The 240,510-nt window shown below is 32.7% G+C and overlaps 9 protein-coding genes across 19 annotated transcripts; 3 read left to right on the forward strand and 6 right to left on the reverse strand.

Moving 5' to 3' along the window:
• Positions 1-13,844: 13,844 nt before the first annotated feature.
• LOC127709478 (serine/threonine-protein phosphatase 2A catalytic subunit beta isoform) lies at positions 13,845-24,213 on the reverse strand. The gene is made up of 7 exons (XM_052215069.1): positions 23,964-24,213; positions 21,071-21,280; positions 19,591-19,764; positions 17,552-17,641; positions 17,090-17,251; positions 15,965-16,083; positions 13,845-15,187 (listed from the first exon to the last, which is right to left on the reverse strand). Exons 1-7 carry the CDS (start codon positions 24,072-24,074, stop codon positions 15,115-15,117), a joined length of 939 nt encoding a protein of 312 aa, XP_052071029.1. The 5' UTR covers positions 24,075-24,213; the 3' UTR covers positions 13,845-15,114.
• A 219-nt stretch (positions 24,214-24,432) lies between these two features.
• Positions 24,433-41,208, forward strand: LOC127709477 (receptor of activated protein C kinase 1). Its single transcript, XM_052215068.1, has 7 exons — positions 24,433-24,654; positions 25,125-25,296; positions 26,341-26,488; positions 27,355-27,450; positions 28,309-28,419; positions 38,025-38,165; positions 40,970-41,208. The coding sequence occupies exons 1-7, from the start codon at positions 24,546-24,548 to the stop codon at positions 41,144-41,146; spliced, it is 954 nt and encodes a 317-aa protein (XP_052071028.1). The 5' UTR covers positions 24,433-24,545; the 3' UTR covers positions 41,147-41,208.
• A 10,439-nt stretch (positions 41,209-51,647) lies between these two features.
• LOC127709486 (WW domain binding protein 1-like) lies at positions 51,648-62,683 on the reverse strand. Its single transcript, XM_052215084.1, has 5 exons — positions 62,542-62,683; positions 60,661-60,703; positions 58,958-59,011; positions 53,293-53,528; positions 51,648-53,041 (listed from the first exon to the last, which is right to left on the reverse strand). Exons 1-5 carry the CDS (start codon positions 62,599-62,601, stop codon positions 53,012-53,014), a joined length of 423 nt encoding a protein of 140 aa, XP_052071044.1. The 5' UTR covers positions 62,602-62,683; the 3' UTR covers positions 51,648-53,011.
• On the forward strand, positions 62,609-66,697 carry LOC127709468 (kelch-like protein 24). 2 transcript variants are annotated; one of them, XM_052215052.1, is made up of 2 exons: positions 62,609-62,709; positions 64,449-66,697. In XM_052215052.1, exon 2 carries the CDS (start codon positions 64,459-64,461, stop codon positions 66,205-66,207), a length of 1,749 nt encoding a protein of 582 aa, XP_052071012.1. In that variant the 5' UTR covers positions 62,609-62,709; positions 64,449-64,458; the 3' UTR covers positions 66,208-66,697. The 2 variants fall into 2 exon arrangements, with proteins under 2 accessions (XP_052071012.1, XP_052071013.1); XM_052215053.1 differs by lacking the exon at positions 62,609-62,709 and adding an exon at positions 62,727-62,904.
• Positions 66,698-72,674: 5,977 nt separating this feature from the next.
• On the reverse strand, positions 72,675-76,351 carry LOC127709467 (kelch-like protein 24). Its single transcript, XM_052215051.1, has 2 exons — positions 76,276-76,351; positions 72,675-75,459 (listed from the first exon to the last, which is right to left on the reverse strand). The coding sequence occupies exon 2, from the start codon at positions 75,457-75,459 to the stop codon at positions 73,432-73,434; it is 2,028 nt and encodes a 675-aa protein (XP_052071011.1). The 5' UTR covers positions 76,276-76,351; the 3' UTR covers positions 72,675-73,431.
• A 4,430-nt stretch (positions 76,352-80,781) lies between these two features.
• LOC127709458 (uncharacterized) lies at positions 80,782-129,138 on the reverse strand. 8 transcript variants are annotated; one of them, XM_052215038.1, is made up of 19 exons: positions 129,021-129,138; positions 121,536-122,490; positions 116,106-116,305; positions 114,426-114,476; positions 109,098-109,201; positions 108,302-108,368; positions 106,301-106,478; positions 105,002-106,035; positions 103,819-103,894; positions 103,069-103,238; positions 102,418-102,465; positions 102,174-102,221; positions 101,487-101,531; positions 98,645-98,698; positions 96,995-97,027; positions 95,772-95,816; positions 92,036-92,083; positions 87,698-88,441; positions 80,782-87,577 (listed from the first exon to the last, which is right to left on the reverse strand). In XM_052215038.1, the coding sequence occupies exons 2-19, from the start codon at positions 122,195-122,197 to the stop codon at positions 83,706-83,708; spliced, it is 7,479 nt and encodes a 2,492-aa protein (XP_052070998.1). In that variant the 5' UTR covers positions 122,198-122,490; positions 129,021-129,138; the 3' UTR covers positions 80,782-83,705. The 8 variants fall into 8 exon arrangements, with proteins under 8 accessions (XP_052070998.1, XP_052070995.1, XP_052070997.1 ...); XM_052215035.1 differs by having other exon boundaries at positions 80,782-87,637; XM_052215037.1 differs by having other exon boundaries at positions 80,782-87,547; positions 87,668-88,441.
• A 58-nt stretch (positions 129,139-129,196) lies between these two features.
• Positions 129,197-186,092, forward strand: LOC127708422 (uncharacterized). The gene is made up of 11 exons (XM_052213293.1): positions 129,197-129,321; positions 133,431-135,359; positions 165,907-165,951; positions 166,762-167,124; positions 168,718-168,960; positions 170,923-170,996; positions 171,810-171,909; positions 178,533-178,682; positions 180,191-180,241; positions 184,082-184,962; positions 186,072-186,092. Exons 2-11 carry the CDS (start codon positions 133,487-133,489, stop codon positions 186,090-186,092), a joined length of 3,801 nt encoding a protein of 1,266 aa, XP_052069253.1. The 5' UTR covers positions 129,197-129,321; positions 133,431-133,486.
• LOC127709480 (fibrinogen-like protein 1) lies at positions 142,264-160,212 on the reverse strand. 2 transcript variants are annotated; one of them, XM_052215073.1, is made up of 5 exons: positions 160,067-160,212; positions 159,319-159,450; positions 145,594-145,679; positions 144,522-144,690; positions 142,264-143,219 (listed from the first exon to the last, which is right to left on the reverse strand). In XM_052215073.1, the coding sequence occupies exons 2-5, from the start codon at positions 159,428-159,430 to the stop codon at positions 142,840-142,842; spliced, it is 747 nt and encodes a 248-aa protein (XP_052071033.1). In that variant the 5' UTR covers positions 159,431-159,450; positions 160,067-160,212; the 3' UTR covers positions 142,264-142,839. The 2 variants fall into 2 exon arrangements, with proteins under 2 accessions (XP_052071033.1, XP_052071034.1); XM_052215074.1 differs by having other exon boundaries at positions 159,980-160,143.
• Positions 186,093-196,910: 10,818 nt separating the features above from the next.
• On the reverse strand, positions 196,911-229,584 carry LOC127709460 (uncharacterized). 2 transcript variants are annotated; one of them, XM_052215042.1, is made up of 13 exons: positions 229,564-229,584; positions 225,318-226,501; positions 220,552-220,672; positions 219,664-219,869; positions 218,368-218,421; positions 215,917-215,989; positions 207,887-211,419; positions 205,141-205,227; positions 201,862-201,948; positions 201,227-201,310; positions 200,318-200,533; positions 198,275-198,368; positions 196,911-197,538 (listed from the first exon to the last, which is right to left on the reverse strand). In XM_052215042.1, the coding sequence occupies exons 2-11, from the start codon at positions 226,447-226,449 to the stop codon at positions 200,319-200,321; spliced, it is 5,592 nt and encodes a 1,863-aa protein (XP_052071002.1). In that variant the 5' UTR covers positions 226,450-226,501; positions 229,564-229,584; the 3' UTR covers positions 196,911-197,538; positions 198,275-198,368; position 200,318. The 2 variants fall into 2 exon arrangements, with proteins under 2 accessions (XP_052071002.1, XP_052071000.1); XM_052215040.1 differs by lacking the exon at positions 229,564-229,584 and adding an exon at positions 229,435-229,535.
• Between the last annotated feature and the right edge of the window lie 10,926 nt (positions 229,585-240,510).

Here is a 240,510-nt window from a genome sequence, read left to right on the forward strand (position 1 = left end):
ACCCCGAACAAAGAATCAGAGCTATGCGTAAGGGAAATACATTCCTTAATGTAAAAAGATTTGGAAATTTTATAACTGCAAATTTGAATATAACAATAAACTTATGATCATGCCAGTAAAGAAGTACTGGCAATTGGGGTGATGATACCCTCGGTGACTAACAGTCCACCAGCAAAGGTATAGACCCAGTAGTAGTAATCACATTTATGGTACTAATTTTTATTGCACCAGATTGGCGTGTCGACAAATAAGGTTTTGAAAGCGAAATATATCGAATGCTTGAGAGCATTAAAACCAATGTTCCAACCAAAACGGCAAAATCGTGTGAAGGAGTTTCAAATAAGCTGTAAAACTATAATTTTTTGTATATTTTGCATGAATATCTAAATATTAACACAGTCTGCAGCGGGTGGTATTCTTTGGAATTGATAGGCCATGTGGAAGTATTAAAAAAGTATGAAACCGATTTCACTGCGCAAGACATGTGCATTACAAAATGTGGTACGCCCAGTAGTATGACATTGTAATTTATACACAGTGAAAATGGAATTAGATAATTATTAGTACATTGTTTACCTATATTTCTTTCATTTACATAGTCAAAATATTAAAGATGTCTAATTCTACTGAAAACTGATAAATAACAACAACAACAACAATACTTTATTTTAAGAGGGTTACACAGTTAGCTTTATAACTAATCTTCCCTGAGGCCCTCATCATAAAAATCAAACAAAATGCAAACATATACATTGCATACATTAGTATAAAAAGACAAGTATGATAATAATGTTCAATACAACTTGATAAAATGTTATGAAAAAATAAACGTGATGACATAATCAGTTTTCAATATTTTCTATACAGCTAGGTTGATTTCAATAAATGATATGTTATTTTGTATTTGAAAGAATTAACATTTGTAATATTTCTTAACGGTATTGGCAAATTATTCCACAAGAATGGTCCAGAATACATAAAAGATTTTTTGAACAATTGTGTTTGGTTTAGGGAGTATGAGGTTTCCTTGAATAGCATTTCTCAAGGGGATTTCTGTCTGAAACACAATGAAACTTGTTAGTAAGATATGATGGTGCGTCATTTTTAAGCACTTAAATGTCATCACAAACTTGTGATATTTTATTCTCTGTTCAAATAAGAGTGTAAACTAAAACTAGTGTTTCAAAAAATCATTTTATGTTTTTCCATAAAATCAAAATACTATTCAGCAGTACAAGTTGCTGTTGAAGGCGTTATAATACAATTTACTATTTTTACAAGTTTTGGTAAAACTTTGCATATGCAATGAGTTCCTAATGAAGGTTAATCCAGAAATGCGCTCCCACACAGGGAATTTATAATATATTATTTTTATTTACTAAATTGGACATCAAGAACACTCATAAATCTGCTAATGTTTTAATTTTGGAACTTCAATCACTTCTTCCTTCACCTAATGGATACCCAAATTACATAACTTTCATACAAACAACGTTATATTGATTATCGAGTGTGTAAATGCTACACGAACGAAACTTCTTTCCAAATCATAATCTTCGATCTCATCGAGACCGGCTTCTCATTTACTGTTGAAATACCTATTCTTTGGTGGTGGGAATCTGGTGTGGCTACTAAAAAACTCCATCTTCTCGTACAAAATTATGCAAACAAACATTTGATTTCTTTTTTTTTTTTAATTTTGTTAATTTTATAAAAATAATTGCCCACGTAGATACAATCATATGTTGTATTAAAAAAAAAAGACTCATTCAAATTGAAATACCCAGCTCTAATTTTTTCTGAGTATTTGCCAATTAGAATGTTTAATTCTGGGACAATTAATACAAAGATCGTCAAAAAAAGTCGTGCACATCTCCAAGTAATAGTAAGCAACAGTGAACAATATCATTGCAATCCAAGGCATACTGTGTTGAACTGGTGCTCATATATTGACGATTTTCAGAGTTTTAACGATGAGGACAATAACTCTAGAGCGATTAATAATTTAAAAGTAAGTTGCAAAAAGAAAAATACAAATTCAACTTTTCAAAATGGTCAACAACATTGTAAAATTCCATTGCAATCGAAAGTATGAGAATAAGTGTCCATAAGTAGTTGATGAATTTCTTAGTTGCAGACATTACAGTTATGTATCTCTGGGAAAACTAATCCGATATTAAAAAATTTCTAATGCACAATTTTGTTTTCGTTGCAGTCGTAAGCATTCTTTTATTGAGAGAACTGATCCTCGTTTCAAATTGTTGACGATTTTTTAGCTTTCATATTAAAAGTTCAATAACTCTGGGATTATCGTTGGTGAAGATAGTCATATAATAAGTAAAATAACAAAAATACCGAACTCCAAGGAAAATTCAAAACGGAAAGTTCTTTATCAAATGGCAAAATCAAAAGCTCAAACACAACAAACGATATATAACTACACGATGGCCAACAACTGCTGGAAATTGAAAGTTGTATTGCATTTTAATGGAAAGTATAGAAGATCTGGTGCTCACAAGAAATCATATGACATTTATCTAAATTGTTGACGATGAAAGTCCAATAACTTTAAAATACTAGTAACCTATCCAAGAATAGTAAAGATGTGCACGTGAAGAGTAAGATTTCACAATATAGTATGCAGTAAAAGATATCCCAACAATAGTATGATACAACAAAATACATAATTAATTGATTGTTGGTTGCTTTACTTCCAAATCAAATATTTCATACATGTTCAGGACGTGAACAAATTTACAATAAATACAATAGGTAGGTCCTGTAATAAAGACCGTACAGGATTAAGGTCGGGAAAATTTCATGACTGCCTTATCAAAATCTTCTTGCAAATTTCAACTGCATTCTAAATATCGGACCTCATTGATTAAAAAAAAATCATCTTAAATACACTATACCTAATGAACAACACTTAGAAATGCATACGTCCTAAGACATTATGGTTTAGACTTAATAGGGCTTATCAAAATATCAAATTTCTATTGTAAGTGCACCTGATTATGTAGGAAAACTTTGTTTTGGCATACTCTATGACAAAAAACCTATGTCATATATTACGATGTGTGGGTGTCTTAACTCACAAGGACATGATTTCGCGGCCTTAGATCTTAAGGATGTTCGCAACTCTGTTTCAAAATAACAAGCTTTTTAAAAGACTGTTATAAGTTGATAGTATATGAATAAAGGAACTAAAAAAGCAGAAGGGTCCGTGTGCTTGTTTTCGAAATATAAGCCATTGAAAATTTGGCGGGAAATAATTATCTCTAGATTTTTCATACATTTAACATTGACACCTTTTTTCTTTCAAATACGATAAAAAAATAACAAGGATTTTATAAAATTTTCAAAGATGTCATTTTAAACTATATTTAATCAAATAATGGAAAGAAAAGTAAGGGTTAGTGGGCAAAATTTTTTATATCATTAAATGGATAAAACCAGAGGATTCCGAATGTCTGGCAAAATTTCAAAAACAAGAGGAGCGAACATCCTTAAGATACCAGTATAGTCATCTGTAATTTTACCAATAGTGTCCTATTCAGGATTGGGACATTTTGACGGAGTGTAAATTTGTATGGCGATCGAGTGACGCATGCATAGCACGGTTTCGTTTCTTTTGAAGTTTTGCAATTCTTTTCACCTAGATCTGTCTCCGAGGCTACTTATATAAATAATCGATTTACGAGATTCGAACATGGGAAACTCCTGTCGCCTTAATTTAGTCAAGAATTGTATTATTTTAACGTCAACTACAAATTGATTGAACCTGAACTGAATTTGTTTCGTCTTTTTTAAATTCACTATGTACACTTCTGTCCTACCAGTTTTATCATAGTCCCAATTTATTACTTTTTCCCGAGCATGTTCTGAATAAATGACTATCCATATGCTTAATCAACAGTATTCTGATCAGTGGCGGATCCAGAACTTTTCATTAGGGGGGACCGCTGACTGACCTAAAGGGGGAGGCGGCCCACTCCAGTCATTCTTCAGTGATTCCCTATATAATCAACCAAATTTTTCCCACGAAAAGGGGGGCCCGGGCCCCCCCTCCCCTGGATCCGCCTATGCCGATGTCATGTGGATATTACGGCACGTCACTGTGAAGAAAAAACTTTTTAAGTAGAGTGTCTTTGCGCAAAACTGAATGGCAATCTTCACAAAAATAATTAAAATTGTATGTATCAATTCATTTATCTCTAACTTTGCAAGACTTCGTTCCATAAATAAACGCCACCCCAAAATGCGCTATAGCAACGTAAAGAGCCTTGGAATCTAGGAATATACAAAACACTACTTATTGTGTGCAAATGAGACACATAGATGCAATTTCAAATTTTTGTTTTAACTAAAAAGCTTGCAGCATAATTCTCGTACAGGAAATGTGCATTCTGTCAAAATCTAACTAGTATATTATGATCAAAGATAGAGTTTAAATTCAAAAAGATTGTTTTTTTCAAATGGCGAATAAACCATCATCCAGAAACCAAATAAATTCAAAATTTGTTCAAAAGAAAAATTAGGGGCATATACCTCTTGATCAATAAATGTAAAGTTTGACTACCATCGTAGTCTATGGTCCGTGACATTATTTTAAAATTCAACGCTTCTGTCAAGTAATACTTTGATAATAGAATACCCGGATACAAAAACAAAATATCAGTTCTTGACAGAAAATTCAAAGCTTTCAAAATCGAACTTGACCTGTATTTTATGGTAAATTGTATTTAGATTTGAAAAGAATTGGTCACATAATACTTAATCGTCTGACAGACGGATATGTGCATAACTCTTGCATCCCTCCTCTTCAAGACAGGTGTATACATATTAATTGTTTACCAGTAGTTATACTGAAATGATTATAATCAGAAGATAACATTTATATAATAACTAGCCTGTAACTTAAGCTGCTATTCAAATAAGAGAACACTATTCCAATGTACCCGTGTTCCATGTACTTAATCTGTCCAAGGGTGATACCTCAACAACAAATTTAGATCTTTTAACTTTTTAATAAATATCAAGAAATGTAGGCATGCGATCTGTATTTTCCATAAAGTTCATATTTCAAAGAGGGAATACTTCTATAATAAATGGAGGATGTGTCCATGGGACACAGATGACGACCCCGCTTGCACATAACTAGCGAACTGTTAAAATGACGCCACACAAATTCGAACTCCACCTGTGTTTCGTGTGTATAAGTTTCATAACATTTGGTTGAGGCAAACTAAAGTTAGAGAACGGAAATGAAAAATTCAGCACTTTTTCCATTTATAAAGGGGCATAACTCTAGAACAGTAAAAGTGACGCCAACCAAATTCGAACTTGATCTGTGTTTTGTGGCAATAAGCATTGTGTATAAGTTTCATAACATTTGATTAAGGTAAACTAAAGTAAGAGAACGGAAATTAATTTTGGGATGTACGTCCGGACGTAAAAACGGAATACGGTAACTCTTAATGCCCCCTTTGCTGCGACGGGGGTAGAAAAATAGTTGGTCTGCGTTTCCAATACCTGCTGATATAAACCTCTGTTATAAATTTCATTAAGTTCGACAATAAAAGTAGGTGTTTCCAATGGTGAGAGTGCTTACAATGCAATGTTAAATATGAATTACATTTCTAGGAGACACAACTCCTGTAAAAAAAAATCAGTGCTGATTTTTTAACTCACTCAACATTGCCTATATATAAATTTTAATATAAATCTACAAGAAATATAGGTGTGCAAATTACTATATACTGCATATTCCGAAATTCATGTGGGATCAATTACAAGAACCAGGCCAGGTTTTCCTTATGGCACAAAAATTATTTAGTTACGTCGTAGCATGTTTATCTATTGTCATAAAAATTCATAATATAAAAGAAGTTTTGGCTAACTAATTCCGTATAATTGAATAAAGTAACATTCATTTTTAGTGGAAAAATGTTTTAACGATAATTAAGCTCTAATTAAAAATTGTTTGCTAGCCCCTCTGTGTGATTAATGTAAGATAACTCTGGTTAATTAAGGTCTTTCCTTTTTCTATAAGGAAAGACCTTACTGTATTTCTTCTGATTATTATTCTTTTTGTTCCGCCAAACTTTGACAAAACTTCCCTCCGTAACCGTAAGCCATGTCGCTTTCAGGTTCACACTTTGTATTGGTGTCATAAATACCTACCCGGAACTCACCCTGTGAGTTGTAAAATTTTGTCGATCCGGAGTTATCCCTCCGAAACCTAAAAACCTTGTTATCATTCTAACTCCGTAACCGTAATAGGTACAAAAATACTGAAGGGTGATATTTGTTCGACAATAAAAGTAGGTGTTTACAATGGTGAGAGTGCTTACAATGCAATGTTAAATATGAATTACATTTCTAGGAGACACAACTCCTGTACTGATTTTTTAACTCACTCAACATTGCCTATATATAAATTTTAATATAAATCTACAAGAAATATAGGTGTGCAAATTACTATATACTGCATATTCCGAAATTCATGTGGGATCAATTACAAGAACCAGGGCAGGTTTTCCTTATGGCACAAAAATTATTTAGTTACGTCGTAGCATGTTTATCTATTGTCATAAAAATTCATAATATAAAAGAAGTTTTGGCTAACTAATTCCGTATAATTGAATAAAGTAACATTCATTTTTAGTGGAAAAATGTTTTAACGATAATTAAGCTCTAATTAAAAATTGTTTGCTAGCCCCTCTGTGTGATTAATGTAAGATAACTCTGGTTAATTAAGGTCTTTCCTTTTTCTATAAGGAAAGACCTTACTGTATATCTTCTGATTATTATTCTTTTTGTTCCGCCAAACTTTGACAAAACTTCCCTCCGTAACCGTAAGCCATGTCGCTTTCAGGTTCACACTTTATATTGGTGTCATAAATACCTACCCGGAACTCACCCTGTGAGTTGTAAAATTTTGTCGGTCCGGAGTTATCCCTCCGAAACCTAAAAACCTTATTATCATTCTAACTCCGTAACCGTAATAGGTACAAAAATACTGAAGGGTGATATTTAATCGACAATAAAAGTAGGTGTTTACAATGGTGAGAGTGCTTACAATGCAATGTTAAATATGAATTACATTTCTAGGAGACACAACTCCTGTAAAAAAAAATCAGTGCTGATTTTTTAACTCACTCAACATTGCCTATATATAAATTTTAATATAAATCTACAAGAAATATAGGTGAGCAAATTACTATATACTGCATATTCCGAAATTCATGTGGGATCAATTACAAGAACCAGGCCAGGTTTTCCTTATGGCACAAAAATTATTTAGTTACGTCGTAGCATGTTTATCTATTGTCATAAAAATTCATAATATAAAAGAAGTTTTGGCTAACTAATTCCGTATAATTGAATAAAGTAACATTCATTTTTAGTGGAAAAATGTTTTAACGATAATTAAGCTCTAATTAAAAATTGTTTGCTAGCCCCTCTGTGTGATTAATGTAAGATAACTCTGGTTAATTAAGGTCTTTCCTTTTTCTATAAGGAAAGACCTTACTGTATTTCTTCTGATTATTATTCTTTTTGTTCCGCCAAACTTTGACAAAACTTCCCTCCGTAACCGTAAGCCATGTCGCTTTCAGGTTCACACTTTGTATTGGTGTCATAAATACCTACCCGGAACTCACCCTGTGAGTTGTAAAATTTTGTCGATCCGGAGTTATCCCTCCGAAACCTAAAAACCTTGTTATCATACTAACTCCGTAACCGTAATAGGTACAAAAATACTGAAGGGTGATATTTGTTCTGGACCAGACACTGGTTCTTCGTTACATTTGGATCAAAAAGATTCAACGACATGCCCCTATGAAAATTAACCGGTGTCCGTTGGCCACCAAAAATCAGAAACCGTAAGTTTTAGACACCTAGGATCTTCACCAATCATCATCAATTCATGTGACTTTGAAAAATTCCTCAAGGTCAAATTGGTATGTTGACCTTGACATTTGACCTAAAACCTTGTTATGGGATAATCTCAGCAACCTTAATACTTACAGAAGTGTTGAATAGTGAAAAATGTTTGGGACATTAATGCGCAACTTTGTTACATTTGACCGAAGAGATTTGACCTTTCTGTAAGGTGCATAACCCCTGCTTTAGGTTTCTGAAAGAAAAAAAAAACAGATTTTACTATATAACCAAAGGTCCTAGACCCATGGGGTCTTCAGCAATGACATTGGGGACTAATGACCTTGACAAAGGTCAAAAGGTCAAAGGTCAAGGTCATGTCTCAGATAGCGAATTGTGTGTTTTTGACCTTATTTAAAGGATTTTTAGTGTGATTTAAAGGTTTTTAAGGTTGACCTTGACCTTTGACTTTACAACTTTTTATTGGATATCTCAAAAACGGTTAAGGTTCATCTATACACTTTAACAAAAATGGCTGTGTTTACACCATGAAATTTTCTCTGAGTAAAGACAAAACTGTAATTTTAAAAGTTTTAATGCCTGGCAGCACCTAGATAAATTAATGTTACATCCAATTTATGTTCTAAAAAGTTAAAACACTTTATGCATCTCAAAGATTTCACATGACTTTGTTTATTTTTACACCACCTGTGGCAAGGAAAACACAAAATGAATACAACTTGTATATATCTAGGTGCTGACCTGGATTTAAAACTATTAGAATTACACAGTTTTGTCTGCATTCAGGGAAAATTTCATGGTGTAAACACAGTCATTTTTGTGGAAGTGTATAGATGAACCTTAATCTTACAGAAATCGTAAATAGGGAAAAATGTTTGGGTCATAACGGCGCAACTTTTTTACATTTTGACCGAAGAGATTTGACCTATCCGTAAGGGGCAAAACCCCTGTTAACTGTTTTAGAAACGACAATTAGCTTTAACTCATGAACCAAAGGTCCTAGATCCATCGGGTCTTCAGCAATGACATTTGGGACCAATGACCTTGACAAAGGTCACAAGGTCAAAGGTCAAGGTCATGTCCCAGATAGCGAATTAAGTGTTTTTAACCTTATATAAAAGATTTTAGTGTGTTTTCAAACTTTTTAAGGTTGACCTTGACATTTGACCTTACAACTTTTTATTGGATATCTCAAAAACGGTTAGTCTTACAGAAATCGTAAATAGTGCAAAATGTTTGGGTCATAAAGGCGCAACTTCTTTACTTTTTGACCGAAGAGATTTTACCTATCCGTAAGGGGCATAACCCCTGTTAACTGTTTCTGAAAAGACAAAATTAGCCTTAACTCTTGAACCAAAGGGTCTAGACCCATGAGGTCTTTTATACTGACATCGTAGACCAATGACCTTGACAAAGGTCAAAAGTCAAGGTCATTTTGCAAAAGCGGATTATGTGTTTTTTGTCATAGTTTAAGGGTTTTATGTGCGTTTTTGAGCTTTTCAGTTCATTCTACGCCTTTTGAATCATATATTTTACATTACGAAAAGGAAAGACCTCTCAATTGTTCAAGAACAATTGACATTTTAATTTTCCCTACATTTTAATATGGGGAGATAATATAATTCAGTTTTCATATAGTCTTTTTCAAAAACGTTCAAATGCTTTATGTAGGTTCCAATCATAATTTCTCACTAAAGCATTTGACATAAGTTTGAAGTTTCTGGAATAAAGTGGTGGTTATGGTGTTCTATTTTTGTGTTTGTGCCTATGTGTATCTTGTGTGTGTTTGTTTTTAGGGGGGTGTTACACAGCATACATGTATTTGTCTTTAGGGATTCAAGTAATGCAGATAAATTAAGACAATATGCTTGCTTCATTTGAATTCTGACATCATTATATATATCATATTAAAACAATAAATGCTTTTATAAGTAGCAGGATCAATGCTGTGGAGGTTATATGATGCGGACAACAACTTAAAACTGGTATTCTTGAAAGCAGAATGAAACATGTGTTATTCACCTGAATTAGTTTGAGACAGATGCACTATCTGTACTCTTACAGTACATCGCCTTATCAGATTAAGTAACGTAATACGTAACTAAAGAATATTTATAAAATTATGAAAGGTTCTTTATATTGGTATATAATAATTTCAAACGTTTCAAAACAAATAGATAAAATTTTAGATATGCATAAATGTCTTTAATAAACCAATGATAAATACTAAGATCTATAAAATTTATAAATGTTGTAATGATTTAAAATTAAATCAAATAACTATGCGTAAAGATGAAATTATGAACCTGTTCAAGGGAAACAAAAAACGCATTGATTTGATAGACTTTTTGGAATTGAAACATAGTACAAAGGAATGTTACTCTTGCATACAAATAACACATCAAAAGAATTGATTAACACAACATTCCTGCTCCAGCTTCAATGATGATTCTAAATTATCAATATAACCAACAGTTGTTAATCTATAGGGTTAGTGACTGCTAACGAATGCTAACCCACAGTAAAGTATATTTGTTTGAATTTTTTTTTAAACCTACTCAGAAATAAAATGCTCCGCTGGGGCGCAGCTTGATACGACCGCAGAGGTCGAACCCTGAACAGTTGGGGCAAATATGGACACAACATTCAAGCTTGATACAGCACTGAATTTGGATTGTAATTAAATATTTGACAAAGCATAGATTTCAGACACAGAATGAATGTGGTCTAAGAACTTAAAAAAAATTAATTTACCTATTCAAACCATATCATTATTATTTGCTTTTATACATAAATCAGAAATAAACAATTTAAAATGGAAAATTTTAAAGAAAAAAAAAGGAAACCTCCACCAAAATTTTTTTGAACCCCCCTTATGATTCATCACCCCCAAACTCAATCCCAGCCTTCCCTTTGTGGTATGGTACCTTGAAGTACAATTTCAGAGAGATCCATACACTTGAACACAAGTTATTGTCTGGAAACTAGAAAAATGCTTGTTTTTTGGCCCCTTTTTGGCCCCAAATTCCTAAACGTTTGGGGCAATTACCCCCAAACTCAAACCCAGCTTTCCCTTTGTGATATGGAACCTTGTAGTACAATTTCATAAAGATCAATACACTTACACACAAGTTATTGTCCTGAAACTAGAAAAATGCTTGTTTTTTTTTGCCCCTTTATAGCCCCTAATTCCTAACATTTTGAGGCAATTACCCCCAAAATCAATCCCAGCCTTCCCTTTGTGGTATGGTATCTTGCAGTACAATTTCAGAGAGATCCATACACTTGAACACAAATTATTGTCTGGAAACTAGAAAAATGCTTATTTTTGGCCCCTTATTCCTAAACGTTTTGGGAAATTACCCCCAAACTCAATTCCCAGCTTTCCCTTTGTGATATGGAACCTTGTAGTACAATTTCATAAAGATCCATACACTTACACGCAAGTTATTGTCATGAAACTAGAAAAATGCTTGTTTTTTGCCCCTTTTTCCTAAAATTTGGAGGCAATTACCCCCAAAATCAATCCCAGCATTCCCTTTGTGATATGGAACCTTGTGGTACAATGTCAGAGAGATCCATACACTTACACACAAGTTATGTCTGGAAGTTACAAAATGCTTATTTTTGGCCCCTAATTCCTTAACTGTTGGTACCATAACCCCCAAATTCAATCCCCACCTTCCTTTTGTGGTATTGAACCTTATGGTAAAATTTCATAGAGATCCATTCACTTAAACTAAAGTTAGAGTCCGAAAACCAATGTGTCTTCGGACGACGACGACGACGACGCCAACGTCATACCAATATACGACCTCAAAATTTTTTTGCGGTCGTATAAAAATGCATGAACTACTTGACTTTCATAGCTTATAATTTTATATAATATAGTCATTAAACATTATTTACTTCTAACAGTATAAGACACAATGCAAGATCATATGGTTGCATCAACTTACCCAATTAAAGATTTAATACAAGCCTGAACATTTTGACATTGTTTTTTTTTATCTGTGTCGGTTTTTGTCGAGCCTGCGACTTTTGTCGCAGAAAGCTCGACATAGGGATGATCCGGCGGCGGCGTTAGCTAACTTCTTAAAAGCTTTATATTTTAGAAGGTGGAAGACCTGGATGCTTCATACTTTGTATATGGATGCCTCATGTTACGAAGTTTCCATCAGTCACATGTCCAATGTCCTTGACCTCATTTTCATGGTTCAGTGACTACTTGAAAAAAGTTAACATTTTTTGTAATGTTAAATTCTCTCTTATTATAAGTAGTAGGATAACTATATTTGGTATGTGTGTTCCTTGCAAGGTCCTCATGCCCGTCAGACAGTTTTCACTTGACCTCGTCCTCATTTCATGGATCAGTGAACAAGGTTAAGTTTTGGTGGTCAAGTCCATATCTCAGATACTATAAGCAATAGGTCAAGTATATTCGGTGTATGGAAGGACTGTAAGGTGTACATGTCCAACTGGCAGGTGTCATCTGACCTTGACCTCATTTTCATGGTTTAGTGGTTATAGTTAAGTTTTTGTGATTTGGTTTGTTTTTCTTATACTGTATGCAATAGGTCTACTATATTTGGTGTATGGAATGATTGTACATGTCTAGCTGGCAGGTGTCATTTGACCTTGACCTCATTTTCATGGTTCAGTGGTCAAAGTTAAGATTTTGAGTTTTTTTTTTTTTTCTAATACTATATGCAATAGGTCAACTATATTTGGTGTATGGAAATATTTTATGATCTATATGTCAGTCACGCAGGTTTTATTTGACCTTGACCTCATTTTTACAGTTCATTGCTCAGTGTTAAGTTTTTGTGTTTTGGTCTGTTTTTCTTAAACTATAAGCAATAGGTCAACTATATTTGTTGTATGGAAGAATTGTTAGCTGTACATGCCTGCCTGGCATGGTTCCTCTGACCTTGACCTCATTTTCATGGTTCATTGGTCAATGTTTAGTTTTCTTGGTTAATGTTAAGTTTATGTGACAGTTGTAATAAAGCTTTATATTTAGGACTATCAACATAATATCAATGATTAGTAAAGAAGGCGAGACATTTCAGCGTGTACACTCTTGTTTAACATTATCACAACTTCCTGTTAGGATTTGACTAAATATCCATATCCTGATATCGTTAGGTAAATACACTATACATCTTTGATAGATTACTTGTTTGTTCATTTGTGCTATTACAGTTTATTCTATGGTGGCTGTTTAACCTCCAAGTGGCTCTTACTCCTATAAGCTATATACTTAGCATGGAAGCAGGAAATCCCAATCTTTTAAGTCTTTGTTTGAACTGACCTGGGATGAAACCCATGACCACATGGCCAATATCACCAAGAACCATATGTGTATGCACCAACATATACAATCACACATAAGGGGTACTCCACTAGTCTAATGCACCAGAACGAATTGTTTGTGTTTGGTAAAGAGAAAACTATTTGCTAGTCATTGTTTCTTTGGTTTGACACCAAATGTTTGTCAGGAAAAAGTAGAGAACACATTTCTTCTAGGTTTTGTGTTATTGTCTCAGTGCCTTACTCCAAACATCTTTTATTCATAAACATCTTTCAGATACGAAAATGGAATATTGAAATGCTTCAAAAAAATTAAATGTCTTGAATGCCAATATGTAAAAAATTTGAGAAAATGTAATGCAATTCCACACAAACAGGAGAACTTTCAGAATATTGGTCCTCTCCATGATTATGTATACAAACCATTACCATGACAAGATAACGCAAAATCTCGCATTTCATTTTTAAAACATAATTTTTCTCTCAATAATTTACAATTAACCCACAATAAATCTTTCCTCTATTTTTAATCAATGATTACCATCCAATATCTAGCTGGTACTGAACAAGTCTGCAAAATGTTATTGTTGAGACCTTATCGTTTAAATAACCATAAGCAAAGCTAATATATTCAATATTTATTTTCTGAGTTATTTATAATACATTAAGTCATTTGCCTTAGTTTCCATTTCCATCTGGCAATCAAAAAATAACTTTTTACTTCAACACAATAATTGGCTTGGGACAAATAAAGCCTTTCTGACCTATCTTGTTCATAAAAACAAATCTTTCAAATAAATAGAGCATTATATAAAATCAAATTTGTTCTAAAGCATTCTGCAACATTCATTTTAAATTCAATACTGATTCAAAACAAGCTTCTGGAACTTACTGAACATGGAGAATTCCACTAATAAAATTTCTTCCACCATTACACACATTTGTTAAATAAAATGTTTTGAATCAGTATTATAATTCATTCTGGCTACACAAATAATTAGCAATGTCATTAATAGGCATATTTTGAAACAGCAAAACAAATGTACAAATCACGAACATTAAGAAAAAATCATATGATAGATGTGTCTCATAAAAATTTCGTAAATTTGAAAAAACCCAATCATTTGTTTTAAAAAGCCATTACATGTTGATTACCTTGAATCCATTTCACTATGTATACAAAATTGATATATTTGCAGATATAAAAGAAAAGGTACTTAGAATGCTCTATGAAATGTTATCCAGCATAATAGCAGGGGGACAGTTGGATTTTATTTGAATACTTGCTGACATCAATATATTATTTTACTGCTGCAATTCCACTGGAACTTATAATAAATTTAATTAAAATTTGCATGAGCAAGTATTAAAATAAAACATATACCTCCAATTCAAATGCAATGTCAAATTATTCATGCTATAAATTGTTAGTTTCTACTATGAAAGAAATGTAGGTCGAAGAAATGAATGCATATGTTCTTCTCATGTGATATGCTCGACAGGTAAAATAAGAAATACCTGGGAGAGTCTATGTCACTCATTCTTTACAAAAATATAAAATTATGAACACTACAATTTGACACAAAATCACAATTTTCTGCTATTTTTTTGAGAACTTTTCTAAAACAATTTACATGAATGACATTGCACATTTGTAAATCAACATTTAAAAAGAATGAATTTACAAGTTTTCAGACACAACTCTGCCTGGAAAAACAACATTAAAATTGAACATTTAAACATATTGATTGCAGAAAAAAAAATACCCCTCAGTCCAATGTGCATTACAAAATGCTGGGCTATAATTTCTAAACACAATATCAAGGCTAGGAGAGAGATGTGTAATGGTGGATGCACCATATCTGTCCAGAGATAGCACTAAAGATGAAAAGTTTACAAGAAATAGTCGGGTGTTCTCCTAGTCACATGAGGTTCTCCTCTTCTTGGAGCAGGATCAAATTGTAAACTGTAAAAAAGAAACAACCAAGATAAATATAAGGTTGCACACACTATTTTGCTACAGTAATAAATCAAAGTACTTCCTTCTGCTAAGTCCAAAGCAATTTACTAAGTCTCATAGCAATCCTAAATGATATCATCTTTTGATTGATTTGTCAAATATGCAGATTACCGTTTACTGGTATCTGATGAGAATAAATTTTAAAAGGTGACCATAGTAAATAGTCAATTTTTTGTTTTAATATCAGTCTGAGAATATTTCAGATTGCCATGGGTTTATATTGTCATGTGCATATTTATTAGTGTAGTTCTGTTCTATAACTGCTCTTTTAGGCTTGTTATAACTCTAATATTAGATCTTATATAGTCAGGTATTTATTGCAGCAAACTAGGGATACCAAATACCAATTTTAGTCCCATTTTCGTAAAAGTTTTCCAACTTATTTGTTCTTTTTTTTGTTGTCCTGTGATGTTCAAATTTTCAGAAAAAAATTAAGATGTGTTCTTTCACAAAACAATTTATCAAGTTAACACATAAGATATTTTTTGGAATAATACAAAAGTAAGCATTTGAGGGGTCACTTAATCTCTGACAACCTGTCTGCAACTTTAGTTCCAATAATTTCTACAATTTCAATATCTGATTCAATTTTGGCCCTAAGAAGCTTGAAACCATGCATATGAATTAATAACTCAAACAACATGAACAATATGATGTTGTTACCAATATAAGTGAAAATATAATAAAGTGAAGATATTTGTATTTTTTATGAGATATACATACAATGAATATTTAAGGGCATCATCTAATTCCATTATTGCTGCTTGGTTTCCACATCTGTAGCAGTAATTTGGTGCACTAAATATAGTAACGACATTCCTATCATGACACCAGTTGTAGCCCTACAATAAAACAAAAGTGTTTACAGGAGATAAACCAACTTTCTGTATGTGAATTGTGCAATGATTGGTAAAAAAATCTTAATGTAGCCATTTGTAAACATGTGAAAATTGCTTATGTGTCATTCCTTAAAATAAGCATAGGAAATGATATTAAAAAATTTATTATTTCAATTGGACAAATATAGTCATTATCAAAGTAAAAGCATTTTTTAAATATATAGCTAAGTTATTTTTAGTGGTTTCATTGTTCATTCTTTATTTCTGTTAATGTTAAACAATTTTTTTATATACTTTGATGTAAACTATTACCTATCCCCATCTAGTCAGTAAAGTGTGAAAGTGGGTCAAACAGACCTACTCCAAAAGTGAAGTAAAGCTGCATACAAGTGATGGGAATTCTAAACATTAGATGTCATAATTAAATGCACTGAAGTATGAAATGTATGTCATGGTGACCTATTTGCATGACAAACTGTACTTCATGACATATGCTTTCAAAACAATACCATCCTCTCTGATACAGATTCTGAAATATGGGAACTGCACATGGATGCTAAGTGTCATCCAATAGAAAATTAAAAGTGACTATGATCACTGAATTGTACAGATTGCTTATATTTCCATTTAGCAACATTGATTCGTATTTATCAGAAAAATTATATATTTTAAATTAGAGTTATCTTCCTTTGTTCATAATTGTATATTGGTTGTAAAACCTACTTTTACAACAGATAAATTCAAATGCCATGCATAACTTATATAATTTTAGTAAAATAATTGTCTTAGCAAGTTTGGTTATTCAAATACATAAGTATCACAAATCATTAATAATTGCATGACATTTGCTGGATGTGATCTAGAATGTTCACCTCACAGCACTGCGTTGTTTTAACTATCAAATGCAATGATAAACCCAGCAAGATATACAGGTAGATAACAAGCCAATAGCAAGAGGGTTTTTCAATCTTTACCCCAAAAACAAATCATGCGTTTCTATTATACATACCTCCATGACAAGCTGATGTGCTCTAGATACCAGAGTTAAATTGTTACTATGATTAAATGTCTCGGATATATCATGACCAAATGTGTAACCAGCACCCCGAGGAGATATACCCCAGCCTCCTCTATCATCTGGATCTGACCACAACAAATCACACATGGGACCCTGTAAAATACAATTGAAAAAATTCATAGTTACTGCAAAGCTCTTTAAAGCTTACACCTACATGATATTTAGGTGCTATCTTAAACAATCCTCCAACAGGTTCAATTACTTAAATGATATTCAGTGTTTCGGTGGGTCAGCTGAATCCTTGCCATTTCAATTTTGTCCGACTAGCCTTTTATGAATTCTGTAAGTTGCACACCAATAGTAAATGCAAGATTTTCTTAAATGTGAACGAACTGATTTACAAGGTTTATATAATTTTTGGATACAAGTATAAATGTATCAAAGCATGCTTACCTCGTGTGGAACTTCTTGTAATCTATCTAATGCTCGTATATGATCTAATGTGTCTATTGAAGGTGATAACCCACCATGTAAACAAAATATCTGAAAGATAAAAAAGTATTCTATATCATCTTTCTGTCAATGACTTAAAATTATGAAGTACTCATTTCAAAGTATTTTCTCTATCCTTTCTTAATAGCTGTCGAATAAATTGTTAATAAACTGCTTCGCTGAGCGCAGCTGGATACGCCCGCAGAGGTCCAACCCTGAACAGTTGGGGCAAAAATGGACACAATATTCAAGCTTGATACAGGTCTGAATTTGGATTGTAATTAAATATTTGACATATTATAGGTTTCTGAATAAATGTAGTCAAAGAACTTGAAATTGGTATTCAATTAAAGATTTCTTGCTGTTGTGCAATACACTGTGCTGTTGCGCAATACTTAGTAAATCTGTTGTCAGACTATAAACAAATAAAGTTCAATTTATTCTCAATGTCATTTTTGAAATTTATGAAAATCATAGGGAGATTACATCAATAGCTATAAATAATTCACCAAAGTTTCATGAGAACTGCTGAAAGCATTTTTCAGTTATTGTCCAAAAACTGGAAAATAACCCTTTTTGTCGAGCCTTCGACTTTTGTTGAAAAAGCGAGACATAGCGATCCTACATTCCCTCGGCGTCGGCGGCGTCCACAAATATTCACTCTGTGGTTAAAGTTTTTGAAATTTTAATAACTTTCTTAAACTATCCTGGATTTCTACCAAACTTGGAAAGAAGCTTGTTTATGATCATAAGACAGTATTCAGAAGTAAATTTTGTAAAAAAAAAAAAAAAAAATCCGTATTTTACTTAAAAATGGACTTAGTTTTTCTGCCAGTTAGCATTACATTCACTCTGTGGTTAAAGTTATTAAAATTTTAACAACTTTCTTAAACTATCTTGGATTTGTACCAAACTTGGACAGAAGCTTGTATATGATTAAAAGCTAGTATCTAGAAGGAAATTTTGTATAAATGAACTTAGTTTTTCTTCCAGTTAACATTACATACAGTCTGCAGTTAAAGTTTTTAAAACATTTATTAGATTCATAAACTATCCTGGATTTTTACCAAACTTGGACAGAAGCTACTTACAATCAAAAGATAGTATAGAAAGGAATATTTTTTTCCTCATTTTTGTTGAGCCTGCGATTAACAGCAAAAGTAGGCGAGACACTGGGTTCCGCGAAACCCTTACGAATTTTTTTATGAATAAAACCAAATCACCCTTTTTTTATGAATAAAACCCTGTAACTCGGAAGCGTAAAATCTAGATATAAACAATTCACCAAAATTTCTTGCAAGTTTGTGAAAGCATTCTTGAGTTATTGTCAGAAAACTGGAAAATCCCCCCTTTTTTAATGAATAAAACCCCAAAACTCAGAAACGGTAAATCTGAAATTTATAAAAAACGAAAGGGAGCTCATGTCAATAGATATAAACAAATCACCAAAGTTTCATGCATATTGGTTAAAGCTTTTTTGAGTTAATGTCCGACATGTTGACAACGGACGGACGGACAGACGGTCAACGGTATACCATAATACGTCCCGTAAACGAGCATATAAAAATTATAGATTCATACAACAATGTCATATTTGAATATTCAATTGAGACATTACTTTTCAAACAAAAAAAGTCTGAACTTAAAAAAATAGTTTCTGCAAATACCTATATCTATTGTTAAAACCTTATGATGACATCTGAATGTTTTTGTTCTTTGAGTCATTGGGTTGCTGTCTTATTGATGTCTACTTATTTATATTATAATTGATCTACCGTGGAAATAAATCTTGTCCAATAATTTGTTTCTTACAAACAGCTATCAAATGTTGACATTATGTTGACCTCAGAATGTCTTTTGGGTTTTATATGACTTGGGTCTTGCAAACAATTTACCTTTTCAACAATAACAAAGACTTTGCCTTTTTGAGGAATTATTGTATATTTGTACAAGTATACTATATGTATTCCTTCATAAGGAGCAGAAGGCTCTAAACTTACTTGTCCATCTACTAAAGCTGTAAGTGGTAAATAGTCAAATAAATCTGTGAAATATTTCCATACTGTTGCATTACCATACTTTCTCAAGCACTCATCGTAAAAGCCATATACTTGTGTAATTTGTCTACTTTCATGATTTCCTCTTAGAATTGTTATTCTGTCTTTCCATCGCACCTATAACAAAATTACAGACTCATCATGAGTTATAGATACATTTAACTATGAAGTATAAAGACACTTTGTAATTTTATAGATTTTTTGTTATCTTTGTGTAGTGTTTATAGCAGCTTTGTAAAAGGACAGGGAATCATTTTACTCAGGGGGCATGCTTAGCGTGCATGGCAACTCTTTTAAGACACCCTAAGCGTGGAAGACAGTTTTAGGAGACATTTTAATAGAGATACAACAAAATATACCATTCTTGATACATATTTAAGGTAAAAATAGATGTTTACAGTATACATGTAATAGAATACTAGTTTCATTACTTTTTATATTAGAATAATTACTACTTAGATCAAATAAAAACTTCTGAGACATGCCTCATTCAATTTAATAACTCCAGTTACCGTATTCAACATATATATATATGTACCTTATCAACGGTATTTAACCCCATAATAAAAATTGCAAGGCAGGGTTGCAAATTGTAGAGTACTACAAGCAAGAAACAAGAGAAAACCTTTTGATTCTGCAATGTGTGTTTACATTCTACCATGTTCAATATGATGTTTACTCTTGACGATGATCCTTCAAACATTAATGTGCTGAATAAATTTAACAATATTGTACTAAATATATAAAAGACAGCTCTGTTTTACTTTCAAAGTCTTATTATTATTATATATGTCATATCTTTTATGTAAGGAATATTGGCCCACTCTCATGATCACCATATTTGTTTGCTATTCACACATATTTTTCATATTTTATATTAGTGATAATCATAACTTTCCATTTTTTTTTGTGATTTTCAATAATTTTACCACTTGTGAAGTGTTAAAAGAATCATTTACAAATATTTTCAACTTCTACTTGATGAAGGAAACAAGATTTTTAAAATGAAAATATCCCTGACATTTACAAGCGATTTAAATTAAAGGAGTTTCACTGAACAGTTTCAACAAGTGACCAAAATGTTTTCGAGAATTCCAGTGGCAAAAAGGGATGTGGGGATTATTTACCAATACAGATTATACACTGATGAATTGTATACTGGCTGGAGGCAAGGATGTACATGTATGGTATGATTTGTTGTGAAAGTCTGACGACTTGAATTGCCAAGAGCATAATCATTGCTTTCAATCCTGTATGATGCAAGTTTTGTGAATGTAAGAAGTTTAATCAAATAAATATCGTTTTGAATCCATTTTGAATCAGAATGCACTTTTAATTGTTGCTTTTAAAGATTGGACTGCATTAGCTAAAATATAGTTTTATTTTTTAACGAAAATGTGTAAAAAAAATGTGCTATACATACTTTCAACGCTACTAAAAGTGTTACAGTTTCTACAGAGTAATATCCTCTGTCTACATAGTCTCCCATGAACAAGTAGTTAGTGTCGGGTGATTTTCCTCCAATTCTAAACAATTCCATCAAATCATGGAACTGGCCATGGACATCCCCACACACAGTGACTGGGCATTTAACTTCCTGGACATTTGATTCCTTTGACAGTATTTCTTTAGCCTGAAAAAAAATCAACTTATTCATGTGTTGTTAAGGTGGTACCTAACACTACAGGTTAGATAACTCTGTAAAAATCAGCTAAACGTTTTAATCACATTGTTTTGTTAAGGAAATATTAAGCTTCTCAATGATCAAAATTAGTGTTTGTCAAACTGCTATATAACCAATGAAATTTTTCTGATAAAGTGGTTGGTTCAAATTTTTTGAAATTTTTATATTTTTGTCAAAGGGTCAAAGTAAACATTTTGTCAAAATTTTATGAAAATTAAACGAGCAAAATTAATATTAGTCAAGGTGTTGGGTACCACCTTAAAAACTTAATAGTGCTTCAAAATGCATTTTTGCATCAATAACAAACCAAACATTTGCATTTATAACAATAAAAGTCTTGGAAGTCTTTCTAATGATATCTAACAACATTTATCATTTCATAACTTACATGACTTAGAAATAAATTAATGCAAAATATATACTTCATCATTTAGGGCTTAATTACAAGCTCCAGCAAAAATGCATTATAATAGCCAGAAAATGAGAACAAATGTTCCTGAATATCATAATTGAACACTAATTATAAATAAGAAGAAAAAAACAAGGCCCACAAAACTGATTTGTTGTATAAATGTATATTGCTCAACAGTTTGATAATTGGTGTTACCACTAAGGCCATTAAAAAATGTGTGTTTACTGTCACCAGCTGAGAAAAAAATGGTCTTTATACTTGCAAAAATATTCATTTACTTCTTTATTTGATTTGAAAACTAGTAATAGCCATGTCCCATTACAAAATCCAATCCAATATTGCACTTCACTATATTCCCTGTTAGCTGCCATTTGTCGATGTATTTTTCCGTCAGTGATATTTGTTTTAACTTGGTTTTACATAATATATATGGATGAATTTTGGTTATACAAAAAGAACATAGCTGTCAAGAACAATACTGGTGAAAATATAATCATTAATATTTGCCCATTTTTTGAAGATTATAAGTTGTTAAGGAAACCAGATACAAGACCCTAGTGTGCCCACAGCAAGAATGAGCATCTTCTGTGTAGGACAACACACAACAGTGCACCTCTTTAGAATATGTTCAGCTTTATTGTAAGCAAGTACAGAAGACCAATCAGTGCAACATTGATGCTCCAGCAGTTGTCTCTTTCAAGCTTGTAGACATAAAGTCTGCTGCACAATGATGTATTAAGTTGTAAACAACCTAGAAGACCCTACCATTTCCATCACTACAAATGGTACCAACTACAGAAAAATCTCAATGAGCAGAGCATTTACATAAATTTTAAGTTACCTGGAATCTTATTTACCAGCTATCATAATACTAAGAAACTCCTAGTCAGGAGCTTTTGTCTATACCGATTCTCTTTACAGCCATGACAGCTTACAGAGAGGACCATTTAATGAACAAAGTTGCTTAAGAAGAAATGATTCTTTTTTTATTATCACATCGTCTCAAACTAACCGTTTTTTAAAACTATATTGTGACAATGCTAGAGTTGAGCACTGCATACAAAATTATGAAAAAAGACGTCATGTTTTAATAGTTAATCATTAACCTAGGATCAAAGATCTCCCATCAATGATTTATTACTTAAAATAATAAACATTAACTGTCAAGTAAGACAACAACTCCTATAAACTTTCCAAGTGAACATGGTTGGCTTTTATCTTTCATGCCAAACATCAGTAGACTTAACAGGTCAGGAATAACCATAGCTGCAGAACTGTACATGTAGCTTTAGGATAAAATAAGATAATGGTGTCAAGAAAATGAATATTCAAACATAAATAGGTATGTCATATCATAGACAAATATCCAACAAAACGAACTGTACATGTATACATTGACAAGCTATACACATGCAATAAACAATGAAAATTTGGGAAACAAGTGCGACCTGAACCTGGGTCACAATTCCAAACGTTTAGAAATAGGAAAAAACTGTACCTCTAAGGTCCGCAAATTATCAAAAAATATCATAAGGAATAAGAACTACAGTTCTGGAGTTAGAATAACCATTTAATCTGTGGATCATACCCCAATTTCACATAAAAAAAAGCCACCATTTGACATACCTCTAAATCAAATTCTAGATTTTAGAGCTGAAAACTCTGATTTTGAAACTGGGATGAGGTTCATGCTTGTTTTTTAGTTCCTCCCAATAAATACAGCTTTAGGTGTTAGAATTTATTACATGTTATTTATCCCTTAGTTGTTCTCAAAGCTTTGGATGATAAATGCAAACAGATGCACGAATATCATAATTTCAGATTTATTGTGAAGGAGAAAAACATACACAAAGATCTAACTTAGTATAGGTCAAATGGTGTATTACACATGAATTGAGGTAATTGTGGTTGTTACTGACAAGTTGAAGACTCAAAATAGCTACAGAACACTGGAATGAAATCTTTGAACAACTTTTTCCAAGGCTTTTAGTTAAATATGATATGAAACATTTCCAGAACACGTGAGCAAAGAAAACTATGGTTGCCATACAAAATTTAACGAAAATTAAGTCTGATCAAAATGTGTTGCCATGCGAGTTGGGATGCTACCGTTTTACACGAAATTCAAGAGCAGAGGCATACATTTTGCTATTATTGCATTAAAGTCATTATGACTGTAAGTAGCTTCTATGGGAAAACAGGTTATGAAGATGTATGTACCTTTTCACACAATGTTTTGACTTGATTTTCGGTCAGTTGTTTGCAATCATAAAGTTGTTCAATCCATGTATCAAGTTCTTTTGCTGTTGCATGATCGTCAACGTAACTCATTTCGAAAAGATATGTTTACATGTATTGAACTTGACAAAATGTATACAGAAATGCGCTATTTTTCTCTTAAATGGTGTTAATATCAAGTCTCAGCACATCGAGGCGCCGACAAAATGGCTGTGTCTTCCTTCTCGAGTGACGTCACTTTCATAAATAATTGTTAACGAATAGAAATTTTTATTTATATAAGGTTAATCAAAATGGCGAATAACTAAATTAAGAACGAATCGTTATGTGTGTCATTATTTATCTTAAATGATTAAAATTTTTAATGCAAATATAAACTGGTTTCTGAGTCACTTTGCTGGTGTCCTATTTCAATAAGTGACACCTATCGGAATTTTTCTAAACCAAGCGAGTTAAGAACATACTTCCTTTTCCGGTTTGCCCGTCTTAGTTCATGGCGAACTAAATAAGTTATATCGAATCTGCGCCAATCATAGTTGAAATCTCATTAAAAACAAGAAAACAATGGCGGAGCAAATGACGCTTAGAGGGACCCTCCAAGGGCATGGAGGATGGGTGACACAGATCGCCACTACTCCCCAATATCCTGATATGGTGTTGTCGTCCTCTCGGGGTAAAATCTCTTGCATCTGTTTGTTCTATTTATGACCTGAAGGTTTTGCACATACTCTCATTTGTAATAAATCTTCAAGCCGTTGCACCCACTCTTATTTTTAATTTGAAACGTTTTCGATGTTTGTTGCATACTGTTAGTATGTTTACATGTACATTTTTTGTCTTTTTTGAATGCCGGTAGAACTTTTGACAGCTCCAAATGGTGAGGACCAGCAGATTTTCTTCAAGGACCACTAGGGAAAAAAAGATTTAAAAAACTCTGGCATCTACTAGATATATATATATATATATAAGTAAATTTTAGTTGTGAAAAATTAAGTTTGAAATACTATCTACTTAATGGGCTGAATCATTGGACCAATTTGTGGTAACCTGTGAATCTCTTAACTGTAAAGTGAGGGGCCTCGGACAAAGTGTAGTCAGTTGATAACGAATTTAAGTTTGTTTATCTACAATTTGTATTTTCAGACAAGACCTTGATTATGTGGAAGTTGACCAGAGATGAAACAAATTATGGTTTACCACTCAGATGTTTAAGAGGTCATGGTCACTTTGTATCAGATGTAGTCATGTCATCTGATGGCCAGTTTGCCTTGTCTGGATCATGGGATAAGACTCTACGTCTGTGGGATCTTGGAGCGTAAGTCATTTCTAATAGTCTGCTTAAATAGTAATCTTGAATGTTCTTTAAAAGTTTCATAAAATTGACTTGACAGCTTACAACTGATGGCAATATTAAGGTGACTCCTAGTGTTAACTAATGTTGTACTCTTAAAGTAATGGATAACCAATACAAAATAAATATGTCTTTGACGAAACACAATCAGCGATAATCATTTTTCTGTACAATTAGCTGATTCCTTGTAAGGCCAATAAAAAATATATGTCTGTTTAAGGTTACATACTTTTAAAAAATAGGGAAGGGAGGTCGGTATTTCCATTTTATTTTATTTTTTCGTTTTAGTTTTTGTGACATGATTTTGAGTCATGCTGTTTCGTCTTGTCGTGGTCCGAGTTGATCTTGGGCAGAGTTTCCCCGTATTTTTAATGATTGGATTATTTCCCTTGGTAATTGGTTGGCAAAGTGTTTATTTCATCACACGAGTTGCGAATTTCCTAAAAACAACTGTCATTCACGATTGTGAACATTGGGATGTATCAGGCAATTGATTTATATTGTTTGCAACACTAACTTCGCTTTTGACACGAGTTCAGTTTATTTTTCACTTTACGACGGAAATAAAATGACAGGGTCAGCACTCAAAAGTAGGGTCGGTCAGGTAACCGTAAACAGACATATATATTTTTTTTTGGCCTAAATTTCATTTTGTCATTACAATTCTACATGTACAATGTTACATACAAACTATCAGAGCACATCCAAAATGCCTTTGAAAAGGAGGGGGGCTAAAAATGAAAGGACTGAATAATCCTCAATGAGACAACTATGCCAAAGACGGAAGAAGTTTCACCATGAGAAATTATATCATGAACAAACACTCAATACCTGTCAAATTGTAGTATGGAATATACACCTGAAATACATAAAATTAATTTACTGCATCTATTGAAAACTTTCTTCATGCAAAGAGTAAACACATTGTTAATATATATCTGAATTTGATATCATTCCGTAAGATATAAATGTGATAAGATATTAATTTGACTTTTCATACTTTTTCAGAGGAACAACAACCCGTTTGTTTGACAACCATGACAAAGATGTCCTCAGTGTAGCCTTCTCTGCTGACAACAGACAAATTGTTTCAGGTTCCAGAGATAAATCTATCAAACTGTGGAACACCCTTGGTGTCTGTAAATACACCATTCAGGTACTTTTTCAAATATTACAATGAAAGATGATCTGATTTAATAGTATTCTTATGAAGCCTCTGATATAATAGATAGATGATAATTTTGAATTTTGAGAGGATATTTAAAACATGAGAGAACCGCAGAAGTGAGGGAATATCAAAATTTGAAACAAAATTATCTCTCCAGTCCACGTGTTCTGTTTTTACCAATGATTATGAAAATATACATGTATTAGCTATTGATCAACATGAAACTACTAAATGTATGAGGTTAAACAAACAACTCTGCAGGAATGTTTTCTTGACTCTTGGCAAATTTCCTAAACATTAGGTCATTGTGCTGCCAACACTTGCCTTTAACTTGACTTGATGTAAATAACTATTAGTTTCAAATGGATTTTAACAGATGATCTATCTTACTTGATGCCAATAACCTGAAGTATCCATTGAATATTATTATATGGTCTAAAAAGGGTTTTTTGAAATTTGGAAACCATATTCAGTCTTGAGAGTAATTCCCTAGGTTACAAACCCACAAATTTAACATTTACTTATTAGTCTTTGTGCTGTGAATAAGTACCTTAAAAAAAAGCAAAAAATCAAGTCAACTTTGCATTAGGGACCTAGAACCCTTGTTTCCTTACAATTTCTAAATTTATCAATAGAAAATTTAAAATATGTTTATATAAAATCATGTTCATGTAGAACCACAACACTTCTGGTCTAATGGTAACCTCAGGTACTAAAGTCAGCCAGCAGTGGTATCGACCCAGTGCTAGTAAATAATGTAATAAAAGTTTATAATTCAAATTACATTAGTTTATTTTGTTAATACCTAAGATAGCAGAAATTTGAAATTATCTTTTGAATTGTCTTGTCTACAGGATGAAGGCCATAGTGATTGGGTATCCTGTGTTAGATTTTCACCAAATACAGCCAATCCAATTATTGTATCCTGTGGATGGGACAAACATGTTAAGGTAAGGATGTCATTTATTTTGATTTTCGTTTGTTTAAAATAAATTCAAACATTGAAAACACATTTTTATACGGCCGTTTACAGGATGTATTATGGTATAACGTTGTCCTTCTGTCGTCAACATGTCGAACATTAACTCAAAAACGCTTTAACCAATTTGCATGAAACTTTGGTGAATTGTTTGTATCTATTGACCTGAGCACTCTTTCGTTTTTTATAAATTTTAAATTTAACGTTTCTGAGTTCTGGGGTTTTATTCATTACAAAAAGGGGGTTTTCCAGTTTTCGGACAATAACTCAAAAACGCTTTCACCAATTTGCAAGAAACTTTGGTGAATTGCTTATATATATGGCCATGAGCTCCCTTTTGATTTTTATAAATTTTAGATTTTACATTTCCGAGTTAATGGGTTTTATTCATTAAAAACGGAGGGTTTCCAGTTTTTGGACAATAACTCAAAAATGTTTAAGCATTTTTCATGATTTATGTGATTTTATTCATAAAAAAGGGGGGTTTTCCACTTTTCAGACAGTGCTTTGAGCAGTTATCATGAGACTTTGGTGATGGGTTTATATCGATTAAGATAACCTCCTTTAGTTTTTCATGAATTTCTGATATGACATTGAGAAGTTATTGAACTTTATTCTTTGAAAAAGCGACGGGCGTATCATGCGCGCATGGCACAGCTGTTTATTCATTAAAGCATTGGTTTCCATTTCGCTTAGTTTTATTTTCAAAACTACTTAGTCTTTAATAAATGCAATTGTGCTTGACCTGTTGCAAACTAAATAATTCAGGGACTTTGATTTAACTTTATTCCAGAAAATTCATAGCAGTAATTGTGTTTTTGTATTACAGGTTTGGAATTTGACTAACTGTAAACTGAAAACCAACCACATTGGACATACTGGTTACTTGAATACTGTTACTGTTTCTCCTGATGGCTCACTGTGTGCATCTGGAGGAAAGGTTTGTATGACATAGATCTAAATAAAAACACTAACCTGACACCAAGGGATTGTATCTCACGGCTTTGCTGTCAACTTCTATGACCTCCAAAAAACACTGATAAAAAAGTTGCTACATGTTATAATAATTGGAACTTTCATCCTTTATTTAATATTTGAAATATAGATAAATATTTTTGAAGACATAGTGATAGATGTAGATACCTTTGTTTGTGTTGCCAATGATTATTACAATACATGTATTAGCTATTGATAAACATGAAACTATTGATTTCTATGAGGCATTATTGATATCTACACCAAGCTCAAGAAAAATAGCATGTAATTTTTTTTGGAAAGATTGGAAAATTTTCAAAAAACACTGGCCTCATCAAAACAGGATGTAGCCAGGTTAGCTACTAAATCTATAGTGTACACACACCTGACATATAGCTCTCAGTAATTTCAATTACTGTGTACATTTGCACAAACAAACTTAAAAATTTTGGATCATGTAGGTTTTGAAAAACAAAAGTTTTTTTACTTAGCCAGGCAAAAGTGGACTGGTGTAGGTTATAAGCAGTATATACCACATAAACCTATCATAAACACAGTACATAATCAATTCTTACTTATATGGCACATTAAACTTTATCTTATCTGAGGGCTGTTCCATTTAAACATACATGGTACCCAGGGATGGCACTTTAAAAATGGAGAAACCAACTATAGAGGCAATTTAGAATTTTTCTTTACGTTTTCACTGTTCAAAATAATTTTAACACTCGAGCTCACTCCCTGTGATTTCAAAGCACCTTTCCTGGGTCCCATGTATGTTTTTATGGAACAGCCCTTATATTGTTTCATTCATTAGAATAACTAGCATGCTAACTTAAAAATGGTTAAAACCTACAAAATAAAAGTAAATGAAACATCGTCTTAAACAATATCGATTGTAAAATGGTATACACTTACAGTTGAAAGCATAAATTTGCCTACAGCATGTACAGAATACAAAACACTTTAGCATGTATCAAGTGATCTTGTGATACCCAATGATTATATTTTTTCACAATTATTTGAAATCTTATGAAAAAATCCTGCAAATATGAGGGTATCTGGGTTAGCTTAAGACAAAAATGGATGTGAAAATTGTGATAGTTTACCTGGTTGGACTTGTCAGAGAGCATATATTTTACTTGATTATGTCAAAGGTCCTGTTCAATGAAAGAATAAAATAAGTGTCCTTTATTACAATTTATTTATATATAACAATCATTGATTACAATGGTTTCATCACGTTGCTACAGGGTAGGTGATTCAGTCTTAAATTGCTCACTTACAACAGGGTTCTAAAAAAATCTCAGTAAGAAATTGCATTCAACTTATCATAAACAATACACGATCAAGTCTTATATGGCAAATTTCTAACATGAAAAAGGGTCAAAATTCCAAACATAGAAAACAAATAAAGGAAAAGCTTTAATAAAACATGATAGATTGTTAAATGCCAATTGAATTTGAATTAATAGATTGTTAAATGCCAATTAAAGTTGAATGGGTGCACTGTCAGTAGAAAGAATAAAGTTCGAACTCAAAACTTTAGGCTGATGTTGGTATAAAGTATTAAGTTATCATGTGATGCCCAATGATTATATTTTTTCACATTCAATTGAAAAATAATGAAAAAATCCTGCAAATATGAGGGCATCTTATAGCTTAAAATAAAAATGGATATGAAAATTGAAATAGTTCATATGATGACTCTGAAAATATAGTAAAAATCTATTAATATATCATGTGTATCTTATGTAATGTTGCTCTATCGGTGAAAAATTGCAACTGATGATTGGTTATAATTGATTAAGCCAAACCAATCAATGTGATTATGGAGTCAATTTTTGTTTTAAGAGCAAACAGCAACATTTCAAATAAACATACACTGGACTTTAGCAACTAACAACCAATCAATCAAATAAACACATAACTATAGATAAATAAATATGAAATTTAATATGCTGACCATGGGAGGGCTGTATAGCCAGTCAAGGTCGTTAAAAACTCCCATCATGAAATTTAACCATAGATTTTCCAGTTGGATTGCCTTATCCAATCATTTTTCTATAATAATGGCTCATCACCATATATTAACTTATGAAATGGCTTTATCAATTTTTCACCTGAATAAGTTCTCAATATGAACATGTCCTTCATTTTAAATATATATCAACAAATTGACAAAAGCATTTGGTGCCTCTGACTTAACCTGTTTTTATACGACCGCAAAAAAATTTTGAGGTCGTATATTAGTATGACGTTGGCGTCGTCGTCGTCGTCCGAATACACAATGGTTTTCGCACTCTAACTTTAGTTTAAGTGAATGGATCTCTATGAAATTTTACCATAAGGTTCAATACCACAATAGGAAGGTTGGGATTGATTTTGGGGGTTATGGTACCAACAGTTAAGGAATTAGGGGCCAAAAAGGGGCCGAAAATAAGCATTTTTGTAACTTCCAGACATAACTTGTGTGTTAGCATATGGATCTCTTTGACATTGTACCACAAGATTCCATATCACAAAGGGTCAATGCTGGGATTGATTTTGGGGTTAATTGCCTCAAAATTTTAGGAATAAGGGGCCAAAAGGGGGCAAAAAACAAGCATTTTTCTAGTTTCATGACAATAACTTGTGTGTAAGTGTATGGATCTTTCTGAAATTTTACTACAAGGTTCCATTTCACAAAGGGAAAGCTGGAATTGAGTGTTGTGGTAATTGCCCAAAACGTTTAGTAATAAGGGGCCTAAAAAGGGGTTTAAAATAAGCATTTTTTAGTTTCTAGACAATAACTTGTGTTCAAGTGTATGGATCTCTCTAAAATTGTATTACAAGGTACCAAACCACAAAGGCAAGGCTGTTATTGAGCTTGGTTTGGGGGGAAAGGGGGGTGGGGGTGATGAATCATAAGGGGGGCGGGGTCAAAAAAGGGGTAATTTTTTTTTTCCTTTTTTATTTGTTTAAAATTTACATTTTAAGTTAGTTATTTTTTATCACGAAGAGAAAGTAGGAATTGAGTTTTGGGGTTAATTGCTCAAACATTTATGAATAAGGGGCCAAATATTGGTCAAAAATAAGGATTTTTTTAGTTTGCAACAAAAACTTGTGTTCAAGTGTATGGATCTCTGTGAAATTGTATTGCAATGTACCATACCACAAATTGAAGGTTGTGATTGAGGTGGGGGATGATGAATCAAAAGGGGGTTGAAAAAATGTGTGGGAGGTAGGATTTTTTTTTTCCTTTTTTTTCTTTAAAATTTTCCATTTAAAGATGGTTGTTTCAGATTTATATATGGAAGAAAATAATAATGATACGGTTATATATCATGAGGAATTGAAATTTAAAATTATGTATATTGGAAATTTAAGTTACATTGGAAAGTAATAATTGGCTTTGGGGGGGGGGGTTATGGCTCTAATGTTTAAGGAATAAGGGGAAAAAAGGTTAAAAAACAAGGGTTTCCATTTTAATAGACAAATAATTGAGTAAAGAACATTATTTAAAAGCAGTGTAAGGTTGGTAATTCAAACTCATTTAAATATCTCATCTACACTGCTTTTAAATTATGTAAATTGGAAATTTGCCAATAACTTTATTGTTAATAAATGCATTGGAAATTTGCCAACAATTTTAGTGTAATAAACTTCATTGGAAATTTGCCAATATAAAATTTTGCTGATGAAGGTTTTTTGTTTACCTTTAGCCTTGACTATGAAGTCATTTTTATCTATTTTTATAGCCTTATGATGTAGTTGAATTATTTAATACTTTTATGATGTGTTTAAATGGGGTTTTATCATGTTTATGGTTGCAAATTTATTGTTTTAGTATAATAAACTCCCTTTAAAATTTGCCAATAAAAAAAAAATTTGTTTATTTTTAGCTATGATTATGATGTCATTTTCTATTTTACTTTTATGGTTGCAAAGAAATTTTTATTTTTAGATATTACTGTTAAATGATGCTGATTAAGGTTTTTGCTATGTTTAGCCATGACTATGATGTCATTTTCTATTTTAATATCTGTTATGATGTATTTAAATAGGCTTTTATGGTTACAAAGGAATTTTATTTTTAGATATTACTATAAAATGTTGCTGATGCTGATTAAGGATTTTGTTTATTTTTAGCCATGACTATGATGTCATTTTCTATTTTAATACCTTTGTGATGTAATTTCCATTTTTATACGACCGCAAAAATTAAAAATTTTTTGGTCGTATATTGGTATGACGTTGGCGTCGTCGTCGTCGTCGTCCGAAGACACATTGGTTTTCGCACTCTAACTTTAGTTTAAGTAAATGGATCTCCATGAAATTTTACCATAAGGTTCAATACCATGAAAGGAAGGTTGGGATTGATTTTGGGGGTTATGGTACCAACAGTTAAGGAATTAAGGGCCAAAAAGGGGCCAAAAATAAGCATTTTTGTAACTTCCAGACAATAACTTGTGTGTAAGTGTATGGATCTCTCTGACATTGTACCACAAGGTTCTATATCACAAAGGAAAGGCTGTAATTGATTTTGGGGGTAATTGCCTCAAAATTTTAGGAATTAGGGGCAAAAAACAAGCATTTTTCTAGTTTCATGACAATAACTTGTGTGTAAGTGTTTGGATATTTCTGAAATTGTACTACAAGGTTCCATATCACAGAGGGAAAGCTGGAATTGAGTTTGGGGGTAATTGCCTGAAACGTTTAGGCATTGGGGGCCAAAAAGGGGCCAAAAATAAGCATTTTTCTAGTTTCCAGACAATAACTTGTGTTCAAGTGTATGGATCTCTCTGAAATTGTACTGCAAGGTACCATACCACAAAGGGAAGGCTGGGATTGAGTTTGGGGGTGATGAATCATAAGGGGGTTCAAAAAATTTGGGGGGGGATTTTTTTCTTTTCTTTTTTTTTCTTTTTTTCCTTTTTTTTTTCTTTAAAAATTTTCCATTTTAAGTTGGTTATTTCTGATTAATATTTAAAAGCAAATAATAATGATATGGTAGGAGATACACACCAAACAGGATGTGTAAATTATTATCTAATAAGTATTGTGCAATAGCAAGAAATTTTCAATTGCACAGTATTGCACAATAGCAAGAAATCTTCAATTGCACAGTATTGCGCAATAGCAAGAAATCTTCAATTGCACAGTATTGCGCAATAGCAAGAAATATCCAATAGCACAATATTGCGCAATAGCAAGAAATTGTCAATTGTACAGTATTGCGCAATAGCAAGAAATATTCAATTGCACAGTATTGTGCAAAAGAAGATACTTCGTATAAATTGCTTATTTCTTGATCAATTTCAATGGGGTTTTATTCTTGAATTCTTGGGGTTCTTTAATATGCTGAATCTAACCGTGTATTAAGTTTTTGGATTTTGGGCCCCGTTTTTAAATTGGTCCACATTGAGGTCCAAAGGGTCCAAAATTTAACTTTGTTTGATTTCATCAAAAATTGAATTATTGGGGTTTTTTGATATGCCGAATCTAACCGTGTATTTAGATTCTTAATTTTTGGTTCCGTTTTCAAATTGGTCTACATTAAGGTCCAAAGGGTCCAAAATTAAACTTAGTTTGATTTTAACAAAAATTGAATTTTTAGTGTTCTTTGATATGCTGAATCTAAACATGTATTTAGATTTTTGATTATGGGCCCAGTTTTCAAGTTGGTCCAAATCGGGGTCAAAAATTAAACTTTGTTTGATTTCATCAAAAATTGAATTCTTGGGGTTCTTTGATATGCTGAATCTAACCATGTATTTAGATTTTGGATATTGGACCATAATAGGTGAATGTCCAATTTAAAATTTTTAAGTTCTTAGACCACATTCATTCTGTGTCAGAAACCTATGCTGTGTCAAATATTTAATCACAATCCAAATTCAGAGCTGTATCAAGCTTGAATGTTGTGTCCATACTTGCCCCAACTGTTCAGGGTTCGACCTCTGCGGTTGTATCAAGCTGCGCCCTGCGGAGCATTTTATTAGATATTACTGTTAAATGATGCTGATTAAGGGTTTTTTGCTATGTTTAGCCATGACTATGATGTCATTTTTATACGACCGCAAAAAAATTTTGTGGTCGTATATTGGTATGACGTTGGCGTCGTCGTCGTCTCCGGCGTCGTCGTCCGAATACATATTGGTTTTCGCACTCTAACTTTAGTTTAAGTGAATGGATCTTTTTGAAATTTGACCATAAGGTTAAATACCACAAAAGGAAGGTTGGGATTGATTTTGGGGGTTATGGTACCAACAGTTAAGGACTTAGGGGCCAAAAAGGGGCCAAAAATGAGCATTTTCTAGTTTCCAGACAATAACTGTGGAACGGTGTATGGATCTCTCTGAAATTATACTACAAGTTTCCATACCACAAAGGGACGGTTAGGATTTGCTTTGGGGGGTTATGGCTCAAACCGTTTAGGAATTAGGGGCAAAAAAGGGGGAAAAACAAGGTTGTCCTGGTTAATGGACAAATACTTTAGTACAAAACATAATTTAAAGCAGTGTAAGGGAGATAAATCAAATACATCATTGAAATTATCTCCCTTACACTGCTTTTAAATTATGTATAAAGTAATGGTTAATGACCAATAAAGATAATCTAAAACAGTGTAAGGGAGGTAATCCAAATACAACGTTTTGGTTACTTCCCTTACACTGCTTTTAAATTATGTTTAAAGAAATGCATATTTATAAAGGAAGACCAGTAAAAATATCTGCAAATGTTTTCATCTTTTTTTTTTACAAAAAAATCCATATGAAAGATTTGACACTATATTTTTATTAATTCTATTATAAATTAGATTAAGTTAGCACTATGGTAGATTTAAATGGGTAATTATGGTTGCCAACTCCATTGGAAATTTGAATTGAGATTATGACCATATCTTGAGGGAAAGAATTTTTTTGGGGGAAAAAGAGGGGGGGGGGGGGGGATAAAAAGAAATTGTGGGGGGCCAATTTTTTCTCATTTCAGATTTCAGAAATTAAAAAGAATTATTCTTCAAATATTATTTTTTTTTCAAATTTCAAATATTGAAAAATTTCAAGAAGTAATCTTTAATTGCACAGTATGGCGCATTAGATTTGTAAAATCTTTGATCACATTTATTTATTTGTTATGCCGAATCTAACAGTGTATTTAGATTTTAAATTTTGGGTCCAGTTTTCAAATTGGTCTACATTAATGTCCAAAGGGTCCAAAATTAAACTTTGTTTGATTTTAGCAAAAATTGAATATATGAGGTTCTTTGATATGCTGAATCTAAACATGTATTTAGATTTTTGATTTTTTGTCCCAGTTTTCAAGTTGGTCCAAATTGGGGTCCAAAATTAAACTTTGTTTGATTTCAACAAAAATTGAATATATGGGGTTCTTTGATATGCTGAATCTAACCATGTATTTAGATTTTTTATTTGTGGACCCCGTTATCTAATTGGTTCATATTGAGGTCAAAAGGGTCCAAAATTAAACTTTGTTTGATTTCATCTAAAATTGAATTATTGGGGTTCTTTGATATTCCAAATCTAACCGTGTATTTAGGTTTTTAATTTTGGGTCCTGTTTTTTTAAATTGGTCTACATTGAGGTCCAAAGGGTCCAAAATTAAACTTAGTTTGATTTTAACAAAAATTGAATTCTTGGGGTTCTTTGATTTGCTGAATCTAAACATGTGTTTAGATTTTTGATTATGGGCCCAGTTTTCAAGTTGGTCCAAGATAGGGTCCAGTATTTAAACTTTGTTTGATTTCAACAAAAATTGAATAAATGGGGTTCTTTGATATGCTGAATCTAAACATGTATTTAGATTTTTGATTATGGGCCCAGTTTTCAAGTTGGTCCAAATTGGGGTCCAAAATTAAACTTTGTTTGATTTCAACAAAAATTGAATATATGAGGTTCTTTGATATGCTGAATCTAACCATGTATTTAGATTTTTTATTTGTGGGCCCTGCTATCAAATTGGTTCATATTGAGGTCAAAAGGGTCCAAAATTAAACTTTGTTTGATTTCATCGAAAATTGAATTATTGGGGTTCTTTGATATGCCAAATCTAACCGTGTTTTTAGATTTTTAATTTGGGTCCCGTTTTTTAAATTGGTCTTCATTGAGGTCCAAAGGGTCCAAAATTAAACTTAGTTTGATTTTAACAAAAATTGAATTCTTGGGGTTCTTTGATATGCTGAATCTAAACATGTGTTTAGATTTTTGATTATGGGCCCAGTTTTCAAGTTGGTCCAAGTTGGGGTCCAAAATTAAACTTTTTTTGATTTCAACAAAAATTGAATATATGGGGTTCTTTGATATGCTGAATCTAACCATGAATTTAGAATTTTTATTTGTGGGCCCCGCTATCAAATTGGTTCAAATTGAGGTCAAAAGGGTCCAAAATTAAACTTTGTTTGATTTCATCAAAAATTGAATTATTGGGGTTCTTTGATATTCCAAATCTAACCGTGTATTTAGATTTTTAATTTTAAGTCCCGTTTTTTAAATTGGTCTACATTAAGGTCCAAAGGGTCCAAAATTAAACTTAAGTTTGATTTTAGCAAAAATTGAATTCTTGGGGTTCTTTGATATGCTGAATCTAAACATGTGTTTAGATTTTTGATTATGGGCCCAGTTTTCAAGTTTGTCCAAGTTGGGGTCCAAAATTAAACTTTGTTTGATTTTAACAAAAATTGAATATATGGGGTTCTTTGATATGCTGAATCTAACCATGTATTTTGATTTTGGACATTGGACCATAATAGGTAAATTAAAAAAATTCAAGTTCTTAGACCACATTCTTTCTGTGTCAGAAACCTATGCTGTGTCAAATATTTAATAACAATCCAAATTCAGAGCTGTATCAAGCTTGAATGTTGTGTCCATACTTGCCCCAACTGTTCAGGGTTCGACCTCTGCGGTCGTATCAAGCTGCGCCCCAGCGAAGCATTTTATCTATTCTAATATCTTTATGATGTATTTAAATGGGCTTTTATGGTTACAAAGGAATTTTATTTTTAGATATTACTTTAAATGTTGCTGATTAAGTATTTTTGTTTATTTTTAGCCATGACTATGATGTCACTTTCTATTTTAATACCTTTATGATGTATTTAAATGGGCTCCCATGTATTTAGATTTTTGATTATTTATACATGTTACCAAATTGGTCCACATTGAACAAAAACGGTCCAAATTTCAACTTTATTACATTACATCAAACATTGAATTCTACATATTCTTTGATATATTGAAATTAAAAAACAATTTAGTTTATGGATATTCCACCATAATAGGTAAATTAAATTTTTTCCAGTTCTTACACCACATTCATCCTGTGTCAGAAACCTATGCTGTGTCAAATATTTAATGACAATCCAAAGTCATAGCTGTATCAAGCTTGAATTTTGTGTCCATACTTGCCCCAACTGTTCAGGGTTCGACCTCTGCGGTCGTATCAAGCTGCGCCCCAGCGAAGCATTTTATTATGTTTATAGATAAAAGTTTACATGTTTCTGATATTTAATTGATTGGTTCCATGATATGTTCTAGAGTAATCTTATTTTAACAAATTGTTTTGTAGGACGGACAAGCCATGTTGTGGGATCTGAATGAAGGAAAACATTTGTACACATTAGACGGAGGTGATGTTATCAATGCATTGACCTTTAGTCCGAACAGATATTGGCTCTGTGCTGCTACCGGTCCAAGTATCAAAATATGGGTATGTATTTGTTATTTCAATAATTCATAGTCTTGACACATTTTAAGATATGTGAGTAAAGGAGATGGGAGTATTTATCAAGAAGACAGCAACAATATGCATGAAAACCTCAGTGTTCTAGGATTTTCATACATTTGCAACTTTCCACGGGAAAGTTAGTATCAAAAATTCACTTTCCCACAAGTTTAATGAACTTTCCCTTATTTTTATATTATTTGAAAAATGTTTTCATAATTTTCTTATTCCTTTTATCGCATGTTTATACATGTAGTTCAATTTGAAATTATGAACTCTGTTATTTCCTTTGAAATTAATTAGTTTGTCAAACTAGCTTGTGATTGTGTTGATAATTCAATGTCATGTTCATCTAGATATACAAAAAATTTGATGGAATATATTAATTTTGTTTTGAAATATATTAATTTAAGTTTGACACATGTCTATTTGTGACATAAACAATGTAACTTCAGTAATTCAAATGTATTGGCACAAAAAAGTGATAACATTTCAAGCAGAAAATCAACAATTTGAGATCCGGATATTAAATCTTTTACCGTTTGCATTCCGGTTATTAGTTTTTTGCGTCTAGATCAGATGGATGCTTGAAATCACGGATTTCCCTTGCTTAGCTAGCAAGCGTCTTTATGACTGTGATTGCGAAACATGTGCGCACGTTTCTCTCCCCTAGACTTTAAAACCCCTGCATGATTTACACCAACAAAAACGATCTTGCCTTGAGACTTTGATTGAAATAAAAGATTTAAAGAATACAACTGTATTTTAAAACCATGATTGATTAATATTTTTAAAAAGTTTAAAAGATTTTTTTTTTTTTATTTATTGATATAATACAGTTGAACCTCGTTGTATCGAACTCGGTTGTGTCGAAAACTCGGATAAGTCAAAGTAATTTATCGGTCCCGGTAAAATTCCTGTTTGATCAATGCATAATTACCTCTGATGAGTCAAACTCGGTTGATTCGAATACTCGGTTATGTCGAGTAAATTTCATAGTCCCGTCGATATAAAATTAATGTAAATTCACTTGATGTCTCGAAGTTCGAAAGTAAGAATTTTCGAAAGATGCAGACCTAATGATAAAAACTCGGATCGAATGTATTTCTTATGTAACCTAATCATTTTCAAAAGAGATGAAAGCTGAGTAAACATACTTGTTTGTATAACAGTTAAATTGACATGTTTATGGTTGACGGTAATTAACACCTTTGTTGATTGTTCAAGCGGAACTTTAGTGTGTTGAACATATTTCACATGATATAAAAACGAAACGAATTTAAATGACACTAGCCGAGATTAAATCAATCATTAGAATTAAAACTCATTAATTACAATAAATAAAGGATTAAGACAATTATGATAAATTCATGATCATTTAATGTACAGCAGACACCCTCATCAGAGACCGTTCAAAACTTTTTCGTTCCACGAATGATTTCATAATTTATAGTGACTGACCTTTATAAATATTTGTATAGACTATTGATTTTATTTGTGCATGATTTGTATATGTTCTTGTGTGCTTGATTATTATGAAGGACCAACAATGGCGATTGCATACACAATTATAAAGTGTCATATCGAAAAAAGGCACACTGTTCAAAGTATCTAGTTTACGCAAATCTCATACCGTATTTCTTGCATTACAATTTTTGACGACACACTCGACCTCGGATGAGTCGAATACTTTGGCCCAGTCCCTTCGACTTTGACACAACGAGGTTTGACTGTAGTTAAATGCTGACTTAATTAGATATGCCATTGAGATTTTAATTAAGTGAGAATACGTTGATTTGATACATTGGAGCACCCAATGATTATATATTTTCACAGATTGTTGACAGCAATGAAAAAATCCTGCAAATATGAGGGTGTATGATTCTTTAATATCTTGTATGAACTTGAACTATATACTGTAAATTCAGAAATTATTGCGAGGTTTTTATTATTGCGACAAATGCGACAGAGTTGTAAACGCAATAATTTAAACTCGCATTTTGAAATATTTTATATGAACTAAACAGGATTTTTCTCAAACTCGTAAAAATTAAAATCGCATTTAAGTCTAAAATGACAAAATCGCAATAATAAATGCACGCAATAATTTCTGAATTTACAGTATATATATATATATATATATCAATGAGGAGATGTGTTATGATTTCCAATGCGACAACTATCTACCAGCGAATGATGGACAAATGCTGTAAACAACTTAAGGGCACAGTACTGTCTTCAGTGATGAACAAATTCCATATCATATAGTAAGCTGTATTAAAAGGGTTGGCATGAAAAAATGTGAAACAAATCAAAGTAAAAAAAAACTAGGTTTATACCGATCTTAATCTCAAAAGCCACAGTGAGGCCTCCTCCATAGAGTAAAAGCTGACACCTCACTGCAATTTGGCTGTCCCTAGGACCAGTTTAAGTCTTAATTCTTTTACAGAAGTAAATCACAATACATTTAGCAATAGAAGAACACAAGAGTGGTTATTTTAGCAAATTCAAAGACTATAACAGGAACAGGAAATAAGTCACAAAATGTATATGTGTCTCACTATAATGCATATTTTCCATTTATGTGTGAATGTAAAGTTTTTTAACCACAAATTAAAAAAATTGACAACCATTTATTTTTTAAAAGAAAATATGAACGTTGGCCTCAACAAATAAGAGTTTTATGCAATCCTCAAGGATATGAGAAATGCCTGAAATAAGTTTACAAAACTTTACTATAAAGAAGATATTTTCTTGTTCACTTAATGAATATATACTTTTTTTTACAGGATCTTGAAGGAAAGATCGTCGTTGATGAGCTCAGACAAGAAGTCATTTCAGCAAGCTCCAAAGCACAAGCTCCACAGTGTATATCTCTAGCATGGTCATCAGACGGACAAACGCTATTTGCTGGATACACAGACAACCTGATTCGGGTCTGGCAGGTGTCTATGGCAGCAAGATAAAATTAAGTGACATTGATCCATGGAGATAGTGCTGTGAAATAAAAAAAACTTCCTGAAGAAAATATCTTGTTCAACCTTTCTGCGTTTACCAAGAATAGTTTTGGTCTTCATGGACACAAAACTAGGCCAAGAAGGCGTTTTATTAGATCATAAGTCTTAAAGGCCTAAATGATGAGCTTAAGCCATTACTTAGTGTCCATCAGTCATAATCTTTATAGAATATCCCCCCCACTACTGAACTCATACAAAGAAAACTTCACATAATAGATCCTGAAGGTGTCTTAATTGTTGTTTAGACATTATATTAGTATATATCAACAAACATTATATGCCTGTTTACAGGACGTATTATGGTATACTGCTGTCCGTCGTCAACATGTCGGACATTTACTCAAAAACGCTTCAACTAATTTGCATAAAACTTTGGTGAATTGTTCATATCTCTTGATGTGAGCTCCCTTTCGTTTTTTATAAAATTTAGATTTTACTTTTCTGAGTTATGGGGTTTTATTCATTAAAAAAGGGGGGATTTTCCAGTTTTCGGACAATAACTCAAAAATGCTTTCACCAATTTGCAAGAAACTTTAGTCAATTGTTTATATCTATTGACATGAGCTCCCTTTTGATTTTTATAAATTTTAGATTTTATGTTTCCGAGTTTAGAGTTTTATTCATTAAAAAAATGGGGGATTTTCCAGGTTTCAAACAATAACTCAAAAATGCTTTCGGCAGTTCTCATGAAAATTTTGAGAATTGTTTATATCTATTGATTTAAGCCCCCTTTCAATTTTTATAAATTTTAGATTTTACACTTCTTGAGTTATGGGATTTTATTCATAAAAAAGGTGTGGATTTTATTCATAAAAAAGGTGTGATTTTCTAGTTTTCGGACAATACCTTTAAAGTGCTTTGAGCAGTTTTCATTAAAATTGGGTGACTGGGTTATATCCATTAAGATAACCTACCTTTATTATTTATGACATTGAGAAGTTATTGAACTTTATTCGTAAAAAATGCGAAGGGCGTATCATGCGCTCATGGCGCACACCTGTTTATTGTCGAGCCTTCGACTTTGTCGAAAAAGCGAGACATAGCGATCCTACATTCCGTCGGCGTCGTCGTCGTCGTCGTCGTCGTCGGCGGCGTCCACAAATATTCACTCTGTGGTTAAAGTTTTTGAAATTTTAATAACTTTCTTAAACTATCCTGGATGTCTACCAAACTTGGACAGAAGCTTGTTTATGATCATAAGATAATATTCAAATGTAAATTTTGTAAAAAAAAAATTCCATTTTTTCCGTATTTTACTTATAAATGGACTTAGTTTTTCTGCCAGGAAACATTACATTCACTCTGTGGTTAAAGTTTTTGAAATTTTAATAACTTTCTTAAACTATCCTGGATTTCTACCAAACTTGGACAGAAGCTTGTTTATGATCATAAGATAGTATCCAGAAGGAAATTTGAAAAAAAAAAAATCCATTTTTTACGACTTTTACTTATAAATGGACTTAGTTTTTCTGCCAGTTAACATTACATTCACTCTGTGGTTAAAGTTTTTAAAATTTTAACAACTTTCTTAAACTATCCTGGATTTGTACCAAACTTGGACAGAAGCTTGTTCATGATTAAAAGCTAGTATCTAGAAGGAAATTTTGTTAAAATTTTGTTCCATTTTTCCGTATTTTACTTATAAATGGACTTAGTTTTTCTTCCAGTTAACATTACATACAGTCTGCAGTTTAAGTTTTTATAACATTTATTAGATTCATAAACTATCCTGGATTTTTACCAAACTTGGACAGAAGCTACTTACAATCTAAAGATAGTATAGAGAGGAATATTTTTATTAATTTTTTTCCTCATTTTTTTTTAGCCTGTGATTAACAGCAAAAGTAGGCGAGACACTGGGTTCCGCGGAACCCTTACGAATTTTTATATTTTAAACGGGTTTTCTGAAGGAAAAATTCTGTTATTAAATTAGTGAAGTATGGTGGATAGGTAGCTTGCTACCAACTGTTTATGTGCAACTTATGAATCGTTCAACCAATGCTTTTGAAAGTTTAATATGTTGATACTGATGACAATCAATTTTGATTTACCTTTTTAAACTTGGAAAATCATAATAGAATAACTACAAAAAAAGACAAAGGAAAATGTGAATTTTAATGAACCCATTTATCAACTCCTTATAAGAGTTAATGCCCTTAAAGTACTATTTTGTATTTATCTTGAAAATTATAAATGGACATACCATGAAAAAATCAAAAAAATCTGTAACAATACAAGATCTACCAAATGCCAATATGACTGAATACATAAATTGACCTGGTATATTGTATTGCTCTTATGAAATAAGGATTTTATTTTTACCTATCATCTTTAAAACTATGACAGACTGAAACAACACTGTCAAATCAAAGCAAAATCTTAAAAAACATAAAATGATTGGAACCATTTATCAACTACTTGTAGAAGTTATTGCACTTAAAAAGAGAGGCAAAAGATACCAAAAAGATCTTTGAACTTGTAAGCCGAAAATGACAACTTCTGAAAACTAATATAGAAAGACCAAAAACCTTTAAACAGCAAAAATGATCAGCAATACAAGATATGAATGATTGGATAAATTTTGTAAAGATTGTTTAAGCTCACCTGGTCTAAATGCAAAATGAGCTAATGCTATCACTTGGCCTCTGTCTTCTTAAACTTTTTTCAAAGGTCTCCTCCCCTGAAACTACTGAACCAAACTTGGGGTGAACAATCCTTTTGGTATCTGTATAAAGTGTGTGTTTTTTTTTCAAATTCTGCTGTCAACCAAGCTGCCATGGCTTATAAACAACATAGAGTTTAAATGCTGTTTGTATACGACCGCAAAAAATATTTGCGGTCGTATATTGGTATGGTGTCGGTGTCGTCGTCCGAAGACGCATTGGTTTTCGCACTCTTAACTTTAGTTTAAGTGAATTGATCTCTATGAAATTTTACCATAAGGTTCAATACCTCAAAAGGAAGGTTGGGATTGATTTTGGGGTTATGGTACCAACAGTACCAAAAAGGGGCCAAAAATCAGCATTTTTGTAACTTCCAGACATAACTTGTGTGTTAGTGTATGGATCTCTCTGACATTGTACCACAAGGTTCCATATCACATAGGGAATGCTGGGATTGATTTTGGGGGTAATTGCCTCAAAATATTAGGAATTAGGGGCAAAAAAAAAGCATTTTTCTAGTTTCATGATAATAACTTGTGTGTAAGTGTATGGATCTTTCTGAAATTGTACTACAAGGTTCCATATCACAAAGGGAAAGCTGGAATTGATTTTGGGGGTAATTGCCCAAAACATTTAGGAAAAAGGGGCCAAAAATAAGCATTTTTCTAGTTTCCAGACAATAAGTTGTGTTCAAGTGTATGGATCTCTCTGAAATTGTACTGCAAGGTACCATACCACAAAGGGAAGGCTGGGATTGAGTTTGGGGGTGATGAATCATAAGGGGTTCAAAAAATTTGGGGGGTTTCCTTTTTTTTCTTTTAAAATTTTCCATTTTAAGTTGGTTATTTCTGTGTTATATTTAAAAGCAAATAATAATGATATGGTAGTAGATACACACCAAACAGGATGTGTTAATTTTTATATAATAAGTATTGTGCAATAGCAACAAATTTTCAATTGCACAGTATTGCACAATAGCAAGAAATCTTCAATTGCACAGTATTGCGCAATAGCAAGAAATCTTCAATTCCACAGTATTGTGCAATAGCAAGAAATATCCAATAGCACAATATTGCGCAATAGCAAGAAATTGTCAATTGTACAGTATTGTGCAATAGCAAGAAATATTCAATTGCACAGTATTGTGCAAAAGAAGATACTTCGTATAAATTGCTTATTTCTTGACCAATTTCAATGGGGTTTTATTCTTGAATTCTTGGGGTTCTTTAATATGCTGATTCTAACCGTGTATTAAGTTTTTATACGACCGCAAAAAAATTTTTGTGGTCGTATATTGGTATGACGTCGTCGTCGTCGTCCGGCGTCGTCGTCCGAATACACATTAGTTTTCGCACTCTAACTTTAGTTTAAGTGAATGGATCTCATTGAAATTTTACCATAAGGTTCAATACCACAAAAGGAAGGTGGGGATTGATTTTGGGGGTTATGGTACTAACAGTTAAGGAATTAGGGGCCAAAAGGGGCTAAAAATAAGCATTTTTGTAACTTCCAGACATAACTTGTGTGTAAGTGTATGGATCTCTCTGACATTGTACCACAAGGTTCCATATCACAAAGGGAATGCTGGGATTGATTTTGGGGGTAATTGTCTCCAAATTTTAGGAATTAGGGGCCAAAAAGGGGCAAAAAACAAGCATTTTTCTAGTTTCATGACAATAACTTGTTTGTAAGTGTATGGATCTTTATGAAATTGTACTACAAGGTTCCATATCACAAAGGGAATACTGGGATTGATTTTTGGGGTAATTTCCTCCAAATATTAGGAATTAGGGGCCAAAAAGGGGCAAAAAACAAGCATTTTTCTAGTTTCATGACAATAACTTGTTTGTAAGTGTATGGATCTTTATGAAATTGTACTACAAGGTTCCATATCACAAAGGGAAGGCTGGGATTGATTTTGGGGGTTTTTCCCTCAAAATTTTAGTAATTAGGGGCCATAAAAGGGCAAAAAAAAACATGCATTTTTCTAGTTTCAGGACAATAACTTGTGTGTAAGTGTATGGATCTTTATGAAATTGTACTGCAAGGTTCCATATCACAAAGGGAAAGCTGGAATTGAGTTTGGGGGTAATTGCCCTAAACGTTTAGGAATTTGGGGCCAAAAAGGGGCCAAAAAACAAGCATTTTTCTAGTTTCCAGACAATAACTTGTGTTAAAGTGTATGAATCTCTCTGAAATTGTACTGCAAGGTACCATACCACAAAGGGAAAGCTGGGATTGAGTTTGGGGGGCGATGAATCATAAGGGGGTTCAAAAAATTGGGGGGGGGGGGATTTTTTTTTCCCTTTTTTTTCTTTAACATTTTCCATTTTAAATTGGTTATTTCTGATTTATATATAAAAGCAAATAATAATGATATGGTTTGAATAGGCATACATGTGAACCTCCCGACTGGAGTACAATAATCCCGTTTTCAGGGGTCTCCTCCCCCCTCCCGTTGAAAAAATCCTGTGTATGAAATTTTTCATGAATGAAAAATTTCTGCCCAACATAACATCTCAGGCATCTGGTGTAACTGACATTACCTGAAGTTATATTTTACCTGTAAATCAATTAACATGCATAATTATATGGCTTCACTTGTCAGCTTGGGTGTCAAACATACTGGTAAGCAATGATTTTTACCTCAGGCTAACTGCCGTTGTGTAACAAGAACTGTGTATTTATTGGGTTACTTCCCTTGATTTATCCTGTTTTAAGTTACTTTCCTTTTAATAATGAAAATTTTTAAAAGAATATAAATAAAATATAAATTGAACAAATAATCATAAAAGGATGGTTATTAAATGATTTTAAATGTCTTAGGACAAATAAAAAAATAATAATTTGAAAACTATTTGAGGATTCTATACTTCCTTTTAAGGCTTAAATTGAAATTTATATAATAACTATGACCCTAACTTTTCAGATAGAATGAATTTCTGAGTTTGCAAATAAAAACTATTTGCAAGAGAAAAAAAAAAAAAATAAAAACTATTTGCAGACAGCTAAACAAATGTTCTGGTTGCAATGATTGTTTTATAGAATATGAAGTAAAAAATTTAAAGAACATACTGGAAAAAAACAATGTTAGATTGAACATGTAGAATATAAAGATGGAGAAACTTTATAAGTACAAGGGTACTATAAACATAATAAATTGGTTGGAAAGTTGAAGAAAACACACTTTAAAAGACCATTTTTACAGCACACGGTTACATTTACAACAAAATTAATGTCGATTAAAAACCTCCTGATCTGAGTCCTAATCTCCTGACCAAAATTTCCCAATCTCCTGATCTGAGTTTCACAGTCCATCACATGTATGAATAGGTAAATTGAAAATTTTTAAGTTCTTAGACCACTTTCATTCTGTGTCAGAAACCTATGCTGTGTCAAATATTTAATTACAATCCAAATTCAGTGCTGTATCAAGCTTGAATGTTGTGTCCATACTTGCCCCAACTGTTCAGGGTTCGACCTCTGCGGTCGTATCAAGCTGCGCCCCAGCGGAGCATTTTATTGGATTTTGGGCCCCGTTTTTTAATTGGTCCACATTGAGGTCCAAAGGGTCCAAAATTAAACTTTGTTTGATTTCATCAAAAATTGAATTATTGGGGTTCTTTGATATGCCGAATCTAACCGTGTATTTAGATTCTTAATTTTTGGTTCCGTTTTCAAATTGGTCTACATTAAGGTCCAAAGGGTCCAAAATTAAACTTAGTTTGATTTTAACAAAAATTGAATTCTAAGGGTTCTTTGATATGCTGAATCTTAACATGTATTTAGATTTTTTATCATGGGCCCAGTTTTCAAGTTGGTCCAAATCGGGGTCCAAAATTAAACTTTGTTTGATTTCAACAAAAATTGAATATATGGGGTTCTTTGATATGCTGAATATAACCATGTATTTAGATTTTTGATTTTTGGGCCCCATTATCAACTTTGTCCACATTGAGGTCAAAAGGGTCCAAAATTAAACTTTGTTTGATTTCATCAAAAATTGAATTCTTGGGGTTCTTTGATATGCTGAATCTAACCATGTATTTAGATTTTGGATATTGGACCATAATAGGTGAATGTCCAATTTAAAATTTTTAAGTTCTTAGACCACATTCATTCTGTGTCAGAAACCTATGCTGTGTCAAATATTTAATCACAATCCAAATTCAGAGCTGTATCAAGCTTGAATGTTGTGTCCATACTTGCCCCAACTGTTCAGGGTTCGACCTCTGCAGTCGTATCAAGCTGCGCCCTGCTGGGAGCATTTTATTGCCTTATATTTTAAAAACTTAAATCAGTTGGAGCAAAAATGACATGACAAAAAATTAGCAGGTCAAGATTTATTTGCTAGAAAATTATCAGATGAATCCGACAACCCAATTTAGAGTTGTTGCTCCTAAAATAATAACTTTTAGAAATTTCTCAGTATTTGTTTATGATCTTGAAATCTATTATAGATAAAAAGAAATTTTTAATAGCAAAATATTCAGCAAAGCAAGATCTACCAATAAGCCATAGGATTGAATTAGTCCATTGATCCCTGAAGGAGTTACTTCCCTTAGAAGCCTATTTTTGTTAAACTTTTTAAGTTTAGTTCTGAAACTATGATAGATATACAAAAACTTTGTCAGATGACTAAAAATGTTAAGCAAAGTAAGACCTACAAATAAGTCATCATGACTGAAATTGTCATTTAAACCTTTTAATATAGGAGTAATAACCATTGAAAGACCATTTTTTTGCAGGAACTATGATAGAAACTTCAAACAGCAAAGTAAGACCTTCAAATAATTATATGTGTCTCAATTAATCATTATAGTTGTGGCCCTTGAAAGATAATTTTTTACAATTTTTTTTAGTTTTTTGCTGAAACTAGGATGGGTAGAAACTTATTTGCCAAAAATGTTCAGCATAGTAAGAACTAATAATTCAACGTGAGCAAAATCATTAATTAATCCCTTATTGGAGCTGTTTGCCTTGAAAGATTATTTTTACCATTTTTTTTGGTTTTTCATAGCAACTATGATAGATAGAGCTAGGAAATCTTTAAAAGGCAAAACAGTTCAAAGTAACCCTTCAAATAAGTCAAATAACCAAAATTGACAATAAACTTCTTATATTAAAGAGTCATAGATTAAAAAAGTATGTAAATCATCGTTTTACCTCAATTTGAATGATTTTTTTGTGAGCTGGATAGAACAGGCAACTATAGACCTGTTCATATCTTGCAACTGAAGTTGATTAAGCTCTTTAAACAATTTAAGACTTGAAATTGACATTGATTTGCTGAACACAGCATCAAGTGAGTCAACTAAACAAAGTTTATTAAGCTCTTTAAACAATTTAAGACTTGAAATTAACATACATATTTTTATGCCCCTCGCCGTAGCGGTGGGGGCATTAAGTTTTACCCTTTTCCGTCTACATACGTACCTCCCAAAATTGGTTTCAGTTCTCTCACTTGAGTTTGCCTCAACCAAATGTTATGAAACTTATACACAATGCTTATTACCACAAAACACAGATCAAATTCGAATTTTGGTGGAGTCACTTTAACCGTTCTAGAGTTATGCCCCTTTATAAATGGAAAAATTGCAAAATTTTTAGTTTCTTCTAAATATCAAGTAATTTTTAAAATTGGAGTTATCTTCCTTTGTCCATGATTATAGTTGAATCAACTACAATCAATGCTTTATACAATTCAATGTTTAATTTTGACTTCCACTGATAAAACACAGATCAAGTTGAATTTAGGTCGTGTCACTTTAACCATTATTGAGTTATGCCCCTTTATAAATCGAAAGATTGCAAAATTTTTAGTTTCCATTCTGTAACTTAAGTTTGCCCCAACCAAACATTATGAAACCTATACACAATATTCATTACCACAAAACTAAGATCAAGTACAAATTTTTGTTTCCGTTTTCTAACTTTAGTTTGCCTCTACCAAATGTTATGAAACTTATACACAATGCTTATTACCACAAAACTCTGATCAAGTTCAAATTTGGGTAGCGTCACTTTTACCGTTCTTCAGTTATGTCCCTTTATAACTATATGATATGCAAGCGGGGGCATCATCTGTGTCCACATTTATTCGAACATCTTTTGATAGATATATGGTAGAATTGATCACTTGTTGACCAATTGGGAACTCTCCATTTCTATGGATCAATATTCCAGCAGCGCCAGCATATGGAGTATATATCTCCTAGTTGATACATTATTCCAGGGCTTGCGATATCTATCATGATTTCAATGATTGGGGTTTGCTGCTCACAAGGAAGCTATTGAAACAAGCGTTTTAAAGTTGTAAAGTTGAAATCATCCTTTCGAAAATTTGACTTGATCACTAGTTGGTTGACCGTCATGGATTAGATGATGACGGATATGTTCAAATCGTCATAACCACAATCCTGCCCTCTTTTTCCCCAAATGTGACTTACCGAATTACTCTCCATCAGGTTTGTACTTAAGCAGCAGGACAGTTGCCACATGTGGAGCAAGATCTGCTTACCCTTCTGGACCACCTGAGATTGTTCTCATCTTTAGTGGGGTTCGTGTTGCTCAGTCTTTAGTTTTATGTTGTTGTTTGTGTACTATTGTTTGTATTTTGGTCTTTTTTTGCCATCATGATGTCAGTTCATTTTCAACTGATAAGTTTGAATGTCCCTTTGCTATCTTTTGTCTCTCTTGTTAACAGTTGTATGGTATTCTGGTAGGAAAAAAAGCTGAAAAAAGAGAAGGTAGGTGGCCACTGTTTGTTTTTATTTTAATTGCAAAATTGTCCCAAGTATAATGACTAGCAAAAAAAACATCTACAGATGTTCAAAATGTCTGTCAAATACACCCATATCACTGTTCTTGAATTTTGTGATCACAAGTCTTGCTAAGCAAATATTGCTCTGGCAAACAAAATTCTTGAATTTTGGAAAAAATTGCAAAAAAAAAAACCCATATTTTGAGATCTTTATTGATATCTAGACCTGTGGGACACCCTTGCCCCAACAGATGTTATGTTAAAAAATTTGTGAATGTGAAATAATTTCATTTGGAAAAGGGTTTTTTCATATCCAATTTTAACCAAGAAACTATGTAAAATTTTACAATATGGGGGCAAAAATGTCAATTGTGAGAGTCTAATATTGATATCAAAACATTTTTTTAACGAGTGACCCGACTTTATAATATTCTTCACTCAGCAGTGAAATTAACAATGTTGAAAGGATTGATGACTTAACTTTGAAGGAAGTAAATAATAACTCTTAATAGGGGGCCTCAGAGGTCCAGTGGTTTAAGTAGTCAAACTACTGTATCACTAGCCTGTGAGTTCAAATCCTGCACGTGGCAGGTGCTCGACTCCAATCTTTATTGACTATGATTGTCAGTTTTCATATAAGGTCGGTGGTTCTCTCTGGGCACTCTGGCTTCCTCCACCAATAAAAACTGATGGCCATGAAAAATCACAATAGTACTGAATGTGGAGTTAAACATCAATCAATCAATCAATCAATAAATAACTCTTAACTAAATATTCAATAACTTAAAATACGTACATATATGCATTCATTACATGAGTAAAGAGGCTCCTTGCAAGGCTTCCAAAACTGTCATATTTGCCGGACAAAATATAAATTCATTGTGTGTCTCTCAATTGCAGGAATTTTAAGAGCCAGAGCACTAGTTTACTCACCCGATTGCAATGTAAGGAATGCTAATGGCCTTTATATTGTACATATCTTACTTCAAACAAAATATTATAGTTTATTGATAAAACAAGGAAGTAAAATGTACAAATATTTATTTCGTTAACTAACAACATTCTGATAAATTTCCTTTAAAGCTATTTACTTGGGTTTTTATACATTAGTAAAATGCAGATTTCTGTTTAACCATATGACAGACAATATAAAATAGCTATATTTCTCCAAAGCAAAGAAAAACATAAAAATTTGTATGCATCATGAAATACAGCTTTTGTCGTGTATTTGTTCACTGTGAAAAAAAATAGTAAGAACCATATGTATACAAATAAATTTTAAATATATTGATAATTCACTATGAAAATATACAATATTAGGTCAATGTCAGAAAAATATAAACTTTTTTGTGTGAGGCTGAGAAACTGGGGAAGGGCAATGTTTTACCGAGCTCTTCCCCAGTTTTGTGCTGAATACAAAAAAGTTTATATTTTTCTGACATTGACCTAATATTGTTTTTATACTGCAACTTGAATCAAAACAGTGATAGCTATTTAAATTGTAACACAAATTTCAAACTTAACACAGCTAGTTGTAGTATAAATCAAATTACTTAAGTATCAAGATGTACAAATAAAACTGAAATAATAAACATGCTCAAGATTATATAAAATGAAATAGATATGAAAGTGGAGAATTTTGTTATGAAATATTTTTCTTGTTAAATAGTAAACTGCTGATCTTTACTTTTCATAGTATTAAAATAAGTATTGTATGCATAAGGGAGATACCATTTGATTTTTATGGGGGGGGGGGGGGGGGGGGGGGGGCCTAGGATGAAATATTTTGTCTTGCATTTTTTTTTTAGTTGTAATCTCTGTCCTGCCTTTTTATTTTGCACTCTATTCGGTCCTGCCTTTTCTTTATTAGTTTATCCTGACTTTTTTTACCTAAATTGTCATCCTGCCTTTTTTTTTTTTGCAAAGTGTCTCATCCTGCCTATTTTTTTCAAATTTCATCCTAGCCCCCCATAAAAATCAAATGGTAGCTCCCTAAGATACATTGTTCTGTTGACAATTAATGTAGCATAATTTGATAAAAATGGTTTTGAATAATCAATTGATCGTTACATAATGTACAGCTACTAATATCATATCCATACTTTGCAAAAATAAAAATTGAATACTAGAATAATAATTCAATTGTATTTCCTGTTCCAAATAAGTTCAATGACTTATTGTATTATTCTATAACAAAACTTAACAAACAAATCTGAATAGCATATGTAACAATGTACAAAATATGAGTTAAAATTAATAATAAGTAATATAATCATTTAAATGTCATACATTTTGATTCACTGCATCTTTAATAGCAATCCTAAAACCTCAAATTATTCTGATTGGTCAATAAATACCCTTTCCATTATCTTCCATACTGTGCACTGCTCATTGCTGGTAAGGGGGTGGTGGTTGTTTCTGTAAAAAAAAAATGTATCATTAACAATAATGGCTTAAATCAAGTTTAAAAAAGGAATTAGTATAAAAGACAACATAAAAAATCTTTCAACTTAAAAAAAAAAAAAATCCTTGACATAAATGATAATCCTAGCACTTTCATTAAATTAAAAATTGTCTAAAAAAAGGTCAATGCAGTTTCCCTTTCTTTAACATTTGATAAGAAAGTGAAAATACAATTGCCAGGTAATTAGTAATCTAAAGCTTTTTACCGGAATCTCTGTTTGTTGATACTGTGGTGGCATAGGAGCTGTTGGTGGTTGATAATATCTCGGTGTCTGAACATGTGTGTACTGTGTCTGACTTTGATTAGTAACAATTGTGTTGTAGCCACCAGTAGGAACTTGTGCAATTCTAACATAACGAGCTCTGGCCATTCTTCTGCGTCGGATACAAATCACACAGCTAACAATGAGTAAAAATACCACTACCCATAAACACCAGAACCCTGAAAAAACAAAAATAAATTTATTGTATGACAAGGAGTATTAAATAATTCTCTGAGTGGACCGACATCCACAGGGAAGCTTAGACCCATTTTTTTTACTGCATAATTTGTATGTTTAAAGTCATCACTACCACTACTTACAAAAGAATGACTTATCACTGGATTTTTTTTATCTAATAAGCAACATGATGGGTACACTAGTTAAGCAGGAATTGCTAACCCTTCCTGAAATAGTTTTGTGGACCACTGTTTCTTTCTCTTTTTATACGACCGCAAAAATTAAAAAATTTTTGGTTGTATATTGGTATGACGTTGGCGTCGTCGTCGTCCGGCGTCGTCCGAAGACACATTGGTTTTCGCACTCTAACTTTAGTTTAAGTGAATGGATCTCCATGAAATTTTACCATAAGGTTCAATACCACGAAAGGAAGGTTGGGATTGATTTTGGGGGTTATGGTACCAACGGTTAAGGAAAAAGGGGCCAAAAATAAGCATTTTTGTAACTTTCAGACAATAACTTGTGTGTAAGTGTATGAATCTCTCTGACATTGTACCACAAGGTTCCATATCACAAAGGGAAGGCTGTAATTGATTTTGGGGGTAATTGCCTCAAAATTTTAGGAATTAGGGGCCAAAAAAGGGGCAAAAAACAAGCATTTTTCTAGTTTCATGACAATAACTTGTGTGTAAGTGTTTGGATATTTCTGAAATTGTACTACAAGGTTTCATAGCACAAAGGGAAAGCTGGAATTGAGTTCGGGGGTAATTGCCTGAAACGTTTAGGAATTGGGGGCCAAAAAGGGGCCAAAAATAAGCATTTTTCTAGTTTCAAGACAATAACTTGTGTTCAAGTGTATGGATCTCTCTGAAATTGTACTGCAAGGTACCATACCACAAAGGGAAGGCTGGGATTGAGTTTGGGGGTGATGAATCATAAGGGGATTCCAAAAATTTGGGGGGGGGGGGATTTTTTTTTTTCTTTTTTTTTCTTTTTTTCCTTTTTTTTTTCTTTTAAAATTTTCCATTTTAAGTTGGTTATTTCTGATTTATATTTAAAAGCAAATAATAATGATATGGTAGGAGATACACACCAAACAGGATGTGTAAATTTTTATATAATAAGTATTGTGCAATAGCAAGAAATTTTCAATTGCACAGTATTGCACAATAGCAAGAAATCTTCAATTGCACAGTATTGCACAATAGCAAGAAATCTTCAATTGCACAGTATTGCGCAATAGCAAGAAATATCCAATAGCACAATATTGCACAATAGCAAGAAATTGTCAATTGTACAGTATTGCGCAATAGCAAGAAATATTCAATTGCACAGTATTGTGCAAAAGAAGATACTTCTTATAAATTGCTTATTTCTTGATCAATTTCAATGGGGTTTTATTCTTGAAATCTTGGGGTTCTTTAATATGCTGAATATAACCGTGTATTAAGTTTTTGGATTTTGGGCCCCGTTTATAAATTGGTCCACATTGAGGTCCAAAGGGTCCAAAATTTAACTTTGTTTGATTTCATCAAAAATTGAATTATTGGGGTTCTTTGATATGCGGAATCTAACCGTGTATTTAGATTCTTAATTTTTGGTTCCGTTTTCAAATTGGTCTACATTAAGGTCCAAAGGGTCCAAAATTAAACTTAGTTTGATTTTAACAAAAATTGAATTTTTAGTGTTCTTTGATATGCTGAATCTAAACATGTATTTAGATTTTTGATTATGGGCCCAGTTTTCAAGTTGGTCCAAATCGGGGTCCAAAATTAAACTTTGTTTGATTTCAACAAAAATTGAATATATGGGGTTCTTTGATATGCTGAATCTAACCATGTATTTAGATTTTTGGGCCCCGTTATCAACTTTGTCCACATTGAGGTCAAAAGGGTCCAAAATTAAACTTTGTTTGATTTCATCAAAAATTGAATTCTTGGGGTTCTTTGATATGCTGAATCTAACCATGTATTTAGATTTTGGATATTGGACCATAATAGGTGAATGTCCAATTTAAAATTTTTAAGTTCTTAGACCACATTCATTCTGTGTCAGAAACCTATGCTGTGTCAAATATTTAATCACAATCCAAATTCAGAGCTGTATCAAGCTTGAATGTTGTGTCCATACTTGCCCCAACTGTTCAGGGTTCGACCTCTGCGGTCGTATCAAGCTGCGCCCTGCGGAGCATTTTATTTCCCTTTATTCTTTAAACCATGGTTATATTCGTCCTTATTTGAAGATATTTAAGAATGTCCTATGGTTTATCTTTATTTTCTATATTTAAAAAATTCAAGGGAACTACCATTTGATTTTTATGGGGGGGGTATAGGATGAAATTTTAAAAAAAATTTGTAAGGGTTCCGCGGAACCCAGTGTCTCGCCTACTTTTGTTGTTAATCACAGGCTCAACAAAATGAGGAAAAAGATCAATAAAAATATTCCTTTAGATTCTATCTTTTGATTGTAAGAAGCTTCTGTCAAAGTTTGGTATAAATCCAGGATAGTTTATGAATCTTATAAATGTTTTAAAAACTTTAACTGCAGGCTGTATTTAATGTTAACTGGAAGAAAAACTAAGTCCATTTATAAGTAAAATACGGATAAACAGGTACAAAATTTTAACAAAATTTCCTTCTGGATACTATCTTATGATCATAAACAATCTGTCCAAGTTTGGTACAAATCCAGGATAGTTTAAGAAAGTAAAAAATTTCAAAAACTTGTAACCACAGAGTGAATATTTGTGGACCCCGCTGTCGCCGACAACGGAATGTAGGATCGCTATGTCTCGCTTTTTCGACTAAAGTCGAAGGCTCGACAAAAAGGCAGGATGAGCAACTTGGCCAAAAAAAGGCAGGATGACAATTAATGTAAAAAAAGTCAGGATAAGCTATTAAAAAAAAAGACAGGACCGAATAGAGTGAAAAATAAAAATGCAGGACAAAATTATTCATCCTAGCCCCCCCCCCCCCCTTCTAAAAATCAAATGGTAGCTCCCTAACCATGTATTTATCCTGCTTTTGACTGCCCTTTAATATCAACTAATTATTCAAAAATTCCTAATAAATGAAGGTTATCCAAAAATGAACATATAAAAAAAAAGAGGATACATACCAACATTTTGACCAAGGAGGCATTTAAAAATCACAAGTCCAATAAAAATAGACAATAACATTACCAAAAATAATAAAATGCTCCGCAGGGCGCAGCTTGATACGACCGCAGAGGTCGAACCCTGAACAGTTGGGGCAAGTATGGACACAACATTCAAGCTTGATACAGCTCTGAATTTGGATTGTTATTAATTATTTGACACAGTATAGGTTTCTGACACAGGATGAATGTGGTCTAAGAACTTAAAAATTTTAAATTGGACATTCTACTACTATGGTCCAATATCCAAAATCTAAATACATGGTTAGATTCAGCATATCAAAGAACCCCAAGAATTCAATTTTTGATGAAATCAAACAAAGTTTAATTTTGGACCCTTTTGACCTCAATGTGGACAAAGTTGATAATGGGGCCCAAAAATCAAAAATCTAAATACATGGTTAGATTCAGCAACCCCATATATTCAATTTTTGTTGAAATCAAACAAAGTTTAATTTTGGACCCCGATTTGGACCAACTTAAAAACTGGGCCCATAATCAAAAATCTAAATACATGTTTAGATTCAGCTATCAAAGAATCCTAAGAATTCAATTTTTGTTAAAATCAAACTAAGTTTAATTTTGGACCCTTTGGACCTTAATGTAGACCAATTTGAAAACAGAACCAAAAATTAAGAATCTAAATACAAGGTTAGATTTGGCATATCAAAGAACCCCAATAATTCAATTTTTGATGAAATCAAACAAAGTTTAATTTTGGACCCTTTGGACCTCAATGTGGACCAATTTAAAAACGGGGCCCAAAATCCAAAAACTTAATACATGGTTAGAATCAGCATATTAAAGAACCCCAAGAATTCAAGAATAAAACCCCATTGAAATTGGTCAAGAAATAAGCAATTTATACGAAGTATCTTCTTTTGTACAATACTGTGCAATTGAATATTTCTTGCTATTGCGCAATACTGTACAATTGACAATTTCTTGCTATTGCGCAATATTGTGCTATTTGATATTTCTTGCTATTGCACAATACTGTGCAATTGAAGATTTCTTGCTATTGCGCAATACTGTGCAATTGAAGATTTCTTGCTATTGTGCAATACTGTGCAATTGAAAATTTCTTGCTATTGCACAATACTTATTTTATAATAATTTACACATCCTGTTTGGTGTGTATCTCCTACCATATCGTTATTATTTGCTTTTAAATATAAAACAGAAATAACCAACTTAAAATGGAAAATTTTAAAAGAAAAAAAAAAGGAAAAAAAAAAAAACCCCCCCCCCAAATTTTTTGAACTCCCTTATGATTCATCACCCCCAAACTCAATCCCAGCCTTCCCTTTGTGGTATGGTACCTTGCAGTACAATTTCAGAGAGATCCATACACTTGAACACAAGTAATTGTCTGGAAACTAGAAAAATGCTTATTTTTGGCCCCTTTTTGGCCCCTTATTCCTAAACGTTTTGGGCAATTACCCCAAAATCAATCCCAGCATTCCCTGTGTGATATGGAACCTTGTGGTACAATTTCAGAGAGATCCATACACTTGAACACAAGTTATTGTCTGGAAACTAGAAAAATGCTTATTTTTGGCCCCTTATTCCTAAACGTTTTGGGCAATTACCCCCAAACTCAATTCCAGCTTTCCCTTTGTGATATGGAACCTTGTAGTACAATTTCAGAAAGATCCATACACTTACACACAAGTTATTGTCATGAAACTAAAAAAATGCTTGTTTTTTGCCCCTTTTTTGGCCCCTAATTCCTAATATTTTGATGCAATTACCCCCAAAATTAATCCCAGCATTCCCTGTGTGATATGGAACCTTGTGGTACAATGTCAGAGAGATCCATACACTAACACACAAGTTATGTCTGGAAGTTACAAAAATGCTTATTTTTGGCCCCTAATTCCTTAACTGTTGGTACCATAACCCCCAAAATCAATCCCAACCTTCCTTTTGTGGTATTGAACCTTATGGTAAAATTTCATAGAGATCCATTCACTTAAACTAAAGTTAGAGTGCGAAAACCAATGTGTCTTCGGACGACGCCGGACGACGACGCCAACGTCATACCAATATACGATCGCAAAAATTTTTTGCAGTCGTATAAAAATGGCGAAAGGATAAACAACAACAAAACATCAATCAGAAAACTACAGACCGAGCAACAAGAACCCCACCGAAAACTGTGGGTGAACTCATTTAAAACTGTACATTAACTCTTATTTACAAATAATGTACTACCAAAAAACATATTTAGGTTTTATAAATATTACATACTAATGTTAAGTTGTTTACTTACACCAAACTCGATAAACACTATAATTTTGACAACACCACCCATCACAGCAATAATCTGAAATAACAGAACTCAGTTTCATATGTTGTAGCTACATGTATCAGTATTGATGGTTTCAAGTTTTACATGTTTTAAGACTGGTTATTTTTGGGAGCAATATATACATATATACCAGGGTTGGCAAAGTATTACCTTGGACCTGGTTTTGTCAGGTTGGCCAATACTGCATGAAATGGATAATACAGGGCAATACTTGGCAATATGAATGTTTATAGATATAAGATGTGGTATGAGTGCCAATGTGACAACTCTCCATCCAAGTCACAATTTGTAAAAGTAAACCATTATAGGTCAAAGTACAGCCTTCAACATGCTTATTTCTACACAAAATAGTAAATAAAAACTGTAGTTTCATACATTATTGCTAAATATATAAATTTGACACAGTTTAAACATCGAGAGTCATTTTCAGAGGATAAACAAATTTAAAGATTTTCCTTTTCTTGAATAATTTCATATAATAATAATAATTTGTTTATCCTCTGAAAATGACTCTCAATGTTTAATCTGTGTCAAATTTATATATTTAGCAATAATGTATGAAACTACAGTTAGCTATATAAGCAGAATACAGTTTCGCAAATTTTTGGATACCTTGTTTATTTCTCAGCCTTTATTTGAATCAATCCAAAGATTGAAAAAAATGCATTTTAAGGTAGTGCATTAGTATAATGAATTGGAAAATATAATTTCTAGTTTCATTTTGCTAAATATACACCCTAAGGGGACATGTCACCCACACTTATAAAGATGAAAAGGGCACAGGATGTTTGCACTTTTTTACCTGTAACACAAGACACTTGTGCTTTAAACTTTGATACACCTGAACCAAAGTGACCAGACATTTGCGCCTTTTACCTATATAAGTTTACCTGTAATCTTAACCAGATTTACCAAAGTCAAGGGATGGCAAAGAAGAAATATTTAGTAATTCTGACTTTCTAGGTGTTGGGTGTGAAATTTCATAATCATTTACAATGTATCTCTAATAAAAAGAAGCAATGAACACTAAAAATTTCTCTCTTTTTTGGCATTAATTAATTGCTTGACATTGACTGGATAGGATCTAAAGAATGATCACTTCACTGCACTGTTTTGTCTAAACTATGAAAGGTAGTGATAAACCTTGGAAGATTTAGATATTAAGTCAGTACCATCATGACCATAGGGTTTTGATTGCATTTCATGCAATCTTTACCCAAAAACGTTTTTCAAAAATATTTTATACAAACTACATGTATACAAGGAAACAATCTTCCTTTTGATATTCTCAATCTTCCAGTTTCTAAACTAAAAATCGAGATGAGAAGAGAAAAGGTAGTCACAAAAATAAGGGAGGGTACGGAAACTATAAACAGACATACACAATCTTTTTTCTTAGTATGAAGAATTTTAAAGAGGAATTAAATTTGAATAGAGACTGAATATCAATAGAAAATTATTAATGATACTAAGAACTAGTTGGGATAGTACATGTACTAGTGAATTTATAATAAACAATCCGATATTTATTTCTGGACAAGTTGCATGCCAAATGCCATTATGAATCCAAATCATTAACAAAAATATTACTTTAGCATGTTTAGATTGTGTACAAAAATTATATAAAGTAGAACAAAATTTCTGTTCCCTCCCTAAGTACTTACAGTCATTATCATAACATGTTTCTCTTGGACAGAACGTTACACCCTAAAAATAAAATCAAGTTGTTTCATAAAATTATAATCAAAGTCTGAAAGTTTTTGCTAAAAATACCTTAAAAATCAAAATATAATTTAGCATTTTAATGTTGTAATAATGAAAGATTAACATGATTAATAAATGTGGTTCCTGTATGAAGGTATTTATCATAAGCATACATGTTGAAGGCCTCACTGTAACTTTGAGATGAAAAACAGCAATAAACATGATAAAAGCACTGTTCCTTTGCTTTTTTTTTTCTTTTTTTTTAGCTGTGCATGTACTGATTTTGTGTCATGGATGGATACCCCATATCCTGTGTTTTTATATGTTTTACAAGTATGTTATGACTAAAATTTGAAATAGGTTTTCATGTTTCAGTTTTACATGTTTTATTACAATATTAATCTTGAAGCATTTAGATATATAAACAATGTATATGTATCATCTTTTGAACTTACAATTCTTTCTGGGATAAAAAGTAAAAAATATTCTTTCCACCTCAAAGGTTTGAAACAATCATGACAATATAATTTATCATAAAAGTATAGAAATATTGCCATTTTATTATCACTGGTAAGTTAATTTAATTTGAAGTCTTTACATGCATAATTTCGTTGAGTTTTAAAAAAGCATCACATCAAAATTAAATAAACTGGTAAATGATCCATCTTAAAGTTTATTATAAATTAAATTAAATTCATATAAAATCCACCTTTTCTCTGGGACAGGACAAATTTTTGTTTGCTCTTCTCTGTTTTTCCAAATTTGTTATTTTTTTGTCTTTTTTAAGTTTCAAATAGAAATTAACAAAACCAAAAATAATTGATTTTTGAAAAAAGGAAAAGGGTAAAAGGTTGTCCTGTCCCTAAGACCTGTGATAGAATCAAAATTTTCAATTCTTTAACTAGCTCATTTAACATGTTCAAGAAACAAATGACAAATGCTTCATTTAGTTATAATTCAAAGGACTATAATGTGATGTAATGTTTAGTGTAATAGTCTCTTCAAGTCTCAACCCTCTGGTTACCATGGTTTAATATCAAGTTTTTTCTTGTGGTACTTGTACATGTACATGATGTAAGTAGATCATAATTGTCAAAAAGTAGACTTAACATAAAACAGAAATTCAAATATCTAGTTTTATAAATAATAATGTACATTTGAAATAAAAATACATTCAGAAATATGTTCAGAAAATCTAGGTCAAACAGATCATGTCAGAGATCTCTTGTTACCATGTAAAATGTAAAAGTCTCAGAAAAAGTAGTCCCAATTCATCCTATAGCTATAATAGCATCTAATTCTGATGTGGTATCATTCACAAACACGTTTCAAATGAGGGTCTTTATTTCTTTATTCTTCATGCCATTTTTCTCTATTCTTTATTTTTTGGCCTATTTTTCTGTAGCCAGTCTCTATTCTGTAAAACCCATCCAGACCTACACAAATCGCTAATTGCATCTTTAGTGTCTTAAAAAATCTTAATGTATTATCAAATTAAACCCTTAACAAACCGGTGACAATCTTTTGACAAAGTTCCCAAAAAGTAAACAATGTCACATTGTGTAATTAAGTAAATAAATGTGTATATTTTGTAATAATTAATGTACAACATGTCGTCATTGCCATGGCATAATTCTGTTCATGTCAACAAACACTATAATAACTTTGGTTGTCTCATGTGTAATTTTCATTTGACAAATTATTAAATAACTGTATTTCATAAATATTATTATATAAACATGAACATCTTTGAACGTGATAAACAAGTGTCGAGTTCCTCGATGATTCTTCCTAAGCAACAACTGCAGACATTAAACTACTTCGACTTTTTTTAATACTACCTGGGCAAATCTTGTCATTAAAGACAAGCACATTCCTTTTAATATCCACGATAGCTCCATTTCAAGCGATTTCCGTTTCACAAATGAATCCGGAAGGCATATGATGGTCACATGATGTCTCAAATCACAAATTGTCTCCCTTGAGAAATGAGTCAACCGCTCCTCAATGTAAGTTATTTGTATTGAAGATGTTTAATCTTTCTTATAAAATTTTAATTGGATTAAAACAACTGATGACACTTCTCAGAAATTATATATTAATCACAAGGTGTGTCAACCAATCAATCAATCATTATTTAAGTACATAAAAACGTGTGTAACCAACGTAAACAACAAAGTTTATAGACAACACGAAGAGTAAAGGTATTAACACAAAAAAAGATAATTGTAAAACATAATTTTATTTAAATTGTTGTAGACATAAGACATTCTAATCATTTTTTGGTAGGGATGAGCAACTGAGACATCCAGTACCCCACCCTTTTCATATATTTTGAATAAATGAAAAACACACCATATATATTTTTTAATAAAATCAAGGATTTGTATAGTAAGACTTACTATACAAATTTTTGATTAAACAATACACGTGTTACTATCATGATTATGATATTTCATTGAGAGAGCTGAAATCTGAGATTTGGAAAATATCTTGTGTTTCCAACAGTGGTTTTAATTGCATCTGTGAAAAATATCGAAACTATAGTCTGATTAGTTTTAGACACTTCTGATTTAATCACTGAGCAACCTTATGATATATTCCATCTTAATTTATTGACCTTTTGATATATTTTCAAGCTCGAAAAAGTGACTTATAGTCTTACTATACAAATCCTTGATTAAATGCACGTTTTTCTATCATGATTATGATATTTCATTAATTGAGAGAGCTGAAATCTGAGATTTGGCAAATATCTTATGTGTTTCCAATTGTGGTTTTAATTGCATCTGTGAAAAATATCAAAACTAGAGGGATTAGTTTTAGACACTTAATTCTGATATAATCAGCAACCTTATGATATATTTCATCTTAATTTATTGACCTTTTGATATATTTTCAAGCTCGAAAAAGTGACCTATTCCAGCGGCTCAACCTAAGTTACCTTACCACTACATTGTACAATGTAATTAAGGGCCCTTGTTACTTTTATTAAGTGATATGTGGTGGTAACGAATAGAAAAAGGATCATGTACAAATTATTAACGTCCACTTACTTTTATCAGAGACATATATACACACATGTGTATATATGTCTCTGCTTTTATTGATAGTTATATTATAGAACGTTGATTATTAGCATAACCCAACATGCAATTATAAAAAGTGATAGAGAAGAAATGAATAAGCATAAATAAAAAAAGGGTGTGCAATCTAGCTAACCTGTAACTGCTACGCTTTCACTTTTTATAAGCCTCTTAATGTTTATTCTCAGTTTGGAAAGTAGTAAAGGAAATATACACTAGACATTGGTTTTCAACTTTTCAGTGATGTATGATCATTGTCGTCGTCATCGTCATTGTCGATATCATTATCATAACATCGTCGTTCACGTTATTATTATTATTATTCATTATTAATAATCTTTGATAAATTGTAATTTTGATTCTATTAATGGCCCACCATGATCCTCCAAGAAGGTGGTAAAGAGGTATTTTAGTGCAACATGTTTTTATGTTATTTATTTCACGTGCAATCTTATTAAAACAAAAAGATTCTTAATTTGCCTTCAACTATGATACCTGCAAGGCAAAATAGGATTTGATTTGAATACACCGTATGTAGTATAACGAAATCCGATTTCTATATTTTAATTAGATTGGAAAGATGTCTTTTTATAATTAAGCAACCAGTTAAAGATAACGAAAAATTACCTCATAGGTTTATGTTAACTGTCTTAATTTTTTAGATTGCTTAAAATGAATGACAACAATGGAATGAACTGGACTGATGACAGTTGTGAAGCATGGCGAGTACGTTACCATAAAGAAATATGTCATGGCCTTGCACAGGCACTAAGTAATGAAGAGTTTACCGACATTAAAATTATTATTGATGATAAAACATTTAACTGTCATCGTATAGTCTTGTCAATTATGTCACCGTACTTTAGTGCAATGTTCGCTTCCGGAATGAAGGAATGCCGAGATGGCGTCGTTCACCTTCAAAATGTTGAAAGTGGGGCATTCGAGAAGATCCTAAAATTTATCTACGGTGGACAAGATGTTATAGATACAGAAAATGTTGATTCCCTTCTGCAAGCGGCAGTTATGTTACAGATAAAATGTCTGCAAGAGAGATGTGAAGAATATATGGTGGGGAAACTTGATCCTGAAAATTCTTTAGGTGCCTGGAAGTTAGCCCAAGGTCACGGCTGTTCGTGTCTTGCGGAGAGGGCTTTCCAATTTATATTGTATTATTTTGAACAAATATGGAAAACTGAAGATTTTTTGGCTATAGATTGTGACGAATTATTGCAAATAATTGATAATAACAATTTGAACATTAAAAGTGAAGAGCTGGTATGCGAAGCTGTTATGAGGTGGGTACATTCTAATGTTGATAACAGAAAGAAAGACCTTCCCCGAATTTTTGAAAAACTGCGTCTCCCCCTTATACAACCGGAATATTTAATCGATGTGCTCGAACACAATAAGTTGATTAAGCACAACCAACCCTGTCGGGATGTTTTAGAAGAAGCCAAACGATACCATTTGTTGCCCGCCAGAAGACAAGAGTTTGTTTCGCCTCGAATGAGTTTTCGGAATTTCGGTGACTTTGAGGAGGTAGTGGTTTGTGTTGGTGGAACAGATGACAATTCAAAGACAACACAGCGTGTGATATGTTACAGTGAAAAGAGAAGTAAATGGTTCTCGTTGGCATCTATGCCACATGATCCGGGTGTAGAATTTGCAACTTGTTCATATGGCAATGCTATTTATATTTCCGGTGGCAGCACAAAAATGAATGCTATGCTCTGCTATATAAGTACTCAAAACAAATGGGTTTATTGCGAACCTATGTTGCTTGGACGCCGACGCCATGCAATGGTGGCAGTTGGGGAACATGTTTACGTATTAGGAGGGTATGATGACAATAATGACGACGACTTCCGAACTTTAATGAGTATTGAACAATATAGTATAGCAACTGGAAGTTGGGAAGATGCCGGATATCTTTCGGTTGCTGTGCGTTCTGCGTCCGTTGCGGTAGATAGAGAGAAAATATATTTGTTTGGAGGCGTTACACGCGAAGATTTTGACACAAAAACTGTTCAATGCTTTGATACTAGACTAAAAACGTGCAATATAGTGTGTGAACTTCCCGTATACTGTAGGTTATCGTCTGCAATATCACATGACCATAAAATTTATCTCGTATGCCCAGATGGTGATGTTATCGTATTTTCAGCAGACGGTACAACGGAAGATAAAGGAAAAATACCCGGATTTGACCGCTATAGCTTTGGTGCAGTGTTAAAGAATAATTCAATTATTGTCCTTGGTGGTATGGACTCTGACCATTCATATGGGGACTGCATTACCTTTGATCTTCTAACATCAACCTCGTCAATATCAGCAGATGTCCTGCCAGAGAAAGCTTCTGGTATCGGCTGCGTGAAAACTGTAATTAATAAGAAATATCTCGAAACGTTATCTCTAAGTTAGTAAAAAAAAAAAACTGAATTTAAAGAAACCGGGAGACATAAAACCATGGAAATATTAGTATAACATGCAGCATATCATTTTGAAGTCACTACTTTATGGTAACTTTTGTACCGTGATACCAACTGCGTACTCGTTCTAAGTCAACGTTCCTTAATCATGTAAATGGATATAACCAAAAGATGACTATATTTGTCATAGGTCACATCTGTTATTTTTGTCTCCTATGTTGTAAGCTGTTCTGTTTTTATGAATGCTTTCGTATCTACATGAGACAATATCAAAAATTCTCATGCATCTATAACAGTGAATCGATTGTAGGTGTTCCTCTCTACATTGCAGTTCATTCGATACTGACCCAATTGCAATCTCATCAAATCAAACTGTTCCATGTGGTCAGAAATTTGACTATAAGTATTACCATTGAAGAACAACAGTCAAGTCATCAATGTTAGAAGTACTTTGTGAAAAATAAAGCATACTAAACTTTTAATTATATTATGTCTTCAATTGCTTTGACATTGTTGTTTATTACACATTTAATATTTAAAAATCATCAAAAACAAATTTTAGGCCTGCATAGATGTTTTGCTAATGCGAGATGTAAGGTATACATAAATTGGGTGACAAACCGCACAAGAAACCAAGCGAGTAAAACTCGTGATGTGTATATCTCCCCCCCCCCCCCCATAAAAAGATAACTTTCCAATATTGACAACAGGCCTCTATTGTCTTGAAGTAGAAAGTAGAAGTTTCGTCTCGAATACAGGATGTCGTTGGTCAAACGAATTTTTTTTAAATCTGAATTTATTTATGTATAGAAGAAAAAGCAATGACTCATCAGTTTAGAGTAAGAAATTAAAATGATGTGTTGGGCGACATGTCTGCTTTGTGACTATTTTCAGCTCGTATTAAATCTTGACTAGGTGTGTTGCAGGCCTCGACAATAACGCTTGTCCGATTGTCCGGTACCAGAGGAAAAAAGGTCGGACAAGTAAAAGCAGGGGCGTAGCTGGCCTAAAATAAAGTGCAAGCATAAGTCTTGTATCGCCGAGCGGAGCGAGGCCAAAAAATATTTGGGACCTTTTTATGTAGAAAATTATTATTTTTCGGTCATTTTCCAGGTACTAGTATGCCATGCTTATGAAATTCACATTACTCCTTATTAACATGGTTGTTTTCAAATATAAAATAAGTTTTAAAAAACGGGAAGATCAGTCGACAAGTCAACCGAAGCGTTTATCAATAGAAGGGCAATCAATGGACACATGACCAACCCGGGAACAGATAAGGCACAAAAGAACAAACAAAAACATTCAATATTGAAACTAAATACATATAAAAAACACGAACCCCAAAAAAGAAATGTGGCGACCTCCAGTGCTCCGGAAGGGTAAGCAGGTCCTGCTTCTTGCAAGACACCCGACCGTAGCGTTTCTAACAAAGGTCATTTTCGAATCAAAGGAGGGGTTTCTACGACAACGGTAGAAGGTCACTTGGGACACAGATACCCAAGGTGAATTAATAGTCTTTTGGACGAATGGACAATGGGAATTTACGAAATCAAACGGCGACTTTTAAGTCTTGACTTATAAGTGAGGGATATAAATCTAAGATGTTTTCAAGGTTATTGTATTGAGCCTGTATTATTAAATGTTAATACTGCATGTAAAACTTAAAGTATAGTTAATATCCAAAGTCCGTGTATCTATTTTTTGCCAAGGCAAATGATCGCAGAACTCTCTCGGTGTCGATATTCATTTCTCTGTGAACATGTATGAGCGCCAACGAAGATAGTCTGTCCTATACCATGGTTGAACGGAGATAAGTTTTCAGTCGCCGTAATGCACTAAATGACCGTTCAGTAGTTGATGTAGTTACTGGCATTGTAACTAGGATTGACACGATTGCAAACTATTGAAGGATATAGTTCCTTTTTAGTCACTGCTAGAGACGACATCAGAGATTTGGGCTACTCTATAACATCTGGACCCGACCAGCGTCTCTGTCATCTCTTTACCTCAGAGTTGAAGGTTTCTTGATTGTCGGTCAAGTCGTGTCTAAATGTTTCGTATAGTTTATCTATGCACTCTGCTGTCAAAGATTCCAAACGTGCAGGTATAAGGTTCTGGCCTTGAAAACGATCAGAGTTATCCAGTAAACGTCCTGTGAGTTCCTCAATGAAATAGTCAAGAAAGGAGAAATACAAGACTCGCTTCCAATACTGACTTGGAGTGTCAGCTGGATAGTTAGCCCGGTTGACCTGTCTTCCTACTCATTCGTAATTTAATTTAAGAATTATTTTTTTTGTGAAAAAAAATGTGCAAGCAAATGATTTTTTGCGTAAAGGCAGCTACGCGCCTGAAAAGCTATATCAAGCTTGTCCGACGGGACAAGTAAAATTATTCTGCAGAAAATAAATTTAATCCAATTTTGATGAACAAAGTAATTATAAACAAAAAACAAGAAAATAAGATAAAAACAAGTATTAATTTGACATGTTTACTTGCAATCGATACTTTAAAACTGGTTCTTTGTCAAGTACTTTTTAAGAGGTAAAAGGCATACTTTTCTCAGAAACCAGTCTTACTGATGAATCATTCAGCGATGGATGCGCTTTGTATATAAGGTAACTTTTCAAGACAGTTCGTCACCAGCTCGGAAAACATTGGGCTCCAAATTTAATAGACAGTTTGGCACCGTAGGAGACATATTTCATAGACATGATTAATAGACAGTTTGGCAACGCAGCAGGAGACATTTTGGGACCAAGACAAATCAGTACCTTGTTTTCCGACCTTATTCTGTTGCTTTATAATAAATACCATACTGGTAATTTTTTTAACAAAAAATATTTTTTAAATAAAAAAAAAATTATGTACCATAAAATTCACAAAATCATATTTGATCATATGAAGAAAAAAACAATACTTGCAATACCGTGACATATAGTTGTTAATTTCTGTGTCATTTTGGTCTCTTGCAGAGAGTTTTCTCATTGGCAATCATATTGATTGCATTTGAAAAAACTTTTTTCAACTTAAAAACCAAGATACAAATCCAATGAGTGTACATTGACAGGCCTATCAGACGGTGCCTCATGTGCAGAGTCTGATGAGACTTTGGCATTGAAGAAAGCTAGAACCTAAGTCCTGTGACATGACTAGATTCAGTTGTTCTTAACTCATATTTTTGAAAAGTATATCAAAAGATATAAATCAAATTCTGTTCTATTGTTTTAATTCATTTTGTTCCTTGAATCAACTTAAAATGCAAAAAAGGTTATTATTAAGATTTTTTTTGGACAAGGATCAGGCCTATTCTTTCCCCCTAGTAACGCGAAATCTAATTTCCCCCTTGTAGTAACGTCGGTGACGTCAGTTGGAAATTAATTATCCATTACAGGATGGAAACAAACTGCATGTGGAGATGTTAACAGACTGCATGTGGAGATGTTAACAGACTGGTGGACCCATAGACAGACTTTTAGACATGTCGACAGACTAATGGACACATAACTTTACCGGTGGGTGAACATGTTGACTGACTGGTGGACACGTAGACGAACTGGCGGACACGTAGATAGACTAATGAACATGTCAAATGACTGGTTGTTATGTAGACAGAGTGGTTAACATATAGAGAGACTTGCGGAGGCGCACAGACCACAGGCACTTGTCTCTGAATTTTTTTCCTATATACCTTAATATAACACTTGTTAGATTTTTTTTCACGGAATCTTTTACAAATTTACTATCTGGATGATAAGCTCTATTCAGACAAAAACCAACAGGTATTTTTGAAATACATTTTATAATTAATCATTTACTCCAATCGGCTGAGCTGTGGGAATACGAAATAATTACGGTTGAAATACTTGGGGAGGCCTGCTAATGATCCCGACAAAAAAGGTAGGCGTGTTATACACCATTGTGTAGATAAATCAATTTAAATTTATGGCATAACAAGTTTTAGTGGGTAGATAACCGAGAAATCGAAATATAACAGAAGTTCGCGACCGGGTTACATTTTTCAAAAATACGAGTTAAGTACCTTGTGTTATATAAAGGTACTATAGTATATAAGGAAAAAAATTCAGAGACAGGAGCCTGTGACACAGACTGGTGGATATGTAAACAGACTTGTAGGCCTGTCGACAGACTGGTTAGTATATATACACAATCTGTTGAACATGTAAACGGATCTTTGGACATATACACAGATTGGTTGACATGTTAACAGACTACTGGCCATCAAGATCGACAGACTAATGGACATTTAGACAGACGAGTGGCCATGCAGAAATGTACTCAGATTTGTGGATATGTGATGGAATCACCATACTATCTGGCATGCACAGACGGCTGCACAAACATAAAGTTCAATGTTTATTGTAGGGTAACTCCTTTAAATAAGTTCTATACCGATGTCCGTTTTAGCTCACATGGCCCAATGGGCCAAGTGAGCTTTTCTCATCACTTGGCGTCCGTCGTCCGTCGTCGTCTGTTAACTTTTACAAAAATATTCTCCTTTAAAACTACTTGGCCAAATTTAACCAAACTTGGCCACAATTATCATTGGGGTATCTAGTTTTAAAAAAGAGTCCGATGATCCCACCTGCCAACCAAGATGACCGATATGGCTAAAACTAGAACATAGGGGTAAATTGCAAGATTTGTCTAATATTTTGAAAAAGGTTATAAGTAGAGAAAATCTGACAAAGACAAAAATGTTCGGAATGTTGAGCTCTTCAAATTGTTTATATACGCCAAAACTGTCAAACAACTTATAGGAGTTATTGCCCTTAAATGACAAATTTTACCATTTTTTTCCTATTTCTTGAAAACTATAATAGATAGAGAGAAACTTTAAATTGCAAAAATGATCAGCAAGACAAGTTCTACAAATAAGTCTTATGGTCGAAATCATCAGTCTACTCCTTATTAGAGTTATTGCCCTTTGATGAAAATTAATATCAATTATTTGCGTTTTTGCCTTATACAGTGTATCTTAAAAATTATAATAGATAGTATAAAATGAAATAAGCAAAAATGATCAGCAAGACAAGATTTTCAATTATGATAATATGGATTTTTTTTTTGGCGTTTTACCTTATATGACACTTTAAAATCACAAAAATTATTAGCAAGTCAAGTTCTACTAACACGTCAAATTTTGCTGATATAAATAGTAGACTGCCACTCTTTATAGGAGTGATTGCCCTTAATCAAGGAATTTTTTCAAGTTACCCTCTTTTGTGTTTTGAGCAAGAACAAAATATTTTTATATTAAAGTGCAACTTGAATTGTAACAAACAATCATATTCAAATATACAATTGATTTTCAGCCAGCCAAATAGGCTTATGATGCACTGATAGATAGCCATATATATAGAAACTAAACAGAATAAATGATCAGCAATACAAGATCAACAAAAAAGAGATTTTTGTCATGAATTCTATTCTCATCTACAATGTTGAAGATTGTCCTTTGTTGAATATGCACATAGACCAATGCGAGCGACACATGCTCTTTAGAGCCTCTAGTTCATGATGTTAAATATATGAAAGGATGGACCATGGGTATATAACACCCCACCCGTATCAGCTTCAGTGTAGGATTTTTTCGTTATTGTCGGCCTGAACATGCATGAAATATTTATAACTGAACGTAAAGCTTACAACAATCAATCAATCGATATTGTATTGTATTTTGTAATTATGACCACATGTGCAGTTACGGTCTGTATTTTCTGCAGACGTCAAGAGTATTTCAATGTCAAACAGAAGACAGCCGTTTCTCCAGTTAAAACGTTTGACAAATTCTGAACGTCTATCGAAAATGCAGACCATGTATATAACTATTATAATATATTTGATCTATACACTGATTATATAGACGACTTGTAATAAACAATAATTATCACTCTGACGTTTAAAGAATCCATTTATTAATCTTTTTTTTTTTTGGGGGGGGGGGGGGGGGGGTAAAATAGAATTATCTGAGATCGCTGTCAAACTGATTGGTCTTATTTACTCAGCCATGCTAGATTGCTGTGACGTTGTCTTCCTTGAAATACGGAGTGTTCGTCATTGTCTTTTCAATGGGTTTCCCTATATAATGACGTCTTCATTTGATGACCAAAAGGGATATTGGCATCATATTTAGAGATTATAACCGTATGGACGTTATATTAACAGGTTAACTATTACCACCTATAAACGTCATTGCTATCAATTTTGAAGAAACCAGTCTCCCATGATTATTGATTCTATCTTAGCATCACGTTTGTCTATTAAATTACTATAACCTCATGCATACCAAAATGTGTATTAATACGTTTTATCATTCCCGTAAAAAAATGAATTATAATAAGACTACAGATGAAAAGAGTCGTTATTCCTCACAATATGTTTGAGTGGAATTGAGCATAAAGAGAACACTATAATATAAACAATTGTCAGAGTACATTGTAAATTATGATTTTTTTTTATTTCTATTGTTATAACATTTAGTGTTCCGTATCAGCGTTCAATAAAATTTTCTTGTCTTAAATATTGCCAGAAATATCAAATGCTTTTAACATCCTCTCCATATCTGTGTTCATGTGAACGTGCAATATTGCAAGTCCTCAGCGATGAGGATTAATATTAACACATTCAACTTGAAAATGACCTTTCACAGCAAACAGAAGTAAATGGAAGGATAAGAAGTAGATTCAAAGTTAAATAAACATTCGGAAATAGCTGTCAGTAATCTTTATAGTTTCCTATAGACTAGTTCGCGCTGGAGTACAATTCTGAATTGTGGTTCGACGGTTTTCAAGAAAAGATGAATTTCTACGCTTTCGTACGACTGTTGCGTGAAGTCATACAATATCAACTATCATTCTTACTTCCATGATTATAATGTTAAATTCTGTAAGTTACGTTACGTAAATAAACAATTCTTCGCATCCATGTATCATTGCCGTTTTAAAGTAAAGGCGGAAGATTTCAAACGGACATTCAAACTCATATAAGTCGAAGACAAACTGACAAACGCCATGGCGAAAAACGACCAAAAGACAAACAACAGTCTACAAAATTCAACATATAACTCTAAAGTCTGAGCAACACACACTCCACAAAAAACCGGGATGATAGCAGGTGCTCCAGAAGGGCCAGCAGGTCCTGCTCCACATGTGAAAGTAATTAATTTCCCTCCATTGTGCTACGGCCCTGCATGTCAATCTTTGTATAGATTGTCTGGTATAAGTAATGATTTGCGAATGTTGTGGATGATCATGAAATACTGGTTTGATTCCTTTTTAGCAGGTACTTTCATGTTCCTATTTGTAATAGAAGTAGTTTTAGACACGATATCAAACGCCCTTGATTCAGTTGACTCCATGCGATCCGAGCTTCCACCTATTACAAACACTTTACCATTATAAAATGCTGTACCGAATCCAAACATTGTTTGTTTGTGCACTGAACCTAAAACAACCGGATCTTTACCATGTTCATATAAAACCACATCGCCTTTAGGACCAACAATGTATGCTACATCTTCATTCATTACTAGTCCACTAAAACTGCACATTATTGGTAACTTTGAAAACGAGGTGCACGAGTTAGTTGTTAAATCGTATACCTGAATAGCAGAAACAAACTCACCAAAGGATTTATTACCCCCAAACACTATAATGCTTTCATTAAATATTGCACATGAAGGATTAGATACTGCAATACTGAGAGCACCCATGCGATTCCATGACTTATCCGTTATATTGTATTTATCTACAAATGGCCATACTACGATTCTATCCTGACTTCCACCAATCATATACAGATTATCATTTTTTATGACCATGGCATGGTCTGCGCGTCCATATTTAAACTCAATTGGACCTAATTTCTGCCATTTATTTGAAGGAAAATTGAATCGGTGAAAAGCTGTTGGATTTCCACTACCTCCGCATATATAAATATCACTGTCGTTGGAACATGCGCCATACGAACCTCCTGTCGAATGATTTGGTAACCCCGGTAACTGGTACCAAGTGTTGTTTACAAAACTAAAGCATGCTAAATGAAGTCCTGGTATATAACTAGAGGACCACATAACAACCATGACGTCTTCTGTTTCAAATGTTCTGGTTTGTTCAGTTTTATTGATCTTGTTTTTTATTACATCATTGACATACTGAACACAGTTTCGGTCTTTTTTTACCAAAGGATTTTCCAAAGTTTTTTCTAACGCACTTTCTAAAACTAGTGAAAGTCTAACATTTTTCATAAGATCAGTAATTTCGACTTTATCTTTCTGGTGTTTAATCCATAATAGTAAAACTTTTAAGATCGTATATTCATTTTCTGCATTTATCTGGTCATTTTGCAAGATTCTATTTATCATGATTTTTGTAAGTGTAAGGAATTCTTTGTTATTAGACACAGTACTAAAATGGCGACACACAAAGCTGATCCCTTTAGACATCAGATAATCAGATCCAACTGCATCGCCGAGTTTTACCACGTCAATGCAATTGTCAATTTCAATATGGCGTACCATAAAACGTTCACATTGAGCTTGAAGTAAAGGAATTTGCAAATATGATGAGGTAGACATCAAATCCTGAACATTCTGTATTGTAACTGTAATTTCCCCAGTATACATAAAGTCAAGAATCTTACTGAACGTCTTTTTATCTACATCATGAATTATAACTTCATCTTGATGAAGCTCGCTGAGCTTCGAAGAAAACATGGCGTCAAAATATGCAGAAAAAGCCGCTAAAATAACCTTATGACAGAAAAATTTCTGTTTTTGTATGAGAATAGTTATATCAGATAATATATTGTTCTTTCTTGCATTTGCTAGTGTGTCACCAAAGGTCAAATTTCGTTGTTTAACAAATTCTTCGTGTAAACAGCTTTGTTTTCTTGTGCCCTTTGTCAGATGTGGTATTGGCAACCCAAACATTTTTGCTGTTGATAAAAAAATGTCGGTAAAATCCTGAGGTTTTATTGTTGATTTATAGAGCATTGATAGAAAATGTGCTACATTATTGAGACATGTTTCTACATTCAAAGAATTTTCACAAGATGTTGCTGTTTCTTTTTTATGAGAAAGTTTACATAAACTGGAAAACAGGATTTGATGACACTGGATACTTCCATCTTTGGCTTTTATAGTAAAATCAAGATATTGCTCTAAAGTCCAGCATTTTTCCAAATTACGAAGAATACTTAAAACATGCGCTTCAGATACCATCTGAAAAAAATTAAGCGTGAAAGAAAAATTAAATGATAATACATGACATCTATATAAGTCGGGTGAGGTCTGAACTGAAAACATAGGCAACTTCAAATATCGGTAGATCTATACCAGACATATTTAGCATGTTTACAATTTAGAATAATTATGGGTGTTCTGCAAAATCAGAACCGCCAACACCATATCTAATCTTCTTTTTTGTAAATGAGCTTTTTGTCTAATTTGTGTTTATACCCCTAAAAATGCCCTCTATATCATACTGAAAAGCTTTACCGACTAAAAGATAACTGGTTCTATAGACATAAAAAAAAGAATTTTGACAATATTCGACCAAGCCAGATTTATATACTATAAAAATCCTTGACTTGACTATAGTGGAATCCTTTAATAGAACATTAAAAAATGACAAATCGCCAGTTGGTCCCAAACATCTAGAAACGAGATAAATTATCATAATTAGTTAGCTGGTAGAACTACTATATAAATAAAAATATATATAATATGCCTGTTTGGTTAAATTCCAGTGGCAAATAGTTCGTGCATATCGAGGACGATGCATACCAAGAATTAGCAAGATCGCATGTGATCTGTAATTTAGTTTACAATATAATTTGTTCACGTCAAGCAGTTATTCGTTTTCAAAGCCATTATACTTTACTATTGCTTTGCAATGTTTAACATGTTTAAAGGGAAATAACCTACTTAGGTATTCCATATATGAAATGATTGAAAACATTACATTGTATGTGATGCCCAATATACTTCACTAGCAAATTAAATTTCATTCCGACCTCTAAAGTAAGTAATACTTACCTTTAAAATCGAACAGATTTTCGTCTTTGTGAAGCAGGTTAACACCTTCGCAACATAAAAGATCTTTTTGTTTACGCTGTTGTGAGGATAAAAGGGAAATAATGCAATTTAATTCGTGGCGCGAAGTATGAATTGGTTTTTATGGATTCGAACAGCAATCTGAAATTTTGTCAATATTTTGTGGCCTAGTGACAGGTAAGACAAAACTGTATTGCAAAACAGAAACTATGGTGGGTTTTAAAGCAGTACAAAACACAGCATTTTCACAACATAAGAAAAAATATGAATCATATCTATTTTTATGATTTACCAACACGGGCCTCAATTCTAACAAGATTCTGACTATTATAACACTGTGTCATAGTAGTCTCAGATTCTGATAACTAAACTGACTAATCAATGGCGCCTGAAATACAGATGAACATATACAAGTTGCAATGAAACCACTTCAGATGTCTCTTGAGGGGACAATCTAATTAAAATATAGATCTCTGATTTCGTTATACTACATATGAGTATAACGAAATCAGAGATCTATATTTTAATTAGATTGTTGAGGGGATGGACTAGCTGACACGAGGGTGCATATTTTCCCGAATCCTTCTTTGAAAAAAAATTTCCAATTCCAACTTTTACCCAGATCACACTTTATTTTTTCCTATATCTCACATCCCAACATTTTTTGTCCCTATATCCAGATCTTAAGTATGTCAACCCTTCTCTGTTCGCATCAGTTGTGGGAGGTCGTGACTTAAAACGCCTGCCAAAGAAAGTTAGTATTTTCTGTATCTCTCCTAAGCGGCATTACGTTAGCGGTCATCCATTATTGTCAACCATTTTCTTAAGTGTACAAAAAGACCACTTTATCAGACCCCAATCCTCCCTCTAAAAGCGTACATCTACCATTTTCAGATGTCAAGACCAGAATGAATCATCGTGTTGATACATAGTCCTAACAATATTGAGTTCTATTCGACCCTACAAAAGGTGTTCATGTTTATTATAGGTTTGTCAATGAGTTTAATATTGGGATCTGCAGAATATTTCACTGGAATATACCTGCCTGTTTTATACGCCCATTTATGGGACGTATTATGGTATACCGTTGTCCGTCCGTCCGTCGCCAACATGTCGGACAATAACTCAAAAACGTTTTAACCAATTTGCATGAAACTTTGGTGAATTGGTTTATATCTATTGACGTGAGCTCCCTTTCGATTTTTATAAATACTAGATTTTACGTTTCCGAGTTATGTAATTTTATTCATAAAAAGAGGTGATTTCCCAGTTTTAGGACAATAACTCAAAAGTGCTTCGAGTAGTTTTCATGAAACTTTGGTGACTGTTTTATATCTATTAAAATAATATCCCTTACGTTTTTTTTAATAAATTTCTGATAGGACATTGATGAGTTATATAATTGGAACTTATTCTCTGAAAAAGCGACGGGCGTATCATGCGCTCATGGCGCAGCTCTTCATTGTTTATATCATTTATCTCTGATCCTTGTGTATTTTTTTTGTTGAGTAAAAATTCCACCTTATGGTTTATTTTGTTTACAACAATATTTTATTTTAAATAGAGATAAGATTGGTCGGTCTAGAATAGAAATACTGTGTCTGGGAAGGCACAGTGACATGTCTTCCTATAGACTGTTAACTTGTGAACTACATAAATATAGCAGGTAAGGAATCTGGTTCAGCGAGTTGGTTTAGTAAAAAGCAGGGTTAATTTTCATATCGCAATAAAATGATCTCGTCCTGAATATTCATTTAACGCTTAACAGCCATCCATTATCATTTTTGCAATGAAAAGTATTACGGTAGGTAAAGTGTCTGGTCGATATTGTTGGTGTTTTTTTTCGAGTGAATTGATCGAATCATTTCAAGTACAACCACGTTTTTTTTTCGCGTTAATACGAGAGAAAGTATAAATTAACGGTATGGGTCCATGTCAGCAAGTAAAGTATTTTGAACTTTTATTAACATATGTAAAACATGTCTTAGGAGAAACCGGTATGGATTAGGACACTTTAAAGAAATATCCCTCACAAAAAGATAACTAAAACTATAAGAGAACAAATAAAATTGAAGCATTTTTATGAAAAACTAGTAAATGATAAAATATCAGATATAAAGGATAACAGCAAACTCACTATTTATAAACATGTAAAACTAAATAAAACAGAAGAAAATATTTAATTTGCTCAAAATTTGAATTTAAAAAACTGATAACAAAATTTAGAATAAGTGACCACAATTTATTAATAGAAAAGGGAAGATGTCTTAAAATACCAAGAGAAAAAAGATTATGCAAAAACTGCAAACAAATTGAAGATGAAATTCATTTCTTTTTATATTGTGCAGTAATAATAGAAAAGTTTATTTTTATTTTTTGATAAATGAGAAGATGCACTTTACTGATTTAAATGATATAGATAAAATTACATATATACTAAACCCAAGATCAAACATTCAGGTAAATAAGCTAGGATCCTTTTTAAAACAGTCTATAGAACTGAGGACAGGGGACTCTTGAAATATTTACTTTTATTATGTATATTAATGATCTTGATGATATTGTTTATGTTTATTTTGTTATGTTGTGTCATATGCTATAAATATATAGTGTAATGGCAATAAAGATTTGAATTGATTTGAAAAATTAACATACCGTCAGTATGCTTTTCCTGTAACGGAATTTTTAAGGATTGTCTTGACGTGTACCTATACGGTTTTTTGTCCGTTATTCCGATCAGGTTATACATGTATACAGATAAGTGTCCTTTCTTTTCTGAAGATTTCGCATACTCCTCTGTGTACCTTTTTCATTCAACTGAACCAGAAATTAAAGGGTTGCAAAAATAACTAGGCGATCTAATCTCGCCGAATGTTCCTGTACCTTTTCCACCATAGGAACTTCATCGATGGTTATCTGTAGATTTTTTCTTTGAAGTTTTTTGTCCTTTGGAATATCTGGTGTAGAACACAAATAATGGATAGTCTCTTTATAAAACATTAGATTTAGAGTTTGAGATCAGGTTTAGATTATCTGTGAGCCTTTAAATTTAGACTGCATATCTTTAGACCGAATATGTACTTGCCATATGAGTAACACAACGGGTGCCATATGTGCAGCAGTGTATGCTTACCCTTCTGGAGCACCTGAGATCACACTCGGATTTCGGTGGGGTTTGTGTTGCTCAGTCTATAGTTTTCTTTGTTGTATTTTGTAGTCTCTTTTTCCTAGACTTTTGATTTTCCCTTTAGTATCATGACTCCGTTTTTATAGCACAGACGATGTTATTAAAAAATGGTTGGCTCCTCATTAGGACATCAATATTAAGGAACTAAATATTGATATCCTACCGAGAAGCCACCCATTTTCCAATGAGATTGGAGCGTGAAAACCAGATCTTATGTGCAGAAAATTTCTTTGTACATTGAAACTTTTTTCCTTTAATAGAAACACATTTTTTGGTAACAGACACAAGACCCCTTTTTTAAAAAAAACTCAATGCTGCTTTTATTATGTCACCCCTTGACGGAGGGAGATTACGTTTTAGTAGGGTTTCGTCTGGTTTCTGCTTCTCATACAATCTTGTCCAGGCTGTACCTTTTTTTCATCTTTTGACACTGGCTTTTGATATTTGGCATCAGGACGATGTCTCGGTACAATAAAAGATAACATTGACATTAAAGGTCAAATATTTTTTGTGTGTACATAATACCAGATATATTATTTTTGCAACAGCCAAATATTTCCAATGCAATAAAAAATTTGTCCATGCAAAAGGTCATAAGGACCTAACCGTTTTATATTAAGGTTATAAAACCTATTTTTTGTTACTTTTTTTCGTGCTAATGACATATTTTTCCCTCTGACTTTTTGATGTAAACTAAACATTTTACCTTTTCAGTAAAATAATGTGTTTGTTACACCTTCAGTTCTTTACTGGAATGACTTCTTGAGATAAACAGGAGACACAAGTTTTAGTCCACTAAAACAGTAATACCAAATTTTTCCTACTGGTTTTCAAAGGTAACAAAATATTTGGTTCACTTCAATTCTGAAACAATTTTTTTTTCTTCAAAAAATTTAGAATTGCAATTAAAAACCTTTGAATCTAAGCTTTAGTTTTATAATAGTAAAGAAACTTCCTATTCCTAACTTTGCTGGCTTTTCTGTATGATCTGTTGTCTTGAACATGCATGAAATATTTGCAACTGGACGTTAAGCAATCAAAAATCAATCAATCAATCAAGGTATGATCTGTTTATTAAACTCTTCCATTTTAAATTTTGCATTATTGTTTGTTTTCGTGATGTAAACTATCAGTTTAAAAAAATTGAATTGGTTAAGGACATATAAGAGTTTCTGGAAAGGGGGTGGGGGTGGGGGTCCTTTATTTCTGTATTCTTCAAATTTTTAGGTAATTTTTTCCCCAACTCTTTATATTTAATACCCATTATTCTCTAATATTTATGTTTTAACACACCAATAGTCTCATCATTCTCTCCTTCTTTTATTCAAATGTGTTCTTTCACACATAAAAATACAAAATAACAGTCACTTAATACAATGTTAAATTTAAACAATTAAGTATACAACATTTTACATAAGGGTCACATATTCATATTTTACTGTGTAAAATCAACTTTAATATCATGATTGAAATCGAAACATAACAGAGAAAAAATAGTTACATATGATACAAAAAACTTATATGTAAAATTATTTATCTTTTTAGACATCAAAGTAAAATAGGCCACACAATCAATTGAAAATCAAGAACCAAATATAATAATGTCATCATGATGTCATTAATCTCAAGCTATATTTACATGTACTTATATATAATAGATTCTATCACTGCATCATTCAAATTTGCTTTAAATTATAAAAGGTCCAAAACCATTTGAAATTTTAAGTGAAGGGTCCTCCATAAGAAATCAAGCATCAGTGTAAAAAATGGTAGGTCCTTGGCTTTTGTTATCTAAAAATGAAAAGTCCTCTCCTAGAAAAGACAGGTCCTGGACCTCAGACTCACATTAATTTGAACCCCTGCATCAATGTGTGATACAATATTTATGCACTCTAGACAATTAAATTTTTAAATTTTAAAAGCAAGGCTTACTGAGCGCTTAAAATATCTAAAATTTAATTGGTGACAGTGGAGAAATATTGTATGATTTTTAGACAATTTGCTGACAAACTTAATCCCTTATTTCCAATGATTTGCAAACAGATGTGTTTTTTTCTGTATAACGTCATCAGACATGGACGCCTTTCTTTCATGACATTACAATAGGAAATTCAGATGAAAGGAATAAAAAAAAAAACATGTGGACTCAATAAAAATAATCAACAGGTCAGAAAAAGGATAAATCATCTAAGAATTAGAGAAATATATATATATATATATATGGAATATTAATTCATTTGGCTAACTTTAAAAACAGAAGAGTCACATATTCATACTTATACCTCTTTTTTATATTAATATGGCAAAGTCCATATTTTTTGGGCAAAGGCCTCCAAACATATTTGGTTCCAAAAACAATTAGGTTGGCAGTCAGTGCTAAAATATTCTATGCTTGGGTTGCTTATATTTAGATTGGAAACATGTAAAAGAAACAGAATCAGGTTGTTTGTCTTAGAACCAATAAAAAACAGAATCTTTATGATTTCAACACCTACTGTAAATACAGATTGTATGAAAGTTCATTGAAAAAATGTTTTATATCCTTTTTGTAAATTCTGCTCTAGATAAACTTAACTAGAGGCTATAAAGAGCCTGTGTTGCTCACATAGGTCTATGTGCATCTTCAACAGTAGACTAGAATAGATTTAATTACAAAAATCCCTTTCAGTTGATCTGATAAATTTTTCAGTTTACAATTTCTCTCCATCTTCTTTATTTTTTGCCAAAAAAACACAAGAGGGTTAAAAAAAAGTCATCATTTAAGGGCAATCACTCCTATAATGAACCTACTAACTTTTGTCTTGTTGATCATTTTTGTTATTAAAAGTAGTTTCTATCTATCTTTTAAAGTTTTCAAGATAATAGGCAAAACCCCCAAAAATTGGTAAAAATTGTTACTAAAGAGCAAAAACTCCAATAATGAATTGACAAACAATTTTGACCATGTTGAGTTATTGTAGATTGTGTCTTGCTGATCACTGTTGTTTTTTAAAGTTTCTATCTATCTATCGTAGTCTTAAAGATAATAGTAAAAAACACTAAAAATTGGTAAAAATCGTCAATAAAGAGCAATAACTCCAATAACGAGTCGACTGAAGAATTTCTATTGTTACTTATTGGTAGATATTGTCTTGCTTAATCATTTTTACTTTTAAAGTTTCTATCAATCTATTGTTACAGTAGTCTTTAAGATAATATGCAAAAACACCAAAAAATGGTAAAAATCGTCTGTTAAGGGCAATAACTCTATAAGGAGTCATCTGATAATTTCAGCCTATTGACTTATTTGTTGATATTGTCTTGCTGATCATTTTTATAATTAAGAGTTTCTCTCTATCTATTATAGTTTTAAAGAAAATAAGCAACAATGAAAAAAAAATGGTAAAATTTGTCATTTAAGGGCAATAACTCCTATAAGAAGTCATCTTATAGTTTTGACTTAAATGGACAATATTCTAAACATATTTGCCGCTGTCAGATTTTCTCTATTTATTGTGGTTTTCAAAATAGAGTAGAGGAGGGGACTGGATCGTAATCCTTGGCTAGCGAAGATGGGTCTTCGGACACATCTTTTAAACAAGATACCCCAAAGATGATTGTGGCCAAGTTTAGTTAAATTTGGCCTAGTAATTTCAGAGAAGAAGATATTTGAAAAAGTTAATAGAAGACGCTGGACACCAAGTGTTGAGAAAAGCTCACTTGGCCCTTTGGACCAGGTGAGCTAAAAATAGGTTGGATAAAAAAATAAAATAGAAATGACTTAAGATTCAGTGCAAGTTTCAAAGTGATCCAATCTCGTTTTAGGTGCCATTGTGGATACAAAAGTGAAGATGGATGAATTGACATAAAAATCAATATACACCTCTGCTTACAAAAATTTTGGTATAATAAGTTATTCGCTATATAGAATGAGAAACACATGACAAAATCACATTTTAAAAAATCTAACATTCATTGTTCTTTTCTATGACTAACATTAGCATAATAATGGTTCAATTGCACTAAAATTTAAATAATTACAGGTTGGTATATGCTTCTATCATTCAGTACACATCAGTCACGGATCCAGCCATTTAAAAGGGGGGAGATTTCAACCCTGAAACACCATGAAACGTTCACATCATTTTTTTTTAATCGAAAACAAAAGGGGGTTAACCAACCTCAGAACAGCTCCCTGGATTAACCAATGCACATAAACAACAGCCAGCAATACGATAAAGCTGAATTAATGATTGTATTTCATATGTGATACTAGTGCAGATTTCATATAACACCTGAAATTACAAATGTCACATTGAAAAGGCTTAAAATTTTCATGCACGATCTTTACATGGTTTTTAAGCATGTAATTGTAATAGAATCTCTTATTACATATTTCACAGTAAAAAGGTTGGTGTGAATGCTTCAGTTTCATATGTATGGATAACACAGGTTTACTTGCATATAATCTGCCACAGGTTTTGCATGGTATAGAAAACTTTGCACTTGAATGTTTCCAACTAAAATGTCTTTTTAATGCACCATTGGTAGATAAAATCAACCCACATATTAAGCATTCATACCCAGATGTTTCGGACTTGACCACATTTTTTTTTCTTAAATGTATTTGCCTATGCTGTTTCATTACATCACGTCTACGAAACTTCTCTCCGCAATATTCACACATAAACTCTTTTTCTCGATGAACAAGTAAATGTAACCTCATACTCCTTCTCGTCACAATTTTACCACATTGCTCACAAGCAACATTTTCCCTAGACTTGGAAAGGTGTTTGTCCTCAATTAAATGTTCCTTTAACTTATGTCTTTTCAAACTTATATCACTGCGAAACTTCAGGTTACAAACATAACAGGTAGATTGCTCTTTTACACATCCTTTCAAATGTTCCTTCATTTGGTGTCTTTTTAATGTTCTTTTATCCTTAAACCACATGTTACAATCATTACAGCCAAAATTTTCACCGTTATGTTCATTTGCAATATGCTTCTTCATCATCATAAAGTAAGTGAACTTTTCTTGACAAACATCACATTTGTACCTATCTTTGTGTTTTTCCTGATATTTCTTCCTTTGCTTTTCATGATCTGCTGATAATTGTTCAACGCTCCTTTTTTTCTGGCGACATTTTCTATATTTCGATCTTTTACGAAAAATCTCTTGACATGTTAAGGCATCCATGAGAGGATGAACATTCTTTACATGAAGTTGCAATTGTTCTAAAGTGTTGATTGAGAGGTTACATAAGTAACAGTGAAAAATACCGGTTTTTGTTGACCTGTGCCTTTGATCCACATGTCTCCAGGTCAAACTTTCAGAATGAAAAATTTTTCCACAGTAAAAACAGTTTATACCTTCACATTCACAGCAGTTTTTACAAGGAATGCAGGCGTTTTTAGTACAAGCTTGATTATGAATGTTTTCTTTACAGAAGTATTTCATATATGAGCATTGCGGACATTTTTGCAATTTGATGCTTTCTTCTCCAACTAGTTCTTCTATTATTTTGTTTTTATTTTCTTTCCTTTTCATATAACTTTCCTCTTCTTCTTTCTTGCATTCATGATTGTCAGCAAGAAATGCCTGTTGGCAAAAACGACAGTACTTTGTGTCTTTTTGGTGTTTTTTATAAAAATGTTCGTAAAGACTTTGATTAGATTCTGCTTTAAAAAACAAAGGGCAAACTGGACAGGATTTTCTATTGACATATTGTGTTTCCTTTGGCGAAATTTTGTTCGTTGCCACTTTTTTTTGTTCTTTAGTCTTTTTTTCAAATTGTCTTTTTTTAAACATAACTTTTTCATCTAACTTCTCCTGTGCAAGCTGTCGTAGAGTCTTTACTTTCATTTTCAGCCATGGCAATGTAATCACTTCAACTCCTTTTTTGTGATTTTTGGTGTTAGCATCCCAAATAGGACACACAGTTATTTCTGTTAAAATGTTGTTTTTCAACTTTGTATTCAATTTTTCACAAAAATGATTGCCCATTTCTTCAGTTGATTTAAAATCCATCTTACAAAATATACACTCTTCTCTTTTTGTATGCACATTGAAGATGTGATCATTTAATTGAGAAAGAGAAATTAACCCTATTTTGCATTTTCTGCAATAACATGATACACGTATTTCTTTATTTTTAGTCTCTTCTAATGTCGTTGGATTATCTTTTACGACAATGTGCCATTGATCACTACCATACTCTGTACTTTCTGATATTTTATCTTCTGACCCAAAATGTAAAACTATTCTAGTCAAAGGATTAAGTTTCATTTGTAAAAACACTCGAGCACATTCATGATTACACATATCTTTATACGATATAAAATATGTATTACAAATTACACACTGAAGTCCCTTTCTGTGAACATAACAAACATGTGCATTTAACTTGCTAAGAGAAGTAAAAAATACTTTACATGGGCTGCATAAACAATTTACATTTGTTTTTTTTACCTGATCTTTAACTAATGAATCATGCAATTGAATCTCATTATTTTGGGTACAACGACTTTCAAAATTCTCAGGTACAGTATTACGTCTAAAAATAATCTTGATTTCATTGTTGCTTCTATTGAAACTCTCTGGTACAGTGTTATTTCTATTGAAACTCTCTGGTACAGTGTTATTTCTATTGAAACTCTCTGGTACAGTGTCACTATTAGTGACAATCTCTGCTTCAGTGATTCTTCTATTGACAATCTCTTCTTCAGTGTTTCTTCTGTTGACAATCTCTGCTTCAGTGTTTCTATTAGTGAAAATCTCTGCCTCAGTGATTCTTCTAATGACAATCTCTGCTTCCATGTTACTTCTGTTGACAACCTCTGCTTCAGTGTTACTATTACATGTAGTGACAATCTCTGCTTCAGTGATTCTTCTATTGACAATCTCTGCTTCAGTGATTCTTCTATTGAATATCTCTGCTTCAGTATCACTTCTTGTGACAATCTCTGCTTCAGTATTACTATTAGTGACAATCTCTGCTTCAGTGTTACTATCAGTGACAATCTCTGCTTCAGTGTTACTATTAGTGACAATCTCTGCTTCAGTGTTACTATTAGTGACAATCTCTGCTTCAGTGTTACTATTAGTGACAATCTCTGCTTCAGTGATTCTTCTATTGATGATCTCTGCTTCAGTATTACTATTAGTGACAATCTCTGCTTCAGTGATTCTTTTATTGACAATATCTGCTTGAGTGTTACTTCTGTTGACAATCTCTGCTTCAGTGTTACTATTAGTGACAATCTCTGCTTCAGTGATTCTTCTATTGATGATCTCTGCTTCAGTATTACTATTAGTGACAATCTCTGCTTCAGTGATTCTTTTATTGACAATATCTGCTTGAGTGTTACTTCTGTTGACAATCTCTGCTTCAGTGTTACTATTAGTGACAATCTCTGCTTCATTGTTACTTCTGGTGACAATCTCTGCTTCAGTGTTACTATTAGTGAAAATCTCTACTTCAGTGTTACTTCTGGTGACAATCTCTGCTTCAGTGTTAATTCTAGTGACAATCTCTGCTTCAGTTTCACTTTTGATGATGCTATCTGTTAAAGTGTTACTGTCTATGATTAATTCTATTGGAGTTTTCACAATCTCAGATGCACTGTCTATGTTTACCCTCTTTTCCTCAGTGTTACTAATACTGTCTGATAAAGTGTAACTTGTACTAGCACTCTCTATGTCAGTATGGCTTGTGTCAACACTCTCATATACAAAGTTGTTAAATCTTTCTGTTATAATGTCACTACTGTTGACATTTCTGACTTTTATTTTACTAGTGTCAACTATCAATAGATCGCATATACCAGGGGTAGGTTTGAAGTCTCTTTGTTCTATTGGGTTACAATCTTTTAAAAGATATTCGGTAGCTTCACTGTCATCAGCGGTTACTGTATCACATGCATCTTCATTGACATATTCTGCTAGATAATGTGTACCGTTGTCACCTTCTGCTAGATTATGTGTACTATTGTCAACTTCTGCAAGATTATGTGTACCACTGTCACCTTCTGCTAGATAATGTGTACCATTGTCGACTTCTGCTAAATTATGTGTACCGTTGTCACCTTCTGCTAGATAATGTGTACCATTGTCGACTTCTGCAAGATTATGTGTACCACTGTCACCTTCTGCTAGATTATGTGTACCATTGTCGACTTCTGCTAAATTATTTGTACCGTTGTCACCTTCTGCTAAATTATGTGTACCGTTGTCACCTTCTGCTAAATTATGTGTACCGTTGTCACCTTCTGCTAAATTATGTGTACCGTTGTCACATTCTGCTTCATAATTATTACTAATTATACCATTGTTAGTATCACTACTTCCATTGACCTTTTGAACTTTTCGACTACACCCATTTACACTTCTGACCTCACAGTTACCATAAGTGTGTGTGATAATATTGTGAACATTTTCTGACATGTTGCTATTTCTTTTTTCAGTATGAATTAATTCTTCATCTGTAAAAATCATGTCTTGCAACACATTCAACTTTTGCCGTTTCGCTGGTTTTTGTAATAAAGATCCATCATTCTGATAACAAAATGCAAACTTATCCATCTTATAACTTTGATTTAATTTTTTCAATCTTCCACAAACATGATCTTTGAAATCTCTTTTTATTGTAAAGTCTATTTTACAAAAAGTGCACTGTTTTTTCTCCCCATGGAGTACGATTACATGATGATTAAATTGACGGAGAGATGTAAAGCTCCTATCACAAGTTTCACAAAAACATGTGATCCAGTCTCCTCTTCTTGCCCATATACCCTTCCTACTTTGGCACACATGACAATCAAGAAGATAATATAGATTATGGCCACAGTCAGTCCTTTTTTCAGGAAGTTCCATCTCATGATGTTGTAGCAGACTATCAAGATGCCAAAATTCTTTTGGACATATCCTACAAGCAAGCGTCCCTGTGGCCAATACAGGAATTGATTCATAATTGGAAAGACCTTAAGAAAAATAAAGGAAACAAATTTTATAGTTATTAATTTCTGTCATTTTTATTTATTTAATTTTTTTCTTGTATATATTTAAAAATAAGATATTTATTTTTATACTTATTTTTTCTCAAATTATTAATCCTAATTTATTGAAAAATACATTAGGCGTAAACGTATATATATTATAATTCAGAAAAGTTTTTATTTCAACAATAAAAGCTAACCAAATTAAATTATTATATATATGTACTGCTAATGTTTAATAATTTAACATTAACTGATGTTAAAAAAGTAATCTAAAATGTTTCCTGTTATATTCTGATTTTGAGATCTTATATTTTTTTCTTTTTAAATCTTGAGCATGTGAAAAGCAATATCATGCAGTCACAAAATAGAAATAAGGGGCTATAGGGAGTCTGTATATCTAACTGGCTTCTGGTGTAATACCAACATTGTTTCTCCCTTATTAGTCTTTGTTAAATTTGCACTAATTTTCAAAACAGTTTGCAGAATTTATCTTTGTTTCAATTAAAGAAATACTTGGCATGAGTAAAGTTTTATCCTGTCCAGTATTACAGACAAAATTTCACATAACATTTCATTGCATATAAGACAATAACCATTACTGGAAATTAACCAATCAAATTTTCATCCCTTTTTTTCCTGTAACCATGTAACCTCAAGTTTCCAAAATATTCTAATAAACAGCTGCGCCACGAGCGCATCAAATGCCCGTCGTCTTTTGTGTGAGGTTTTATGCAATAATCATAAATCATTTCTGAGAAACGGCGCGACAAGTGAAAACCCCCCTTTTTTATAAAAAAATCAATAACTCTAAAATAAAATTTTGAATCATCACTAAAAAGTATACAGATCTTTAGATTAATATAATTAAGAAGAGTGTAAAGTTTTAAGCAATAATCATAAATCGTTTTTGAGATACGGCGCGACATGTGAAACCCCCCCCCCCCCCTTTTTTTTTTACAAAAAATTCAATAACTCTAAAATAAAATTTTGAATCATCACCAAAAAGTATACAGATCTTTAGATTAATATAACTAAGAAGTGTGTAAAGTTTTAAGCAATAATCATAAATCGTTTTTGAGATACGGCACGACATGTGAAAAAAACACCCCCCTGTTTTAGTTACAAAGTCCCGTAACTCAAAAATCTTTAATCTTATTTTCACCAAAAAGTATACAGATCGTTTGACCATCATAAGAAACAACTATCTTAAGTTTCATGAAATTTGGATAAGTTGTTCTCAAGTTACGGTGCGACATGTGGACACCGGACAGACGGACAAACAGACAGACAGACAGACACCGGACATTTGTATACCATAATACGTCCCGTCAAAATTTTGACAGGTGTATAAAAACACCAATTAAAAAAGATTGGAGCTTTGAAACACCCAAGATATATGTTTATGACTCAGAAATGTTTAAATGCAACGAAATGTAGGCTTTATTTCCTACAACTGCCAAATTCAAGGGAATATTTTTTTTCAACCCTTTTTCGTATGCAACCGGATGTGACGTACTATGATTTGGTGGTATAACACCTAAAAATATTACTCTTAAAAGCAGCAGATAGCAATAATCATAGGTTTGTCATTTGATAGACCCACACCTTAGACTCATTCACCAATACTTGGTCCCAAAAACCCTGTTCTACAACCTGCTGACTTAGGACATGAATAACATTTTTAGTACTTGACAGGGTTAAAAAGGTTTCAGAGATTTCAATATTCTCTAAACTGGGAATAAACGTTGCACACTTTAATGTACCCTATTTGGAGATCTATCTCATATATTTATCAAATTTCTCCAAAACTAATTTCATGTGTTTTCCCCACTATGCCTTAAGGATGTACTTAGGTGAAATTAAAAAAATATAGAATTTAAAATTGATACTATAAGTCGGGTGCCACATGTGGAGCAGGATCTGCTTACACTTCCGGAGCACCTGAGATCACCCCCAGTTTTTGATGGGGTTAGTGTTGCTTAGTCTTTAGTTTTCTATGTTGTGTCATCTGTACTATTATTTGTCTGTTTGTCTTTTTATTTTTGGACATGGTGTTGTCAGTTTGTTTTCGATCTATGAGTTTGACTGTCCCTCTGGTATCTTTCGTCCCTTGTTCAGAAGAGCATTAGTTAAGGAACTAAATAAGCTAAAAATATTGATAGGTTATAGAGCTTTTTTTCGAGATAATTATTTTTTTTAAATGGCGGGAAAAAGGCTGACTCAGACTTTTACCTTATATTTGCTTTGGTATTAGTTGGGTCTCATATCAAAAGAAAAGAAATCTAGAATCTGCTTAAATTTTGGTAAATGACCTTTTATGAGCTATTGAAGTCTTATATGAAAAGAAAAATGTATGTAATGTGGCAAAATATTTTACCCTGTATCATAGTTAAACAAGAGTGCACACATTGAAATGTCTCGCCTTCTTTACTAATCATTGATATTATGTTGATAGTCCTAAATATAAAGCTTTATTACAACTGTCACATAAACTTAACATTAACCAAGTAAACTAACCATTGAACAATGAACCATGAAAATGAGGTGAAGGTCAGATGAACCATGCTAGGCAGGCATGTACAGCTAACAATTCTTCCATACAACAAATATAGTTGACCTATTGCTTATAGTTTAAGAAAAACAGACCAAAACACAAAAACTTAACACAGAGCAATGAACCTTGAAAATGAGGTCAAGGTCAAATAAAACCTGTGTGACTGACATATAGATCATAAAATATTTCCATACACCAAATATAGTTGAACTATTGCATATAGTATTAGAAAAAAAGACCAAAACTCAAAAACTTAACTTTGACCACTGAACCATGAAAATGAGGTCAAGGTCAGATGACACCTGCCAGCTAGACATGTACACCTTACAATCATTCCATACACCAAATATAGTAGACCTATTGCATACAGTATAAGAAAAACAGACCAAAACACAAAAACTTAACTATAACCACTGAACCATGAAAATGAGGTCAAGGTCAGATGACACCTGCCAGCTGGACATGTACACCTTACAGTCCTTCCATACACCGAATATACTAGACCTATTGCTTATAGAATCTGAGATATGGACTTGACCATCAAAACTTAACCTTGTTCACTGATCAATGAAATGAGGTCGAGGTCAAGTGAAAACTGTCTGTTGGGCATGAGGACCTTGCAAGGTACGCACATACCAAATATAGTTATCCTATTATTTATAATAAGAGAGAACTTAACATTACAAAAAATCTTAACTTTTTTTTCAAGTAGTCACTGAACCATGAAAATGAGGTCAAGGACATTGGACATGTGACTGACGGAAACTTCGTAACATGAGGCATCCATATACAAAGTATGAAGCATCCAGATCTTCCACCTTCTAAAATATAAAGCTTTTAAGAAGTTAGCTAACGCCGCCGCCGCTGTAGCCGCCGTCGGCTCACTATCCCTATGTCGAGCTTTCTGCGACAAAAGTTGCAGGCTCGACAAAAACCAGGGAATCTGAACATCCGACACAAATTCCTAAACCTGACCTATAAAGTACATCCTTAAAGTTAATTTGTATTTATAAGGAACTTACTTCTTATTTTGAAATTAACATCACTAAATTTATCAGATTTCTTTTGTCCTACAATATAAAAACAAACATGGCATATTTTTGCATAGGTCTAATAATATTTCATTGCAATGTGTTTCTACTTCTTCTTAAAATGAGGCATTTCTAGTCTAATATTAGTGTTGTTAAATGAGCATGGCTGTGTACATTGCATCTTGCACATTTGTATAAGAGTAGATTCTACAACTGCATCAAGTGTTAAACGATATTTGGTTGTGGAATCTGTTTCTCTAATGATTTTTGGACAATATACAGACAGTTTTAATCCTTCTATTCGATTGATCTACCATAAAATGCTTCACTGAGCACAGTACTGTCTGAATTTGGATTGTGATCAAATTTTTGACATAATATAGGTTTCTGACACAAAACAAATATGGTCAAAGATCTTAAAAATTTGAAATGGGACATTTAATTTACCTAAAATGGTCTGATATCCAAAATCTAACAACATGGTTAGATTCAGCATATAAACATCAATAATTTAAATTTAGTTGAAATCAAACAAAGTTTAATTTTGGACCCTTCAAACCTTAATATGAACTAATTTGAAAATAGGACCCAAATTAACAAGAGTGCACACGCTGAAATGTCTCGCCTTCTTAACTAATCATTGATATTATGTTGATAGTCCTAAATATAAAGCTTTATTACAACTGTCACATAAACTTAACATTAAGCAAGTAAACTAAACATTGACCAATGAACCATGAAAATGAGGTCAAGGTCAGATGAACCATGCTAGGCAGGCATGTACAGCTAACAATTCTTCCATACAACAAATATAGTTGACCTATTGCTTATAGTTTAAGAAAAACAGACGAAAACACAAAAACTTAACACTGAGCAATGAACCTTGAAAATGAGGTCAAGGTCAAATAAAACCTGCGTAACTGACATATAGATCATAAAATATTTCCATACACCAAATATAGTTGAACTATTGCATATAGTATTAGAAAAAAAGACCAAAACTCAAAAACTTAACTTTGACCACTGAACCATGAAAATGAGGTCAAGGTAAGATGACACCTGCCAGCTAGACATGTACACCTTACAATCATTCCATACACCAAATATAGCTGACCTATTGCATGCAGTATTAGAAAGAAAGACCAAAACTCAAAAACTTAACTTTGACCACTGAACCATGAAAATGAGGTCAAGGTCAGATGACACCTGCCAGCTAGACATGTACACCTTACAATCATTCCATACACCAAATATAGTAGACCTATTGCATACAGTATAAGAAAAACAGACCAAAACACAAAAACTTAACTATAACCACTGAACCATGAAAATGAGGTCAAGGTCAGATGACACCTGCCAGTTGGACATGTACACCTTACAGTCCTTCCATACACCGAATATACTAGACCTATTGCTTATAGTATCTGAGATATGGACTTGACCACCAAAACTTAACCTTGTTCACTGATCCATGAAATGAGGTCGAGGTCAAGTGAAAACTGTCTGACGGGCATGAGGACCTTGCAAGGTACGCACATACCAAATATAGTTATCCTATTACTTATAATAAGAGAGAATTTAACATTACAAAAAATCTGAACTTTTTTTTCAAGTAGTCACTGAACCATGAAAATGAGGTCAAGGACATTGGACATGTGACTGACGGAAACTTCGTAACATGAGGCATCCATATACAAAGTATGAAGCATCCAGGTCTTCCATCTTCTAAAATATAAAGCTTTTAAGAAGTTAGCTAACGCCGCCGCCGCCGCCGCCGCCGGATCGCTATCCCTATGTCGAGCTTTCTGCGACAAAAGTCGCAGGCTCGACAAAAATCTAAATGCACAATAAGATTCAGCAAATCATACAGCTGCAATAATTCAGTTTTTGATGAAATCAAATAAAGTTTAATTTTGGACCCTTTTGACCTCAATGTAGACCAATTTAAAAATGGGACCCAATATCCCAAAAAATTATACAAGGTTAGAACCCCCAAAAATTAAAAACTTAATTTATCCAATTGAAATTGGTTAAAACATTTGTATTTGTTTTCAATTGAAGATGTCTTGCTATTGCGCAATACTGTGCAATTGAAGATTTCTTGCTATTGCGCAATACTGTGTTGTTGCGCAATACTGTGCAATTGAAGATTTTTTGCTATTGCCCAATACTGTGCAATTAAAGATTTCTTGCTATTGCACAATACTGTGCAGTTGAAGATTTCTTGCTATTGTGCAATACTGTGCAATTGACGATTTCTTGCTATTGCGCAATACTGTGATATTGCATAATACTGTGCAATTGAAGATTTCTTGCTATTGCGCAATACTGTGCAATTGAAATTTCTTGGTATTGCGCAATACTGTGCAGTTGAAGATTTCTTGCTATTGTACAATACTGTGCAATTGACGATTTCTTGTTATTGCGCAATACTGTGATATTGCACAATACTGTGAAATTGAAGATTTCTTGCTATTGCGCAATACTGTGCTATTGTGCAATACTGTGCTATTGCGCAATACTGTGCAATAGAAGATTTCTAGCTTTTGGCCAATACTGTGCTATTGTGCAATACTGTGCAATTGAAGATTTCTTGCTATTGCGCAATACTGTGCAATTGAAGATTTCAAAAATTTGAAATTTCAAAAATTTTGCAGAAAAAAAAATGAACCCCTTCAAAAAAATTGAAAAAAAAAATCCCCCCAACTTTTTGAACTCCCACCTCCCTTTTGGAGTACTGTAAATTCAGAAATTATTGCGATGTTTTTATTATTGCGAAAAATGCGACAGGGTTATAATCGCAATAATTTAAACTCGCATTTTGAAATTTTTTATATGAATTAAATAGGACTTTTCTCAATATTGCAAAAATTAAAATCGCATTTTAGTCTAAAATGACAAAATCGCAATAATAAATGCACGCAATAATTTCTGAATTTACAGTAATTATCCCAGAACTCAATCCCAGCCTTCTCTTTATGGTATGGAACCATGTAGTAGAATATCAGAGCGATCCATACACTAGTTATTGTCTGGAAACTAGAAAAATGCTTGTTTTTGGCCCCTTTTTTGCCCCTAATTCCTAAACATTTGGGGCCTTTAACCCAAACTCAATCCCAGCCTTCTCTTTGTGATATGGAACCTTGTAGCATAATTTCAGAGAGATCGATACACTTACACACAAATTATTGTCCTGAAACTACAAAAATGCTTGTTTTTGGTCCCTTTTTGGTCCCTAATTCCTAAACTGTTGGTACCATCAACCCCAAAATCAATCCCAACCTTCCTTTTGTGGTATTGAACCTGGTAAAAATTCATAGAGATCCATTCACTTAAACTAAAGTTATTGTCCGGAACCCAAATGTGTATTCGCACGACGACGCAGACGACGACATCATAGCATTATACGACGCAAAAATTTTTTTGCAATCATATAAAAAAGATGTGTTCTTTCTATGTGACATCATCAGGCATGGTCGCCTTTTTCATGACATCATATTAGGAAATTCAGAGGAATGCAACAAAATTTGATGTCATAATCAAATTTTGACATCTTATACAAATCATATAACATTTTGGAGGATCTTCAATATGTGATGAAAAATAATCAATTCCTCTTCAATGATTTTTTGAAGAGCATGAATAGATCATCACCACACATTGTATGTTTTTAATGTGTGAGATCTGCTATTATAACCATACAATAGTTTTTTATAGTTATATTTACCTCCAGTTTCCGGTAAATCTTCTGTTTTCTTTATACGATTTGTTACTATGAAAAAAAGTAAAAGAAATGATAAGACAACAAATATGATGATTTCTGGTCAATGCAGAGCTTGAAATGTATACACTGTATAGAATTTTGTCTATTGTTGAAATCTGTATGTTGACCTCGAAATGTCTTTGCTTGCAGTGTCAACGTATATTTGCTATGCCTAACAGAAGTTCCCCTGGAAAATTTGATTTAAACAATGTCATAATATCTGTTCCTATTGGAACAAATATTCTTTACCCTTTATTCCATATACTGTAATATTTGTTCCAATGGAAATAATATTACAGAATATGTATTCCACTTGGAACTTATATTATGAAGGAACTTCTATTTCATGACAGCAATACATACCTGTTGTATTTATTTTTAATGTTTCCTTTGTCCAGAATATGCACATAATATTTGCCATTGAAAGTTAGGTTTCTGTCTCAATTCAAATTCTACATTTTCATTTTAATACTTTAATTCAAATAGCAAGCATCCTTTATAAAGGTCAAACTATTAAAACACATATTTGGAATTCCAAATTAGAATTTAAATACATTTTTAAAATACAAAATCATTTACTTTAAATTCAGAGATTATTTTGTGCATTTATTATTGCGATTTTTGCAGAAATGACAAAAATGTGAGATTAATTATTGCGACTTGAGAAAAATCTGCATACATATATGTTTTAGATATCTGAATGTGTTTTCTTAATATTGCAATACTCACCCAGTTGCTTTATTCACATTACTAAAACCTCACAATAATATCTGAATTTACAGTTACATTTTGAAGGATCTTCAATATCTGATGAAAATTAATCACATGTTAATCTTCACTGGCATGAGCACTGTTTAAAAAATCTTTTTTTTGGAAGAAAGGAGTAGAACAATATGGCCGAGAAATAATCAATTCTACTACAATGGTTTTTGTGGAGAACATGAATAGAACAGTATGGCAAAAAAATAATCATTTCCTGCATAATGGTTTTTATGAAGAACAAAAGTAGAACAGTATGGCAGAAACAATTAATTCTTCCACAATGGTTTTTGGGAAGAACAGGAATAGAACAGTATGGCAGAAAAAAGAAATAAATTCTACCACAATGGTTAGTATGTCAGAAAAATAATCAAAATGTATCAGCTCCGAAAACAGTTCAAGAATTACATTTTTATATTTATATTTACCTGCTGCTGCTTGTTTTTTCATCAGACCAAATACTGTGTGAAAAAAAAATTGAAGAAAAGATGTGACAACAAATATGATAATTTCTGGTCAATATATATATTATATATATGTATGTATAGTATACCATTTTGTCCATTGTTAAAATCATAGAAATCTTTAGGGCTATTCCATTAAAATGTGTGTGGGAGGGTAGGAAGGGAAGTTTAATTATTGAATGTGGGTCATGGGTCTTTTTTCAGTATGCGTCTATTACCATTATGAAAAATTATCTAAAAAATAGTTCTTGGTTGTAGGGATATTTTGAACGTCCCTTCCTACCCTCCCATATATATTTTAATGGAATAGCCCTTACTTGTAGAACCACTTTTGTATTTATTGTTAATTTGTTCATGTCTCAGGGGGCAATTACTATGTAATGAGTGGTAGGGATGAGGGGCTGGAGTAGGTAACCTTTTCTAGGGTTGGTAATTGTAGGTCGAGAAATTAAGATGAAATATATCATAAGGTTCCTTATTAAATCAAAAGTAACTAAAACTAATCAATTTCAAAATTTTCTACAGATGAAATTAAAACCACAGTTGTAAAACATAAGATATTTGTCAATTTTTTTTTTTTATTTCTCCATGAAATAGCGTTATCATGATAGTTTTAGTTGCTTTTTTTTTCATAGGCTATATATTTTTGTTATTCAAAATATATAAAAATGGTGTGTACTTGATGTCTCAGCTGTTCATCCCTACCAAAAAATGATTGACCACTAAATGTTATTGCTTACAGAACCTATCAATTGTATTTAATGTAAATTTTTTCTTGTTCTGAGTATGCACATAATATTGCCATTGAAGGTTTGGTTTTTCTCTCAATGGTCAATTCTGCATTTACATTTATCCTTTAAGGATGTTCTTAGGTCAGGTTTAGAAATTTTTGTCAGATGTTTGGACTCCTTGGGGTTTTTCTACGATACAGGGTAAAATATTTGCCCCATAACACCCATTTTTCTTTTCATACAAGATTTCAATAGCTCATAAAAGGTGTTTGCCAAAATTTAAGCAGATTCCAGATATCTTTTCTTTCGATTTGCGACCCAAATAATACCAATGCAAATTTAAGGTTAAAGTCTGAGTCAGCCTTTTCCTGCAATTAAAAAAAAATCAAATACCTTGAAAAGGAGCTCCACTACCTATCAATATTTTTAGCTTATTTTGTTCCTTAACAAATGCTCTTCTGACTTATGGTATCAATTTTAAATTCTAGATTTATTTAATTTCACCTAAGTACATCCTTAATTCAAATAGTAAAAATCCTTTTTTAAGGTCAAACTATAACAAGCATACATTTGGCAATCCAAATAATCTAGTACGAAATAATATAACATTTTGAAGAACCTAAATCTTGGATGCAAATCTACCAAATGCACAATGTCATAAATCCATCGTCATCTTCAATGATATGAGCAAGGTATAAATAATCTCTTTCTGATCAGATTAGTTTGACAGGTTTTATATTCTAAATGTGTGAGCAATGATATAAGCAAGGTATAAATAATCTCTTTCTGAAGTGCAGGATCAGATCCTGTGTGACAGGTTTTATGTTTTAAATGTGTCAGCACTGCTAACAGTATCTTCATTTTTCTTTTTGATTATATTTACCCTCAGTTTCTGAATGTATATCTTCTCTTTTTCTGATCTTATGATTTAACATTTCTGATTAAAAAAAAGCAAAAAAATAGATTATCATACTGTGGATTCATTATCAGTGTTCCAGCTAGGATTTCAAAAGGGCAGGGAGCCAATCAGGAAAAGGGCACTTTAGCACACAGATTGATAAATTTAGAATGAATCCGGATTCATCTACGGATTGGTTTGTGTTTAACAAAAAGGCAGGAAATTGTCATTTCTTAAATTAAGTTGGTCAGTAAGAAATATATTTGTCTCTCATTTAATTTGATACTAAGTGATTTCGTATTTTACGTTTTAGTGTCTATTAAATTTATAAAAAAAAAAATACGTTCACGCATGTGCGGTATATGATAAAGAAAGCACATGTTTGTTTGACTCTTGAAAATACATTGTACTTTTAGAACGTTTTGAATTAAGTTTTATCTTTATAATTGATGTTGTCGAATGATTTTAATGAAAAGTTATATAAAATGTGACGAAAATACATTCAAATGATGAAACTATGTCATCCGAGCTGCAAAGTGATCTTTGGAGAAATTTTGACGAAATCAAAATGCAAACCATCTGTTTTGTCAATTTACAAAAAAAAAAACATCTATGGATAAACGAACTGCAAGTTGTGGTCTTTTAAGAAATATTGAAATTGAAATGCAGACTGACCGATTTTACTGGGAAAAATTAAAATAATGGTCAATTAAGAGGTTTAATTAATGGATTAGTGACCCATACATGATTCAATGGCGATAAGCGGATTACCTGTAATCACAACTTATAATACCTGCTTTAAATGTTAATTTATAGCTGAGGATCATAAACTTGTCAGAAACAAGAAGACAGGTAGAATTATAATATTTTCATCAAAATATTATGACAATAAAGGCATGAACTTGCGAAAAAGTGCAGGGCATCTTAAAAAGGGTACAGGGCATCAGAAAAAGGGCACAGGGAGGCAGTCTGGAAAGGACGGGCGGACCACCCTGTGAAAACGATCAAGCTGGAACACTGATTATTATATGTTGAATACCAATTTTCGTGGATTTCATGGGTAATGGTGAAACACAAATTTAAATGTTCAACGAAATACAAATTTCTGTCAGATTGTATGCAAACTTTGGCAAAACCATGAAATCACATGTCCACGAAAAGTCAAGTTGTCCACAATCCACAACAATTGGTACTAACGAAAATAAATGAATCCACAGTTGTATGTTAATTTCTTGGCAATTTGTAGCTTGACATATTATATAGATGTTTAACTTTAAGAGTAATTAATTGTCCAAACAGGCATGTGGGGCAGTAAAATTGGTACCATTAATTTAATTGTCCATTGTGATTGACATTTATATTTAATCTCATGATATTCATTTGACAAAGATCTGCACTTTAAACAATTGCATGTTATCAAATAACATTAAATTCTGGAAATATTGCAGTTGTTGAATGGGTTGAAAACCCAACAACAACTCAAATTTACAAATACAATAAATAAAACCCAACCAAAGACATTCTAGCTGTGAATTTCATTTTAAAGCCTTAAAAAAGCTTGTTTAACAGGGTTACAAGCACTCAACCCTCACCAAACTTGAAAAAAAGGGGTAATATTTTCGATAACCATATATGGAGTTCTACCTCATAAATATTAGCCACATAGATTTATTTAACTAGAACAATCCTGCAACATCGCAGGCTTGTGATTGAATTGAAATAATACGTCTATTTTAAGCCTGGATTTTTAGTATGCCTATTTTTATATTATGAAGTCTTGTATGTGAATTAGGTTGACAGTTTTCTCTGCTTGTAAAAGCTTTCTAAACCAGTCATTGTTTTCTTACTTGGTTTTGTGCATTTTTAAAGAGGAGCAGAAATAGCTTATTCCTTCTTTTGTCTACATTATTCTTTTAGTTTCTATATAATGAGTGACGTTTTTGAAATTTTATTTCACGTTTTCATGCTTAAAGCTCATTATTCACCATGTTTCCTGAAAGTTGATCAAAAAGAAAAGTGTAGCTGTTTTTTTTCTCGTTCTTGAAATTACCATTTATTTTCCTGTTTGTCCATTGATATACCCCCCTTTTTACAAAATTATATGATGATGGCATGCATTGTATGTTTAAAACAGATGAGCAATATCATATTTGGAACTAAAATTTCATATGAAAAAACGCACAAATCAAAAATCCATGGCCCAAGTAATCCAATCTCATTTTTTATATCAGATATGTATAAGTATCAGCTAATTCAAACCAATATTCTTCAAAATATCTTTTAATATTTGAATTTTACATTAGTAATTCTGTAAATTGTATAAAATTTAATTTAATTTCATTTATTGTCTTCAAATAAACTAAATATTTTCATTTAGTCCTAAATTTCTCTTATAATCTGAATTTGTAATAAGCTGATTCAATGACAGGCCAAGGGTCCGAGACCAATTTTGTTATAAGCCTAGTTTTTTATAGTCCGAGATTCCTATGGGCAGACACATTAAGAGTGAAGAGGAGGCAGGGATAAAATTTGAAACTGATGGTTATGAAGAAAAGGACCATCGGAATTCATTTTGTTTTCAGATAATTGCTCAAATAATCAAAAATAAATTACCATCAGGGATGATAACAACAACAGTTTGCATGCTATCTTTAAGGTAGAGGACCATGTTGATTGATTTGATATGGAACACGGAAAAGAGACACACAAAAAAACAACAGGTCTCCTCATTTACTATTATAGATTTCTCAAAAAATTGTTTTCTTATATTTTCCCCTCTGTGCCTTAAAATCTTATTGTATTTATATATATTTATAAGGGAACTTACCTCTTATTTTCTTATTCACATCCACTAATTGTAGTCTCTTTTGTCCTACAAAGTAAAAAACAAATGAACAAACTCAGATATTTTTTTATAATTAAAAAGACGAAGTTTTCAACAACTCTGATAACATGTGTAAGTGCAAAAAGTTTCTACCACTCCTAAAACTGAAAAGTTTACTATTAGCACTCCTGATGAAGATTAATCCAGAAGGAAAAGTGCTTCCAAGGAACATAGCTTATTAAGTACAGTTTTTTATGTTGTTTAAAATTGTGTATGTATTTTGCATATTTGATCATTAATATTTCAACTCTCTGTTAAATTTATACACAGCTTTTTAGTGAAAGTCCATGTATAAGACTTTGATTGATTTTGGAATATTTAAATACGAAATAAAAGATGAATTCATAGTCTGTTATTTAGGGTTCGTATAACAACTAAATTTTCAAGTCACAGACTTTGTAGAGAGAAGGGTAACGTTGATTTTTACCTGACACAGCTCAATTTAAACACACCTTGTACAAAATCAAATAAAATCTTTAATGATCTTCAAAACATGAAATTGATGAATCTTTATCACATGCTCTGACATATGGAAATGTAAATATTTTTGCTAAATGGTTTTTAAAAATCTAGTATGGCAAGCTTTATGTTTTAATTGTGTCACTACAATTAAATAATTTTCATATTTACCTGTTGTATTCAGTAAATCTTCTGCTTTTCTCTTCTTATGATTTGTTTCTAAATGAAAACAGGTTTAAAAACAGTTAAATTAAAATCCAACAAGTGATTCTCAAAACTTCAACCAGAAACAACAAATTGCAACTATTCTTTTCTTTATTTAATCTATTTTGGAAAAGTCTAGTATGGTAAGTTTTATGTTTTTTAAAATTGTGTCAGCTTTGCTTACAGTTCAATACTTTACTATCATATTTACCTGTAGTATTCAGCAAATCTTCTGTTTTTCTTTTCATATGATTTGTTTCTAAGTGAGAAAAAAAAAAACACTGTAATTAAAATCCAACAAGTATTTCTTTAAACTTCAACCAGAAACAACAGATTGCAATTATTTGTTTTCTTTATTTATAATCTATTTGGGCAATTGGGACTATGACCTTGATCTTTTGATCTGAAATCATTAGTATTCTTTCCCTTTTCTATATCTTCAACCTTTACGAGTTATAAACCCAAAAATGAAACTAAATGTACAATCCTGAATTCCCCTTTTAAACAAATATTCTTTTTGTTAATGTGTTGTTGACCCTCGACTTATTGACCCCAAAATCTTTCCCTTTCCTTTATCTTCCATCAGTACAAGTTTCATTCCAATCAATCAAGTTAAACTCAAGTTACCATCCAGAAACAATCTTTCTTTTCTATATCTAGGAACAGTGACCTTGAACTTTAACCTATTGATAAATTAACAAATTACTTGTACATTTTACATCAAAACAATAAAGTTAGTAATCTTTGTGTGTGTAAATCGCAAGTTGATGCTCAGATCTGGAGAAGCCTTTAACATTTATTTTTATTTCTCTTTATTGTCTTCACAACATACCGTCTGCTGGAATGTAAATAAAGATCATACCTTGTTCTCTCTGGGAACTTGGCAATACTGAGTCTTCAGCTAAGTTGCTTGTCTGATTTATACTTTGCTTAGTCTGGTGTTGACCCCTCTCATTAACTGAGTTTAAAGGCAATGATACAAAATTATTGGATTGACTTTGGATCAGTCCTCCAGCCATCTGATTCGGTTGTCTGTAATAAAGAAATCAAGGTTTTGTCTGAAACACACCAAATTAACATGGTAGGTTTAAACATATGCACTGTTATTTTGCTTACTACTGTTTGCAGAGAAGAAATTTCTCCCCAGAGCCTGTTTTGTCAGAATGTGATATGAAAATCCAATGTTGATATTGCAGATATAAAGCAGACTGACATCAATAAGTCATATGAAGAGTGCTAGCAATGTTCAGGAAGCTCTATTTTGCAGTTCCTTGGAAAACTTCCAAGATATATTTGTGGTATGTATGGATAGAAATCTGTATCCCCCCTCCTCCTTTCTCTCCTTTTCCCTACTGAGCGGGGATATTATAATTTGATAACAATGTGTCATGATGGCTTGTTTAAGTGGTTTTAAACCAATAATTGCTTGCATGGCATTTGTTTTGTAAAATCATTAAAAATATCAATCTGCCTCGCAATCGGCTGTTGTTATAAATAATAAGTGGAATATTAATTTTCATATCTGATTGCAGTATCTTACTTTTACATCACTTTGTAAATTAAATTTATTGTCTCTTTTTGCAAATGAAAATCATAACTGATACATATATACCTCAGACAGAGTTTTAGTTGTACTTTTCCATCTTTAAGTTCTAGTACTGGTGCTATCATCTGACTTAGAGCTGCACCTAAAAGAAAAAGTTATTAAAATCTAAAAATAAAACGACCCCATAACATAAACTTTATCTTACTTTGACCTATAATGGTTTACTTTTATAAATTTTGACTTGGATGGAGAGTTGTCTCATTGGCACTCATATCACATCTTCTTATTTCTATTTAAATGAATAACTGGAGAAGGTTGCAATTGCCATTTTCATTTTTTTAGTATGTATAATTAACATTTGTAAAATAATAATATTCTGTTAAAACTTATACAATATTTTACCTTTTAAAATAACAAATGATAAGTCTTAATTCAAACCATCAACTGGAAGGATGGCAAGAACTACTCCAATGCATAGTTTATACTGCTAAGAATAACTAGATATGACTCACTGACAGGAGCAACATGATGGGTGTAATTAGTGGAGCAGAATCTGCAGACCTTAAGTGTTCTTGTTTCTCCTGAGAATTTTTTTTAAGTATCAAAAAAATAATTGCATACTAAACTACTAATCTGCAAGTGTTGCTCTCCTGTCTTTGCATTTGCAGTCCAATAAAATCATATTGAAGTAACATTTTGTAACATCTATCATGTCTGTGTATCAATGTCTACTCCGGTTTTTTAATATAGGTTTCATGTTGTTCGGGCTTTGGTTTTCTAATTGGTGTTTTGTGAACTGCGACTTGAAATAGTTTTTTTAACTGATTTTTATAGTTTGTTTTCATGTTGTACCATTACAACACTGTCCCAGGCTAGTGTGAGGGTTTTGCGCCAGCAAACATGTTTCACCAGGACACATTCTTTATGTGCCTGTCCCAAGTCAAGAGCCTGCAGTTGAGTGATTGTTCTTGGTTCATTTTTGTCATATTTGTTTTTTTTCGTATATTGTTTCGTTATAAATTAGGCCATTAGATTTCTCAATTGAATTTTTCATATTGTACACTACCTTATTTAAATTAGAAAACATTTAAGAGGTCCTTCAATTCTGTATTCTTTATTTTTTCTGTATTTTTGAAAATTTTAGACATTATTCTCTATTCTTTATATTTAAGCAACCAATTATGCTATTTATTTTTGGGCTATTTTGAACCCCATACAGATCTTCATATAAAAATCTTATTATAAAAACCTTGTAGAAGTTGCTGTGAATTGTTGATATTTGTCTGTGTTGTTATTCCTTGCATCTGCAATGTATTTTGTTGTCGCACAAATTTGACTATACTAACTGGCTGATTGTTGATATTTTGGTAGTTAGCAGTACCAGCTGGTGTAGCAAATCCTTGTAATACATGCCTAAATCCAAATCCAACATTATTTTCACCTCTTGTGCCATCTTTTTCCAACTCAACATTTTCATCAACAGGTACTGGTATTCTCTCAGTTTTAACTGGTCCAGCAGAAAAGTGGATATTTTCAGAAGTATCTGTACTCTCAACTTTTACTTGAGCAGAACAGGAAGCGGCCATATTTTCCTGAACTGAATCCTCTCTACTGGTATTTAGCTGTTGAGGCATACATGAATGTAGTGAGTTATTTTCTGACATGGAAGTTAAATGTGTTTCTGATGGTCCTAAGGACTGTCCCTGTGAAAATGTATTTGGTGTATTCTGGTGTGTTGCAGTGGAATAAACCGTTGACGTTGGTGATGTATTCTGATATATGCCAGCTGGATTATATGTAAACAACTTATATTGTGGTACTCCATTAAGCAATACTATAGAAGGTTCTGTTGACAATCCTGGAACAGTGTTTAAAGTACTGGGAGCATGATTCAAGGTATATCCTGGGGCCATACCCTGAGTTGGATTTTGAGGAAGATGGCTTAAAACATCAGAATTTCCAGGTGTGATAGAGGGTTTCAAATATGTTGGAACTGAATTCTCAGATTTGAAATGAGGAGGAAAATTTTCAGAGGTTAAATCTTCATGTGGTGATACTGCAGTCCTGCCATCATTGTTAGCCAGCAACAATCTTGGTACTGCAGTTCTTTTATCATTGTTAGCCAGCAATAATCTTGGTACAGCAGTTTCTTTCGAAACACCTGGCACTTTTTGAGACTGGAGTCCAGGTTTTTGATGCAAAACATTGACAACTTTCGTAAATCTTTGAGTTGTATTAAGATAAGAGGCAATGGAAGTCAGTTTTTCTCTTGGTTCTGTCGACCTAAATGTCAAATTGAAATAAAGCTTAGTTAATACATTATTACTTTTGCTTAATTCTACAAAACAACCTCTACAAGTCTAATATAGTCTTTGAATTTTTCTTCAAGTAAAATTTTACATTGATGTTCGTTAAAAGCAGAGGGATAAACATTAGAAACATTTAAAAGATATAATGGTTGATGAAGTATATCTAGTTCTAGCTCTTATATTTTTGTTATCCTTCAATTTGTTATCTTCTTTATTTTTAACGATGGATTATTCCATACCGTACTGAATCTTGTCCATCTGAAGATATATCTTGATGTGGTGTATATGACTGACTGGGAAATTCGGACTTTTGTACCGCGGGATTTTCTTTTGGATCAATGTTCTGATTAACTGCTGGTATTTTTACGGGAGCTGTTGATGAATCCTTTGACTCTGCACGATTTGCTTCTGTAAGCACTGCCAATATAAAATTCAAATGATAATATAATATTGCATTGTAAATGGTTATTGCTTTCAATTTCAAAACCTTGTAAGCATGAGGCAATGTTTCACTTTCCTATTAGGTTGTAAGGAGATGGCATCATAAAGTCACCTTTTAGCCCCTGATTTAAAAAATTGCAAAAAACTGTAAATATTGTTGTGAGGTTTTAATTAATTGGAATAATGCAACGGGACAAGTGTTGCAATAATAAGAACTTGCATTCTGATATCTGATGAAGATCTGCATCCAGCTTTTCCTTAAATCGCAATAATAAATCTACATTTATGTCCATTTCGTCAAAATTCTAGATAATAAATACATGCAATAATTTCTTATTTTATAATATTATAAATCCTCCAGATGTTCACCAGACATATCTGTTAGATATCAGTTATAAAATCTTGAATTTTGTAAAGTTTGCAATTAAATCATGAACTCTTAAAACAAAAAAATGAAAATCATTTAACAGTAACCATAAGAAACTGCAAATATTTCTGAGTTTGATAGTGAAAATTTCATGAAAATCTCTTGCCCATTTAGTCTCTTGTAAACATGCTTTAGTTGTGTTTTGATTATTTTGGAAGTTCTGTTTTATTGGTGACTATGGCATTTTATCTAGGAATTATGAGTCATAGAAATAGTTAGTGTCACAACTGATGATGCTTTTTAATCACAATGCTGCTTTTGATTCAAGTAGGAATATTAATAAACTGTTAACACAGAGATATGTCTTGCCTTTTTGTTATTTTGATAATGCAAATGTTGAATTCAAAATAGCAATACTTTAACATGAAAGTTATGCAAATATTCAAAGTCAATGAACCATGACTGAGGATGCATGGCTAAACAATCTCCATAGAAATGAAATGTGCCAATGCTAATACAATTGCATATCAAATACAATTGACTAATCATAAGTCGTTCCCTTTTAACAATCCTAAACACAAACATTAACTTGTAAACTACATGTATGCAAAAGTTTCAAAGTCAATTAACCATGATGAGGGGGTGGTGCTATATATTCCTCATGGAAATGAGAATTGCAAATGTCAATACATCTGCATACCAAATATCATTGACTTAACAATAGTAATTCATCTTTAACTGATATAATAACAAATAATACATGTTAACTAACCAAATTTTCAAAGTCAATAGACCATGACTGGAGGGTAAGGACCAAATTTTCTCTATGGAAATGAGATGTGCTAATGCTTATACAACTGCATAACAATTATCATAGGCCTACCACTAATGGTTCCCCTTAAACTGACCTAATCACAAACTAATACATGTAAACTAAGCAAAAGTTTCAATGTCAATAGACCATGACTGAGGGGGCAGTGCCAAATAATCTCCATGGAAATGGGATGTGCCAATGCTAATACAACTGCATACCAAATATCATTGACCTACAACTAGTGGTTCACCATAAACTAGACCTAATCACAAACTAATACACAAGGCGAGACAAAAATTGATGAAGGTGCATTCAAATGTGAAGTCAATTTAATTTGGTTAAAGACATGAACATGTACTTATTCTTTTTTTGTGATTTTCAAGGTGTTTGAGATATTGTAAATTCAGAAATTATTGCGTGCATTTATTATTGGGAATTTTGAAAAAAGAACAGAAAAGCATGTTTAATTATTGCAATTTTAGGAAAAGCTACATACGTATAAATGTGTTTGATATAAGAATGTGAATTCTTATTATTGCTATACTCAATAAGTCGCATTATTCGCATTAATAAAAACCTCGCAATAATTTCTGAATTTACAGTACCTAATTCACTTACTTTTCTGTAGAATCTTGTAAGCACTGTATCCTTCATTTAACATACCATGGAGAATAGAATTACTAGCCTGTTATAAAAAAACCAGTTGGTGTACATGAAGTAGAATGCTTAATGCATTAATGCTATTGTAATTGGCAAGAGATATTACCTAGATAAAGGACTAATGATGATAAAGTCTGTTCAATAAATACAAAGGAAGGCTATTTTAGTTTGCCAGAGATATTACCTAGATAAAGGACTAATGATGATAAAGTCTGTTCAATAAATACAAAGGAAGGCTATTTTAGTTTGCCAGAGATATTACCTAGATAAAGGACTAATGATGATAAAGTCTGTTCAATAAAAAAAAGGAAGGCTATTTTAGTTTGCCAGTATGAGCGGGTGTGAAATACTTTGTTCAGCAAGTTACAAATGAATTCTGGTCTCCAAAATTTCTTCTGTATGTAGTTACTCTATTTTCAAAATGCCTTCCATAGGTACTATGAATGTCTATTATAATAGCAAATTAAATTAATATTTTATTTGTGTCTTAAATAAGACATCATAGTCCAATTAGTTAATAAATTACATTTTCGAATTCTCAAAAGAGATAAAGAATTACTAAGCCCTGTTCTTGAAAGCAGTAAACACTAGACATTAAAAGCATGTGTGTTATATTTGACACAATCAGTATCAAATTACTTGCAATAAAGCCAATCAGGCTACTTACTACCTTAATACCGAGGCAAGATTTATCATATTTGAAAAGAAAAATGAGATAAAGACATCAAAACTTATACCGTAATGAAAGACTTACCTGTAATGAATTTACCTGACTATGGACATTCTGTAAAGGAGTTACTAGTTCTGATACAGGATTTAAAGGTGCAGTTTGTGTAGTGGCAGTACTGTCAGTTTTACCTGTAATAATTGTGTCTAATATAGTTTTCAAAGTAAGTTTGTTTAATAAATAATATTTCTACAAATACTTGCATTGAAAACAAGTAAAACAGAGCTAACAGATGCTCCACTAACATTATCAATAGCACACTAACATAAAATCCATTAAAGCAGGTTAGCATAATATTTCTGAAGACTTTTTTTCATTGTGTTTCAGAGCCTAAAGAATTTTTCTAATATTTATGTCATAAAAACACTATTTAAATGATTTTTTTTTTTGCAATTTCGTTTTGAGACAATCTGATGAAAACTTTGTAGGCATGAGGCTTAATAAAATTTTCATTTAGAAAAAAAAATCTCTTTTTAGCCATATACAATTTGTTTGTGTTGCTGTATCATGTTTTGCATTTGTTTGTTTGTTTGTTTGTTTTTATTTATTCGTTGGTTGGTTGGTTCCTTCTTTCCTTCCTTCTTTCCTTCCTTCCTTCCTTCCTTCCTTCCTTCCTTCCTTCCTTCCTTCCTTCATTCATTCATTCATTCATTCATTCTTTTACATAGTCTCAAACAATAGACAAGTGTACAGCTCTAAATTGAAATTACTCTCTTGACAAATTAGGAATAAATTCCATTTAGTAGGGTGTCCAGTCAATGAATTTTATTGATTTGGGTTAACGGAATAACACACGGCTGTATTTGATATCATTGGAAAGAGGAGAACAAGCCTCATCGAAATATTGATGTCGTCGTTGTCTACAGTGTTCACGATTTTCTTAAATCTGGGCCAAAGATCAAACCTCAAATTTCAAGGAAAATGCAGAGTCACGTTTAGACAGCTGGTCACCCCTACATATATGCCTTTATAGCAAAATAAATTCAAATAATTCAAAGGATCATAACTGTAGTTTCTTATAAGGATAATTTGATATACGTACATGTTGACAAATATGGTTCGAGATTGACATTCATACTAATAGGGTGCACATTAACAATTTTCATTCAGCTGTTAAACAACAGTGACCTTGACCTATTAAAATTTCCAAATTCAGAATTTTTTCATAAGATTCAATACAAGTGATCTCTTGAGATGTTTTTTAGATATTAACATGTATAAGTTGTCCTTCCAAAATGCTATTTTTCCGTCTTTTGATAGGTGTTCGTAATAATTTTCAGGGAAGATATCCAGTTTTCTTTTGGTGAGTGTGGAAGCACATAAAATTGTACCAAAACTGGTGTGATATTAACGTATAATGAATTGAATTAGCAGGTCTGAGTATATCTATGCTTTATAGAAATAACATTTATTGGCCTACAATACACCTTATCACTATTTAGTCCAATCCGGAAAAAACAGTCATTTAGACAACTTCCTGTTTGGGTCAACAGGGTAAACAACAAAGGTCATCAGTAACGAGCTGAGGGAGGGAAAAATTTAGAAAGCTATCAATAGGAAACTTTGATAGATTATGATCCACTTTTTCAAAACTCAAATTATAGTCAAAAAAATATTTTGTTTGAAGTATTTACGATGTTTTAAACAGGTCTCATTAAAAAGTATCATGCATGGTGCATTGTTTAAACAGGGCCCCAGATAGCTTCAACTGGATGAAAAAGTTGTGTAATTTTAGAACTTATCCGGAATGAAATAAATAGCGATTAGGTGTGTTGACATGAAGTTAAAGATTATATACAAAAAGAGGGTTGTAACAACATCAATCTAATTAAAATATAGATCTCTGATTTCGTTATCCTCATATGAGTTTATGTATACGAGCATGCTAGTTAATATAGTTCAGAATTTCAATCAGATTGAAACAACATAGAAAAATTGCCTAAGCTAGCAGTAGCTATTACGTTTCATTGTCGACTGTTGAGTTGAAAGAAAGCCCACTGACCAGGTTTAGATTAGAGAGCTAATTTCAGTTGCTTTTTTTAAATTGCATTCGAAGCAAGTTGCAGAATGCGAGGCATACAGCATACAATCTGATGGTGGAGGCGGCAACACCGTAAACTATTTGTATATCTTTATATTTCAGAGGGTACAGGAATGGGATGAACCATACTTTGTATATCAGTCAAGAGTGTAACTTAAATAAGTTATTAGAGAAAAATAACATACATTTGTTATTGTGGACTGAAAATAAATAAACTGTGATAACATATGTATGTTACATGTTTCAGAGGGGCAATATACATCCTTTATTTTGTTAAATTGTATACAAGTTCTATTGATATTATTATTGTCTTTATGTATACTAAACTTTAGAAAGATATACAGTTCATATTTTGCCAACCATGCATAGCACTCCTATGTTATTACAGAAAATATATGCCTGTAATAACTAAAGGGTGTTATTACAGCCTCTCTACATCTCTTCAAAGCCTTTGCACAGACATATATCACAATGTATTTTAATTTATTGTAAGAAATATTGATCAGAGCATGTAATGAGGTTCTGCGCAAGATTCCAAGTAATTCTTAAGTGTTACATATAAAAATTACATGCCTGTAATAACTAAGCCTTGTTATTACAGCTTAGTTTATCCCTTAAAAGCCTTGTCTCATTAGTTTACTATGGTTGATCAAAATCGTATCAATTGAATTGGAAAATTAGTTATCAAGGTTAAGCTGTGCAAAGTTTCAAGAATTCCCAAGTGGCAAGTGCCCACTAAAAATGAAAATATTTATGATATATTAAACTAATAACAAACATATGTTACTACAGATTAAGAAAAAAAGAGTAGACAACTCATGAAAGTATCTGTAATAACACATGTATGTTATTTTTCTCTAATAACTTATTTAATTTGCACCCTTGACTGTATATAGATCCATTGTGTTACAAAGTTCCCGTCTGTCATATAATTATTTTCCTTGAGCTCATTTTCATGGTTTAGTGACTGCTAAAAAACTGTTTTTTTTTTGTCTTGTGAATGTCTCACTCGTGAGTTTTAATGTCCCTTTGGTAATGTTAAGAATTGCGCTAATGTTAAACGTACCCTTTTGCGGTGCGGCCGCTATCTTTGTGACGTCGCGTTATTGTGATGTGAATTATGTTTATTGAATAGAAACTTATAATGGCAGACGTAGTTCTATCTGTCACGCTTTAGTTAAGCTTACGATCAAAATACACAACGCAACCCATTAATCTACATTGGTGCCGTGACCAGGATCCTTCTCATCTCTTTTATCATGAGTTCTAGGATAACAATATTTGGTTACTAATATATGGCATCCTTGCAAGGTCAACATGTTGGTCAAACATGGTTCACCTGGCCTCGACCTCATTTCATGAATCAGTGAACAAGGTTAAGTTTTAGTGGTCAAGTCCTTATCTAAGATACTGTAAGTACATGAAGTAGTGGGTAAAATATATTTGGTGTATAGAATTAATGGTAGCAAAGTGTGCATGTCTTTGTGACCAAGTTCATCTGTCTTTACCTCATTTGCATGGAACATTGATAATGTTAATTTTATGTAATACTTGTATAATATAAAAATAAGGAGATGTGGAAGTAAGCAGTTATAGGCAACCATACAGCTTTCAATAATGAGAAAAACCCATACTGTATGGTCGGCTATGAAAGACCCGGATATATAGGCCTCACACTATAAATTGATAACGTCCTTTCATTAGCTTTCATTAAGGAACTGACCATTTGATTTCTAAAGGAGGGAGGAGAGGAGGATTTTGTAAAACAATAACTTGACCTGGTATGAAAATCAGTGACTTTGCACAAGACGGGATGAAAATGAATACTCTGCAACATGAAATGCAGGATATTTAAGGATATAAATGTGTACAAAAGTGAAAATTAATTTTCGCGCAGCAAAGTTGCTAATAAATAAGAATGCGTAGTAACAGATGAACAAAATGGTCAATCCGGAAAAAAGTTTCATGCTGCTAGCTTGGCACATATAGGTCATGGGCTTCAGTGGTTTGCTCGAACAATTGTCTTTCACACCAAGGGGGGTTTAGGTCCAAAACATCATGCAAGACCATAACATAGACTTGATGTGCCATATTCCTGATTCCGGATGTGTTACGAAACCTATCGATTTGATTCTTATACTACAATTATAACAAAAATATCATTTCAATAAATAGTTAAAAGTATTTTATTAAAAAACATACAAAAACATATTCCTCCGAAGAAAATAATAATTTACAAAGTTAGCTTGCTATTCAAAACAAATAAATCAACCACACAACAAGCCATAATGAGAAATGTTATGAGTGACCACTGTCCTTGTTAATGACCTAATAGTGTAAGCAACAAAATGATTGATGTCACGGGATAATTCATGTTTAATCTATGCCAAAATGTTGACTTAATTCGTGTTTTTAATGATAATTTCTTCAAAACTACTTTTATTTCGCACATGAAATTTGACACACACACATGCACCGTGTCTTATTGCTTTAATCAGAGTAAAAATTATTGTGATGATACACATAATAATTTGGCCTTCGATGTAAATGTGGTAAATTTAAGGTAAAATTTTAGTCTGACTAAAATGCTAGAAATAATTATACTAAAATCACTTAAATACTTTCCGCTTTTGTTATATGATATATCTAATGTATAAACTATATTATAAGTACTATTTTAACAAACAACAAAGAGTGTAATAATTTTATTTTTCATGTTAAAGATTTCCTGTACAATACAGTATTTGGAGGTACCCTGTAAAAACACGAAATTTAGAAAATCGATTCATGACCATGGGAACTTACGACAATCATGATTGTAAAATATAATGATTTTCCTATAATTTGCAAACAAAAATAGCCGTGTGTTATTCGTTAACTGAAACTCATTAACTAGAGGACTTTTTGGACACTGGGCACCCTACTAATTGAGACTACTTCAAAATTGAGTTAAAAACTAGATTTGTTGATGGATACTTTGTTTCATCTGAATAGATGGAATAGGTCAATCACACATGGCAATATTAAACTTTTATTTTGGGGAGGTCAACAAAAAGTACATGCAAGTAGAGGGCTTCATTCACTTCATTTGCACTTTGGTGGATAGTTGTCTCATTGGCAATCATACCACATCTCCTTATCTTAATACAAAATAATAAGCGGTTGACAAAGAGAAATGTCTCGCCTGTACCTTATTTTCTTAGTCTTATGCAAATGTTAGCGGATATTATGTTATATGCTCTAATGTAAGAATGGAATGGATAGATTTCAATTACCAAATGTGAACTTATTGTTTTTTTGTATATTAGACCTACCTGATTGAATACAGTTCTTGTTTCCATTAGCACATTTATTTAAATGATCATCTGTAAGAATAATTTTATATAAAAAGTTTATTTTGGCAAAGAAAACAAAAATTCTATGTAAAACAATCTTTGTAAAAAGACAACATACAAATCTATGTAAAACACATAAGTGTCAATCATTGTAAATAAGTTGAGTCAAGGGAATGGGTGGAAGATTATTTACGAGAGTTGTCTTTCTTGATAGTTTTCATTTGGGTATTCCTTCAGTTGGATTTTTTGAGTCAAGGGAATGGGTGGGAGATTATTTACGACAGTTGTCTTTCTTGATAGTTTTCATTTGGGTATTCCTTCAGTTGGATTTTCTGAATCTTAGGATGTTAATTGCGATAGTAGAAAAAGGTTTCTTTTTTACCATAATGCAAAATAGAATAATTTGTTAGTAACACTGACCAAAAGTTGTTGCTTAGTATTTCCTAATTTGATAAAAGATCAAGTCTATATAGAGAAAACATTACTTAAACTCAATAACATTACCGAATTCAGTCGTGTATTTTACGTTGTATTTTACTCCAAAATTAAAATTTCCAGGCAGGGGTTCAGATTATAGAGTATATATGTACTATAAGCAAGGAATAGGGGAAAAACTTGATTTCTCTAGGTTTGTTTATATTCCGCCATGTTTGTTATTGTAATTATAGAGGGCGCCTTTATTTCTTTTCAAAACTAATAATTTACCTAATCCATATTTATATGCAATTTTAATTTTAAAAATCCAATATTATCTGATATGTATCAAAATCATATGCTTCTTTACAATTATATCATTTCTTTTCACAGAATTGCATACATTTAACTGGAATCCGCTTGTTAATAACGCTACGAAAAAAATGAAGAAGTCAGCCAGCTTATGTATAAGTATAACGATGTATAAACTACAAAACGTAATCAGTTATTTGTTCTGTTTTGGTGTTACATACTGCTGCATGTTTTGTTATAGCTATATGTCCATCAAACATTAATGTGATGAATATATCTGATAGTATTTCACAAAAAGACGGAACTGTTTTTAGTTTCATAGTCGTATTCTTAAGTGATATCTCTTAAGCACGGATTTTCCACACTCTCACACAGTAATTGTTTGCTATTAAACATTCTATTTTGATTTCTGGTTAATGTCATTCACAACTTGTACAATTGTTTTTCTATTGATTTTGGTTTAATTTAACACTCATGAAGAGTTCTAGAACCATTTACAAGCCTTTTCAACTTCTACTGGATGATGGAAAATAGGGTTTTCCATGAAAATACCGCAAGCGATCACGCATGCTTTGAAATTACCAGAGTTTCACTAGATGTTTTTAAGAAGTAACAGTTTTTTTTCTCTGAATATTCCTTGGCGAAAAGGGGGGTTTGGACAATATACCGGTGCAGACTTTACAAGGCCGATTACGGTAACAAAAATTTACAACATACATGTAGTCTAAGATTTTAAAACATCAGCAGGTGTTTGAATTGTTGTGGAATTGCTGATATTATGTTTTATATGTAAATATTGTAGTGGTCATATCAAAATTATGGGAAAAAAGATCCCTTAGCAGGAATGGTTAAGGACATGGACCCTTGATACCAGAGATTAAATTTATAGGAAAGTACAAGTTAAAAATACATATAAGTACATATAGTACGTACCCATTTTTTTTGGATTGCAAGTATAAAAAGATTTACAATTTCTACACAAAAGCCAAGTGGTGTCCACAGACATATCCTGTATGCATGGTTGGTTAACTTTGTTCAATGGACCCAAAGAACCATTATGACATCTGTTATAGTGGGCTTTGAATGAAATCATACAAACACTGGCAAAGGAGCAACTTTTACACTGCCATAAACTGAAAAAATAAAACACCAATTTGTAAATACTTGTAGGTTAAATTAATATAAAAAATTAAAATTTAATATGTTGTCCAAGGGCAATAACTGAAAAAAAAAACTTTTTTTTTTTGTTTTTAAATTTTTTTATAAATATTTAACATGTTCAAGTCTTAGACATGGTCATGATGTTTTTTTTTTTAGCTGCTATTGGCTTTGAACTAGCTGTCAGTAACTGCAAGTACTCTCAGACCTATACTTAGTGTCTTTTTTTATTGTTAGGGATGAGGGATGGATATATACACTGCCATGTCTTGTCTGTATTTTTGTTTGATGTTTTTCTTTGTATCTATCTGATGAGTTAAGCCTTTTTCGACTGATTTTTATAGTTTGTTCTTATGTTGTGCTGTTACACCACTGTCCCAGATTAGGAGAGGTTTGAGTTCTCACAAACATGTGTAACCCCACCACATTCTTTATGTGCCTGTCTCAAGTCAGGAGTCTGTAGTTCAGTGGTTGTCACTGGTTCATGTCTGCCATATTTGTTTTTCATAAATTGTTTTGTTATAAATTAGGCTGTTAGTTTTCTCAATTGAATGTTTCATATTTTTCATGTCAGGGCCTTTTATAGCTGAGTACACATGTACGGTATTGGTTTTTCTCATTGTTGAAGGCTGTACGATTGCCTATAATTGCTTCCATCCACATCATTTGAACTTTGGAGGATAGTTGTCTCATTGGCAATTATACCACATCTCCTTATATTTATATTAAGAGAAATGAAGGCTTGAGAGCAAATGCAATGCAATGAAATTTCCAATGTAATTAATATTTCAAAGGGGCATGACTTTAAAAAATATTTGATCAGTACTGAATTTGAAAATTGTCCAAGACAAAGACATTGATGATATAAAATTGATAAAACTCTGGCAAAAATTGTTCAAGTGAGAGAGCTTCCAATGAAATTTTCCATATAACTGGTATTTCCAAGGGGCATAACTCTTATAAAAATTGTTGATGGGCACTGATTTTCTAATTTGTCCGAGACATTGATAATACAAACCTATGATATAAGTTTCATAAAAATCTAGCAAGAATTGTACACATCAGAGCGCTAACAACGCAATTTTCTATTAAATAAACATTTCCAAAGAGCATTTCTAGAAATCTTTTAAATAAAAATTGTTGATCCGCACTAATTTTCGAACTTGTCCGAGACAATACTGATATAAACCTATGATATATATCAAGCTTTATACAAATCTGGCAAGAATTGTGCACACGAGAGCGCTAACAAGACCAGACAGATGCCCAGTATGTCTAAGTCCCCCGCAACATGCCATATAGGGGACAAAAATGAAGCACTGATTTGTAAATAGCTTATATCGATGAGAAAAATTAAAATCCGATATTTGCGTTTAAAATTATATTTATGTTCTACAAACATTGACAAAAGATGAAAGTTATGGCTATTCCAAGAAAAAAATTTGTAAGGGGTTCCCTGTGTCTAGCCTACGACAGCTGGCAGTGTAATAGTGTAAAAGAGAGGCGAAAGATACCAAAGGGACATTCAAACTCAAAAGTCGAAATAAACTGACAACGCCATGGCTAAAAAAAAAAACAGACAAGCAGACAAACAACAGTACACAAAACACAACATAGAAAACTAAAGACTGAGTTACAAGAACCCCACCAAAAACTGGTGGTGATCTTAGGTGCTCCGGAAGAGTAAGCAGATCCTGCTCCACATGTGGCACCCATCGTGTTGCTCATGTAAGTACCAACCCGGTAATAAGTCTAATTCGTTAGGTCACATTTGGGAAAAGGGGACAGGATTGTAGTTACGACAACTGGAACATATCCGCTATATCATCTGTGAAACGGATATTCCATAACGGTCAACCAACTCATGATGGCGTCCGTAAAATCTACGAAGGGATGATTTCAACTTCTACACTTAAGCTTGGAACTCTTGGTTTAATAGCTTCCTTGTGAGCAGCAACCCTCTTTCAAGGAAATCATGATATGAAAAACTAACCCTGGATTATTGTATCAACTGGGAGATATTATATATTCTGTATGCAGGCGCTGCTGGAATGTTGCTACATAGAAATGGAAAGTTCACAATTGGGAAGCTGAAATCACCTCTTTTGTCGTAAAGTTTTGTTTTCAACCGACCCTCATTGTCAATTTCTAGATTAAAGTCAAGATATGAGGCAGACTTAACTGTATCTGTTGTATCCTTTATCTCAAGTTCGATGGGATAGATGCATTCAACATAGTCACCAAATTTTGAATTATTTAGGAAGAGAACATCTATGTAGCGGAAAGTCTAAGACGTTCCTGTATGAAGTCAGCCTAATATGAATAAAGGAACAAGTCGACAAGAAGAGGAGCACAGTTAGTTCCCATTGGAATGTCAATTGCTTGTTGAAAAACACGTCCTCCAAACGTAACAAATATGTTGCCAATCAAGAAATCAAGCATCTTGACAATGTCAGTTTCAGAGAATTTTTTGTTTGAATCAGAGTGATTTTTTACAAAGTATGATTTATCCCTCCCTAAGACAAGATACTTGTATCCACATTGGCCATTCTATTTTATGAAACGAAGCAGGAGTAACTTTTTCAATTTGTCTTTTAGTTTGGAATGGGGAATACTTGTGTAAAGTGTAGAAAAGTCAAATGTTTTAATACTACATGTATTGCAAGATGAAAGAGTCTTAGATTGTATGCACTCTAAAAGGTCTTTGGAATTTTTTAGTATCCACATCTGATTCACTCCACCACTAGAATAAGTAGTTTCACAATAACTTTGAAGCCTGACTTTGATTGCTGATAAAATTGATGTTAATATTTTAGAAAGAGGTTTCGTGGAGCACTTGGAAGACCCTGCAATATAACGTTGTTTGTAAGGACACTTATGTTGTCTAGGTATCAAATACAGTGATGGAAAATCATAATGTTGACTTAAAAAGTGAGTCCATTTATCAGTAAAATACAGAATTTAAAAAAAAATTCAAACTTTTTCTTTAGATGCTATTTCATGGTCTGGAAGATTAGCTACTGTCCAAGTTTCATAACAATCCATGAAGGTTTACAAATTTATCATGTCAAAAAAGTTGAATCCCAGACTGTCTGTAAATGTAAACTGTAAAAAAACGAAGTCTGTCTATCAGAAAAATATTGAAAATGAAAAAAATATATTTTTTAAATTTTTCTTCATTTATTATCTCTTAATCATAATAAACTGTTATCACAGAGATATGTCTCGCCTTTTTGTAATTTTGATAATGCAAATGTTGAAATTAAAATAGCAATACTTTGACATGTAAGTTTTGCAAATATTCAAAGTCGATGAACCATGACTGAAGGTACATGGCTAAACAATCTCCATGGAATGAGATGTGCCAATGCTAATACAACTGCATACCAAATACCATTGACTTATTATAAGTCGTTCCCTTTAAACAAACCTTAACACAAACATTAACTTGTAAACTATGTAAAAGTTTCAAAGTCAATGAACCATGATCAGGGATGGGGCTATATAATCTCCATGGAAACAATACTTGCAAATGCCAATAAATTTGCATACCAAATATCATTGACTTAACATTAGCAGTTCATCTTAAACTTATCTAATCACAAACTAATTCATATGCATGTAAACTAAGCAAAAGTTTCAAAGTAAATTCACCATGACTGAGGGGGTGGGGCCAAATATTCTCCATGGAAATGAGATGTGCTAATGCTTATACAACTGAACACTAATTAACATTGGCCTACCACTAATAGTTCTCCTTGAACTGACCTAATCACAAACTAATACATGTTAACTTAGCAAAATTTTCAAAGTCTATAGACCATGACTAAGGGGGTGGAGCTAAATAATCTCCTTGGAAATGAGATATGCCAATGCTTATACAACTGCATACCAAATATCATTGACCTACCACTAGTGGTTCCCCATAAATTGACCTAATCACAAACTAATACATGTAAACTATGAAAAGTTTCAAAGTCAATAGACCTTGACTGAGGGGGCGGGGCCAAATAATCTCCATGGTAATGAGATGTGCCAATGCTAATACAACTGCATACCAAATATCATTGACCTACCACTAGTGGTTCACCATGAACTAGATCTAATCACAAACTAATACATTGTTGACGCCACCGCTGCCGCCGGAAACAGCATACCTATGTCTCGCTTTTTGACTCCGTCAAGGCGAGACAAAAAACCTTCTGCCAAAGTTTCATAAAATTGTATGAAGGTTTGGCAAAGTAATTGATGTGAAACAAACTTTAACTCCAGACTGTATCTACTTGTTAACTGTAAGAAAACTAAGTTTATTTATCAGTAAAATATATATGGAAAAATGAAAATAAATACTTTCAAAATTTTGCTCTGGATACTGTAATTTGGTCATAAACATGATAAACAAGCTTCTGTCCAAATCTCTAAAATTCCATGAAGGTTTGACAAAGTTATTTAAGTCTAAAAAAAACTTTAACCACAGACTGAACCTAAATGTTGATGCCGCTGCCGATGCAGACAGAATCTAGCATCGCTATGTCTCGCTTTCGCAACATAAATGTTGCAGGCTCGACAAAAATGTATGGGAGGGTCGGACACCACATATTTTTTTTTTAAGGGTAATATGGGTGGTAGTATCATATTAATGAAGTACAGCCTCCCTTCCATTTTGCTGTACAAAAATGTCATTCCAGGTAATAGCAGTTTTTATATTATACCTGCAATTTTTAATTAGCAGTTTTGTTTACAATGCCTTCCCCCAAAAAATCCAAAATTTTCAAACTGAACTGAAATTGCAAATAATACATAACTTCTACTGAATGTTAACCTACAACATGTAGAACAAATAAAATTGTGAGTGATCTTAATTCATATGGTAACTGGTCATGGTAACCTGCTTACATTAGCTCATATATAAAATAGTGACCAGTCAACAAGGAGTTATAACATTGTTCATAAATGAAGACCAGTTATTAAAAACTTTAAATTACCCCAACTGTAATAAGAAATTCACCAGAAATATTGTATTTTTCTCAAACTGTTTAACTGTGGTCGTTTTTTAAACTTGCATTGAAGTACATTTACAATTTCATTATGGACATTTAAAAGTCCACAAATTGTTAAATAAAATAAGTTTACTACATTTAACCTTAATGTAACCATGGTAACAGCCTCTGCCTTTGCATACAAATGTATTTAAATCATACTTACTGTTGATGGTAAGGAGGATTCAACATCTTGCCACATTCTATGCAGTTATACTCATCATTTTTTCCGGGCTGCGTTACTCTTAAAGGTTTTACATAAACAACATCGGCCAATGATGTTATTGGGGTTTTTTTCAAAGAAGAGTTTATTTCTTGTCTATTGGAATTCCTGCCTCTTTCTTCCATGTTACTATGGTTACTTGCAATATACTGTTGTATATCTTTATTATTTCCTTTGCTGGAATCATGTGACATTTCAATATTGTCATGGTGTTTATTTGTATCTGTCATCCTATTTTTTTCTAATGTATTTGACCTCTGAGCTAACAATTGTCGTATTACATCATAGTTCTGATCTTTAATGGTACCCTGTGTGTTTAGTTGACCAGGGAAATTTTTTGCTGGATATAAACCAGGTGGAAAATTTCCTGATGTACATGTATTCATCCAGTTTCCGTGATCATTCTCAATCGACTCCCTTTTAATTACAGAATTACTATAATTGCCTTTATCAAATGTTGAGCTAGAATCATCAACACCTGCTTTTCTATTTACACTTTCACTGTGAAGTGTTGCATCATATTTTTCATCTTCTTCTTCTTCATCTGGTTCTCTTTTAATTATAATATCACCAATACACATCACAATTCTCGCAGACTCATCCATTTTTTTATTTGTTTATAACCCTTCTACAGTTATATAGAATAGTTGCTATCAAATATTTTGCATTATCTAAACAATTATTATCCTGTACAACTGCATTTATTACAGTTTTCTCTACTGCATATATAAAAGCTTTACATTACATATGTTTTGTTCCATATTTGTTTTTTTCTATTTTAGTTTGCACAACAAAACTCAATAGTTTATTGGATCCTTCCAAAAATAATTCATAATTTGCCATGTCTTTTTTTTTACTTATGTTGTCAGTGTTAAACTGCCATGTAACTATATCTTTCCTACAACAGAAAACAAAAATATACAGTGAGTCAGATGCTTGATAGATCTAGAAGGTCCCTTGCTTTAATTGCATATATATTGCTTTTATATGCATACTGGTAATAATTTTTCACACACTTACCTAAACTTTAAACATTGTTGAGGCAGTTTGAATGATGTCAATACTATATGAATTCATCATTTTTACCGGTTTTGAAAATTGTATGTTTCATAACAATTTCTTATATGATTTTTCTTATGGGTGTGTTTGTTTGGTTATTTTATAATTTTCTGTTTGTTATATTTCAATGTATTTCATGAGGGCCTGAGGGAAGATTAGTTTTATAGCTAACTGTGTAACCCTCTTGAAATAAAGAATTATTATTATTGTTATTATTATTAATTACTAAAACCAGTAAATAAGAGACAGAGAGACTTCATCATTGTACATAAGATATATATAAAAGATGTGGACCAGTTCCTTAACAATAAAAGACCTTTGGGGAAATTGCAAATTGACTTGATAATTTTCTTACTGTGACTTGATTGTAAGTGTTGCTCTCCACCTTCAAAAAAATGTATTGCAGTTCAATCAAAATTCTGATCAAATTGTAATTTGTTCATTTGAGCATTCCTGATGAAGGTAAATCCAGAAAAGTGCTTCTGACCCATAAAATTTATAATGTGTTGTTTTCATTTTTTTATCTGACAAACTGTTCCAACTGGTCAGAAATTTTAATCAACTGAAGTGGCCAATCAAAAACTTCTTTATTTTAAATAAAATTGTGGAAACCTATGTCATATATATATGTAGGACTCGGAGGTGCAATGGGGATGCTGAAGTGCGATGGTCACACTGAAGTGCGATGGTCTGTTCGCTGAAGTGCAATGGTCTATAAATGTCATTAGTTACAGTTTCATACTAAATGAGAGATAGTTCTCTTTAAATTTGCTGCATGGGGACATTATTCTGCTTTAACAGTTTATCTTAACGTAATCTCAGCTCTTAGCTCTCATGAGTTCCACTTTTACCGTAATATCATAATACGGAAAAACTCTCTGCGGACCCATATGTAGTTAGAGAATTCAAAGCTCCATAGTACGTAAAAAACGAAACTTCTGTAGATTTCGAAAAAGGATCTAAATCATCAAATTTCCCCTGTCTACTAATTATTTCCCTTTTCCGTTAGTATTAAAATCTGTTTACAAGTTGTATTCATGTCGAATACTAGTATGCCAAAACATTCCATATTTTCTCCAGTTGCAGTAAAAACCACTGACGGTGATAAGTTTATAAGGCCCTTATTATATTGCATTCTAAACAGCTACCGGTATCACATTTTCAGTCATTGAAATTAGCACTGGTTTTTATAGAAAATAACCTTTGTACATGTTGTATTTAGCGTTTTGAATAATTGTATGAACGTTGGCTTATTTTTGTCCAAAGTAAACTTCAACGTTACAATTAGGACTGGAAATATTTATCATGACTTTAATTAAACGGGTTAATATTCTAGATGATTTACTTAATAAAGATGAAAAGCTGCTTTTAACAAACAAATTGACTTTTTCATCGACACTGAAAATATAGTTTATGTAATCCATCGCACTTCAGCGTAACCACAATCGCACTTCGGCGTTGTTACAAACAAGATAGCGTCACAATGCCACCATCGCACTTCAGCGTGATCAAAAACGCACTTCAGCGTCAAACCATCGCATTTCAGCGTGACCATCGCGGTTCCAAGTCCCATATATATAAATAAGAAGATTTGGTATGAGTGCCAATGAGACAACTATCCATCCAAGTCACAATGTGTAAAAAGTAAAAAATTATAGGTCAAAGTACAGCCTTCAACACGGAGCCTTGGCTCACACCGAACAGCAAGCTATAAAGGGCCCCAAAAAGACTACTGTAAAACATTTCAAACAGGAAAACCAACGGTCTGATCTCATGAATCTATATAAAAAATGAGAAACACTTATGAACCACACCAACAAACGACAACCACTGAACATGCTGAACAACAGGCTCCTGACTTAGGACAGGTGCATAAAAATGCAGCAGGTTTAAACGTTTTAACACCTTCACCCTAACCTGAAACAGTGGTATAATATTACATAAAATGTATGTTATTTTTCTTTTTTTTCTTTTTCTGATGAAATTTCATAAGTAGACAATATGGTGTTGAAACATTATATTAAATATCAGCATTTTTTATGATTAAAGACTAGTCACGATGATCTAATCTTTAAATTTAACAAAAATATGAATATGTTTTATATATATACATGTACATCTACTTGAATGTCAAACTTTTATTACATAACATGTAAACATAGACTTTCTTTTGACAGAAAATCCTTTATTTTATCAAAATCTTCAGAAATGTACTGCTTTTGAATTATTGCCTCCCTGCACTTTGATTCACTAACAGCCTTTCCGTTTGCGGTGACCTTACATGATGCCTCTCATTAGAAATTCATCAATCCCACAGCATCAGATTGAAGGAAAAAACCTTGATTGAAGAAAAAGTATATACAAACTTGGAAGGAAGGTATATTGTAGTATTTACTGGTTCTGAAAGAAAAAAGAAACAAACCCACCGAACCATTTAACATTTAACTGGTATGCTTCAGGTTGAAAAAAAAATGTTGACTTAATTTTTGTGTGTCAAATTGTAATTGGCACAACAGTATTATACACAAAGTGACTTCGTAGATTTTTAATAACACTTTTTTTCAGAACAAAATCTCTTTTGTCATGTTTGTTGACAATTGTAATTTGAAAAATGCCAGAAATTTTCAGCAAACATTTTTGTTTTGACAGCCTCAGCATATATACCATTAGAGGTTATCTAACATAACTGCAGGTCCCAGGTAGGGATGACAACAGTTTGTTTTTTATTCAAGGGAAAATATTGCAAATTGCAAATGATTACATAAAAGGCAACAACTTTTGGTTGGCAACTTTTTTGAATACCTGATTGTATATATGAGTTTTCAAAGGAATCTATCTATAGTCCCTAACAAGATTTTGGGAGGTAGATGAATCCCAGCTAAAAATGATCAAAATGACTTTTTATGAACAAAAATAGGTAGATCGGTCATATTTTGACTTCATGAGCTTTCTGCTTTCCTTTGGATTAATTTGGAATGATAATAGCTTAATAAAACTGAAAAATTCTATTTCATGTTAAGACACAAAAATCCTTTATTACGAAAATATCTAGTGATATATATAATACAGTTCCTAAAGCTAACGATAATCATATCATTGCTTACAAAACTCATTTCTGACTTGAAAATTTTTTTTGGGATTATCTTGGATCCCCTTATAAGTGGTCTATTAATAGATCACTTTTTCCTTTCATAAAAATGTGATAAATGTGATAAAATGACCCTCCATACATATTTACTGCACATGGGGGATTACTGGACAAACACATTTCCAATAAAAACACGGATGACCCACATGTTTTGTTGATTTTAAAATTAATTTCAGATATTTTTTGGGAAATGAGATTAACTACTCAAACTTGATTTGTCAATAAATCAATTTATATTAAATTTGATACAATTTGTATATAATTAAGCAGAAATACATCCGATCACGGATTTACGGTACTGCTAGTCCAAATAATTATGACGTCTTGAATAGCTATTTTATTTTTTTGCTTTGACGCCTTCCGTCGAAGGATTTGTCAAAGCAAAAAAATTAAAATAGCCTTTCGATATTCCAATTTTCAGACAGTCAATTAGCTATTGGAATATTATCATTAAACTGGAAAATTGAAAATCACAGATCCACTTCTCATGAAATAATCTCACTTATTAAATCTATCCAAAAACACCATGGAATAAAAATTAGTTTTGAATGGACCCCAGGACATGCAGATGTCAGAGGAAATGAAAAAGCTGATAAACTAGCTAAAGAAGAAGCTAAAGAGGTGAATGAAATTGAAAAAGAAGCCCATATTATAGTTACAAAACAAAGATATAATAAACTGCTTCGCTGAGCGCAGCTAGATACGCCCGCAGAGGTCCAACCCTGAACAGTTGGGGCAAAAATGGACACAATATTCAAGCTTGATTCAGGTCTGAATTTGGATTGTAATTAAATATTTGACATATTATAGGTGTCTGAATAAATGTATTCAAAGAACTTGAAATTGGTTATATGAATTGAATTTATGTTCAATTAAAGATTTCTTGCTGTTGTGCAATACTTAGTAAATCTGTTGTCAGACTATAAACAAATAAAGTATAATTAATTCTCAATGTCATATTAGAAATTTATGAAAATAAAAAGGGAGCTTACATCAATAGATATAAACAATTCACCAAAGTTTCATGAGAATTGGTGACAGCATTTTTGAGTTATTGTCAGAAAACTGGAAAATCACCCCTTTTTAATGAATAAAACCCCATAACTCAGAAATGTAAAATGTAAAATTTATAAAATTCTAAAGGGAGCTTACATCAATACATACAAACAATTCACCAAAGTTTCATAAGAATTGCTGAAAGCATTTGTGAGTTTTTGTCTGATAACTGGAAAGTCCCCCCTTTTTTTATGAATAAAACCCCGTAACTCGGAAACGTAAAATCTAAAATTTATAAAAATCAAAAGGGAGCTCATGTCAATAGATATAAACAATTCACCACAATTTCTTGCAAGTTGGTGAAAGCATTCTTGACTTATTGTCCGAAAACTGGAAAATCACCCTTTTTTTAATGAATAAAACCCCATAACTCGGAAACGTAAAATCTAAATTTTATAAAAAACGAAAGGGAGCTCACGTCAATAGATATAAACAATTCACCAAAGTTTTATGCAAATTGGTTTAAGCAATTTTGAGTTAATGTCCGACATGTTGACGACGGACAGACGGACGGACAGACGGACAGACGGACGGACGGACAGACGGACAACGGTATACCATAATACGTCCCATAAACGGGCGTATAAAAACAGCAGCAAGGATTTTAGTGAATAAAAAATGGCAACATCGTTGGGACAATTCTGATACAGTAAGATTCTATTATAATTTCCACCATAATGTCAATGAAAAATTAACACTTGATTTTCCAGATCATAAAACATCAAAAATTATTAGAAATTTAAGATCAGGATATTACCTAAAAAATTATCAAAACAAAATCAATTCATATGTAGATCCAAAGTGTGAATGTGGTCAATTAGAAACCGTGGAACATTATTTCAGAGTTGGAAATTATAGCCCGCCTGACCGCCCGAGACGGCCTATTTTACGATCGGGCGGTCAAAAATTAAATATAAACAGTCCGGTGGACGGTCTATTTTTTGCAGGTTGGGATTACCTTTTTCTATTTTTGGAATGAGTTCTCAGTATTACCCCATTCATAACAGCACGTAAGAATCATGACTGCCAATTGGAACCGAACATGGTGATACCTGTTGTTTGTAAGATCTGCACTCATTGGCTAGCTGGTATTGAATCGTCCAATCGCGATCGCGTTTATTAAATAAAAAATAAATATTAGAGGAAATCGAAAGTACATTAAAACATCTCAAAACACAAAAACATAATTTAGAATCTTGAAGGAAAATGGGTTGGATTTTTATTGCATTAATTTTCAGGGCTGGTAAATTTTGATCAGGACAGGTAATTTTTTTATGCAGCCAGCCCTGTGGTCTGGTAGACATTTCCAGTGAGTTTCCTACCCTGATTATTTACTTTTTTGTGAAAATTATGAAGAGGCTAGACAGAAACCTATGTATACATGAGATATTTTTTAACACGGGTACATATTGATTTAGAACTTTTATTGTCAATAGAAAAAAACGACAACTCCTCTGTCTCTAGAGACACTAATGCGGTTGTTGGGTGATTTTATCCGCGAGTCGCGCCATTTTGATTAAGAAATTTTTTTAGTTTTTTTTTTTACTACAAATGTTAAATCATATTTTTTTTTTCCTTTTTTATTTCTTAATATTTTAATACAGATGCCACCTAAATGTATTAAAGTACAAGTGAGTTGTTTACCAGATTGAAAATCGTACATGCGAGACTTATATTTACAAGAGAGACAATCCAGTGTCAACAGCGACACCTACAGATTACAGAATATTGGAAGGCTTCAAAGCAAAAAAATAAAATATCCTTTCAAGACGTCATAATTATTTGGACTACCGGACTGCAAAGTATTCTTTAATGTTTTTAATTTTATATGCCATTTTTCTCTATTCTTCATCTTTGATTCTAAAATTTTTTTCTATTAAACATTGTTAAAACAAATCACGAATAAAATCTCCCAAAAAAACTCTGTAGTAAAGATATTGAGATAAATTATACATGCTGTGTTTTTACATAAAATTCATCATGTTTATATCCCATTTCGACACAGGAAGGCGTCAAAGCAAAAAAATAAAATAGCCTTTCAAGACGTCATTATTATTTGCCAATTGGACTATGCCTATGGAAAGGGATGCTCCCCTTCGGCATGCTGTAGTAAATACAAGATGAAGCCAAACACTTTATGACTTTTGTAAGGAGGTTGTGGATACCTTTGTCTTCAACATTTCTACATACAAACATGCTATGCCACAGCTTATTTATTACTGCAGGCAAGAAAAACAAAAACAAAATGCTACAAATCTGCCATCATCGTGTGTAATATCTGGACGCTTCACGGAAGAAGACTGAAAATTTTCCGTGTAATACGTAATAAACAAGCTGCTCTCCCCTTCCCAAGAACGAACTACAACAGATAATACATGATGCGCTTTAAATTAAAATTCTATAGAAGTTTTGTTAGCAAAGAGCAGTTTATGCTATGCTAAACATGAGACTACCGTTTCCAATTTGGTAAATATGCTATCTGATCAGTTTCAGAGTCTTGTATGTTCCTCCATTAATTCATTAACTGTGGAGCACTTACCCATGTATAGGGTATAATTGTAGCAATTATATACACCCTGGGAACAGTAATATATCAATATATATGTTCCTGATACACCTTAAAACATAAAGGAACATATAAACCTATGTACAGATAAAGGAATAGGGGCTATAAAAAAAATAGCATTTCAAGACGTCATAATTTAATATTGGACTACAAGATAATAATAATATTAATAATAATATTTTATTCAATAAAATATCAAGCATATGAGTTAATACAATACTCAATTATATACGATACATAAAGACAATACTAACACATACTTTGTAAAATATAATGGCATTTTATGAGTGTAGTATCCTTACAAAAAATGTAAGTGCATGGAAAAAATTTGCTGATATTTTATCAGGGATAACCCATGAAAGCTCTAAGGCTTGTTTCCAATGGGGTCCCTTCGTGTAAACGACTTATAGTTTCGACATACAAAAAATGATATTACACAAATTAATATGACATAAAAACTTCATATAAAAATAATTTAAAGAGATTTAAGTTTAATAAAATAAAAAATAAGTTTTAATAGTATAAAAAGAAGTCTGCTGAAGCCGCACTATAACTTTTGGTCAAGTACTCTTTGACGCTAATTTTGAAATCCTTTATTTTCTTTATTATTTTAACATAATATTTGGCAACATATTCCAATCTTGTATGCCATTAAAATAAAATGTATCTTTTTGTTGACTCTTTACTGGTGGAACCCAGAAGTTATATTCACTATTTCGTGTGAAATGATGAAAATGTCTCACCTTTGTAAAATTTGTATACATATAATTAGGACAATGGTGGTAATAAATATTATGAACATGGTTTAATCTCAATTGTTTAACACTATTTTCAATATTAACATAACCAATACTATTCAATACATTATGGTCAACTTTTGATCTAATTATCCAGTATTTTTTTATAAATCTAACACATTTGTTTTGTAATACTTGTAACTTATCTTTATATTTGTTGCTGACACCAGCATACCATGCAGAACAGGCATAGTCAAAATGACATTGTTAAAAATTGATATTTAATTCATAAATTCCAAGAGACCCAAATACCTGAGCTTGTGATGAAACTGTGTACATGCTAAATGATAATACACTCTATATTACACTGTTTCACATGTTACAGGCACTTGTTTCATGCGATGATAAAGACCCCTTCTCTCTTTCTTTCCACAACATTAAATCAACAAACATGCAAAATTTTCACCTGGCAAAACAAACCCGATAAATTTCTAATAACTTGAATGGACATATATGGTCAGAAGCCTGTACATGCTGTAGTTCAGTGGTTGTCGTTGGTTCATGTCTGTCATATTTGTTTTTTTTTCACAAATTTTTTTGTTGTTATAAACCATTAGTTTTCTCAATTGATTTTTTTACATATGTCATGTTTAGGCCTTTTATAGCCAAGTTGACTATATGGTATGGGGTTTTCTCATTGTTGAAGGCTGTACAGTTGCCTATAATTGCTTACATCCACTTCATTTGAACTTTGATGGATAGTTGTCTCATTGGTAATCATACCACATCTCCTTACAAAAATGTATTTTTATAGTTTAAGACTAAGAACTTTTTATATATATATTATGCAGGGTGTTAGTAGCTTTCGAGACGCGACAGCCATACTTCCACGTCGTCCATAGGATGTGTCGGCCATACCACCACATCGTCCAAGGGACATATCGTCATTCTTAAAGTATTTATTCCATTGTCATGATTGTGGTTATAACTTAAAATATAATAATACAACAAGTATTATTTCATAGTTATAACATAGAATATAATAATACAACAAGTATTATTTCATAGTTATAACATAGAATATAATAATCAGTCAGGGGTACTACTTAAACAAGTGATTTCAGAATCACTCCCTCGAGTGATTTTGGCTGTGAAATATTAAAAATTTTCTCACAGACTTTTTAAAATCACTGAAACAAGTAATTTTAGAAGTTAAAATGTAATCACTTTAATAAGTGTTTATAACATTTTCTTGATATTTTTCCCACAAGCTTGATTTTTTTATTGGTAAAAAGACAACAATTCCATTGAAAAAACAACTATGTATATGCAGAAATTGTCTTTTGCTTGATAAGCCTGACACTTTTACAGTTTTTTTAAAATATGCAAAAACTGGAATAGTTTGTAGATCAGGTCATAACCTTGAAGTAGATCATTCTAACTCTAAAGAAAACCAATCAGGTTACCTAATATTGTTGATCTTTGTCTGATAGTAAGAGTAGTTAATGAATTTTTGATTACAGAAAAATTCCCAAGGGTACTTTTAAAAGCTTTAGCGCACTAACTTACTGCCCAAGCGCACTGGTGAAATTAATATACAAAGAAAAAGGGATAATTGATTTATGTAGGAAAATTATAGAAAAGATTGTGAAAATATGGAAAATCAATGAAATTAGCATTTGAAGATCAAAGAAAACACTAAAATCACTTAAATAGGTGATAACTGAATTTATCAAATCACTGAAATAAGTGATGATGAAATCACTTGTTTAAGTAGCACCCCTGACTGATAATACAACAAGTATTATTTCATAGTTATAACATAGAATATAATAATACAACAAGTAGTATTTCATAGTTATAACATAGAATATAATAATACAACAAGTAGTATTTCATAGTTATAACATAGAATATAATAATACAACAAGTAGTATTTCATAGTTATAACATAGAATATAATAATACAACAAGTAGTATTTCATAGTTATAACATAGAATATAATAATACAACAAGTAGTATTTCATAGTTATAACATAAAATATAATAATACAACAAGTAGTATGTCATAACATAAAATATAATAATACAACAAGTATTATTTCATAGTTATAACATAGAATATAATAATACAACAAGTAGTATTTCATAGTTATAACATAGAATATAATAATACAACAAGTAGTATTTCATAGTTATAACATAAAATATAATAATACAACAAGTAGTATTTCATAGTCATAACATAAAATATAATAATACAACAAGTAGTATTTCATAGTCATAACATAAAATATAATAATACAACAAGTAGTATGTCATAACATAGAATATAATAATACAACAAGTAGTATTTCATAGTTATAACATAGAATATAATAATACAACAAGTAGTATTTCATAGTTATAACATAGAATATAATAATACAACAAGTAGTATTTCATAGTTATAACATAGAATATAATAATACAACAAGTAGTATTTCATAGTTATAACATAAAATATGATTTTGTAGTATTTATTATGTACAAGTTTGCTGGTTTGAAGGAATCAGTATTATAAGTATAGATGTCAACTATATATTTATTTTTACTTCTGTACATCTGCTGTTCAGTTTGAAAAAACCTACTTTCTATTTCCAAACTAGCGAAACTAGCAGTTTACCCACTTTAAATACATGACTTGCTAGTGTTGTGTTGAGCCCTGAATGTACTTCAAATTTACCTGATATATATATATTCTACCACTGTAGTGAGTGTGATATTTATTCACTCAAGACAGTTTAATTTTCAATGTTAAAATGTGAGGCCTGCTGAGAGTTTTAAATATTTAAAATTTAACTGTCGAGAGTGGATAAATATCATAATGCACAAGATTTGGTGTTGGAATCTGTTTCTCTAATGATTTTTAAACGATATGCAGACAAATTCAATCCTTCCTTTCGAATGGTCAGCAAAGAGATGTGTTCTTTCTAGGTAAAATTAATCAGGCATGGTCGCCTGTATATATATTCATGCTGTCAGAATAGGAAATTCAGAGGAAAGCAAGAAAAATTGACGTCATAATCAAATTTTGACCAATGACATGAATGAAGAACTGAGATCAAATGAACCACATGTTGATTAAATAAAAATAATCAACAGGTCAGGAAAAGGATAAATCGAGTACCGGTAAGAATTAGAGAAAAAAAAATTTATACAATAAACAATATTGCAATTCATTATTCTATTACTACTCTTTAATTAATAGCTCTTTTCCTTTTTTTCACAGATGTGCTTTTAATAAAAATATAAGCAAAGCAAAGGATGTGATAAAACAGCAACACTATGAATATTGATATTAATAAGAAAGGAACAGATGTTGATACCGATAATAAAGTTGAAGCAAAACTTGCACCACATGATGAAGCTGTAAAGACAACATCAGAAATTGATCATGGCTTAGAGCATGATGCAACAGATTCAACACTCACATTTAAGACAGAAAATGGTGAAATGGAAGTATTATTTGAGTACCCTGGTGGTGAAGTAGTAGTCGATAAAGATGCAAGTCAACATCAAGTCTCTGCAGAGAAAGATTCTCTACTGGCTTCTAACTCAACACCAATTCCTGAAGTCACAAAATGTCAACTGATTCAATCTGTGCCAAAACCAATGCAAACAGTTGCCAGTTCAGGTACAAAAGTCAAACCAGTTCCTTCTGCAAACTTTCAGAATGCATTTTCAAAATCTTCAGTCAATTTTAATGAGAGGGCTCAGGAAACAGTTCTTGTTCCTTTAGTCCAGAATATGAACTCAAGGATAGAATGTGACCCTTTAACCAAACCACATAGCATTAAAGGAAACATCTCACATTTTCCTGATTATAAGAAACAAATCTCCACACCAGGATTTACTATGGCACCATTGTCAACTAAAGGAACAACTCTTGTTCCCTCTACCAAATCTCAGAACAATGTACCTATAGCTAGTAAGCCTACTTTCATTGCAACAACAAAACTGCAGATGCCAGCTACTACAAAAGCTACAAATTCAACAGTAAGCCTTACACTTGGTCCATCCACAACACAACAGAATGCAGCATCAGGGTCTCAACATTTAAATTTGTCAACAATCTTACAAAATTTTCTTTCACCCTCCGCTGCATCTCAGAATGTAAATAAAAAATTAGTACATAGCAATATAACACTGAACCCTTCTTCAAAATTGGTACCATTTACTGGTACTCTGAACAGTACAAATCCTACATATATATTAGTCCTACGTAGCACTCCTCATAGTACTACAGAAAGTAGCAATGTGATTAAAAATCAGGATACTGTTTGTAAGTTGCCGCTGGAGCCTCAGAGTGCAGGCCATGTGACTGATCGACAAAATAGATGTTTAAAGGAATCATTCGTAACGTTGGAATCATCTAGAAAAAAAGATGATCATTTAACAGCTGATGAATATGTAAATGTCAATAAACCAATAAAAATAGAAAATGTATCTGAAACAGAATGTGGACAGTTTGAAAACATCATCGCCTCTGCAAAGACCTCAAATAAAATGAAAATTGAAAATACATCTGAAACTGAAGTTTGTAAGCACAGTAGTTTCTGTGCTGGGACAGTATTTACTGAGTGTCAGAATACTATAAAAATTGAGGATTCCATGGATATTGAAAGTGACCAATCAAACAATAAAGCTATGGTTGAATCTGAAGTTTTTCTGCCTGTAGATAAAAATGAAAATATGTTTGACACTGAAAAAAAAGTTGAACATTGTTTACCATTACAAAACATTACAATGAGTAGTAAAAAGAATACATTGCCAGCAAGCATAACAATACAAGGTCAATTATCAGTACAAACACAGCCTCAAAGTCAGCTATCAATGCAAATTCGACCTGAAGGTCAGCTATCAGTACAAACACAGCCTCAAAGTCACCTTTCAGTGCAAATTCAACCTGAAGGTGAACTATCAGTGCAAACACATCTTGAAGGTCAGCCATCAGTGCCAACACAGCCTCAGGGTCAGCTATTGGTGCAAAAACTTCCTCAACCTCAAGTATCTGTGAAAACAAAGATTCGAGCTAAACTATTGGAGCAACCACAGCTTCGAGCTAAATTATTGAGACAAAAACCACCATTTCAGCTATTGGTGCAAACAAAGCCTCAAGATCATCCATTTGTATTGAACAAACAACAAAAGTCACAAGGTTAGTAAGATAGAAAATTGCAAAATTTCTCAGAATACATGCCAAACCAGAGGTTTTTTTGGAATAAAAAGAAACATTAAAATGATTATGGAGATGTGGTATCAATTCCAATGAGACAACTATCCATAGACCAAAGGACCAAGATGTGAACAATTGTGTTACATTAGGGAACGACCATATAACTTCAAGGGGGGGTTATGGTTTTTTCCTAAAAAATATATTCTGATCCCCAATTTAATGAAAAAAAATATTGTGGTCAAGCATATATGACAAAAAAAAAAAATATTCTGAATCCAGATTTTCCCCATACCTTATGGTGTAATACCACCATTGATTTTCCCCTATTAGTCTTTGTTAAATTTGCACTTTTCAAAAAATTGTGCAGAATTTATCTTTGTTTCAAATAAAGAAATACTTGGCATGAGTAAAGTTTTATCCTGTCCAGTACTATAGAAAAAATTTCACATAACATTTCATTGCATATAAGAAAATAACCATCACTGGAAGTTAACCAATCAAATTTTCCCCCTTTTTTAACCTGTGTACAAGCTTTAGTAACCATGTAACCTCAAGTTTCCAAAATATTCTATAGAAACCCCAAATAAAGAAATAATGGTGCTTTGAAATACCCAAGATATATGTTTATGACTCAGAAATGTTTTACTGCAATGAAATGTAGGATCAATTACCTACAACTGTCAAATTCAAGGGAATATTTTTTTTCGACCTATTTTCGTATGCAACCGGATGTGACGTACTATGATTTGGTGGTATTACACCTTATAGTGTTAAATTTTGAAAAAAAAATAATTTGATTGATTGATAGCATGGAAAAAAAAAAAAAAATCTTTGCGCTTTGGGCAAAAAAAAAATGTCTGACTCAGACAAAAAACCATAACCCCCTCTCTTGAAGTTAAATGGTTACTCCCTTAAGATTACACAAACACCTGATGAAAACTTGAATATCCCTTGATGGAGTGACTGGGCATTTTTTTGGAGAAGGTTTGTTATGATATCCCAATAAATTTGTTGTATGAAATTTAAGGCCAGTGATTTCCCTTGAATTAAAACTGAGAAAAAGAAATAAGTAGCAGAATTGTGTATGGAAACAGGATGTTGAATATGTTAATTATTGGAAACACGATTTAAGTTGTTTTCATGTAATAATTTGAGATTGGTTCTTTCAAAGCTTTTCTTACTTTAATATTTTGGAATGGATGACAAAATTTAGGTCATGTTCAATAATAACGAGTTTTGCTATTTCCATTCAGGAGTTATGGTCCTTATGATTGATGGAAAAATGTCCACTTATGTTGTTACTGTGCAATATCTTGAGCAGCATCCAACCAATAAAATTTTAATATGTTGTTACTGAAGACAAAATGGAGGTCAAGTTTGATATTGACTATTTTCATTTTTGTCATTCAGGAGTTACAGCCCTCATCATTGTAATGTAATAAAATTTCAGGGGGGAAAATTTACAACACAAATTGATCATGTTGATCATAAGATATATACTGAAATGTTCATGACTTACAAGTATTTTTTCTCCTAAGATTTTTTGTGAATTGAATCTCAGACTCCTGGGAGCATCTAGTTGTTTTTATACCAAATCTGCCATAGTAGAAGGAATTTCTTAAAACCTGTGTGTCCTGTTCATCCTTCCCATATCAGGTTAATTTCTTGTTTAAGGTTGTTTAATCAGATCAACATAAAATTTACTAGTTGTCCATAATTATGTGAACTTTTTTAAATTGATTTCAAATTTGGGTTTTGACCCACATTTTGCCGTTCACTTATTATAGTCTAATGAGAAAGGAAAATATGCTAGATATACTTACTGGAGGTGTGATGAGATGATTGAAGCTGTTAATTTTCTCCTTGATAATATTTATGTACGTTTCGGCAACAAATAGTTGTTAATTTCTGTGTCATTTGGTCTCTTGTGAAGAGTTGTCTCATTTGCAATCATACCATATCTTCTTTTTAGCTTACAGGGGCCCAAAGGGCCCCATGTGAGCTTATGCCATCACTTGGCGTCCGTCGTCTTCTGTCGTCGTCTGTCATCGTAAACTATTTAAAAAATCTTCTCCTCTGAAACTACTGGGCCAAATACCTTCAAACTTTAACTAATTGTTCCTTAGGGTATCTAGTTTATAAATTGTTTCCGAAGTTTTGATCCATCGACAAACATGGCTGCCATGGCTAAAAATAGAACATAGGGGTCAAATGCAGTTTTTGGCTTATATCTCTAAAACTAAAGCTTTTAGAGCAAATCTGACCCGGGGTAAAATTGTTCAATTGGTCAAGATCTATCAGGTCTGAAATTTTCAGACGAATCGAACAACCCATTGTTGGGTTTCTGCCACCGAATTGGTAGTTTTAACAAAATTGTGCAGTTTTTTGTTATTATTTTGAATATTATTATAGATATATATAAACTGTAAGCAGCAATAATGTTCAGCAAAGTAAGATCTACAAAAAAGTTAATATGACCATAATTGTCAATTGACCCCTTAAGGAGTTATTGCCCTTTAAAGACAGTTTTACACAATTTGTTCATCAAGTTTGCTAACATTTAAAAATCTTCTCCTTTGAAACTACTGGGCCAATTACCTTCAAACTTTAACTAAATGCTCCTTAGGGTATCTTGTTTATAAATTGTATCCAAAGTTTGTATCCATCGGCAAACATGGCCACCATGGCTAAAAATAGAACATAAGGGTCAAATGCAGTTTTTGGCTTATATCTCAAAAACTAAATCTTTTAGAGCAAATGTAACATGGGGTAAAATTGTTTAATTGGTGAAGATCTATCGGCCCTGAAATTATCAGACGAATCAAACAACCCATTGTTGGGTTGCTGCCACAGAATTGGTAGTTTTAACAAAATTTTGCAGTTTTTTGTTATTATTTTGAATATTATTATAGATATATATAAACTGTAAGCAGCAATAATGTTCAGCAAAGTAAGATCTACAAAAAAGTTAATGTGACCAAAATTGTCAATTGACCCCTTAAGGAGTTATTGCCCTTTAAAGACAATTTTACACAATTTGTTCATCAAGTTTGCTAACATTTAAAAATCTTCTCCTCTGAAATACAGGTGAGTGATTCAGGCTCTTGAGAGCCACTTGTTTATATTATCTTGGTAGATTGAGTGTACCCCATCATTTTTGCAACTTACAAAAGTTAGTCTGGATCTGTTACAGTAGTGAAGTTGTACAGCAGTAATCTATACTTGTCAGGAGCCTGTTGTTCAGTGGTTGTCGTTTGTCATTTGTTGGTGTGGTTCATAGGTGTTTCTCGTTTCTTATATAGATTAGACAGTTGGTTTTCCTGTTTTAATTGTTTTACACTAGTCATTTTGGGGCCTTTTATAGCTTGCTGTTTGGTGTGAGCCAAGGCTCCATGTTGAAGGCCGTACTTTGACCTATAAAGGTGGCTACAGTGGTGTTAACTTTTTATACATTGTGACTTGGATGGAGAGTTGTCTCATTGGCACTCATACCACATCTTCCTATTTATATTGTCATCCATCAGGGTTTCCTTGATTTATTACTTTTTTCCTGTATCAAAATATACTGATTTGTTTTTATACATGTTATTATGCGCCCGCCGTAGCGGAGGGGGCATTAAGTTTTACCCTTGTCCGTCTGTAAAGTATGTATGTACGTCCCAAAATTGGTTTCCATTCTCTAGCTTGAGTTTGCCTTAACCAAATGTTATGAAACTTATACACAATGCTTATTACCACAAAATACAGATCAAGTTTGAATTTTGGTGGCGTCACTTTTACCATTCTCGAGTTATGCCCCTTTATAAATGGGAAAATTGCAAAATTTTTAGTTTCCGTTCTCTAACTTAAGTTTGCCACAACCAAATATTATGAAACTTATACACAATGCTTATTATCACAAAATACAGATCAAGTTTGAATTTTGGTGGCATCACTTTAACTGTTTTAGAGTTAGCCCCTTTATAAATGGAAAAATTGCAAAATTTTTAGTTTCCGTTCTCTAACTTAATTTTGCCACAACCAAATATTATGAAACTTATACACAATGCTTATCACCACAATATACAGATCAAGTTTGAATTTTGGTTGGGTCACTTTAACCAGTCAGGGGACTTATTGAAATAAGTGATTTTTGTCGAGCCTTCGACTTTAGTCGAAAAAGCGAGACATAGCGATCCTACATTCCGTCGGCGTCGTCGTCGTCGTTGTCGTCGGCGGCGTCCACAAATATTCACTCTGTGGTTAAAGTTTTTGAAATTTTAATAACCTTCTTAAACTATCCTGGATTTCTACCATACTTGGACAGAAGCTTGTTTATGATCATAAGATAGTATCCAGAAGTAAATTTTGTAAAAATAAAATTCCTGTTTTTCCGTATTTTACTTGTAAATGGACTTAGTTTTTCTGCCAGGAAACATTACATTCACTCTGTGGTTAAAGTTTTTAAAATTTTAATAACTTTCTTAAACTATCCTGGATTTGTACCATACTTGGACAGAAGCTTGTTTATGATCATAAGATAGTATCCAGAAGTAAATTTTGTAAAAATAAAATTCCTGTTTTTCCGTATTTTACTTGTAAATGGACTTAGTTTTTCTGCCAGGAAACATTACATTCACTCTGTGGTTAAAGTTTTTAAAATTTTAATAACTTTCTTAAACTATCCTGGATTTGTACCAAACTTGGACAGAAGCTTGTTTATGATCATAAGATAATATCCAGAAGTAAATTTGTTAAAAAAAAAATTTCATTTTTTCCGTATTTTACTTATAAATGGACTTAGTTTTTCTGCCAAGAAACAATACATTCACTCTGTGGTTAAAGTTTTTAAAATTTTAATAACTTTCTTAAACTATCCTGGATTTGTACCTAACATGGACAGAAGCTTGTTTATGATCATAACATAGTATCCAGAAGTAAATTTGTTAAAAAAAAAAGTTCTTTTTTTCCGTATTTTACTTATAAATGGACTTAGTTTTTCTGCCAGGAAACAATACATTCACTCTGTGGTTAAAGTTTTTAAAATTTTAATAACTTTCTTAAACTATCCTGGATTTGTACCAAATTTTGGACAGAAGCTTGTTTATGATCAAAAGCTAGTATCTAGAAGGAAATTTTGTTAAAATTTGTACCTGTTTATCCGTATTTTACTTATAAATGGACTTAGTTTTTTTCCAGTTAACATTAAATACAGTCTGCAGTTAAAGTTTTTAAAACATTTATTAGATTCATAAACTATCCTGGATTTATACCAAACTTTGACATAAGCTTCTTACAATCTAAAGATAGTATCTAAAGGAATATTTTTATTGATTTTTTTCCTCATTTTTGTTGAGCCTGCAATTAACAGCAAAAGTAGGCGAGACACTGGGTTCCGCGGAACCCTTACGAATTTTTAAATCACTTATTTAAGTAGCAAATTCGAAGTTTTGTCGCAAATTGTGATTTGTAGTTTTACCAAAATTTTAAACACATAGGTTTAGATAATATCTTTTCATTAGTAAAATTGAAAAAAATGAACTTTTTGCTTCTTTTAAGCAGCAAGGGTTATGCCTTTGATGCAATCATTTAGCTGCAAATTCTATTTTAGTTGAAAAAATGCTATAAAAATGGCTTTACATAATGAACTGATACTTTCTTAACAGATTTTTCCCAGCAGAGTATTTTTCCTGTAAAATTCAAGGTTTCATCTTATAGGTTATGTAATAAAATTCTACTCTTCGCAATCAAAATTTCACTGTTTGGGGGTGTTGAAATTAGTGGGGGTTATTAAAATAATGATACTTAAAGAAGTGATTTTTTGGAAGGAAATTGAGGTATGATACTTAAACAAGTGATTTTTATGTCATTATCCTAGATTTAATACAAGGTCATCACCTGACATGACCCGGTCATTCTATCAACACAGATGTTGGTTCTGATAATTTTAGCAACATAATTAGTCCCTGGATCATTAGTATTCTATATTTAAAGCGACAATAAAATTAAATCACTTAGTCTAGTGATTAATTTGTACTACTTAAATAGGTGATTATTAAAGAAAGACAACTCTTACTTCCAACCTTTATGGACATTATGTTACTTGAATCAGTGATTTAGAAAATCACTCATTTAAGTAAGTCCCCTGACTGTTAACCATTCTCGAGTTATGCCCCTTTATAAATGGAAAAAAATGCAAAATTTTTAGTTTCTGTTCTCTAACTTAAGTTGCCTCAACCAAATGTTATGAAACTTATACACAATGCTTTTTACCACAAAACACAGATCAAGTTGAATTTTGTTGGTGTAACTTTAATCATTATCGAGTTATGACCCTTTATAAATCGAAAAATTGCAAAATTTTTAGTTTCCGTTCTGTAACTTAAGTTTGCCCCAACCAAAATTATGAAACCTTTACACAATAATTTTTACCACAAAACTCTGATCATCATCAAGTACAAATTTGGGTAGGGTCACTTTTATTGTTCTTGAGTTATGTCCCTTTATAATGTTGTATGCAAGCGGGGGCATCATCTGTGTCCATGGGGACACATTCTCCATTTTTTTGTCATTATATTTTTATCAGCAGAGTTGAAGCATTACAATATATATATGATGGTTGTTTACATCTTCAAAGAAGTTCTATGTGACATTGTTCAAATTAGATACTAAGGTCCATTTACACAGCACAGCTATGAAGGGTTCAGTAGACCAAATAATCTGTCTCTTGTGTGTTTACATTTGTCAATTTATATTTCCTTTTTATCATTTGGATATATTATTTTTTTGTCCACACAGACAGATTTTTCGGTCTCAAGGGTTCAGTTGTTTGAATTGTGTTTTAGTGTATGAGGTTTGAAAATTGGATGTATTTGAATATGTACAGTACATGCAGATAAACAACTAGAAGCGTAATAAAAATTTATTGATTTTAAAACTGAAAAAAATAAAATAACTAATGAACTAAATATGAAAAATTCACTAAATGCATGTAAAAAAGAATTAATCAACAAATTTTGTATTTTATGTTCAGTTGCATGAATAACAGTTACCCTCTGTTAGTTGGCACATAGAAGTTTGAAGACTAATACATTTTCAATGATTTGCTTTTAGATATTACTGAATTATCTCCTTTGTAAAAGTATTATATGAAATATGGTACACTTAAAATATATTTAAATCAGCATTAAAAAGAACAACTCAGATTAGATATACATAAACAATAACAGTTTTGAAAACTTGTTATGCTGAATCTGAATTATTTTACATTGATCATGACAGGAACTGTTCCTTTACAATTGGAGATTCTGTACAAAAATGTGCATCTCTGAAAACTAATTATATATATATATATAAGTAAATTTAAATGAAATGCATAAATGAACAAAATTGATAGCTGTTTCTTTTATGTTGAATTTTGCTTTTGTTTATTTGTTTGCATATGTGAATATATTGTAAAAGAAATCATCATGATTTGCATAGTTTATGAATTTGACACCATCATTTGTGCAAACTTCATAGAATATCCATATCCTCCCCAACTGTACCAGTAAATACCATCATAGTACTGTCCACTAGGTGTGTAGGGTCCACCATAATAATACTTCCCATTCAGAAATGCGTAGGTACAGTAATTGAACCACCATCCTCCCTGGTAGCCTGCGGCACATCTGTGGGTGTCTAATTTGTCTGGTGTGGCGAACAGCATGTTGTTGTTTTGTGACATTGAGTCTCCTGTATCACCACTGTAGCCACCGATTGATAGCTTGTAGTGTGTAGAATCCATCAGTTTGAAGTAGTTGTAGCGAGCATTTTTGTTAATTCCTGCCCAATCTTGTAAGTTTACTGTCAAAATGCTGTTACCTGAAATAAACCAAACAGAATACATGAATCTATAGGATTCTCTCAGTCAGTGGAGTCAAGGAGTTCATCCTTCTAGATAAAAAGTTTTGATTGGAGAGATTGCATCTTTTTATGCCCCCTCCGTAGCGGAGGGGGCATTAAGTTTTACCCTTGTCCATCCATACATCCCAAAGTTGGTTTCCGTTCTCTAACTTTAGTTTGCCTCAACTAAATGATATGAAACTTATACAAAATGCCTATTACCACAAAACACAGATCAAGTTTGAATTTTGGTGGCGTCACTTTAACCGTTATAGAGTTATGCCCCTTTACAACCGAAAAAATTTCTGAATTTTTTGTTTCCATTCTTTAACTTTAGTTTGCTTCAACCAAATGTTATGAAACTTGTACAATATGCTTATTACCACAAAACACAGATCAAGTTTGAATTTTGGTGGCGTCTCTTTAACCGTTCTAGAGTTATGCCCCTTTACAAATGGAAAAATTGCTGAATTTTTCGTTTCCATTCAGCCTCAACCAAATGTTATAAAACTTGTACACAATGCTTATTACCACAAAATATAGAACAAATTTGAATTTTGGTGGTGTCACTTATTGTTCTAGAGTTATGCCCCTTTAATACAAATGGAAAAATTGCTGAATATTTTGTTTCTGTTCTCTAATTTAAGTTTGCCTCAGCCAAATGTTATGAAACTTATACACAATACTTATTACCACAAAACTCAGATCAAGTACAAATTTGGGTAGCGTCACTTTTACTGTTCTTCAGTTATGTCCCTTTATAACTTTATATGATATGCAAGTGGGGGCATCATCTGTGTCCCATGGACACATTCCACATTTATTTTTTTTATCACTTTAAAATGAGGTATTGTATAAGTAAGTGATTCCTAAGGTACATCATACAAAAATCATATTTTCCTTTACAGTATTTTACTGATGGACCTTATTTTTGACAGTAATCATTTACATACACTGCGGGACCCTTTACAATTTTTAATTAATAAAATGTCTACCTTTTAATTTTTATTGTAATTTTTGGTAGTGAATCTTGACAAATATCTGGGTCTCCTTATATACTCAGGTTAAAAAAAACATCTAGCAGAATGAAAATAAAATTCCTACCAACCTATTTAAATTGAGAATGGAAATGGGGAATGTGTCAAAGAGACAACAACCTGACCAAAGAGCAGAAAACAGCCAAAAGCCACCAATGGGTCTTCAACACTGCAAGAAAATCCCTCTGCTCTATTTTTGTTAAGAAAAAAAACCCTAACTCACAAAATTTTAGTATGGTCTTACCTTGATGATTTGTCAAGTAATAAATTGAATTAAGACCAGCCCAGTAATCTCCCTGAGAAGTACCAAAACCATTTACATAATCATGCCACAATCTGTTGAAGTTTTCTCGACCATCAATCCTGCGTTGAATTACATTGAAGGAGTTGTTTGGTGTATGTTCACAGATTATCTGAAATAAAAAATACTTCAATATGAAAGTAACTAAGGGTTGAGTAAAAAAGAATTAAATTACTAAAGAGATTATTCTAATCAAGTTTTAATGCCTCACCAACAATAGAAGAGGGGGCCTTATGATTTCCAGTGTTTACCCATCCATCTGATTGTCCATCCCTTCTGTATCATCCCTCCTGTATCTGATGCACAGTAGTTGTCGTCTGTTTATGTAGTTCATACGTGTTTCTCGTTTCTCGTTTTTATATAGATTAGACCGTTGGTTTTCCCGTTTGAATGGTTTTACACTAGTAATTTTTGGGGCCCTTTATAGCTTGCTGTTCGGTGTGAGCCATTGCTCCGTGTTGAAGGCCGTACCTTGACCTATAATGGTTTACTTTTATAAATTGTTACATGGATGGAGAGTTGTCTCATTGGCACTCATACCACATCTTCCTATATCTACTAAAGGTTTGTTTAAGGTAAGTTAAACTTTTGGTTTAAGGTACTGTGGATTCAGTATTTTTCGCGGATATCAATTTTTATGGATTTCGTGGTTATAGGTTAACAACTATTTTTAATGTTCAACAAATTTTCTAATATAGGTTTGTATGCAGAATTATGCACGAAATTAAAAATATGTAACAATGCATATAATTTCCTTAATCCACAAAAACTGATATCCATGAAAATAATCAAATCCACATTAAACCATCTAGAGTAAAATTTAAAAGCTGTAGCCTAGAGATCAGACAAATGTACTCTTGTACTTGGGAAATCACTGAACAACAATAACAAGACCGCTGAGGGGGTTTGTTTCGTCTAAATATGATGTTTTGATATTTTTCTTGAAAGGTCTTTTTTTTAAGTTATTTCTGCCATACATTCAAACACGTGATGTGCCTAATAAAATGTTCCATACCTTGAAGTAAGTTTTTGTTGTATTCATCCATAGTTTGTATACACCACTCTTCATGTAACCTCCAAGTTTTCTGGCTGCACCACAATCTGAATGAAATAACTTTGTGGTAAAATATTTAAAGCTGTATTTATGTTTAATACTGTTTTGATGTCAATGTAGCTTAAACATGTTAAAAATCTTTCAAATGTTAATTAAATGCATGTATTGTTTATAAACATTACTTACTGTAGTGTTCTCATTGAAACATATAAACAACTGAACGAAAATAAGGAGCAAGTGCAGAGAACTAATTTTAATTAGATTGATTGTAGCCAATTTTTAGGGGTGTCTATAAAATGAAACAAAAGAGCTTGAGAGAAAATTAATCAATTTTGGAAAATTCTCTCATACTCTCGATCTCTTGCTATAAAGTGAAGCAGGGATGCAGAATTATTGTGTGTGTTCATGTGTTTGTTCATGTGTCTATCAGAAGTGTAATTTTTAAAAACAACTCCTAATGAACACTCACTTGATTTCAACGAATCTTTCACAGAATCTAAAGAACCTGTTCGGATACTGTTTTACATGTCCCTTTTTAGCTCACCTGACCTGAAAGGTCAAGTGAGCTTTTCTCATCACTTGGCGTCCATCGTCCTGCGTCCGTCGTCCGTCGTCCGTAAACTTTTACAAAAATCTTCTCCTCTGAAACTACTGGGCCAAATTTGACCAAACTTGGCCACAATCATCATTGGGGTATCTAGTTTAAAAAATGTGTCCGGTGACCCGGCCAACCAACCAAGATGGCCGCCATGGCTAAAAATAGAACATAGGGTAAAATGTAGATTTTGGCTTATATCTCTGAAAACAAAGCATTTAGAGCAAATCTGAATGGGGTAAAATTGTTTATCAGGTCAAGATCTATCTGCCCTGAAATTTTCAGATGAATCGGACAACCCGTTGTTGGGTTGCTGCCCCTGAATTGGTAATTTTAAGGAAATTTTGCCGTTTTTGGTTATTATCTTGAACATTATTATAGATAGAGATAACTGTAAACAGCAATAATGTTCAGCAAAGTAAGATCTACAAATAAGTCAACTTGACCAAAATGGTCATTTGACCCCTTAAGGAGTTATTGCCCTTTATATTCAATTTTTAACCATTTTTCGTAAATTTTTGTAATCTTTTACAAAAATCTTCTCCTCTGAAACTACTAAGACAAATTTAACCAAACTTGTCCACAATCATCATTAGGGTATCTAGTTTAAAAAATGTGTCCGATGACCCCGCCCGCGAACCAAGATGGCCGACATGGCTAAAAAATAGTACATAGGGTAAAATGCAGTTTTTGGCTCATATCTCTGAAACCAAAGCATTAAGAGCAAATCTGATAAGTATAAAATTGTTCATTAGGTCAAGATCTATCTGCCCTGAAATTTTCAGACCAATCAGGCAACCCGTTGTTGGGTTGCTGCCCCTGAATTGGTAATTTTAAGGAAATTTTGCAGTTTTTATACGACCGCAAAAAAATTTTGTGGTCGTATATTGGTATGACGTTGGCGTCGTCGTCGTCGTCGTCGTCCGAATACATATTGGTTTTCGCACTCTAACTTTAGTTTAAGTGAATGGATCTTTTTGAAATTTGACCATAAGGTTAAATACCACAAAAGGAAGGTTGGGATTGATTTTGGGGGTTATGGTACCAACAGTTAAGGAATTAGGGGCCAAAAAGGGGCCAAAAATGAGCATTTTCTAGTTTCCAGACAATAACTGTGGAACGGTGTATGGATCTCTCTGAAATTATACTACAAGTTTCCATACCACAAAGGGATGGTTAGGATTTGCTTTGGGGGGTTATGGCTCAAACCGTTTAGGAATTAGGGGCAAAAAAGGGGGAAAAACAAGGTTGTCCTGGTTAATGGACAAATACTTTAGTACAAAACATAATTTAAAGCAGTGTAAGGGAGATAAATCAAATACATCATTGAAATTATCTCCCTTACACTGCTTTTAAATTATGTATAAAGTAATGGTTAATGAACAATAAAGATAATCTAAAACAGTGTAAGGGAGGTAATCCAAATACAACGTTTTGGTTACTTCCCTTACACTGCTTTTAAATTATGTTTAAAGAAATGCATATTTATAAAGGAAGACCAGTAAAAATATCTGCAAATGTTTTCATCTTTTTTTTTTACAAAAAAATCCATATGAAAGATTTGACACTATATTTTTATTAATTCTATTATAAATTTATAAATTAGATTAAGTTAGCACTATGGTAAATTTAAATGGGTAATTATGGTTGCCAACTCCATTGGAAATTTGAATTGAGATTATGACCATATCTTGAGGGAAAGCATTTTTTTGGGGGAAAAAGAGGGGGGGGGGGATAAGAAGAAATTGTGGGGGGCCAATTTTTTCTCATTTCAGATTTCAGAAATTAAAAAGAATTATTCTTCAAATATTATTTTTTTTTCAAATTTCAAATATTGAAAAATTTCAAGAAGTAATCTTTAATTGCACAGTATGGCGCATTAGATTTGTAAAATCTTTGATCACATTTATTTATTTGTTATGCCGAATCTAACAGTGTATTTAGATTTTTAATTTTGGGTCCAGTTTTCAAATTGGTCTACATTAATGTCCAAAGGGTCCAAAATTAAACTTTGTTTGATTTTAGCAAAAATTGAATATATGAGGTTCTTTGATATGCTGAATCTAAACATGTATTTAGATTTTTGATTTTTGGCCCAGTTTTCAAGTTGGTCCAAATTGGGGTCCAAAATTAAACTTTGTTTGATTTCAACAAAAATTGAATATATGGGGTTCTTTGATATGCTGAATCTAACCATGTATTTAGATTTTTTATTTGTGGACCCCGTTATCTAATTGGTTCATATTGAGGTCAAAAGGGTCCAAAATTAAACTTTGTTTGATTTCATCTAAAATTGAATTATTGGGGTTCTTTGATATTCCAAATCTAACCGTGTATTTAGGTTTTTAATTTTGGGTCCTGTTTTTTAAATTGGTCTAAATTGAGGTCCAAAGGGTCCAAAATTAAACTTAGTTTGATTTTAACAAAAATTGAATTCTTGGGGTTCTTTGATTTGCTGAATCTAAACATGTGTTTAGATTTTTGATTATGGGCCCAGTTTTCAAGTTGGTCCAAGATAGGGTCCAGTATTTAAACTTTGTTTGATTTCAACAAAAATTGAATAAATGGGGTTCTTTGATATGCTGAATCTAACCATGTATTTAGATTTTTGATTATGGGCCCAGTTTTCAAGTTGGTCCAAATTGGGGTCCAAAATTAAACTTTGTTTGATTTCAACAAAAATTGAATATATGAGGTTCTTTGATATGCTGAATCTTACCATGTATTTAGATTTTTTATTTGTGGGCCCTGCTATCAAATTGGTTCATATTGAGGTCAAAAGGGTCCAAAATTAAACTTTGTTTGATTTCATCGAAAATTGAATTATTGGGGTTCTTTGATATGCCAAATCTAACCGTGTTTTTAGATTTTTAATTTGGGTCCCGTTTTTTAAATTGGTCTTCATTGAGGTCCAAAGGGTCCAAAATTAAACTTAGTTTGATTTTAACAAAAATTGAATTCTTGGGGTTCTTTGATATGCTGAATCTAAACATGTGTTTAGATTTTTGATTATGGGCCCAGTTTTCAAGTTTGTCCAAGTTGGGGTCCAAAATTAAACTTTTTTTGATTTCAACAAAAATTGAATATATGGGGTTCTTTGATATGCTGAATCTAACCATGAATTTAGAATTTTTATTTGTGGGCCCCGCTATCAAATTGGTTCATATTGAGGTCAAAAGGGTCCAAAATTAAACTTTGTTTGATTTCATCAAAAATTGAATTATTGGGGTTCTTTGATATTCCAAATCTAACCGTGTATTTAGATTTTTAATTTTAAGTCCCGTTTTTTTAAATTGGTCTACATTAAGGTCCAAAGGGTCCAAAATTAAACTTAGTTTGATTTTAGCAAAAATTGAATTCTTGGGGTTCTTTGATATGCTGAATCTAAACATGTGTTTAGATTTTTGATTATGGGCCCAGTTTTCAAGTTTGTCCAAGTTGGGGTCCAAAATTAAACTTTGTTTGATTTTAACAAAAATTGAATATATGGGGTTTTTTGATATGCTGAATCTAACCATGTATTTTGATTTTGGACATTGGACCATAATAGGTAAATTAAAAAAATTCAAGTTCTTAGACCACATTCTTTCTGTGTCAGAAACCTATGCTGTGTCAAATATTTAATAACAATCCAAATTCAGAGCTGTATCAAGCTTGAATGTTGTGTCCATACTTGCCCCAACTGTTCAGGGTTCGACCTCTGCGGTCGTATCAAGCTGCGCCCCAGCGAAGCATTTTATTGGTTATTATCTTGAACATTATTATAGATAGAGATAAACTGTAAACAGCAATAATGTTCAGCAAAGTAAGATCTACAAATAAAACAACTTGACCAAAATGGTCAGTTGACCCCTTAAGGAGTTATTGCCCTTTATAGTCAATTTTTAACCATTTTTCGTAATTTTTTGTAATTTTTTACAAAAATCTTCTCCTCTGAAACTACTAAGACAAATTTAACCAAACTTGTCCACAATCATCATTAGGGTATCTAGTTTAAAAAATGTGTCCGATGACCCCGCCCGCGAACGAAGATGGCCGACATGGCTAAAAAATAGTACATAGGGTAAAATGCAGTTTTTGGCTCATATCTCTGAAACCAAAGCATTTAGAGCAAATCTGATGAGGATAAAAATTGTTCATTTGGTCAAGATCTATCTGCCCTGAAATTTTCAGACCAATCAGGCAACCCGTTGTTGGGTTGCTGCCCCTGAATTGGTAATTTTAAGAAAATTTTGCAGCTTTTGGTTATTATTAAGTCTCCCAAACGAAGTTTGGGAAGACTTATTGTTTTTGCTCAGTTCTTATTATTATTATTATTCTTCTTCCTCTTCCTCTTCCTCTTCCTCTTCCGCCGCTTTTAAATTTGAACTTGTCCGCACCCGTTCTCCAAAACCGCTTGTCAGATTAACTTAGGGTTTCACAATATGTTAGACTAACATGTCTAGTGGTGCAATCAGGGTTTTGTTTGTGCAATGGGGTTTATAAAGGGGTACTTTGAGGGGCAAAAAGAAAAGAGGGTTTTACTATAGAACCCTATGGGATTTTATTTTTTTTAATTTTCAAATGATTATAAATTGAAAACCGTTTGTGATAGACACAATCTTTTTAATTGAAAATGTTCTAAATGATAAAACCCATTAAATGAAATACAGGGTTAGTCCCCAGGGGTCATCCCCACCCCCTGCCATTTAAGAAAGTTCTAATACCTTGTAAGTGGTCAAGATCCCCACCCCTAAACCATATATATTCTGGTTTGTCATGCTAAGATGGTTTGAATGATATACAGGGTTAGTCCCCAGGGGTCATCCTGACCCCCTGCCATTTGAGAAAGTTCTAATATCTTGAAAATGGTCATTTGACCCCTTAAGGAGTTATTGCCCTTTATATTCAATTTTTAACCATTTTTTGTAAATTTTTGTAATCTTTTACAAAAATCTTCTCCTCTGAAACTACTAAGACAAATTTAACCAAACTTGTCCACAATCATCATTAGGGTATCTAGTTTAAAAAATGTGTCCGATGACCCCGCCCGCGAACCAAGATGGCCGACATGGCTAAAAAATAGTACATAGGGTAAAATGCAGTTTTTGGCTCATATCTCTGAAACCAAAGCATTAAGAGCAAATCTGATAAGTATAAAATTGTTCATTAGGTCAAGATCTATCTGCCCTGAAATTTTCAGACCAATCAGGCAACCCGTTGTTGGGTTGCTGCCCCTGAATTGGTAATTTTAAGGAAATTTTGCAGTTTTTGGTTATTATCTTGAACATTATTATAGATAGAGATAAACTGTAAACAGCAATAATGTTCAGCAAAGTAAGATCTACAAATGAAACAACTTGACCAAAATGGTCAGTTGACCCCTTAAGGAGTTATTGCCCTTTATAGTCAATTTTTAACCATTTTTCATAATTTTTTGTAATTTTTTACAAAAATCTTCTCCTCTGAAACTACTAAGACAAATTTAACCAAACTTGTCCACAATCATCATTAGGGTATCTAGTTTAAAAAATGTGTCCGATGACCCCGCCCGCGAACGAAGATGGCCGACATGGCTAAAAAATAGTACATAGGGTAAAATGCAGTTTTTGGCTCATATCTCTGAAACCAAATCATTTAGAGCAAATCTGATGAGGATAAAAATTGTTCATTTGGTCAAGATCTATCTGCCCTGAAATTTTCAGACCAATCAGGCAACCCGTTGTTGGGTTGCTGCCCCTGAATTGGTAATTTTAAGAAAATTTTGCAGCTTTTGGTTATTATTAAGTCTCCCAAACGAAGTTTGGGAAGACTTATTGTTTTTGCTCAGTTCTTATTATTATTATTATTCTTCTTCCTCTTCCTCTTCCTCTTCCTCTTCCGCCGCTTTTAAATTTGAACTTGTCCGCACCCGTTCTCCAAAACCGCTTGTCAGATTAACTTAGGGTTTCACAATATGTTAGACTAACATGTCTAGTGGTGCAATCAGGGTTTTGTTTGTGCAATGGGGTTTATAAAGGGGTACTTTGAGGGGCAAAAAGAAAAGAGGGTTTTACTATAGAACCCTATGGGATTTTATTTTTTTTAATTTTCAAATGATTATAAATTGAAAACCGTTTGTGATAGACACAATCTTTTTAATTGAAAATGTTCTAAATGATAAAACCCATTAAATGAAATACAGGGTTAGTCCCCAGGGGTCATCCCCACCCCCTGCCATTTAAGAAAGTTCTAATACCTTGTAAGTGGTCAAGATCCCCACCCCTAAACCATATATATTCTGGTTTGTCATGCTAAGATGGTTTGAATGATATACAGGGTTAGTCCCCAGGGGTCATCCTGACCCCCTGCCATTTGAGAAAGTTCTAATATCTTGAAAATGGTCATTTGACCCCTTAAGGAGTTATTGCCCTTTATATTCAATTTTTAACCATTTTTCGTAAATTTTTGTAATCTTTTACAAAAATCTTCTCCTCTGAAACTACTAAGACAAATTTAACCAAACTTGTCCACAATCATCATTAGGGTATCTAGTTTAAAAAATGTGTCCGATGACCCCGCCCGCGAACCAAGATGGCCGACATGGCTAAAAAATAGTACATAGGGTAAAATGCAGTTTTTGGCTCATATCTCTGAAACCAAAGCATTAAGAGCAAATCTGATAGTATAAAATTGTTCATTAGGTCAAGATCTATCTGCCCTGAAATTTTCAGACCAATCAGGCAACCCGTTGTTGGGTTGCTGCCCCTGAATTGGTAATTTTAAGGAAATTTTGCAGTTTTTGGTTATTATCTTGAACATTATTATAGATAGAGATAAACTGTAAACAGCAATAATGTTCAGCAAAGTAAGATCTACAAATAAAACAACTTGACCAAAATGGTCAGTTGACCCCTTAAGGAGTTATTGCCCTTTATAGTCAATTTTTAACCATTTTTCGTAATTTTTTGTAATTTTTTACAAAAATCTTCTCCTCTGAAACTACTAAGACAAATTTAACCAAACTTGTCCACAATCATCATTAGGGTATCTAGTTTAAAAAATGTGTCCGATGACCCCGCCCGCGAACGAAGATGGCCGACATGGCTAAAAAATAGTACATAGGGTAAAATGCAGTTTTTGGCTCATATCTCTGAAACCAAAGCATTTAGAGCAAATCTGATGAGGATAAAAATTGTTCATTTGGTCAAGATCTATCTGCCCTGAAATTTTCAGACCAATCAGGCAACCCGTTGTTGGGTTGCTGCCCCTGAATTGGTAATTTTAAGAAAATTTTGCAGCTTTTGGTTATTATTAAGTCTCCCAAACGAAGTTTGGGAAGACTTATTGTTTTTGCTCAGTTCTTATTATTATTATTATTATTCTTCCTCTTCCTCTTCCTCTTCCTCTTCCGCCGCTTTTAAATTTGAACTTGTCCGCACCCGTTCTCCAAAACCGCTTGTCAGATTAACTTAGGGTTTCACAATATGTTAGACTAACATGTCTAGTGGTGCAATCAGGGTTTTGTTTGTGCAATGGGGTTTATAAAGGGGTACTTTGAGGGGCAAAAAGAAAAGAGGGTTTTACTATAGAACCCTATGGGATTTTATTTTTTAGCTCACCTGACCTGAAAGGTCAAGTGAGCTTTTCTCATCACTTTGCGTCCGTCGTCCGTCGTCCTGCGTCCGTCGTCCGTCGTCCGTCGTCCGTCGTCCGTAAACTTTTACAAAAATCTTCTCCTCTGAAACTACTGGGCCAAATTTAACCAAACTTGGCCACAATCATCATTGGGGTATCTAGTTTTAAAAATGTGTGGCGTGACCCTGTCAACCAACCAAGATGGCCGCCACGGCTAAAAATAGAACATAGGGGTAAAATGCAGTTTTTAGCTTATAACTCAAAAACCAAAGCATTAAGAGCAAATCTGACATGGGGTAAAATTGTTCATCAGGTCAAGATCTATCTGCCCTGAAATTTTCAGATGAATCGGACAACCCGTTATTGGGTTGCTGCCCCTGAATTGGTAATTTTAAGGAAATTTTGCTGTTTTTGGTTATTATCTTGAATATTATTATAGATAGAGATAAACTGTAAACAGCAATAATGTTCAGCAAAGTAAGATTTACAAATAAGTCAATATAACTGAAATGGTCAGTTGACCCCTTTAGGAGAAATTGCCCTTTATAGTCAATTTTTAACCATTTTTCGTAAATCTTAGTAATCTTTTACAAAAATCTTCTCCTCTGAAACAACTCGGCCAAATTAAACCAAACTTGGCCACAATCATCATTGGGGTATCTAGTTTAAAAAATGTGTGGCGTGACCCGGCCAACCAACCAAGATGGCCGCCACAGCTAAAAATAAAAGATAGGGGTAAAATGCAGTTTTTGGCTTATAACTCAAAAACCAAAGCATTTAGAGCAAATCTGACATGAAGTAAAATTGTTTATCAGGTCAAGATCTATCTGCCCTAAAATTTTCAGATGAATCGAACAACCTGTTGTTGGGTTGCTGCCCCTGAATTGGTAATTTTAAGGAAATTTTGCTGTTTTTGGTTATTATCTTGAATATTATTATAGATAGAGATAAACTGTAAACAGCAATAATGTTCAGCAAAGTAAGATTAACAAATAAGTCAACATGACTGAAATGGTCAGTTGACCCCTTTAGGAGTTATTGCCCTTTATAGTCAATTTTTAACAATTTTTCGTAAATCTTAGTAATCTTTTACAAAAATCTTCTCCTCTGAAACTACGTGGCCAAATTAAACCAAACTTGGCAACAATCATCATTTGGTTATCTAGTTTTAAAAATGTGTGGCGTGACCTGGTCAACCAACCAAGATGGCCGCCACGGCTAAAAATAGAACATAGGGGTAAAATTCAGTTTTTGGCTTTTAACTCAAAAACCAAAGCATTTAAAGCAAATCTGACATGGGGTAAAATTGTTCATCAGGTCAAGATCTATCTGCCCTGAAATTTTCAGATGAATCGGACAACCCGTTATTGGGTTGCTGCCCCTGAATTGGTAATTTTAAGGAAATTTTGCTGTTTTTGGTTATTATCTTGAATATTATTATAGATAGAGATATACTGTAAACAGCAATAATGTTCAGCAAAGTAAGATTTACAAATAAGTCAATTAACCGAAATGGTCAGTTGACCCCTTTAGGAGTAATTGCCCTTTATAGTCAATTTTTAACCATTTTTCGTAAATCTTAGTAATCTTTTACAAAAATCTTCTCCTCTGAAACAACTGGGCCAAATTAAACCAAACTTGGCCACAATCATCATTTGGTTATTTAGTTTTACAAATGTGTGGCGTGACCTGGTCAACCAACCAAGATGGCCGCCACGGCTAAAAATAGAACATAGGGGTAAAATTCAGTTTTTGGCTTTTAACTCAAAAACCAAAGCATTTAAAGCAAATCTGACATGAAGTAAAATTGTTTATCAGGTCAAGATCTATCTGCCCTGAAATTTTCAGATGAATCGGACAACCCGTTGTTGGGTTGCTGCCCCTGAATTGGTAATTTTAAGGTAATTTTGCTGTTTTTGGTTATTATCTTGAATATTATTATAGATAGAGATAAACTGTAAAAAACGATAAATGTCGGCCAAGTAAGATCAACAAATAAGTCAACATGACCGAAATTGTCAGTTGACCCCTTTAGGAGTTATTGCCCTTTATAGTCAATTTTAACCATTTTTTCGTAAATCTTAGTAATCTTTTACAAAAATCTTCTCCTCTGAAACTACTGGGCCAAGTTAATTATAGATAGAGATAATTGTAAGCAGGAAAAATGTTCAGTAAATTAAGATGTACAATATAAAATTGAGAATGGAAATGGGGAATGTGTCAAAGAGACAACAACCCGACCACAGAACAGACAACAGCAGAAGGCCACCAACAGGTCTTCAATGCAGCGAGAAATTCCCGCACCCGGAGGCGTCCTTCAGCTGGCCCCTAAACAAATATATATACTAGTTCAGTGATGATGAACGCCATACTAAACTCCAAATTGTACACAAGAAACTAAAATTAAAAATAATACAAGACTAACAAAGGCTAGAGGCTCCTGACTTGGGACAGGCGCAAAAATGCGGCGGGGTTAAACATGTTTATGAGATCTCAACCCTCCCCCTATACCTCTAGCCAATGTAGAAAAGTAAACGCATAACAATACGCACATTAAAATTCAGTTCAAGAGAAGTCCGAGTCTGATGTCAGAAGATGTAACCAAAGAAAATAAACAAAATGACAATAATACATAAATAACAACAGACTACTAGCAGTTAACTGACATGCCAGCTCCAAACTTCAATTAAACTGATTGAAAGATTATGGCTTCATCATATGAATATCAAGCACAATCCTTCCCGTTAGGGGTTTAGTATCATACCATCATAACATATATGAGAAGAACATAACCCGTGTCATGCCAACAACTGGTTTTTAAATAAATGTGTTTAGTGCCGATGCAAAGACCCTATAAGTGAATCAATATTAACGCCAAAATATGCAATCTTTAATGACCACATCACCATCACCAAAACACAATTTTGTCATGAATCCATCTGCGTCCTTTGTTTAATATTCACATAGACCAAGGTGAGCGACACAGGCTCTTTAGAGCCTCTAGTTTTTAATTTTCAAATGATTATAAATTGAAAACCGTTTGTGATAGACACAATCTTTTTAATTGAAAATGTTCTAAATGATAAAACCCATTAAATGAAATACAGGGTTAGTCCCCAGGGGTCATCCCCACCCCCTGCCATTTAAGAAAGTTCTAATACCTTGTAAGTGGTCAAGATCCCCACCCCTAAACCATATATATTCTGGTTTGTCATGCTAAGATGGTTTGAATGATATACAGGGTTAGTCCCCAGGGGTCATCCTGACCCCCTGCCATTTGAGAAAGTTCTAATATCTTGAAAATGGTCGAGATCCCCACCCCTAAACCATATATATTCTGGTTTGTCATGCTAAGATGGTTTGAATGATATACAGGGTTAGTCCCCAGGGGTCATCCCCACCCCCTGACATTTGAGAAAGTTCTAATATCTTGTAAATGGTCGAGATCCCCACCCCTAAACCATATATATTCTGTTTTGTCATGATAAAACACATGAAATGAAATACAGGGTTAGTCCCCAGGGGTCACCCCCACCCCATGCCATTTAAGAAAGTTCTAATATCTTGTAAGTGGTCAAGATCCCCACACCTAAACCATATATATTCTGGTTTGTCATGCTAAGATGGTTTGAATGATATACAGGGTTAGTCCCCAGGGGTCATCCCGACCCCCTGCCATTTGAGAAAGTTCTAATATCTTGTAAATGGTCGAGATCCCCACCCCTAAACCATATATATTCTGGTTTGTCATGCTAAGATGGTTTGAATGATATACAGGGTTAGTCCCCAGGGGTCATCCCGACCCCCTGCCATTTGAGAAAGTTCTAATATCTTGTAAATGGTCGAGATCCCCACCCCTAAACCATATATATTCTGGTTTGTCATGATAAAGCACATCAAATGAAATACAGGGTTAGTCCTCAGGGGTCACCCCCACCCCCTGCCATTTAAGAAAGTTCTAATGTAAGTGGTTAAGATCCCCACCCCTAAACCATATATATTCTGGTTTGTCATGCGAAGATGGTTTGAATGATATACAGGGTTAGTCCCCAGGGGTCACCCCCAGCCCCTTCTATTTAAGAAAGTTCTAATATCTTGTAAGTGGTCAATATCCCCACCCCTAAACCATATATATTCTGGTTTGTCATACCAAGATGGTTTGAATGATATACAGGGTTAGTCCCCAGGGGTCACCCCCACCCCCTGCTATTTAAGAAAGTTCTAATATCTTGTAAGTGGTCAAGATCCCCACCCCTAAACCATATATATTCTGGTTTGTCATACCAAGATGGTTTGAATGATATACAGGGTTAGTCCCCAGGGGTCATCCCGACCTCCTGCCATTTGAGAAAGTTCTAATATCTTGTAAATGGTCGAGATCCCCACCCCTAAACCATATATATTCCTGTTCATCATGTCTCGAACATTTGAATGACGTATACAGTCAGTCCCCACTGGGTTCCCCCCACCCCCAATGTTCTAATATCTTGTAAATGGTCGAGAACCCCACCCCTAGACCATATATATTCCTGTTCGTCGTTTCTCGAACATTTGAATGATGTATAGGGTCAGTCCCCGGGGGTTCCCCCCACCCCCAATGTTCTAGTATCTTGTAAATGGTCGAGATCCCCACCCCTCAACCATATATATTCTGGTTTGTCATGCCAAGATGATTTGAATGATTTACAGGGTTAGTCCCCAGGCATCACTAATGCACTAACTTTACTGGACCAAACCAATTTTCACTGGACTTTGTCCAATGTCAGGCGACACTGGGAATTACGAATTATGGGAGCTTCGTTTGGGAGACTTCGTAACAGCATCCTGTTACAATCATTTCTTGTCTTGAATATTGTTATAGATAGAGATAAACTGTTTTGTCATGAATCCATCTGTGTCCTTTGTTTAATATGCACATAGACCAAGGTGAGCGACACAGGCTCTTTAGAGCCTCTAGTTATTTTTCACCCTTTATTGTGTGCGGCATTTAATAGTAAAACATGTAAATCTACAAAACACTGTGGATGTCTACCATATCTACACAAAAGAGTGGACATCTGATATCAACAACTCCTTAATCTACATGCTAGATATCATCCATAGAATCATTTTCCTAACAGATAATCTAAAGTATACATCTCCAATTTTATTTTTGGATATGAATGACTTTGATCACATAGAGAAGTATGGACTTTGCAATATTTACAAATTTGGATATGAATCTTGTATCTGTAACGTCTCTTCATTGAAACTTTCATAAATCTTCAGAACTCAATAGCAATTTATAATTACACTACATATTAGATTTATTAATCAGAATGATATTTTTTAAAGTTTTCCCCTTGCAAAACATGAACTTTGCCATATGTATTTACTTATTTGAAAGAGTGTATTTTTTTTAATTACATCAGGGATACGATTTAGAAATTAAAAATCATTTATACACAAGTACAGGGCCATGTGCACGCAGTTTGATAAAGTGAGAAGAAATTTACCTGTATATTGTTTAATATCATTTTCATTGACAGCCTCTTCATTCAAACCATTAACCAATGATAAACAAACAAACAAAACTGCAAGTACCAGTGTCTTTTTCATAGCCATCATAAAAATCGTTACTACTCTACCTGTATAATTATGAAATACAGTCATATTTAAGACTTAAAAAAGTCGCTGCTCATCGTCCAGTGGTTAATTAAATTTATATTTACGATGAGAATATGTTATTATATGAAGATGAAGCATGCTTTGTACTAGACATACATGCTGAGTCAGATTATTTTAATGTGCTAAGTTCACAAGGCAATCCCCAGAGAAAAACTTATGCATGCTTAATGTGCATATTCTCATCCATGCTTCATGTGCATGCATATGTATGACATATGTTATGCTTTATGTATATTATGTCAGGTGAATATGTAATTACCTGTAGTCATTTGCAAGTAACCAAAGATGTAACATTTTATTTATAAATTCAGTTTTGTTTTATTGAAATGAAAGTACACACAAATGTACTGACACTGAAATTAAAAATGTATTTTTAAACTGAATTTAAAATAGTATAAGCAATTTAAATTCATAGTAATTTGAATTTTAGTTACTCTAAGACTATATATGATAAATGAAATAATGTAATAATGTTAAATTCATACTCACAAAGACTGTATATTGTTTTATATGTCTTTTACGTGTAAATTACTAGAGAATCAAAATAACCATAAAAATAATATTGCTTTAAATTACCGGTAACAGGATAGTCACTCTCCAATCCAGGAAGTATAAATGAAAGGATTGAAGGAAATTGTGAAATATATGAATAAACAATGTGACACTCAAAGTCACATGTCTAAAGTATGCATTTTTTAACTGTCTTACTAATAGATACAAGTTATCGATTTGAATCTTATGTTCAAATGTACAGGTGAAGTGTAATCTAAGTTAAGGGTGAATGAACTTTCATGATGGGGTCATATTAAGTTGGATATTTTTATTTATCTATACTCAAATACCTCTTAAGATAGTATGTAAAATAGGGCATTCTTCTTTTTTCAAAAGTGGCTATGTTTTTTGGGGGGAGAAATCTATATGTAAGTATTTTTAAGAAAAAATTATAAAGTTCAAAAAATGATATTTTGTTAGTTAAAAAAATTGAAAGGAGACATGTGCTAGCACATATTTGATAGTCTAGACTAAAATTTCTTTCAAATGATTGATGGGTATGTGATATCTTAAATGTTCACAAAAATTTCAAGGTTACAAAAAAAAAGAGAAATGCTTTAAATGTCACTCAGTGCATAGATTTAATAAAATTTGTGAAAAGGAAATATTTTGAAAAAGAACTAAGTCAATATTTAAAAGAAAATGGTTTTTTTTTTATTGACACCTTTACACTTTACATTAAAAATTATTTTGTTGGTTCTTGCACTGGTGCTCTTTATTTCTTAGTTGATTAGTAATTGAAAGTCTAAAATTGCAAAATTCTTGACAATGTTTTAAAGTTCTTTTTATGCAGTTATATTAAAATACATTTATAGTGAAGTCATGGCCTCAAAAAATCTTGTACACGTACATCTTCAATAGAAAAAAAAATTGCCAATTTCAGTAAAAAAAATGTGGGAAATATATGAAAACCTTTATCACACTGTTTCCTTTCAATTCTCTTCTAAAATATCTTTTTTTCGCCTGATAAGAAGATGTGTTATGTCATTAAAGTTGCACTTATTTTTTATTATAATGAGCTAACTTTTTTGGTACATTTTTAGGAATGACTGTAGTATTTTTTCTATGAAGAAATAACATAAAAAATTGTGGTGCACACTGAATAGCCCGGGTAGCGGGTTATTAAAAAGCATGCACCACATTTTTGAGGTTATTTCGATTAGACAGAAAATATTACAGTCTTTCCTTATAAATTAATTCTAAATTCCATTTTAAGGAGGAAATCATGAAAAAACGTTGATGACATCACGAGCACATGACAAAATTATGTCTATGAGCTGATAGACAAAAAACTTTCAGCCAATCAGAAGAGTTAAATTCCAAATCATAGGCTGATCTAGGGGGGCCTGGACCCCCCTTTTGTGGGAAAAATTTGGTTGATTATATAGGGAATCACTGAAGCATGACTTGAGCGGCCCCCCTTATAAAAAGTTCTGGATCTGCCACTGCAAATTAAATTATTGGTATATAATGATGACCTACAGATTGAGTTTAGGTTTCATTCATGTACATGTCTCTTTTAAAAAAGTGTAAAAAGAATTTCTTCTAAGGGAGCAACCATTTAACTTCAAGGGGGGGGGGGGGGTTATGGTTTTTTGTCTGAGTCAGAAAAATTTGTTCACGCTTTTTTTTTTTGACGCTATCAATCAAATTATCTTTTTCAAAATTTAACACTATAAGGTATGGGGAAAATCTGGATTCAGAATATTTTTTTTTGTCATCTGCTTGACCATAATATTTGTTTTCATCAAATTGGGGATCAGAATATTTTTTTAGGAAAAAACCATAACCCCCCTTGAAGTTAAATGGTCATTCCCTAAGGTTAAAGTTTTTGGTAGGTAGTTTACCATGAAGTTGTGGTTACATAAACTTTATACTTAGAATACATGTTCATTGTGAGATGACCTTTTAAAATTGTATACCAAGTCATGAATTTGACCTTGATTTTATGGTTTACTGAACATGGACATATAAAAGGTGAGTTTGGCATGGTGTCCTATGGACACATTTTTTTGTCTCGCCTTGACGGAATCAAAAAGCGAGACATAGGTATGCTGTTTCCGGCGTTGACGATGGTGACGGCGGCGGTGGTGGTGGGGGCGGTGTCAACAATGTATTAGTTTGTGATTAGGTCTAGTTCATGGTGAACCACTAGTGGTAGGTCAATGATATTTGGTATGCAGTTGTATTAGCATTGGCACATCTCATTACAATGGAGATTATTTGGCCCCGCCCCCTCAGTCAAGGTCTATTGACTTTGAAACTTTTCATAGTTTACATGTATTAGTTTGTCATAAGGTCAATTTATGGGGAACCACTAGTGGTACGTCAATGATATTTGGTATGCAGTTGTATAAGCATTGGCATATCTCATTTTCATGGAGATTATCTAGCTCCGCCCCCTAAGTCATGGTCTATAGACTTTGAAAATTTTGCTTAGTTAACATGTATTAGTTTGTGATTAGGTCAGTTCAAGGGGAACCATTAGCAGTAGGCCAATGTTAATTGCTGTTCAGTTGTATAAGCATTAGCACATCTCATTTCCATGGAGAATATTTGGCCCTGCCCCCTCAGTCATGGTCTATTGACTTTGAAACTTTTGCTTAGTTTACATGTATTAGTTTTTGATTAGATCAGTTTAAGATGAACTGCTAATGTTAAGTCAATGATATTTGCATTGGCAAGTATCTTTTCCTTGGAGATTATATAGCCCCACCCCTGATCATGGTTCGTTGACTTTGAAACTTTTACATAATTTACAAGTTAATGTTTGTGTTTAGGTTTGTTTAAAGGGAACGACTTATAATAAGTCAATGGTATTTGGTATGCAGTTGTATTAGCATTGGCACATCTCATTTCATGGAGATTGTTTAGCCATGTACCTTCAGTCATGGTTCATCGACTTGAATATTTGCATAACTTACATGTTAAAGTATTGCTATTTTGATTTCAACATTTGCATTATCAAAATTACAAATAGGCGAGACATATCTCTGTGATAACAGTTTATTGGTTTTTAGAATCATCGGTATCAAAAATTATGAAGTACAAGTCATAGGGTTATCAAATTTTTGATGGTAGTGTCAACATTGAATGACATTTAGTGATGTGATATCAAACAAATCGGATTAGACAGTTACTGTATCATGGAGCTCTATAACTCTTTATGATGCACATTTATGAATCTTGAATTAATCTTTCTTATATTTTTTTTTAGTACAAGAAGCTTTCTTTAAAAGTATGTAGGCATATATTTCCTAATTCAATGCTATTGCGAGAAGCAAATAACAAATATGATAGCATATGACCTTTACTTTGTCATTAGATCCGCTCTCAATCTCATTTATAGTTTGTTCAAAATTTTAATACCATATTCAAACAATTAAACAATTAAAATATATTATACAAAAAATTAGGGAAACAATTAAAATATATTATACGAAAAAATTAGGGAAACAATTGAAATATATTATACAAAAAATTAGGAAAACAATTAAAATATATTATACAAAAAATTAGGGATTAAGAATGAAGAAGAATTCTCTTTTTTCATAGCTTATATGTTTTAAGTGTCAATTCAGGGTCTATGAGGAATGACTAATTTAAAAGTGCCAGAGTCACTTTGTGATAGACAAATTGTTCAAAGTTAGAAAAAAATGTTTTACAAAACAATTAATGATATTAAATATCAATATCCTGTTTAGAAAGTATGAATTATTTAGTTGTTGTAAATTTTTTTGATGTATTTCTAGATAATGTACTTAACTGACCCTTTACCAATTGTTATAATGGCCTTTGTTCTACACCACTGTCCCAATACTGGTTAGGGGAGGGTTGGCACCTTCAAACGTGTTTAACCCCGCCACATTCTGTATGTGCCTGTCCCAAGTCAGGAGCCTGTAATTCAGTGGTTGTAGTTTGTTGCTGTGAAACATATTTGTTTTTCATTCTTTTTTTTGTACATAAATTAGGCCGTTCGTTTTCTCGTTTGAATTGTTTAACATTTGTCATTTCGGGGCCTTTTATAGCTGACTATACGGTATGGGCTTTGCTCATTGTTGAAGGCTGTACTGTGACCTATAGTTGTTAAATTCTGTGTCATTTGGTTTCTTGTGGAGAGTTGACTCATTGGCAATCATACCACATCTTCTTATTATATGACTGCAAAACATTTTTTGGTCGTATATTGGTATCACGTCGTCGCCTGCGTGGTCAGCGTCGTCCGAAGACAGTTGGTTTCCAGACAATAACTTTAGTATAATTAATTAGAAATCTATGAAATTTAAACACAAGGTTTATAACCGCAAAAATAAGGTTGGGATTGATTTTGGGGGTTATGGTCCTAACAGTTTAGGAATTTGGGGCCAAAAAGGGGCCCAAATAAGCATTTTTCTAGTTTCCAGACAATAACTTGTGGAACGGTGTATGGATCTCTCTGAAATTATACCACAAGTTTCCATACCACAAAGGGATGGTTTGGATTTGCCTTGGGGGGTTATGGCTCAAACCGTTTAGGAATTAGGGGCAAAAAAGGGGGAAAAACAAGGGTTTCCTGGTAAATGGACAATTTAATTTAAGACAATTTAAAAGCAGTGTAAGGGAGGTAATCCAAACACAACATTTTGATTACCTCCCTTACACTGCTTTTAAATTATGTATACAGAAATGTTGTATTGTCTTGAGATGATTAGCTGTCAATTTATTTTTAGAAGTTATATCTAATTATATATAGGAATCTAATTGTATAACCATGATTATGTATGTCATTTTCTATTTTAAGACTTTTATGATGTATTTAAATGGGTTATTATGGTTGCAAACTCCATTGGAAATTTGAATTGAGATTATGACCATATCTTGAGGGAAAGAATTTCTTTTGGGGGAAAAAGGGGGGTAAAGAAATTGTGGGGGGTAAATTTTTTCTCATTTCAGATTTCAGAAAAATTCTATTTTTGCAAAAAAAAAGGGGGGGTCAATACGCAACAGCATAGTGTATTGCATAAAAGCAAAAAAAAGGGGGGGTGAAAATTTATTTTTTTTTGTGGGGGGAGGGGGGTCAATTCACAACAGCACAGTGTATTGCACAAAAGCAAAAAAAATTAAATATAAATTCAAATCATATAACCAATTCTAAGTTCTTTGACTACAGTTATTCTGTGTCAGAAACCTTTTATGTGTCAAATATTTAATTACAATCCAAATTCAGACCTGTATCAAGCGCGAATATTGTGTCCATTTTTGCCCCAAATGTTCAGGGTTGGACCTCTGCGGTCGTATCCAGCTGCGCTCGGCGAAGCAGTTTATTTTATATTTGTTCTAATAAATTATTGTCTGTTGTCGATTAAACATTGTGTCTTGAAATGATTACCGGTAACAGTCTCCCATAGAAATTTGGTCAATCTGACCTAAATTTTTAAGCTTCATTAGCTTTAATACTGTTAAGTTCTAAGCCCTAGTGTATTTCAGATACTTTATATTGACCCCAATTGTATATTTCATTGACTTATATTTAGTAGTAAGTGCACATAAATTGTTTGTAAGGATGCATCTAAGAAAGTGTAACCAATTCATGTACCAGGAAAACTAGTCACTCTGACCTATATTTTAGGCTTCATAGATTTGTATTGAACCTCCAAGCTCATATCTTGGATACTTCATGATAACATTGCAGTTTTTTCTCACTACTTGGTGATCAATTTCATGTCAATTACAGTCATTTATTATAATTATAATTATACTTGTATATAAGTTTTATTAAGCCAATTTGGGAACATAGTTAATTTTATAACTGTAGATTAGCTACATGCAGCTATGCTTAAACTAACTTTTTTGAATTTATATATTTCACTTTAATTTCTTTTCAGCAAAGATTCCAAAGAAAAAAAGAAAGAAGAAAAAATGGACAAAAGGTTTATTTTCTTTTTTTTCTGTATAAAAATTATGGGGTGCTAGTCATAGTTTGTATTTATTTTTCAATTATAGTACATGTACATAGAAAAGATAACAGGAACTGCAAACAGTTTTGGATAGTACAGCCCAGGAACACCAGAATCCGTTTGAAAATGATGAATGTACAAATCAAGACAAACAAAAATAAACAATGCATAGTCCAGTTAGCTTGACTTGGTACAAGCAAGAAATGTTGGATTTTTTTACCAAATTTTATATGCACACAATCCCTTCCACCTGTGGATTATCTAGGCCATTTGTTGCAAAAGTAAAACACCCTAGAAAAACCTGCACAGTTAAGCTTCAAACAACATGTGACATTCAGCTCGATATCAAACAAATAAGATTCAACAATGATGTATGTATTTTAAAATGCATCATAGAAATCTATAGCTCTTTATAAATATCATGGCATGAATACTTAATTGACCACTCTAATATATTTTGGTGTGAGTTATTTTCTTTGATCAGTAGTAACTAGTGAATTGCTGCAATACAAGGCTATTATGAGAATAAACAAATAACCTTTGATCTTAGCTTTATTACTAGCTGAAAATTTGACTTAGATGACAAGTTTGTTAGAAGTTGAAATACTGTAGTATATTTATATAAGTCAAAGATGATTTACAAATTTACATAGATTATAGTGGGAAAAAGAATTACTTTCAACATGGCTCATCATTCAGGCAAACCAGTAGTACTTTAATGGGGAAAATCACAATAGTTTCTCAATTTAACTGCATATTTGAACATATATGCATTTATTTTAGTGATAAAGACAGCGAAACAAGAATGTAGAACAGAGGAAGTTGGCAGATTCTCTTCAAAGGCAAAGAGTAGAGATCAAATGGAAGTCACCTTGGACAGACCATGGGATTTAGGAACGGAAAATATTGATTTAGATCAAGAAGATGTTGCTGATTTATCAAATTCAGATACAGAAATGGACACAGCACAGATATTACATAATCCTGGAGAAAAGAAGGATAAAGCTGACTCAATTAAAAATGAACCAAAAAGATTAGACAAAGTCAATAGTGAATTTTCTGTATCAACACGTAATAGGGAAATATATATTTCGCTAAGGAAAGAAAGGGAAACTGGTGTTAATCAAACAATCATTTCCACTCCAGGTATATTTCTTTTCAATAAATGTTTATGCACACTAGTTTAGCAAGGGCAGGGTGCAGTGAAAGGGTTAGATATTGTGTGTGCTCATCAGTATACTTTCTTCCACTTTGTATCCAATACCCAATGTTCAATTATAAAACTTGGACTTTTCCACATCCACAACATGTGCATCTTATTGTTATTATTATGGTCCCGCCAACTAGGTGGTTAGGGTTAGGGTTTAGTGTTAGGGCTAGGTCCTACTGAAGGTCGGTGGTTCTGCCCAGGCACTCTGGCTTACTCTACCAATAAAAACTGACTGCCACCAAATAGCGCCATAGTGCTTAAAGTGGCGTTAAACACCAATCAATCAATCTATAGCTTTTATTTTAATTACTCATTTTCGTGAATTTTGAATTATTTTTTCTTTCATTTTATTTTGGTACAAGTTGCTTTCTTTAGAATGATGTAGGCATAGATTTCCTAATGCAATGCTATTGTGAAAAGCAAATAACAAAATTAATGCCATATGACCTTTACTTTGTCTCCAGATTCGCAATTGACCTCAATCATAGATTGTTCAAAATTTTAATACCATATTTAGACAAGTAAAAATATGATATAAAAATGAATAGGGATTTAGAGTGAGGAAGAACTATTTTTTTATGATACTTATGATCACTTATAGTTCATATTGTTTAAGTGTCAATTCAGGATCCTAGAAATGACTAATTTAAAAGTGCTTGAGTCACTTTGTGATAGACAAAATGTTCAAAGTTAGAAATATTAAGTATCAATATTCTGTTTAGAAAGTATTGATTATTTAGTTGTTGTAATTTTTTTTTATGTATTTCTATACAATGTTCTAAATTGAGCCTTTACCAATTGTTGAAATTGCATTTGTTCTGATAAAATATTGTCTATTGTCTATTAAACATTGTGGAACAATGTGTCTTGAAATTAATAACAGTTTCCCAAAGAAATTTGGTCACTCTGACCTAATTTTTTAAGCTTAATTAACTACTGTTAAGTTTTACATCTAGTGTAGATCTTAGGTAATGTATATTGACCCCCAATTGTATATTTCATTGACTTATACTGAGTAGTAAGTTTAAGCTCATTTTTCAATCAGTAACCTACAATCACATAAATTCATTGTTAGGATGCATCTGAGAAAGTATAACAACTTCATGAACATGTACCAGGAAAAGTAGTCACTCTGACCTATATTTAGGCTTCATTAATATGTATTGAACCTACAAGCTCATATCTTAGGGATAATTTTTCAATCTTTTTCTCACTGATGATCAGTTCCACTCAATAGCTGTTTTATTTTATAATGATACATGTATATTTAAGATTTGTTGCAATATTAGGGCTCAGGCTACTCAAATAACCTTTGACCTTAGCTTTATTTTTAGCTAAATACTTGAATTGGATGACAAGTTGTTTGAAGTTCAAATACTATATTTATATAAGTCAAAGATGATTTACAAATTAACAGAGAGAGAAAAAACTTTTCAACATAGCTCATTATTGCAGTAAACCAGTATTCATGGTATTACTCTGATGAAAAAAATCACAAAAATTCCTTATTTGACTAAATGTTATTTTAGTGAAAAAGATCGCAAAAAAAGAATGTAGAACAGAGGAAGTTGGCAGATTCTCATCTGAAGTAAATGTATCTGAGCATGCTTACTGCACAGTTGGTAGGGGTCAAATGAAAGCCACCTTGGACAGACCATGGGATTTAGGAACAGAAAATGTTGATTTAGATCAAGAAAATGTTGCTGATTTATCTAATTCAGAAATGGAAATGGACACAGCACAGATATTACATAATCCTGGAGACAAGAAGGGTAATTCTATATGTGCCCATCCCAAGTCAGGAGCCTGTAATTCAGTGGTTGTTGTTTTTTGCTGTATATCATATTAGTTTTTTGTTCATTATTTTGTACTTATTAATACAGGCCGTTAGTTTTCTCGTTTGAATTGTTTTACATTTGTCGTTTCGGGGTCTTTTATAGCTGACTATGCGGTATGGGTTTTACTCATTGTTGAAGGCCTTACGGTGACCTATAGTTGGTAATTTCTGTGTCATTTGGTCTCTTGTGGTGAGTTGTCTAATTGGCAATCATACATCTTCTTATTTTTATAAAGGTGACTCTGTTACAAATGAACCAAAAAGATTGGACAAAGTCAAAAGTGAATTTTCTGTATTAACACGTTTTAGAGGAATATATATTTTACTAAGGAAAGAAAAAGATACTGGTGTTAATCAAGCAATCATTTCCACTCCAGGTATATTTCTTTTCAATAGATGTTTTTGCACACTTATCTAGCAAAGGCAGGGGGCAGTGAAAGAATTGGATATTATGTGTGCTCATCACTTTACCTTCTACTAAAATTTCAATACCAAATGTTCATTTATAAAACTTGGACTTTTCCACATTAACAACATGTGCATCTTATTTACATTATTATGGTCCCGCTAACTAGGTGGGATGTCCTGTAGAAATCACCACATTTGTCAGCACTTATATGTTGATAAGTCAAGATTGTCTCAACCGATGACCATATTTGTTATGCAGTGTTTATACTATGATCAATAAAAAAAGTCCCTTTTAATTGTTACACAACCGCAAAAAAATTTTGGGGTTGTATATTGCTATCATGTCGTCGTCAGCGGTGTTGTCGTCCGAAGACATTTGGTTTCCGGACAATAGCTTAAGTTTATTGGGAGGGTGTCAATTTTTTTCCTTCAAGATTTAAGAAATTGTCAATTTTCCAAAGAAAAATTGGGGGTCGCAATTCCTAATTCTTTGTATATAGTCTGAAAACAGATTTACTAAATATTGCGCAACAGCACAGTGTATTCCACAAAAGCAAGATCTTCAATTTAATATAAAATCAAATCATATAACCAATTTTAAGTTCTTTGACTACATTTATTCTGTGTCAGAAACCTTTAATGTGTCAAATATTTAATTACAATCCAAATTCAGACCTGCAACAAGCTTGAATATTGTGTCCATTTTTGCCCCAACTGTTCAGGGTTGCACCTCTGCGGTCGTATCCAGCTGCACTTGACGAAGCAGTTTATTTGAAAAATTGACAATTCCTAAACTTAGATAGAATATTAGTATTACATCTATTGCTGAGGAATTGTCAAGTGAAAATCTCATTTTAACATGTTATGTAGTATGGGGTATTCTCAAACTAGGTGAGCAATACATGTTTCTCAGAGCCTATACTCCTACCCCTTAAGGTGGTACCAAACACCTTGACTAAAATTAATTTGGCCCGTTTTCATAAAATTTTTACAAAATATTTACATTGTAGTGTTATGTACCACCTTAATTTAATTAGAAATGACTAACAATTCAGCAATATAATTTGGTATGCTGATGCATTTTGGATAGACTGGTCAAATGTCAGCAGAAGAAAGTCACATGATCCATACTGTAAACGTGAAAATGTTTGTTCAAGGCTTTATTTAGGGGTACTAATTTTGTATCCACATCTCCTCTTAACCTCCTTATAACATTTTATTGAAACGATAGTATAATTCTATGATCAGTTAAATATTACAGCAAGCAAAATTTGTTACTTTGAAAGCTTTAAGCTGAGAAATTTTATGCCCCCGCCGTAGCGGGGTTATTAAGTTTTGTCACTTTTACTGTTCTTCAGTTATGTCCCTTTATAACTTTATATGATATGCAAGCGGGGCATCATCTCTGTCCCATTGACACATTTCCCATTTATATTTTATACCCTGTATTATATTTATCAATCATACTGTATATGATATTTTCTTACAGATCTGGAGATTGTTGATGAAAAGAGTATCAGAAAAAGAAAATGTTTGGAAAATGTGGAAAAACCACAAACAGAGGTGAGTTCTCTATGATGTTTACTGTTTTTATTTTCTTTTGTCAGGACTGTAGAAGGAAGGACAATATAAAGATATACACAACAATTTTATGACTGCTCAATTGAACTTGATTTTTATAGTGTCCACAAGACAGGTTTGTTGAATTTTCAATGAAAGTATACTTTCATGATAAAGAGATTCACTGAATTCCAATGGCTATCTTTTAGTCAAAGTATTTGGTTGAAGAGAACATAATATTATGTCATTTGTGCAATTGTTTGGCATAAAATCTATGTAAGTACTTTTAGCAAAGGGATGAATGTCTTGTTAGGAAGGGGCCTCGGTGGCCGAGAGGTCTAAGTAGTTACTACTGTAATCACTAGCCAGTCAACACTGAGGTTGTGAGTTCGAACCCCGTTCGTGCGGGTGCACTTGACTCCAATCTTAATTGACTAGGATTGTCAGTTTTCCTATCGAAGGTCAGTGGTTTTCTCCAGGCACTCCGTCTTCCTCCACCAATAAAAACTGGCCGCCACAAAATAGCCCAAAAGCGGTGCTTAAAAGTGGTGTTAAAACACCAAAAATCAAATCAAATCAAATCTTGTTAGGAATAACTTCCCTATCACAGCTTAGATATATCTGAGAATGCTAAGCACCTTACCTAGAAACTTTGTATTGAGAAGAGCAAAAAATAATTTACATCATGATCACAAATACAAAAAGCACAAGATTATAATCAAATAATAAACAACATTTGGAGAAAAGTATTCTACCATGCCTGAGTTAAAGAATTTGAGCATCTAACTATCTTAATATCTGCTTTTGTTTTACTAGGCAGAATCCTCATCTTTTATAATCAACAAGACGGAAGCAATTAATATTAATAAAAGTGATATAGTTAAACCGGGTACTAATGATAAAGAAGATATTACAGGTAATTATGTAAAAGGTTATGTTTATAGATACACCCGGCCACCAAAATCTTTATTATAATATAGAGCCTAGGTGGTCGAGTGGTCTAGCGCGTCGGGCATAGTGCAAGGCGATTTGGTGCCACGATATCTCATTAGTATTAGTTCGAATCCCGGCCAGGGAAGAACAAAAAAATTTGCTTTCCGCAAATTTACAGATCTAACATTGTTGGGCTGTTGTTTAGACAAATTATATATACAGAATGTATTTTCAGCCTTGCATCACCATCACTGCTGGTGATCCTATGGATAAAATCTGTTGTAGAGTCGTCACTGGTTCAGACTTACTTATAATATAATTATTTCTGTGACTGCATCTTACATTAATTTGTAGGATCCTTTACAATAGATAATTCAGCTGATCTGTATCAATTCCATCTTCATGCCTTATATATCATGTACTGTGTTACGACGCTAGATAAAAATTGACAAGGAAAGGTAACACCCGGCCACGGAAAGCTTTATTATGATATAGAGCCTAGGTGGTCTAGCGCGTCTGGCATAGTGCAAGGCGATTTGGTGCCACGATATTTCAGTAGCATGAGTTCGAATCCCGGCCAGGGAAGAACAAAAAAAATTTGCTTCCGCAAATTTACAGATCTAACATTGTTGGGCTGTTGTTTAGACGAATTATATATAAAAAATAATTGATTATAAACTTCAAACATTTCTAAAACCTGTAAGGTTATGGTTCATGAATAATATTTGTATCTATTTTTTATCACCTATACAAGATTTGCAAAAAACTCAAAATGATAGGAACCAATTATTGACTTCTCTCAGAAGTTATTGCCCATAAAATAATGACTATTAGTGTTAACTTGTTTTTCTATTTTAAAAACTGATATAATCCAAAAAGATTGGTGCTTACAAAAATAAATGAACAGACAGTTTATGTCTGAAAGGTCAAGGTCACAAACTAGGTTCAATTTTACAGCCCAATTATCAAATATACAATCATGTCTGACCTGAATGTTTTGAATGCCTTAAAGGATATTGATTTTACTATGAAATATTGTTGCTAATGACCAGAGAGCAAGTTTTGAGTAAGGGGACGACCATTTGAAATTCTGGGGGGGGCCAGGAGGATTTGTTTTGGATCGGTTATTTATTTTTTGTAAACTAAGAGGACAGATTATCTATTTTCCGCACTATTGAAGCCAGATTTTTCATTTTCATTAAAGCAAGGGACTGATTATTTATTTTCACAACTATATTTAATATAATAACATAATATTCGAAAACATACAATTTTTAAATTATTTGTTTATTATAAATAATTCATGTATAGTCAAGTCATTATGTACCATTTAATCAAAATTAATTATTATCCTCTGCAGAAATGAATCTTCTATATTCCCCAATGCATATACATGTATTGCATACATACACAGTATTAAAGTTTGGTTGTAACTAAGGCTCTTTTAAAAGTATTGGCAAACATGTTTCGCCGAGCGGAGCGAGGCTAAATTTTTTTTTGAAGGGTTTTTGAACCGCTGAAGGCCCAAGAAGCTATAGAAGAAATGATGCAAAATCATGCCTTCTGGGTGTTCCCCAGACCCTTTCTTAAACTGAAAATGCAAGTTCTGTTTTAATAATTGTATGACAATATTTTGGTCTCAAAGCAAAATCACGTTATAGATTCAGTGTAAGACTTAAGTTTCTAGGAACAACATCAAAAGATATGGGAAGTGTTTCCCGATTTTTTTTTTGGAAAAAAGATGAATTTATGAAGAATCTGGTGCCATCTCATACTTTCGATTAGACCTGCTGAGTTATTTATTTTCAATACATTGCAAGTCAGGTAATTTATTTTCAAACTACCACAGAACAAACCATTTATTTTTGTGATTATCAAGGCTGAGTTATTTATTTTCAAAATCCTCCTGGCCCCCCCCAGAATATCAAATGGTCGTCCCCTAAGGTTGGAATGTCTGTCTACATGGTAAGGGTCATAAACATAATGCAGAAAAGTTTGACTCAGATCTTTTGATTGCCTTAAAAGACATTAATAACACTTGATTGTATTGTTGTCCACCACCAGACGGTTTGTTGCCAATAAGAATGGAATGTCTGTAATGTCTTAATTAATACTTCATATGTAAAAAAGAATACAAGGACTGGAAGTTCTATTTTGTAAGCTTTGGTCACAGTACCTCTAGTCCTGTTTTAGGTGGCAAGACCAATTTATTGATATATAGTGGGTTTATATATATCCCTGCCTTTTTGAGAACATTCTATATAAAAATAAGGAGATGTGGTATGATTGCCAATGGGACAACTACATGTATCCACCAAAGTTCAAATGAAATGAATGTAAGCAATTATAGGCAACTGTACGACCTTCAACAATGAGAATAAAATGCTCCGCTGGGGCGCAGCTTGATACGACCGCAGAGGTCAAACCCTGAACAGTTGTGGCAAGTTTGGACACAACATTCAAGCTTGATACAGCACTGAATTTGGATTGTAATTAAATATTTGACACAGCATAGGTTTCTGACACAGAATGAATGTGGTCTAAGAACTTAAAAATTTTTAATTTACCTATTCAACCATATCATTATTATTTGCTTTTATATATAAATCAGAAATAACCAATTAAAAATGGAAAATTTTAAAGAAAAAAAAGGAAAAAAAATCCCCCCCCCCCCCCCCAAATTTTTTGAACCCCCTTATGATTCATCACCCCCAAACTAAATCCCAGCCTTCCCTTTGTGGTATGGTACCTTGCAGTACAATTTCAGAGATATCCATACACTTGAACACAAGTTATTGTCTGGAAACTAGAAAAATGGTCCGAGTACACAGTTATTTCGTAGTGCATTTCTTTTAGACAATAAACATGATAAATGAAAATAAAAAAAATCCCACCTGCGCTTTCTCAATAATATTTTTACAGTGTGTTGTACTACTTTTGGGACAAATTATATCAAAATTATAGAAAATTTCATCGGCTCTAACTCAAAATATGGACAATTCTATGTTAAGGGGGTCTTGAAATCTTTTGACAGCTTCCGAAGTGCTAATTTTTAACCTTTTTCAGCTGGACCAAATCACTACTTTACTTAACAATTCATGACCCAAATTTTTTTACAGTGTAATTTCATCCCCCTACTTGCTATTTGAGGCATAAAACATGAAGGAATACATTTGGAAGGGGTACTAAAAAAATTGGCATGCAAAACACACTGTCCACACTAGGGACTTTATTCGTGGACAATGAAAATCAAAGGATGATAACTGTGTACTCGGACCTAATAGGATAGAAAAATTTGACCAATCTTAATAAAACTTGGTATGACTAAAGCTTAATAAATTATGAGACTGCTGACAAAGTTTCATGGCAATAGGATATATATTATAGACAATATGATAAATTCTATATTCAACTTCGCGTGTTAAATTTTGACGTTTAAATTGAAAAATTTCAACTATCAACATTTGGGGCTTTAAAAATTAAAATATTGCAAAAAATTACATTTTATTTAAAGGCCTTAATATATGACATATTATGTATTTAAAGCAATAGAATACTCATTTGATTTATCAGACTTATCACAATTATTTAAAAGTCAAATTTATATGAGCCTGTGCCAAAAAATGGAGGTTTTCCAATGAAGGGGGGCCTTACATGAAGATGTATTATTTTCCAGCAATTTTAAAATTTGTGGAGTTTTTTGGTTATAAATAATCCTTACATATGTATTAAATGTACTTTAAATGGAAAGAAAAATTACAAATAGCATACCATATTAGTATAAAAGGGTCTTAAGCCAAGTAAGACTGAAAATAATTTAGGGTCAATTCAGGCTGTAGCACATATTTACATTTAAAAATGCATACTGAAGCTATAGGAAATAAAAATTTGTGTCTTTTTTATAATTTCTATACTCAGGTTACATGATACAATAAATCTGAGCATAAAAGGACTCTTGCATTCAACTTTTTTTGCAGACAGTATGGTCTGATACAAAGATTTTTCACTTTTTAGTGAAAAACTTGCATGCAATTTTAGCCTCAGCAGGCTTATATTTGAACCACTTGCTATTTAACATAAGGAAAGAAAGATACTATGTGAAATGAAACAGGTACAAAAGACATTGTGAAGTGCTTTTAATACAAATTTAGTGAAATGTTTATTATGGACTTCAACTTTTATGTACCTAGGTCCTCACATTTAACTTGATCCAAACAGGCCATTACACGAGGGTCATTTATACAACACATTTTGCACATATTGTCTGAGATAATCTTATTTTCTGTAGATTCAGAGTTCACAAATGAGTAATACAACTGGGTTAAAGCATAGAAACACAAATATTGACACAGGAAAACCTGTCACATAGAAAGTCAGAATGCATCAAAATTAAAAAAGCTTTGAAATGCTTATTTTGACCATATAATGCCAAAATGGGTAATTTTTGCAGAATTTCTATCAAATAAAAGTTTAAATCCTTTAGTTTCATGCTATCTGACAAATTGACACCATTAAATCATTCAGGGAAGTTGCCAAAGTACAGATTCTATATTTACTGATTTCGCCTCTTAGGTCCGAGTACACAGTTATTTCGTAGTGCATTTCTTTTAGACAATAAATGAAAATAAAAAAATTCCCACCTGCGCTTTCTCAATAATATTTTTACAGTGTGTTGTTCTACTTTTGGGACAAATTATATCAAAATTATAGAAAACTTCATCGGCTCTAACTCAAAATATGGACAATTCTATGTTAAGGGGGTCTTGAAATCTTTTGACAGCTTCCGAAGTGCTAATTTCTAACCTTTTTCAGCTGGACCAAATCACTACTTTACTTAACAATTCATGACCCAAATTTTTTTACAGTGTAATTTCATCCCCCTACTTGCTATTTGAGGCATAAAACATGAAGGAATACATTTGGAAGGGGTACTAAAAAATTGGCAAGCAACACACTGTCCACACTAGGGACTTTATTCGTGGACAACGAAAATCAAAGGATGATAACTGTGTACTCGGACCAAATGCTTGTTTTTTTTGCCCCTTTTTGGCCCCTTATTCCTAAATGTTTAGGACAATTACCCCCAAACTCAAACCCAGCTTTCCCTTTGTGATATGGAACCTTGTAGTACAATTTCATAAAGATCCATACACTTACACACACGTTATTGTCCTGAAACTGAAAAAATGCTTGTTTTTTTTGCCCCTTTATGGCCCCTAATTCCTAAAATTTTGAGGCAATTACCCCCAAAATCAATCCTAGCCTTCCCTTTGTGGTATGGTACCTTGCAGTACAATTTCAGAGAGATCCATACTCTTGAACACAAGTTATTGTCTGGAAACTAGAAAAATGCTTATTTTTGGCCCCTTTTTGGCCCCTTATTCCTAAACATTTTGTGCAATTACCCCCAAACTCAATTCTAGCTTTTCCTTTGTGATATGGAACCTTGCAGTACAATTTCATAAAGATACATACACTTCCACACAAGTTATTGTCATGAAACTAGAAAAATGCTTGTTTTTTTACCCTTTTTGGCCCCTAATTCCTAAAATTGGAGGCAATTGCCCCCAAACTCAATCCCAGCATTCCCTTTGAGATATGGAACCTTGTGGTACAATGTCAGAGAGATCCATACACTTACACACAAGTTATTGTCATGAAACTAGAAAAATGCTTGTTTTTTTACCGTTTTGGCCCCTAATTCCTAAAATTTGGAGGCAATTACCCCCAGAATCAATCCCAGCATTCCCTTTGAGATATGGAACCTTGTGGTACAATGTCATAGAGATCCATACACTTACACACAAGTTATTGTCATGAAACTAGAAAAATGCTTGTTTTTTGCCCCTTTTTGGCCCCTAATTCCTAAAATTTTGAGGCAATTACCCCCAAAATCAATCCCAGCATTCCCTTTGTGATATGGAACCTTGTGGTACAATGTCAGAGAGATCAATACACTAACACACAAGTTATGTCTGGAAGTTACAAAAATGCTTATTTTTGGCCCCTTTTTGGCCCTTAATTCCTTAACTGTTGATACCATAACCCCCAAAATCAATCCCCACCTTCCTTTTGTGGTATTGAACCTTATGGTAAAATTTCATAGAGATCCATTCACTTAAACTAAAGTTAGAGTGCGAAAACCAATGTGTCTTCGGACGACTCCGGACGATGACGGCGGCGCCAACGTCATACAAAATTTTTTTGCGTTCGTATAAAAACCCATACTGTATAGTCGTCTATAAAAGGCCCTGACATGAAAAATATGAAACAATTCAATTTAGAAATTTAGCGGCCTAATTTATAACAAAACAATTAATGAAAAACAAATACAACAGACATGAACCAACGACAACCTAATTTCTTTGAAACGGTAGAATTCCCCAACCTTTAAATTGTTATTTTTCAGCATTGTTAACTCTGAAGATGGCTATTGATTGTCTTTTTTTTTTATAATTTATAATCCTTAAATTGTAATCATAACTTGTTATTTTATAAAGTTGATTATCAAATTTTGATATAAGTTTTTTTTGTCATCGATATGTGCTTTGACTAATTGTTATTTTTTCATTCTGTAGAAAAAACAATGGTTTTTTTTATTTTCAGCAAAGCCTCCTGACAAAAAAAAGAAAAAGAGGAATATAATGACAGCAGGTTTATTTATTTTTCTATGTCTCATCTGTATAAACAAATATGTGGGATATGCTTCAGTGACTTTAGAATTAGGGCATTTTGGTTTATATGAAGAAGTAGTTGGTGTTTGCCATATCTATCTTGCTGAAATATTACCCACATTGAATATTTTTTACATTAAGGATGTTCGCTCCTTTGTTTCAAAATAACAAGCTTTTTAAAAGACCATTATAAATTGATAGAATATAAATAAGAGAACTTAAAAATTAGAAAAAAATGATAGGTCCATGTCTTTGTTTCTGAGATATAATCAACTGAAAATTTTCTGGATATGTGGGTTCTAATGGCAAAAGTGACCAATTGACATCTAGATGGAAAATAACTGCCTTCAACAATGGACAAGTATTGACTTGAAAGTTTGTGTCCTTTTTCCAAACTATTGAAATTATTCATAGATTCATGACATTAAGGAACTTGTATTGACAGTTTTGTCGCATTTACTTAATGAAGTTTCTTACTGTTTTTTTTTTCTTTCTAAAAATGTTCAAGAAAGCATTATGGCTAGACTGTGGTTTTCTACAGCAGTTTGTTCAAATTTCTGACCAGTTGAACAGTTTGGTTTTATAAAACAAATTGCAATTTGGTCAGAATTTTGAATAAGTTGCAATAGGTGGAGAGCAACACTAACAGTCAAGTCACAGTAACACTCCTTTCGATTTTGAACTTGATCGATACAATACCACATTAATAAGCTGTTAATTGTTCTGCTTTTATGAAATATATAGGTATTCAACATGGACAACAATCATAAATATTTGATATAAGACAATCACTTCTGAGGTTCCTGACTTGGGACATACTGTGGATTCATTATCATTCGTTGAATACCAGTTTTCATGGTTTTCGAGGGTACAGGTGAACCAGGAATTTAAATGTTCAACGAATTACAAAATTTCTATCAGGTTGTATGCAGACCTTTGCAAAACCACAAAATCACATATCCACAAAAAGGCAAGTTTCCCGCAATCCATGAAAATAAATGTATCCACAGTACACATGAATTTGTGGGTGTTTTTGTCTATTATCTCTTAGTTCAAAGATTGTTGTTTTACTTCACTGAATTTTAATTCACAGCAATGGTTTGCAAATTGTCATTTTGTGTTATCTTGGTCAAATCAATTGAATCTATTAGATAACAGTAGTTTTTCAGTGATTATTTTGCCAAGCAAAGTGGCAGACTTCGACCTAAAAAATTATTTTATTAGGAGAAAAATGTGATAAGATGAAAGATCATTGTTATAAACTGACCACTACTTATGCACATGATGCACACTGTTTCAATTAAGATTCTAATAAATTTGAAAAAAAATGTAGATTGGTTTAAAATATAATGTTCTTTTTCAACAATAAAGCTTTTAGGTGGAAATTATAGTAAATTACGAATGAGGATTATTTTGATGATTAGGATGATGGTGAAATGTAATAAATTGGTTTTACTTTTGAAATTACAAATGAGAAAAAATTTTATGAGAACTTTTTTCATTATTGCATTTAATTAAGAAAATACTTAAAATTATCAAAACTGTGAATTCTGAAACTATTTTTTTCATTAATTTCTATGTATAATTCAGGAGAAAAGAACTACAAGGGAAAATTGGATGATCTGGATGCAAAAATTAGAGGTGAGTACAATGCAATGTTTAATTTTTTTTTGAAAAACAGTACCTAATTGTATTGATTATATAATAACAGGAATATAATGTGGGCATTTGTTTATTTTAGTTACTAATCTTGCTTTTTAATATAAGATTTAGACAACTTTTATATTGTGCGGTCTCCACTGACCTATTAAGAATTTTAGTATCAACTGCAATAGAAGTTATACCGCTGTTGATATAGAAATCATGTTCTCCAACACTCATATATCAGGTGCTGTATCTCCTTATAGATTTAATACAGGAACATTATGAAAAGTGCAGAAGTACACAATCAAAGTAAATGGTTGGTAAAAAATTTGATACAAAACAGAACATAGATATTCCATTTTTGTAATATTTTGAAGTGTAGAAGAGAGGAGAAAGATACCAAAGGGACATTCAAATTCATAAGTCGAATATTAACTGGCAATGCCATGGCAATAAAAAATAGTAAATTGATATTAATTCCGAAAAAATACAAGATGTCATAAAATTTAACAAAACCATTTTATTACGCTAGATGAAAATTTTGATAATTAATATCTCTTCAATGCTTCTTTGCTCAGGCTAAACTGTTTGAAATTCTAAAACCTAATTTTGGAATTCAGGTATCTAGTGGAAGCTAATCTTCTATGTCTGACTGATGACAAGGAAAAATATACATTGGTAAAATAATGAATTTGAATGTTTCAATATTTCAAAACTAAATAAAAAAAAAACATTAGCATATAAGAACATGTCTTTGCAACAGCAAACAAAAGTCCTATATAGTGTCTGTACCAAGGATCCGGAAATTTTTCCAGACAGTTTCGGTCATTTTGAGTTGTTTGAAAAAGTTGGTGCCCCTTTTCAAATTATCGATATCAACTTGACTTTATCTTAGCATCAATGAACATGACGAACTTGTATTGCTGTTTCATTGAATTTACTAAGTAAATGTCTTACCATTACCATGAAGGACAGTTTAGGGAAGGCAACAGTCTAAAATTGAAATGATTTTAATGACTCAAAATGGTTAATTTCTCAGACATAATTTGCTTACGTTTCTTTCGATTTGACAAAAGTTAACACCGGAAGTTTGCGATATTTTAAAGTACGAATAATTCCGGATTCATTTCCGGGATTTGTTTTGTTTATCAAATTGACAGGAAATCACCGGCTTTTTATGGCTTTTTTATTTTATTACCTTTAAAAGTGTTTGAATATAACAGATAATAGTTGCACTCGTTTAATTTAGCATGAAATCAATTTGCATTTTATGATTGAATATTAAATTTGCTGAAGACAATTTCACGCATGCGTATTACATAGTAAATAACGCACATGTGTTACTCATGAAAAAATACTTTTTAGCTCACCTGGCCCGAAGGGCCAAGTGAGCTTTTCTCATCGCTTGGCGTCCGTCTTCATCGTCGTTGGCGTCGTCGTCGTCGTCGTCGTCGTTAGCTTTTTACAAAAATCTTCTCCTCTGAAACCACTGGGCCAAATTTAACCAAACTTGGCCACAATCATCATTAGGGTATCTAGTTTAAAAAATGTGTCCGATGACCCCGCCAACCAACCAAGATGTCCGCCATGGCTAAAAATAGAACATAGGGGTAAAATGTAGATTTTGGCTTATATCTCTGAAACCAAAGCATTAAGAGTAAATCTGACAGGGTAAAACTGATTATCAGGTCAAGATCTATCTGCCCTGAAATTTTCAGACAAATCTGACAACCTGTTGTTGGGTTGCTGCCCCTGAATTGGTAAATTTAAAGAAATTTTGCAGTTTTTAGTTATTATCTTGAATATTATTATAGATAGAGATAAACAGCAATAATGTTCAGCAAAGTAAGATCTACAAATAAGTTGTCATGACCAAAATTGTCAGTCGACCCCTTTAAGAGTTATTGCCCTTAATAGTCAATTTTCTAACAATTTTTTGTAAATTTTTGTAATCTTTTACAAAAATCATCTTCTCTGAAACTACTGAGACAAATTTAACCATACTTGGCCATAATCATTATTAGGGTATGTAGTTTAAAAAATTTGTTCGATGACCCCACCTTCCAACCATCATGGCCGACTTGGTTAAAAATAGAACATAGGGGTAAAATGCAGTTTTTGGTTTATATCTCTGAAACTAAAGCATTTAGAGCAAATCTGACAGGTGGCAAAAATGTTCATCAGATTTAGATTTATCTGCCCTGAAATTTTCAGACGAATCCAACAACCTGTTGTTGGGTTCCTGCCCCTGAGTTAGTAATTTTACAAAAATTTTGCAGTTTTTTGTTATTATCTTAGATATCATTATAATATCTAATATCTAATACTATTAATTATGATTTTAACCTTATTTTACATGATTTCCAAAGCATCAGTAAATACAGGTGAGCGACACAGGCTCTTGAGAGCCTCTAGTTTCTACGTAAATTTAGATTTAATTTTTAAATCAGAATTGATGACTGTCTTTGATGAAAAGTAAATAAATAATGAATATACTTGTCAGGGAACTTTAATGTTTTAAAGATATTATTCTGAGCTTGTGATCACTGTCAGGTGTGAATTAAAACCCCAGGTAAAAAGTGATTAGCGATCATTAGCCAATGTTTCCCGGAGGCATTGATATAGATATTAGGAGGGCCCTCAGGATTATCAAACTACTGTAGTGGCAGTTTTATTACAGGAATGGGATTATAAACAAAAACAAGTGATCACAAGTGCAAAATGGCGATTAAGAAATCCGATTTCAAACATTGAGTCAATGAAATGACCGAAATTACTTCTGTAAAAAAATAAAATTTGTCCTAAATCCCAATTACTCGTTTAGGACAAATAGTTTCATCTTAGGACATGACTGGCAAATATGACCGTTTCCGGACCCTTGGTCTGTACCCAAAAATAAGACATCTCTCAGTTCACAAGAAAAACAAATAAGTTGTTTGATTTCATATAAAAATAAGGAGACATGGTATGATTACCAATGAGACAACTATCCACCAATGTTCAAATTAAGTGGATGATATGCAACCTTCAACAATGAAAAATACCTATACTCTATAGCCAGCTATAAAAGGCCTCTACATGAATAATATCTAACAATTCAATATAGAAACTAACGGCCTAATTTATAACAAAACAATTTACAAAGAACAAATATGACAGACATGAACCAAATCCAACGACAACCACTGAACTACAGTCTCCTGACTTGGGACAGGCACATATAGAATGTGGCGGACTTAAACATGTTTGGAGGCACCAACCCTCATGTTTTACAAATTTTACAACCAGACCCTTCATGTCTTTTATCTTCAAGCTTCAGATCGAATTACTTTATTTTTAATTCAGATTTAATCAGGCATGATATGATCCCAATGTTGCCAACTGGGAAGTTAGTATGCAAATTTTGTGGTAAAGAATTTTGGTTGGTCAGAAGTTTACAGAAGCACCTAACTTTCTCACATCTTGAAAAGGGAGGTCAAATCTATATTAGTGCAGAAGAAAATCTTGCCTACCATTTTGAGCGGAGGATTGAAGAGATGAAAAAGGGAACAAAAGAACTTTCTTTTGAACATCAAGACAAAAAAATGGTTATACCTAAAATGCATACATCTGTTGAAACTGAAATAAATTTATTGGATAATTCTGCTAGGTCAGATATTGAGATTATTCTGACGAAGATTAGTTGCAGTAATGACCAACTGCTAAACACTATTTATACTACTGATATCTGGTATTGTCGAACATGCAACCAGAATTTTTCAGGAAATAATTTGACAATGCAACTGCAAAATCATTCATGTGGTCAAGAATTCTCAGTACTGTACATCTATCCTCAAGGGAACATTACACTACCATCAGAGTCAAATGACATACCATCGGCTCCTTATCCAGATCTTGAGAGTTTTTTGATGGAAAATGGATTAGTTTACGTTAAAAGTACCGATACTTGTGGAATTGAGACTCAAAGTAACAGTGGAATTGAGACTCAAAGTAACAGTGGAATTATGACTCAAAGTAACAGTGGAATTGAGACCCAAAGTAACAGTGGAATTGAGACTCAAAGTAACAGTGGAATTGAGACCCAAAGTAACAGTGGAATTGAGACTCAAAGTAACAGTGAAACTGAAATCAACAATAAAGTAGAAAGTGTAAGCAATTTTGTTGAAGCAGCAGCAGCACATGTTAATGAAAGTGGGCGTGTAGTAGACAGTGTCAATCAGGTTACCAGTTCCGTAATGAATAACAGTTTAAATGTCAGTATAATTGATAATGTACCAACAAAAATACAGAGCAAAGTAGGAGTGACTGTCAGTCAAGTTATTGATGTACTGAGAAATCTTTCTGAAAATACCAAAGAAGGAGAAAGTGTCAGTCAAGTCAATAGGGTACCAGTAAGTGTCTGTAGCATTACTAGTGAACCACCAATTGTCACCAAAGAACCAAAAAGTGCCAGTAAAATAGCCATTGAAAAAATGGATGTAGTTGAAAGTGTAAACAGAGCCTGTAATTTAGCAAAAGATAGTAACAAAGATTCATATGCATCTGATATTCAAGGCTATAGCAATGATATTACAGGAATTGTAGAGAAGTTCAAAGAAGCTTTTAAGTTAAAATTTGGACAAGATATAAACAAGATGAGGTGTCCTAAGTGTCTCAAGGAGGTTTATTTAGATGATTTTGATGAACATAGCTGTGAAAACATACAATTGAAAAATCAAGTACTAAGATTTTGTTCTGGTTGCAAAATTGGTTTTCTTTCAGAGTCTCAGTTGAATGCTCACACCTTTTTTGAACATAAGGACAAATCTCAGGATGTAAATTTTGGACTAGATGTTCAATCTGATGTAAGTACGAGAAGTCTGGATCATAAAGAATTAAACACACAGTTCAAACAAACTATAATTCAGGCAGATGTCAAAAAGCAAATAGACAATATGTTAAAAACATTACTTGAATCAAATACAATTACTTTTGATGAAATTTTTCGTATTTTTGAACAAGGTCATGCACAAAATATGCAAAATCAAATAGAAGATCAGAAAAAAGTTGCAAAAGTGAAAGAGAAAAGGAAAGTTGATGCAGGAATAGTTAATAGTGAAAATACCAGTATTGGTTGTAAGATTTGTAAAACTTTCACGTCATGTGAAAAGTTATCTTCACATTTTTATCTTGTACATTGTTCTAATACAAAATGTTGTAGGTTCTGTGAAGAAATGTATGTAGGAAATGTTCATTACTGCTGCAAAGAAAAAGAACCAAAATATATTGCAAGGAAAATTCAAATGTATGTAATAAATAAAAGACCAATCAAAAAAAGACCCCAAAAAAGATCGACCAAAAAAAGCCAGGTATTTGGACAGGTATTTGGGCAGGTATTCTGTCATTGTGAAATCTGTAAAGTGGGATTCCTATCTCTGCCTAAATTAAATGCACACATTTTTAATGAGCACAATGTAAAACATGAATGTGTTTCTTGTGAGATGATCTTTGCATCTGCAAACTGTGCTGAAAAACATTTTTGTAGGGAAATACCAAAACAATTGAAAGAGAAGAATGGTGTGACTGGTTTGTATGAAATATGTTATGATAAACAGAAAGATGATGTACAAAACCGAAGAGAACAGCAAAATCAGAGCATAACAAATTATTTGAAGTGTCCAGAATGTGACGAAGAGATTGGTGTTGATGATTTTAAAGGGAGCAATGAACTACAATATCAAGTGATATATACCTGCGGAAATTGCAAGCTTGACTTTAAATCCTATTTTTGCACTTTGTGCAAATGTCCTTTCAATTCTTTGGAAATGTTGTACTCACATTTTTACAGTCAACACCGAAAGGACACTAAATGTTGCCTCTTCTGTCGACTGGCATATGTAGGGGATAGTCATTATTGTGGGAAAGGAAAAACATCTGGTGAAAGCAGTGAAATAGTTACTAAAAGAGAAGGATCATATTACAAAATGTATTATAAAAAAAAGTTCAAGAAACAGAAATGTTTACAGTGTGAATATATGATTAACTTTTGTAAAGAAAACACTGACCTTATTTCTTGTAGCCAATTAGATTGTATTGCATGCCGGAAAGTTGGAGCATGTCATGGCGACAAGTGCTATATCTGTGGACAAGTTTTCCATTCTTTCTCTCATAGATCATATCATGAATACAAAGATCATCAGGATGAAGTTATAGAACTATGGAGGACTAGAAAGAAAGAATATAGAAGAGAATATCTTAACGATTATAATATAAAGAGGTATCAACAAAAAAGAAAAGACCGACATAAGTGCAGATTTTGCGACAAGAGGTTCACTTACTCTGTGAAAAAGAAACAGCATGAATCAGATGCACATGGTGTTCATGGTAGCAAAAAATATCATTGTGATGTTTGTGACCAGAAGTATGGAAGTTTTGAAAGGATGAAAAAACATATGGAAGAACATTATAAATCTGAAGGTACGCCCAATACAGAAGAAAGGTTGGCCAAAATAGAAGAAATGTTACCAAAAAAAGACAAAAGAGTAATGTGTCATGAATGTGGTAAATTGGTACTTAAAAAATATTTAAATGCACATTTAAGGATACATCTTGAAACTTCTAATGATGGTAAAACTTCACCCACAACAGTAGGAAAGATAGCTTGCTATAAATGTGGTCAAATGGTCAAGAAAAAGAATTTTAATGCCCATTTTCGTGAACGGCATAAGGAGAAAGAAGTAATGTGTGAGATTTGTGGCAAAATGTTTTTTCATCGAGGCAGACTAAATGAGCACAAAAAAATAAAACATTCTGAAGATATAGAAAAAAAGGTCAAAAAGAAAGGACCACCACAGCAATGCAACGTTTGTGGAAAAATTTTAGCCGACAAAAAGTGTTTGTACGTTCATGAGAAATTGAAACACACACAAGGGAAATTCCAGTGTCAAATTTGCAGTAAGAATTTTTTTTACAATTTCTTACTGAGAGACCATATCAAACATGTTCATGAGAAATTCAATCCAATTGTTTGTCATTACTGCAATTACAGGTGCTATATGAAATCATCTCTTGTGAAACATATGCAGTACCATCATTAATTCACTGGGTTATTGAATTTTGTGCACTAGGATGTCAATTTATTTTATTTACAAAGTAATGGAGGGCAGTACTTTGGCAAAGGCATCAACAATTTGTTTAAGTTTGTGATTAGGTCTGTTTAAGGGGAGCAACTAATGGTAAATCATATTTGGTGGTAAACTGTAATAACTATAAGTATTGGCACATCTCATATACACTGAGATTAATTTTACCCGCCCCCTCAGTCATGGTGTATTGATTTTTAAAACATTTGCATAGCTCACATGTTAAAGTTGGTGATTAGGATGAATCATTACTGGTATTAAAGTCATTGATATTTTGTATGCAGTTGTATATAAAGGTCAAATAAAAATATATGTTTGGTTCCATTTCCTGACCTATGCGGTTTTAAACCCCAATTCCTAGCACCTTTTTCCCATTGATGATGGAAATAAAAAGTTAAAAATAGTGACAGACTCTACTTTCAATTCTTTCCCAGACGAGAAAAATGTCACAGTATACTTCATAACTTTAAACCATAGTTAAAATTGTCCCTAAGTAATGTTTATAGCAGTTTGACTATCTATTTCCTTCCTAGTACATGTAGTGTCAAAGATTATTACCTGTTTGTGGTGTTTTTGGTCAAGTCAGGTTAAAGTTTTTGGTCAAGGTAGTTTTTGCTGAAGTTAAAAGTCCAATCAACTTGAAACTTAGTATACATGTTCCCTACAATATGATCTTTCTAATTTTAATGCCAAATTAGAGTTTTGATCCCAATTTCACAGTCCACTGAGCATAGAAAATGATAGTGCGAGTGGGGCATCCGTGTATTATGGACACATTCTTGTTTATTATTATTATTTCATAAAGTATTCCAAAACGAATTTATTTGCAGTTATGTTCAGTTTAATCAGCTCCCCTCAAAGAAATATTACATTTTGCTAAATGTTACCTCTATTTTCAAAATTACAGATTCTTTGATGCAATAAAAAATATTTGATTTTTATTCAACTGTTTAAATATGTCTTTCAAAAATGTAAGGGGTTACCGGTAAAAGCAATCAATCATTTATCAATTCTGGTTTGATAACCATATTCTTGAATTTGAATACAAACGAAAGACTGATTTGAAGAAGGTAATGTGTTCAAAATATTGGCCTCACAAATGCTGAGTTAAAATTATTATATAATATAATCAATCTTCTGTTATTAAATATTCTTAGAACATTGTAGAATGAATATTTAACTATATTAACAGGTATGGCAATAAACGTATTTACACTTTTGGTATTTAGCTATATTTTGCCTCCGAATGACCTTAGAGGTTGCAATTCTGTAAATACAGACAATGCAATTTCCCATAGGAACTCCCTTTGCGGCTAAAACTGTGACACTTTTACTATGAAGTTTCGTGAAAAATAATATCCCAGAACGGAAAGTTTATATGCACTAGTATTTTATTCAAAGGTCAAAATATAGGGCTGTGCGGCATATTTTCAACATTTATATGCCCTGAACTTCTAAGAGTTTAAACTTATACTAAAATTCTATACTACCCTTACCTCCATTTTTGGACCTCCTAAGAATTAAAATTTAGCCGCTACCATGTTTATCTATACTGGTTACATTCCCAAGTGATGTCTCTATGAGATGAAACACAGAGATCATCAATGGGAACCAGTACGTTAACAAATTAACATACCTATGAATATTAAATATCTCCCCAAAAGAGGCGTGGTTTGAGAAACAGCTGTATTTACAAAGTGCAACCTATACAAACATTTTTTCAAATAGAAAACTCTCTAAAAACACTTTTTCTCACAACAATACTTATTTATCAGAATTATAGCCTTAAAGAAATCACTGCATATACTCTAAGTCTCCTTTTACAGTACATTTTATACCCCTACCCCTGTTTCAATTTTTTAAAGATTTTGAAAACAAGACTCTAATTATTGCCAGCTTACCCTATGTGCATGTTTTCTGACATGAACTGTCTAAAACCTGTTTGAAACTATTCTGATAACAAATTGAAAGCATTTTAGAATACTATAAATGTTTTGTTTAGTAGTTAAGCATTCCAACATTCAAGATTATACAAAGTATCCAATCCTGCCTGTGTCTCCAGTCCACATCTTACTGTATGCCTATTTGTCAATGAAAGTTCACAATTTCTGCCTCAAATGGTCAGTTTAGAATTCTTGTCACAACAGTATCATCCCTAACCATATATCTAACATAAGTTAGTTAATATATGTCCTAGAAGTGTTTAAACAAAGGCATATTTGCAAAAGTTGCATTTATGAAGATATCAGTCTGGTGCATAAATTCACTAAAAGTTTGATTGAAATGACTGCTTACATCTGATTTTTGCATAACTTCCTAGCACAGTTATTGTTTACTTTATAAAAGACCTTTAAAATAAAAAAATCATAGCATTTACAAGTTAAATTATCTGTTTTATGACTCAGGGGTAGGCATTTTCCTCTGTTTTTTGCCCCTGGGGCCTCACATTTCCTAATTTTTTTCCCTGTTTCTAGCAATGTGAAATATTTACTACACATTTAGGATAGAACACACTATTGTAAGTTTTACTGAGGTCTTTTTGTAATTCTAGCTTGTACTTTTTTATGCCGCAGTCACAAAAAAGCACATTTAGGCGTTACGGCTTACTTTTGGGTTATCGACAGGACAAAAACACCCCACCAGAAATATTTAGGAAGGATCAATGAGTTGCAATTACTGCGAAGAGTAAATATAAGCACTTCTAAACAATTTAAATTACAAATAGGCATATATTATGAATTTATTTTGAATTCAGGGCTTTAAGTAAACCATGCATACTGTAAACTGTGAATTTATGCTGAGTCATCATAGTTAAGGCCCAGGATTTTCTCAATCTTCATGAAATATTTATAAAACTTCATATTTGAGTTAAATTCTTTAAAATCTCTGAGATAAACCAGATTTTGTGAAATTCTGTATGTTCTATTTTTTAACCCTATATAGGTTGCAATTCTGTAAATACAGACAATGCAATTTCCCATAGGAACTCCCTTTGCGGCTAAAACTGTGACACTTTTACTATGAAGTTTCTTGAAAAATAATATCCCAGAACGGAAAGTTTATATGCACTACTATTTTATTCAAAGGTCAAAATATAGGGCTGTGCGGCATATTTTCAACATTTATATGCCCTGAACTTCTAAGAGTTTAAACTTATACTAAAATTCTATACTACCCTTACCTCCATTTTTGGACCTCCTAAGAATTAAAATGTAGCCGCTACCATGTTTATCTATACTGGTTACATTCCCAAGTGATGTCTCTATGAGATGAAACACAGAGATCATCAATGGGAACCAGTACGTTAACAAATTAACATACCTATGAATATTAAATATCTCCCAAAAAGAGGCGTGGTTTGAGAAACAGCTGTATTTACAAAGTGCAACCTAGATCTACTCCGAATCACCTTTTGACGTCAGGCAACAATCACTTTTTAATTGTGACGTCAAATGTTTTGAATTATAATGTCAAAGTTTACGGGAACCTGTGTGATTTTACATAATGGCGAAAAAATTTGCATACAAGTGTAAATACGTCTATTACATAAGGATTTTTTTGTTTGAAGGATTGTGAAAACATGTTAAATACGGAAAATTATTATGTCTATGTAAACTTTAACAATAAATGTTTTATAGAGATATTTTTCTTTTGGTCTTTTATAAGTGTCAATCTCTCTCCCTGAAATAATTGCAAGCTTGGTGCCACATGCTCTGTATTGAGTGGTAGGGATGAGAAAAGGTAGCAAATGCAAGATTATGCAAGAAGTTTTGATTAAATATATGACAAAGTTGCAGATAATATCATAAGCATCTGAAACTATTCAATCAGATTTTAACATTTAAAGATGAGATAAAAACCAGTTATAATTTTACCAGTTTTTTTTCCTTTTTGACCATTATCTTGAAAATTTGAATAGATAGAAAGAAACTTTAAACAAAAAAAATGAACAGCAAGACAAGATCTATGAATGAGTCTAACATGATTGACTTTGTTTGTCAACACGTTGTTGAAGTTATTGCCCTTAAATGACATTTTTTTTTGTTTTTGCTAATTATCATGAAAACTACAATTGATAGATAGAAATTTTTAAATAGCAAATAAAGGCAACAGTAGTATACCACTGTTCAATAGTCATAAATCAATTAAGTGAAAACAAATCCGGGTTACAAACTAAAACCTAGAGAAACACATCAACTATAAGAGGAAAACAACGGAACACTTTACAGAAACACTAAACTGCAACAAAAACAAAAGCCAACATAAATAGAAAAGGACTACTTGATAACTGCCATATTCCTGACTTGGTACGGAACATTTTAAGAACTAGATGTGTCATAACGTCAATAATGGCCCGGTCTCAAAAAGTTGAAAAATCTGCACTTTCAACAGCACATATGGACACAAACATCCATGGATAGTATCCAGCTCTCAAGACCAATACTAGTTTGATGAAAAATTATCTTAATCAATGAGTAGTTAAATTTCAAACTATCTATAAAAGTCAAAGTCCGTTATTTTGGCAAAAATAAGTAAAGCGGAACGAAACTTAAACATGATCTATAACTCATCATGGTTAACTCACATACTAAAAAATACGCCCAATATCTGAAGGTGTAAAGAAAAAAATCCGTATAATTGTGATTTTCAACAATTTATCAAGTTCATAGCCTGTAATTTCGGCAAAAATTAACAGAGCGGAAGGAAATTTAAACTTGATCTGTAACTCATCATGGTTAACTCAAGTTAACATACCAAAAATCAGCCCAATATCTGAAGGCATTTAGAAAAAAATTGTGTATAATGGTTTGTTGCAGAATGACAAAATGACGGACAAGGGTAAAACTATATGGGCCCGACAACTTTGTTGCAGGGCCATAAAAATGGTGGGTTAAACCTGGTTTTATGGCTAGCCAGACCTGCTTACATGGCAATGTTTAAAATACCGCTTAAATGACAACACTACATGACAGGAATACAGTAAAAACAAACGCAAGAACACTCATCAAAGGGCAATACATAAATAAATAATATAATAGTACATTACAACATGTAAACCACAGAATAACAACGGACACCTCCCATTAATTTACAACAGCACACCAGGACACCACTGGTTTACAACGGCCTCTGTGGTCTCATAGAGTGCTGCAAGTTGTAGGTTTTATCCTCTACAGGACCAAACCAAAATCTTGAAAATTAGTATTTGCTGCACTACGCTAGACACACAGCATTTATGAGTAAGACCAAAGACTGGTCACCTCAGAGTATGAAGATCTATGAATAATGTGTCTTGGTAGGGTAACATATATTTATACAGACCTTGTGAAGTAGCACTTTTAAAACCCAGCTCATAACAGCTCTACTACAAAGCAGGGTTTATATTCATATGATATTATCATGTTCTCATCCTAGTATGCATTCAATTTGCCAGTGGATGTTTAACAACCATCCATCCATCTTTTTTTTACTAGATTTCAGTTATTGGGAGAACTCTTGGATAGGTGCTTTGTGTCTTTTTTTACTTTCTTCATGTTTTTTCTTTGTGTGAGTGTTTGATTGTTTGTTTGTTTGTTTGTTCACATAACATTTATCAGTTGAATCAATCTCTTTTCAACTGGTTTATTATTGCCAGCACTTGATGTCCGTAATGATTGTCTGTCGTCATAAACTTTTTCAAAGATCTCCTCTTAAAAGTATTGAAACAATTCCAACCAAACTTGGGGTGAATGATCCTTATGTTATTTTCAACCAAAAACTGATAAATTTCATAAAAAATAATATTTCAGGGGCAATATCTCCTAATTAGGTTGTACGATTCGTCTGAAAATAAGCTAGCACATACTGATCATTTTTCATCTTTGCTCTAATTGCTTAAGTTTTAAGATTTTAGCTGAAAACTGCTTTTTCCCCCTTTTATCTACTTTTAGCCATGTTTGTTGACTGTCCAGAATAAAAACAAGAGTGCACACGCTGAAATGTCTCGCCTTCTTTACTAATCATTGATATTATGTTGATAGTCCTAAATATAAAGCTTTATTAGTCCCCTACCGATGAAGTCGAAGCGGACTTTAGGTTTGCACTCTGTCCATCTGTCTGTCTGTCCATCCGTCAGTCCGGAAAATCAGCTTTCCACACTTTTTTTCTTAGTTCTTGAAGATATTGATTTGATATTTGGTATATAGTTTTATCATGACAAGTTATAGATCAAAATCGAATTTTGTTCCGTCTGATGATTTAGTCCAGAGTTATGGTCCGACCATATCTAATGTTACAGAGTACTATGTTAAACCATATTTCCGTACAAAGGGAGATAGCTCATTTTTTAAAAGACATTCTTTGTTAAATTATTTGAAGAATGTTTTGACAGGTTTGTTTGTTATTTAGTATAAATTTATTTTCTGAATGCTATTTATATAAAAAAACAAGAGTGCACACACTGAAATGTCTCGCCTTCTTTTCTTATCATTGATATTATGTTGATAGTCCTAAATATAAAGCTTTATTACAACTGTCACATAAACTTAACATTAACCAAGTAAACTAAACATTGACCAATGAACCATGAAAATGAGGTCAAGGTCAGATGAACCATGCTAGGCAGGCATGTACAGCTAACAATTCTTCCATACAACAAATATAGTTGACCTATTGCTTATAGTTTAAGAAAAACAGACCAAAACACAAAAACTTAACACTGAGCAATGAACCGTAAAAATGAGGTCAAGGTCAAATAAAACCTGCGTGACTGCCAAATAGATCATAAAATATTTCCATACACCAAATATAGTTGAACTATTGCATATAGTATTAGAAAAAAAGACCAAAACTGAACAAACTTAACTTTGACCACTGAACCATGAAAATGAGGTGAAGGTCAGATGACACCTGCCCGCTAGACATGTACACCTTACAATCATTCCATACACCAAATATAGTAGACCTATGGCATACAGTATAAGAAAAACAGACCAAAACACAAAAACTTAACTATAACCACTGAACCATGAAAATGAGGTCAAGGTCAGATGACACCTGCCAGTTGGACATGTACACCTTACAGTCCTTCCATACACCGAATATACTAGACCTATTGCTTATAGTATCTGAGATATGGACTTGACCACCAAAACTTAACCTTGTTCACTGATCCATGAAATGAGGTCGAGGTCAAGTGAAAACTGTCTGACGGGCATGAGGACCTTGCAAGGTACGCACATACCAAATATAGTTGAACTGTTGCATATAGTATTAGAAAAAAAGACCAAAACTCAAAAACTTAACTTTGACCACTGAACCATGAAAATGAGGTCAAGGTCAGATGACACCTGCCTGCTAGACATGTACACCTTACAATCATTCCATACACCAAATATAGTAGACCTATGGCATACAGTATAAGAAAAACAGACCAAAACACAAAAACTCAACTATAACCACTGAACCATGAAAATGAGGTCAAGGTCAGATGACACCTGCCAGTTGGACATGTACACCTTACAGTCCTTCCATACACTGAATATACTAGACCTATTGCTTATAGTATCTGAGATATGGACTTGACCACCAAAACTTAACCTTGTTAACTGATCCATGAAGTGAGGTCGAGGTCAAGTGAAAACTGTCTGACGGGCATGAGGACCTTGCAAGGTACGCACATACCAAATATAGTTATCCTATTACTTATAATAAGAGAGAATCTAACATTACAAAAAATCTTAACTTTTTTTTCAAGTAGTCACTGAACCATGAAAATGAGGTCAAGGACATTGGACATGTGACTGACGGAAACTTCGTAACATGAGGCATCCATATACAAAGTATGAAGCATCCAGACCTTCCACCTTCTAAAATATAAAGCTTTTGAGAAGTTAGCTAACGCCGCCGCCGCCGCCGCCGGATCACTATCCCTATGTCGAGCTTTCTGCGACAAAAGTCGCAGGCTCGACAATTATGAAGAGAAATCCTTTAATTAGAATATCTATTTTTATTAATGTATATATTTCAATACATTACATTGTGTAGACAAAAGTTGATGACATTTTATAGATAAGTTACAAATCTATATTCGTTTGTGACAAATGAAAGAAAAAAATATTTGGAACTATTAATTATATCTGATTTTAATTTGAAAATAGATATACACTGTATTACATCATATCTAATTCTAGAGAACTATTAATCATATCTAATGTTATTTTTCATCATGCTTATAAGATATTGATTGATAATTGGTATATAGTTTTATCATGACAAGTTACAGATCAAGTTCAAATTTTTGTTTCGGTCTAATAATTTTGTGCAGAGTTATGGTCCTTGGACTTGAAAAATTCACTCATATATTCAGTTTTCAACACTGTTTTTAGTCATGTTTGAAAATATTGACATGATATTTACTTTTTGTTTACACCATGACAAGTTATAGAACAAGTTAGCATTTTGTTTCAGTATAATGAATTTTTACCCGGTAGGGGACTATGTATTGCCATTCAATACTCTCAGAATGCTTGTTACAACTGTCACATAAACTTAACATTAACCAAGAAAACTAAACATTAACCAATGAACCATGAAAATGAGGTCAAGGTCAGATGAACCATGCTAGGCAGGCATGTACAGGTAACACCATACAATAAATATAGTTGACCTATTGCTTATAGTTTAAGAAAAACAGACCAAAACACAAAAACTTCACACTAAGCAATGAACCTTGAAAATGAGGTCAAGGTTAAATAAAATCTGCGTGACTGAAAAATAGATCATAAAATATTTCCATACACCAAATATAGTTGAACTATTGCATGTAGTATTAGAAAAAAAGACCAAAACTCAAAAACTTAACTTTGACCACTGAACCATGAAAATGAGGTCAAGGTCAGATGACACCTGCCAGTTGGACATGTACACCTTACAGTCCTTCCATACAGGGGATATACTAGACCTATTGCTTATAGTATCTGAGATATGGACTTGACCACCAAAACTTAACCTTGTTCACTGATCCATGAAATGAGGTCGAGATCAAGTGAAAACTGTCTGACGGGCATGAGGACCTTGCAAGGTACGCACATACCAAATACAGTTATCCTATTACTTATAATAAGAGAGAATTTAACATTACAAAAAATCTTAACTTTTTTTTCAAGTAGTCCCTGAACCATGAAAATGAGGTCAAGGACATTGGACATGTGACTGACGGAAACTTCATAACATGAGGCATCCATATACAAAGTATGCAGCATCCAGATCTTCTTCCTTCTAAAACTTTTCAGAAGTTAGCTAACGCTGCCGCCGGATCACTATCCCTATGTCCAGCTTTCTGCGACTGAAGTCGCAGGCTCGACAAAAACCACTTATACTGGATACAATAAGAATCATTCACTCCAAGTTTGGTTAAATTGGTTCCCGGTAGTTTCAGAGAAGATCTTTGACAATGTTTACAATGTTTACGATCACATGGCATGGTGAATATAACAAACAGATTTAAACACATGCAAGTTGAGTCAGGTCCATAGATTTCCCCCAAAACAAACAAAACAAAAATGTAAAAAGGAAAATAGTAATCTTTTACTTTATTCGACATGAAATAGCTTGGAAAACTACTTTCCCCTCATCATTATCATTTCAGTTGCTTTACCACTTCTTCAAAGTTATCACTTATGGTTAGATATTTATATTTGGGTGAAGATGGATTATTGAGCATGCAATTGTTATTCTAGAACATTCTCTGCTGATGCTTTTAGGCTTCCTTTTTGTCAATTTTAAGCACAAATAATAGAGTATCTCTATCAAATTCAACAGATATAACTGATGACTTTTCTATAATAATCCTTTACAAAATGACAAGCTGTATTTCAAATAGTTAAAGCATTGCAATGTAAATGTATGTTTTGTTGTCCCAACTGGATGTTTGAAGCCGCTTCCTGGTCCAGCAAATGAGAATGATACGTAGGAACAAAACAAGATCTATTTTTAGAACGAAATTGCACATCACATTTGGAGCATTTATGTGAAGAACATACTGGGTATCCCAATTTAGTTTTGACTTTCATAGCTTTACAATAGATACATTGTTTTTTATCAGTAGTGTGAATAATTGTGGTCGGAATGTTCTAAGATCTTCTAAAGTTTGCACTACCCTGCTGCAGTAGAATGAATATGTAAGATCGGAGTCTGAAACAGAAAAATAATAATACATTTGAAGAAATTTCATTATTTGCGACTACAAACTATTTACATGCATATATATAAATTGTACAATCTCAAAATCTACAAACTTATTTTCAGATGCTCTACCTTGAATCACGATCAATGTAAAAGTGTATTGGTTTAAAATCCAAAATTATAGGATTGTTACCAAGACATATACATAAACATACAAACATATATCTGACCACATTTATAAACATTGTATATATATATTTGTATATCCCCTCCATTGTTAAAACAAAATATTGTTACAATAATAAATGTATATAATTTCTGCTGAGGAGGTGGTACCACAAAGTTATTTAGTACTCAATAAAGCATTTCTAGAATTGTACATGTCGCTTATGAATTTTACAATAATTCTAATTATATCAGTCTCACCGCACGTATACAAAAATTTAAATCTTGCTATAAAGGCATATACAGTTTAACAATTGTTTGATGAACTAAGTAGCAGTACTTTACATGTAAAAGCATGCACAGTTTAACAATTGTTTGATGAACTAAGTAGCAGTACTTTACATGTAAAAGCATGCACAGTTTAACAATTGTTTAATGAACTTGTTATCACAACTTACATGTATAAAAGCATGCACAGTTTAACAAAGATGGCTTTTCTTGTATTCAAATGAAAATGATACAATTTTTTATTCAATTAACTCTGTGTATAAGTATACATGTTACAACATGTTTAACTAACCTAAGGTACTTGCTTGTCTCCAATCTGTCATATCTGTTAACTTGGTCAAAAGATTCTAATTCTTCATCATCGATATCGTCATCTATTTCAGCATCTATACATCAAAGTTATAATGTAAATAAATAAGTATGGGTCTTTGATAAGAAGCCATTTCCAAGTTAATATCTTGCATTGCTTTCATAAATGCATATTTAATAAAGAAGACTATCATGACAGAAGCAGTTTTTTTCTTCTTCAGTTTTTTTCATTTATAAATGTCATTTTGACAGACACAGATCATCACAACTAACCACAGTAACTATTTCAAATATCATAAATAATAAATGCACACATTAACAGTACTGTCACGTTTTCATGAAGCAAATGCGTGCGATTTTGACAAAATTGTAAAGATTAAAGAGAAAAAAACAATAGATTAAAGGAAAATGCATCCAAATAAGCATGAAAATGCATGAGACTTGGCAGCCCTGCATTAATTTCTGAATTTACAGTAACTCCCAATAGGTATCTTCTCTTTTGTGGCTAAAATAACCAGCTAATATTCAAATTTTTGACATTTTGTTAAAATATGTCAACCCTCCCCTGACTTTATATGACTTTATGAATTTAAAAACATATGTTATAATTATGTACTGTAAGCTCAGAAATAATGGTGATTTCAGGAATATCACTACCCATGAACTTTGTCAATCCTTGTCAATTAAGATTGGAGTCAAGTGCACCTGCCACGTTCGGGATTCAAACTCACAACCTCGGAGTTGACATGCTAGTGTTACAGTAGTTCGACTACTTAGACCACTTGGCCACCGAGGCCCCTTGTACAGGGTTGAGCTAAATGTTTGAAGAAATATTTATATACTTTATAAGTTTAACTTTCTGTGAAGCTCAATCAAGTATTCTACATCTTCTTTCATTCTTCTTGTGAATAAAATTGCTACCCAGTACCTTCCTTCCACATTTCCCTCTAGTGTGTACACCAATGTGTGACCTACATAAATGTTGTTCGAAAGTAGTCAATGTTTTTTTCACTTGATCTACATTTGGATTAAGTAAACCTTGCAAAAGAGCTTTTTTTAGAGAATCAGCTTCTCCAGACCTGTTATGATTGTAAAGAATAGTATTTGATAACACAAGCTTACATAATCTTGAGTAAGTGTTCACACACGATGATTTTGGCAATCTCTTTTCCTGACTTTATATATATATTTCTTTTCTTCACTTCATGTATTTGCATTTTTATGCAAGTAAACAATTTTACAACATCTTCTACAAGAGACAACAACAGTTGGATAGAGTTGCACTCAGCTTGAGAAGGCCATGAGTCTTTGGCAAGACTCAAAATGTGTCTTTCCATTCATCTTGGTAAAGATAAAGAAACAAGCTGGATCTCTCTTTAGTAACTTTGTCACCTTTCTGAATTGCATTGTTCTTTAACAATTCAGCTGACCTACATAAACTATGACCTACTTTCAGTGCCAGTGATGGCATTGTGAACATACATGCTTTATAGTCATACCATGCAATTTTTTTAACAGCCTTGAATAACTGAAGACCAACATGTCGGAGTAATACACTGAGATAATTTTTTTACTGTGGAGTCTTATTTTCTGCATATAGCTATAACAAATCTAGTTAATTCTCTCATGGAGTCTCCAATATATTGATGGTTCTTTTTCTAATTTTCTTTGACTGAACTCCAATATAAGAGTATCATATTTCATTTTTTCAGAATCAATATCATCTCTGAGGTCTGAAATTACTGATTCTATAAGCTCATCTGAACATGCCAAAAGGTAATAATAATTTTAAATTGGTTTATAACTTTTGACACCCTTTGGTTTCTTTTGCATGACTTATGTTTCCAAAGATTGTGTGCCACAATGATAGTCTTGCAAAACTTGCAAGGCAAATATTGGTTCCTCTTCTTGTTATCAGTAAGTATGTATCTAGATATTAAACTAGTGCTTTCTTTCTTTATCTGATAATAATGGGTAAAATTTCCCTTTGAAGCTAATTGTCTTGACATATTTGTTAAAAATTTACCTCAATAAACACAGTTCTGTCTTTTCAACAAACTTTTCCCCGAGCTGGAACCAGAGGTCTGCATATGTATATGGTTTTCTTGTTCAAATTCCTGGAATTCTGCTATAGTAGACTGTTCATCATTATCATGAATAATTTCAATGGCAGCATGAACATCTTTGAGAATTTGACCTTGTATAATGCTTTTAAAGATCCACTCCTTTGTTACACATTTGTCTGAAAAAAAGATGAAAGAGATAAGAGAAAATAAAGGATGAGGGGTATCCATCCATGACACAAAATCAAATGCACAGCAAAAAACACAAAAAGCAAAGGAACAGCGCTTTTATTGCTGTTCTTCATCTCAAAGTCACAATGAGGCCTTAAACATGGAGCAAAAAAAATTCAAGTAACTTTTAATTTTGTTCCATTTCTACATTTTTAAAGTTACTAAGTAAAAATTTGACTAGGCAAATCTATGCGCCTTAAACAGATTTTCCTATAATAATGCTGAACAAGAAAATATGTCCATAGGACATTGAGTTAATGAAGTTGGATGGTAAGCATTACTCTTATTTCACTGCACTCACTTCATACTAACAACCTTTCATTGAAGCAATTTGATAAAATATTTTGTGGAGATGAATTCAAACTGCAATTTTGTAAACTGTTTGAGCAATTGGTATAGAAATAGGCCAAAGCCTTCAGGATAAGCACAGTAAATGATTAAAAATCTAGGATCCTTTTTGAAATAACCAAGTGCAAAAAAAAAGTTTACAGGTAATTAAGTTTTGTTATACAGCAGCCGAACACAAAATTGAAATCACTTTCTATCATCTGTGATGCTGTTCATTTGAAATATGTCTATGAAAACTAGAATTTGCAAGTGGCAAATAATGTTATAGATTTTTTAAAGCTGAATCATCTCACCTGGTAAGTCAATATTTAAAGGTTCTGGCATCTGTTGTTCATGTTCATCTGTGTCCATTGGAGTTTCTTCTTTTACTTGAACCACTAAAAATAGAAACAAAGTACCACTTTTGACTACTGGAAAGGGCTATAACTCAAAAACGAGAAAAGCTAAAATCATGAAAATTGAAATTGACCTTCATTTAGTCACACATGTCACAGGAAACAACATATCTAAATTTGAAAAAATTTCGTCAAAGCGTTTTCATGTTAATGAATGGACACTGTTTGGCAGCAGCCCACCCGCCCGCCATACATCCCGAAATCAATAACCAATTTTTCCTTCGAAAATCCGGTTAAAAACTCTAGGTTCATTTTTGAATAAAATCCAAGTGCAAAATTATAAGCTTATAACTGTTGAAGTTTTGTTATAAAACAACCAAAAACATGATAAATAAAATGGTCAGGAATATGACAGTTGTTATCCATTCTTTTGGTGTGTTTGAGCTTTTGATTTTGCCATTTGATTGGGGACCTTCTGTTTTGAATTTTCCTCAGATTCAGTATTTTTGTTATTTTTACTATCATCTGTGATGCTGTTCATGAATTTGCAAACAACAAATAATATTCAGTTTATTTAAGCTGAATCTGCTAACCTGGTGACAAGTTTATATTTAAAGGCTCGGACATCTGTTGTACATGTTTATCTGTATCCATTGGAGTTTCTTCTTTTACTTGAACCACTTAAAATAGTCACAAAAACACATTTAACTTCCGTAACAGAAAATAAGTCATTAGAGCACAAATATTACATAGGTTTCATTTGTTTTTATTTCATTGTTTTACAGTCCCATTGATGTATAAATCACAATTTCTTATGTTGATAATTACCAAAACCTGCCATCTATCATTATAACAAATAGTAAATATTCTACTACCTTAAATGCAATTAAAATATATTGATGTAGAAGAAGGGTGTTTTGATTTTATTATGAGTTTTTGAGAATATTAACTGAGAATATTTGACAAATTGGAAGTAAATATCGAACATAGTTTACATTGCATTGAGACACATTTTCTCTATCCTCTATCCTTACAGACAGTTCCCAAAGATTTTTTTTTTTTTTACTATTTTTAATGTTGACCTTTGTTTTCTTTTCTACTGTGTTGTAGTCTCATGTATGAACTGAATAATAAATAGGAAGGAAGAGGAAGAGAGAGACCAGACAGTATGACAATAGAGTGGAATAGATGACATTCCACAGCAATAACTAAAAATTCATATTTACATATAAAAATTGACCATCATCAATTTCACTTTTACCAATATAATACTGGTTTGATTTCATTAGAATTATTGAAGATATTACCTCTCAATTACAATATTTTACTTCTGTATGTATATAAAATTTTATTTTTTATTAAATTACATTCCATTTTAAATTATGTAATCACTTTTTACTTAAAAATATTTCTATGAATAAGCATACTTTTCAGCACCAAAATGTCAAAATAAGCAAAAATAAGGGGAGTAACTCTATATGATTTTATTATGAAAAATCTGGTTTTTTTTGGTAGTTTTAAGTCCTCATCATACTTTTGTGTGAAATGACAGAATATTTTCAACAGTAGAGAGTTTGATACCCAAATTGTGACTGTCAATAGAGGCCTCTTTAGGGTCCAAATTAATTGTGGCTAATGTATCAAACTTAAATTGTGCATGACTGCTAAACTGGAAGAAAATTGTCAGTCAAAAAATGTAAGTTTTATTGTTGTAAAAGAAAAGGAAGACTCACTAAAAGAGACAGGATATCATGACTAGCTTGGACAAAGTGCTCAATAAAGAATAAAAATTAATTAAAACTAGAGACTTTATTCAGAGCCAGTGTCGCTCACCTACAGTCTTTGTGCATCTTCAACAATATTGTAGACTAGAATAGAATTCATGACAAACATCTTTTTATTTTGCTGATCATTTTTTCTGTTTACAAATTCTCTCTATCTTCTTTGGTTTTGGCCCAAAACACAAAAGAGGGTGAAAAAAATCTTCATATGAAGAATTTTGGCAGAATTTTACCTGATTGTAGATTTTTGTTACTTAAAGTGTCTATCTATCTTTTATAGTTTTCAAGATAATAGGCAAAAACGGCAAACATTGGTAAAAATCATCATTCAAGACTTGAAGAACTCCAATAAAGAGTCAACTGAAGAAAATTTGCCCATAAGACTTATTTGTAGAGTCTTGCTGATCAATTTTACTATTAAAGGAATCTGATGTTCAGTAGTTGTCGTTTGTTGATGTGGTTCATAAGTGTTTCTCGTTTCTCGTTTTTTATATAGATTAGACCGTTGGTTTTCCCGTTTGAATGGTTTTACACTAGTAATTTTTTGGGGCCCTTTATAGCTTACTGTTCGGTGTGAGCCAAGGCTCCGTGTTGAAGACCGTACTGTGACCTATAATGGTTTACTTTTATAAATTTTTAGTTGGATGGAGAGTTGTCTCATTGGCACTCATACCACATCTTCTTATATCTATCTATCTATTATGATTTTCCAGATAATAGACAAAAACGCCAAAAATTGATAAAAAATCTTCGTCAGTGTAAATTAACTCTAATAACCAGTCGACTGAAGATTTTGGTCAATAGACTTATTTATAGATCTAGTCTTGCTGATCATTTTTGTTATTTAAAGTTTCTATCCATCTTTTATAGTTTGCAAGATAATAGGCAAAAACGGCAAAAATTGGTAAAAATCATCATTAACATTAATGCCAAGAACTCCAATAAAGAGTCAACAGAAGAATTTGCCCATCAGACTTATTTGTAGATCTTTTCTTGCTGATCATTTTTGCTATTAAAAGTTTCTCTCTATCTATTAAAATTTTCAAGGTAAAAGGCAAAAATAAAAACAAAGAAGTAAAATTCATCATTTAAGGGCAATAACACCTATAAGTGTCGACTGAAAATTTTGACATTAATAGACAATAGTTAAAGCTCACCATTCTGAACATTTCTGCTCCTAACAAATTTTCTGTATTTATTGCGGTTTTCAAATTAATAGACAAAACCTGCATTTTACACCAATGTATATTTAGCCATGTCAGCCACCTAGGTTGGCAGGCAGGGTCATCAGACACATTTTATAAACTACATACCCCAATGATGATTGTGGCCAAGTTTTGTTAAATTTGGCCCAGTAGTTTCAGAGGAGAAGATTTTTGTAAAGTTTACAACACAGACGACAATGATGGAAGACTACGACACCAGACGCCAAGTGATCTGAAAACTCAATTGGCCCTTTTGTGATTCAATACGGAGTTAATGAAAAGTTGACTTTGACAGATAAAGACACAATAAATTGATACAATCAATGGTGATATATGTTTTGTAGTACCTTGGCCATACACTGGACTGTAAAACAAATTATTTTCCTGTGTAATTTATATTTGCTTTTGCGAGTAGAAACATATGGGAATATAAATCTTCGTGACTTTTCTAACTTAGATCTTCTCTTACATATACTGTAAATTCAGAAATTATTGTGAGATTTTTTTTACTGCGAATAATGCGACTACTCGAGTATCGCAGTAATAATAACTCACATTCTGATATCAGATACAGATATCTGTACATAGCTTTTCCTAAAATTGCAATAATTAAACTCGCATTTTTGTTAATTCTTCAAAAAATGGCAATAATAAATGCAAGCAATCATTTCTGAATTTACAGTAAACATCAATCAAATATATTTTTTTTTTCCACAGAAGAAATAAATTGCTGTGAAGTCAGTTAGATAGCGCTAAACATGAAAAAAGAAACCAAGAAATACCTTGGTTTATATAATCAAGTATATTGCTGCTCATGTATATAAACTCATCATATATAAGATACTTCATCAATTTACAAATGACAATAACATATGTTTACTAGTACCTGTTGATACTGTTATATTCAATGGTTCTAGCTTCTGTTGGACATCTTTTTCAGTCTCATCTGAAGGTTCTTGTTTCACTTTAACTACTGCAATTATATTTAACTAGAGGCTCTAAAGAGCCTGTGTCGCTCACCTTGGTATATGTGCATATTAAACAAAGGACAAAGATGTATTCATGACAAAATTGTGTTTTGGTGATGGTGATGTGTTTGTAGATCTTACTTTACTGAACATTCTTGCTGCTTACAATTATCTCTATCTATAATGAACTTGGCCCAGTAGTTACAGTGGAAAATATTTTGTAAAAATTTACAAATCTACATTTTACCCCTATGTTCTATTTTTAGCCATGTCGGCCATCTTGGTTCACGGGCGGGGTCATCGGACACATTTTTTAAACTATATACCCTAATGATGATTGTGTAAAAGTTTGGTTAAATTTGTCTTAGTAGTTTCAGAGGAGAAGATTTTTGTAAAAGATTACAAAAATTTACCAAAAATGGTTAAAAATTGACTATAAAGGGCAATAACTCCTTAAGGGGTCAACTGACCATTTTGGTCAAGTTGACTTAATTGTGGATCTTACTCTGCTGAACATTATTGCTGTTTACAGATTATCTCTATCTATAATAATATTCAAGATAATAACCAAAAACGACAAAATTTCATTAAAATTACCAATTCAGGGGCAGCAACCAAACAACGATTTGCCTGATTGGTCTGAAAATTTCAGGGCAGATAGATCTTGACCTGATAAACAATTTTACTCCATGTCAGATTTGCTCTAAATGCTTTGGTTTCAGAGATATGAGCCAAAAACTGTATTTTACCCTATGTACTATTTTTTAGCCATGTCGGCCATCTTGGTTCGCGGGCGGGGTCATCGGACAAATTTTTTAAACTATATACCCTAATGATGATTGTGGACAAGTTTGGTTAAATTTGTCTTAGTAGTTTCAGAGGAGAAGATTTTTGTAAAAGATTACAAAAATTTACGAAAAATGGTTAAAAATTGATTATAAAGGGCAATAACTCCTTAAGAGGTCAACTGACCATTTTGGTCAAGTTGACTTAATTGTGGATCTTACTCTGCTGAACATTATTGCTGTTTACAGTTTATCTCTATCTATAATAATATTCAAGATAATAACCAAAAACGGCAAAATTTCCTTAAAATTACCAATTCAGGGGCAGCAACCCAACAACGGGTTGTCAGATTCATCTGAAAATTTCAGGGCAGATAGATCTTAACCTGATAAACAATTTTACCCCATGTCAGATTTGCTCTAAATGCTTTGGTTTCAGAGATATAAGCCAAAATCTACATTTTACCCCTATGTTCTATTTTTAGCCATGGCGGCCATCTTGGTTGGTTGACCGGATCACCGGACATATTTTTTAAACTAGATACCCCAATGATGATTGTGACCAAGTTTGGGTGCATTTGGCCCAGTAGTTTCAGAGGAGAAGATTTTTGTAAAACTTATAGGAATTAAAAATCATAAAATTTAACTCCCCTCAAAACAATCCACTTTACAAAATATACAAAACATCAAAACAATCCACTTTACAAAATATACAAAACATCAAAACAATCCACTTTACAAAATATACAAAACATCATATTTGTAAATATATGTCATGTAACAACTTATATATACGCTCAAGGTGAAAATCACCGTCAATCCCCTTAGTTACCATAAAGCAGTGAAAAAATAATCAAATTTGATTGGACATGCATTTTGTATGAAAATATGTTTGTGACCTTGACTTTGCAGACATTCCAAACTTATTAACAACTCTCGTGTCTTGCAACAATAATACCAAGTATCTTAAAAACTTGCTTCAAGGCATTCAAAGATATTTTTGAACCAGACAAGACTCAATTTTGTTTTCAGGGTAATTCTTCATACTCTAAATTCAAATATTTTACTGATGTTTTTATTATTGCAAAAATTGAAAAAAAAAAGATACCATGCTTATAGTTTGGTACACACACATACATTTTTTAAAATTTTGATAGCATTATTTGGATGCAACATTAACTGAAATCACTATTACTTATCTCACATTTTTGTCAATTTTTCAACAGTTGCAATAATAAATGCACACAAAAATTTCTGAATTCAGGTGGGTCATCGGTATATATTTCCTCAGATAGAATTTTCTTATACTTTGCCAAAATGAACATTTTACCATGCTTTTTTTTTTTTTAATTTAATAAAAAGTATGGGTCACCGTGCTATTTTTCAAGCTACAAGTCGTGCAAAATTGACCAAAGCATAGATTGTTCATGATCAAACACATTTTTGTGAATAAAAAGAAATCTATGAGATAGAATTTTGAAATAAAATATGAGAAGATAGGTTTTATAATATGCTTTAAGAAAATAAAAAGAAAAAAGGGTGTCAATGAACTTGTTTTCTTGCTACAAGTCAAAAAATGAAAATTTCACTATCATTTCAGTGTAAAAATTTTACTATAAGAGTTATCGCCCCTTAAATTGCTAAGTTGAACAATTGAATCTAAAAAACACAAATATTTGGTATTTGTCTAAACATCTATGACTATGCAATAAATCACTTATTTTTTATTTATACAAATAAAATTCTTACAGATAAATTGCAAATTTGTCTCAAAATTTGCAGATTTAGTCAAAGAACTAGACTGATTGTGTACTGCTATTGTACAATCCAAGATGGCGGTATACAGTGAATCTACCTTAACAGTATTTCGTTTTCTTACCATAAATATCCTGCATTGATTGCTGCTGTTTTGTATCTGACAGCTGAGCGCTTGTTTCACTACCATTAGAAATCTGCATCTTGTACACTCCTTTCACATCATTCAACTGAAGTAATTGGTTCTTTACCAAACTGCTGCTTTGTTCGGAAGATACTTTTAGAACCTCAGTATTACTTCTCCTCACTTCTTGGAAGCCCTTACCAAATGGAATTTTTTTCACAGGTAAAGTACTGTCAGCATTTGCTATGGTGTCTGAATGGCAAATATCCTTAACTGATTGGCAAATATTATTATCCGATTGGCAAATATCATCATCTGATGGGCAAATATCATAACATGATTGGCAAATATCATCATCTGATGGGCAAGATTCTGTTTCAGATGAATAAATTAATCCTGAACAAGTGTTTAAGGGTTTACTACTTTCCCTTGAAATATTTTCAAATATCGCAGAGCTTTTCTCAATTGGAACACATTCTTCTTTGATCCTGCTTTGTACTAACAAATGCTCCTCACTAGATGAACAATATTCAGTATGTGATATGGATTTCCCTTTATTATCGTTATATAACTGGCAATAATCTGTGCCATCAACATTCTCAATTACTACTTCTGGCTGACAAGTTTCAGTCTGGAAATATTCTGTATCCAGTAGCTCAACTTTAACCTCAGTATCATGAGACTGGGAAAGTTCTTTTTCTATCGTGCTTGTAAAAGTTTTTGCACAATAATCTCCCTTGGAAATAAGATGAGCAGAAACCACTTTTTGCATCTGATCTTGTGCAGACACAGATATTTTTTCAGCCTCTACTTGACTCTTAGTACAATGAGTAGAATCAGAAAAGGAATTGTCACTTAATTCTTCGCCAGATATTTTAAAACATTTTTCTAATGCCTCTTTCCTTCTTTTATTCCTTGTACAGAGTATTTCATCCAACTTCCAATCATGCTCTTCAATCTTTCGTTTAAGTCTTTTAATATTACTATCATTACTTGTAAAATGGTGTACACCAAAGGCATCTAATCCGTTTCCATCAGCTGCAGCAAGATTTACAGTGATTTTCTGTTTTGTAGGTGGATTTCTAATTTTTTTCTGTCCTGTGGTTGAAGTAACCGTAGGAATGCTGAAAGTTGAATTATTAGAAACAATGACAGGATATGGAGCAAAGTTTGATGCAGTGTTCAAAGATTTGTTTCTCCAATTTGAAATTTGTCCATTTCCTTTGTTCTGTGATGTAGCAACATTAGGGAATAATGCCAATGGAAATGGTGACGATGTTGATGCTGTGCTTTCAAAACTTCTTGATGGTATGCTCTCTGTTCTTGTTGATGCTATGCTCTCAGACACTGTTGACAATGTGTTCTCAGACCTTGTTGATGCTGAGCTATCAGACCTTGTTGATGCTATGCTCTCTGTCCTTGTTGATGTGCTCTCTGTCCTTGTTGATGCTATGCTCTCAGACCATGTTGATGCTGTGCTCTCAGACCTTGTTGATGCTATGCTCTCAGACCATGTTGATGCTGTGCTCCCTGTCCTTGTTGGTGCTGTGCTTTCAGACTTTATTGATGCTGTGCTCTCATACCATAATGATTCTGTGCTCTCAGACCTTGTTGATGCTGTGCTCTCAGACCTTGTTGATGCTGTGCTCTCATACCCTGTTGGTGCTATGCTCTCACATTTTGTTGATGTTATGCTTTCAGAAGTCCTTGTAGATAATGTGCTCTCAGACCTTGTTGATGCTGTGCTCTCCAACCTTCTTGATGCTAAGCTCTCAGACCTTGTTGATGCAATATCCTGAACTACTTCGACTGATACTGGTGTAATAATTGGTACTGTGTCCCAAGACATTGTAGGTTTTGTAGAATAACTAATTGTAGAGACTCTGAGGGCTGAATTTGTGTATCTGGTAGGAGGATACACTGTACATATAATTGGACCTGATTTCTGAACTTTGGCACGAGATTTCACTGTAGATATTTTACAAGAGGTTTTAGTAGGATGATTCACTTTTGGATCCCATTTCTGAACTCGAGATTGCACTGTAGATATTCTTTGAGACTTCTCTGTTTTAGAAGGAGATTTCACTGTGCATATATTTTGAGCTGTATTCTGATCTTTGGATGAAAATGGAAGAGTGGATACTTTACAAGATAAATTCTGAGTAACAGCCGATGAAACCAAAGTAGACTTTCTTAAAGTTGATTTCTCAGGATCAGCAGAAGAAAGCTGTGAAGAAACTATTGGAGATAACTTTTCTGTTTTGATTGATGACATTTCCACTGTAGATACTCTTGGATTTGAATACTGAGTAACAATTTGAGTTGAATTCTGAGTATTTGCTTGAGTTGAATTCTGAGCATCAAACTGATTTGAATTTTGAGCATCAGATTGAGTTGAATTTTGAGCATCAGACTGAGTTGAATTCTGAGCATTAGATAGAGTTGAATTCTGAGCATTAGATAGAGTTGAATTCTGAGTTTCAGTAGATAAACTAGCTGAAGATACTTTTGAAGCTGAATTTTGGGATTTTGTAGAAGGATACACTGTACAGACACTACAAACACTTGGAGCTGAATTCTGAAGTAAGGGTGTATACCTTTTAGCAGTTGGAGCTAAATTTGGAAGTTTGGTAGATGGCCCCATTGTAGGTACTACTGGTATTGTAAATACTCTTTTAACTGAAGCTGAAGTCCTGGCAAAAGGATATGGAGTAAAATCTGATGCACTAGTCTTAGACTTCTTGAACATTTTAACTGTATGTTGAGTTTTATTTTGTGCTGACTGAACACTTGTTGGTACTTTTTCATGAGATAAGGAAGTCAGAGGTGAAAAAACTGTTCCAAAAGCGGTATTCTGAACTGTAAAAGTCTGTGACTTAGGTGGAGGTGTCAGTATTGAGGTTACATCATTGGTTGTGTTAGGTGTTGTTACAGTGGGGAAAAGTAAGTAATCTTGGCCTTGAGGTCCTTTCCCTGGGAGTAGTATTACTGCAGCTCTATTATTCTGTGATATAGTGGACGAAGATAGTGTCACATTTGCTGTCTTGTTCTGATCTTTATTAATGAAAGGAAGTGATATGTTAGCTGCTGAGTTCTGATATGTTGAAGTTGAACTCTGACCTTCTCCACTGGAAACTAGAGAAAATCTTGATGCTAAAGTTTGAAATGACGTTGATGCAGCTTTTTGAGCAATTTGAGATGCAACCATTGAAGATCCTAATGCTGTGTTTGTTTGTGTGGTTGCTGCTACATTCTTAGCTATAGAGCAGGGACCGATAACTGAATCTGTTTCAGACACCTGTAAAACTTTTTCTTCATTATGCAATTCTGATTCAACCTGTATAGATGCTGATTCAGAATTCTGAATTCTTTTGGAGATACTGTGATTACTCACGAAATTCCTCTTTTTAGTATCTATTGCAGCAGGTGAAAGTGAAACTTCTGTAGGTATACTCAAGATTTTAGGAGTAAGTTGTTTTAGTACTCTCTTTGCAACATCAAGACTGCATTTTTCTTTGATCTTTGGATTTAACCTGCAAAGCATAAAAAATTAATAAATAAAAAAAAAGTCCTAACTCAAGCAAAGGCATGGAAGTTTAATATATTTTGTAGTAAATAGTTTTTCATGTTGGATCTTTTTTAGCTAACTGTTTGTTATGTTTTATTTTTCTCATTGTTGAAGGCTGTATGGTGACCTTTTATTTCTTTTATCTACATCATCTGAACTCTAGGTCATGTTTTTCTCTGACTGTTTATGACGTCTTTTCACTAAATCCAATGGATGTTGGATGTGTACGGATTGATAATTTAGTCTTAGATGCATGATTTTTTTATTAGTTGTTAGTGGCTTTGAACTAGCTGTCAGTAACTGCGAGTACTCTCAGATCTGTACTTAGTGTCTTTTTGTTGTTTGGATGTACAAGTACCCGGCCACGTCCACTTGTAATTGTAGTATTTGTATTTTTATCCATCTGATGAGTTAAGCTTCTTTGCAACTGATTTTTATAGTTCGTTCTTATGTGGTACTGTTACACCACTGTCCCAGGTTAGGGGAGGGTTGGGATCCCGCTAACATGTTTAACCCCGCCACATTCTGTATGTATGTGCCTGTCCCAAGTCAGGAGCCTGTAATTCAGTGGTTGTCGTTTGTTTATGTGTTACATATTTGTTTTTCGTTTATTTTTTGTACATAAATTAGGCCGTTAGTTTTCTCGTTTAAATTGTTTTACATTGTCATTTCGGGGCCTTTTATAGCTAACTGTGCGGTATGGGCTTTGCTCATTGTTGAAGGCTGTACGGTAACCTATAGTTGTTAATTTCTGTGTCATTTGGTCTCTTGTGGAGAGTTGTCTCATTGGCAATCATACCACATCTTCTTTTTTATATATCTGGTGGATGGTTGTCTCACTGGCAATCAAAACCACATCCCCTTATTTTTATATTAAATCTTCCCTAGAATTTGTTTTAAAGAACTACCACTTTAGACGTTAGAGAAAAGCAAATACTTTGAGATTGTTGGTATATCTCTACAATTTTCTTTTTACATCTAATCATAAAATCCTGTTGACCAAATGTTATATGAACAGTGTCTTATTAATACAATTTATACTTGCACTTACTAAAGGAATCAAATTACTAAGGGAATGGAAAGATTTATTAAATTCTTTTATATACAAAAAAATATATGTGTCCCTTACCATCTCAGCTAACTTGACATAACTCTTTTTCACATGACAATCTTAATTTCTTTCAATTTTCGCATAAAAAATATTACCAGTAACATCCATTCCTTTCAATTTAGAGCTGTTTGCAAAGTGGGACTCATAATACCCATACATGCATTTTGGTTGCTGCTGTTAAATTCAGCATTGAGACAATGACATTTTGAGGTATTTGGCTATCAGTCATATCAATGTTAACAGGCCATCAACTTTTTTGGGGTCACAGCAACAATGACCTAATCATACTGACAAATCTCCTTCCCATAATGCATCTGCACACTTAGTTTGACTTAGAATGGAGAATGGAAAGGGTGAATGTATCAAATAGACAACAACCTGACCAAAGAGCAGAAAACAGCCCTAGGCCACAAATGGGTCTTCAACGCAGCAAGAAAATCCCACACCTGGAGGCGGATTTAGCTGGCCCCTTAACAAGGTATACTAGTTTATCAAAATGGATGCCAAACAAAACTCTGAAACATATAATTGAACCAAAATTTTAAAAAGACACACAAGACTGACAGAGGCTAGATTTTCCTGAATTGGGACAGGCGCAAAAATGTTGAGTTAAACATATTTTGTGAAATCTCCCCCTGTACTTCTATCTAATGTGCAATACCGGTAAACAAACACACAGCAATAGGCAAAATAAACTGAGTTTAAAATAAGTCTGAGTCCAATATTTAAATAGGTAACAGAAGAAACTTAGCAAAATAACAATGATCAACATTAATTAACAAAAGCAGTTACTAGCATGCCAGTTCCAGACCTCAATTAAACTGATTGAAAGATTGTCTTCATCATATGAAAATTAAGCACAATCCCTCCTGTTAGGGGTTTAGTATCATGCCATCATAAATTATATGAGAAGAACATAACCTGTATCTTATAAGTTTGATTGACCTAAGTTCTCAGAGAATAGTTAGGCCTTGAACACATATTAATATCATAGGTGTCAAGGTCAGAGTGATCTAATATACCCTGAGTTGAATATTTTAAGTGTTATGTAGAACTGTCAATTACAAAAGGTATTTCTTTTGAAAATAAACTGCTTCGCTGAGCGCAGCTGGATACGCCCACAGAGGTCCAACCCAGAACAGTTGGGGCAAAAATTGACACAATATTCAAGCTTGATACAGGTCTGAATTTGGATTGTAATTAAATATTTGATATATTATAGGTTTCTGAATAAATGTAGTCAAAGAACTTGAAATTGGTTATATGAAAGATTTCTTGCTGTTGTGCAATACAATGTGCTGTTGTGTAATACTTAGTAAATCTGTTGTCAGACTATAAACAAATAAAATCTTACAACTCAGAAACATAAAATCGAAAATTTATAAAAATCAAAAGGGAGCTTACAAAAATAGATATAAACAATTTACCAAAGTTCATAAAAAATGCTGAAATCATTTTTGAGTTATTGTCCGAAAACTGGAAAATCCCCCGTTTCGTAATGAATAAAACCCCATAAATCGGAAACGTATACCGGTAGTCTGAAATTTATAAAAATCAAAAGGGAGCTCATGTCGATAGAAATAAACAATTCACCAAAGTTTCTTGCAAATTGGTGAAATTGTTTTTGAGCTATTGTCTGAAAACTGGAAAATCCCCCCTTTTTTAATGAATAAAACCCATAACTCGGAAACGGTAAATCCAAAATTTATAAAAAACCAAAGGGAGCTCACGTCAATAGAAAACTGGAAAATCCCTCCTTTTTTAATGAATAAAACTCCAAATCTCTGAAAATGGTAAATCCTAAATTTATAAAAAAAGGAAAGGGAGCTCACGTCAATAGATATAAACAATTCACCAAAGTTTCATGCATATTGGTTAAAGCGTTTTTGAATTAATGCCCGACATGTTGACGACGGACAGATGGACAAATGGACGGACAGACGGACGGACAGACGGTCAACGGTATACCATAATACAATCCGTAAACGGGCGTATAAAAAGTGTTATTTGTTATAAAAAATTTTAAGAAATGCTGCTTATTAATAATGCTTTCAAAATGCAAGTTTTTATTACTGCGTAACCAATCCAGACTAAAATTTACCAATAAATAAACATGTTCATCAAAAATATTTCTGAAATTACAGTAATAACTTGTACTCAAATTTTAATATACATAACTTGACATAAACTTCAGTCCATTCTAGTGGGCCCTAAAGTTTACTTTTTAAATTCATTATCCCAAAAAATAGAACCTCACAATGTAAATACATAAAAATCACAGATAGTCTATACCTATAAAGATGGAATAGTCTATTCAATTGTATGCTCATTAAATCACGCTCATTAAATCAACTAAAAAATTGAAAACAACACGTTTAATAATTTCATGCATCCAAAGCGCTTTTCTGGATTTACCTTCATCAGGAACGCTCAAAGCCAAACATTTGAAATCCGAGGGATGTATAAGTACCGAAACAGTTGAAGAGCTATATGACAAAAATACCTAAAACAAATAGCCAAATTCATCTAAGGTCAACTTTGCCTGAGGGAGTTGAAATCTTAGTTTCTTTATAATTTCAAAATTTATAAACGGACAATTTTAGAAAGGTTTGTTATAAATCATGTCAGTACCAAAGTACTGACTACTGAGCTGATGATACCCTCGGGGACTGAAAGTCCACCAGCAGAGGTATCGACCCAGTGATGTAAAAAATTGAACTAACAGATAATTAAAAGTTGGCAAACTAGGGAGTATCTCTTCATCTATTTTGTTAAATCATATAATGAAAATTTCTTTACATCAAAAAACACCAGAATATGTTTAATCAAACTTTTTACTGTTAAATCAGGTAATTCTTATTCCAAAAAAGAGGTGTGACAATGGCACTGAAATCTTTACCTCATACAAAACTTCAATCTTTGTCAGAAACAGGTAGTTCAAGAGCAAGGATGTTAAACATTAAATCAGCGATAGGCAATTTTATTATTAAGTTTTTTATGAAAAATACAAAAATAATGGTACATTTTCAAATACTGTAAATTTAGAAATTTATGCGAATAATGTGACTCCATGAGTATCGCAATAATAAGAACTCACATTTTGATATCTGGTGCATATATCTGTAGGCATATCTGTTTGCAGCTTTTCCGAAAATCGCAATAATTAAACTCACATTTTTGTTCATTATCTAAAAATCACAATAATAAATGAACGCAACAATTTCTGGATTTACAATATGAAACATGTAATAAATTCCATCAATGTTTTCCCATAAAATCAATACTTTTATTATAATATTTTGAGGAGTTGTTACTTGCTCTTAATATTTGAGAAAATATTTCCATAAATACCTTGTGTATGAACTGAGTTCTTCTGCATTTTTACTCACAGCATAATTAAAAAAACAAGCCACAGAATACAAGTCTAAAAAAGAAAATGTACATTTCTTCAATGTAAATTTGTGCAAATGTGTACCGTATTTTCCAATGGATAAGTCTATATTTTTTTCAGAAAGTTGACAGGGTGGTCTTATACTCCAGGTCAACTTATGTCAAACTTTTTAGTGAAATCTGGTTACAAATTAGAAAAAAAAATGTTTGGACCCTCGTCTTATGCATTGCTTCGACCTATCTTTAGGTTCTTGCCAAAAATCAGCCTTTCTGCCTATCCTCTCCATAAAGACTTATAATGCGGAAAGAAAGGTATATATTTTTCACTGAAATAGTGTCAACTACGCTATAAACAAATTAATTGCTCCGCTGGGCACAGCTTGATACGACCGCAGAGGTCGAACCCTGAACAGTTGGGACAAGTATGAACACAACATTCAAGCTTGATACAGCACTGGATTTGGATTGTGATTAAATATTTGACACAGCATAGGTTTCTGACACAGAACGAATGTGGTCTAAGAACTTAAAAAAAAATAATTTACCTATTCAAACCATATCATTATTATTTGCTTTTATATATAAATCAGAAATAACAAATTTAAAATGGAAAATTATAAAGAAAAAAAAGGAAAAAAAGGAAAAAAAAATCCCCCCCAAATTTTTTTAACCCCCTTATGAATCATAACCCCCAAACTCATTCCCAGCCTTCCCTTTGTGGTATGGTACCTTGCAGTACAATTTCAGAGGGATCCATACACTTGAACACAAGTTATTCTCTGGAAACTAGAAAAATGCTTGTTTTTTGGCCCCTTTTTGGCCCCAAATTCCTAAACGTTTAGGGCAATTACCCCCAAACTCAAACCCAGCTTTCCCTTTGTGATATGGAACCTTGTAGTACAATTTCATAAAGATCCATAAACTTACATACAAGTTATTGTCCTGAAACTAGAAAAATGCTTGTTTTTTCCCCTTTTTGGCCCCTAATTCTTAAAATTTCGAGGCAATTACCCCCAAAATCAATCCCAGCCTTCCCTTTGTGGTATGGTACCTTGCAGTACAATTTCAGAGAGATCCATACACTTGAACACAAGTTATTGTCTGGAAACTAGAAAAATGCTTACTTTTGGCCCCTTATTCCTAAACGTTTTGGGCAATTACCCCCAAACTCAATTCCAGCTTTCCCTTTGTGATATGGAACCTTGTAGTACAATTTCAGAAAGATGCATACACTTACACACAAGTTATTGTCATGAAACTAGAAAAATGCTTGTTTTTTGCACCTTTTTTGGCCCCTTATTCCTAAAATATTGAGGCAATTACCCACAAAATCAATCCCAGCATTCCCTTTGTGATATGGAACCTTGTGGTACAATGTCAGAGAGATCAATACACTAACACACAAGTTATGTCTGGAAGTTACAAAAATGCTTATTTTTGGCCCCTTTTTGGCCCCTAATTCCTTAACTGTTGGTACCATAACCCCCAAAATCAATCCCAACCTTCCTTTTGTGGTATTGAACCTTATGGTAAAATTTCATAGAGATCCATTCACTTAAACTAAAGTAAGAGTGCGAAAACCAATGTGTTTTCAGACGACGACGACGCCAACGTCATACCAATATACGACCGCAAAAAATTTTGCGGTCGTATAAAAAGGAGTTTATCCCTATTGAACCTGACACTGAATTAATATTTTTTAGTTTTGTTAAATGTTAACGCAAAAAAAACATATTATGTTATTCTATACCTTATCATTACAAATAATATCTGATATAAACAAAGCATAAATATATATGATTCTGATCAATAACTTCTCAGGGAACAATTCAAAACTGTAAATGATCAGAAATTAGTTTTGTAAAAGTACAGTAAATTCATAATGACATCGATTGAAAAAATTTAATTTGATTAATTCTGAAAATAATACAGAAATTCTTAAGTAATTTGATTTTTTTATTCAACGATGACATTAATAAAGGCATTTCCAAATTCACTTATCATTCTTAAACGGCTGTTCCAGATTTAGACGCTAATATTATCAGGGCAGATCCAGCCATTTTTAAAAGGGGGATTCCAACCCAGGATTAAGGAGGGGTTCCAACCATATGTCCCCATTCAAAAGCATTGATCGTCAAAAAAAGGGGGGTTCCAATCCCCAGACCCCCCCTCTGGATCCGCCACTGATTATAAATTTTCATTTTACTTATAATTTTTACAAAATTCTTAAAAATATGAAACCAGTCACAATTTATTCATTATAGTGCCTCCCATTCCCCTATGTGTTGTAATCTTGAACAGACCAAAGCTAAATTAGTGCTCTGTTCAGTTGTGTTTATTTTAGTTAACTCAGAAATTCAATTAAATTCACCTTCAGCATAATTACTTGTGAATAAAATTAACTTAACCTACCCTCAATTATCAAACATGTTTGATTTCCAGCATCACATGTGGCTAAGTGATCAGCTGAAAAAAAATAAAAAATTTTAATCATCAGTAGTCATGTTTACAATATTAAACTGAAACTCTCACTAAGAAATATCATTACATGTGCCATTCAACAAAATATTCATATTTGTTAATATAATTACCGTATTAGACTGTGTATAGTATGCATTTATGCAAAATATGCATCCCCTTTTCATTGTCCAAGGATTTATCTATGTTTTTTAGAATATTTAATTTGTAATTGGTGTGTTAAAACAAAACAAAAATTAACAAAAAAAATTTAATGCCAAATTCGCATACATATAGTTTATTGTAAATTACAGTATACAATGAAATGAGTAAAAATAGCAAGATTAATACAATGTTGCCAGACGTCCCCCAAAATGTATATAAGAGGAATTAAATTGTGTGTCACAATATGTCATTGTGGTACAATAGTCAAAATATAGTAAAAATCATAAAAATATTAGGATCAAGTGACAATATATAATGGTCAACAACACATAATGGCAAGAATCTGGACCAATTATGAGAGGTTTCTGTAGAACAGATGGTACTGAAGTTTATGGATTGTGACCTTGATAAACAATCAACACAGAATCATGAAATACTTGAAAAAAAAAGTGAGATGACAGAGTGATGTCTATTTGGATTTTTTTCATTACTTCCCATTTGGTACTTTGTCTTATTGTAATATCTACTGTCTGGCCAGTTTGAAAAATTGTCAATACAATTTGTCCATTTAAATTGTACAATATGTATTGTGAGGGCTTATCAACAGGTGGTCATTTACTGGGACATGAACCAACGGGAACCACTGCACTACAGACTTGGGACAGGCAAATAAAGTGGTGGGGTTAAACATGTTTGTGGGCACTCAATAGAACCCCTAACCTGGGAAAGTGGTGTTACAGCAGAACATAAGAACAAACTGTAGAAATCAGTTGCAATTGGCTTAGCTCAAAAGATAGTACAGTGTATGTACAAGGCAAAAATAACCAAAAACTAACATTAAAACAATAGATACAAAGCAAAGAAATAAAAGTACTCACAATTACTGAAAACTAGTTCAAAGCCATTTACAACTATTAACTAATGAATAAACCATATTCTCCCAAACTAAACATCTAAAGTATCAAATCATTACACATGCAACAAATTTAGTGTTAAGACGTCATAAACAGTCTGAGAAACGCATGACCCTGTGCAATAGTCTTTTAGATTCTGAAACAGCCAAATATAGAATATCATAAAATATACCCATTTCCATTGGACTGTTAGTAAGAAACAATCTACATCTGCATCCTAATGTGAACTCCAGTTTTTTTTCTTTTATGCTTGGAAATCCTGTTTTCTTTACAACATTTGAAGACTTTTGATGGAATTTAGAATATTGGTAATGCATCATGAATGCATTATCACACACACTGCTAAAAAGACATTCTTTACACCAATACATCGGCAACCTACAATACATGATGAGCTGTCTTTGATTACTAAAATTAACTGGATACCATTCTAAATGAAATAAGTCTTACAGTCATGAGCTCAATTGATTAATCTACGTGATCTAAAACAAGGTAACAGACATAAATCATCCATGAAAACCTTGGTATACATTTGAGTACTACTATATTTTGTCTTTAATCTAAAGCCATATACATGCATGTCACATGCATGTATTGATGTCTAGACGTATATTTTTTAATTTGTGTTTTTTGCAAACAAGAGGCCCCAAGAGCCTGAATCGTTATTATGGTACAAATATGCCATTTCAATATTTATTTTTTCTTTTATTACAATCAGCTATGTTATGTAATTTGTCATGTTTTTTGTAGGCTTATTTGGAATAAAAACCATAACAATAAATAAAGTCAATATTTTTTTAAACTTAAATTGGGAAAATATTGTCGGCAGGTCTTTCCATGTAAACTAACAAATTAAAAACCCTTGCATAATAATACAGGAATGTTCAAGAATGATTCTACCTAGACTGGTACCCGGTCATTATTTAACAAGTTTGTTAATATTTGTATATATTCAGAAGGCTACTGCATATTTTATAGAGGGAATGAACCTAGTTTCTACCATACTATCCTATCTTGTTTGTGTCTGAGCTCTGACGGATTGTATCTTAATGCAACCAACCTTTGATAATTGTAAGTGACTAGTGTCTTGTTACATTCTTTACAGTCATATCCATTCTTGTTGGCATTACTTGGTAGTATTGTTCTTATTTGATGAAAAGTATACCTCAACTTTTCACTCACTGAAAAAAGAAACTATATATGATACAATACAAATATCTCCTTTTAAAAGGCAAAGAGTAAACTTTGGCTCCAGCAAACATGTTTAACCTTGCCATATTCTGTATGTGCTTGTCCAAAGTCAGGAGCCTGTAATTCAGTGGTTGTCGTTTGTTGCTTTATATCATATTTTTTTTCCGTTTATTGTTTCGTACATAATAAATCAGGCCATTAGTTTTCTCGTTTGAATTGTTTTACGTTCGTCACTTCAGGGCCTTTTATAGCTTACTATGCAGTATGGGTTTTGTTCAATGTAGAAACTATACAGTGATCAACCTATAGTTGTTAACTTCTATGTCATTTGGTCTCTGGTGGAGAGTTGTCTAATTGGCAATCATACCACATCTTCTTATTTTTATATTTATGTATGTACAATGTACCAAAAAGCAGCCTCAATTGCAAGTTCTGCTGTCCTTGCAATAAAAAAAAGTTCAATTTTCATGAAATTATGTAAGTGCAAGGTCAATAATTTCACCATATAACATGTATAAAGTCATTCAATTAGAACAAAATTGGCAGTCAAATTTGTATCATAATAATGATCCATTTTCACGAAAATATATTCATGGGCCGTAATTCTGCCAAAAGTTAACCAACTGGTACCAAATGAAAAATTGATCTGAAAGTCTTGAGATTATTATATACTAATGCATCAAACATCAATATCATCATATATATAATTATTTATTTTAATTTATATTTGAATAACACTATATATATATCATGTATATGCTATACAGGGATCACCACAACCTATTTAAGCATGGCAGTGCGCCACGCTAAAATTTCTAGCACCACGTTAAAATTCCCAGCGCCACGCTTATTTTATTTTCACTAATTCTATGGAAATTTATCCCTTTCCGAACCCATTGTATAAAAAAATTTAATCAACGTGTGGTTGCCGGTGATCTCAAAAGATCATTGGATGATTTTAAGGGTCATAACCTTTTTAGCTAACTGGATGAATCAAAATATGCAAACAGGTGTTAATGAAATTGACAACTTCGTGTAATGTGAAAGGCACTCGAAGGGGATTTTCGTTTAACAAAAAAAGAAAATTTATTTTTTAATCATTACAGAAACAGATTCTTACATGGTTACTCGTGGATTATCGGATTTATCCAATCTCAATAGTTAAATTATAAATTTTAACTATCTCGATTGGATAAATCCGATAATCCACTGGTATCAATGTAAGAATCTATATGTCCGTCACACTTGAATAATAACCAACAATCTGGATTCCACTTGGAACACAGAAATTTCATACAATAATAAAAATATATTAATAAAAGGGGACAGCTCTTAAGTCAATTATTCATTAGTGCATCTCTTTCTTTGGACAGTTGTTTTAAAAGTTAATGAATTATATAAATGATGTCTCTGTCTTCATTGCTTAAAAGCCAAGTTAATTTGTTTTCATTGATCAGAAAGTTTATTAAAATTAATATTATTATTATTATTATTATTACATGTATTATTATTATTATTATTATTATTTGATCGAAGTATGGTTATTTTTCTCTGGTGGTCCTTGAAGAAAATCTTCTGGTCCTAACTATTATTTCTATTGCATAATTTCGATGGTCAAAACCTTCGGACCACCACATTTAAAAAAAAAATCATTGTATATGGATCTATATGCAAGTATACAATGTATACCAGACATTTCTCGGACTGTTTTTTTCTTCTTTTTTTTTTTAATAAATCCGTTGGTTGTGTACTGATTGATACTTCAGTCTGGGAGAACAAGATTTATTTCAGTACTATAGTTGTAATTAGCTTTGAACAAACGTCCAGTAATTACAAATAATTTTATTTCGGTGCTTTGTGTCTATTGTCTTAATGTAAGTTTTGCGTGTCTCGTACCGATCTTTTGAGTTAATCTATCTAATTGCAATTGATTTGTGCAGGTTGTTCTAATATTGTACTGTTACACCACTGTCCCAGCTTCGGGGAGGATTGAGCGCCCACAAACATGTTATTGTACTGTTACACCACTGTCCCAGGTTAGGGGGCTGGTTGGGCCGGATCCCACTATCATGTTTAACCCCACCACATTCTGTATGTATGTGCCTGTCCCAAGTCAAGAGCCTGTAATTCAGTGGTTGTCGTTTGTTGCTGTGTTACATATTTGTTTTTCGTTCATTTTTTGTACATTAATTAGATGGTTAGTTTTCTCGTTTGAATTGTTTTACATTTGTGATTTCGGGGCCTTTTATAGCTGACTATGCAGGATGGGCTTTGCTTATTATTGAAGGCCGTACGGTGACCTATAGCTGTTAATTGCTGTGTCATTTGGTCTCTTGTGGAGGGTTGTCTCATTGGCAATCTTCGTTTTTATATCAACCCAGCCATATTCTTTGTGTGCCTGTCTCAAGTCAGGAGCCTGTAGTTTAGTTGTTGTCGTTTATTCATGTCTCGACTCATATTTGATATTTTGTAAATTATTTTGTTATGTTTAAATAGGCCGTAAGTTTTTTCATTTGAATTGTTTCTAACACTTTTCACGTCGGGCCTTTTGAAAGTATCAGGTTTTTGTCATTGTTGAAGGCCTTAATTACGGTTGCCTATAATTACTTACATCCACTTCATATTTGAACTCCGGTGGATAGTTGCCTCATTAGCAATCATACATTTCTTCGTTTTTATTTATTTAGTAATACCTGATTTTTAAACTCGTGTTTCCTGAACCGAGTCCTGAACATGCATGACATATTTGTCACTGGGCGTTTAAAATTAGCAACAAACAATCAATCAATTTATACTCGTGTTAAATAAGAAAAACCATTTGATATTCATTCATTTATTGGGGTGGAGGGCAGGAGGATTTCATATATAAATATGGTTGGCTGGTAAGAGCTGAAAAATAGGCATAGTTATATTAGCGACAGATTAAAAAAGTTAATAATGCCCTCTTCCCTTCCCCATCCTTCATCTATAAATTTAAACTGACCACCACGGAATAGCCCAACTTAAGGCTTAGTGTTGAAAGTAGGGTTAAACACCAATCAATCAAAACCCCTTCCCTAGAATATCAAATAGTCGTCCCTTAACTGTTATTGTCCGTGTAGTTCTTATATTTATCCAGCTTATCGTCCTACAGGGATGTCCTACTAAGACTGCCATACCATAAAAACGTTTATAACACAGCTCACATTCTAATATTTCTGCATTCATAAATTTATTAATGTCATTTAGACTAAACGACGCCATGTTTGTTATGTGCCTCTGCCGTCTAAACTACCTATCAAAAAAGAAGAGGTGGAAGAGAGCCAGATGATCTTCCCTATGCAAAAAAACAGAAATGGACCTCTTCTGGCTCACTACCGAAGAACAAAAAAACACGCCCCTGTGTTGATAGGATGACCGGGTCATGTCAGGTGATGACCTTGTACTAAATCTAGGATAATGACATAAAAATCACTTGTTTAAGTATCATACCTCAATTTCCTTCCAAAAAATCACTTCTTTAAGTATCATTATTTTAATAACTCCCACTAATTTCAACACCCCCCAACAGTGAAATTTTGATCGTGAACAGTAGAATTTTATTACATAATCCACTGCATAATCTATAAGATGAAACCTTGATCTTTACAGGAAAAATACTCCCACTGCTGAGAAAAATCTGTTAAGAAAGTATCAGTTCATTATGTAAAGCCATTTTTATAGCATTTTTTCAACTAAAATAGAATTTGCAGCTAAATGATTGCATCAAAGGCATAAACCTTGCTGCTTAAAAGAAGCAAAAAATTCATTTTTTTCAATTTTACTAATGAAAAGATATTATCTAAACCTATGTGTTTAAAATTTTGGTAAAACTACAAAATCACAATTTGTGACAAAACTTCGAATTTGCTACCTAAATAAGTGATTTAAAAATCACTTATTTCAATAAGTCCCCTGACTGATAATGATCAATGTTTTAATCAACTTAATCATTCGAATCCTGCTAAGTATTGTATGTTTTCTTTTGTACATGTAGTCATAATTAAACTGTAATTATTCTCTTGATAAGTAAATAAAATTATTTTGTATTTTTTTTATTTTATTGGAGTGGTAAGCATGGCAAGTGTGCAGATTCCTTCATAAATCAGCCAACTTCAACTTATACTGACCACTAGACTTTAGACAAAGGGGATTTCTGAACAACCTTTATTTCTTTAACATGTTTAAGCCTTGCTTAATTCATCACTACGATCTAGTGAAGATCTTTTATCAGACTTGCGTGTATCGCATGTTCCAATTTGGTTAGTCAGATAAGAAAATCAACCATTTACCCATCCAAAAATGGCGATCAAGGGAAATAACTAAAAATCAAATTACGTCATTTGAAACCTATCTATAAAAAAGACAGCAGGAATTACCAAAAATATTGGACAGTACAACATACGGTTTATACCGCACTAACTACCATCACCAGACTCCTCCGAAAAAAAATAGACATACATAGACAAACAACAATGAATACATAATGTTCAGATTGACACAAAATGATTAAAGTGACAAGTGTATTAATATGTGAGTAAACATGTGAATTGTTGAGAATGCCTACTTCATTCAGTAAAATTTTTAAATGTACTGTATTTTGTAAACTACACTTACATTTTTGTCTTCCATACACTTCAAAGTTCATATGAGATTCTTTCTTCTTCTTCTTCCATTTACCTATACATTTAGTTTTAAGGCCATTTACTGGATAGTGACTTTGTTGAATATCATTTATTCTTCCATTTTTATTTTTATCACATGTAAGTCCAGATGAAGAGCAGCTGCAATCGTCAATACCAACTGCTTGTAATTTTTGCCAGTTACCTATACATTTTGTTTCAACGCTGTTTTCTGGAAAGGGATTTTGTTGTATATCATTGATTCTTTTATTTCTATTTTTATCTGAAGAGTGGCCACTATTGTTAAGATCGGCTGCTTGTAATTTCTGCGATGCAGCATTTACTGAAGAATTCAATATTCGAGACTGACAACAGTAAATATGATAAGCTTCATCAATTTTTCTCTTGTTGACAACAGAAAAAGTTTCCTTACAATGAATTGGTTGAACTGTTATTGTATCATTAAGTAATGGTTGTGAAATGCAAGGAATCACAGACTGGTTTGAGGCACTGAGCAAACTATTGGAACCAGTCACCTTTTCGATTGAATTTTCTGAATAGCTTTTCACCAAATCTTGCTCAATATCCATTGACCCTGGTTGGTTGTTTAAAGCATAACTGTTAAGTGTATTATCTGAAATATCTGAATTAATAGATACATTGTTCACAGAGAAGGAATTAATACTAGCAATTTTCTCATTTAAAATTATCTCCACTGGTGGCACAGCTATTGGCCCTTTTTCCACAGACGGAGGCTCTTGTCCTGAAGATAAATCTGACTGACAAATATCTTCATTATTAAGGGGCTTGCTAGCTTCAACAGCAGAAGTGAGCACTGACCCTGATGCTTCAAAGTCTGAGTAAGAATCAGTGTTTGTTGCTTGGCTTTCACTTCTTACTTCAGCTTTTTCATCTTCATCAACTACTAACTCATTTTCTACATCAATATCACACATACAGTTATTTGTTGTCAAATTTCCTGCCTGAACAGTTGAGCCATGACTAAATATGTTTGACTGTGACTGTCTCTTATCACTATACATATCATTGTCAATGTTTGACATAACTTTTCCATCTTCATCATGTTCGTCAATCAATGTTTCTGTTTTTAATACAATATCATCCATTTTGTTTTCTTGATATCAATTACAGTATATGTAAACTTTTCCACTGCAAAAACTACAAAAGAAAATGAGTATAATCAGTTAAAAGTTTGAACTTCCAATTTAAAGGTTTAAGTAACTTAGTCTGAAAAACAAGCATATTCTATACAAAGCACAAACATGTTGTCATTCACCTCAAAAGCTAACCAAACCTTTAAACAGACTTATTTCATGTATTTAGAAGGGGTATAGTTACGATACTGTTGTCATGTTATTAATGATGGCATATTTTGGAATTAATATTGATTCACTCATAGGGTCTTTGCATCGGAAATAAACACATTTATCCTAAAACCTGCAGTTGTTGGCATGATACGGGTTATGGTCTTCTCATATATATCATGATGGTATGATACTAAACCCATAACAGGAGGGATTGACCTTGATTTTCATATGATGATGACATAATCTTTCAATCAGTTAAATTGAGGTCTGGAGCTGGCATGTCAGTAACTGCTGTTCATCTATGTATCATTGTCATTTTGCTTAGCTTCTTCTGTTATCTATTCTGGCATCTGACTCAGACCTCTTTTAAACTGAGTTTTACTGTGCATATTGCTGTGTGTTTGTTCATTCTACATTGGCTAGAGGTATAGGAGAGAGTTGAGATCTCACAAAACATGTTTAACCCTGCCGCATTTTTGCACCTGTCCCAAGTCAGGAGCATCTGGCCTTTGTTAGTCTTGTATGTTTTTTTTTTATTTTATTTCATTTATATGTTGTTGAGTTTAGTGTGACTTCCATTTTCACTGAACTAGTACACATTTTTGTTTAGGGGCCAGTTGAAGCCTGCCAGCTGAAGCCCCCCTCCATGTGTGGGATTTTCTCACTATGTTGAAGACCCATTGGTGGCCTAGGGCTGTTTTCAGCTCTTTGGTCGGGTTGTTGTCTCTTTGACACCTTCCCCATTTCCATTCTCAATTTTATTTCTTTTTGGTCTTTTCTTAAAAAATTTTTTTAATAAAAATACATTGTATTAATCCTTAAACAACCATCTTTCAAACAAACTTTACAGATATTTTATTTAATGTAGTGTAAATCAATAAAAAAGTTATATATAGATAAAGAATTAAATCTATTATCATGATTATCAGTCTATAATTTTATTAAAGGAATGCACATTTAATATTAATGTTAACCATATGTACAAATGTATCAATTATACATAAAGACAGAGGTCACCTAATAACACTGATCTATCTAGATCTAGATCAAATTATATCTGATACCAATGAGATCAAAGTTTGTGTATTGAGTGGCCTTCCATGTTATGTATAAACTCAATAGTTATGTAATTTGGGCAATTATGATTGGCATTTAGGAGGAGGGCTCTATTTAGAATTCCAATTATTGTCCCATCTTTTGTGTTTAATTGTTCCTTAATAATGGCAGTTGTCAATCATACTTATAATGTATCATGGCTAAAAAAGAAAAAGACAAACAGACAAACAACAGTACACAAACCAGCATAGAAAAACAAAGACTGAGGAACACAAACCCCACCAAAAAACTGGGGGTAATCTCAGGTGCTCTGGAAGGGTAAGCAGATCCTGCTCAACATGTGGCACCCGTCGTGTTAACCAACTAGTTAAATTTGATTTGTATTATGAAATATAAGTAATTCGTGTAGAAAGGCATCTCAGCAGCTTAATACTTTGAAACCTTTAGGTCCTTTTCTTTCCAAATTAAATAAACTCACTATATTTCATACTTTTATTATGTGTAATTTTAATTTTTGCCTTTTGGCTTGGCATGAAAAAAATACCACAAAATTGGAAAAAGTGCAAGAAAGATCACTCCAGTTTGTGTATGATGACTACCATGACTACACCTCAACATTTTTACAACTTGTGGATAAGGCTAAGGTATCAACTCTTCTGGTGTGCAGAATCAGGACTATGGCTCTAGAAACTTTTAAGTGTTAAATAATATTGCTCCTTCATGTTTGAACAGTCTTCTAAAAATTAAATCTACAATATACTCTTTTAGATACATGTATAGTAATATATTGAATGTTCCCCTGGTAAGAACATCTACTCATTGTTAAAAATCATTTAAATATGCTGCAGCTACATTGGGGAACAGTCTTCCGGACCATTTCGGATCGGAAAACACTTTTTCTCAATTTAAAAACTTGATTCAGACTTGGAATGGTTTGAAATGTCGATGTTCTGCATACATTTGATTTCTAAGCCTTCGCTATTATATAGTGTCAGCTCTGCAAGTCATTTTTTTTTAATCAGCTTATTATTATACTGCCTTCCATATTTATTTATTAACTACAAGTTTTAGCTTATTAGAATTGCATTATTAACATGATTAAATGATAAGAATGATATCTTAGACTAGCACTTATTTTTAACTTTTCAATTTTTGCCACTAACGGGCATGCTGTTAGGTGACCCATAGAGGTGCTTGCCATATGAGCTGCTGATGTTTTTTTGTCAAACAGTTCTATTGAAATTATTAAAAGGATCTAAAAGCATTTTATAAATTTTTTATATATATACAAGATTGCTAGAAATGTGAAATTTTGGTTGTTGCTTGGCTTTTTTCAGGTGTTTTATTAGTCCAAATAATTATGACGTCTTGAAAGGCTATTTTATTTTTTTGCTGCTTTAAACCTTCCTGCAGGAAGGCCTCAAAGCAAACAAATCGAATAGCCTTTCAAGACGTCATAATTATTTGGACTATTGAGTAGTGTTTTATATGACATGGTGCATGATGCTTTGTTTTAAATGTTTTGTATATGTTTTTATATTCGGTAAACAGTTCATCAGAGCTTTTTTTGTATGTTTTATGCTTTGCCGAATCAAAATAAAGTTTTCTATGTCTATGTCTATGTTCACCTGTTCACGGAAAAGACATTTATTTCTCCTTTGTTTTTAAAGGGAAGTAACTGTGGATTGGTATTTTAGCTAATTACAAATGCTTTAGTAAAGCTTTTACATGTTATTTTTCAAGTTGGCGTTTTGGCTATATATAACGTCCTGTAATAGTTTCGAGTTAATATCACACACAGTGTTTTCACACCAATTCTTTAGTCACACATGTATGAGGGGGGAGATAAACAAGCACCTGTTATCCTTAGTCGCCTTTTTCTTCTTTTGTGTAACTACCTCCTGTTATTGAGGAGCACGCCAAAAAGGATTGTAAAGAGGAAATAATGAAATTTTAGATTTTAAGTGCTAATAAATGCCGTAAATTTGAGAAATGGACACAATTTTGCATAATAGCAAGTAAGTAATCTTTATTCAAAACAGGGTTTTCATAAATTATTAACAAGAAGCTCTTTAATCTACTAAACACGGATAAGGATTTCTATATACAAATAAACCCTTGACTAAACTGAGAACAACCGTGACTGCGTATAACACTTGTTCTCGATTGTAGAAGAAAAGTAAGATGCCACTGTTACACATGTACTTTTCTCATGAATAATTATTGCTCTACTGAACCCTGATATTTTAAAATATTGACTTTAACTTTTAATAGATTACTATATGTATTCGCGGATACTGACTATAACAGTATAGTAATCTCAGACTATATATTGGCTTGAAAAGGAATTGAATATATAATCTTGTCGATACTGCTTCAATGATGTTCTGGTATTTCACAAGGTCATGCGTTACACACAGACTGTTTATGACGGTCTTTAAACTAAATCCGTTGGCTGTGTACTGATTGATACTTTAGTCTGACAGAACATGATTTATTTATTGGTTGTAATTGACAAGTTTTAACTAGCTTTCTGTAATTGCGAGTACTTTTATTTCGGTGCTTTGTATTATTATAACTTAATATTTTTCGTTATTTTTAAGAACTTGGGTTTTAATGGCAATTCTTTGATGAATTCTGTTAAATGTGCTACCTATCGACTATGTCTTTTGATTATTAACACCGTTGGGTTGTTGTCTCAATGATGTATAACCCACATCACATTTTTTCCATACCAAATTTACTTATTAAGCTTTGTAACTGCGAATTTTTGTAAAATGATTGCACGATCGACTTTCTGAAAAAAGTAGAGTGAAATGCATTTGGGGGAAATTTGTCCTTCTTTTGTTATTATTTTTAGTATTATTGCCACCAAAGACAAACATACACCTAGTATATATGTCAGTCTATGTTGCCACTCCGTGAATATTAAGCAGATTCTGTTGCAAAATGACAGTAATCGTAATCATTGACAGTTTAAATGTCATCAGAAAGTAACACTAGAGGGAAAGGAACTGTTTAGCCTATACGGGAGCACCTTCGTCCACCCGGCCCCGTTTGGTTAACTTGGGTTTGCGTTGTTCAATCCTTAGATTGCTATGTAGTGTATTGTAAACATTTTGTCTTTTTCTCTTTTGATCATACGGTGTTGTCTGTTTTTCTTTGTTTTGCTAGTTTTGATTCCCCCTCCCCTTGGTATCTTATATCTCAGTCCTTTTTTTAAGAAACTGAGATACTGTAATGATCAACCTATTAATGATAGCGACCTTAGAAATTTTGAAATGATTATTCAGGCGTTCTTCCTCGATCGCAACCTTGCTGGCATAAACCATATTCACATCAATTACTAAGTAGCATGTGAGTCATGACTAAAAGATTAACATAACTCCCCTATCCATCAGTAGTGAGAAATGACTCTTACTTGTTCTGTACCATTATTTTGTAAATATCATAGTTAATAAAAATCAACAATTCATGCAAATAGATAATCTCCAATGGTTTGTTATCAATACTAACTGAAATACACATTCAAAAGATCAAAAACAAATAATACACCAGAGAATACAAAAGGTAGAATTGGAGAATAAAGTTAATGAATTTGCATAATATGGCTTAAATGGACAGCAGACACACAATTATACCAAAGAAATCTGGGATAAAAAAAAATTAAAAAGAATACAAAAATTTGAAATAGTAAAAACCGTTAATACCGTGGAAAGCTTTATATATACTGGTTTTATTTTGACCTCAAAATGCAATCAGAAACTTAGCAGAAGCTTAGCTTAGCTTAGGTATAAACGTTGGAAGAATTTGCTATGTTGATAAAGAACCATGAGTGTATTTGTTAATATATAATACACATTTGAATGTAATTGCACATTTAAAGCAAATCATTGGTTTCTAACAACTAGTAAATTCAGTTTGTATAGTTTGCATTTTTAAATTGTATGTTTATAAATTTTGAAATTATAAAGAAACTAAGGTTTCAACTCCCTCAGGCAAAGTTGACCTTAGATGAATTTGGCTATTTGTTTTAGGTATTTTTGTCATATAGCTCTTCAACTGTTTCGGTACTTATACATCCCTCGGATTTCAAATGTTTGGCTTTGAGCGTTCCTGATGAAGGTAAATCCAGAAAAGCGCTTCGGACGCATGAAATTATTAAACGTGTTGTTTTCAATTTCTTTACTGTTATCTGTAGTAGAAGCTGTTCCTGTATAAAGTATACAATATGTGCTTTCATTGTAAGTGTTATAGAATATGGCAGTGCTATCTTTTTGTCTTTACTGTTAATGTGTGCAATCAAAAGTCCTAAAGAATTTAGGATACGAAGAGTGCTGCTGTCAGAATCTACAACAATTACATTGTCAGCAGGCGTTGTTGTTAAATCTGTTGGTTTAAATGGTGTATCTTCAGTGTTGATTACTGGATGACCAGAATATGTATTAATAATGTCATCACGTCCTAGTATCACCACTCTTCCTTCATCTTGATCATTCACTGTATCAGTCACAAAAATTGTATCATTTTTAGTTGTAGTTATTTTCCATGATAAAGTAAGTGCAATACCTTTGCTCATTGTTGAAGGCCGTACGGTGACCTATAGTTGTTAATTTCTGTGTCATTTTGTCTCTTGTGGAGAGTTGTCTCATTAGCAATCATACCACATCTTCTTTTTTATCTTTAGTCTGTTCCTCACCATACACCGTTTCTTGTGTTTTCCCGTATGGTCCATTACTATTACCATTCCTTTGTCTTCCGTAACATAAGTTCCTACTTTCACCTTATTTTCTTTAGAAACATAAATGGATGCTGGCTGGTGTGGATCTAAAGAATAGACAGTGTCTAAAATTTTAGTCTCACCACTTTTGATCTGTTTAAGTAACGGTCTATCAGTAGCTATTAATAAATCATTACCAGGAGTAATAGCCATATCATAAACCTGAATGTTAAAACTATAGATATCACTTTAAGCTTGCTTCCTTCACATTTTACCTTCTGCAGTCCTGTATGGGAAGTAAACAATCTTATTCCCTTTTTACGGTCTTTATCCCCAATCCATAATGAATCATCTACAGACATAGACAATTGAAAAACCCCTTTTAATTTGGTTTGATATCCTTCAACAACAGTTATACCAACATTGCTATTCGTGCTATAGGCTGATGTAGTCCCAATATCATTAAAAGCTATGATCCTATGTTTCCCGGCAGTCTTTATTTTAGGATGAATGTTATTCTTACATACACTGCATATCAATAAGTCACATTCCAAATTTCCAGGATATTTAAGGATTCTGTTCATATAACTGGCACTGAATTGGAGATTGTATTCCTAGCTGTGGTTTGGATAAAGCCATATTTATCCGGAATAGTTTGTTCCTCCCTGAATATCATTGAAAGTTTTTTTTTATATTATTCTGTTACACAAAATACAGTATAAAATTAACTTTACTGTAAATGAAAAGCAAATTGCTTGTTTACATAATCTTTTGTTTTAAACTACATAGGGAATTTTAAATATATTTTTAGACAATTAACAATTTACTTCTTCAATAAAATATTTATTCATGCATTCGCCGACTTTAAAATTATATTTAAAATGACTTGGCTTCAGCCTTGAATAAAGCCCTTGCAGGGCTGATATGCATAAAACTACTAAAGGTCAGATTTGTTCCGAACGAAAGGATTCTTTTACATGTCCTACGATAAATTAGTACTACGATTGGATATCTTAACTTTTAAAAGTGGTTTTATGCATATCAGCCCTGGTTGTCGCGGGAACAGTCAATTTTATAAAATATATCTAAATATTTGGTTAAAGAACTTATTTGATCCTTTGGTTAAAGAACTTATTTGATCCTAGGTACGACTTATATTGCTATTTTCCCGGAATTCCGAATGACCTAACACAACTCTTGTTGGTGTCTTTATTCATATGATGAAGACATAATCTTTCAATCAGTTTAATTGAGGTCTGGAGCTGGCATGTCAGTAACTGCTACTGTAGTCCCTTGTTAATTTATGTATCATTGTCATTTTGCTTAGTTTCTTTTGTTACCTATTCTGACATCGGACCCGGACTTCTTTTAAACTGAATTTTACTGTGCGTATTTCTGTGTGTTTGTTTATTCTACATTGACTAGAGGTAAAGGGGGAGGGTTGAGATCTCACAAAACATGTTTAACCCCGCCGCATTTTTGCGCCTATCCCAAGTCAGGAGCCTCTGGCCTTTATTAGTCTTGTATGTTTTTTAATTTCAGTTCATTTATATGTTTTGGAGTTCGGTGTGACGTCCATTTTCATTGAACGAGTAAACAAGGTGCAAATGTAGAATAAGAACTGACATTCAAGATTTTCAAGATTTTATTCATAACCTCAAACACATACAGGTGTACAAGAGGACAATATAATTACTAACATAAGATATAATAAATGGCGAGACAGGACAGACAAAACACAAATACATAATATGTTATAAAAGACAATTGATATAATTATTTAAAGTATTTCATTATTTTCTTTACGAAAATTGATAATTCTTTTGCACTTGTACGTTACTTATAGACAGCAGACCAGCAAATAGGTTAATGCTTGGGTTGATTACATAATAATATGGTATAAACGTTGATCTAAGAGCAGAAATATCAGCATTTTTACAGGTAAATAATATATGACCGATTACTAACGGGAACACATGAACATAACCATGATATTGATGAACACAAATTAGAATGACAGCAAATTCGTAACAAAATAAAGAAGAATGCGTCTGACATTTACACACGTCCATCGAAAATCATTCGCCAAGAACTACAGACAAATGGTGAGACATCTTCTACCACAAGCGTTTGTACAAGGAGCGAAAAAGTATTACCCAGTCCTATCTAAAAACAAAGAAGAGGTCCATGGTTAATTGCAGTATTTGACAATAGAGGGAAACGAAGGCAAAAAAACCCGTAAAACTCAAATTATTCTTCGGATTAGATAACAGGTAAATTATCTGAGTTTAACGTAATACCACTTTTTCGCACAAACGTAAAGATTGGCATATTCAAATTCATGCAAATGTATGTCGCCCGTTGCGAATGTATGTCGCCCGTTGCGAATGTTGAAACCAAGCCATCAAATAAAGTGTACTTGACAATCATTTTTTTAACTATAGCAAAACCTGCTTTGGCTACTTTTACCATCAAAACACTATATCGACGCTAATTGTAATTGAATGAATGGACATTCTCTTTGTTACTTATTTGAAAGTCACATTTGTTTATCGGTGATTTCTCGTTAGCGTTTTATTATTCTTAAACCAAAGACCGTCAAAAGTTACCAAGCCGTTATAATTGCTATAAAAAAAGTGCTGTTTATTTGGAATCCTTAAATTGTTATGATAATATATCGCATTATCATACAATTAACTATAGTTTCTTTGCCATTATTATGCAAATAAGTAACATTTCAAAAGTTATTCTCAAATAATTACAACAATCTGTAAAGGCAACAGTAGTATATTACCGCTCACGGTTCGAAATTCATAAATCGATTGAGAAAAAAAACAAATCCGGGTTACAAACTAAAACTGAGGGAAACACATCAAATATAAGAGGAGAATTACGACACAACAGAAACACAACATTAAAATGTAACACACACAGAAACGAACTATAATATAACAATGGCCATTTTCCTGACTTGGTACAGGACATTTTAAGAAAAAAAAGGTGGGTTGAACCTGGTTTTGTGGCTAGCCAAACCTCCCGCTTTAATGGCAATGTTAAATATAACATTAAAATGACAACATTACATGACAGGACTACAATACAAATAAATGGGAGAACATATAGGACAGAGAAACATACGAATAATAGCTAGAAAAATGTACCAGGTTTAAAATTTAATACGCAAGACGCGCGTTTCGTCCACACAAGACTTACCAGTGACGCTCAGATAAAAAAAGTACGAAAGCCAAAACAAGTACAAAGTTGAAGAGCATTGAGGACCAAAAGTTCCAAAAAGGTGTGCCAAATACGGCCAAGGTTATATGTCTGGGATAAGAAAATCCTTAGTATTTAGAATAATTCATACTTTTGCAAACAGTAAATTTATAAAAATTACTATATAATAGATATACATGATAACACCGAAGTGCATGGTGACTAACTACAGAATAAAATCGGATACATAAACCAACATAAACCAGCACATAAAAATTCACAGCCGAGTTAGCCAAAGAGATCAACGCTAAAAAAAGGTGACGTCACATTTGAATTTCTTAAATTTCCCCAAAATAGGATAGAATTGGGATAGAATTCAAGATTTGGTTTATAATACTCATATAACATTTATCAATAACAATGAAAATTACAATACTAATTAATATAACATGTGGTAGTAATAAGATAATTAATAGTATTATCTAGCTATGTCGGTGTTTCTTCTAAATCAAACTGTAAACCAAATATATCGTATAAATTTAGGTGACCCAAACTAAAATTTAATTAACGAACTGGGTGATTAATAATCTTTACCATAACACACGAATACAACAGAAAAAAATAAGATTTACAACTACAAACGATAAGACATTTGACAAAATCCGATGAGAATAACAAATATAACATCAAAACTAATTACATGAATTTTGGATAGAAAGGTACCGTGACACGTCTTATAGCAATGTGAATTCACACTCAGCAAAACAGTCACAATCGGGAATAAGTCACGTTCGGTAATTAAAAGATCGGACGACGTAATGTCAAACCACAATCCAACACGTGGTAAAAATGTCCTTAGTTAGTTTGGACAAAGACACATCGTATGGATCGACCAATTCGTGATGGTGTCCGTAGAATTTACGGAGTGTCATTTTAATCTGTCCTCCTCATAACTTTGTTGGAGCAGTTTCTGCTTTAGGAGCACACTCCTGTATATGAAGTCCGTATAGTGTGAACATGCACGAGCATAACGTATCAACTGAGATATGTAAACACCATACGAAGGGGCAGAGGGTATGTTACTGCTGAGAAATGGGAAATTGATAATTGGGAAGTTGAAATCGTCCCGTTTATCATAGATTTTCGTGTGAAGTCGTCCATCTGTTTCTATATTGAGGAAAAGATCAAGTATGAAGCAGTCCTTCTAGTATCAGTAGTATCCTTAATTTCAAGTTCACTGGGATATATGAGATGTAAGTATTGGCTGAAATATGGGTTATTCAATGATAGGACATCATCAATATATCGGAAAGTAAAATTAAAAAATTTCGCAAGTTGCTTTTTCTTTTTGTCTATTAGAAGGTTCTGAATGAATTCTGCTTCATACGAGTACAAAAACAAATCGGCCAGTAGGGGTGCACAATTAGTACCCATTGGAAAACCGACTGTCTGTTGAAATATAAATCCTCCAAACTCAACAAATATATTGTCGATCAAAAAGTCCAACATTTTGATAATATCATCTTCAGTATATTTTCCGGTAGATTCAGTGTGGTTCTTCACAAAATATGAGTTATTGTAACCCAAAACAAGAAATATGTATCTACGATTCCCATTTTTATAGAAAAAGTTCTGTTTAATGAGATCGTGAAGTCGATCTTTCAACTGAGCATGGGGAATAGTAGTGTAAAGCGTAGAAAAATCAAAAGTCTTATATATGGTGCTGCAAAATTGCAAAGATTGTGATCGAAGATTAAGCAGTAGATCTTTCGAATTTTTTAGAATCCACATCTGGTTCGGATCCAGGGGGGGGGGGGGCGGGGTTGGAACCCCCCTTTTTTGGACGATTAATGCATTTGAATGGGGACATATAGTTGGAACCCCCCCCCCCCCCTTTTTCCCTTTTAAAAATGGCTGGATCCGCCCCTGAATTGTTATATGATAATAAATAATGTATATACCATTATATTATAAGAAATGAAGCGTTATTTTATATAATCAGAATCATATATCAAATTTTCCTTTCTAATTATTATTACACGTATTTTTTGTCTATTAATTGTTTTCATAAGTTGGTCGAGTTGGCAGGACTAAATTCATCGGGATTTTACTCTTTTTGATAAGTGGGGCGAGTTGGCAGGAATAAATAAGTATAATTTAACTCCTTTTCATGAACGGGGCGAGTTTGCAAGCCTTTATTCAGCGGGATGAAACTCTTTTTCATAAGTGGAGAGAGTTGGTAGAAAGTTTGGGCGAGTTGTCTTGCTTCCGCTTTTGCTTTCTTTATCCGCTTAGAATAAGATATAAGTCAATTGATCTCTGATTGTTAGTTGACTCACTGGCACTATAACAAAAAAATAGAAAAACGAATGAACGATAAAAAAAATAAGATATGTAATGCAATCTAGCGCCCGTCTTCTTCTTCTGCTCCTTCGGAAGTCCACCCTATTTGCAGGGTCACCCTGGGAACAGTATATCTAACGTTCCTGGGTCACCGCATTAAAAATATACAAGTTTAGATAATTTTTGAAAATGCGTATACTTTATAAAATATTAAAATTGTAATTAAGTTTAAATATGTAACTTTGTTTTAGTAAAACAAAAATAATAAGGATAAAAGGTAAAAAAACTTGTATTTACACTGTACAGATCATACTGCCATGAGCTTAAAACATTAGATTTTAAAATTCAAAAAATGGATAAAACTTAAAATTGATAAGTTTATAAGTGTCCACTTGTTAAAAGATAAAAATATGTGATAAGATTTATTTTTGTCAGTGATGATAAAAAGTTAACAATCCAGCGAGGAGGTTCCTCATTAGATGTTTCATTAAAATCTAAAAACTCATTAACCCATGTTGTTAATTTCTTTTAACATGTATTATTATTTATGTTAAAAATAGAACACTGAGGGTCATAGTTTAGATATTATTTATCATTCAGCAACAGGTTTAATTTTCTATTGCAATGGAGTATTTAAGGGTGGAATGACAAAGAAAACTATCATTTATGATATGTTCTTATCTATATCCATTCTCATAACCGACACTAGCTAGATTTTTATATGATGTGATGTTCACCAGCAAAGAGTCAAGTACAAATGTTTATTATCTTTCACTGATTTTCTGCACTCTTGCAATTGGTATGCAGAGTATAAATGTTATACAATACAATACAATACAATACAATACAATACAATACAATACAATACAATACAATACAATACAATACAATACAATACAATACAATACAATACAATACAATATTTTATTTTTCCAAATTAAAGAGCCCATTAAGAGCATAACATTAATAACAACATGACATAGACATTACAGAGTGATTAAAAAAACATAAAATAATAGTTCAAATGCATGAGGAAAGGGTCAGTGGTCAAGGGGAGATAATTTTGCTATCTATTATATCTATTAGAGTATTTAACTAATTTTCTGATTTTCTAAGTTGCAGGCCTTTATGTTATATATATTTCACTGATATATATAACATTTATACTCTGCACACCAATTGCAAGAGTGCAGAAATTCAGTGAAAGATAATAAACATTTGTACTTGACTCTTTGCAGAGACATATATACACAGAGATTGGCAACTCCGTGAAATCCCGTTAAAAAACGCGGCCCGGAATGAGATTCTCGTCGATAATTATTCTACAACATGTAGACAAGTCAGGGATGAATAACCTCGATAGCTAATCAAGAAAAGTAATAGGAAAACTTATTTCAGATCAAATAAATTCTTTTTCTAAAAAACTACTTGAAATAGTTGTATTTTTTTTAATGTATTTGATTGAGAAAATATTTTTTTTCTTTTTTTCGGCATTTCTTTTAATTTAAAAAGTACAATCTGGTAATGATCATGATATTACAAGAAACATTTCTTTGCTAAAGTTTGCTTCTAAATTACACAGTGAAATTATGTGTGTCCGATTTTCCGGTCATTATTTCCTTAGAGTTGTGACTGTGGATTCACAGGTGTGCGATTACGCAATTTATTGCCCTCCGATCACCTGAATTTTGCCGGAGGTGAAGTTCTAAGTGGATTATTACTTGGTAATTGTTTTTACAACTAAACAAATTCTGACATTATTTTAACCATGACCAGAACTTTAGTTTAACAGAAACACTGGGCTATACTATGAATAGGGTAAACGGACAGAAAGTCACAGTACAAAAAGTCACAGGACATAAAGTCACAAATAATTTATTGACAATTGTTTGAATATATAAGAGAAAGATCTTCAAATAATATCTTTTTTTTACATTTATTCATTTTTAAGTTCAGGAAATTGTTCATACGCCTTGATAAATGAAAATTTTTTAAATTTTAATCATGCAAATAATATATTTCTTGGCACCATGAAGCCATTTAAGTGCCAAACCACTTTGACATTTCGTTATCATAACAATTATTTGATTATCATTGATATTTATTGAATAAACTTTAATTACAAAGTTGCTTCATATATTATAGTTCAATAAAAAATCAAAAAATTATTTTTAAAATTAGTGTTTATCTTGTTCAGAGAAAAATAATCTCAAAACTGAATTGTGACTTTTTGTCCTGTGACTTTTCGTCCGTGACTTTTTGTCCGTGACTTTTTGTCCTGCGACTTACTGTCCTACATTCTACTATAGTATTCAATCAGGAACAAAAATAGTCATTTAACACGTCAAAAAAAGAAATCAGAAAGCAACTTTTTTATGTAGCCAGTAGAATTTTGTCTCATGGAAGACGGATTTAAATGATTAATTTTGATTGACCTACAATTACATTATTTGTGGAACCTTTGCATGAATTTCCTAAATGAACGTACATTATGTACAGTGTTGTCGAAATCACTATTTTTGCTGTCA

This window comes from Mytilus californianus, unplaced genomic scaffold (genome assembly GCF_021869535.1).
Source record: "Mytilus californianus isolate M0D057914Y unplaced genomic scaffold, xbMytCali1.0.p SCAF_7, whole genome shotgun sequence".
Taxonomy (NCBI): domain Eukaryota; kingdom Metazoa; phylum Mollusca; class Bivalvia; order Mytilida; family Mytilidae; genus Mytilus; species Mytilus californianus.

Coding starts and splice junctions, on each gene's coding strand:
- LOC127709478 (XM_052215069.1), bottom strand. CDS start 24,074: ATGAGTTACGTTGACGATCATGCAACAGCAAAAGAACTTGATACATGG. Junction 19,765..21,070: donor CACTTTTAGTAGCGTTGAAA/GTATGTATAGCA, acceptor ATTTTGTTATAG/GTGCGATGGAAAGACAGAAT. Junction 16,084..17,089: donor CACATCAGCTTGTCATGGAG/GTATGTATAATA, acceptor GTTTTATTGTAG/GGCTACAACTGGTGTCATGA.
- LOC127709477 (XM_052215068.1), top strand. CDS start 24,546: ATGGCGGAGCAAATGACGCTTAGAGGGACCCTCCAAGGGCATGGAGGA. Junction 26,489..27,354: donor TCTGTAAATACACCATTCAG/GTACTTTTTCAA, acceptor TCTTGTCTACAG/GATGAAGGCCATAGTGATTG. Junction 28,420..38,024: donor TGTGTGCATCTGGAGGAAAG/GTTTGTATGACA, acceptor ATTGTTTTGTAG/GACGGACAAGCCATGTTGTG.
- LOC127709486 (XM_052215084.1), bottom strand. CDS start 62,601: ATGGAGCTATCGTGGATATTAAAAGGAATGTGCTTGTCTTTAATGACA. Junction 59,012..60,660: donor AACATGTTATGATAATGACT/GTAAGTACTTAG, acceptor CTGTTATTTCAG/ATTATTGCTGTGATGGGTGG. Junction 53,529..58,957: donor TAGTGTTTATCGAGTTTGGT/GTAAGTAAACAA, acceptor TTGTTTTTTCAG/GGTTCTGGTGTTTATGGGTA.
- LOC127709468 (XM_052215052.1), top strand. CDS start 64,459: ATGAATGACAACAATGGAATGAACTGGACTGATGACAGTTGTGAAGCA.
- LOC127709467 (XM_052215051.1), bottom strand. CDS start 75,459: ATGGTATCTGAAGCGCATGTTTTAAGTATTCTTCGTAATTTGGAAAAA.
- LOC127709458 (XM_052215032.1), bottom strand. CDS start 122,197: ATGGATGAGTCTGCGAGAATTGTGATGTGTATTGGTGATATTATAATT. Junction 108,369..109,097: donor GTCAGGTAAATTCATTACAG/GTAAGTCTTTCA, acceptor TTTTTATAACAG/GCTAGTAATTCTATTCTCCA. Junction 88,442..92,035: donor TGTTAATTTCAAAATAAGAA/GTAAGTTCCTTA, acceptor ATTTTTCTTAAG/GTCTTTCCAATTATGAATCA.
- LOC127708422 (XM_052213293.1), top strand. CDS start 133,487: ATGAATATTGATATTAATAAGAAAGGAACAGATGTTGATACCGATAAT. Junction 170,997..171,809: donor TGGAAAAACCACAAACAGAG/GTGAGTTCTCTA, acceptor TTGTTTTACTAG/GCAGAATCCTCATCTTTTAT. Junction 184,963..186,071: donor ACATACAATTGAAAAATCAA/GTACTAAGATTT, acceptor ACATTTTTACAG/TCAACACCGAAAGGACACTA.
- LOC127709480 (XM_052215073.1), bottom strand. CDS start 159,430: ATGATGGCTATGAAAAAGACACTGGTACTTGCAGTTTTGTTTGTTTGT. Junction 144,691..145,593: donor CAACAAAAACTTACTTCAAG/GTATGGAACATT, acceptor TTTTTATTTCAG/ATAATCTGTGAACATACACC. Junction 143,220..144,521: donor TTACTTGACAAATCATCAAG/GTAAGACCATAC, acceptor GGTTTATTTCAG/GTAACAGCATTTTGACAGTA.
- LOC127709460 (XM_052215042.1), bottom strand. CDS start 226,449: ATGGATGATATTGTATTAAAAACAGAAACATTGATTGACGAACATGAT. Junction 201,949..205,140: donor GAATATAACAGTATCAACAG/GTACTAGTAAAC, acceptor GACTATTTTAAG/TGGTTCAAGTAAAAGAAGAA. Junction 200,534..201,226: donor TTTAAATATTGACTTACCAG/GTGAGATGATTC, acceptor TCTTTTTTTCAG/ACAAATGTGTAACAAAGGAG.